The sequence below is a fragment of the Ascaphus truei genome, chromosome 4 (genome assembly GCF_040206685.1).
Source record: "Ascaphus truei isolate aAscTru1 chromosome 4, aAscTru1.hap1, whole genome shotgun sequence".
NCBI lineage: Eukaryota > Metazoa > Chordata > Amphibia > Anura > Ascaphidae > Ascaphus > Ascaphus truei.
In genome coordinates, this window is record NC_134486.1 from 276,177,385 (window position 1) to 276,448,366 (window position 270,982).

Consider the following 270,982-nt stretch of genomic DNA (forward strand, 5'->3'; position numbering starts at 1 on the left):
TTTTATTGATATTATGAAAGGCCCCGTGGTTTCATTACTGCCCAATCATCAGAAAATATTGCATGCACAAATGTTTCTATTTCAATTTGCAGCTTATAATTAGTTTTCTAATTATGATTGCACTTAAACTAAAATACTGTGCAAACTAAAATACTGTGCAATCTTTCCCCTGAACCACCAACCCCATTGAATATAAGTATGTGGCCATTAGTAGTGAATGCACTGCAACGAGTACTGTACATTTCAAGTCCAGAAGAGACTTTTTGTATGGTATTAAAATACAATGATTAACACACGATCAATATACTGTAAGTAGAAATATAGGATAAAGTATCTGTCATCTAAATTTAGCATAGGTTGAACTTGATGGACATATGTCTTTTTTCAACCTCATCTACTACACTATGTAACACCCTGATAACGTTAAAATATAACTCTGGTGCTAAACTATAGGAATCTGCTCATACCCTTAATAGTACGTTCTTGTAAAGAAATAACAGCTCACCAGTAAAATATTTGAGAAATTCATGTATTACAAAAGTTTATATATTGTATATGAAATGAACAACGTTTCAATCCGATGGTGAGATCATAACCAGATATATAACAGTCTCAGAGTCAAAACATGAACCTATAAATATGAGTATTGTACCCCTGAGGGTACGTATACTTGCACTTTTTAGCTCAGCTGCAATCTCCTTTTAAAGACAGATTTGTATGTACTGTACAGTATACTTTAAATGTGTACATCCTGCTAAGTTGTTCTTGCAGCAAACTCCACAGGCAGATTTAGGGCCTTATTTTAAAACCACTGAAGTAGCTGTTGCTTCAGGATACTCATTGGTAGTAGTCTGATTATTCTAGGCCCCTACGGAAATCCATGTGGGTGTTTTCCTACGTAACCCAGTTCCTTTGGCCTGTTGGGGAACTGGCATTTCCATACAGACTGATGAAGAATATTAGTGTAAATCCGCGGTTAGAGCTGATCCGCCGATACTCAGGAGCCCTCTTTAACTTGAGGTCTTGTGGCATGCCGTATTTCGATTCCCTAAATATTCTGACTCCATTCATTCTTTTGGGGATCCTAACATAACAGGGTACTGTCCCTATCTACAACATAATAAACAGGGGGACTGGTCAGTAATATTACGTTATAAACATTACTTATCTACTCTTCCCAGGGCTCCACCCAGCCTCCAGGAACCTAACCTTCTTGAATCTTCTCCAATATACTCTCCATGATGCCATGATCACATGGCAACAAAGGGTGGGGCCCGATACACTCCACTAGTATTAACTAATACTACACAACTGATGTATTAAAAACACATAGGATTTTGAATGTTAGCTTAATACAATAAAACTCATTTAATAAAAAGGCATAATGGTTGGGGGTCGTGTAAAAAAAAAAAAAGTTAAAAAGAAAACACATAAAGGATTTTGAATTTATTACTGCTTTAACCTGTTCAGGAGGAAGACTCAGCGACCCCACAAGTTCATAAGTTGTTCCTCAGTCTTCAATTTTCCAGGTTTTCCTGGGCCTAATGTTGGGAACGAAGTTGCACTTTAACATCCAGAGCCCCTCCCTGGGTTCTCTAGGGCATCTGTTCGCTCTCCCAATGTGGAGACTTGTTTTATCTGTCAGAGCTTTTCAAAGTTCTTCTTGAAATGTTTGTTTTTTGACGTTTAAGATGTCTTGCTTAGTGGATGGCTGCCAAGATCCTCGGGCTGGGATAAGACTCAATTTGAGGTTGAGCTTTCATGCATTTGTATAAGAGAAGCGCTGCCACCTTGTTCCAGGAAGACCCTGACTTTTCTTCTTAAAGAAGAGCGACATTTCTGGATGTGCATTTTTAATTTTGTGTGGCACGATGAGAAGGTATTCTTTGACAGGAGAAATGGTACATGTTATTAATTGAACCAGTAGGACCCGGTTTTGGAAATAGGAGCCAACTAACCTAAGGGGCAATGCATTTACCCTATTATATTGTAATACATTATGTAGATCTGAGTTTCTTTAAGTCAAAAGTGCCCCTGGGACTTTGTGCTGTAAATGGTGGTAGCAGGATGTGGAACTTAAATTACTTCAACAACTTATGCTTCAGAGACGCTTGGGAGTGAGGGGGAAGTAACTTGATAGTAGTTGAAGGTTATTCTGCTGACCCAATATATGGAGATGATGGCAGCAGACAGACCACACGGTAAGGGCATTAGAAAAGCCCAGGCTTTGTCCACAAAGCGTTCTTGTTCAGTGACAGCTTCCTTCAGAAGCCTGCGCAAGCCTCCAGCAGAGTGATTGTTTCATTAATAGATTAACTTCGGGCCGTGCTGCTATAGGCATGGCACCACGTGCTCACCTACTGGGCAACAGCTGAGGAGCCTCTCCTTTCACCCACTGTCATGACCTGCAGCCAATCAAACGCACAAGCCGGGTGCTTTGGGACAAGTCGGTACACCAGCTCACTGTAGCGTTCACTCTACTGGCGCACTTCCCGCCCCTCTGGCCATGTCGTCTAGGGAACGTGCCAAGTGTTCAAGCTTCCAGGAATGGGCAATTGGTCGCTGCCATCTGTGTCGCCACCACTAACCTTCAGTCTAGTAACTAATATCCACCATGTGTGTGTGGGGGGGGCGGTTTTCTCAGGACCCAGGTACACGTACGCTCCAGTTGGTCCCCACCGTGCAGCCCAGTGCACCTTCTCCTTCAAGTCTCCTACAGATGAGTCGGGATTCAACAGAGAACCCACTAAAGAGCACTGATCTGGAGGCCATAACGCCCGAGTGGGTACAAGGCAAATATTAAGGGGGGAACTGCCTTTAATAAGGTGGATGGGGGTAGATTAGGGGGTTCTCTCCGAGCTGCAAGCTTAAGCTCTTGGCAAAATTCCAACACCCTTAAATTAAAATATTTCTTTACTTGATTCCCTAAAAGTTAACAATACTGTATATTTTTTTACAAGGTCCTATGCATTTCTAATCCTATCCTTTAATAATGGATTCATAGTTACGAATAAAAGAAAAATACCATTTTAGAACAAAGCCGATTCGATAAAGATCCTCAAAAGCGTTTCGTTACCTTGGTAACACAGTGTTTAAAAATGTATTAAAATAAATACCAATTTTTTTCTCTTACAATTAGTCACGTACATTAAACTTGCCCTATTAGACATGTTGGTGCCATTTTTCCAAGGAGCGCCCCTTTACACAGTCAGCTTTCTGACCACAACACTGAGCAGGGACGCAAGGCAAGTGGTTTTCATTTTAAGAATTACTTTCAGTGCAGACTCCGTTTCCTTCATACATTTCACTATGCGTTGCCCTAACTTTAAGCAACAGGCTCAGTCTACAGTGCTTTAAAAGGCCTTGCTGCAGCACAAAATGGCATGTTGAGCATGAATCCATAGTAATCTATATTCAGCCGAAACAATAGAAGGATTTAGCCTTAAAAGGCTATGACATATAGGAATACTCCAGGTCTTCATTGACATCTGTAGACTACATTTCGCAGACAGCAATAGCACTATATTAAATAATGTTATTAATATTATTTAATAAACAAAATTAAAACACCGAAAGATTAAACTATTCTGGACACCAACATGCCTTTGTCAGGTCATACAATGGAGAATATAGATGGCATATAATTTTTACACGGAATTATTCTTAAGCATTGAACTTTGTCCACTATGGCAATTTCAAGAAAACAGTAATGACTTTGCTGAATGTATTGTCTTGAGCAAAGCTGCCAAATAAGAGGTTTTGAGCTAGATATGAGTTTAACTCATATACAAGGTGAGGACCTTACTTTCTTTGTGTTAAAAATCCCTGGTAACCTTAAGACTGCACTGGGCTCTGCAGAGAGCTCGACTTTAACCTCCCAGACTCTTAATATTTAAACTCATATCTCTTAAACGTCGTATCAGATAAAAAAAAAAAGAAGAAGTTTTAGAAAGGGTAAGAAGAGATCTCATAAAGTGAGAAAAAGAACAATGTGCCAAAAATGGTTATTAGCGCAGTGTGCTGCTTTAAAGATTCATTTTTTTACGACACCAACTGGAAGTGCACATTGATCACTGAAAAACCTAAATCATAATTACGCAGAAATAAAATCATGCACATCGAGGAAGACGTAGGGGATTGTAGAATACCATCATTTACTCTTCAACAGGGGTTGCATAGAGCGGGGAGAACCTGACCCAGGACAATTTCAATAGGGACCTGGTCTGACCATGAGATGGGACCAATTTTTGAAACTTTGAATGAGGGGATTAGTCAGGAATCAATAAAGAAAGAATCCTCAAGTATGAGGAATGAGGTGTGGATAAAAGGGTGTAATTTCTGGACCAAGGGAATAGGTATCTCCAGATGTCAATCAGTGAGAGGTCTATTAGAACTACTTCATGACTTACTAGCTGGGGGACAAAATCATGTGTTTCGAGAGGAGCATGATCTATCCAGTGAAGGGTTTATTGTCAGATTTAAGTCCGCTTCTAAAACCCAGTACCCTATACCAAACTCAGTTATTCTCTCAAATTTGAGAAAGACCACGTCTGGTGGTTGAAACGATGTGCCTGTTCAATAAAAAAATGTCAAATCCGCAGTGCCCTGGAACCTTCTATTTTTGCTTACTTTGGCGTTTTCACATTGTCAGGAAGTCCCCTCTACCAGGAGCACCGGTAACAGCAAGTATCTATTATTAAGCTTATGGTGTGCAGCATTACCACTGTATTTGTGATTAATATGAAGAACATAAATGATTATCACTGTATAATAGACTCCGAAGAATTGTCCCTTCCCAAATACATTTAATCAGGGGAGAAAGGAATGTTTCTATTAATCAGAATAGAGACCCCTCTTTTTTTTATAAGGGGTGGATAAACCCTGTGGAAACTCCCTATTTCTTAGGCTGAGTCCATGCTCCCTGCTTGCTCGCTGAGGCGCGCTGAGGCTCAGGGAAAGCGGGTGCTTTCCCTGGCCTTGCGGTTGCTTACCGCACGCGCCATCAGCGGGCCTTCAGGGGGCGGGCCGGGGGCGGGCGCGTCACTGGCCGTGGGCGGGCCAGTGACGTCACGGAGCTGGTTCGCCCTCATTGGGCGAACCGCTCACGTGACAGGCCTGTCTCGCCGGCAAGCGGGGGAATTTGAAATTCCCCTAAGACCTGCGCTTCCGCAAGCGCGCGGAAGCGCAGGTGAGCCCCTACTAAAGCCGCTCTAATTGCGGCTGTAGGGGCTCAGTGCTGAGCGGGAGCGCGCCTCAGCGCGCTTCCGCCAGCAAGCAAGTAACATGGCCGAGGCCTTAGGTTTGTGATGTGTTCTGTATTCTGTGCTAAAAAGTATCTCCTGTAAGACCATTATGTTGCCTCTACAGTTTTTTGCATATGGTTAGGGCGAATGTACTCCTTTTACATTGACTGAGACTAATTTAAGATCCATGTAAGATTGCAAGGATGCATGATAAATACTTTACAAATGAAATGGACACCTCCCAAGTCATAAAGAGATCATAGGGGCAGGGTGGTGGGAAATCAAATCTGAAAATATAAGGGGAAAGAGACTTGGACCATGATGAGAGAACAAAAGGCCAATACCAACCTGCATTAGACAAAGAACTGCATAGGTGTGAGTAACTTTATAACGAAAAGCATGTTAAACAAACTACCTGGAAGGACGATTGACATGCGTCTCCAGGTCCACCGCACTGCCAGAGAATTACACATAAGATTTAACATTCACATGAGGCCAGTTAGCCCAAACACTTAAGAGTCTTAAAGGATATAGATAACACAGATCTTCAGGATGTTCACCGGCATCCACCTCTTTGCACGAGCCCAGCCGGGCTCTAAAGCTTTTTTGGGACGGTGAACCTGGACCAGGATGGTTCAAGAGTCCTCTTCTCTGCTGGAGTTGTTGTCTTGGTAGCGAGCCTTGGTGGCCTAGCGTCTTCAGGAAGGCTCCTCCACCATCTGAATCCCTCAACAGCCTTAAATCCATTATTGGATGCCGAGACAAAATGGAAATCTCCAACTTTATCGGATTTTATGCTCTCGCAATATCAAAGTTATCCAAAGAGTCTCTGTTTTTTTGCTAGGGTGATGTGGGATATATCAGGACAGATTTGTACCTCAAAATCATCCATACTAATCTGTGCTTGTGGCAAAATGTGGTAGAAGAGTTTTTCTAAGAAAGTATTGAAGTGGCAATACAGTCTGCATTTTTTTTTAATTTCATTTTTATTTGAATCCATGCAGCAGTTGCTTAGCTTTAAGGCAATGTAATTATCTAAGCTGCCGATCGATCCGTTCTCTCATGATCGATCAGCAAAGATCCTGCTTTCCAGGTTTCCTCCTATTTAAAAAGAGGAAGTGATGCGTCTTTGTAAATGGTTGCTGTAGAAACCCAAAGAAGCTTACTATATTAAAATGGCATAATGAGTGTGGGGGGTGGGGGGTTGGAGGGGGGGTCGGGGGGAATGCATAGTAAGTGTAACCCTCCCTGCCCGACTCCTTGGGAGTTTACATCGTTGTGCAAAGGTTGACTACTCAACATGGATTACATTGACGCTGCTGGATTCAGGCATCTGGACGTTGAAGTAGCAAGAATGTCTAAAAATGAGCACCAGGAACTTTTGTAGTACAACTGTAATTTCTTTGTGTCCCCAAGCACAGGGACCGCTCATACATATTTTGAAAACATTGCACTGTATTTTATATCAGACATACATGAACATGGTTCTTCCATTAGTGCCCACTCTTAAGACTCAAATGGAGGTACATGTACTTAGTTGCTCTGTGTAGATGTGGGACCAGCCCCCCCTTGTTGCTTCAGGATACTCATTGGTAGTAGTCTGATTATTCTAGGCCCCTACGGAAATCCATGTGGGTGTTTTCCTACGTAACCCAGTTCCTTTGGCCTGTTGGGGAACTGGCATTTCCATACAGACTGATGAAGAATATTAGTGTAAATCCGCGGTTAGAGCTGATCCGCCGATACTCAGGAGCCCTCTTTAACTTGAGGTCTTGTGGCATGCCGTATTTCGATTCCCTAAATATTCTGACTCCATTCATTCTTTTGGGGATCCTAACATAACAGGGTACTGTCCCTATCTACAACATAATAAACAGGGGGACTGGTCAGTAATATTAGGTTATAAACATTACTTATCTACTCTTCCCAGGGCTCCACTCAGCCTCCAGGAACCTAACCTTCTTGAATCTTCTCCAATATACTCTCCATGATGCCATGATCACATGGCAACAAAGGGTGGGGCCCGATACACTCCACTAGTATTAACTAATACTACACAACTGATGTATTAAAAACACATAGGATTTTGAATGTTAGCTTAATACAATAAAACTCATTTAATAAAAAGGCATAATGGTTGGGGGTCGTGTAAAAAAAAAAAAAAGTTAAAAAAAAAATACATATAGGATTTTGAATTTATTACTGCTTTAACCTGTTCAGGAGGAAGACTCAGCGACCCCACAAGTTCATAAGTTGTTCCTCAGTCTTCAATTTTCCAGCTTTTCCTGGGCCTAATGTTGGGAACGAAGTTGCACTTTAACATCCAGAGCCCCTCCCTGGGTTCTCTAGGGCATCTGTTCGCTCTCCCAATGTGGAGACTTGTTTTATCTGTCAGAGCTTTTCAAAGTTCTTCTTGAAATGTTTGTTTATTGACGTTTAAGATGTCTTGCTTAGTGGATGGCTGCCAAGATCCTCGGGCTGGGATAAGACTCAATTTGAGGTTGAGCTTTCATGCATTTGTATAAGAGAAGCGCTGCCACCTTGTTCCAGGAAGACCCTGACTTTTCTTCTTAAAGAAGAGCAACATTTCTGGATGTGCATTTTTAATTTTGTGTGGCACGATGAGAAGGTATTCTTTGACAGGAGAAATGGTACATGTTATTAATTGAACCAGTAGGACCCGGTTTTGGAAATAGGAGCCAACTAACCTGAGGGGCAATGCATTTACCCTATTATATTGTAATACATTATGTAGATCTGAGTTTCTTTAAGTCAAAAGTGCCCCTGGGACTTTGTGCTGTAAATGATGGTAGCAGGATGTGGAACTTAAATTACTTCAACAACTTATGCTTCAGAGACGCTTGGGAGTGAGGGGGAAGTAACTTGATAGTAGTTGAAGGTTATTCTGCTGACCCAATATATGGAGATGATGGCAGCAGACAGACCACACGGTAAGGGCATTAGAAAAGCCCAGGCTTTGTCCACAAAGCGTTCTTGTTCAGTGACAGCTTCCTTCAGAAGCCTGCGCAAGCCTCCAGCAGAGTGATTGTTTCATTAATAGATTAACTTCGGGCCGTGCTGCTATAGGCATGGCACCACGTGCTCACCTACTGGGCAACAGCTGAGGAGCCTCTCCTTTCACCCACTGTCATGACCTGCAGCCAATCAAACGCACAAGCCGGGTGCTTTGGGACAAGTCGGTACACCAGCTCACTGTAGCGTTCACTCTACTGGCGCACTTCCCGCCCCTCTGGCCATGTCGTCTAGGGAACGTGCCAAGTGTTCAAGCTTCCAGGAATGGGCAATTGGTCGCTGCCATCTGTGTCGCCACCACTAACCTTCAGTCTAGTAACTAATATCCACCATGTGTGTGTGGGGGGGCGGTTTTCTCAGGGCCCAGGTATACGTACGCTCCAGTTGGTCCCCACCGTGCAGCCCAGTGCACCTTCTCCTTCAAGTCTCCTACAGATGAGTCGGGATTCAACAGAGAACCCACTAAAGAGCACTGATCTGGAGGCCATAACGCCCGAGTGGGTACAAGGCAAATATTAAGGGGGGAACTGCCTTTAATAAGGTGGATGGGGGTAGATTAGGGGGTTCTCTCCGGAGCTGCAAGCTTAAGCTCTTGGCAAAATTCCAACACCCTTAAATTAAAATATTTCTTTACTTGATTCCCTAAAAGTTAACAATACTGTATATTTTTTTACAAGGTCCTATGCATTTCTAATCCTATCCTTTAATAATGGATTCATAGTTATAATAAAAGAAAAATACCATTTTAGAACAAAGCCGATTCGATAATGATCCTCAAAAGCGTTTCGTTACCTTGGTAACACAGTGTTTAAAAATGTATTAACATAAATACCTATTTTTTTTCTCTTACAATTAGTCACGTACATTAAACTTGCCCTATTAGAAATGTTGGTGCCATTTTTCCAAAGAGCGCCCCTTTACACAGTCAGCTTTCTGACCACAACACTGAGCAGGGACGCAAGGCAAGTGGTTTTCATTTTAAGAATTACTTTCAGTGCAGACTCCGTTTCCTTCATACATTTCACTATGCTTTGCCCTAACTTTAAGCAACAGGTTCAGATTACAGTGCTTTAAAAGGCCTTGCTGCAGCACAAAATGGCATGTTGAGCATGAATCCCTAGTAATCTATATTCAGCCGAAACAATAGAAGGATTTAGCCTTAAAAGGCTATGACATATAGGAATACACCAGGTCTTCATTGACATCTGTAGACTACATTTCGCAGACAGCAATAGCACTATATTAAATAATGTTATTAATATTATTTAATAAACAAAATTAAAACACAGAAAGATTAAACTATTCTGGACACCAACATGCCTTTGTCAGGTCATACAATGGAGAATTTAGATGGCATATCATTTTTACACGGAATTATTCTTATGCATTGAACTTTGTCCACTATGGCAATTTCAAGAAAACAGTAATGACTTTGCTGAATGTATTGTCTTGAGCAAAGCTGCCAAATAAGAGGTTTTGAGCTAGATATGAGTTTAACTCATATACAAGGTGAGGACCTTGCTTTCTTTGTGTTAAAAATCCCTGGTAACCTTAAGACTGCACTGGGCTCTGCAGAGAGCTCGACTTTAACCTCTCAGACTCTTAATATTTAAACTCATATCTCTTAAACGTCGTATCAGATTTAAAAAAAAAGAAGAAGTTTTAGAAAGGGTAAGAAGAGATCTCATAAAGTGAGAAAAAGAACAATGTGCAAAAAATGGTTATTAGCGCAGTGTGCTGCTTTAAAGATTCATTTTTTACGACACCAACTGGAAGTGCACATTGATCACTGAAAAACCTAAATCATAATTACGCAGAAATAAAATCATGCACATCAAAGATGGGTCGGTTTACATTTACAATGAAAGCATAAGTTAACAGGCACATTTCTTTTTTTCAATTACAAAGAAATGTCTCTAGCCTCAGATGTACATATTTCCTCATGTATGTCAAAGTAAGTTACAAAGCAGCAACATGCTCCAGTATGATGGTTATGGCTTAAACGGCATGCAGATAGATTATTCCTTTAATCTTACATCTGACTTTTTTGCAGTTTGTAAAATTAAAGAGAATATTCACAATAAAAAAAAATGTCAATAAAATAATAATAAAATAAAAAAAACAAAGAGAAAAGGTACTTAACTGGTCTGAAACAAACAGCTTTTTAGATACTTTATACTCAAGAAGAGGCACTTCTACACAGTTGTAATTTTGGCACAGATTAAATAAATTATATACTGTTTTTTTTGTTCACAATCAATAACCCCATCACTGTATTGCAGGTTCTCCTGACACTAAGGGTGTATCATTTGAAATAGCATCTTGAAGGACAAACAACTGAAATGTAACTAAAAGCCAACTCTACTGGATTGAGACAAAGCAATCAAAAGCCATATCTCCCCATAGGAGGTGCTAATTGTTCCCCGGCATCCGGAGAAATAGTTGCCCGCTGCTTTCAAACAATGAGTTAGTGTAGTCTTTGCTAGTAGATGCAGTAAGACAACAGGAAGGCCACATCATTCTCTTCATGTTGATTCACTGGATCTGGCTCTTCACACAGATGCCCGTAGATCCGCTTCTGCAGATTGCTCGCTATCCAATCCCGGCTCTGTGGACTGCTCCTGAGCCACTATTTTGACAGCATGAATTGCATAGTTTACGCTGGTGTTATTAATCCAGCTCCAGGAGCCTGAGAGTGGGTTGTACAGCATTCCATGCAGTCTCTCTACGACATAACCGTCTATGTGCATCGAAAAAAATATATAATCATTACACGGGTACATAAGTATAACACAACATACTGTATTAGGGCTGTTCCCAGAGGCCATGGTTCTTTCTACGTGTGGTTTAAAGCCTCCATAATCCACGATCACGTAAGAGTCCACACAAATAAATTTGTCTTCATCCATTTGAGGATAAGGGAGCCACGTTGTTGCTTTTATGAAGACACAGATGATATAATTAAGGGTCACTAGTACTGCAAGGAGGAATTTTATTTAATATCACCAAAAAGCAATGACTCCACAGGAGGTAGAATTCGACCCAATAATACTGTAAATGTGTTTCGTATACATAAATAAAATACACACTGTGTGGTACAGTTATTGTGAAGGAGACTTCTTCCATGTACTTTAGACCCCCACAAGACTTAGAGCCGCTGTTTTTAAATAGTGGGTTTTTATTATAATACTTTTTTTTAAATTCAAGTTATGAGAGATTTGTAATGGAAAGGCAGAAGAAATAAACAAGGCCTTTCTCAGTCAGACATCTGCATGAGACAGTCTAATAAGCACAACACAGATATAAAGTTAGCAGCATCTAATTAAAATTCAGGAAGTGATGGGGTATTTAATGCCTTCGTAATAGGAGGGGAGAATCAGGTAAAGCAGCGTGGGATCAAGTAGGAGAAAACTGCAAGAGCTGGTGCTAAAGGCAAGAAATCCTAGTCAAGGACAAGCAATACAGTACGTAGAAGGTTGCCAAGCACACCCAACAGTAGAAAAAATCAAAGTATAGCAAAAAAAAAAAAAAAGGTAATTTAATGACTAAAGAGTCGACTCTTTAGTCATTAAATGACCTTTTTTTTTTGCTAAACTTTGATTTTTTTTCCCCCTACTGTTTTGTGTGCTTGGCTCCCTTCTACGTATTTAATGCTTTGCCAGCACATTACCCTCATTCTTCCTGATATTCATAACCTCTATGGACTGAAGTAGTCGCTTGTTATGGTTGTGACAAAACATACGGTACTAAAAACTCCAGCGATATTGGATGCAACAATTGCAAGGATGAAGGCCCATGTTTACTAGGCAGGGCCATAAAACATCTTACGCCATCTTGAGACACTTTCCGCTCATTCAAATGAAATAATTCACATTGGGCCGTAAGGTGTCATCCAAACCAGGAAGGTTACAGATGGCATTGCTTAGCTTAGCAAGTATGGCCTAAAGTCTCAAGGGCTTATCAAGCATCCACAAAATGGAGACGTGTACCATTCTGTTTATATAGGCCCACTGCATGTTTGATTTTTTTTCCTGTCCAAAACTGCAATTTCATTTTATAAAAGGAACCATTTGCTACTCCTTCCTGCCTTATTTACACCCTTCTCACTCACTGAAAGTCATTGCAACCACCCACCTGAAAATTATTATTTTATTTTTAAAAAACAGTTTTTAAAAAATTACTTAAATATAACTAATGAAAAAGAACCCACTGTCGAAAAACTAATAGAGATTCATTTTAATTGGCAACGCAAGGACATCAAATACTTAGGGGCCCACATCACTAAGGACTTTAAGAGTATTTATGATGCAAATTATCCCTCAAAAAGAACCCACATTTTTTGTGTTTTCGAAAAGTTTGGCATCTTGATTGGAGTAGTATATAGACAAGACTAAAACACAGCACAGATATCACTGCATTGTGTTTCAGCCTTGGTACTATATGAAGTGGGAACTGAGTATATCCATGCACTTAGTGACATATTGCTGATATATCGATGTGTGGAATTGTAGAGACAGGACATCACCGTGCAATCAGATTGCATGGGATTCTTCGCATTCCCCAGCCCCTGTGGGTTACACGGCTATGTAACATCAAAATAATACTTGCTTGATTCAAGGAGCCGCTCTAGCTCTTCGGGAGGGACAAACTTCTCCCAGTCGTGAGTGCTGTCTGGAACAATGCCCATGAGTTTCTCTGCTACAACAATTGCTAAAGCATAGGATATCTTGGTTTTGTTGATAGTGGTAATAAAGAGAGAACCACCTGGCTATTGGGGAGGAAAAAAAAGAAAAGGAAAATGTTGTTCACGTGTTATTATTTCCAAGGTATATGAGAATTGATCTCCTATTCATACGTGACTTATTAAATACAATATTTTAAATGAAACTCCCTCTTTTTCCTTAATTAATCTCCCATTAAATATTTGCAGCATGTATTTTCTTGGCATCTGGTCTACAGAATAGTTTCCCAAATGGGGAGAAGGAAATGGCAGGTTGTTGGGGGTTTGTTCTTGCAATTGGATCAGCACATTTAAAGACTGAAACTTTTTTTTCAATGCAATTAATTGGTGGACTTTTTTGTGGAAAAGGTATTGTTTACATTAAACACAAAAACATACCAATGCTAAAGGTTCACTTTGCTAGGAGGGCCAGCACATTTTAAAAGGTTGGTTTATTAACAAAATCATTGGTTTGACTGATATCTACTGTAACTTGATACTGTGCAGTAGTACTCAACACTGATTTAACAATATAAGTTAGACCAGGGCCACCAACAGGTCAGGTTTTCAGGATATGCCTGCTTCACCACAGTGGCTCAATCAGTGGCTCAGTCTTACTGAGCCACCCGTGCTGAAGCAGGGATATCCTGAAAACCTGACCTGTTGGTAGCCCTTGAATAGCTGGCCACTCCTAAGTTAGACTATCTTCTCATCAACACTCCCAATCACACATGCCAGCACTCCTGAAAGCTTCAAGGCTCATGACTTACCTTTAACACTTGGTAGCAGCTTTGGATAAAAGACTCGAGGTCAATCACATGCTCTACAACTTCTGAAGCCACAACTGCATCAAAAGCTTCCACTGTCTCTTCCACAAGTTCCTCCAGTGAGCAACATTTGAACTGGACCGTCCTGTCTAGGACTGGATCAAAGGATTTGTGCAGCTCTGCTGTTTTAATGTTATCCTCCAGAGGATCAATTCCAGTTACTGCAGCTCCCAGCCTACCCAGTGGCTAAAGCAACAACAGTTGTAGTTAAATATCAAAAGTGAGGACGTTAATATTTGCACAGACTACCTGTACACATCGGTCACTGAGACCGCTATGACGCTGACGTGAAGGGATTAAAATAGTATTGAAGATCTGAATGAATGTTCAGCAATGTTTAAAGATGAAGAGGATTTGATTGGCATCTAAATTTAGCAGATTTTCATGCTGGAAATCTTGACCTTGTGAATTTAACGACCTTCCATCCATAGGACAGACCTGCTCTGCCCTTTCCAGAGGCACAAGCTACAATGCTGGCCACAGTGTAGGTTAAAAGGTCTTATTTTATTTAATAAAAACAAATGTGACATTGAATACAATGTCATAAATAATAAAGCAAGTGTATGTAAAGTTCTGTCCTCCATGTATACTTTTTGCAACATTTTGATTGCATTTTCCCATTACTTGCAAACAGTTTTGGCCACAGATTAGCTCAGCAAAAAGGATTTCTGCAAAGGTTCTCAGTGTAGCAAAACTACTTCAGCATCTTAGCCTGTGCAGCAAGAAACTTGTTGCTGAGAACAAAGGCATTCTTTATTTCTCCACTGAAAACGCAGGAGTTCTGCGAGCAGAAACTGCGGAAGGGAAAGAATGGAATCTCGGAAGAACCAAAAGTACATTTTACATTACTTTGCAATGAAAACTATAACAAATTAAATCTCCCTAAATATGAATACACAATAAATATGCAAAGTAATATTTCAATATACTACCAGTGAGCAAAAGCAGAATATCTCACTGTCAGCTAACGGGTTAAAGCAGCAGTTCAAGCAATATCCTACATGTGTGTTTTTTAATAAATCAGTTCTGTACTATGAGAAAATAATTGTAGCATTTAAAATAAAATGTTTTTAAGACATTTTTAATGTTTCTAATTTTGGAAGCATTTCTAAGGTGACAGCCCCTTCCCCTTCTGATAGGCTCTGGCTCTTGAGACCCACCCTCTCTCTAGCAGTGAACCAATTGTATCTAGTAACTACCCAGTCAATCATATTTCAGAACTACATTGCCCAAAATGCTGTGCAAGAACAGAATTAAATAACCCCAAGCAAGCAATTGATTACAGGAGAACAGATCGATCTGCAGTTTAGCTAATCACGTGGCCGTGTGCAGATTGTATTGATGCACATATTGAATGGGGAAAATTCTTTTTATTTTTAAACGGCAGCCAAACTGCTGTTTTTTTAACTGTATTTATTATTTTTCCTTTAATATGTGCATCAATACAATCCACACAATGATAAGTAATTAGCCAAGATGCCGATCGATTCATTCTCCTGTAAATCGATCAGCGAAGAATCGTTTCGGGGGTCCACTAGATGGCCGTCAGTGCAGCAGAAGAGGATCAAAGATGCAAAACTCTGTGGGGAAGTTCATGTGACCATGCAGGCGCTAGATACAAATGGTGCACTGTTAGAGAGAGGGTAGGGCTCAAAAAGGGGTGTAACTTTGTAAATGGTTGCTATAGAAAAAAAAATGCTTGTTACATTATAATACATTAAAAAAATGTAATTCAGGGTTGTTTTAAAAAAAGATATATTCTCATAGTACATAACTGATTTATTAAAAAACAAAAACAAATGTAGGATATTGCTTGGTCTGCAACTTTAAAGCAGATTAAAAACATTATTTTGATTTTATTTGTATTGTTATTGAAAAAGCTTGCTGTAGAGGGCTCACTCCTGCTGTTTCTTCACACTTTTTGCACTACACCAGGCAGCACAGAACTGTCTTCCATGCAGACTACAAAGTATCATATCAGGAAAAAATATCTAATCTATCTTCTCAGATAAGGTTCTTTGAGATCTACTAATGTAACTAAGTGACAGGGGCTTAAGAGCCATATTCATTTAGGTTTTTGGGTCCTTTTTTAACTACTAAAATACACAGTTTAAAAAAAATATCAACGAGCAGAGAGAAAAAACATAGAGGTAAAAAAATGATATCCTATTGTACAGTACTATGAAAATATATTTAGAAAATAAAAAATAAACGTGCGGGTGGGAACTGCCCCTTTAAGTAATGTTCAGGCTTCAAGGCAATAATAACTCTGTACTGCTGTCATGAATTGCGAAATGTGTAAGCAAAACAGATAAGGATTCTTACCTCGGATAGCAACCCTCCTCCGCAGCCAACATCCAGAATCGTCACACCTGACAGAGGACATCCTACCTCATGATTAGAATTCTTGCTCATAAGAATGTCCCTATGAGTACACAGGAGAAGAAGAGAAATTCCAGATCATCTTTGGTTTTTTTTCTCCCCTTAGCTTGAGTTCAAACTGTTTGGTAAACTCTGTAGGTGTATTTGGTTCTCTCTGAAATCATGTAAGGTGCATCAGCGAGTGTACAAGATCATTCAACCCACGCTAAGTTAAAGTGACATAAATAGATCAACGTTTACACCACATTTGTATAAATAGTTAATGAGGACAAAAAAGCATGAAAAAGCCTGGGGTAGTGGAGATTTCAGTGTTATCTTTCGAGGTAGTTCATTTTCTTGAGCGTTTTTAAAAGTGTGTAAGTGTGCCAAAAAAAACTGCATAACGATGTCAGGATTTATATCATATCTAAACAGCCTTACGTGGTACCTTATAAAGGGAACCCGAATGTCATTCATGGCATGGAGAGGAGAGTAGACTCCTTCCTCATCCCACCACTTCATTGCCCAAGCCTGGAATTTCTTCATCTCCATTGGATCCACGGAGTGTGACGTTGTATACATCCTGCTCAAAGGACACCTAAGGGAAACAGGTCTCGCTTTACAGCTGGACACTTGGAAATATTGAGGGAACAAGTGTTGTTTTGGAATCTGAAAAGAGCAATAATCAAGGATACCGCCGTGTTGGAAAAAGAAAGGGAGATTGGAGGAAATCTGCCATACAAATGTATTTGAGCTCCCACATTTAAAACGAATAATATATAAAAGTTCCAACTCCTCTGAAATCTCTAATACTTTATACTCCTTCCTTTTTCAGTCATGTTTGATCCTTGCAACCTGCAGCACTGTTAGGGTGATGTATCACATTCATATCCAGTCAGATTTTCAAGTAAACAATTCCCAATCTACATATCATCTAGTCCCAGGGGGCTCAACTCCAGTCCTCACGCCCAACAGGTCAGGTTTTCAGGATATCACAGATTCAAGGAGGCTGAATCAGTCCTTACTTCAGCACAGTCTTTGACCTAGCCTCAGATTGACCCACCTGTGCTGAAGCTGGGATATCCTGAAACCCTGACCTGTTGGGGGGGAGGGGGGTGGTCCTTGAGGACTGGAGTTGAGCAGCCCTGCTCTAGTCTACGGTTACCAATCTTACTATGAGCTGTACCATGCTAACGTCTCATACCACAACCTTTTTTTCAGGTTTGTCAAAATATCTACACCCATAAATATACTGTATCAACGTCTTACATTTTAGTTATTTGATGCAATTAACCTATTAAGATACCTTTTTTTGGATAATTACTAAGATATTTTATTGTTGCTTCCCTCCACCTTGCTCCTAAAAACAAGCCAAAGTTTAGAAGCTGCAGGAGTGTGGAGTAACACTTGGTAACACCTTGTGACTACCAGTGGGTAATTAAGCAGTGACACTCATTAAGGAACATTGAAGAGTGCAGCTATTCAGGTCCAACATGGACCTTTTATCAGGTGAACCTATCGTGTTCGCTAGACTTGCAGGTTGGTCTTCAATCAATTTCTGGTTCCCATGTTTTCTGTGTGAATTACCATTGGCGCTGGTAACCCAGGTACGGAAACAGATCTACATACTTACTGTACATCTAAATGGCTCATAACTGGTGTGGTTTTATGTGCAAGGACATCTTGTATGTTTATGCCAACACAATGAAAACATAATATATTCCCTGTAAGCCAGTCTACGGCTTATGAATACTGCATGGCATTTTCTTCCAGGATATCCCGGTGTCACTTAAAACATGATATGCTTAGTTTTCCTTCTATGTTCTGGTCTTTTTTGCATCAACATTGCGAGGCTAAGCCATTCCCTCCAACTCCACCGGCAAAACCCGAGAGCAAATACTCACTTTCCCCCTTTTCAATGTATGGTTTTTCACTAGCGTTAAAAACAATGCTTAAGTTTAACATGTGACGCTCACGTTCAGTTCCACAACTTGACTTGAATTTCTGGAACTGAAACAAATAATTTGCATATACAAATCTTTCATATCCCCCTATTCCATTTATTGGAGCAGTGCCCTCTTCATACAAACTATGTGCACATGGAGAAATAAATGGACTATGTTAAGAAGCTTTTAAAAAACTATTTTCCCGTGTATTGAACTGTGCCTCAAAACAATATGGTGTTGGAATTGTTTAAAAATAAACAAAGTAAAATAAGTAAAAAGCCAAATCGTAAAATACATTTTTTTATATTATCTAGACAAATCTTACATTCTTCTTCTCATGCCTAATTCACTGACAGGGCTGCTCCCTTCAATGATACATGGATTCCTCTGAACAGCAGGTGATAGCTGAAAAGCTATAAAAACAGACAAAAACGTATTACGATTGCAAGAACTGATATGTATTCCAAGTTGTGTCATACATTTAAATTTCAAAGAAAGAAATGTGCTAAAGCGCTAATGCTCGATGGGAACGGTCTATAATATTAATGTGATGTGCAGGTGCTATTATAAACACTTAAGTGACAAATCACAATTATAGACAACCAATGCTAATATTCTTGTACGTATATGCAAGGCTGCCGGAAAGAATGACAGATACAGATCAAACAAAACAGAGATGAGACAAATAGATTCCGGCGGGGAGATTAATCCACAGGACGTACTGGAACACCACAGAATATCCGTTCTGGAGGGAAGAAACCGCGGGGCACCTGCAGCTTACCCTGTTGGATAGAGGTATCATATGTGCCTGTTTAAATCCTACTTTTTGTAAGTAGGGTCCCAATTTTTCCCCACTAGATGAGCTTCAGTGCCATACATCTTGTGTTGATCTAGATCAATTGTTGTCACTTATATTATAGAACTTTTATTAAATTAGTTTTTTTTTAATATATCTAGCTTTGTATTAGTTGTTGTATTGAGTCTATGTTTGTTAGTCCTTTGTAGCTTGGTCAATCATTGTTGGTTTGTTTGTAGTTATGTTGGTATATCTTGTCATTATCTGTTAGCACTATACACTATGAATAGTCTATGTTTATCTCCACATGTCTTGAGAACATTTCCCGTGGTCACCTGAGGCGTAAACGGATTGACCAGACTGGACTTATATGTATGGTTAGACCTTTTAAATTTTATTGATATTTGGACTTTTTGAGGCGCCGGAATCTATTTCTTTCATCATACATTTAAATGGCAGGTTTATGGAATAGCAACCAAATCACAGCAATGTCTTGCAGTCCACCCCACACGGATGGTGTTATTTACAAATACATAGTAAAGCAAATATGTTGCCTGTCCATTTAATATCCTATTCCTATCGTGTCATTTTTTTATTTTTTTCCCCAAAAAAGTACCGTAAATAAAAATCCTTAAAGATAAACATGCTTGTTGCGGTGGCAGTTACAGCAAACAATGCACAAATTGTAGGTTTGCGTGCCCTCACGTCTCATGAACAATGACCCAATCCATATTGTGCAGTGCATAACAGTACTAGAAATTAAACATTTCATTGAAAGTCAGCCTCGCTCAAAATATTGGTACCCCTACAGACATAAACAGAGTGTCACTCATACAAATTACACATTCTGTTTTAAAATCACATTTTGGTCCAAATTCAAAACACCGAAAACTTCCATTATTTGACTGTGATGCAGAACAGTCCAGGAGTAGAGATCAATCAGTAAATTATTCTACCCACTCTATGATACATATTAACTTCCCCATATACTGCAATAGCATCAATCTCTTAACTGCAATACTTTATCTGTCAGCACATGGGTTAAGTGAGCATCACCCTGTAACCCATATCAACAGTGCCTGCAGATTTCAGTGAGTTCTCTATATAACTTCTTCACTGCCAGGGGCAACGCTCTGCATTATTAATCTCTTCTGTATGTATATGTCTGTATGTCTTTATTTAACCGGACATTAAAGAGGTTAAACCCATGATCAGCTTCTCTTAGCATGGGTCCTTATGGATATTTCATTGATGTATATATTAAAATAAAATAACTCTACTCATAAACAGACATAATAGAAGGCAAAAAGATCCTACCAGGGAGGTGTGTACATATTATGGGGCTTTACCTCTATACACAGAAAGACGAGCATCTAGAAGAATGCTACAATATTCTGGTTAGCTGTCAGACAGTCTCCCTGATACAGAGGGTGAATGGGGTGAGACTACCAGACACCCCAACAAGTCTCACACTTTAATTGCTATGTTGTGTGGCAACCAAGCAAGTGACACATTATAAGGAGACTCTGTTACATGTGCAACTACATTAAAAGCAAAATTTATATTAGCAATCAAATATGTATTGTTTATAAATTTATACTGTGTGTGTTTGTGTGTGTATACACAAACACACGTAATAGAAATTGTGTTAAATCCGCCCCCCCCTGAAAATGACCAGATAAGGCGTCAATCTCCCAGCTTTCATTGGAAGAAGTGTCCTAGCATTAAGCAGAAACAGTACAGCTGAATGTAACAGGTGCAGGAAATGAACACTGGGTACAGTTGGAGGTTATGGACTATGCAAAAAGCCCTGTTGCCCCCTGGACAGTGGAGCAGAGGTTCAGTGGGCATGTGCAGTTCTAGAAGTGTCACGAGGGAGTATACGTGTAAACCACGTAAGGTCAGATGGATATGCAGTGTTAATACACCGCCCGGGGCTGGTTACCTGAGCGGCAGTGCGCTCTCTGCCCCCGCCCCACAGCTCCCCGTGCGGTGGGTGCAGCACACAGGCGGATCAGCCAGGCGGACATGCTGCAAACACCGAGCTATCAGTTACTTATCCGCTGTCCCTGCCGGAAACCTGCCATGCAATAAACCCGCCCCCTAGTGCAGAGGAAGCGGTGACAGCGCCTGGAAACACCCCCGGAAACTAGTCAGGGTGTTATTACTGTATTATTCCTGATGGGAATAGCCCACGTACAGTCAGTATAGGACGCAGTATGCAGCTGGACGCTGCACACATGCAGAACGTGGCATGCTGCATGCACTTTGTATGAGCCTGTTATGTATTAACCCCTTCCCTGCACTTTGTATGAGCCTGCGATGTACTAACCCCATCTTGCACTTTGTATGACCTTATTATGCACTAACTAACTTCCTTGCCAGAGATGTTAAGTCCATTTATTGCATCAACTTTACTAGTGAAATATATCATTACCTTTTCTCTGTATTGCCCATTTTATATATATATATATATATATATATATATACACACACACACACACACACACACACACACACACACACACACACACACACACACACACCCCACACACACACACTCATATTGCTCGACCTCTCTCCTCTCTACAGCATTTGACACCGTGGACCACCCTCGTCTCCTTCACATCCTCCATACTCTTGGTATTCAGAACACAGCTCTATCCTGGATCTCATGCTACCTCCCCCATCGTACTTTCAGTGTCTCTTCTGCTAACACCTCCTCCTCTATTGATCTCTCTGTGGGGGTACCCCAGGGCTCTGTCCTGGGACCTCTTCTCTTTTCTCTGTACACACTCTCTCTAGGTGACCTAATAACATCTCTTGGGTTTAAATATCACCTCTATGCTGATGGCACACACATTTACCTTTCAACCCCTGACCTTATACCTGCTGTACAAACCAAAGTTTCTGAATGCTATATCATCCTGGATGGCCCTCCGCCGCCTTAAACTCAATATGGCAAAAACAGAGCTCCTTATATTTCCTCCCAAACCTGGCCCTACTACCTCCTTCCACATTACTGTTGGAAGTACGATCATTCACCCGGTAGCCCAAGCACGCTGCTTAGTGGTCACACTTGACTCCTCTCTCACATTCTCTCACATTCAAAACGTTTCTAAAACCTGTCGCTTTTTCATCCATAATATCGCAAAGATACGTCCGTTCCTCTGTTGCACGACTGCTAAAACTCTGACTCAGGTCCTCATTCTCTCCCGTCTTGATTACTGTAACCCCCTGCTGTCCGGCCTTCCTGCCTCTCACCTGTCTCCCTTACAATCTATCCTAAACGCTGCTGCCAGAATCGCTCTGCTCTTTCCTAAATCTGTCTCCGCGTCTCCCCTCCTGAAATCCCTCTCCTGGCTTCTGATCAAATCCCGCATCTCACACTCAATTCTTCTCCTCACTTTTAAAGCTTTACACTCCTCTGCCCCTCCTTACATCTCAGCCCTAATTTCTCGCTATGCACCATCTCGACTCTTGCGTTCTGCTCAAAGATGTCTTCTTTCTACCCCCTTTGTATCTAAAGCCCTCTCCCGCCTTAAACCTTTTTCGCTGACTGCCCCGCACCTCTGGAATGCCCTTCCCCTCAATTCCCGACTAGCACCCTCTCTATCCACCTTTAAGACCCACCTTAAGACACACTTGCTTAAAGAAGCATATGAATAGCAGTGTGGATAATACTAGACACGTGATACATAAAGCTTGGCCCTCTGCAGATGCACGTACCAGAATGCCCTCCTGCTGTCTCTGTACGTTCTCCCTACCTACCAATTAAATTGTAAGCTCCTCGGAGCAGGGACTCCTTCCTTAATGTTACTTTTATGTCTGAAGCACTTATTCCCATGACCTGTTATTTATATTATCTGTTATTTATTTGTCTACCCCGTGTATTCCTACTGTGAAGCGCTATGTACATTAATGGTGCTATATAAATAAAGACATACAATACAATATATATATATATTAAAAAGATCACTTGTGAGCACATTCACGTCTTAGACAGGTCTGCAATCCTGCCTTTCAACCATTATCACCTAGCACAGGGGAGTGCAAACTTGTGATACAGCGCTTCCCCCGGTCTTGCACCCCCTCTCCTACCTGGCAGCAGCGTCAAATGATGCAACGGTGACATCACGCGTTTCGTCTTTTCCTTGTTCCGGCTTCCTCAGGGGTTGTAAATCAATGTCCCCCCATAGGGTTATTTATAGGCGCAAAAGTCCAATGATATAAAAAGTCTAATAACTATTTTTAGTGAATATTCATTCTATCTTAGTGGAAATCAGTATATTATATTGTTCTTTTGTGCAATATTAGGTAGTTATGTGCTTTAAGTTTTATTTTGTGAATATATTAAAACATTGTAGTGCAACTCTGAGTAGAGTTTGCTGTTTATATTGTGATTAGTTAATAGACACCACCTTATGAGGTTATACAGTATGATCCCATTGGAGCAGAGCGCAGGGACATTTTGGCGCTCTTTCTGTAATTGGACTATTTATATCATTGGACTTTTGCGCCTTTAAATAACACTATGGAGGGCCAGTGATTTACAACCCCTGAGGAAGCCGGAACAAGGAAAAGGCGAAACGCATAAGGTTTTCTGACCCTCTGAGGATCCTCTAGTCAGCAACTAAGCCTTTTGACTCCAGCAAGCCGCCGTACTGCAGCATGCGCAAACGCGGAAGTTCCGACGCCGACAGCCACGAGGATCAAGGCTGCCGGAGTGGAGTATACATCCAAGGACAAGTTGGGTGGACGATTCGGGTGAACCAGAGCGGTGTGTGTGCCCATAAAGCACACAATGCTTCAAAAGACTGGGAGTGTATCTTTTCTCTCCCAGCTTTTGTTTTGATGTTCAATAAAACGGTATTATGCTATGCGCTCTTAATACATTTGTTCAAGAGAGGTTGAGTTTGCAGTGACATTTATCTTCAATACTTATGTGAGTGCTTCTTTCACTTACCACTACTGCACTTGATTTTGGTTTATTTATTTTATGGTTTTCACTCAATTGCTCTTGATTATTCCACTTTTGTGTTCATTAGTATGCTGGTAATATCTCGTCCTATAAACCCTAACATCCTACTCACCATTCTTGATGCTTCGTTATATTGCTTAACTGTTGTTTGTCATTATTGTTATCCCTAAGTCCATTTCCACTCTTGTGCTTGGCAACAAAAAATAAATTATGTTTCCGTATTCTGCCCTTTGCTTTTGGTGTCCATAATTCTGCATGGTGTGATTCACTTTTTGGCCAATTAACAAAAAAGTTAATGAATTTTATAGGAGCCACAGAACTAAAGCTAGTTATGTGTTACATTTGTAACCAGGCTGCACAACTGCAACTGTTTTCAATGTTAACATCCGAAGGCCTAGAACAACAAACCTGTGCATGTGAATTTGTGCAGCACTTAATCATGAATTCAGTACAAAAACAATTGTAAATAATCAGCCATCACTTAACATCAATCCTCGACACATTTAAATATGTAATGGAAAGTAATAAAATGCATTACACTTATAAGATCAAGATGTTTTTGAACAGTAAGAGCAATGTACTCATTTTCTCGGTGTTCTTGTCTAATGACCTATATAGGTATGACGAGGGAAGCACATATAAATATTTAAAACTCAAGATATAAATAAAGAGAATGTAGTAAGAAGTCAGGTGAAAATAATTTTTATGTACATAACCAAGACAGTAGCAAACTTGTGTATTTTGACCATGTTCGGAGACATAAGGAGTATGACAGTGGAAGAGGAATATTGCACTACATAACTTTGCACTGAGTAATGAGGTATAAATTGCTTATTGCAGTAATACCTATGTTTCTTTCGATATCTATGTTGTATGTGGTTCTTTTTTCAACTTTATATTTTTATTTCTTTTATAAAAGAACAGCAGATAACATTACAGAATGTTGAAATATGCACATAACATTGCGGAGGGGGGGGGTTGAGGGATACAAAAGCGAAAAAGGGAGGGAGGTGAGGGGTGGTAGGGGGAGGGTTGATAAGGACATGGCACAACAGTTACATGGTTACAATTTATTCGGTTTAGTACTTGTTTATTTTCCAATACTATTATTCAATACAACATTATTTTAATCAGTTCCTCCAAAACAGCATCACAAAACCTCATCAGAGCTGTTACACTCATTACAACACACAGGAACCTGATAACCATCCCGGGGCTGCCAGCCACAAACCAACATAGTCTAGAGTTCCAGATCTTTTCCTACAGACTCTGTCAAGCCAAGGTCCCCAGATATTTCTGAATGTGTGCATGGAGTCTGTTAAATATGAAGTCATTTTTTTGTAGCAAAGTGTTAGCCAGACTCTGTTGATTATTTTGGCTAAATTTGGCGTAGGATCCTTAAGGCAGCTATATTGCATCTAGATGCTGACAGAATATGCATAATGAGTTTACGTTCATAATATGGTATGTTTAATGGGGGCTCATTTAGCAGGACTGTCCATGGACTCAGTTCTATTGTTATATTTAAAACTCTATTTATAAGGTCGGCGATCTCCGACCAGAGGCAGCTATCAATGGGCAGTTCCACCAGATATTCGCCATCGTTCCTCTCTGACTACAGCCCCAAAAACAATCTGGGAACATGTTCCCATCAATTCTGTGTAATCTGCCCGGGGTCAAATACCAGCGGTATAACACTTTATACTCATTTTCTATTATATTAGTATTTATAGATATAGAGGAAGTAGCTTCCCATATATCCTCCCATGTGGAGGGGTCCTGGGGTTCCCCCAAATCCTCAACTCACTGTCTGATATAAAGTTTATCCTGGTCTAGTAGAGTTGGGATAATTGCTTGATAGAATATGGTTATCTGGCCTTTTGGAAATGGGTTTGAGAGACAGATATCCCCAAATATAGTTCTGTGGATGGACACATTTTTATTTGCTTGTTACATGACAAAATGTCTCAACTGCATATACCTGAATAGTGGCGGGTTGGGCATCAGATATCTCTCCTGCATCTGGGTGAGGGTCATAACCTTTCCTTTCTCCATAAAATCTCCAACTCTACTCAGACCCTGTTCCATCCACCAATAATGATTCCGAGAATCACGGCCCGGCCCAAACATTAGGTTATTAAATAGAGGTAACATAATGGAGTTAGAGGTTGTCAAATTACATTTTAAACTTATTGTGTTCCACACCTGTAAAGAGTGTATGGTTGTAGGAAGGACAGTATCACCCACTACTCTATGAGCCTAAGGTATCCACAGGAGAGATCCCAACGGCACAAACCCGGAACAGGAGTCCTCTTTATCTACCCATAACACCAAGCCTGGAGGAGTATGCCGCAGCGTCAGCTGAGCCACCTGGGCCGCCTGACTGTAGGATTTTAGTTGTATGTGGTTCTTAAGTGGACCATTTTTGTTTGTTTTTCACTTTTGTTTCTTTTTTCTGTGTTTTAATAATGCTTTTCAAATTATTTTATTTTATGTATTTATTTTCACAAAGGATTTAAGTCCTGCTCATGAGTGAAACATTCAGGTTTTATTGGTGCTGCCAGGTACTACGAGATCAGTGGTTCTCAAAAACAATTTATAGCTGAGGCACCCCTGCTCTTCAGACCTCATTCATCCCCTCCTCATTTACACGCACACACCCACCCTCTTCTTATACACCACGTTCACCCTCTTCTTACACACATTAATCTTCTTCTTACACACCACATTCACCCTCTTCTTACACACATTAATCTTCTTCTTACACACCACATTCACCCTCTTCTTACACACATTCATCCTCTTCTTACACACCACATTCACCCTCTTCTTACACACCACATTCACCCTCTTCTTACACACCACATTCACCCTCTTCTTACACACCACATTCACCCTCTTCTTACACACATTAATCTTCTTCTTACACACCACTTTCACCCTCTTCTTACACACATTCATCCTCTTCTTACACACCACATTCACCCTCTTCTTACACACATTCATCCTCTTCTTACACACCACATTCACCCTCTTCTTACACACCACATTCACCCCTTTCTTACACACCACATTCACCCTCTTCTTACACACCACATTCACCCTTTTCTTACACACCACATTCACCCTCTTCTTACACACCACATTCACCCTCTTCTTACACACCACATTCACCCTCTTCTTACACACCACATTCACCCTCTTCTTACACACCACATTCACCCTCTTCTTACACACCACATTCACCTTCTTCTTCCACACCACATTCACCCTCACACATCATATTGACACTTTTACTAAACACCCTCCACATTTATCCCTTCTCACACAGCACCCTTGCCTTCTTTCTTACTCATACACAACACATTCACCCTCTTCTCTTATACCACACACATACTCTTCTGCTATACACCTCTACCAAAGGCAGCAGGTATTTTCAGAGATTTTCTCCCACAAAGCAAGGTTCAAAGTAGTTTAGGCGATGTGGACATTCCAGCACTGAAAAGGTTAATCATGTAATAACATGCTTAGTGGTTACTGTTGACTATTTGGTATGGTCATTTTAAACTCCAAAGCGCTCGTTTTGTTTGATGGGGAAAGTGATGTATACTTCTTAAAGCAGCAATACTACAGCCCCCTTATTTTCATATGTGACGATGTATAATTCTAAATTCTTTTGTATCAATGCGTGGGGCAAAAATAGCAGGCACAAGTGCTCTGACCAGCAGTGCTTAAAAGCCAACTCTTAGGCCTCGGCCAGGGTGGCGCTGAGCAGGCGGGCGCACTCACGCTGGCCGCGATGAAACACACTGCGGCAATGGGTGTGGCCAGCGTGAGCAAGCGCCTGAGCATGCGTGGTGCTTAGCTGCTTGCCAAGCAAGCAAATTTGAATTTGCCCCCTGCTTGCGCCGCTGCGCATGAGCGCCTGCTCAGGGCCACCCTGGCCGAAGCCTTATGTCACATGGCTTCCCTTATGGCCTGGAATCACTTAGGTCAGGGGTGCTCTACTCCAGTCCTCAAGTGCCCCCTCCCTTTCCCCCCAGATCTTACACAATCAATAAAAATAACACTTTAAAGGTTGAAAACGTATGATAATTCCTTCCTCAGTTTGAGGATATTGCAGATACATTTGTTGAAGTTCCCCCACATTTAGAGAGGAGTTATTAGTGGTAGCTAAATAAATGGTATGAAGACAACACGAAAAAGTACACAGTCTTCTTGATAATAAGGTGGGGTAAACAAACAGTTTTAGGCAGTAATTACCATACCAAACGTCTGTAATCTGTGTTTGAAATATAATACGTAAATATAACCACTTAAAAAAGAACAGTACCAATGTATATAAAAAGATGCAAATATGAGAATAGTAAAGTTGTACTCCAAAATAATAATAAGGAAACGTTACAGGTAGCGACAACAACACACCAGTTCAACTAAGCCAAATTATACAAAATACTGCAAATTAATGGTAAATTCTGATTAAATAGACAGTTTTTGTGTTAAAGCAAGAACATTCCATCCACTTTCATGTGTGAAGGGCATTATATAGAATGTTGATTTATGTGAAGCTTCTTTGTTCTTAAACTTTACAATAGCTGAAAAGGGTGCCTTGAACAGCACAACCTTCATAGTGTGTCCTCTAAGAGCACAATGATTCTCAAGACTATTTTCTGGACTTCAGAATTTCAAAAAATTATAATTATAAATATTTTTGCTGTTAGCCCAATACCCACCACACCATGTGTTTCAAGCAATACACGGTATGCATTATATTTATATGCCAGCAATGTTAAACCTCTTGAAAAGTCAGAACCGTAGAAGCAACAATCACTTTGAGACAGGTGGCTTGTGGAAATAGAAAATTGCAGAACCAAATGGTGAAGAAGTACTTCACATAGATGTAAATAAAGTTAAGGGTGCTTATTAGTCATCATGTTTGAAAGATATATCCAAAAGTTTAATTGATGAGCGACAACACCTATAATTCGCATATGCTGCTTCAGAAAATGACAAGAGGAAGTTGATCCAATCTTACATATTTATTCAGAAGAGCATCAGGACGTGCAATGTTTCCAGCTACACCGAGCCATTTATCATGCATTGCGATACAATTAAGTGCAAAGTTAACTACATAACACATGCAGGTGCATCCGTGTGTCCAGTGATGCCACTCAATGGCGCAAAAACACATCTCAAATCCCCTACAGAAAGTCTAGGACCAAAACACCACCAATAGAACAGTGGATCCCTCTAAATTCAAATAAATAAAATATGAATATAGCAAATACATTTTATATTCATTATAGTGTGTATCCAAAGTGACTTATCAAACTATGGGCTCTATGCAGTAAGCGCCAAAAAAATGCAATCGTCAAGTGTACCTTATCGGCATGATTCTGCCGATTTTCCCTCTCCGTATGCAATAAGTGCCGAATCCCTTCCGAATCAAGCCGAAAACATTTGCTCCCACTCTGCCGATGATTTGCCGATCACACACAGGTGTATCGGCGTGCATGGCGGGGTGGTGTTATGTTAGCCAATGAAACTTCTTGCTGAATCTGCCGAAGCAAGCATGTTTTTGATTGAGCGGCCCATTTAAAGGCAGCGTGTATTTTTATTCATTCTCTGTGTTGTTGGGAGTGAGAGAGAGAGAGATAGACACACAGAGCTGGGCGATTTACATATTTCATATTGACTGAGAGTTGGTGTGTATTGTGAGAGGTTTGTCCTGTGTTGTATTGTTAACATCTTTGTCTTGTTTTCACTTTGTAAGTGTTCAGTGCGATTGTCTTTAAATTTATTTTCTGTTCTTTGTGAGTGCTAGAGGTATGGCCACAAGGCGTGGGAAGAGTGATGCTGGTGTGAGTGGTACTGGTAGTCGTGTGAGTTCGCGTCTGAGTGGACGTAGGATTCAGGGGAGTGCTGTTGCTGCGAGTGCGACTTGTGTTGCTGGGAGTGCGAGTGCTGCTGGTGGCTCTGTTTCTGGTGCTGCTGTGGTGTCTGTTGCTGGTGCTGATGGGGTGTCTGCTGCTGGTGCTGCTGGTGTTTCTGGTGGTGGGGTGGTTGGTGATGGCCCGCTTTTGGAGTCTCTTCCATTGGAAGAAGGAGAGTCCAGTCAGCAGCAGCCAAGCTCTGGGCCTACACGTGTTCGGAGGAAACGTCTGGAGCGGCCACGTAATCCTCGGTTTAATGAAGAGGAAAACAGAGTTCTTGTCACAGGGATTTTGGAGCACTATGACTCTCTGTATGGCCATTTACTAGGTAAGTCTATGTTTGCATTGATTGTTCAAAGACATGTTATCCTAGGTCATGTGAGATGTCTTAATATCAAACTATTATTCTCTAATATCTATCAATTAAAGTTAATTGTTACACACATATTCCTTCATGCTTTATAACGACCATAACAATCAGTCTAAAAAGTTTGCCAAAGTTCATACAATATTCATGCAAGCTTCCTTACATTTGTATGTTTCCACGTAAATGCTCATGTGATATACATATTCAACGTAAACCAGCATGTTTGGTATCTCTTGGAACAGGTAGCAGTTTAGGAAACTGATCGTTTTTCTAATAATAATTAACGTCATATATTTTGTATGTATTTCAAGGGCGGACAAGTTCAGCATCCAAAAAAGAAATGTGGGAGCAAATAACATTGGCTATGTCTGCGTGTGGGAATCATGTCAGGGACCGGGCGAATTGTCGGAAGAGATTCGATGATATCAGGGCAAACTTAAAGAAAAAAATACAAGCACAACGGATGCATGCTTCTGGCACTGGAGGTGGGCCGCCAGCACAAGCTTTTATCTTAACTCCATTGGAGGAGCAGATGCGGGAAAAATTTCTTCTTGTCGTCGTGGAGGGTTTGCCAGGGGACAGAGATCTCGGAATTTATTCGGCTCCATTTCCACCAGGTGACAAATGTTACTGTACTAGGCGTGTCGTAGGTTACAGTTCTTATCTATATTTCCGCTGCTACTTATACTTTCTTCCCAATATAAGCATACCTACATATATATCTGTATATATGTCTCTCTCTCTATATATCTATCTAGCTATCTATATATATTTATATCTAGTTGTCCTAAAAAAAGAAAAAAATTATATATATATATATATATATATATCCATGTGTGTGTTTGGAAACATGATTGGGTCAGCTATCATGGATGACATCATTATGAGTAAACATACACAACTTGACCTGCATGAAGGGATTATGTGTACTGATCTTCCAAATAACACACACTGCAACCTTCTACCTTACAAAGCATTCAACATGTTTGCCCTATAGTTGAAAGCTGAATGTATGTGTGAATCTTTGTACAAACAATGGGTTAACATGCATAACCACAAAGCACATCCGCACTCATTCTTTGTCACAGTAATGTATAACTTCGTTATACTGTCTGTGCACACAAATGCCTAATTCACTTTTTCATGTATGTGTCGATACATATATACATATATACATATATACATATACATATATATATATATATATATATTAGTGATAATCTATGTTTCACCTATAAACAGCCCATTACTGCCTAATCAAGTCTTGCATGGAAGATTGTGCATTGAAAGGCGAACATTAATAATTTGCACAAACACATTTGGTTATGTTTTATTAAAGCTCTTTTTTCGATTCATGTAGTATAATGAGAGCATAAATAGGAACATGTACATATGGTATTTAATTGTGTTCATATGTAGCTCACTTCATATTTGTATTTCACTCATGTACCAGTGTGTGAAACCAGCTGCAATTAATATGTCATCACAGCATAGAGGTGAACAGAGGGGGTGGGGTCGGGCACAGAGTCAGATCACAGGGTCATGGTAGGGTCAAGTCTTGTGGGACGGCTTACAAGTGGTAGAACCAAATAAAAGGTCAGGGTGGTGTCACGTCTTGGGGGAGGGACTACAGTTGTTACATGCTGACAAGGTGAACAGAAGTTAATCACATTCATTAGAAATGGTAATTATCTGAATACTTTCAACCACCAGGCAACCATATATGAAAACGTACGTTAGTCATTCGTTCACTCGTGTCTTCTTTTTACCTTATAGATACGCCACCTTATCACAACAGTACCATCTGTGAGCAACACACTGCATGTGTTGATGAGTGTCAGCCACATTGAGCGCTACACCTGCTTCTCTTAAATGTTGAGACAGATCACTAAAAACATTCATTCACATTTCCACAATTAGGTACTGAATTATAAGCAGAGTCAACTTTGCTGTCAGGGTAGTGATGTACATTATTATTGTTAGATTACTACACAACATATGCAGTGTATGTACAACAGAACACTTAATTTTACAAAGCATTCCTGCATGAACATTGTATGTTGTATGGTGTTTAAAATAAATGTGTCAATTAGGTTCACATGTACATTTATGTTAAGATGGATAATGTACAGCTTGCCTGAAACATATCATTGTCATTTCGTTATGTGATGCTGATATTTAGCCATAAATACTCCCACTACACAAACTTCGTGCTAATTATGTACACATGTCAATAAAATTCTGATGTTATTCTTCTATATAGTTGCTCCTGCAGCTCCTGGGACACCTGACACTGAACATGTCTCATCACCTGTCTCATCAAGGTCAGCATCAAGCATGGAAGGTGAGTGTTTGAGGTGCAGCCCATGTAATGTGTACATTTATCGAATTTCATGTACCATGCAAAATAAATGCCTTTGACATGTAATTAACTTCACATCAGTTATTGTCACAGAAGATGTAGTGTTTCCTGACAACATGTATTGTGTGTGTTGTAACCTATCAGCTAGGAGTTGTGAGGTTACAACAACCTTTCATTCATTCATTCTTCTTTCAGACTGAGTCGAAACATCATTGTTACTTCAAGCATCATCTTTTAATTTGACACAAATTAAAAATTATGTACACATGTTATGTGTTCCACTATGAGAACAACTATCATTATATTGAAAAACAAGTGAAAGTTCCATGGCAGTTCATAATGTGTTTCTTTATTTGTAGAACCATATGTTGCCGCTCAAGGACAAAATCACTCAAGTGACCATGAAGCTGTTCACACTCCTGGATTAACACAGCATTCAAGTTCTCCTGCTCGTGACACCTACTTAGCTATTGCAGCTTCTGAAGAACGAATCTTGGGTGAAGAAAATCGTCGCCATTCAGAAATGATGTCAGTGCTTGAAAGGATGATATCACTGCATGAAAGGATGCATGAAAGGACAATATCACACATGTCACAAATTCAAAAAGTCATCATCCAAGTTCCTAAAGAAATACAAAATGTAAACAGGACATTACAAGCACTAGTTCTGAATGTCAGCCAAGCAAATCAGTTGCGAATGACAGCAAGAGAACAACAATTCCACTTTATCCCATCTGAGGATGGATCTTTACATGCTGCAACTTTTTCTCCTGAGTCATCAGTTCTTCATTCCCCAGTTCTGGATGAAACCGGTACAGTAGGTGCAAGTTCTGTGCAGGTCCCTCTCAACATCCAACCGCTTACATCTGTTCAAAATCTGGAACTGACACCTACAAATGAGACACGAAAAAGAAAGTTAGGGCAACAATTACTACTAACCAGCTTTTGGAAAAAGATTAAAACACTAACACAAGAAACTGCTCCACCATCACTCTTGCAATGTTTATCAACTGCTTCACAACTGCCACAGACCCCACCCAGTGCCCCTGAAGTGCCACAGCCCACACCCAGTGCCCCTGAAGTGCAACAGCCCACACTCAGTGCCCCTGAAGTGCAACAGCCCACACCCAGTGCCCCTGAAGTGCAACAGCCCACACCCAGTGCCCCTGAAGTGCCACAACCCACACCCAGTGCCCCTGAAGTGCAACAGCCCACACCCAGTGCCCCTGAAGTGCAACAGCCCACACCCAGTGCCCCTGAAGTGCAACAGCCCACACCCAGTGCCCCTGAAGTGCAACAGCCCACACCCAGTGCCCCTGAAGTGCAACAGCCCACACCCAGTGCCCCTGAAGTGCAACAGCCCACACCCAGTGCCCCTGAAGTGCCACAGACCAGTACACGTCGTACAGCTAAGGCCAGAGTACTTGGCAAAGGGAAAAGGCAAACACAACAGCCAACAAGCAGGCCTGTGACTCGCTCTCAAAAGGATAAACAAAAATAAATAATCACATTCCCTAAATTTGTTGGTGTCCTGGTGGTGTTTAATGCAGACTATTTCATGCATAGTGTATGTATGATCATGTACAGATGCTTGATAACATTCAAGTATGTCCTTGTACACATGAATGTTTAGAAATGCTCACTGACTGAATGAAGGCATATTTGATAACATATGAATATGTATTAATCATCAGTTGATTAATGGTACAACATTATTACACACTTGACGACAGAGAAGCCCAATGCTACATCCAACATGACAGAAATACACAATATATAAGTATTTTACTGTGTATTTCTGTCATGTTGGATGTAATATATAAGTATTTTACTGTGTATTTCTGTCATGTTGGATGTAGCATTGGGCTTCTCTGTCGTCTGTTGTATACATATGCCACGCTCAATAGCACTCCATTTTGACACATATACATATATATATTTTGTGGGGGCTCAGGGGTTCCCAAAAAGAGCTTACTGGGGTTCTGTGTTTTATTATTACACACTTGCCATGTTAATGGAAGCTGACATTCACTTAGCTCTTGTTCAAGATGAGATGTATTTGGGTTATTTTTGTAATGTAGATAGTAATTTCATGCTAATATTATTGACATACAACTTTAAGTAACTACCCATATAACAGCATACATTTTAATGTTATGTTTTCTGGTGTCTTAACTCTGTAAGACATTACTTACCTTAATCTTCTTTCATAGTTCATAATGTTGGCATGTGATCATGTATGATTTTTGGTTACAATAACAGATCTGTCAGTGTGTATGAATATATCTGTAGTCTCTCTGTATCTCTATGGATATATGTATACACACTGTGTGTGTGTGTGTGTGTATATATATATATATATATATATTAAATGATATATATATATATATATATATATATATATATATATATGACACTGTTGTCAGCAAACAGGCCTTGTGTTCATGAGATATAAATGTTAGCACACTTGCTAAAATTATGGTATCAGTATCATTGAGCCCCTAATTCACTGAGCTGTATTTAACTGTGCATGAATAGATGTTCTCCTCCCATAATCACTAGCTGAGCAGGGTTTATCCCCTTCTCTCCCCCCACCCCTATATTCCATGAATGGATGTTGTGAGGTTGCCAAAATTACATGTTATGTAATGTACGTAATGATAAGAAAACACACAGCACAATAACCACCAAGTGTAGATAAACGCACGGACACAATACAGAAACGACATGTTTCAATAGTCACATATTTTTCATTACGTTCTGTTTATACATCCTGTAACTATACCTGTATCGAGGTTTGCACATCTTAGGACAGATGTGAATTCAAATACATACCATGATCTCTATGACGGATCGGGTAGATATATGGGCAACATTGTACCTCTCCTCTGCTTCACATTGAGGGTTTGCCACAGGAGTCAACAGCCACGGCCTAATTCCGTATCCTGAGCCACCTATAATCCATCGTGCCAAAAAATGAAACAATTTGTGTTAACATTATTACATTGAACAGTTTGTTAACACATCATAATATCACCCACCAGCCAACCAGGTCCAAAATAGCCTTCTTCGAAAGCATGGAAGACCGATGAGTTTCTCAGGATAGAGGAATCGTGACTGGAACCAGGGAATTTGGCTACCACATGCATAATCTTCATCGTGGCATCGCATACCACCTGTACATTCAGGGAATGGTAGTGCTTACGGTTGCGGTAAGCATGCTCACTCTGACTAGGCGGGATCAAAGCAACATGGGTGCAATCTATTGCACCCATCACACATGGTATCCCGGCTATGGTATAAAATCCATTCCTGACTTCCAGCCACTCTGTGTGCTCTGTAGGAAAATGAATATAATTCCTAGCGCGTCTATTCAGTGCACATAGAAACTTGGTAAAAGCCCGCGAGAATGTAGATTGCGAGACCCCGCCCACTATGCCCACAGTTGTCTGGAATGACGCGGAAGCAAGATAATGTAATGAGCACAGCATTTTAACAAGCCCAGGGATTGCACGACCTCTGGCTGTCACAAAATCTAAATCTCCCCGTATCTCTTCATAAAGAGCTAACATTGCTGCTGAACTCAAACGATAGCGACTTACAATCTCCTCCTCACTCATCCCATCTAACATGGTTCTCTCCCTGTACAAATGAGGACGAGGCACAACTTCTCTCCTCTCTCTTCTCCTCTCATCTCCTTGCCCTCTCCCTCTCCTGTCCGCGTGCCTGTCTCTGTCCCTGTCCCTTCCTTGGCCTGTGACATCCTCTCCATCAGCAAGCCTCTCGTCCAATAGAATCTTCCTCCGTCTCATAAACATTCGCATCATTTTCAGGTCTGTAGCTGTCAATGCGCAGGTAATTGCCCTCCTTTAAATACCTATGTGATGATGTCAGGTGACTTGATGAAGTGCAAGGTGTTACATTAACATTTCCAAGTTGTTCACTCCCAACGTGTATCCAGTACCAATTAAAAGGATTATTTATGTGTGTTCACCAGGCAATCATGATATTTGACAATGATGTAACGTTAAGCTTTGTACAACCATTTATTGGCAAGTATTTCTGGAATGTGTAATGCATGTACCACTTCAGAACGCAACACTCAGTCATCTAATTAGGATACAACCATGACATTGACGTTGAGAAACTACGTTGCAACATGTGTAATTTTGCATGTTATTGTCACCTGTTCACATGAACTAATTGTAAAGTGCATGTGCATAATTTAATGCCATCAGGATACTTGATATTGATTCAGTTTCAATCGTGTAAAAATGAGTAACTATTATAGATGTGTGTATAAGTTAGCATGAAGTGATTGTAATGCATCGTGTACAATGTAAACATGCAATGTTATTGAGTGTCCAATTGCGTACGTCATCAAAAGAGGGAGGTCACAAAGTACATGTAAACATGAAACAAAACAGCTACATTTACATTTGATGATGCATTACACATTCAAAGCATTCTGTAATGTATACCAACATTACTATACGCTGGATATGTTAGATGTGTGAAATGTGTTACATCATATAATAAATTGAAGCACACTTAAGTAACATGTTTCATATTATGTGACCTGTTCCTTTAAGAGTTGAGTATAGGATTTTCCATTGACACATCATAACATTAAGACTAATGTGACACGCAAATCATCATAACATATAAAAGTACAATGTTAAGCCAATAATAAACGTAAGCGCTGACACGATGAAGTGAATGACCTCGGCACTGTAATGCCAAGCACATTTTTATTATGAGCAATAGAACGTAAACAGTCCTATAATGTTATAAGTCCCCGCTCCATTGACTCCATTGATGTAGAGATGAGGTTTTTTTCTAAGTGCCGTCCTGGCAACCTTGCCGATCCTTCTCCCCTCCAACTTGCCAACTTTAGTTGGCGGGACCAATTTCCGATGAAATCTCCATTTCTGAGTGCCGATCAGCACCGATAAGGTGATCGGGGCTATTTGAATACAGCCGATTTCTAAAAGTGCCGATAAGTGCCAAAAAGTGGGTATCTGCAAGAAAAACTGCCGATTTTGAGCACTTATCGGCGCTTACTGAATCTCAAATCCAATTTTGGCGGGAAAATGCCGATAAAAGCCTTATCGACGCTTACTGCATGAGGCCCTCTGTCACAAACATGGTTATAGGTGCATGAATTAAAAAAACTAAGACAATTTAGTAACAAAAACATATTTGTATATATATATATATATATATATATATACACACACACACACACACACACACACACACACACACACACACACACACACACACATTACAGTTTAGCACATTCAGCCGCAAGGTACAGCTAGCCACTGGCCGTTTCACCTCGAAGGTAAGTCCCTAACCCTAACCCCTAATCAGACCCCTTACCCCAGGCCTGCACAACTCGTAAAGCGAGAAGGGCCGAACTGCTCCAAGGAAAAAAAATTTGGGCCGCACGGGTAAAATCATCATCATCTCTCCTCCAGCACCTCTCATCGTTATCATCCTCATATATCTCCCTCAGCACCCCTCATCATCATCCTCATATCTCCCCCAGAACCCATCACTATCAACCTTTGCGATACTCCCCATCTATCTCTCATACCCCCATCTCTCCCCCTCACCCACACATAATACTCCCCCTCCACATCAAACACACAATACCCCCCTGCACACCACACACATCCCACCCCCCTGCACCTCACATCCTTCTCCCCCCGTGCACCTCACATCCTTCTCCCCCCGTGCACCTCACATCCTTCTCCCCCCGTGCACCTCACATCCTTCTCCCCCCCTGCACCTCACATCATTTTCCCCCATGCACCTCACATCACTCTCCCCCCTGCACCTCACATCATTCTCCCCCCTTGCACCTCACATCACCCCCCTGCACCTCCAATGACCCCCCTACACCTCCAATGACCCTCCCCTGCACCTCCAATCACCCCCCCCTGCACCTCCAATCACCCCCCCCCTGCACCTCACATCACCTCCCCTGCGCATCACACCCCCCCTTCACATCACCTCCCCTGCACATCATCCCCCTGCACCTCACATCACCCCCTGCACCTCCTTACCTCACCCTCTGCACCTCCTTACCTCACATCACCCCCCTGCACCTCACCTCACATCAGCCCCTGCACCTCCCCTCACCCCCCTGCACCTCAGATCATGGCGGCAGAGCAGGCAGGACTGCGCGCGATCGCAAGCAGCGGGCACCGGAAGTGCGCACTGCAAGAGCGTGCAGTCTTGAGAGCGGGCTTGGCTCGTGGCGGAGGGGGAGAGCAGACTCGGGGGAGGGAGGAGAGCGGACTCGGGGGAGGGAGGAGGAAAGCGGACTCGGGGGAGGGAGGAGAGCGGACTCAGGGAGGGAGGAGAGCAGACTCGGGGGAGGGAGGAGAGCCGCCGCCGCCCCCACAGTGAGTGCCGGCGGGCCGCGTGTTGTGCAGGCCTGCCTTACCCTAAAACCGTAAACCTAAAACCCCTTACCGTAACCTATTGACCCTTTGCCCTAAAACCCATAACCAGACCCCTTACCTTAACTCTTTACCCTAAAGTTAACCCCAAATACTAACACTAAACCCTCTAACCACTTACCTTAGCAGTGAAACGCCGGTGGCTAGCTGTGTCCTGCAGCTAATCGGCTGCGGCTACATGCCTGTGGCTGATCGGCTGCGGCATGATGATGACACCGAAACGTCCCATTCTGTATATATTACACACAACAATAAAATCCATGAAGAATGGGGAAGGCTCCAAAGGAAGATGGAATTACAACTGAAATCTTGAAAGAAGCTGGGGAAGTGTGAAAAAAAAAATCCTTGCAAAACATGCTACTTGAAGAACAGGAAAATGCCAACGTAATGAAATAATGCCATAGTTATCTTCATCCACATCGTAAAGAAGACCTCAAGAACTACAGACCAATCTGTCTACTTCCAATCACAAGATTTTTACGAAGATACTCACTAATTAGCTACAACTTACTCTGGGCTTTGCCCAACCTAGCGAAGAAGCTGGATATTTCAGTGAACACAATGGATCACATCCAAGTTGTACAATAAGTGATTTCCTGAAGTAATAAATACGATCTACCACATATCTTAAGATTCATAGATTACGAAAAAGCATTTGATTTTGTCTACACCTCAGCGGTTCTAGATGCATTAAGAAGACAAAATGTTGAAGAAGCATACATTGATAATATAAACAACATTTATGAGACTGCAACATCAACCATTAGATTACATGAAGATATAAGCAAAATAAAGTTAAGCAAGGGAGTGCAGCAGGGAGACATCATGTCACCAAAGCTTTTCCCTGCAACACTTGAAAAGATGTTCAAGACATAAGATTGGGAAGAAAAAAGGAGTCAAAATTAACTGTGAATATTTGAGTCCCCTACGATTTGCAGATGACCTTGTTATTTTTGAACAAATTCAGAAGACGTCCACCAACAAAATGGAGAACTCAATGAAGCAAGTAAGAATGTGGGACTCCGTATGAACTCAGCAAGATGAAAGTGATGTTCAACAAATCTGTCAAGTCTGTAAAGATTGAAATAAATTGAATAGAGCTAAAAGTCAAAGACTACAGTGGCAAGAAACAGTTTATGAATCCCTTAGGATTTTAACATATTTCACATCTAAAATGTTATTAGATCTTAATCTAAACCCTAATCTATATATAAAATTAAAAGTTTGGTTGTGTGTGGGTTTGTGCACATGCTGTGATTGGCCTGCAGGGTGGGGTTACGTCAGCAACACGGCTATATACGCCCTCACCTTCACAGCCTCCTCACATCGCGTGAGACCCACACGCCGTGCACCCATACCGTCCTGACCTGCCTCAGCCAAAGCCGCCTCACCTGCAGCCGCACCGCCGTCTCACCTCCACCCGCCACCCCTTCACCCAAACTACCCCCGGCGCGCCTCAGCCAAAGCCGGCGCTTCTCTCCTCTCTCCGCTCCGCAACATCCCAGCCGCCGCATCAGCAAAACTACCCCCCCCGCCTAACCCAAACCCAGCTCTTCTCACCTCCACACACGCCGCCAGCGACTCCGCTCCGCAACCTCCCCATCAACAAAACTACCCCCCCCTACCCCGCCTCACCCAAACCCGGCTCTTCTCACCTCCACACGCGCCGCCAGCGACTCTGCAACCTCCCCATCAGCAAACCAACTCCACCGCCTCACCCAAACCCGGCTCTTCTCACCTCCACACGCGCCGCCATCACCCACGCCGCAGGCGACTCTGCTCCACAACCTCCCCAGCCGCCCGATCAGCAAAACTACCCCCCCGCCTCACTCACCCAGTCACTGCCTCCCACCCACTGACTCCCTCACAATGACTTCAACTAAGCATTTCCTGTAACTGCTGGTCAGTCTCTCATATCGCTTTTGAGGAATTTAGGCCCATTCCTCCTTACAGAAATGCTTCAACTCAGTGACATTTGACGGCTTCCTTGCATAGACAGCTTGGTTCAGGTCCTGCCACAACATTTCAATGGGGTTTAGGTCAGGACTTTCACCAGGCCATTCTAAAATGCGGAATTTCTTTTTCTGCAGTCATTCTTTTGTATGTTTAGGATCATTGTCTTGCTGCATGACCCACATTCGCTTCAGCTCACTGAAGGATGGCCTAACATTTTCCTCTAGAATATTCTGATACAATGCAAGCGTCATGGTTGAGTCAATGACAGCAAGCCGTCCCAGGTTCTGAGGCAGCAAAGCAGCCCCAAACCATCACATTCCCAACACCATGCTTTAGGGTGAAGCCGAGGGTCTTTTGTTGGAACACAGTGTTTGGTTTTCCGCCAAACATGACGTTTCTCATTCAGGTGAAAAAGTTGTACCTTTGACTAGTCTGTCCAGAGAATATTGTTCCAGAAGTATTCAGGATCATCTATGTGCTCTTTGGCAGACTTCAGATTGGCAGCAATATTCTTTGAAGAGAACAGTGGTTTCCTCCTGGTTATCCTTCAATGAACACCATTCTTGTTCAGTCTTTTTCTGATAGTTGAGTCATGAACACTCACATTAGCCAAGGTGAGTGTGTCCTGCAAGTCTTTGGATGTTACTGTAGGGTTCTTTGTGACTTCTTGGATGATTTGCCTGTTTGTATCTTGGAGAGATTTTGGTAGGACGACCACTCCTGGGTAGTGACTGTGATCTTGAACTTTGTCCCTTTTGTAGTGGATTGGCAGAGCGCCAAATCCTTAGAAATGGTTTAGTAATCCTTTCAAGACTGATGAGTATAAATAACTGATTTTCTGAGGTCCTCAGAGATTTCTTTTGATAATGACATGAAGTTTTTCCATACACCTGTATGTTGAAGACCAAACTCACAAAGTTTCTGATCTTTACATAGGGTGGGGCATGCCAAACGCAACCCTGAAGATCTACCTAATTATTTAATGACCTGATTCTAATTATCCCCTTTAATTTAGCTGATCAAACCAGGGTTTCATTTACTGTTGCACAAACTGACTCTTAATTACGTGTTTGCTTAATTCATACATCATTTTGTTTCAAAAGACATGGATTTGGTTAATATAAACCTTATTGGATATTTCAGAAAAGACTGGTTTTGCTTCAAGAAGGTCATCATGGAAAAACTATGGAATTTCCATAATTACCATTGGGGTTCACTATATGTCTACCTTGGTCAGCAAATAACAATGGATGGGAATCGTTTGAGTGAAATCAATAAGAGAATAAAGATGGGATGGAGCGCATTTGGAAGAAAAAAGCCAATATTTCAAGGGAACTTTCCACTGTGCCTCAAACGGAAAGTTTTCAACCAGTGTATTCTGCTCGTGCTCAAGTATGGATATGAAAGTTGGACCCTAAATGCAAAGATAATTCACAAGCTTCAGACAACGCAAAAAATTATTGAGAGATTTAGTCTGGATATTACCCAAAGCGACAGGAAAAAGAATGAATGGGTTTGAAACCAAACAAGTCTGTGACAACACAAAGGTGAAGAAATTAAAATGGCAAGGACCCAGACATATCGCAAAAATAAATGACCATCTTTGGACAAAGATTGTACTCAACTGGATTCCAAGAGAGATTAAAAAACCAAGATGACGACCAAAAGTAAGATGGGAGGATGAAATCATAAAATTTGTTGGGGCAACGTGGAGAGAGGCTTGCAACCACATTACCTGGAAGATCATTTGGGAGGCCTTCATTCAGCAGTGGATCGACAAGGGCTGAAGATGGGTGAAAATAAAATAAACATATAAGCACAAAAATATACAAGCAGAAATAACCTGGATAAACAACGGGGGAGTCATCTAACTAGGGAGCATGAAAGGTCCTTCTCATTCATGCCATATGGAATTTGTCCCCAATCTGTGTATCCAAGAGACTAAAACTTTCCGTAGTGGATGCTTTTTTGTGCCTTTGGGTGACGTCACTGGACACACGGGTGCCTGTATCTAGATACACGGGATTGTATCACAATGCTTGACAAAGAGCTCGGTGTAGCCCAAACATTTAATGTCCTGTTTCACTTCAAAATAAAGATGCACAATTTCATCTACATTCTCTGGTAATTTAGTGAAGCAGCATATGCAAAGTATGTATGTATATCTATATAGCGTTGACAGCTGTACTTTACAAGACAATACAAGACAATAAATAGGGAATTATAATACAACTAGCTGTACCCAGCAGCGTAACATATGCCCATCTAGTAGATCTTAAAAGTTATTAAACATTCATGCATTTATTTTTTTTTTAAGTTATATTTTTTAGTCAAAGATTCATAAAGACTCAACTGTCAATGTCTGGGTTCTTTTTCAACACTACTTAATGAATAAAATGATCTGATTTTTAAAGAGCAACATATAATTGTCCATCACTAAAAAACAGGCTTAGATGGGCAAATGTATATTTTATTGGCCTTGTGCTTTATTGTCATTGAAAAATACAATCGTATGGAAATGGTTTTAGTTTGAAACTGAATGGTAAATTTGTGATGGAATAAGCGGGATTCTTCGAATAAGTACCGTGTCTGTTTTTGCTGCACCAATCACTTTTTCTTTAATGATGTGTTTGCATTCATGTAACACCAGTAAGTCTTGTACCATTACATAGTCCTCTCAATGGCATTAGGTTTCTAAGGAGCATGATGACAACGCCTACTTTAAGTTTCAGTTCATTAGGCGGTTGGAGTAAGACTGTTAAAACAATTCTTCCTTGAAGGCAAGTTGATCAGCAGTATCATCTCACAATTGCATTCACACTTTGCAGTAGTGATCAGTATAATAATAATATAAGTATTATAAGTATCTACCCAATTTGTACGTTTTTTTTATACAACTGTATCGCGATCTTATAATCATTACCTAACACTTTGCTTTAGACTACAAAATATGAATACTTTTGTTGGCAAGCCCATACCATGTTGTTAAGCAACATCGGGCAGTTAGTACTTCGATGGGTGACCGCTTGTGAACAGTATTTTTGGTTTCCTATATAGATTGTTGCAGACACAGACAATAAGAAAAGAAATCTCTGCCCCAGAGTTTATAATCTAAGTGGTATGTTGGGAGACTTAGAGACTGCAGGTATGATATGATAAGTACAGTAGACGGCAGTGTTTGACCACAATGGTTTGTAGGAGCGACTGTGGGTGTGGGACAATAGCCATGAGTCTAGAGGCTATTGAAACGCTTTATTTAAAGTGTTGTTTTAAGGTTCGGCTTAAAAGGTGAGAGAGATGTTTGGCGTATACCAAGTGCAAGGGCGTTCCACAGGTAAGAAAAAGTCAGTGAGGGAAGAGGGTTTAAGGCGAGAGAGCAGTAGAGGTGAAAGGAGTGGCAAATAGACTATTAAGAGAGCACAGGAGACAAGCAGGGGCACGAGAGATCAATTCTGATACGTAGGGAGGAGCAGATGAGTGGACAGCCTTGAAGGTAAGAAGAACTTTGTAGGTGATCTGAAACTTGCTGAGAAGCCAGGAGAGGGATTTAAGGAGGAGACGAGCAGACTGTTCGGAGGAGAAAGTAAAATGATTCTAGCAGCAGAGTTTTGCAAAGTACAAAGTTGTAAGATAGGAAGGCCTGTTAGCAGTATGTTACAATAATCCAGACAGGTGAGAGTAAGTGCATGTATTAAGAGTAGGTTGACAGAGGAAAGGGCGGGTCTTGTCAATATTGCAGAGGAAGGGACACATTTTAATATTGCCATGAATGTAAAGGAAAGGCAAATGTCACTCTTGTAAACATGCTTTGGCGACAGGATAGATCAGTGGTTTTCAACCCTTTTTTGGGTTGGGGAACCCCAGCATTCGATTGTGAAATACTGGGGAACCCAAACCCCGCCCCGTCTTTCATGTCTCACACAATCCCCCTTACGTACCCTCTCCCCCCACCTCGCACACTCCCCCTCCCCTACAGACACCCTCCCCCCCCCTCAGACAGTGTCTTTAAGGTAGCCGGCTCTCGCGCTGATTTTCCTCTCTCTCCTGTCAGACGGAAGTTGACAGCAGAAGCAGGGAGAGGAAAGAGCCGGAGCTGCCGGCGATTGCTGCTGGGTCTCTCCTGCATGGGGGTGCTGCCGCGCCTGGGACAGCTGGGAGTTATCCCAGCTCTCCCCCTCTGGCACCACAGGACCCAGTTGAAAATCACTGGGATAGATGGAAGCACCATTTACTGATAGAAAAGGGGGATAATTAGGGGGGGGAATATGAGCTCAGTTTTAGACATTAAGTTTAAGGTGGCAGACCACCATCCATGAGGCTGTAGCCAGGAGACAATCAGACTTGGGACTGAATTGCAGGTGTGACGGTAGGGATGGCTAGATATATCTGTGTATCATCTGCATAGAGATGATGCCCAAAGCCAAAGAGTTGATGAGGTCGCCAAGTGATAGTGAATTGAGAGGAGATCCCAGAAAAGAGCCCTGAGGTATACCAGACAGACAGAAATCGGAAAGCGAAGTTTTTAGTAAAAAACAGGACTATAGTCACCATCTTTGTGGGTGCTGGAATTCGTCCATTGGTGAAGGCCAGAGGAGGTTAAAAGAGGAGATGTCCAGGAGACTGAGGGATCAACAAATTTGACAATTAAAGAACCCCAATAAAAGGATAAGAGAAAGAAGGAAAGCCAGGATTCAAAGTCTCAGAGAGCAAGGGGCGATAGAGGTAAATGTGTTGCAGCTCATCAATTCAACTATGACTTGTGGAAGTCAGTGTAGCCTTACTGCAGCAACGCAAACTGCGGTGTCAAGTGTTCTGCACACTGCGGGTGACAAACGAATCCTGTATATTCTCAGTTGTTACTTCCTGGTAACTTTCATTTAACCCAGACTGTGATGAATATTTATACAGATTTAGGAAGGCAGGCTGCTTGATGAACAAACAATCTGCATGCCAAACCGGCAAAACGATGTCAACTACGCAACATCAATTGTCTCAATTATGTATCCTATGAAACAAAGCTCCTTAACATTCAATGGTTTTGATTTTATGGGTGTAGTCTAACAAAAGACCACAGTGAACTACTGGCAGTGGCAGGATAAAGGCACTCCCACCGGTGGTCAAACCGCTATGACTTATGAAGCAAGCTGGCATGAATATGCAAGCCAGAGGCTTGCCACAATTCACAATACCCCTGCTATCTTGTACCACAACAGCACATACGACTAGTCATTCTTATTCACTTTACGGCCAGATGGGCATGCAACACAGTGCATTGTTGGCTCTCATGGCAGCATATGGGTTAATTAAATCTCCCCCAGCCAAAGTTCAAATGAAAGGACAGTTAACGTGCACCTACACTTCTCACAAACATGCGGCTCAGTGGAATGTATTGTAATAAAGCAATAAACCTTCAAGAAAACATACAGGAGCAACGAAAAGTGGAACAAACAGGCTGTTTTGTTGGAGTTATTTCCCAACACAAAGATTTATAGCACAACAGCCCAAAACAATCAATAAACATGGTGCTTTATTAACATCACAGTACATGTAATGGTAATTTTAAGAACATTACAGCTAAAAATAAAATGTACTTATTACTACTATCTTGGAAATATGCAATACAAAGATATTTTAATATGGGATTTACTTTCAGCAGCAGAAAAACAGAAAAAATATTTACATATTTAAAAAGAAGAGGGTGAAAAGGAAAATAGAAAGGAATACATGTTCCACACCTACGTAGCCGTAATGTGCCTCTAGAATGAGACAAGCCCTTAAAACTCATGGAATTTTTTAAAACATTATAATGCCTGTGTGCCACACATTATTCCTCAGCGTTTACGACGGATGGGAGTTGATGATCTGGAAAACAAAAGAAAAACGAGTTTTAGTGCCGAGTCTTCTCTATTTTTTTAGTAGTACATATTTCCTTGTTTGGATACCCATTAAAAAAAAATTACAATAGCTAAAATTATTTTGGCATTTCTAGTCAATATAAACTTTTGTCATTTACATTTTACAGAAATACTAAACAGAAAAATTGCATTTAAAATCTACACAAAATACATTTACATATAGCAGACAAAACATTTAAAAAAAGTGTACTACCTTGATCGGGTCTTAGACTTGTGTTTGCGGCTTGCCTTCTTACCAGACCTTTGAGATTTCTCCACGGAACGCGACCGGCTACGTTTTGATTTCTTAGCCTTTTTATCCTTGCAGATGACTGGCGATTCTGAACTGCTCCTTCCACTAGATATGGAATGTTTCTTATGTTCTTTGGAGGAGCCTTTTTTACTATCTTGCCTAGAATCTTGCCGAGACATCTTTGATGACGACTCACTGCGTGAAAGTGTCCGGTCACTATCTCTCCTACTCTTGGGCCTATCCTCATCCTGACTGGTATACTTACTAGCTTTCTCCTCTTTCTTTACTTTCTCCTTTTTCTTATCCTTTTCCTGCTCCCTTTTCTTCCTATCTATTTCAACACTCCTACTCCTAGCCTTTTCTCTCTCTCTGCTACTACCCTTATGCTTGTGCCTGCTCCAGCTACGGCTTCGGCGCTGGTCATCACTTCTGCGTCTATCTCTACTCCTGCTGCGACCAGCACGCCTCTCCCTGGATCGATTTGCCCTTTTCTCTCTGCTCCTCCTGTCTCTGGACCGGCTACGTTCTCTATGCCTTTCCCTGTCCACACTATTCTTGCTAGACCTCCGTCTCTCACTAATTTTTTCCCTGCTTTTGCTTCGCGCTCTCCTGTTCGTACGTGTGGTACTCCTACTTCTGCTACGCCTGACTTTCCGTGACGGAGAACGGCTGTGACTACGTCTTTTCTTCCTCCTTGGTGAAAAGGGGGACGAACTATGGCTACTTGTGAAGCTGGAGCTGTAAGAGCTGGAGATGCTGCTACTGCAGTCTACACTACTACTGCTGCTGCTACTGCTGCTGCTACTTGAGCTCCTAGACTTACTGACGACTGGCCTTTCCTTGACTTCTTTTTTCACTTCTATTAAAGGCAACGTTTCACTATGCAATCTTTTATCGTTATCCACATCACCCTCAACTTTTTTCTTTTCAGGTATTTCTAAACTGGTAGGGAGCTCGGGAACAGGCTCATTTGCCTCCTTTTCCTTTGTTTCCTTTTGTTGTCTTTCCTCTATAATACAAAAGAAAGAAACAACAGTGATTGACATATTATTTATCTGGCAAGGACTACAGTCTCAAATTTGCAGCAACATTCTTGACGCATGCCAATATTCTATCAAACCCTTGTGTCAAATGCTATAAGCCATGGGCGAACAAAATAAAAACCTTAATATGGCCAAAAACAAAGGGTCTAATGACACACAATACCATTTAACTGAAAGAAGCAAAACAACTCTTAATGCCATTTTTAATGAGTTTTATATACTGAGCATCCTTTGATTTCTATAGCAAGTTTTAGTCCACCCCCCCCAGCAGTGCAAGATCTTTGTTACACTTTCCTGTTTGTGATCATTTGTTACCAATGTTCCCAGCAGTTTGAGTTGCAAACTAACAATAGTCAATGTTACCTTAGTAATATCAGGATACATTGTAGCTGTTGAGTTACACTGACTGAAGTATTGATTGAAACTGAAAGGCAGCCATTACGTTGGGCACAGAAGCAGGATTTTGACAGGTTTATAACAGGAGCACCAAACGATTGCCAGCTTAAGTAAGAATGTAGAATTATACATTGCCACAGCTTTACATATATAGAAAAAACATAAAACGGGGGGAAACCTGTATTGCTGCTTGAACTTAAAAACACAATTATGGTAATTATTTGCATTAAAAAATGGAAGATATGTTAATATGCACGTATTACTTACAGGTGCGTGCTGATAAGACATATGTGATTTATCTGTAGTCTAAGGCATGGGTGCGCAAACTTTCCCGCTGCACCTCCCCCTCCCCTCGGGGTTACGTTGCTGAAGATAAGGTAAGGGACATTGCAGAGACATCACGCGATCCTCCAGTATTTAATTTCAGTGCCTGGGGGAAGAGCGTGGGGCCTCTGCAATCGCCGCGCCTAAGGTCCCGCCCCCCCAAAAAAATTGTGCGCACCCCTGGTCTAGGGCACTGCGAATACACCAAGTTTTTGTACTCTTAATCACTACTATTAAACCGTCACAATTATAAACATTTTATTCCAACAAAGACCGCGTGGAAATGCTGAATGTTAATCAAAGTAATCAGGTTATTTTTAAAGTGAGAAGTGACCGTATTAATGAAGTGACAAATTAATTGGATGGCAACAAAGTCATAACCAGTTTTTAGTGCATCTTTCTTAGGCTGCGCTTATACAGCCGGCGACCGATTACGTCACCCGTCGACATTGTGATGAGTTGTATTTGACGTTTAGGCGACGCCGCTGGCTGACGTCATAAAGAGGGGGGGGGGGGGCAGAGGCACGGAGAAGCTCCCAATTGGCCGCAAGGGGAGACCATCGCTGAAAAAAATCAAATATCAGTGACTACCAGATTTCTGATAGCACTGACGCTCCGTCGCGTGCACTATAAGCGTCGGCGACAAAGCATTTGTTTTGTCGCAACGTCACGTCACCGGCACTATAAGCGCAGCCTAACTCTACAATGATATACTTTCATGCGATGCTGGCCAACACAAGATGTGCATCTCCACGGTAGTTGTTCTAGAAACTGTAACAGTTACTGGATCCGATTATCAAACACCAAGAAATCACCTTATCTACATATTTGTTTATAACACTAGCTTCAAAATTGTCAAGATACTTGATAATAGATTGGTATATTTTTACCTTCCAGTTGTCTTTCAAGTATCTGTTGTTCTCTTTCCTTTCGCCGAAAGGCTTCCTGTTTTTGTCGTATTCTGTGCCGCAGTTCTTCATCATCGGTGTCAGAAGACTCCGAGCCTCTCTCACTCCTCTCATCTTCACTTTCTGCTGATCCATAACCACCCAGTCCACCTGCATGCATAAAGCCCAGTCTATCACGCAGCAACAGGAGGCTGTTCATAACTTTCTGCTTCCTTACATTACTGACTCCTTAGTCCCTAAACACTGCCACGTGCTTAAGAGTTCCAAGCATAATGGTTGTATTCAATGGTTTTCTTCTTGACTATATAGTGTTCCTCAAAAACGACCCACCAGGTAATATCTGTGAGGGCACTAATGCTCCTGATTGAACAGACTAGATTTGCTTCCTTTAGTTCCATATCTGACCAAGTTTGCCAGTAAGCTGTATATGAACAAAATTTGAAAGTGCAGTGCCACAAGAGGACCAAACTGTCAGTAACAGGTTTCATATACTACTAGGTGATTAATGGTTTTAGAGAGAGAGAAAAAATTAGTATTATTATATTATATATATATATATTACTCACTTTATTTTTTAATCAGCCCCCCCCATTTTTAATCTAGTTAAAATATGACCAAAATTAGTTCAGATCGACTCTACATTGTACTTCACTTAAGTAGTTTCTCTTAGCAGCTTCTATTGAAGTTGAAAGTGAAAGCACTCAGCATCTATGTAATGTATTCCGTGCCATGTTGAGTTTCTACAGTTAACATTTGATCACTTATCAAATTTTCACAATCAGCAGCACAGTTATTAAAACGACAGAATATATAATATATCTATTTTGGGGGTCTGATTAAGGAAAAATGCTGCAAATACTCCATGGGTGTATGGGTCATGGGTGTGCTCAGAGTTTCCCACTTTGAGGGATGATGTAGGCAAACGGAGAGGCAGAGAACGTGAGCGTACACTTAAATGCCCATGGACACGTGAAAGGGTCAAAACCAGTGATTCTCAAAGCCTTCTCAGGGACTGGGTGACTAGATTTGTCAAAGTCCTATGCAAATTCACCTATGTGGAAATGCATTGGTTATATCTAAAACCTGATTTGGCCGGTGAGGTATGAGGTATCAGAGCAACTGATAAACCATGCAATAGTATTGCAATTTTCCATTATACGCCCATGAAATTAGTTCAGACATTGCTGGATAGGGCTAAACATCACTGCTTTGCATTGTGTTGCATTGTGTTGCATACAAGTCCAACAACAATGGGCCGTGATGTCAAAAAAAGCACCATCACTTCACACTTGGAATAGAAATGAGAGGACTAAAAAGATCAATCTTTAATAATCTATTACTTAAATGAAAGTGTGATCCTCTTTGCTTTAAAGGAGCAATCCAAGCGGGCGATTCTTCTCTTTTTAAACTAAGATTGAAGCAGGGGTCTCCGGAGCTGAAATCCTTTCATTTCAGCTGTGGGACCTCCGGCTTCCAGAGATGCATCCAAAGGAGGTGCCGCTATCTCCTTCAAGTTTAAGGCTCCCGCGTCACATGGGCCAATAGGAAGCTGCACTGGATGACATCACGGCTTTTTATTGGCCTGCAGGACGTGGGAGCTTTGAAAAGCGGCCATTACGTGATCCCTGCTAGCCGAGCAGCTACCGGCACCCCCTTAAAAGGTATTTCAGGAAGCAGGGGGTCCTGGGAACTGAAATTAATCGGGTTCAGCACCGGAGACCCCCTGCTCCAATCCTATGTTAAAAACTAAACAACAACAAAAGTGCGTGCTTGATTGCATCTTTAATGTTAACTATTTTAACAACTAGTGGGTGAATGGGTACCAGATTAAAAAAAAAAAAAAAAAAAAAAAAAAAACACAATATGTAGCACACAAGGTTTCATAATTTATTATCTATGTGCATAAAATTGAATATATACATGGTTTATAATCCCAAAGGATTATTACTTTTGCTTAGTATCCAATGAAGTTTTTTCAGGCAACAAACTACACTTTCAAAAGTCAAAAATATGGCATTTATTGTCCAATCAAGTATTAGAGAATCAAGAATACCAGGAAGAGCGGAGGATAGAAAGGTAAGAACATAGCAAAGACTGATAGCCTGTGCGTACTTAGAAATTGATTGTACTTGTGTATAGAAGCTTACATAAAAATAGTGCAAGTGCACTATATGAGTGAAAACCGTATAAATGTAGAACTTCTTTGCTATACCTAAAAGCAGAATTTGTCTCGTAAAATGTTCACTCCATCGTTTTGGCAAAAGTAGGATAATCAAATAAGTTACTTTCCTGTACCATTAAAAAAACTATTAAAGTTTCTCTGCGCACAATAGCAGTGAATTCCAACACTGGTATGAGCTTAACTTGCAACTCTTTTGCAATGTGTTTACATGTCTTTACTGTATGACTAGAGCACGAATGTCAAGTGTGTGTGGTGCAACACTGGCACAGATTACAACTGATCAATGTTGTCAGACAGCACAAAATATTCAAAAGCTGTGGTTCACTTCTGAAAATTTCCTGTGTATATTGTTTTGGAAGACTGATTTTCCAAGACAGATTGACCATGCCTCTTCAGAAACATGCACAAAAGTCACTTTACAGAAACTGTTAATCGTCCCACAGAAACCCCACCCATCCGGTAATCGTAGAACCTACTTACCGAGTCCAGTAAGGGAAGCCAATGCACTGGACTGTGCCAGCTGCCTTGCAGGAGCTTTGTATCACATCAACAACAGGAACAACATGTTAACACACATAGCCACGACCTCAAAGTCATGAGCTTCTATGTAAAATCTATCACTAGCGCTGCTATTTGGGGGAGAGAAGAAAGGTTAATATACAACATCCAATGTAAAACGGGCAGATTTTGAAACCAAATTTGGCAAAAATATATATATAAAAAAATGAGATCAAAGACGTTGTCGAAAATAGAAAGGCCTTTTGGCAGCAAAGAGTTTAAATGGAACAGAGGACCATTTTTTGTACCACAGTGACAATCAAGTGTGCACTTGCTCTAGCTCTTATTTGTAGCAATCTAAAGACAGAACTTGTTCTGCTCCCATTCTTGCTTTGCAGCATTTTGTGTCTTTAACTGCACATCCAATATGTTGGGTTGTACAGAGGATCCATTGCAATAGAAAAACAAAATCGAAATGAAATATTTTCGTTTAATGTAATCAGTAACTACAAAGAACTATGCGGGTTCTTGTAATTTTTTGTGCAAATTCTAGGAGAATCCTTCTCCAAGACAAATGTTAAAAATAATGAAGCCATGCGTTCCAAATAAAAAGGAAGCCTACCTTTTGTTGCTTTACGGTGAGTATCTTTAGCCATAGTATAAATTTCTTCATTTGTGACATCTAAAAGAATCTCAGTTAGCACCATTTTTGTCAGGAACATCTAAGGAAAAAAGTAAAAGGGAAATTGGGGTAAGTGGTTAAATTAGACATAAAACTGCACTTTGCATACAATAAGGCATTTGTAAAAGCTTGTAAATAGAAATAAAAAGTGTAGTATTTTGCATGTACAATTTAGGTAGCAGGTGTAGAAAACACACAAGTGGTATTGGCAACAAAACCAATGAAAGAAATTCTATGATAGGTGTTGCTGAATGGCACAGATCTGAACCCAGCATGCATACCAGTTGATAAGCTCGCTCTTCTTCTGTTACTTCTGGTTCACTCTGCTCCTCCTGTGGGGCTGGAGAAGGGCTGCGGCTGACTTTTGCACTAACTGGATCCTCTGGATTCTCATTGTCGTCGTCCTGCTCCACCTCCTCCTCTTCCTCATCCTCCTCCTCCTCATCATCACTGTCCTGTTAATTCATAAATTTAATTAGGTGGAATACTGCCTGGAGTGACCAAGACAGATCTGTGAATATGCTTTGATTAAACCAGCAATACTAATTTTCCCCTTTTCTTATTTGTACATGTAAAGCATGTGACTATGTACAATTCTAAATTCTTACCTGCTCTAACACTCGTTTGGTGCTCCTGTTATAAATCTGTCAAAATCCTGATTGTGTTTCTAATATAATGGCCGCTGCAGTCAGTGTAACTTATCAGCTGCAATATATACGTACTATTGCCTAATACTACAGAACTGATTAAAAAAAAAAAACCCATATAAGATTTCACGTTTTGCTGCTTTAAATATTGGTAAATGCATTCATATGAAATTAAACAAAACAAAAACAATGCGCTATAATACCTGGGCATTGGGGAATAAAATTACAACGGTGTGAAAGCAGGAATTTCCAACTGTAATTAGGTCTTTAAAGGAGCAATACTTGCACTTTAAAATAATTTTTTATTTTATTTTTTTAATCTTTGGTTCAAGCAGGGGGTCTCCGGATCAGAACCCCATTTCAGCTCCGTGGATCCCCCCGTTTCCCAAGATACACACCTCCAAAGGGGAGCCGGTATCTCTGCAAAGCTTAAAGCTCCCGCGTCACGCGGGCCAATAGGAAGCCAAACCTGATCATGTCACTGCTTCCTATTAGACCGCAGGGCGCAGGAGCTTGGAAACTCCATTATATGAACCCTGCTAGCCGAGCGACTCCAGGCACCCCCTAAAGAGGTATCTCTGGAAGCAGTTACGCCCCCTGCTTCGAATCCTGTGTTAAAAAAATTATCTTTAATCTTCCTTCCCAAATAAAAATGAATAGCTCATTATAGACACTTTGGGTCACAGACTTTTTGGATCTATATCTCCAACAACATTCCACTGGAAAACAACCAGGAATAATCTCCATTCATCATTCTGTTTATTTTCTCTGTATTTGACTCACAAATTTGCTTTTTTGAGGCAAACGAGGTCCATCCTCATCGTCAGCGTCATCATGATCACTTTTCTCCTTTTTCATCTGTGAGCGTTGCTGCTCCATTCTCTCTCGCTCCAACTTCTTCTGCTTCTCCCTTTCCATCTTTTCCAAACCCTCACGAATCCATGCGGGCAGCGTTCGCCGCTTTACAGCATCTGAAACAAAAGGGAGAACTTAACATCTCAAATACTGCACCCATGTTCATTTTAATAGCCCCAGCAAAACACTTGTTAAAATTATATTTTCCCATTTCTCGCTCTCTTTTCTTTTCTTTATACTATCTTCACAATCCCCTACTTTGTGATCTGATGACAGTGCTGAAGTGATTTCATTTTCATACCAATCTGCAGAGGCTCTTGCTTGGGAGGTATTGGTATGGGAGAGCGCTGTCGTTCTCTGAAGGATGGCCTCTCTCTACGATTTGGAGGCGGGGTTGGGGGACCTGGAGGTACAGGTGGGCCTTGCTGCCAGTACGGTGGAGGATGAAATGCCCCTTGAGGCGGCCCATACCCAGAGCCATGCTGAAACGAAAGAACAGTGACTTCCAACAACAAAATTAAAATGAGATTGCATAAGATCTCTTAAAAGTGAAAATGCAACAGAAAGCCGCTTTATCCATATTTGAGCTGCAAGCTTTTTCCATCAGTTAAAGGCATGATAATTACCACAAATACATATTTTACATGACAATATCTTACCTGGTAATCATACTGGTTCACTGGCCCCACTGGAAAGTTGTCAGGTGGTCCTCCAAAGTTGTGATTGTTCTGGTTAAACATATGCCTGTTAGCTGTAAACTCTCCACTGTCTTGGCTATTGCTGTCTTCAGACACAGGTACAATATCCATTGGCCCCGGGGCTGGAGGCATCCATGGCTGTTCTGGAGGGGGGTGGTGTGGGGGTGGCTGGTGATGCATTGTCCATTCTGTATAGTTAACAGAGAAAATCTTTTGATACTGGATAAACTGAAGGCTGAATCAAGTAAATCAGACGAAAGCTATTTCTATAAAGATACATTTTCTTTTTTTTGCATGCATATATTGCATAATGTCTGCACAAGGAACTTAAAGCATGCAACACAGACATCTGAACCTACTGTCCGGTCTATAGGCATTTTGTTAAGTAATTATCCTTGGTCCAAAATGGATTGTAAAGCTCTTCTGAATAGGGACCTTTTTATTTACAGAATGCTTGAGATGGAATATATGCATGCCAATGTGTATTAAATGTAATATGCTACTATACTGATGTGTGCTATGGATATTATGCAGATACACAATTAAAATAAGTAGACATAACTTCAATTCAAAACAGAATTAGTTCAATTTGTGGGAAAATTCCCATCCAGAACTATTTTCAACTTCGGGGACCACTGATTCCAGAGATACTTACAATTGCAGGTACAGGTAAATTTCTTGATTAATTAAAAATGGAAGCTGTGGTTTGTGCAGTAGAAAGCCGCAATGTCATGCATTGGCGCTTCGTATTGGCTGCAATTTTCAATTCCAGAAAGGGGAGAATACCGGCACCTAAAACCAAGATATCTCAAGAACCATGGGGTTCCCCGAAGCCTGAAAATAGGATGGATCAAACCCCAAGACCCCACCCGCACTGTTTGGACCTTTTTTTACCCAAAAGGTAGCATGATGAATGCCTCATTTACCTGGCTGCCACATTCGATTAAAGTTGGGGTCCCCCTGAAAATTTGCGTGATTGTTGGGGCCAGGTTCTGCTGGTGGAACATCTTGACCGTTGGGCATCATGCCTTGCTGCTGCTGCTCCACCACTCCTTCCCCTGTAGTCTCCCGCTGGGCAATCCATGCTTGAGCTAAAGCAGCCCAGTCTATCTGGTCTACAACAATACAACACATTTAATTTATTAAGCACCCATATGCATAAGGATCTGCATATAAAACCGTGCCAGAACTATTAGGTATCACAAACTTGGCAGAATTTAGACTTTAGAGTGGAGCCCAATTGCTGAGCTTTTCGGAGCTGACCAGAAAAGGCGTAGGGAGGCAATATCTGCAGTGTTTATTTATAACATTTATATAGCGTCCTTCTTCAGGGCTCTGTACATTAGTTAGTATAACTTGCTTGGTTAGTGGGCAGGGGTCAGGTCTCTGGATTTAGTCTTGTTGGTGGCATGGTGATGGGTCTGACAGTGGGGACAGAGGAGGCAATTGGAATGGTGAGATGGGTAAATAATAATTAAGGATAAATTAATTTTCTTCACTAGTCCTCTAAAAAAAATCACAATAAACGCTGAAATTATGCTATTTTAGGATATGTGGGGAGCCATACATTTCTACTGGGTATGTCTAGGAAGTGTGTGTATGCGGCAAGTTTTAGAACATACTCTGCTGCAGCTGCAGCTGCTGGCAAAGATTTCACTTTATTCACTAGCCCATTTCACACTACTTCAATATACGTAAATGGCTAAGTATTTGAACACAATATACACCTTATATGTGTTACTGCATAGCAAGGCTGGCAGTTATATTAGCCATACATAGGCTTCATTAAGGAGACATACACCGTCTACCTAGAAACCCACCACACAGAGGGGGAAGCACTTTTGTCAGTAGTTATAATAGCTGTTAAATCACACAATTAAGTGTTTAATATCTACTGACAGGACATCACTTTCATTGCACGATTGGAGTTTTTAATCCTTTTATTTTTACGTGAGTCTTGCGTTGTCCACATTATAATTTAATAAAGATTTATTATTTTCTAGCCAAATACAGATTTTTTTAGCATCTGTCCTTCCAGTGATGAGAGCAGTTGCTAATTGTGATTGATGCCATATGGTCACCTACAATTTGTGTATTTGGGTATTTAAACCGCACCAATAAGTTGGATATATACTGAGTGCAGTAAGTAGGGTACTTGGGGAGTTGTCAGCTTTTGACTCCACCTTTTTCACATATTTGATACATGTTATTCCTACATGCATCAGCTTCACACAATTTATTTGTAATGTAATTGAGCAGTTTTTCTACCTGATGTGCATATATTAGGATATTGTAAGAGCTTCTGTTGTAAACAGAGCCCAAATCCGTGTCATAAATAAATTGATGCTTGGGAAGAAAACAATTACAATTAAGTAAATAATCAATATGCCTCAGTACACCAGTAATGAATGAGACCATAAAAGCACCACATTAATGTCAGCAACAAGAATATGATATTTTAATTATAAAATATTTTATTAGGTAAAATACATTAAAGATAGTTACCTCATGCTCATGTATGTCTGGTTAAAGCACAGACGTCTCTTAACTGGTGACTGGATTGGACTAGGTACAATGAGGTGGCTCTGTACTTGGAGTACATTTACAACCAAAACATTTGTATTCTTTTTACAATACAAAGGGAAGTAGTTTCTGTTTACAATTAACCTGGTGCACACCACCATGTTTTGTCTATGAACACACAGCTTTTTCTTGGTGTTATTCTAATGCTGGAATTCAAAAAGCTCCTACAAGGGGTATCCAAGTTCAAAGCTGCATTAATGGACATTGATTTGGACAGAAGTTAACTTGGAATCGAACTCCCTTATCAAAACTTAGTGGATCTGCCCCTTAATGCTTTGTCAGACCCTTACTTGGATCTTGTTGGTGCTGAAAAGACTCCATCCATTGTTGCTGATTCAATGGCCACTGTTGCCAAGGCTGGCCACCTTGATCCCACATCTCTGCCACCGTCTGCACCAACAGCAGAACCTGCACAAAAACAGCGTTAACACTGGTGCTCACCAGGAACGCAATTCTTATTGGAATATACACATGATCTGGAACACCTGCAATGTAAATCCTGTAACGTTACTGTACGGTTCCCACGGTGCTGTGTTTATGGTGTATTTGTGTTACCTCTCCCCCTTTCATAAATGAACAGGATAAAGGTATATTGTGAGTGTTGCGTATCCCCATACAAATGCAAATGCTCAAAGCTGCTCCACGTATACACTCCTACAGAACCGGGCAGGCGTGTCTTTCCCTAGTAAAAGGTCCCTCTACTTATTTCGCATGGGTGTTAGAAATGGCCCATGGGAACAGCATTGCTATTTCTTGGAAGGAACCATTAATTCTTCGAGGACTAGATCCTTTAAAAAACAAACTAAATAAATAAGTAAAACTCCAACTGGAAATGTGCAGGCATACTTTACAGCACATTCCAGTGAAGCATGCTTACTGACATCAGCATGTAAGGCTGGGATTATACATTCCACTTGGGTCACGCGGCGGGTTCGCCCTCATTGGCTGAACCGCCGCGGTAACGTGGCCATCACTCAGCCGCCGCGCCAAGACAAAAATCTTTGTCTTTTGAAAACGTGGACCCGCCATCGCACTCTGTCGTGTGCGCGAGCAATAGGGGCGGCCTCATAGGGAGTCTGCAATTTGTTTTTGGTGCTCACGCACGAGCACAAAAGCACGGAGTATAAGCTCAGCCTAAGAGGTTTGTGAAATGAGTTATAAGCATCTTACCCATGCCGAATTATAAAAGAAAAAACTTTCTACTTAAATATTTATGACTAGCTTTTTGCTTTTCTCGGAAAGCAATAAAAAATATCCAACGTTATAGGTCTCAGTATTAGCAGAAATATAAAAGAAATACAAGAAGCAGAGTACTGCAACATAAAAAAAATAAAAAACAAAATCGTTGACCGTGTTCAGTAACAAGAACATGTGTAAACATCTAGATTGTTTGTGTCATTGGTTAAGCATATTAATATACAATAAAACTGTTGTAAAAAAAAGGTTTATTAAAGTCCAACATATATTAAAGTTTTGGAAATGTACCGACTGAAATCCAGCCGTGTATATTTCTGTCACATTTTTACACCATTTTCTAAGGTTACATTATTAGGCTTGCTTTTATTTAGAAGTGCTTGTGTCTATTTATAGAAACGTATACACACGTACAGGTCTTATACTACAGGACATTTCCTCAGCCCCACAAGGAGAGTCCATATTATGGCGTTGTGAATCACGTTACGTGTGTCATTTTCACCCTTTTGTAATTACTTCAATGATGTGCTACAGATGTTTGCACCAACATTTCACAGGCTGCTCTCCTGCAGTTGACATTTGATATTGCCAATAAAAGCCAGTTTTAGATACAGGACCAGTATTTTTGCAAATGTTAGACACAAATAAATTGATGAACACAGAAAGTGAAAGTATGGGTGCGCTCCAAACAGTTCTGAGCACCAACATGGTCCACTGTATGGAAAAGTCAGGGAACTCCTGATTTTGCCAATAAACCCATGAGTTGCAGGATACGTGCCGGAGATTTAAAAAGCTGCATTCGCCATACTCCGACACAACAAACTGGGCTGAACGGTCACACCGTTAATGCTGCAGGAAGGCACCATGCATATAAACTTACCACACAGAGCAGACATATGTATATATAAAAAAAACAGCCACTCGCAGATCTAAGTGAAAAAACTGTGATTACACAATCAACGTTTCAGTTCACAATGAAGGTTTAAGTTTGAGACGAAACGTTGGTTAAGTAATATAGCACTGTTTTTTCACTTAAAGATCTGCGAGTGTCTGATTTTTGCCATTATAATGCAATATCTTGTTATCAACAGCACCCAGGAAGTCCATTTTGAGTTAGTTGTGCCAGATATCGCCTGGAGAGAGAGAAATAGTAAGCAAGTGGGGAGAGAAATGGCGAGTGGGGAGAGGGGAGCGAAATGGCGAGTGGGCAGTGGGGAGAGAAATGGCGAGCGGGGAGAGAAATGGCGAGCGGGGAGAGAAATGGGGAGCGGGGAGAGAAATGGGGAGCGGGGAGAGAAATGGCGAGCGGGGAGAGAAATGGCGAGCGGGGAGAGAAATGGCGAGAGGGGAGAGAAATGGCGAGAGGGGAGAGAAATGGCGAGTGGGGAGAGAAATGGCGAGTGGGGAGAGAAATGGCGAGTGGGGAGAGAAATGGCGAGTGGGGAGAGAAATGGCGAGTGGGGAGAGAAATGGCGAGTGGGGAGAGAAATGGCGAGTGGGGAGAGAAATGGCGAGTGGGGAGAGAAATGGCGAGAGGGGAGAGAAATGGCGAGAGGGGAGAGAAATGGCGAGAGGGGAGAGAAATGGCGAGAGGGGAGAGAAATGGCGAGAGGGGAGAGAAATGGGCAGAGGGGAGAGAAATGGCGAGAGGGGAGAGAAATTGCGAGTGGGGAGAGAAATGGGGAGAGGGGAGAGAAATGGCGAGCGGGGAGAGAAATGGCGAGCGGGGAGAGAAATGGCGAGCGGGGAGAGAAATGGGGAGCGGGGAGAGAAATGGCGAGTGGGGAGAGAAATGGCGAGTTGGGAGATATTCACACTGTGACATGTATTCCTCATGCTTTGGCTCTGGATAACGACTCTGCTGGCAGCCGAAACACTGTGGAATACATTTCACCTTTGGATCTGATAGTGCCTGTCCTGTTTTTCCATTATCAGATATGCTGCCTTGCTGACACTTGGACCCTTTTACCACCCCTATCTAGGCATATGTGAGTGCTTAATATCTGTGCGTGTATAATATATATATATATATTATATATGTGTGTGTGGGCTGCTGCAGGCAACACGCCGCCACCCTCTTCCCCCCACGGGGAGCAGCTCGCGCCGCGGCCGTTAGGATCCCGCACTGGGCTTCTATTCTCCTCTGCTCCCCGCGCCCGGTTGCCAACGAGCTCCGGGTGACCGGTCGAGTGGCGCGCGCTGTGCCGCGCGGATCACATCCTCCTTCCCTCCCACCCCCGTGTCAGGCCTCGGGACCCGCTCCGGCCAGACTACCGCTGATTGCGCGGTGAGACTTACATGCACGTCGTGTGTGATCTCTGTGTGTTACTATCCCCCTTATTTTGGTTTCTGGCCCGAATACGGGCTTTTTTTGCTTAAATTTGTTTTCTGCTTCAGATCAGCAGAACCTCGTCTCACACTAATCCCGTTTCTTCTCTCAGCCAGGCAATATGGCGTCCGCGAGTCTTCACCCGGAAGTGATCACGACAAAGCTGGGGAGAAAGCACAGAGACTAGACTGGCTAGAGCGTCTCCCGGCGGAGTTTCCTGCCAAACGGCCACGCTGTGATGTCACAAGGTCTGATGACGCGCGGTGGGGCGGTGGTTGTACAGTTGTCTCACTTGGTACAGAGGGACTGTTTGTGAAGAGTTGAAATTAACACAATTTCAGCGCTAATACAACATTAGTCAAAAAATCTAATGTAGACATGAATATTACAAGACCAATTGTTAAAAATGTTCACAAAACTGCAGCCTAGATGATTTAAAGGATTGTCAAAATAATATTTCGTCATGACTGTAGAGAAGAAAGTCCGCTTTGGTGCTGGTACTCCGGTTAAGTGTACGAATAAAGTCCCGTGAATATGTGAAAAAAGAATAATATTGAAATATTGCCAGGTTCCCCTCTGGGCCCCTCCCCAGGGTTGCCACCTACGTCTAAAGGCCAACCCGGAGAGCACTTACCTCTGGCGTCCTCCCGGCATCTCCCTCTGCAAGTCACTTCAATATGGCTGTGCGCGTCACAACGTCAAACGGCGTCAAGTTGCCATGACAACGTGGTGCCGCATGACTGTGACGTAAAGTAGCGTCTTGCGTCATGTGATTCTGTTCCGTCACGTGCTGTTCCTGTTGCCATGGCAACGCGGCATCATTTGACGCAGTGGTTGCAGGGGAAGATGCCGGAAGACGTTGCCAACACACGGAGGGTATAAACAAAAAAGACCACCCGCTCACTCTTAGTCTTAGATATTAGTCTGGGTGCACTAGGGTAGTGGCAATAGCATAAAAAGAGGTCTCTTTCCCCAAAGACAGGGAAAGTATAGAAACCCCAATTACATGCACTCTCAGATCTCATTTGTTCAGAATTGGTATCAGTCTTGAGACTCAGAAATTCACTTGAAATACTGTGAACAGTGTAATAAAAAAACCTCGAGGTAACGTATGATAGTGTATTATTGATATGGTTCAAATAATTTTTATTTCTAACAAGATAAAAATAATGGGGCACAAAAATTGTTAACGCATGGGGCATATAACAATGGAGGTATAGTATACTGTAGTATAGATCACTCAAAGTGGAACAATATTAGTGCTGTTATTAGCAGCAATCAATACAATATTGTTCACATTGCCCTGTAAATTAAATTGGGCAGTCAAGGTATTGTTCAGACTGCCCTGTAATTTAACTACAACAATGCAAATGTGAATATTAGGTCTCTTAAGTGTCCCTGCATCTATAGAAAGAGGGGGCATTTTGGAGCCATATATAAATTCCAGATAGTCTTTATAGATTCAAGTGAGCAAGGGCTGAATGTAAAAACCCTTTTAGATCCAGTTATGAGTATTGTCAGGCTGATGCAGTTGCAGAGTATGGGATAAACAGTGGACAGCCAGGATAGGGAGGGTAGGTATTCCCTGATAGAATGGAGGTTAGTAACTCTGCAGCAGCACAGTCCTGGCAGTATACTTGCCTCAGACTTTGCTTAGATACCTAGAGGTCAGACAGGTAGCGTGGGAAGTATCTCTCAGTGCTCCCTGCACTAGTAGCTGGCCGTGCAGGGAAGGAGACTTGCAAGGAGGGGATTTCCCTGTTAACAGCTGAGTGCTAGGAGGGAGAAGCCCCGGGTAGGGGATTTCCCCTCCTAACAGCTGAGTGCTGCACTCGTAGCTAGCCATCAGAGGCTCGGTTCCCCTAATAACAGCTGAGTGCTTGTGTGGCGGATCGCCAGACTGTCTGCATAGGCAGTACACAGCATGTCATGAGTAGTGACATCAGCGGACTGCCCTCACCACCCGGAGGTTTACAGGGTAAACCCGTAGCCCGGAGACATCTGGTCAAAACCCGAAGTCTCCGTGTGAAACCCGGAGTGGTGGCAACCCCGCCCCTACCCCTTACCCCCATTGCAGTTGGAGAGAGTGCAGCTAATCAGGGAGGTGCAGGGAAGTTGCTGCCGGGTGAGTGGATCGTCGGAGATCCGCGGCGCACCCGAAAAGCGGGGGCCACCATGTTTGATAACTTGCGCATGCACAGAGAGTGGCGAGATCGTGGCAGCCATTAGAGAAGATTGCACATGTGCAGTGCACCAGTATAGCGTGGCCATTACATTCTGAGCCCCGCAGGGAAATTACAATCCCCAGCAGGCTGTGGGGCTGCAGGCACATGGGCGCGAACAGCCAATAGGGCTGCCACAATCTCGGCAACCTTAAGAGATACATTTGATGTGCTTGGAGCGCCGCGCAAATCAGAAGGGGAGCAGAGAAAGGACAGGTAGTGTCCAGGGTGGTGTGCTTCCCTAGACTCGGCCTAGTTTGCCCCCTTAGGTCCTGAGACCCAAACAGCTTTTGGGTGTTTAAGGGACAGGCCCCTCAGATAGGGACATTGCCCCATTAGTTTATTGTGTTAGGGACACAGCAGCGACGCCGCGCAGTACTTGCGGCCTGTGGTTTGGTACCAGACTACCACCGCAAGACTATCTTCATGGTGGGACACTCAAGCCCGGAGTCCACCCCACGTAGAGGCAGACGACAACCACGTGGAACAGACTGATCTTATCAATGGCCGGCGGTACCCGCGGGCTGGAGCTCCCAGAAGGTATCCAATTCATCAAGTGCACCAACAAATCACACATGTTCTGTGGGTAGCGCTACTGCACACTTTGGGGTGGGTTGTGGCTCCTGTGGACACCGGGTGTTTAGGTGTCCAGGGCACCTTAGTACTTTGGGGGAAACCTCACCAGTGTGGACAAGGTGATTGGACAGTGGGGCACGGCGGGAGGGACGACTGTGCGAGGTCCGCATAATGTGTTATCTATGTTCAGTAAACTTGTTATTATATACCAGTGTCAGACCTGTGAAGGGTTTATCCAGCGCGGCTAGGATCCCTCACAGGTCGAGGCGCTGTCACCAGAACGAATCGGGTACAACCCAGGCTCCCTGCAGTGGTGGATCAGGCCTCCTGTGAGCCTATCAGGTAATGCACCACAGGTAGTTACCCAAGACACAGAGAAAGGGGTCTACATTTGGACGGTGTTCGCTTCTGCTTGGGGTGGACTCAGGCTGGAATGTCCCACCATGAAGATAGTCTATGCTTGCGGTGGTGGTCTGGTCCCAAACCACAATCCGTAAGTACTGCACTGCGTCGCTGCTGTGTCCTTAACACTATAAACTAATAGGGCAATGTTCCTATCTGAGTGGCCTGTCCCTAAAGCACCCACAAGCTGTTTGGGTCTCAGGGCCTACCTGGGGCCTAAGGGGGCAAACTAGGCCTAATCCAGAGAAGTATCGCTCTCTGGACACTACCTGTTCTCTCTCTGCTCCCCTTCCGACAGGCGTGGCTCTCCAAGCACGCCAAATGTATCTCTTAAGGTTGCCGAGATCCTGGCAGGCCTATTGGCTGTTCGTGCCCATGTGCCTACAGCCCCAGTGGCTGCTGGGAATTATGGCTCAGCATGTAATGGCCGTGCTATACTGGTGCATTGCACATGCGTAATCTCCGCAACCTCACCACTCTGCCCATACGCAAGTTGCTTCTGCACATGCACACGCAATCAAACATGGCGGCCCCCGCTTGTCGGGTGAGCCGCGAAAGTCCGGCAACCCACTCGCCCAGCAGCAACTTCCCTGCACCTCCCTGACTAGCAGCACTCTCCCCAGCCACAGCGGAGGTAAGGGGAGGGAGGCAGTGGGGACGCAGAGGGGAACCTGGCTATATATACACACTTGCTCAATATGTTGCTACAACAATAATGGAACCTCTATCTCCTCAATGTGAGGAGTATAAAAGCTCATTGGAAAGACGAGCCAGAATCATCACTCATAAAGAGCTTCAAATTATCCAAGTCTTCGCCCCAACATCTAGTCATACAAAGAATGCAGTGCAAGACTTCAACCATTCAATCATTCAACTTAAGGAAATTGTCACATCAAGAACATAATGAGAGATTTTAATGTGAAGATTGGTGCCCAGCAGAAAAACGAAGCATCAGTTAAGTATGGTTACAGGAATGAAAATGGAAGAAAACTCACTGCAGCTTGCTTTATCATGGTGATACATTAACAAGCAATTATGAAAAACATATGAAGATTGTAGTTGAGAAACTGGAGGAATCACCAACAAAAAAACAGGATAAGAAAATATCACAAGACAAAAGCAGTTACTGGGCAATCAACAAGAAATGAAGCATTTCCCAAGATGCAAGAACAAGAATTGAATATGCAGAGCTGTGCAAAACGATCCCCAGGCTTATAATTGAATATGTAAGAAAATATAACTATGATATGGTGAAGAATATTATGAAAGATGACAGCTTAAAGAAGACAAAGCAGTGACTTATGCTTGGAAAGAAGTAAATCATTGCACTCAAATAGGATGATGGATCAACAATAAAAAAAGACTGTGCACTTATCATAAAGAGAGTTGATGATTTCTTCATGAAATTCTACACAGATAATACAGGGCACAATCCAGCACAGTAAGAGTGAGAATAACCCTCCAATGATGTACCATGTCTCCTTCCAGAAGAAATAGCAAAAGCAATAAAATCCATGAATAATGGGAATGCCCCTTGGCGAGATGAAATTACAACTGAAATCTTTAAAGAAGCTGGGGAAGTAAATCCTTGCCAAACTCTTTACATGTTACTTAAAGAACAGGATAATTCGAGAACAATGGAGAAATGCCATAGTTATCTTCATCCGCAAGAAAGGAGGCAAAGAAAAGACCTCGACCTACAGACCTATCGGCCTACTTCCAATCACTTACAAGATTTTTACGAAGACACTCACTAATCTGCTGCAACAGTACCCAGATTTTGCCTAACCTAGAGAACAAGCGGGTTGCACTGTGGATACAACACAATGGACCACATCAAAGTTGTACAAGAAGTGATTTCCAGAAGTAATGAATAACATCTACCACTCCTTTTAGGACTTGTAGATTACAAAAAAGCACCCGTTTATGTCTACACCATAGCTGTTTTAAATGGATTTGTAGGAAATCATGTTGAAGAAGTGGAAATTGATAATATAAGTAACATTTATGAGAATGCTACGTAAATCGTTAGATTACATGAAGACACAAGCAACATAAGGATAAGCAAGGGTGTGCGACAGAGACACCATGTCATCAAACATGGTCACAGCAACACTTGAAGAATTGTTCAAGAGATTGAATTGGGAACCAAAAAAAGTCAAATCAAATCTGTGAATATCTGAGTCACGTACAATTTGAAGATTACATTGTTATTTTTGCCACAAGTCCAGAATACCTCCAGCAATAAAGCAGAGAACTTGCCAAAGCAAGTATAAAGATGGGCCTCCATAGTAATCTCAGCAAGACCAACGTGATGTTCAACAAATGTCAACTATACAGAGATCTAAATAAAACGGAAATAGCCAGGTTAGTCCAGACATATCTAAAGCAGAAATTACCATTGTTGGATAAAGATGGTACTCAATTGGATTCCAAGAGATATCAAAAGATTAAGAAAGGAGGCGCATTCACTGTGTTGAAGGGAATGGAAGCTTGAACTGAGATCCCAGCAACTTCCCACGCTTTGTAGCTATATTAAGCAAATTTATCCGAAGCCCAACTTCAGTGAAAGCAAAAATTAACTGGCTAAACCTTCAGGTATGGCCCCTAAATGTCTAAATAAAGAAATCCCATGAGATGTGCGATTTTTTTTTTACGCGGAAAGAAATTCTGAAGCCTACAAAAACACACTTGTAAGTGAGCTCCAAATCGGAATCAGAAGAGGAGGTAACAGGCCAGTGTGTTATAAAAGAGGATATCTGCGGGTTCTATAGCGATTTTAAAAGACTGCTTCAATCGGAGATGCAGAAGGCTTTATTGTAAATAAGGCAAAACATAAAATCACTGGGAAAATGAACAGATGTGGAAAAAAGGACAAGACCATAAACACTCAGGTCAAGACCGATCAAAAACTAGGCCAGCTACGCTCTCAAGTAATAGAGATGGCTGATAGGCAGCAGGATGCTGAGAATCGTGACAGGGGGAACAACTTAAGGAGCTGAGGAATCCCAGAATCGGTGCTGGAACCGGAGGAATTTATCTCAAAGTGGCTAATACAATCGTTACCGCATAAAACAGAAGAGTCCCTGCATTTAGATCGATGCCACAGAGAGCTGCGCCCAAAGCCCCCCGCATCAGAGTTTCCGTGGGATGTCATCATCAGATTTCATTATTACAGAACAAAGGAAACTTTACGTACAGTTACCCGAGGTCAGGATTCGGTCGCGTTTGAAAACTTCAGGCTTCAGGTATTCCAGGATCTGTCCCCTACAACATTGAATAGGAGAAGCCTACAGCCGGTTTCTGGTAAACTCAGTGAAGCGGGAGTCAGATGCAGCTGCGCATTCCCCCCTTCGTCTTATGGTCAAAGATAGAGCTACCTTATCCCAGAAAGACCCAGAGGATGGCCCAGCATTCCTGAGGACACTGAACTTGTTGCTGTTGCTTGTTGCTGTCAACCCCCAGGGGATAAAAGTCCTCAGACCTTTGCAGTCAACTTGGACAGAGGTGAGAGCAAAAAGGAAGCACAGAATCAAGAATCCTCTGTGCCCTAGAATGGACAAAGATGGCAGGACAATGTACTCGCAGTCATTTCTGGCTGGTAGAGTACTGTTAACGTGTTGATCTCCACAGGTTATCTCTATGGCAGCATATCTCCCTGCCCTCCCTTCCCCAAAAGGAAAAAACAAAACTGTGTCGAACATTGCAGAAGTTTATCAGGAGTAGCCTCTCCAGATCTTGCCCAGGTTTAGGGTCATGGCAACTGTTTAAGGGTCATCTCCCATTTAGACTGTTCACCCACTGGACTATATTCCTTTTGGACCTGGAGAGGAGGGCCAGGTGATGCGGGGTTCCCAGTGACCTGGGATCACGTTTCCGTTAAGCAATTAGGATAACAATTTTTCTGGATGAGAGAAATGGATATGTTTATGACATTATAAATTATAAGTGCATCAGTTAAGCACTTACACATATTGCTTTGTGTTAAATGTATTTCATATTAATAAAAATAATTTAAAGCTGTCCCGGGAGGTTGGGTCTTGCCGTTCCCATCGCTGATCGAGTGATGCGGGCCCTCTGACGTCATCGGCATTCACCGACGGAGTTCCATCTCGTGCAGTCGGCGTCTCTTTGGCGTGTACAGAGGAGCCACGGAGTGATTCTCCAGTGTGAGGAGGCGGACAGACCCGAATTTGGAGTTGACCCCTGGGAGACGTTGTCCTTTATTAAAGAAGTGGATGTTATTGGATGTCCCAGCTACCATCAGACGTACCACCAGATGATCTGTGACGAACAGTAGCGTGTGGTAACATGTCCCTAACATGTGTTGCTCTTATATAACCACTTTGATGTACGTGCGATACTTACTTGCTGAATGCGATTAATATAATTTTTAATATACTATACTATGAGACTGTGCGCTGTTTTCTTTTCTGTGTTTTATATATTTTTCATTGTAATACTTGATACACCATTAGTAATCCACTAAGTCACTTTCTTGTGTTTTTATCATCTTTCATGTGATTATATACACATGGTTGAAGGGTTAAGATTTATCACTTTGTACACAATTTAGAGCGCAGATTTTTTTTTCACTTTATTTCCATAAAGCAATGTTTAGAGGTATATTAATAGGCTTAGCTTCACGGCGCAAAAAAAGAGAGGCTGAAAAAAATTGCAAACCTTAAAGCAAAAATTTATACTTTGCTATCTCAGGACAAAAGGACAGGCTCTGAGGAGTCTCTAGAAAGCTTAAATTAATCAAAAGCGCAAAGGAAAGATAACCCCAAAAGGGGTCAATATGTACCCCGCACAACACCAACAAGGAGGATAAATGAATATCCTGTGTTATGACAGGAAACTACACTGCAATAAGGAATCTGACGACTTAAAATTGTATAGGAATAGCCACTACCACGGCTAGTTTAATAATATAACCGTGGGAAAAGATAGTGATTAATAGCTATTCCCTCATTTACCCTGTCATTTTGATAAATAAGCACACAGACATGTCCCTCGTTTTTAATTTGTTTTAATTATTTGGTTCACTGTATATCTCGCTGCAATAAATATATTTTAATTCATCAATAAATAGTATTTTAATTTAGTTAAGGGTGTTTTCTCTAGTGCGACGCAATAGGGAGCTTTCTTTCTTCTTTTTGTTCACTACAGTATACATTCCCAGCCAGCACCACCCTTACTGTACATTCCTTATTGCAGTGTAGTTTCCTGTCATAAAACAGGATATTCATTTATCCTCCTTGTTGGTGTTGTGCGGGGTACATATTGACCCCTTTTGGGGTTATCTTTCCTTTGTGTAGAAAAATATAATAAGCCCAATTCGATGTTAGCAGCCAAATTAAGGATAAAGTGTCCCACATATTATATATACTTGATGAGCCAAAATCGATAGCTCTCACCTCATAGCCTAAGAATTTATGGACTTTTATTCCAACCGCTATGATGGAAGAAATGCAGTACAGGACACCCACACTGACAAATCCCTCTCAGACTTTCTGAAAATCAGCTGAACTGCCAAAGATCAATAGTGAGAATAGAGCCTTTTTGGGACAGAGCTTCACCCTGGAGGAGTTACTCCTCATAATGACAAGCTTGAAATCCTCAAAAGCCCCAAGCCCATATGGGTTCTCAAACTTATACAACACTAAATTTTCAGGCATCTTATCCCTCACCGGCTAGGAGCGGGGGCGAGAGAATTTTTTTTGTGGGGCGCGGCTCACTTACCCGGATTTCATGTCCACTTATCTCTATGACATGGCCGCAGGGCCATGTGGCGTGACGTCACATGACGCACAGTGTCATTTGACGCCCGTTGCCATGGAGACGCGGCGTCAAATGACGTTGTTGGTCACGTGACATGACGGCCCGAGGCGTCATTTGATGCCGCAGGGGGAGGCGCGCCACAGGGGGAGAGCAGGCAGGGGGGGGGGGGGGGCGCAGTGCAGGAAGTTTGCGCACCCCTGCAGTCCAGTAGTGATATGCTGCTCAACCCAAAAGAGAATCCTCTTAGATCCTCGTGGAAGTGGTAGAATAGAAAACGGCAAGCGCAGAATCGATACAAGAAAGGATAAATAAAACAAGAGCATATGAAATGCAATAGTGTGCAAATGTGCTTATATAGTTACATATTAGTCACATAGCAGATGAGGTTGAAAAAAGACATGTGTCCATCAAGTTCAACCTATGCTAAATTTAGACAACTGATACTTTATCCCAGGGGTGCAAAAATTTTCGGGGGGGGGGGGGGGGCGCACGCGATTGCAGAAGCCCAACACTTTTCCCCAAGGCATTAAAATTAAATGCCGGGGGATCGCGCGAGGCCTCTGGAACCTCAACTTCCCTTGCTTCAGCCGGTGTCTGGAAGCGTCTCCATGGCAACGCGGCGTCCAGTGACCCCGCACGTTATTTGACGCTGCACTGAGTGAAGGGGGGGGGCGAGCCCCGGGGGACAAGAGGCAGGGGGCGCAGGAGCAAAAGTTTGTGCACCCCTGCTTTATCCTATATCTATACTTATTGATCTAGAGCAGGGCTGCACAACATACGGCCCTGGCCTCTCTGTGCGGCCCGCTATGACTCCGGCCGGGCGCCACTGAATTAAATAAATAAATAATAATAAAAATTAAAAAAATTTTTTTTTTAAATGGCGACGATTCACCTCCCCCCTCCCCGGGTTTTGCGGTACGCGGGGACAGCAGCAGCATGAGGAGGATGCCGTGAGTATTTTTTTTTTCAATAGCAGGATGCCGGGGGGCGGGGCTTAGTACCAGGGCGAGGGGGAGAGGATGTGCTGATGCTGATCTGAGAGGTGGGGCTGGTGGGGGGGTGGGTGTAAAAAACGGGCTGATGGGGGGGTGGGTGTGAAAAACGGGCTGGTGGGGGGGGTGGGTGTGAAAAACGGGCTGGTGGGGGGGGGTGGGTGTAAAAAACGGGCTGGTGGGGGGGTGGGTGTGAAAAACGGGCTGGTGGGGGGGTGGGTGTAAAAAGCGGGCTGGTGGGGGGGTGGGTGTAAAAAACGGGCTGGTGGGGTGGTGGGTGTGAAAAACAGGCTGGTGGGGGGTTGGGTGTGAAAAACGGGCTGGTGGGGGGGTGGGTGTGAAAAACGGGCTGGTGGGGGGGTGGGTGTGAAAAACGGGCTGGTGGGGGGGTGGGTGTGAAAAACGGGCTGGTGGGGGGTGGGCTGCTGACATGTGAGGGGGGGTGGGCTGTTGACATGTGAGGGGGGGTGGGCTGCTGACATGTGAGGGGGGGGGTGGGCTGCTGACATGTGAGGGGGGGTGGGCTGCTGACATGTGAGGGAGGGGGGTGGGCTGCTGACATGTGAGGGAGGGGGGTGGGCTGCTGAAATGTGAGGGAGGGGGGTGGGCTGCTGACATGTGAGGGAGGGGGGTGGGCTGCTGACATGTGAGGGAGGGGGGTGGGCTGCTGACATGTGAGGGAGGGGGGTGGGCTGCTGACATGTGAGGAAGGGGGTGGGCTGCTGACATGTGGGGGGTGGGCTGCTGACATGTGAGGGAGGGGTGGGCTGCTGACATGTGAGGGAGGGGGGTGGGCTGCTGACATGTATGGGGGGCTGCTGACATGTGAGGTGCAGGGGGGGAGAGAGTGATGTGAGTTGCAGGGGGGGAGAGAGTGTCATATTGAGGGGAGGGGGAAAGAGTGTCATATTGAGGGGAGGGGGAGTGTGTCATATTGAGGGGAGGGGGAGAGTGTGTCATATTGAGGGGAGGGGGAGAGTGTGTCATATTGAGGGGAGGGGGAGAGTGTGTCATATTGAGGGGAGGGGAGAGAGTGTCATATTGAGGGGAGGGGGAGAGTGTCATATTGAGGGAATTGGGAGAGAGTGTCATATTGAGGGGAGGGAGAGAGAGTGTCATATTGAGGGGAGGGGGAGAGTGTCATATTGAGGGGAGGGGGAGAGAGTCATATTGAGGGGAAGGGGAGAGAGTCATATTGAGGGGATGGGGAGAGAGTCATATTGAGAGGAGGGGGAGAGTGTCATTTAGGGGAGGGGGGGTGTCATATTGAGGGGAAGGGGAGAGTGTGTCATATTGAGGGGAGGGAGAGAGTGTCATTTAGGGGAGGGGGAGAGTGTCATATTGAGGGGAGGGGGAGAGTGTCATATTGAGGGGAGGGGGAGAGTCATATTGAGGGGAAGGGGAGAGAGTCATATTGAGGGGAGGGGGAGAGAGAGTCATATTGAGAGGAGGGGGAGAGAGTGTCATTTAGGGGAGGGGGAGAGAGTGTCATATTGTGGGAAGAGAGACATGGGGGGGATGCTGACTTGGGGGGGGACTGCTGACAAGGAATGGGCTGGGGATGTAGAGGGGGTATTGTGTGTTTGATGTGGAGGGGGATATTGTGTGGGTGAGGGGGAGAGATGGGGGTATGAGAGATAGATGGGAAGTATCGTAAAGGTTGATAGTGAGGGGATCTGGGGGAGATATGAGGATGATGATTATAATGAGAGGTGCTGGAGGAGACATGATGATGATGATGATGATGATGATGATGATGATGATGAAACGCGTGCGGCCCAAATTTTTTTTCCTTGGAGCAGTTCGGCCCTTCTCACTTTACGAGTTGGGCAGGCCTGATCTAGAGGAAGGCAAACAAAAAAAACCAGCGACATATCATCCAATAATATCTCATAAGGAGAAAAAGAAATTCCTTCCTGACTCCAAGAATTGTCAACAATGTGCAGATGAGGGTGATGTAGGGCGGGGATGATGGATGGATTAGATATATTTGCCACTCACACAGCCATGTGAGAGCAGGGTGCCCTGAATGGTGTCTTGTATCGATTCTGCGCTCCCCGTATTTTATTCTGCTCTAGCTATAGACATATTTCTTTAATAAATGTTGATGTTAAAATGTCCTCGAAATTGCTGGCAAACAGAGTTAACACGATTCTTCCTGCGTTATTTCACCCGGACCAGGTGTGCTTTATACTGGGCAGGAAAGCAGCGGACAATACCCGTTGTATAATAGATTTAATAGAAATTGCTTCCAAACAAAAGATTCCCACAATGTTGTTGAGCCTAGATGCTGAAAAGGCCTTCAACAGGGTTGACTGGGCATACATAAAGGCAACTCTCCAGATGTTTGGCTTCTTAGGGAACTTCCTGAATATAGTCTTTTCCCTCTACAACCAACCACAAGCTAAAGTGGTGTGCCAAGGTACATCTTCAGAAAAATTTCAAATAAAAAGTGGAACTAGGCAAGGCTGTCCATTATCCCCACTACGATTTGCTCTTTGCATAAAACCTCTGGCAGCCTCTATAAGACAAAACCCAGACATCTCGGGAATTAAAGTAGCAGATCAATCTTATAAATTAGCGCTATTGTCAGGCGATATCCTTTCCTTATCAAGACCTCTGACCTCACTACCAAATCTGTTTAACAACCTTTCAATCTTTCGTAAAGTCTATGGGTTTAAAATAAACAATAATAAATCAAAAGCCTTAAATATAAACTTAGAAAAATCAGCAATTAAATTATTAGAGCTGAACTTTAATTTTAAATACCTTGAAGTATTTATAACAAAATATATCAAGCAAACATTCCCACAATTATTAAGAAGTTGCAGGAAAATCTACAAGTTTGGAACAGGTTTAATATCTCTTGGATTGGAAGAATTTACTCTATCAAAATGAATCTTGGTTCTCGCTTATAGTGCCTGTTCCAGACACTTCCAAACCTCATTCAGCCGAAAGAAATAAACAATTTACAAAATTAATCTGGAATAACAAAAGTCCAATTATAAGTATGTGGGTCCTATCCATCCCATTGGGAGCATTAGGGCTGGCACTTCCATGTTTAATGTCCTACTATAGGGCGACACAAGCAGCACAACTGGCCCCATGGCACTCAGATCCAGAACTGAGAAGATGGGTGGCACTGGAATCGGCTCTGATAGCCCCCAGTGATTCTGAAAAACCTAATGTGGCTGCCGGCCCAGACCCCCCCGAAAAAAGGCTGGCATGGCATTGCCCACCTTGGTCAACTGATTGAAAATTTGGGGAAATACTTTTTTGAAATTCACAGTAACAGCCAAAAGGTCCTTGATGAACCCCCTTTGGGGCAATATGGATTTCATACCAGATATGCCAGACCGGTCCTTCCTTTCCTGGCAAGAAGTAGGGATTATGAGACTGAAATACCTGAATGGAGAGTCAGGCCCAAAGCAGATTGACTATTTCCGAATAGAATAACACATTCCAAACTGCGATATTTTCCATTTCTTACAGATATAGCCAGGTCCCCTTCCGGTCCCCAGTTGTTGCGCCTCTCCCCTCCTACCTCCGCTGCTGCAGGGGGTCAGTGTTGGTGGCGACAGGTTCGCCAGAAGCTCCGGCGGCCCTTGCTGCAGGATACCGCCATCTTGTGCATGCGCGAGGAGTGCCAGGAGTCACGGTGGCCAGTATGAGGGTTGCGCATGCGCAATGTACAGCGCGCACGCGGCGGCCCATAGAGAAAGGTTTTGCGGGGACTACAAGCCCCATAGTGCTATGGGGTAAGTGTACCACATGACACCAGAGAGCCAATCGCGCGGTTAGGTTTTCTGGAGCAGGAGACAGTATTCGTGCGCTAGAAGAGGAGTCAGTCGGAGCTAGAGTAAGATAGGTGTAAGAGGTGTGCGCGCAGGGGTCTGTTACCCTCTGCACTAGGCCAGATTTCCCCTAGGCCCCGACTCCCAATATTAGTTTGTGGCAGCTACAGGGACAGGCCCTTAGACAGGAACCTTGCCCTTAGTTATTATAAGTCAGGGATACAGTGCTACTCTGCGTGATCCTGACGCTGTGGTCTGGGACCAGATCACTGAGCAGAAGCAGAGACTGTCTTCAAGTGGGACCATCTGGCTGGATACCATCCCACGCGGAGAACGCACAGTGGAGGACATCGCTGGATCGCGGATCCCTTCTGATCCTTGACAGCGCGCCCGGGTGCTGGAGTACCCGGCAGGTACCATTACAGAAAGTGCACCAACTCTAACACATTCAATTAGTGGGCTGCGTGGTCACACACTGTGGGTTGGGTGTGGGTATTGTGGGACATTGAGGGGCTGGGATTCTCAGGACATGGTGTGGGTTACACGGTGGTGGGATACAGCCCTGCGAGGTGCATATACCTTTAGTTTGATAGTTATAAGATAGAGTATAAGATATATGTGTGCCAATAAAGGCCTTTCTATTTTACTGCGTGTGTGTTTATTGTTTGAGTCCTGTGAGGGGCTCCTCCCACTATGTAGGGATCCCTCTCAGGTGGAGGCGCTGCACCAATGTTATAAGTATATCGCCCCAGGCTCCCCGACCAGATTGGTCTCAAATGATACTACAGACATCCCATTCGACCTGTGGCTGTTTCTCCTGAGTAGGCCCCTGAAAGATTTAAACACAGATAATGATAACGCTCAATTCCAAATAGATAACAATTATAAAATAAGCACCAGGTGCATAGGGAAAATAAGACAGAATGCAGATAAGACAGTGACCGAGGTCACACAAGTCCCTTGTTAGCATGCACTCATGGTGCAACAATAATAATAATTAGGGGGATATAGTAATCCTCAGAAAAGCCTAGCTTGCGTCAATCACCAACAAATAATGGGCTATATGGCGATCGGACGTCTAACCTGTTAAAAGTAAAAATAATAAATGTTTATTGGAATACTAATACGCCGAAACAAGTGATAGTATGTATAAGTGATTTAAAAATAGGATTAAAATAAATCCCCAAATTGGGAGGTGCTAGGGCGAAAAATGGTAGTGGGGATGGTAGTGGCAATATAAGGTATAACTGCGTAATAACGCTAATGCCACACACAAGTATTACCCTCTAGTGTAACTACCAGGTGGTACGTGGTATAAAGTGTATACATAGTGTGAGCACTATATATATCACTAACTGATACCTCACTTGTGGTTAGATATAATGGTATACATAAACACAGTACACTATGTAACTAATACCTATATATGTGAGAGATACCACCATCCACCTCTTAAGCAGCTAAGTATGGATAGTATATACAGCAGGCTTAGTGTGTAAAATAGACACTGACACTCCAGGGTTGCAAACCACACCATGAGATGGTATGTGTTATAAATACCAGTATCTGGCTGGGAATAGCAATGGGTAATACAACCGTAACTGCTTCTGCTGTAACTGCTGCCGAGGTGAAGACGATACACCTGCTACCTAGCACCCGGTGCTTTTTAAATCACTTATACATACTATCACTTGTTTCGGCGTATTAGTATTCCAATAAACATTTTTCCCTGAAAGATTTATCAAGGGCAGAAAACAAGATATTGTCAAACATAGCGATAGCAACAAGAATAGGAATAGCTTGCTCTATGGAAACAGCAAGATTTCGACTAGGGTTAGAATCTGCAATAAAAATTTGGTATATTTGACAGATAGAAAAAATGACAAGCGTGATTAATGACGTATACTCCTGTGATAAGTTTCAGAAGGTCTGAGAACCTTGGTTGGCATACTCTGCTGTCCTGAGTCTTGACCATCACTCGTTGCTCATCTAAACTCAAAGAAAGCTCACACTCTTCGTTCACATTTTTCTTAATGTTAAGTTGTGTAATAAGATCTGTTTTTGCCCATATATTGTATAGCTATATATAGGATTTTGCAAACACAGGTAGAAAATGAATGTTTGTAATGTGACCCATACATATGTTATTGGATTTCATTGTTCCCTCCTCACACACCCCCTCTCTCCACCCACCCCCCCCCCACAAATTTTATTAAACGTCTCCCTCCCCCCTGACTACCCTCCTTAATCTGTCATTTTTACTTATAGTGTTAAACTTGTAAAACATTCAATAAAAATTAAATTAAAAAAAGATTAAGAAAAGAACCAAAATTAAGATACTGTAGGTGAATGAAATCAGAACATTTGTTGGGGCAACATCGAGAAGAGAGGCTTCCAACCACAATACCTAGAAGATCATTGGGGAGACCTTCATCCAGCAGTTGATCGACAAAGGATGAAGACCAGACATATTTTTATCATCATCTTTAGGAATGAAGCCGCAAAAAATGATATTGAAGCTTCACATCATCCCACGTGACATGGGAGATTTGAACATACATTTTGTTTCACCTGGAGGGCCAAAATCACCAGTAACATCACTAGTAAGTATAGGGTGGAGGGAGGTGGGCCAGCTGCTTGAAACATTTAATAAAATGAAAATGTAAACCTGGAAATATGTTTCTAATATGTGTATATTTCTGTGTGTTTTTTTGTCATATCTACGGACTACAAAGGTGTCAAATTTAGTTCCAAACCACCCAGACTATTTCTTCTGTTCTCAGTCACTTTTATAAAATGTTAATATTTTTACATGTTTAACGTTTGCATCATTTGCATAATTAAGATTGTCATTAGATTACATTTGTGATGTCATCAATGATGTCATGCAGAACAAAGGGTGGAGGAGCTATGGGTCCTGGGTCTAGTTTTTTTTTTTAATAGTTAGACTGCTCAAGCAAAGTTTTTGTAGTGAAATTATACATCTTTTTTCCAGAAACAAAATAAAAATAGAAAACTAATTATGAATATTATATTTTATCAATACTCCCACTAACTAAAAAAAATTTGTGCATCTTCCCAAATCCTCGTGATAACATATAAAGAAAATAAATGACTACAGAAACAAAATCCCGCATGAAATATGGTTTAATCCCTGGTTTCACAAACGCTAAAAGTATCCACGTGCGTTATTTATTTTTACTCACTTTCTAAATTCACTGAGTCCAGACAAAACGAAATATTGGAGAAACAGGCAGTGTTTCATTTGTTTATATATTATAAATATTAATTTTTATTTACTAAACATGTTGGCTTCAAAATAAATTTGATTTATGATGCACATATTCAGTCAAATTATAAACGTTGTAATACAAAAGTAACCTACAATATATGCACTATTTGTAAAGTTTAAAAACATACTCTACCTTATATACTGTAGCATACAAATGTACATTTCCCTTATTAAGATGATAAATATAATGACCTATAATTACGTTAACTCTGAGTACCTTAAAGCAGCACTACAGGTTGCATTTCTTGCTTTGTTTATTTATTTATTGTAGTTATAGCATTGAAGCAGGGGGTCTCCGGGGCAAAAGCAAGTTAATTTAAACTCCGGGACCCTCTGCTTCCAGGGATTCTTACATCCGAAAGGGGTGCCAGTATCGCCTTAATGTTTAAATATCCCTGGTCACGCAGCAAGGGATGATGTCATGGTTTCCTATTGGCCCGCAAGATGCTGAACATTTAAAGTCACCATTATGTATATTTTTATTTATATTTCGCCCTTCATGTTCTTAGCGCTTCACAGCAGTAATACAAGTGGTATAATAAAATAACACATAATGGAAATAAACATAAAACTAATATTAGGGAAAGGAGTCCCTGCTGTGAAGAGCTTACAATCTAAGTAGTAAATAGGAAGAATTTAGAGACAGTAGGAGGGTGTTATGGTAAGTGCGTCTGCAAGGGGCCAAGGTCAGTGCACATGAGGTGTATAGTATCGGCCACGGAGCTACATATATGCTTCATTAAAGAGGTGTGTTTTAAGATGGGTCTTGAAAGTGGAGAGAGAGAGAATGCCAGTCGAATATTGAAAGGATGGGCATTCTAGAAGTGTGGGACAGTGAGTGTGAAAGGGTTTTAGGCGGCAGAGGGTTCTAGATACAAAAGGATTAGACAGAAGAAATCCTTGAGCAGAACACAGGAGTCGGGCAGGTGCATAGCGAGAAATTAGGGCTGAGATGTAAGGAGGAGCAGAAGAGTATAAAGCCTTAAAAGTGAGGAGGAAACTCTTGTAAGTGTAGCCCCGTGCTCTGGCTACCATCTTTTCTTTGGCCCCGGCAGTGTAGGTCCTGATAGGAATAGGCAGTGTTGGGGTTAAACTCCCTCATTGAGGCCTAGCATGTTGGTTGCAGACTGGATACACTATTGCTGTATCCAGGGCAGGCCTAACAACAACCAGAGAGTGTCATCCCTGGGGAGGATACTGGCTGGGTCACATACCCGTGGTGTGATGCCTTTCAGTACCGGACCTACTGTGTTATGGGGCAGGGTTACAAGCCCCTCCCCCGAGGTACAAAAGCTGAGACTCCCCAAATTCTGGGTCCTGTCCTTCCCTTCCCCTGTGGAGTGAACGTGCTTACCCCGTATCCCATCGGGGGTAAGGGAGCTGAGGAGGGGCCTGCGGGGCCTCAAGGTCTGTGTGTCTGCTCCAGGGAATACACATGCTGTAGAGCAGAGTAACCAAAATAAAGACCGTTGTACTGCCATTGGTGTGCTGTTAGATTTTAGGACCAGAGAAGGTGCCTGTGGGGAGCTCTCCTGTTTTTAGCAGGAGCCTCACCGGCTGGAGGCATTACACCCTGTGAAGGATGAAAAAGCCTGTCCTGTTGAACTCCCTATACCAACTGCAGAGGCTCACGGCTCCTGAAGACCTACAGGTGCACCATACACCGGCAGCAGACTTATCTCCCTAAGTGGGGGTGGGTGGGAGGAAACAGGCTACATAAGTAATACAGGATTTTATTGGAAGCCAAGAGAGGGATTTCAGTAGGAGAAACGCTGAGACAGGATTAGGAGAGAGTAAAGTGATTATAGCAGTAGCGCTAAGGATAGATAGTAGGGGAGACAGGTGAGAGACAGGAAGGCCGGATAGTATAAAGTCATAATAGTCAGGGGGGGAGGGGGTGAATGAAGAGCTGTTAGAGTTTTAGCAGTAGAGGGACAGAGGAAAGGGCATATCTTTGCAATGTTACGGCTGAAAAAAATGACAGGTTTTAGCTACATTGTGAATGCGAGAAGAGAATGTGAGAAGAGAATGTGAGAAAGGAGTCAAATGTGACCCCTAGGCTGCGTGCTTGGGATACTGGGTGTATGTCCTGACAACAGTAATGTAGAAGGGGGTAGTGGGGCCAGGCTTGGGAGGAAGTATAAGGAGCTCCATCTTTGACATGTTAAGTTTGAGTCGGCGGAGGGCCATCCAGGATGATATAGCGGAGAAACACTCAGAGACTTTGGTCTGTACAGCAAATGTTTGTTTCATCAGCATAGAAGGGATATTTGAACGCAAGATATGTGGTTAGGTCACCTAGAGAGAGTGTGTAAAGAGAAAAGAGAAGAGGTCTCAGGACAGAGCCCCGGGGTACCCCCACAGAGAGATCGATAGAGGAGGAGGAGGTGTTGGCAAACGAGACACTGAAAGTACGATGGGAGAGGTAAGAGGAGATCCAGGATAGAGCTTTGTTACAGATACTAAGAGTATGGAGAATGTGAAGGAGAAGAGGGTGGTCCACGGTATCAAAGGCTTCAGAGAGGTCGAGCAATATGAGCAGAGTGTAATGACCTTGGTCTTTGGCAGCATGGAAGTCATTATGTTAGCCCCAACAAGCCCCATTGGAGCCGTTACCTATAGAGATACCGGCACCCCCTATGAAGTTAAGTATCTCTGGAAGCAGGGGGTCCCCGGAACTAAAATGAAAGTAGTTCAGTTTAGGAGACCCCCTGCTTCAATCCTATAACTCAAATAAACAAAGCAAAAAATTTAATCTGGAGTGATGCTTTAACATTACTTATACTGTACAATGTATTCCTAGTTATATATACATTATTCTTTGGATCTAATAAACAGCTAATCTCATTTGTATATTGCACACCCATATACATGTACATTGACAAAATTTAGCATGTATGCATACCATTATACATCATTTAATGTGGAATCCTCTATTAGAGAGAATGTGTATATGTTCTAATTTTAACTTTATGGGCTTGAGATACTGCATGGTGCAATACATCCAATAGTTAATATGATTTGTGATTGGATGTTCAATCAAAAAGCAACAACTCTGCATTTCTAAACTTTTAAGACAACTATATTTGTGTGTGAATCTCCACTTCCTATTTTTAGATTGAATTTGGAAACTAGGTCAGGCAGACCAAGATGAAGCCATAGGCTTTCCATTGTGTTATAAAGGGAAACGATTTATTTGCTAAATCTACAATTTAAACTAATATTTGTCGAACATATTGAAACCAAGTCGCTCGTTAAAACGAACTACCCCACTTCTGAGCAAGGTATATTATCGAACCGTAAACTGAAAAACCCCAATGTAGGTCCAATATGAAAAATTATTTCATTCATTTCTTTGTTTTTTCTTCTCATAAGTATGGGTCATTTAGTTAATCTTTTGGCCAAAACATATTAAGCCTGCAACACCGTCAAGGTAATTCCTTTTCAGCAGGTACCTACACCAAAAATGTTATACTGTCCTTTGGATTTCTTCCACTGCACAGAGAAAAGCGGATAGTATCAATCTATAGATTCAGATCAACAGAATTAAAAGAATTACTGTAAACATAGATTGCATTGTAATATTAGGCTAGCAAATGCCGACTCATGGAATAAGTGAGGTAACATTTATTATTATACAGAATTAAAGTTTGTAACTTCGGAGAAATGGATTGATTGCCCTATTGCTTTGCGCCCAAGCATGAAAGAGAAGGAAACCATGAGGTAACATTGATGAAATAATAAATATTAACTTAAGGAAGCATAGTAGTGCTTTATGGTGGCACGGTTTTATATCAAAATATACTGTAACATTTCACTGTTCTATGCTTTGAATGAAAACGATCATATTTACATGTATGTGTGTGTGGGTGAGATAGTCACACACAAAATATTTTTTTTTTAAATGAAGGGTGCTCATTGGTTGTTGAGATATATGTACAGGACAGTATATGTATGGCCCGGTCACACCAAATGTACAATAAAGCGACTTAAAAAACTTGGCCGTAGGACATATTTCTTTACCATTGCTTACCATCGGGTCAATACAGAACTCACTTGAGGAAGCTCTGGAATCAGACTGAAACATTGATCATGGCAATACTGATGATATTTTACTTAATTCTTCTAGCACGATTATTGTATATTCGATGCGCCTGTATAGAGAGATCCATCTGCCCCCAAGTACAGGGAAGTGTACCTACTGTAATCTTTCATAAAACAGAAGGTATGCTTGAGAACTAAGCACTCGAGACTCAGAAACCATCTGCACGTGTGTGTCACTAACATACACCCACTGTCCCGATGCGGCGCCGACGCCATCCTTTAAACCTGTAATACAAACATAAATAAGCCACTATTACTAGATACAAACGCTAACAACTTTACATATTTATTTCCATCACATGTAACACAGCCAAGAAGTAGTCACAAATTGTATCAACATTATAAAGATGCCACATTAATTGTCAAAGCATCATTAGTTGTCAGTGCAAACCTTAAATTAAATGTTACTGCTCCATTTAGCAAATATCAGCTTTCCACAATCTCAGTTACTTGTGTTTCCCTGTATGCATGTACAGTAATATGTGCAGTGGTCGAACGCGGGTCAGATCTTATTTCTTGGACATTAATAACTCTGGTTGCTTCCCAAGACCATGATCACAGTTACTATTTTGGAAACATAGTTGAGCTTTACAGCTTTAGGTCTGATGAGATGTGCAGGCTTCTGACGGTTACCCTGCACGTCTTCCTTGTCCCAGAAGCTTACGCAGTCAAGGGCTGTACAATGGACATTCCAAGCTACAGTAAAACTAAGAGTTGGAACTTTAATCAGAGGCAAGGCTTGTTATTATGGATCCATGGGTGTCAACATTGCACTCTCGGAATTGGATCCACATTTTCTCCTCACCCCGTTTATAAAGTATACAATATTTTAAGATGTGGATGTGTAATGAAGCACAGCAATATTTTTTTTTTTTTTACTTTTAGCTTCCATTACATTTAAAATAAACATTCCCCAAACTGGTGTGACTTTTCTTCAATAATTCTATGTACCGTTGATGTAAGCTATACTTGCCACATTTACAGTATTTTGTGAGAGAGGGGAGAGGACACACCTAACACCTAACCTAGGCTCTACGTGGTGAGAGGAATAATACCTGGGAACAAATCTGACAGATACCTGGGGAATATGCACGTAAATAATATGAATACATTCTAAAAAATTTTTTTTAAAAAATGTAATTTGCATATTTCCCAAGTATTTCGCTCTCAAATGGGTTACTTCCCCGTCTGGCTGTAACGCCAGAGTTGTAATAATGTAGGGTTGTTTCCAGGGGTTAACACTCTGAAGGGGACCAAGCCTTCTGTTGAAATTATATATAAATATAGATGAGACATACATTGCAATAGAAATAAGCAGTGTTCGACAAACCTATACATTTGCTCGCCCCGGGCGAGTGGATTTAACCCCCGGGCGAGTAAATATTGGCCCAAGCAGCACACGTTTGGTACTACTGTAGGTGGCGAGTAGATTTTTTTTGTGTGGCGAGTAGATTTTTTGGTGATTTGTCAACCACTGGAAATAAGACATTTTTATAATAGAAATCAAATATTATTTAAACTGACCTGTGGAATTCTTATTACCAGCGACATTCCCGTTGATTTTTTTGGAAGGCATCCTGATTTTCACATAAGCTGCATAATGTCCTCCTCTCATGGAGCCGCTGTGCTCCACTATCCCATAAAGGCCGTACAGAACACACTTCTCCTCCAACACATTCTTATAATTGGCACGAAGAAAAGAAAACAATTAATAGGAAAATCCAGCTGAGAAGGGATCTGGATTTTGCCACGTCTTTTCCATGCAGCAGTTTGTGGCAATTATAAGATTGCTGTGTTAAGTAGCTGGACTGACAAGAAATGGAACAGTGCCGTACATAATATATCCCCCATAATACTTAGCACTGTGACATAGTAAGCACTGTTTAGCAAAGACAACAGCAACAAAAAACTACAATTCCCTGCAACTTTCCTATTCCTTAAATCGTCATAAAGGCTTTTTGTTTATTTACATGTTTATGCCTTCTCTAATCAGAGTGAGGCTGAAAAGGGCTCCCCAATCTTTGACTCGTGTTGCTCACCCAAGGTGTTCAATACTTTTGTGAAGCAGGAAAAGGACAGTAGTTGTATTAAGTTGTTGTCAGGAAGTGAGAAGTGATGTTGCTTTTTTTGCTTGCACTGGTCACATGTAACACTACTGTATCAAAATGACATTACACCGAGTATGTTGGTTGAGATTCTATTAGGTAAGGACCTTTACAAATATTTACCTTGTACATATTTATTCCTAGCAATGCGGCCATCTCCTGCAAATGTAACAAAGTGATACGTCCTGTCCATCCCTGAATATCATTACAATCATACTCAAAGGGATAATCCCAACGTAAAGAACCCGTCACAGTTATACTGTACCTTGCAGGAAGCAGAACAGAAAGGTCCCAGGTCTAGAATGAAAGAGAAGTCCACGTGTCTATTGATTTTCCGTAGCGTTAAACCGTTCTGCAACAAAAAGAATATGGATATCAATATAAGCCTCTTATCCTAACATCTTATCCTCTTATCCTAACATGTCCTGAAAAAGTAAAACAAAGCTTGATTACTTTTTTTAATTAAAGTTATCGTTCAAATACAAACTGGATCCCATAATATTTAATAATAGACTTTATACGTCCTAAAGACGGTAGCTTGAAAGAAGCCGTATGCTGAAATGGGCAAAACAGGGAGAAATAACACCTTCAAGATCAGGCATTAAGCAGACTCCCAAATAAGAACTGGGGTGGATTTGATCAGTGTGTTGTGGTACAAGCTCCATGCCATCAAATCAACATAAATATACATTTTGTGAAGCAATAATTCCGAGTGTTACTCCAGTGGCATCTGGAGATACCGATCCAACTGATTTAATAATGAAGCAAAAATAGTCACAAAACTGGTGAGACAATGTGTAAAGTCAGCAAGTGTTTCATTAATCAGTTAAAATGCTTCCAATTTTGCTACAAATTGGTATGCTTCGTGGACTTTTCTTAGAATTGAGACACTCCACTTGTTTCTGAGACTAATTTATAGTAAGTACATTGTATCAATGGAATGTAGATACCTCTTTTGGCAATGGAAATGGTTTCAACAACCATTGCATTGAGGGTAATACTGTGGAGATGGATAAGTCGCCTTTGCCGAAATGCAATATCAGTCCCGATAAAAGTGTGTTTGTGTTAGGTGAGATGTTGTTACTTACCTGATAGAATCTTTTCAGGTGCAGGATGAGATTGGCTGGGGCGGCAGAAATCAAGAGCTGCTTCCTAGCGTTTGTATACACACTTTCTTGCATCTCTTCTGTGAAAGGATAGGGAGTGAGGTTACAATAATATACATTGACATCTCCATGACTTAAAGGTAGAAAGATGTAGGTGGGAGACAAAGAGAGAGAGAGAGTGAGAGAGAGAGAGAGAGAGAGAGAGAGAGAGAGAGAGAGAGAGAGAGAGAGAGAGAGAGAGAGAGAGAGAGAGAGAGAGAGAGAGAGAGAGAGAGAGACAGAACGAGAGAGAGAGAGAGAGAGAGACAGAACAAGAGAGAGAGAGAGACAGAAAGAGAGAGAGAGAGAGACAGAGACAGAACGAGAGAGAGAGAACGATAGAGAGAGAGCACAAGATAAAGAGGAAAGGAGAGAGAGAGAGAGACAGAGAATGAGAGAGACATGTAGCAGGAAGAAGAAATAGGAGGAGAGGGAGAGAACAGAGATGAAGGGGGAGGGGGACAGGGGACAAGAGAAATAAAGCATAAGAGCATAAGATATAGACCACTTGACAATAACATAGGGTGTGGTTGGATAAATAATTAACATAGGAATCTCATCTCTAATAGAAAATATTTGCTCCGCGAACCCCTAATTAATAAATCTTATTGCCTTCTCATCATTACTAACAAAACTGTTTGACTGATCCCAGGCAGAATCGTGTCCTGAGCTCATGGGGAAGGGGGGCACGTCCCCAATAAGGCCCCTAACTCCACCTCACGGTGTGCAGACAGCATGGGTGGTATAGCGTCAACCGCTGTGGGAGCTTCCAAAGACACACCCTATAATGCCTGGCCGCTGTGGATGCAAAGCATTGTGGGGAGTGAGCAACACTAAGGCGCAGTTTGGGGCTTTACTAAGTGCGCAGTCCCCACGTGGGCTCATGAACCCACCTGTTGTGGGGGGCTTGAGGACTGGAGGTGATCACCCCTGCCCTAGAAGTTACCAAACTCCCCGTTGATAATCACGGTTATAGGGGTGATATCGCACAAAACTATACCTGCGTAACGTTTTCTGCAGCATTTACAGACAAGTGCTACACTGAGCTGCCACAAGCCTACAAATAATTGTAATAAAATAATTGAGCTAAACTGGGATTGCCAGATTATACATACACTGGTAATGCTAGAAATGAGCCAACAAAATAATTCAAGCATTGCTGGCAAATACTACAGCAAAGAGCATTTGGGAAAATTTGATATAAGAGGTAATTTTTTTCCCCTGCTCAAAATGAAACTGTGTTCTCCCATGGCACGAGGACTTTATCCGTTGCTAGATTCTGCATGGGCGAGAAAAATGAAATGGGCAGTATTTTTTTCAGTGCCTATTTGCAGGTCACAGCTTTATACAGGCATACCCCGCATTAACGTACGCAATGGGACCAGAGCATGTATGTAAAGCGAAAATGTACTTAAAGTGAAGCACTACCTTTTTCCCACTTATCGATGCATGTACTGTACTGCAATCGTTATATACATGCATAACTGATGTAAATAACACATGTGTAACAGGCTCTATAGTCTCCCTGCTTGTGCACAGCTTCGGTACAGGTAGGGAGCCGGTATTGCTGTTCAGGACGTGCTGACAGGCGCATGCGTGAACTGCCGTTTGCCTATTGGGCGATATGTACTTACTCGCGAGTGTACTTAAAGTGAATGTCCTTAAACCGGGGTATGCCTGTATCCTGTCACTGGCGCTACGTGCGCTTACTAAGATAGGATGCAATGCCAACAATATTACACTTGCAATAAAGTGAAGACAGACAGTCATGTAACACCTCCTGCACCATTTTGATGTGTTTCGGAAAAATAAAAAAATGCAAGTTTTTTAACCTTTACCAAACAGCACTTAATCAAAGCCCTGATATACTGTATACAATAGACACTACTACAGTCGAGGGATAACTAGGAGTTTATGAATAACTAAACAAATCATTATTTCATAATTGCTGGGGTGAACTTTTATGGTAACATAATATTAGGTCTATATTTTTAAAAATGCTAAAATGCATTAAGATTTCATAATGACGGATGATGATGATAAAGAAATATTGAAGTTTTATTCTTGTATGAGATTCAAGAGGCAATCCAAGCATCTTACAATTAAAATCTGTTGTTGTTTGTTGTGGTTTTAATATATGCAGCATTTGATTACTTTTATTGAAAACTAAACTAAAGCTGCCGATCGATTGGTTCCCCCGTGATCGATCAGGAAAATGCTGTTTCTCAGGGTTCACCAAATGGCCGCCTTTCTGTTTGTATCAATCCTTCAGTCCGTGTAACTCAGCAGCTACAATGTATTCTTATATTACTAAAGTAACATTATCTATTGTTACAGTTTACAGCACAAACTGCTGGGACATTGGCAACAAATGATCACAAACAGGAAAGGGTAACAAAGATCTTGCACTGCTGGGGAGGTGGGTTAAAACCTGCTATAGAAGGGAGTTGGCCTGCTATGGAAATCAAAGGATGCTCAGTATTTTAAAACTCATTAAAAATATTGCATTAAGAGTTGAATTTTAAAATAAAAAAATGCAGTAAGTATTATCTAATACTACAGAACCGATATATTTAAAATAAAAAACCCTACACATGTAGGATATTGCTTGGATTGCTCCTTTAAACACAAGTCATGTTTTATTCTGTCAAAAACAGATCAAGCGCAAGTTGCTATATCCAGAGTGCTGCAAGGTAAACAAGGTAAGAATCACTAAAGACAAGGGCCATATTTACCAAGCAATCTTCTGTCACAATATATCCTCCAGCATTAAAGTCAATGGGCTGTAAGGTGTCTTCCAGCTCCAGAAGGGGTCTTATGGCAGAAGGTGGCTTAGTAAATATGGGCCAAAATAGCTTGTTGCACATACTAAAGAATACCAGTTACACGCACGTTACATGACATTGTAATTTGTAATGTCATTTGTGATGCTCTCAAGAGGTAAAGTGCATGAGAGGGAAAATGTGAGACAGGCCTCCTGCCCCTCGTTCCAACTGTATGTTAAGTACAGTAGTCCCAAAATAACATGTAGGTGCTATAGTATACACTTCTTAGTACTTTCTGTGTGTAAAATGATTCATATTTTGGCATATGTGGCCTAGGTCTAAAACATGTAGCTCAAATGGGGATTGAAAAATCTATGCACATACATAGAATATAAAGAGTGAAGACTGGGAAGTTGAAAGGATGTAAGTTGATCAATAATAGCTCGCAAACCCCAACCCAAAACCTATTTCTTGATACACAAATCACTTTTTTTTAACGCAACAATAATCTTCAGAATACATTTACGGGAACAGAGAGAAGTAAATATTGTGAGAGACGTGTTTCCCTTGGTACAAATTCCTACACATGAATGGGTTATACATACATTCCCATTTTAATCTGTCAAGGAATTCTGTTATTTGGGGCTCAGTATGAACGGGATATTAAATGCCTAAAGCATGGGGTAAAGAGGCTTTCAAGGCATTAAAAAAAGGAGAAAGATTGTTGTGCTGAGCAACAACTAAGGCTTGTAATATAGTACGCACTGTTACGCGTGGCGCGCACGTTTAGTGTCTATAGGACAAGCGGTGACGCTCATGGCTAGGAGGCTTGGCTATGATGTCACAGCGTTAGGCCGCACTGTGATTGGCTCAGAGCGTCACGTGGCGCTGCAATAACACGAATACACACATTTCTTGTATTTCCTATGACCTGCCGCGCCAATGCTCACGGCAATGCAACGTCAGGCTCACACAGGCAATTATCATTGATGCGCGCACTATATTACAGGCCTAAAGTTGCTGCTTATTGCCATTGGGGCCTGTTCTCGTAGCTCAGAAGTGTGACAAACCGCTTCTAAAGTGCCCTTTAGAAGCGGATCAGCATGCTTTGCTATTCTGTAAGCCCTTCTCGCATGTCCAATCTGTGTCTTAAAGGATTTTTTAGAAGTGGATTCACTCTGGCTCTGCCAATCCGATCGGTTTGTCAAAAAAGTCTCCAACTTGCATTTTTTTTTTTTTACAAAAACTGCAATTCTCGGAGCTCCGTTATACAAACCGCTTCGAAAAACTCGCACCTCCAGGGTGGCGAGATTGGTATTGCGAGTTACATCCGGAGCCTGAAATATGGGTCCGGCTGAGAGAGCAAAACCCATAAATCAGACGGGATAGAGTCAGTGCCACCTCAGGTCATTCCACTTCTAAAGCCAGTACAATCCGGGGGCGGTTTGGCTGGTAAACGGAGCGGTCTGTCACTTTTTATAGAAGCCGTTTAGAAGATGCGATTTGCAATAGAGAATAGAGTGTTTAAACTCATTTAATTCCGCTACTTTTGAACATGCCAAACCGTGCAGTTTGGCACTGACAACTTCTGAGCGACTAGAATAGGCTCCAAAGAGTGAATGTTAATGCTGCAGTTCAAGCTGCCGTTATTATTTTTTTTTTAAATATATATATTTTCCCATTCAATATGTGCATCAATACAATCTGCACAATGACAAGTGATTAGCTAAGCTGTAGATCGATCTGTTCTCCTATAATCAATCACTTGCTCAGGGTTATTTAATTCAGTTCTTGCACAGCATTTTGGGCAATGTAGTTCCTGGAATATGATTGACTGGGTAGTTACTAGATACAATTGGTGCACTGCTAGAGAGAGGGCGAAGGGGAAGGGGCTGTCACTTTGGAAATGCTTCCTACATTAGAAACATTACAAAATGTCTTTAAAATATATATTTTTTTTAATGCTCCAAGTATTTTATCATAGTACAGAACGGAATTATTTAAAAAAAACACACATGTAGGATGTTGCTTGAATTGCAGCTTTAAAGGAAATAATGGACCGATAGATTGTTGCAATAATATACAATGTATTTATGAAATAAAAGTGAACCCTTTACCGGCAGAGTTTGTTTTCCTTTGGTACCTCAGCCTGTTTTCTGTACATTTGTCACACAGTAGTTTGTTGTTCCCCATTAACAGTTCCACAGAAGTAAACTGGTAGAGGCAGGACTGGACAGAGCACTCTTTAGAGCTAGTCACGTAGCCCTGGGAAAGTGTTTGGAAAGCAGTCTGGGGGTTCTCAGATAACGTGCACTTTGAAAGTGAACAAGGCAAACTGTTTGTGAAACTTGGCTGCTCTCTAGTGGAAGGGTCTGAACGGTCTTCCCCTGGATTAAAGCTGAGCTTGGAAAAAGCACCAGTTATGGAGTCATGATCGCAGACTTCAGGGTTGTTAAGGATCAAGTTACTGTCCATAGCCATTTGCTTGTTGTGACTGGTATTTACTCCAGAACCAAGACTTGTTCTTCTGATGCCAGTCTGGATCAATGAATTCTCATACTCGGAGGCCTCACTGTCTGCATCGCCACTGCTTTCCGACTGGCTCCCGTCTCCTCTCTCACTGCCGTCAGACTGGCTGCCAATGGACAAATTCCCTGGAATGGAGTTGGACTCCGTCGAAAAGAGATCTTCGCTTCTGCTATTTATTTCTGTCTGAACACTGCTTTCTTGCATTATGACAAGGCTTCTATTGTCATCATCGGAAGTGGATTTTCGAGCTAGTTTCTGTTCTTCATTTAGCTGATTCTGACAGAAACAGAGCAAACAAACAAAACATATTTTATTAAGGTGTAAATTACGCAATAAAGCACAAGTTTCTACAATGAATCAATCCAAAAAAGTAATAAAGGCCGACACATCTGAGTATGAGGATAACTACTTTGTGGTGTTTCTGTAATGTGTGGTCAGGGGGTTCAAGGAACATTATACAGTAGATAGACATTGCGTTCTCAAACTTTTGAGATATAAATATCTTTGTTCACCTTGGTCATTAAGTCACAAATTGCATACTGCATTGATCTGAAACCATATGATTGAGAATGTCTGTACTATGAGTTTTTTGTAACAAACGGTGTGTATTTTTTTTGTTTAATAATTTGTTCTGTTTGATATTAGTTGATCTAGTTTTGGCATACTTCATTTTAGTCCATATGCAGACCACACAAATAAACCTTTCTGCGACCCCCATTACACAGACTGCACATCCTGTGTTATGGCATACACTGTTCTTGTAATTTTCTTTTTATAGTAATCTCTCAAGATAACGTTTATAAAAGGTGTGAATAAAACCAATGGCTATGTTAAGGAATTTTACGTGTGGAGTTTGATTAGCTACATTGGTCTTGAAAGGACTCCAAATAAGGTCTGATACTTTTTGAAACTTAAAAAAATGGGGGAATTTTCCTGCATGGACAACATATAGGTATATTCAATTGAATAGCAGAAAAGGTAGCGGGCACTGGTAAATTGAAGAAAAAGTGTCTTTATTAAGGTTACATATTCTTCCTACGCGTTTCAGTTCCTGCTGGGACCGAAACGTGTAGGCGGAATATGTAACTACAATAGAGACACTTTTTCTTCAATTTACCAGTGCCCGCTACCTTTTCTGCTATTGAATTTGTTCCAAAACGGGATGTACTACAGGATTAGACACCGACAGTATATGTTCACCCCTATTATCTGTCCCGGTACAGTGAGTACTAGGAGTGCAAGCTCTTACAAATCCTTTGTCAACACATGGACGTCACATTACAAAACATCTTCCAGACAGGAAGTAATAAAGGATCCTCACCTTATCTTTTGTTAGAGAATGTTTTCTGTGCATTTTCACAGGCTGATTGTTATTGCAGTTACACTGACTGGTGTCTTCCTCATGTGCACTTTTACCTTTGCTCCCTCTTCCAAAAGGCACAGGTTTAGATACCTGGTTATTAAAGAGAATTACATTTCACTAAATCTGAATCATACTTTTCCAGGTCGCATCACGTAAATCGTTATCCCATGCAGGACCAAGGCTAACAATTTGCATACAGGTTTCATACTGGTGTTGTTACTTTCATCAAACTGTAACAGGATCTCAGAATTAGGGGTTACGGACGCCGCACTCATGTCATAGCAATAAAACACTTATGCATCACATGATAATAACAAAGATCTTACTCTGTTGTGCCAAAGCTAACAAAGACCAGTTTAAGAAAGGGGTTGGATCCTGATGCTTTTCCCTACACCTCTGCATTATATTTACCCACATGGTTATGATCCACCAACAGATTTGTTCCCAATATATATATATATATATATATATATATATATATATATATATATGTACCGTGTTAGCCGAGCTTTATTAATCAGAAATGAATAGACGATACCGTTCTGTGGCTAACTAAATGCTTTTATTTGTGTGAGCTTTCGAGATACACCTGGTGTGCTGGTATCTTTTTTTGCATGGTTAAGCGGCAGGCCGCGCTGATCTCCATTTTTTCCCATTTGCACTTTATTTTTTCATTTACTTTACGAAATCTCTTCCTGCCGTTTCCAATGCTTGTTTTATTATTTTTTAAATCTGATTCTCTGTTCAAGGTATATAAACGTTTCAAATATATTGTGTCCGGAAAGGTTCAAATGGAGCACTCTCAAAGCCCAGTAAAATCTTAAGATTTATTTACATTAGAAAAGAGGCGTCTCATAGGGGATATGATAACTATATACAAATATATTCAGGAACACTACAGGGAGCTTTCAAAATAACTATTTATCCCAAGGGCAGTACAAAGGACTCGGGGCCATCCCTTTAGTTTGGAGGAAAGGAGATTTCACCAGCAACAAAGGAAAGGGTTCTTTACAGTAAGGGCATTTAAAATTAAATGAATTCATTACCCATGGAAACTGATGGCAGATACAATAGATTTGTTAAAAAAAATAGAAAGGAAAGGTATACAGGGATATACCAAATAAGTATACATGAGAAGGATGTTGACCATGGGAGTAATCCGATGGCCAATTCTGGGAGTCAGGAAGGAATTTATTTTTCCCCTTATGAGATATCATTGGATGATGTGACTCTGGCGTTTTTGTTTGCCTTCCTCTGGATCAATAGGTAAGTATAGATATATGATAAAGTATCTGTTATCTAAATTTAGCATAGGTTGAACTTGATGGATGCATGTCTTTTTTCAACCTCATCTACTATGTAACTATGTTCATTTTTTTTTCAGAGCAGGACATGCTCAGGGGGTAAGATACCAACATGGAAACGCAGACAGGTTTCTGGGGGACTGCGGCTTTAGTATTTTGTTAGCACCAAATCATCACCAATCCATCAAACTCTTTGGCCCCTATGAGGGAGGTTGTTTTGGTGCTAGCCTGACTCCAGCAGTACTGAATACCTAAACAAGAAAAACATTTAAGAATTATGCTATTGTATTCTGTCATCTCAAGGACACTGGTAGAGAATTGCTCACCGAGTAATTGCTTGCATTTTCAAAGTTACCACTCAATTTAACCACCACAAAGTGCTGAATGAGTTTATTTATACACTGCCATCCCAAGACTTCTAAAAGGAAGCCCGTTTCACTCACCCTCTCCTCTATGATCGGCAGCGAGAGATCAAGAAATGCTTCCTTTACGGTAGAAATCTTGAGAGAGAAAGAAAAGCAGAATGACATGCATTAAGCATAGTTTAATGAATACTCTTGTGCACAAACTCCATATAGTTTACACAGCAGGTATTGTTGACCCCAAACATAACCAATCAGTGACAGCCTTTGGGTTACAATGTTGTAATGTACGGCTTGGTTTACAATGCACTCCGGCTCCCTAGAGCAGTGATGTGTATAATGCTGCAAGTCTCACCTGCACTGTGATTAAATGTACTTACATGCTCGCACTCTTCACACATGACTGTGCTTGTCAGTTCACCGACAAATATTCTATCAATAAAGTTCAACTTCACACTTTCTCTTCCGTAGGCTGTGGGAAAAGAATAAAACCATGTTTATGGAACATAATTACTCGGAGCTACAGGTAATGTTTCGGGATCCTCTTCCTGCAAACTAAAAGACCGCAAAGCTAAAGCTATACTGAAAACATCTATTGTCATATTTTGCTTAGAGTACATACACACAACAAATGTAAAATTAAAAAAAAAAATCTATATATTGACCCTTATTCCATACGCATTTCACACCGACTCCAATGAAGCTTCCTATTGGATTGCCGCTATCATAGTTAATAGAATAAGGGCCATTGACCCCTACCAATAATTTCATCTGCTGACATCCAAGCCCACTGTACCTCTAATGTCTAAATCTCCCCCCAGTCCGTGCCCGAGAATAGGTCATCTTCACACAGAGGAATAGGACTAGAATATATCTCCCGGGACAGGAATTTGAGAATCCCTTACTGGGGGCACTGCATGAAGAGCATGGGGGGGAGCTGCCCTGGTTGTCGGTTTTGGGTATCAGAAGTCAAAGCCACAGGATGACCATTTCCAACAGAATTTTCTGCAGTAGAAACGTGTTCAACAGAAATGGAAATTATTCAGTCATCGTAAATGTAGTGTCATAAACTTGCGGAAGAATTCTAAAGCACCAATACTGCTTTCCAGCTTTTATATTTCTTTCTTTTATAATAGCTACCTTTCAGTTTCAATGAATCGCCGGTGGCAGCACACCGCGGCTGGAAAGCAAATTGCTGAATTCCGATGAAGGTTTACATACCAGCGCGCCGCCTGGAGCTGCAGTCTCCTGAAGTGATTTGCAAAATTATTTTTGGCGGGTGACGGCCGCATCACGTGAGCAGTTCAGCCAATGAGGGCGAACCGCTCACTGCCACGCCACCGCCACGCCTCACCTCTCGTCTCTCCTGTCTCCCCTGTATGATCAAGATGCCGCTTGGTGGCAGCACAGGGTGACGTCACCGGATCGCACTGCCACTCAGCGGCATCTGGTATAATCAAGCCCTAACTCAGCAGCTACAATGTATCCTTATATTACTACGGTAACATTATCTATTGTTTTATTTTTTTTAAATATAAGATTTCACGGTTTGATGTTTTAAGAGATGAATTTTTCCCCTGAATATGAACTGCTGGTTTAAGTACAAGTAAGGCATCACATCTTCACTTACATTACTAACCATGCAGCATCAAGCATCTAGCTAACATTGCCCACTAGATGGCACTATAAATCCATGCACTGTATTAAAAAATGGCTCTGTTGGTGCTTTCTTTAGGGCCAGAACAATAACAGAGATTCTACCTCTGGCTTTCAGGAGGGCAACAAAGTCTCTACCAATTTATGCATTAATCCTCTTCAAGTTTCCGTGTATGTATGGAATTCACTGAATCATGTTCATAGACATCAACTCAAAAATAAATAAATACAATCTAGGTTTAAAAACAAACTCACCTTTGACTTTTCGCTTTGTTTCCTCGTCTGCAGTTCTAGTAGTTGGGTTGTTAAATGCTTTCAAAATACCAGACTGTATACGCTGCAATATACAAACACGAGTTAAACAACCAGCATTCAGTGCAACCAGGGAAATAGAACAAAGGATAACACTGTGCATCCTGTTTTATTCCAATGTCATAAATAAATGAAACCAGTTGAATGAATTGGTTGTTTTCTAAGCATCACTGCAATGTCTGCATTGGTTGTTATAATTTACTTGGCTGGCTATGTCGCAGCAGAGCCCCAATATCAATGGTGCCGTTTCCTACAATATGACCCATTATGAAAATGAGCTCTGTGTGATGTCTTTCACAGCAGATAGAAGTAGTCTAAATAAAGGTGCACTCACGATACCAGGTAACAAATCGCATGGGGTGTACAGCAACAATGGTCCCGCTGGCTGCGGAGCCGCCGTGTAATAGACGTAGGAAGAGAGGCACTCCGCTGGCCTTCCAAAGAATATAACGTTTATTCCATAAGCATCAACGTTTATTATAATCCGCGGACCGAAACGTTGATGTTTGTGCAATAAATGTGGAGTCTCTTTTTCAAGTACTATTTAATAGCAGATAGCCAGGTTGTTCTAAGCAGTTTCTCATTTTATTTTAGTTCTAGTTTAAAAGGCCTAAAGCCTGCAGTATATTGTTTACATGGCAACCCCTGCTGTCTAGCCAAACTTTCTCCACTTTACTAGGAGCCGTAGCATAAGAAATGTCTTCTCTTGATCTTCTCAGACAAGGTTCTACTAATCTCCCTAACAGAGATCTTGGCAGCCATATTCATTTACGTTCTGGGCTCATTTTATAGGAAAAAAATACCCAATTTAGAAAAATGTCTGTAAACAGAGGGAAAAAAACCCAGAGAGGTTAAAATAAACATAGTAATGTGGAGTTAGCTTAAATGTGTGAAGCAATATATGAATGTATTATTAATATTATTGTCAAAACAATCAAAAAATGTCTGCGCTATTTTGAAGTTGCTCCAAAAAGTAGAAATAGAAAAGTGCAGGAAACAAACAAAAAAAAGAACCGTTGGTGTTGTCGTCTCAACTAACCCCGGGGAAGTGAGAAAAAAAAGTCAGAAAGAAATACCAGACCTGTTTTAGATCAACCCCTGAATCATACATAAAGAATAGGAAATTATATGCAAACACCTCAGTAAAGGTGTGACTCAGGAGTTCCTGCACCGAGTTGGCTATCCGGTTTAATTTGGGTAACCATGAGGCTAGAAGCCGACAAACAAACTCCAATGTTACAGTCAGATCATCTTCCTTCAAATCACTGAAGACATTCGAGAATTTGTGTAACACCGGAAGGTGTGAGTCAAAGGGTGTTGCAACCCCAATTTAACTGTGTCTCCATCATTACCAGCTTTATATTATTTAAACATTTTGCACACATTTAACAAGTCTGTAGGAGTGAGTTAGACTTCGAGATGCTGGTTACATATGCTTTATAGCATTTAGTGGCGATCCAGTTGAGTGAAACCTATTTATCGCTGGAAAGGCCAAGCTACCTATGATGAGAATGATACGTTCATCCTTGAAACAAAGGTTGTTGCTAGCAGAGCCAGGAGAACAACTTCAGCACACCACGGGGTCAGCTAGACCAGGGGTGCGCAAACTTTTACCCCTGCCCACCCCCCCACCCCTGCTGGCTTTCAACCTCCCCTCCTTAGCTTGGCTCTGGCGTTCTAACATCACGTCATGTGATGTCACGTTGCCATGGCAATGCAGCATCACATGACCCCACAGCATCATTTGATGCCACGTCGCCAGAAGCCGTCTGAGCTAAAGTAAGGGAACTTACTTAAATGTCTTCAGGAAGAGCGCGGGCCGCTGTAAGCACCATGCCCTCCTCCCCCCCCCCCCCCAGTTTGCACACCCTTGAGCTAGACGTTGTATGGACTTCTGTATTCACATTTTTATATATAAAATATATCAAAACAAAACCTAGCCTATTTAATGAACAGCCGAAAAATGCTTTACATGGTGTATGAAAATGAGAGCAAAAGAACAGTAAGGAATATCTATCTGCACCATAAACCAGTGACATATTTTGAGTACTGAACATTAAATACAAAAATACATGGATACATTTGCAGATGTTATTTGAAGAAAAACATCTTATAAAACCAGGCTGCATTTATTCATCTAAAAAACAAAATAAAACAAGATGCCTAAATGGCACGCTTTGCTACAAATCAAAACCTCCTTGATAAAAGCAGTTGCACTTGTTGAACAAGTGGACTCTACACAGCTTACAATAGCTTTACAAACAAGAAATATAAAGAATTTCTCAAGAGCACAGGGCTACCGGGAAAGTAATTATTTAATGTTATGTTTGCTACAATACAGGCAAGGGGGTCAATTGTCGCTTACGCTTTAAACCTCTGGTTTCAGGGTCTGACAACTGGTTCAATTTGCTCATTTCTAAAAGGGAAGATCTTAAGACCTACACTCCGCAAAGAAAGGATTCCCAAATGAAATTAACATCGGTGCGCCCGCTTCCAAAGCAGTGTGCGCCACGGCACACAATCCTGTAAATTGGAGTTTTGGTAGAGAAAGCTGCCTTTAATAACACAAAATTGCCTGAATGTACATGGTCATTCAGCAATAATTTATAACTTAGTTCAGCGGTGCGCAAACAGGGGGCGTGCATGATTTGCTAGGGGGGTGCGGCAGTTACAGAGGCCCCGCGTCCTTCCCCAAGGCATTCAAATGAAATGCCGGGGGAGGCGCAGGCCTCTGTAACGTCCCTTACCTGCTGCCAGCCGGGCCATGGCAACGCAGCGTCAAATGACCCACGACATCATTTGACGCCAGCTTCTAAGATGGGGGGGGGGGGGAAGGGCGCGAACGCTGAGGCTCCCATGCAGGGGGGGCGCACTCCTGCTTTAGATTAATGTATTGTGTTATATGTGCACGGAGTATATGCACATGATAAATGTAACAGCGGGTTGTGTACACATAAGAGCAGTTCACTAGTAACAGGTTAACTCCTTGACATCACAATATCCATATAGGGTTGCATCTATAGTGGACGCACGCGACCGAGTGCATGGTGTCGCGCGCCTGTCGCTCGAGCGATTTCTGCTTTTTGGGTTTGCACAACGGGGAGGAGGCGTGGCTGTGATGTCACATGAGCGGTTTGCCCTCATTGGCTGAACCGTGCAAGTGACCTGGCCGTCGCGTGGCAAAGACAACAATATTCGTCTGCTCCAGAATCGCTCGCGCTGTCACGCGCTCTATGGGTGGCATCAAAGACAATAGGTTTGTTCGCGCCGCTCGTGTGTACCGTCTCTGCCACTATAAATGCAGCCTAACCCAGCACTAAATGTGTTGCTCTCTATAGGAGGGATGACAAATATAAGGCCCGTGTGGCCCACCAAGAACTTTTGTCCGGGCTGCAGAGTAGGACGGGGGTGCATCATGGGGCGGCATCATAACCTAATTTCCCCAGGAGATAGGGGAGAGCTGCTTCCTGCACTGCCTACCACGCTGCTACCCCACTTAACTGTAGCAGGAACTTTCGCAAGGCTTGCCCAACCAATGAAAAGAAAGAAAAGCTGCACGAGCTACAAAAAATAAAGAAACTATTGGAAGATGAAAAATTGGAAGCATTAGAGCAACACACACAAGCAGAGCACCTTTTGCAGAACCAACTACAAGGACAGGAACGTCTGATTACCCAGTGTGTCCCCGCAGAGCAGCATGAGGAACTGAAGGCTACCCTGAACAACACCAGAGCTTCGCTGGAGGCCAAGCTTAGAGGCCAGGTGACACGGTACAAGAGGGAGCACAAGAAGGTCCAGAAACTGAGACAAGCAGCTGTGGCCCTAGCGAGGAAATCCATAGTGCTCCACAATATAATGAAGGATACGTGAAAGCACAGTGAGGAGATAAAGACCCTGAGAGGAGAATTGCAGGATGCACTCAAGAAACAGGGATCTCCCGCAGATGAATTAAACTTGCAGAAAAGCCTAGAAGTGGAAGAGCTTGAAAGACTGAGAAATGAGATTACAGGAAAAGGTATAGACCCTGCCCAAGAGTTGGTATCCCACAGCAACTAATATCCATGAAGACAAAGGTACAGTTAGAGCTGGGGACACCGCTCATCTGCAAAACGAGATTGCAAAGTTTGAACCGTCTGAGCAAGCACTAGCTAAACCTTCAGCTGCTCAACTGGCAACAAATAAAGGTATGAGTGCAGAATCAAAACCAGAAGAATCCTTCTCTGATAAAGCAGAAAAGATAGGACGTTCTCTGGAAATGGATGTGGAATCGCAACTGAATCCCAAAGAAGCTGAACTGGCAACTGCATTGAGTGGAAAAAGAAGTGCCGAAGGACAGCTTCAAGAGCTGAAAACTCAAAAAGCTATTCTTGAATGCTCTTAAAGACGTATCATGAAATGGCACGAGTCTAGGATAGTAGAAATAGATTCCGAACATCAGACAGAATTCAGGAGTGAGCTGACAGAGGCTTTTCAAGACCTGAGCAAGGGTTATAAGGAATGGACATTTAGTACTAAAATGGAGTCCATGGAAAAGATGGCGAGAGAAAGCTATTTGCGTAAACACTCTGCGACTGTCGCCATACAGTCTGCCTACAAAGAGAGGATCGCCCGATGCAGGGGAAAACTCATGACCACGCGGTCCATAGAAAAACTGTATTTGGAAAAAGTCCTCCTCGAGTGACTGAAGAGTGCTGATTTTACGCACCTTCTGGAGGAGACACTAATAACCTGGAGAAAGATTCCAATCCCAGCAGGACTGAGGGTTTTCGTACTCCATCCACTCTCATCTGAGCCGCAGAGATAGCTTAAGTGAGAGTGGAAGGATGGGCTTTGGTTGTGGTAAGCCCGAGCTTCCCACAAACAGGGGAGATATGTAACAGGGACTTATCACTGTTGAGAAAAACCTGTCTCTAAATCCAGCAGTGTGCTGGTTAATTGCACAGGCAATCAACCAGACTCCACCTAGCTGATTAAGACTGTGTTAGAAAAAGCCTGTTCTGAGAAACAGGAAGATTTCCTTAGCCCACAACTAGGGCTGACCAGAGGAACAGATGTCTTGAGCTTCAGAAGGACAGTATGCTGATAGCAAGGGGACCAGACCTCTATACCTGGACACAGACATTGCTATAGCACACAAGGGTGCTGACCAAGGAGAGCTTCCCCTACAGCTGCAACAAACAGATAAGAGACTTTCTTCTTGGACTGTTGAATATCTATATGTATATATGTTTGGGGGTGGTAACTAGCTTAGCTACCCACCCAATTAGAAAGGGACGGAGTAAAGGTGTAGATATTCTCCAAAGCGGAGTAGGCCTTTATTTTGTTTATTTTTTAATGTTTTTGCCGTGTTAAGGATCAGGTGCAATAAAGCCTAATTTTAGTTTCACCTTAAAACGGTCTCCATTGCGTACCTCTGCACATATCTCTTACACCTCTCTTAATGTTTTAAATCTCTTACAGGGATGTAATTAAGAAGGGAGGGGGGAGGGAGTAAGAGAAAGAGGGAGTTGGAGGTTAAGTAAGAGGAGGAAGTAAGAGAAAGAGGGGGAAGCAAGAGAAAGGGGAGGGTAAGTAAGAGGGTGGGAGGGAAGGGTAAGAGAGGGAGGGGAGTAAAAGAGGGAGGAGTAAAAGAGAGGAAGGGGAGAAAGAGAGGGAGAAAAGAAGGAGGGGAGTAAGCTAGAGGGAAGAGGGGATGGAAAGTAAAAGGGCAGGGGTGTAAGTAAAAGGGGAGGGGGGAAGGAAAGAGGGATGGGGCAAATGGTGGGTGTATGATAGAGAGGGGGAGTGAGAGAGATGAGAGGGGGAGATAGAGGGGTGGAAGGGGGGAGTAAGAGAGAGGGGATGGGGGAGTAAGAGTGAGAGGGTAGGGAAGAGTAAGCGAGGGAAAGAAGGATGGGGCAAGTACAGTAAGAGGTAAGGGGGGGGTAAGAAAGAAAGGGGAGGATTAAGAGAGAGCAGAGAGTAAGAGAGAGCGAAGGGGGAAGAGTGAGAGAAGAGGGGCAACATGTAGAGGAGAAGCTGATGAGAAGAGCATGTAAGGGAGAAGCTGTTGAGAAGGGGAGGATGTGGGGGGATAAGATTGCTTAATGCTGACATCTAGGATCCAACAGAGTGTATGTATTATTTGTGTACAGTATTTTTAAAATGTATGGCACTTATGAAGAACAATGAAATCTAAGTGAACTTAAAGTGATTTGTTACCGGCGCTAACCACACCCAATCTGTGATAAAATAGTGCACAAAATTAAAATTCAAAATAAAATGTGTCAAGGTGATCACTGATCAAATTCTCAACCTTCCAGGAATGTGTACAGATTCCTTTCAATAGTAGCTTGTCCGGGATGGGAAGGGAGCGAAGATAGCAGGGATACACCATGAAAAATAAAAAATAAATGCATACAATAGTGTAATAAGTTCTTTTCAATCTGGATAAAACATGTATGTCTTGGCTCTATAGCAATGCCTACTTACAGCAGGTCAAAAGGTAAAAAGCATTGATCTACACAGCAGGTAGAAAGGTGTTAGGATCTTCAGGAAAAACAGCCCAGGTTTACAGCATAAGAAATCAGCACCTCAGCTCAGACGTCAGTAGATGTGAGTGGATCAGAGACATGCAAAAGAAAGGCAGACCATAGTGTCGATCGTGCATAAAATTTATATAAACAAACAACAAATTTTAGGAATTGTACTCACATTGTGTACATAATCATGGTTCACATAAGGCTTTACTTGAGGCAAATGGAGTGCTGGTTCAGTGTGGAGCAGCTCACCGGGGATCTTCTCCTTAGACTCACAACAGACCGGGTGGGAGATGGCGTCTGACGTCACATCCGCTGTTGGGGTGACGGCATCCGGTCTTGGAGGCAAACAGTGGGGGAACTCAGCAACTCTGAAGCCTTCAGTAGAAAGAGCAGCTGCAGCAATGAAAGTGGCTCTACGCGTTTCGTCGTACTAGACTACTTCCTCAGGAGCAATGAATAATTCTCAAATGAGTTGTGGGTTTATATATACTAAACAATTGAACAAATAAGCAATTAACCAATTTAATATAACAATTATATAATTGAAAATTTAAAAGATACACTGGTTCTCCAATAAATAGGTACATAACTCAGTGTTCAAAAAACGGCGCAGTGTTAATACAAATAGGCATTTAAAACAACATCTAAGTAAATAAAATATCTAAGTAAATAAAATTCAGGATCTAATCATGATAATATTCTAGGTGTTTATAGGGAGCCATAACTAATTGGTTCTTATGTACTCACAGAGCAAAAACGAGGGAGAGAGAGGGGAGAAGAATATAAGAGTGAATTAGTAACATATTAGTAACATATTAAGATTGATTAAAATATACACTTATATGTATCAAAAGTAATAAAAATATAAATATACATAAAATATATATAAAAATATAAAAAAACCTTTGTTCATTTAGTAAGTGACCCAATATTGATAATAAAAGGCACCTGACATATAGCTAATGTCAGTGGGAGAGGTCGCAGAAAGGATATACAGAGATAAGGGGCCCGAGCAGACCGTGCATTAGATAAGAAATGGGATAATCTCAAATTCTGCATTAAGCCCATTTGGCATTAATGTTTTTAATTTGTGTATCCAATACATCTCACGTCTGCTCAGATCTACATCTCTGTTGCGACCCCTCCAGTGTTGTCGCACATGCTCAATGGCAGTGAATTTTAGTCCTTTAGTATTGGAATTGTGGTACTTAGCAAAATGTTTGGACACACTATGCGTTAGTATGCTTCTCCTAATATTGCTGAGGTGTTCTACAATACGTGTTCTGATGGCTCTTTTAGTTTTTCCCACGTATTGTAGTCCACAGGGGCATTCTAATAGGTATATGACATAGTCACTATAACAATTCATATATTGCTTTATTTTAAAGTGTTCTTTGGTTACATTACACATAAAGTTCTTTTTGTCCGTCTGTTTATGTTCACATGCCTTGCACATTGTGCAACCAAAGAAGCCCTCCAGATTCTGAAGCCATCCTTTATTTGTTGTTTCTATCTTTTTTAGGGCACTTGGAGCGACAATACTCTTCAGATTTTGTGCTTTTTTAAAAATTATTTTTGGGTTCTCTGGGAGTGTGCTATTTAAAATTGGGTCACTCTTTAAAACATGCCAATGTTTTCGAATAATTTTACCAATATTGCTGGCATCTTTATTGTAAGTTGTCAGAAAAGCTGTGTCAAATACATTGTTTTTTACTAATGGTGTTATTTCTTTTTTAGGTTCCAATAAATCTTTTCTATCCAGGTTTTTCGCTTTATTGAACGCAGTGTCTAAAATTTCTTTCTTATAGTTCTTTTGTTTAAAGCGTGACTCCAAAGTTTTGCACTGTTCTTCAAATACAGTTTCTTCCGTGCAATTCCTACGCATTCTTCTAAATTGGCTATAGGGGACATTATCCATCCACTGGTGATGATGGCAACTTGAACGCAAAATATAATTGTTGCTGTCAACATTTTTAAAAAACGATTTCGTTTTAAGAAGACCCTCTTCAATATATATCACCAGATCTAAATAATTGATCGAAGACTTACTTGAAGTCGAGGTGAATTGTAAATTCATGGTATTGTTATTCAGACCTGCTATATAGTCGTCTAGGTCTGTTTGGTCACCCTGCCAAATTAATATAATGTCGTCAATGTAGCGCCGCCATAGGACAACACCCTCCCCCAGCATGCCATTGGGCCAGATGTTTTGGTCCTCCCAAAAACCCATGAATAGGTTTGCATAGCTGGGGGCGAATTTCGTTCCCATGGCGGTGCCACATTTCTGTAAATAAAAGGTGTCTTCAAACAGAAAAAAGTTTTTTTCCAAAATAAAAGCTATAGTTTGTTTATATAAATTTTATGCACGATCGACACTATGGTCTGCCTTTCTTTTGCATGTCTCTGATCCACTCACATCTACTGACGTCTGAGCTGAGGTGCTGATTTCTTATGCTGTAAACCTGGGCTGTTGTTCCTGAAGATCCTAACACCTTTCTACCTGCTGTGTAGATCAATGCTTTTTACCTTTTGACCTGCTGTAAGTAGGCATTGCTATAGAGCCAAGACATACATGTTTTATCCAGATTGAAAAGAACTTATTACACTATTGTATGCATTTATTTTTTATTTTTCATGGTGTATCCCTGCTATCTTCGCTCCCTTCCCATCCCGGACAAGAACAATGAAATCTAGTCAGGGCCATCACATGCAGAGTGTGATACCCTGTTCTACAGTATAAAGAGCAAGACTCTCCTTCATGTGCTGTTCAACACTGCAGCAATAAGGAAGAGGGTTAGCTTTGCTGAAAATGGTTTAATAATAATAATAATAAATAATAATAATTTTATTTCATATAGGGACTCAAAGCACTACCCTGCCCAAATGAGCGTACAATCTATGATTTTGAAGCCTGAGGCACAGGGAGATAAAGTGACTTGCCCAAGGTCATTGCTAACAGTGTCTTTACTCACTCAGCCGCTCCTTCCGTGTAAAAGGTAACCTACTAGGAGGAACGTAACAGGGGCCCTCGCACTTAACAATGTGACAGGACATCGTTTAAGAAGCCAAACAATGAATCTAACAACACACTCCATTAAAAAAAAAAATTTATGTTTAAAACTAGGCTTATTGTACTGCTGATCCTTTTGTCAACAAACCTCAAAATGACACGAATGATTTTACACAAACTTTACATGTGGAAACGCTGAGAAAAGGTTTCTCCGCTTATTGAACAGCAAAGAGAATCTGAATGCAATCTTTTAATGTCTGACTTCAAAGATTGGTGCACAGGAGTATTAACCTCTGTGATTAAAACACTGTTTTTTGGTCAATGTTAGATTACACGTAAAATCACTCTGAAAAGAAAGCTACAGGTTTGATTTTTTTTTTATTTAGACTTTCAAAGGACACCCCATTATTCAATTATCTGTTGAGTAGGGAAATACAAACTATTAAATGTTCCCATTTTCTATTCACTCAAAAGTCGCAAATTCACCAAGCTGAACAACCTAATAGAGGATTAGAACCATAATCAACCCCCTCTGGTGGAATTAGCGCATTAAACCATTTATTCAGGTCAAACAAAAACAGAGCCTTTCAATGGTAACGGGGGAGGGTCGGGGAAAGATGTGTCACTATGACAGACAGCACTATCGCCTCCAGTGCTGAAGCCCTGTGTTCCAAGCTCCTCCAGGATTGAAGAGGGTTAATTGGTTTTATGAGTGTCTTCATAATCCTAGTTAAAGAAGCAATAAAGAAAATAATGATTATTTTTTTTTTTTTAAAGATTATGAGGGCTGAAGGTCCCAAGGACCTGAACATCCAAAGACTTACTACTGAGGGCCCCAGGCGCAGGACATATTTTACCAATTTTTTCCAGTATTTTTAGTTACAGGCAATTGGAAGAAATATTTTCTGGACAATGAATACGCAGTGATAAGTTTGGGACAATAACCTCTGTCTAGACCAGGTCTCTTCAACTGGTGGCCCATTGGCCGTAAAATGGCCCGCTGACCCTCTGGTCCCTAAGCAACTAATGTGAAATTAGCAGGAGCAAAGGGCAACGTTTTACACTAAAACTCACTTGTAAGTTAATGTATATGGTTAGATGTTCTAAATGCTTGCAAAATGCGGAAATATTATATTTTCAAGTCTTTAAATGGATCCAAACTTACCTTACAGTAAACTTGTGCTCCTGCTACTCCTAAATGTTTTATGCTCTGGTCCCTTTGGTGAACAGGTTGAAGGACCCTTATCTAGACCTTCAAATAAAGTGTTTAAGGGCGTTGTTGCATTAACCAATGTTTCATTCAAACTACGCATGTCATGCCTTTACTGTACCATTTTAAATACCGATTTCATAATTTACAAAAGTGAGTCTAACAAATAATACTTTATATCAGTGTTTCACTGTTATACGTTTAGACTTATTACCCCAGGGTATATATACACATTGATAAGTGTGCTTTTCTAACAATGTTTTAAAGACTGCCCATTTAGCTTTCACATTTTCCCTGCAAAAACATCATCCCAATTTATTCCTTGTACAGTAGATTAGTCCTCAGTTTTTTAAAACATTCTAAAGTCTAAAGTCTTTGTTGAACCCAAGTAATATGGTTTTTGAGAATGTATTTAAAATGAGACCATGTTTTGTTCACCGTTACCCAAATGTTTCCGGACTTGAATATTTGTTATTACTTCTACATTGTTTGATGTTACCATATCCAGTATTGCCCCTCTCTCCCTCTCCTGGTTGGATCCTAATAAATTTGGGTCATGTAATTGTCATGTAATTGTCTTTAAGCATCCCCAAAAACCTGTTTCCTTTCAGTGTAATGCTAATCTCATTGCCCCAGTCTATGTCTGGATTTAAAATTACCCATAATGTAACATGACCGAGTTTTGATGCCTTCTCCATTGGCAAACGTATTTTGCCTTCCTCAATCTCACAGATATTTGGTGGTTTATAGCATATTCCTACAAACATTTTCTTTGTACTTTTACCTCCACTGCTAATTTCTATCCACAAAGTCTTAACATTTTCATCATGCCCTTCATAAACATCTTCCCTTTATAATAGGTTTTAGATCCAGTTTAAAATATAAATATACTCCACCTCCTCTTCGATTGGCTCGATTCTCTGAAAAAGGGAATAACCCTCTAAATGAACTGTCCAGCCATGAGTTTCATCCCACCATGTTTCAGTAATGCCTATGATATCATACTGCTCCCTTGAAACTATTAATTCAAGCTCACCCATTTATCTGCATGCTTCTTGCCTTAGTCCGTTCTTATAGTCCCGGCGACAATGCGTGAAAACAAGGGCGTGATTTAATCCGTCGCGTGTGCCTATAGTTGGCGCGACAAAAATCGCTGAAGTCAATGGAAATTGATTTTTCCGGTGACCGCCATGTGACGGCAGAGGGCACTAATTGGCTGAACCGCTCACGGCCACGCCGGACGGTTGCCGTCTCGTCTCCTACACTATAGGCAAAAATCGCTATTACAACAGCGACGGATTATGTCACGCCGTCGTAGCTGGGACTATAAGCGCAGTCTTAGCAAGCATGCATTTAAGACTTTTTCCCCGTCTGTACTATTATCTGACCTGCTCCTGCCTTTCAACTCCAATTGGATGTAGTCTTTAGAAGTTTGCTAGTATTATCTGTATTTAATATGGGCGTCTCCCTGCTTGTCAAACACCAACTTGCCCCCAGTCTACCTCCATGATCCCTTGCTATTTCCCCATCCCTATCTATTCTATTAATTTTGTTATCTGTTTCTTGTCCCCCCTCCATCCTAGTTTAAAATCTCCTCCAACCCTTTTAACATGCTCCCCCCTAGCACAGAAGATCCCTCTTCATTGAGGTGCAATCCATCCCTACCATAAAGATAGCACCTCTCAGAAAAGGAGTCCCAGTGCTCTAAAATACCAAACCCTCCTTCCTACAACACTTTCTTAGCCATGCATTAACCTCCCTAATGTCCAATTGTCTCCCTGAGGTAGTGGATGCCACTGGTAGTGTTTCAGAAAATACTACCTTGAATGTCCTTGCCTTAAGCTTGCGGCCTAGATCCCCGAAATCATTTTTTAGGACCCTCGATCTCTCTCTAACTTTGTCATTAGTACCAACGTGTACCAAAACCGCCGAGCAAGTCCCAGCCCCTCCCAAAAATCTGTCTACCCGATCCGCAATGTGCCGAACCCAAGCCCCCGGGAGACAACAAACTGTTCGAATCATGCGGTCATGGCAACAGATTGCCCTATCTACTTTCATGTCCCAGATGGTCTTTCACAGACGAAACCGGTAGGGTGAGGGTCTCTGAACAGATCTCCCGGTCTGTCTGAAGTAAGGACATTTTATTCTCCTGCCTGTGCTGCAAAACCTTATTCAAGGCTATTGGGCCTGTGTAGTTCACTTTCAACCAAGGTAACTTCAGTGATTGTGAACACAGGGTGTAACCTGAGAGGAGTTCCTGACCTCACCAGCCTCTCTGCTGCAGTCACAGAAAGCATTTTATCCTTACATGCCTGTTTATTTCAGCTACATTTAAGGTACTCCCATAGGCTGAGGAAATGTCGGTCTTGCTATAAAAAGCAACCATGGGAGAAAGTAGGACATATCTCCTGAAGAAGCGTCATATGACGCGAAACGCAGCGGGGAGCGAACATGACCACCGAAGCCCAGCCTGTTGCGGATACCCAGCGGTCTAGCACTAGGGGCGTTCTCCTTCATATGTAAGAAGTAATTTAATCTTCTGCACCCCGTACTTTCCTAGTTGTAGTTCTGTGGGTTTTGAATTGAGAATTCACCATTGTGCATAGACTAGGTGGGTTTACAGATCCTATGTGATCTTTTTTATTCATGTATTTTATCTGATATTGTTATTTTGAGTCAATTTATAAAGCTTTGGAATATTGACTGATGGTTCTTTTCTCTTTTGCGCTTCCTTTTTAAGTATACCTCCCAAAAATCTGTCTACCCGATCCACAATGTGCCGAACCCAAGACCCCGGGAGACAACAAACTGTTCGAATCATGCGGTCATGGCAACAGATTGCCCTATCTACTTTCCTAATAATGGGGTCCCCTACCACCACAATCTTTCTTGGTCTCAGAGTCCCCTCTGTGCTGGAAGAACTATTCTCCTGGCTGCTAGAGGAGTCTCCCCCAGACTTGCCATTCCTGGCCTGACACTCCCAATATCTTCACTCAATATGGCAAATATATTGGGATGGGTCAGCTCAGAACTGGCCTGCTTCTTCCTTTTTCCCTTCTAACTCTGTCAATGTCCCTCAATATTGCAAGTTGCCTCTTCAGATCAGCAATCTGAGATTCTAAAGAGACCACCCGCTCACCCTTCTCACAGCGGTATACTCCTTGGAACAGCTGCTCCAAGTGCACATACATGTGGCAAGATGCGCATTGAGTGGCATTCTCAATCCTGATCTTTGTTGCAACTATGGAGTTAGAAGTGCTATCCATTATCTGTACTTCAATATACTATACCATGTTTCACACATTACTTGTTTGAACTCATTCTGGTTCTTACGCCACACTTAATACAATTAGCACTTTAAATCAAACAGTAATCCAGTCACACCGATCAGGACATGCAAGTTCAGGATTCATTACAAGCCTCTGTTTTAAAGAGGGAGACGCACACCAACCAGGTGTGTTGGCTAAGCAATCAACTAACCACACCCACTGCAGGCTCAACCAGGCATGAGGGGAAAAAAAGCTAGTTACAGAATTTCAATTCCCCCACAATTTTACAATAAATTAACCCACTGTACACTCCCCAAGTTCAGCCACCCCTGCTAGAATATACTGGTATACACAGCACTTCCCTTCTGGTTCTAACTCCACACTTAATACAAACAGCACTTACAATCAAACAGTAATTCAGTCACACAAATGAGGCCAAGATTTTTAGAGTAAGGAGTTAAGGTTATTAGGGTTAGGGGACACTATACCTGCAGCATCCAAATGTCCTGGCGGCACAATTTCCCTTTTAACTATGCACCTGTCTTATCTGCTCTAATACAACGCAATCACACACTGGAGTAAATAGAATACATGTCTAAGGCGTCCACTGTACCCTTTGACACTAAGGGATTATTCATTAAGATGAGCTAGTGCAGGTAAGGGCCTTACCACACAGAAACGTCCACTGATTTCAATTGAACTATCCGTGCAATAGTGCCAACATGAGCACTATCAAAGTTGAATTTAACCGAATAATATCTGGTATAACATGACTGCTATAGAATTACATTATTTGTATGACTATTTAAGTGTGCTCTAGCAAAATGTGTTTTGGTTTGCGACTTTTGCCTTTAGCGTACGCAACATTGTCAAGTCTTGCCTTAACTTCATAAAACCTTTCACTGCACGTAATGGCTCATGAAAAAAATGTATTATGTTTTCCTATTATTTCCGATTCATTCTAAGTCAAAATGTAAAAATAAACAAGAAATCAGAATACATAGAGAAAAAAAATAACCTCTTGGCTGCCCTGATTTTTTTTTAAAGCCTAAATATGACACCTTAAAAATAAAAAAAAACATATTAAAAAAAAAATTTAAAAAAGGAGAAAAATACAATAGGACAGTTAATGCTTGTTATGCCTTTAAAAGTATTCTGGTGGCAGACATATTGCTGTAGGCTTTCTTCAATCAAGAAACACATGGTAGTGACACTCCACTACAATTGCATGGTTCACAGCTGTGGAGTTCCCAGGGAAGACAATGTAGTTACTGCTAAGGTACTGCTGGGTGAGACCGGCAGTGCTCACGGGCCTGAATAGATCCACAGACCTGACATCCTCATTTTTGTCACCCAGTCTACTGCCGTGAAAAAGGGGCTTGAGGGGAGGCGGGGATAGAAAGCTAAGCTTTTACGAGTGCTGCTCCCCCTGCTGTGCTGCCCTGGGGTGATAAAGTGGATGTTCATACTAATGCACCATTATTGCAAAACAGGAGTTGTAATTGTGGCAGAGGGTGGAGACCAACCTTTATCTGACCGTTATTGGAAATGTCTCGAACGCAGATACAAAGCCTTTTGCAAATGACTCATGCACGGGTGAGCGCAGAAGTTTGGCATGCACTTTTTCGACAAGACATCAAGATAAATAAATGAGTGACCAGCCATTCGCTCCCTCCAGTTCAGGAACCACAGAGGTGACCTCTGCAAACCAAAAGCAGTAAATCTGTGATATCGCTGCTCATCTGCAGCACCGATCACTGGTGTTTCGACTGTTGAATAAAATCCAGTAGCGTTGGACATCTCAACCAAGGAATGGATTCATTTGACCGACTCTTGTAAATATTTTTTTTTTCCCACCAGGTCCTGTGAAAGTCATTGGTATCAGATTCATTGGTGCCACCTTCTCATTTCTCCCTGGCTTATGATGGTATCATCCTTCATTTTTACAACAGAAATCTTCAATTTGTCTGGAGAATCCACATTACTCAGTCTTATCGCTATATTAGGTAAAGAGCATATACCTCCCATCTCAAGCATTTGGGTTAACATGCAAAAATTAGAAGTTAAAAAAAGCTGATCTGAAAAGACACACTTGATTTTTATTTGAGCATAAATCATCTATAACTAACCTTTTAAACATATTCCCACCAGTAGTTCATGTTGGGAAGTTTCCCTGGAGGAACTGCTCACTTATTAAGTCTACTCACTTTACTGTCACTTACAATATGGTATTAATAATAATACATAGATTTCAAATAACTGTATTTCATATAGCACTTTTCTCCCAATGGGACTCAAAGCGCTTCACAATTACAGTATAATGCCCAGACGAGTTTACAATCTATGTTTTTGGTGCCTGAGGCACAGGGAGATAAAGTAACTTGCCCAAGGTCACAGGAGCTGACACCGGGATTTGAATTTTTTTTTTTTTTTTAAGTGAAACTTCTTTGCTGGCACTTAAGAGTTTTGATAGGAAAAACCACTTGTGTTGTTACAAAAATCCGTGACGGAGGTGACGTCACTATACTAATGGGCGCACACCTGCGCACACCTCAAAGCGCATACCTCACACTTCCAGGCCGCATGGAGATTGTAGCCAGCGCATGCGCAGAAGAGGAGCTTGCAGGCAGTATCGCGGGCCTCTGCGCATGCACACCACGCATCACGCATAAGACAGACAGGAAACCCTGCAAGAAGGTTCTGGTAGGAAGAAGGGAGGGCCCGAGCCCCAGGGCTGCGAGAGAGCCGCGTCCCCCGAGATCCCGGTGATGAAACAGACACACACACACGAGGAATTCATTATTAATTCACAGTTAGTATAAATATAGAAGTGCAAATAGCTAAAAGAGGGGGGGGGGGGGGTGCCGAACACACGCATGTTCCAAGTCAAACTCCTTGGCTTTTTGTCACTTAAATAGTGTTTTGATTTTTAATTAAAAACATCACCATCACAAACACAATTTCGGTGACAAAAGACAAATAAGTTTTATGCGCATGCTCGGCACATACACTTTTTTTTTTTTTTTAACTCCCATTGCAAAAAATTAGTTACAAGACAGCAGTGGATTGGGGGAAGCTATAGAGTAATGTTCCTGAAACCTATACATTAATTCCAACCTAACCAATGGCATCAACTAGAAAAGCAATGTTTAGTTTAGTTATGGTTATGTGTTGCTGTTCAGTATCGATTTGGTGAACTTCAATTTTATTTCCCCAATTTCCCTGGTTGTACCTCTGCACTCACCTCCTACAGGGTGCAAGAACAGGGGGCACTATTTACCAAGCGGTGCTACGTCACAAGACACCGCCACAGTGCCGGAAGACACCTTATGGCTCATTCCCAAAAATGTCCTGTGGAATAGCACTGCTTAGTAAATATGACCAGATTCTAGTGGAGGGTAAGAGAGGCATTACCTTGGTTTCTTCTATTCGCATAGTGTCCAGCAAGTAGTGAAGAAGCTCCTGGCTGTCCTGCTGCTGGAAAGTTTTAAACCGAGGGGCCCTGGGAAATCACAGAAACAAAGCCACGCCATGAGATCAGATAAGTCACAATGCAGCCACAGCAAAGGGTGACAGTCACACATTTAAAGCAGCAATTTGTCTGCCCTACTAAAAATAAAATGCATTTGAACATATTTGAACCAGGAGATCTGCAGAAGTATTAAAGCCCTGGTCATATAGCACTTTCTCCCAAAGGGACTCAAAGCGCTTCACAATTGCAGTACAGTGCGCTGTAAGCAGCACATAGAATTGTTACAGACAGTCCCTGCCCTGTAGAGACACACCGAGATAAAGTGACGTGCCCAAGGTCACAAGGAGCCGACACCGGGATTTGAACCTGGCTCCCCCGGCTTCACACTCGGTGCTGTTGTTTACATAGTCAGTGACTTTACCCACTGAGCCGCTCCTCGATATTCCATGCCTGGCCTTTTTCTGACGCAAACATGTCTGTAAGCAATGCCGGCTAATGACAAGGAGAAAGCATTGCTTGCAAGCTCCTCTGAGCAGTGATTGTGTCTGTAAACAAAATTGTACGTGCTGCATACTGCGCACTATACTATAATTGTGAAGTGCTTTGAGTCCCAGTTAGGAGAAAAGTGCTATATGAAATAATAACTTTATTACTGGTATTAAAACCTGGTGTGGTCAGAGGAGTAAGAGAATGACTAACTTCCAGTGATAATAATCACACTTGTGTATCACCTCCTCTATATCATACACTAAATGAATAGAGGAAGGTTAGGGAGCAGACAGTAAGTAAAAGGCAGACAATATAAAAGGAGAATTCCTTCACCAAGTCTCAATTACCCCGCTAACTAACGAAATCAGAAAAACTTCCTGCACTGGTGTCATTTCGTTTTTCAAAGCATCAATAATTTGGGCAGATTCATCAAGCACAGGTACGGGTTTACACAACCAGTCTGCAGTCACCAGCCATTAACTGGGAGCTATTTCTGGCCGGGTACGCGAACCTGTACTGGTGATTTATAAAGCTGCCCACTGAGAGTTTATCCAGTAAACCCATCAGTGATATATGTCATTATGTTGCCATATGGGACTACACTTTCAAAATAGTGCACTCCTTGCCCAAAGAGTTGAAAAATATTTGTAGCTGTTAAAAAATAAATTAATATATATTACAGTTAGGTCCGGAAATAATTGGACAATGACAATTTTCATAATTTTGGCTCTGCACGCCACCACAATGGATTTGAAATGAAACAACCGAGATGCAATAGAAGTGCAGACTTTCAGCTTTAATTCAAGGGGTTGAACAAAAATATTGTATGAAACGTTTAGGAATTGCAACCATTTTCATACACAGTCCCCTTATTTTAGGGGCTCAAATGTAATTGGACAAATTAACACAATCATAAATAAAATGTTCATTTTTAATACTTTGTCGAGAATCCTTTGCAGGCAATGACTGCTTGAAGTCTGGAACGCATGGACATCACCAAACTCTGGGTTTCCTCCTTTGTGATGCTTTGCCAGGCTTTTACTGCAGCTGTCTTCAGTTGTTGTCTGTTCATGTGTCTTTCTGCCTTAAGTTTTGTCTTCAGCAAGTGAAATGCATGCTCGATCGGGTTGAGATCAGGTGATTGACTCAGCCATTGCAGAAAATTCCACTTCTTTGCCTTAAAAAACTCCTCGGTTGCTTTTGCAGTATGTTTTGTGTCATTGAAAATCTATAAAGTGAAGCGCCGTCCAATCAACTTCGCTGAATTTGGCTGAATCTGAGCAGACAATATATCCCTATACACTTCAGAATTCACCTGGCTGCTTCTGTCTTCTGTCACATCATCAATAAACACTAGGTGTTGGCTCCTTGTGACCCTGGGCAAGTCACTTTATCTCCCTGTGCCTCAGGCACCAAAAACATAGATTGTAAGCGCCATGGAGCAGGGACTGTGTCTGCAAAATGTCTCTGTAAAGCGCTACGTAAAACTAGCAGCGCTATACAAGAACATGCTATTATTATTATTACTAGTGACCCAGTGCCATTGTAAGCCATGTATGCCCCCGTGCCATCACACTGCCTCCGCCGTGTTTTACAGATAATGTGGTATGCTTCGGATCATGAGCCGTTCCAAGCCTTCTCCATACTTTTTTCTTCCCATCATTCTGGTACAGGTTGATCTTAGTTTCATCTGTCCAAAGAATGCTGTTCCAGAACTGGGCTGGCTTTTTTAGATATTGTTTGGCAAAGTCTAATCTGGCCTTTCTATTCTTGAGGCTTATGAATGGTTTGCTCCTTGTGGTGAACCCTCTGTATTTGCTCTCGTGAAGTCTTCTTTTTATGGTAGACTTGGATAATGATATGCCTACCTCCTGAAGAGTGTTCTTCACTTTGCTGGATGCTGTGAAGGGGTTTTTCTTTACCATGGAAAGGATCCTACGATCATCCACCATTGTTCGTCTTCCGTGGACGTCCAGACCTTTTTGTGTTGCAGAGCTCACCAGTGCGTTCTTTTTTTCTCAGAATGTATCAAACTGTTGATTTGGCCACTCCTAATGTTCCTACTATATCTCTGATGGATTTTCTTTTTTTTGCAGCCTAAGGATGCCCTGTTTCACTTGCATTGAGAGCTCCTTTGACCGCATGTTGTGGGTTCACAGCAACAGCTTCCAAATGCAAATGCCACACCTGGAATCAACTCCAGATCTTTTACCTGCTTAATTGATGATGAAATAACGAAGGAATAGCCCACACCTGTCCATTTAACAGCTTTTGAGTCAATTGTCCAATTTCTTTTTGTCCCTTGAAAAAGAGTGGGCTACATATTAAAAAGATGTAATTCCTAAAACCTTCCTCCAATTTGGATGTGAATACCCTCAAATTAAAGCTGATAGACTGCACTTTAAGCCCATATTCATTATTTAACTGTAACTTGAATTTATTTTGGTACACAGCCAAAATAACAAAACGTGTATCAGTGTCCAATTATTTCCGGACCTAACTGTATATATAACAGTGAAAAATGTTCCCATGGAAAAAGTGACATCAATTTTTTGTATCTCCAAAATATGCAATACACAAGCAAGTATTTCTATACAGTGCTACAGAATCCAAGAAATGCATACATAGATTTGTTGCGATGAAAATAAACAAAAAATATATTTTCTAAAAATCGAGCATCATGGCTTACACCTTCAAATGGGCAGATATGACTGCATTCTTATCTGCAAAACAGAGGTACATTTCAAACTGATTTTGCAATGCTGTGCACTGCTGCATCATTCAATTGAAACTAAAGCCTTTCAGAGGATACCAATTGGATGTATTGCCAACTCACTGGTGACAATACAAACATGCAATGCATGGTTTGTCCTCAGGCAGCAAGGGGTTAAAGTCAAATTCAAATACATATACAATAATTCTCTCACACAATGCAAACGGAAATTCTTCAGTTTGGGGTTTTATAGGAATATGTCTGTCACAAATGAAACCAGTCTGCACTAGCATTGATTAACTGAAAGCTGACAGCTAAAAGATGTGCACTCTCGTCTCCTTGAAAATATGCCCCAAGCAAGATCCTTGGCAAAACTGGACGACTGGGACGGTTGGTTGAGTTGACCGCTCACAGATGTGAAGACATATGGGAGCCAGCGCCAATGCGCTACAACCTGTTGTACAGTGTCAGCAGTATAATGACAGAACAGGTTGGGACCCGGCTAATGGTCACACGAAGCGAAGGGAACTGTCACTGCTAGATACATGTTAATAAAGCCCGCGTTCCCCTTGAGATATATATATATACACACTATATTATTTTTTAGGATAGGATCAGCGGCATACTGCAAAAGATCCAGGACGAGAAGGGGAAAAAATGGTTCTCAGGGAAAGACAACAGCTGTTATACAAGAAAAATCCCAAAGAGGACAAGAAATCCCAACATTAGAAACATCTGATGAATTGATAAATATCAATTTATCCAATATCAAATATCTAGTTTTGAAGTTTGTCTTATCTTTTTCACCTTTGCATGGAGCTGATTCATTTACTTGGATCAAAGATCTAAACCTATTTTGCAGCAAACTACTTTTGCAGAAGTTGTTTTCTAAAACTACCCAGGAAATGGATTGCAATTCACAGGACAACACTGACCCCTTGTGGAACACACAGGAACTCAGGGTTATAGCTGACATATAGATACTTCTCGATGATGAGGTAGATGGTATTGGTATTGCCTATGCTGTAGTTTATCCTGTATTTCCCAAAGTGAAATCTAAATCCATGTTTTGTCCTCCTTTACAGACGTGTTCACAGGTTTAAAATTTCATGAGTGTGGTTACTAAGGAATTCTCCTCTTTGCCTAAATTATGTGGAATTAAAAATCTAACCGCAGGTGAATGTCATGCTATTGACCAATTACAACAGATGTGAACAATAGAAATTAAGGCAACCAACAAGGGTGGCAACGTGGTCCTATGGCCAAAAGTCATGTATGAAAAGGAGGCTCTTCGACAGCCCTGTGACTGACTCTGGCTGTTATGAGGAGCTTCCAAGTGATCCAACCATTCAATACAAACTCTTGCTGGATGGCTTGATTAAAGATGCGGTAGCATTGGGAATCATTACATTAAAATCTAGTGAGGGACTGATTTCAAAACATCCAGTGGTCCCCACTTTTTATATGCTGCTCAAGGTTCACAAGAATCTCTCCTATTCCCCGGGTCGACCAATTGTGTCTGGCATAGGGGAGCTGTGCGAACCTGTCTGTTGGTTTTTAGATTTTTTTCCCGACCGTTTGTAGAAACACTCCCGTCACATCTCAGACACAACGGACGTTCTTCAGCGACTCGACCAGCTAACTCTGGACAGGGGGACCGTGCTTGCCACTTGTGTTGTAGAGTTTTTATATATCAGCATACATCACAAGGATGGTCCATGGGCAGCATGGTATTTCCTGTCAATGGGTAATTTGGAAGATGACTTGATTCAGTTTTTGTTGGATTTATTACAATTTGTTTGAACACCCAATTATTTTGTATTTAAAACCAAATTTTATTTACCGACTAGAGGTACGGCGATGGGTGCCACATGTGCGCCCTGCTATGTCAATCTTTTCCTGGGACAATGGGAGAGAGAGATCGTGTTGCAGGAAGACAGCAATTCTGATGTGAAACATGCTGTTATGGTTGAGGTTCATTGACGATATTTTGATCATCTGGGATGGTTCTATACCAGATCTCCGGATGTTCTTCAATGACCTCAACCATAACTGTCTTAATATCAAACTGACAAGCAGAGAGTGTACATTTTCTGGATCTCAGCATACATTTAGATTCAAATGCTGGAATTTTTACAGATATTCATATAAAGGACATGGCGACAAACTCTGTCCTTCATGCCTCCAGTGCACATCCTTCCCACCGGATTAGGGGTGTCCCGGTGGGGGAGTTCCTCAGACTCAAGAGAAACTGCTCCTCCAGTGTTATTTTTAACAAAAGATTGGCTGAAATGGTTTCTCGTTTCCAGGCCTGTGGATACAGTAATGCGGTCATCAAGAGGGGCAGGAAGATCTGCAAAACCAGAACACGCAATTCACTTTTGATATCTAAAAAGGATGACAAGACAACAGGAGATAAAACCATAAGATTTATTGGTACTTACAATCGAAATTGGTTGAAATACAGACAAGCGTTTCAGAAACACTGGCATCTACTTACGACGGACCAAGATTTAAAAAATATTAGGAGGTTCTATTAATATGGCGAGTTGGCGGGCACCAAACCTAGCCGACAAACTTGTACATAGACATTACAGCGTCAGCAAGCCCACAAATTTCATTTCTAAGATTGTCCCAAATGGCTTTTCTTTATGCCGGACATGTTCAGCATGCCAGCATATGTAAACTGCAAAGGCATTTTTTTATTCCAGCAAAATAGCAAGATATGATATACGATCTGCCCTAAACTGTAAATCTAGGGGGGTGGTAAATAATTTAACTTGTTCTTGCTCCAAAACCTATATAGGCATGAGTACACGAGAATGACAGTTCTGTAGAGCATGTAATATTAAAAACAACTGACGTGATCCAACAGCAGGCAGAAAAATCACGTCAGTGGCCAAACATTGCAAATTAAAACATGGCTCTGATCCAAACCATCTGAGAGCATTTGCCATTGACCAAGTCCATTTGGGCATCCGTGGAGACTTGGAAAAAATACTGTTGCAGCGAGAGTGCCGTTGTATTACAAAATTGGGTACTTTGCTACCACAGGGTTTGAACGACTACATGGGTTACACCATGTTTTTGTGATCCATCCATTTGTCATTTTGGTTTATTTTATTTTATAGTGTAAAAATGTAATCACCCTCGATGTGGATATATGGTACTTTATGCCTTATAATATATCTTTGGATTTATAGCAGGAATTCCAATATACTGTGATAAATGAATAATAATATTTTTTTAAAAATCTGAAATTTGATTAATTTTGATAACAATATTATAATTCATACACTATATGACTATAAGCGTATTCTCTGTTTCTGTTACTATAACTGAGTTATGCAAGAGGTTAAAATTTGGGGATTTCTAAATACAATGCTGCATATTTCCATTGTTTGGAGACATTACAGTATGTCTTTAAATAGTCATGTATTATGCTCTATTTGAGTCATTTAACATACCACTAAACAGTACTATGTATGAATGGATATAAGAGAGTTCATTTGCAATTACATATTTACATTTGTCTAGTATATAATGTCTAGATATAGGCAGTTCTTCACCATGAATGTAAGGTGTTAAAGATACAAATATCTGACTGAGCATATGGATGATTGACAATATTTGAGCTCTAGTAACTCTGTATTTTATGTTTGCAATATTGTGGCTAGGGATTTATAACCAACTAGCTGATATACCCGGCGTTGCCCGTGATGTAATGTTCTGCCTCCCCCATCCTCCCTCAACTCCCTTCCCCCCCTCTTCACATCTGTTCAGGCTTCCCCCCCTTCTCTCCTGACTCCCTTCACCCCTCTCCCTCTCTCCCCCCCTCTCACTCCCCTCTCTCCTGACTCCCTCTCCCCCCCCTCTCTCCTGACTCCCTCTCTCCCGCCCTCTCTCCTGACTCCCTCTCTCCTGACTGAATACCACCCCCCGCCTGTCCGCTGTGCGCCGCCATCTTACCGGGGGCATCTGCAGGAGGAAGGGGGTCCTTCTGGAGGCTGCCTGCCCACTGCCTGTCCCCCCGCCGGGGAGGGAGGTAAGTGAGCGTTGGCGGCTGGAGCAGGAGGGCTGCGCCGCGCTTCCCCTCCGTCCGGGAGCCAGTGGGGGGGAGGGAGAGGGAGAGAGTTGGGTGACGTCATAGAGCCACGAATCTGATTGGCCAGAGGCTGAGGACCAATCAGATTCACCGCAGCTATTACCAACCTTTCGATTTTATATATTAAGATACAACATTTTCAGTGTGATGGGTCTAGTTTTTGCAACATCCAACCCTTTAACTTTGATTCTTTGTTATCTTAAAAGTATCTTTACCATATGTGCTAAGGTTTAGTGGTTGTGTCTTACAGGTGCGCCAACGAGTATTCTAAAACTTGCCTTGGAAAATCTGGGGCAATCACCAGCAAGACCCAGGTACATGCTGGGTACATGCTGCAACATTTCAGTGACATTTCTGCAGACAGACTAATGGCCCATCGGATTAACACAGCGGGGTCCCTGGCAGTCCCATTCAAACTGAATGGCAGTTCAAACTGAATGGGACTGCCAGGGACTCCTGCTGTGTTAAACCGATGGGCCATTAGTCTGTGTGCAGAAATGTCACTGAAATGTTGCAGCATGTACCCAGCATGTACCTGGGTTTTGTTGGTGATAGCCCCAGATTTTCCAAGGCAAGTTTTAGAACACTTGTCGGCGCACCTGCGTGTGTTGTTTGCATTTCTTGTACTCAAAATGTGTAGATCAGCTGTTGTCAGAGTACACCCCTACCAATCCGGATCGGTTAATCACATCAGCTGTGATGGCCCCGCGCTGCTCGTTTTTAAATGTGTCCTGACATCATGTGGAGGTGGGGTATATATGGATCCACTTGTCACTTCCTTGTTAAGCCCCCCGAAGAATCGGGATGGGAAAACGTACGTCTGGGCTGTCTGTGTGTCCTTGTCCTCTCCAGAGTGCACCTCACAACAGTGTCTGATGACCGTGAACTTCACCCGGTGGATATATAAGGTTGCGCACTCGTGTCTGGCTCCAGCTACATCAGCAGCAGTTTTTTCAAGCTCCCGGATGCCGTTTTTTTGCCTAAGTATCCCTTTACTTCTATCTGATCCATGCTTCACTGTGGTCTCTGGGACTTGTCTCACGTTATATATACCAACATGGTTCAGTCAGTCTATCTGAACTGATGTATACAGCCATTTCTTCACCTGTAATATTGGCCGTTTATGGGCTGCTGTAGCTTAATGCCTTTATCAACTCATGAGTGCTGCTATATATATTTTTCCTTGAGGTTGTGCCATTCATAATGCTTTATGTTTGCTGAGGATTTTTCCTATTTCACCATTTTCGTAATTGGACCTGCCGGTCTAAGGGGTATGAGGTTACTTGTTTGCCTCATTACTCTTTACTTATGAATGACAGGGTTCAATAATAAGATAATTTCCCTTATAGTATTAGGTTTCTCACGTGTTAAAAATAAGATTTTTTTCCCCCCCCTTTGATACATCTAGTGCAACTTTTTCCTCCTAATACTTACTGTAGTCAGTGAAAGAAAGAGATTGGAAATGTTAACCATTTGTAATTATCCAGCAAAGCCTTTTAGGTAGAAAGGTCACTGTAGAAAGCAGTACAATTAGAAAAGTCTCCTGATCCAAAGAGGTTCTCTAAATCTTTAATTAGATGTATGATGGTGCTATGGAAATGTATTGCAGGTTTCACCATATCGGTCCTCAAGAGTACTGAACCAGAAAATTGGATAATTGCTTGAGCCAACTTCAAACATACATCGGAGATCAACCCATTTACCTCTTAAGCATCAAAGTAAAAAAAAAAAGTAAAGATGATCATAAGAGATGACAATTACAATAATAATCACAAGAAGACCGTTGTATTCGAACAGCCTTCCTTTTCCCATAAAGTTTTCCAAGCCATCTAAACAGTGAATGATAACAATGTGAAGAACAAAGATTGAAATTAATGAAGTCATTTGATCATTCAGTTGTAGCAATAACATTCTGCAGATTCACAAATATTTTTATGAAGATAGCTACAAGGACAAGCGAATCGATTTTTTTTGGCAAACCAACGAAAACCGTGGATCAGAAAAATAAAACAGAAATATTTAAGGGAATAATAATAAAATAAATTAAAAAAGAAGACAGTTACGTGATGTCACATGACATCGTGGCGTCATTTGACAACGCGTGTGAAAAGCCACCGGAGCCAAGGTAAGTTAGGTTTACAGAGGCCCTGCAGCTCCCCCGGCACTTAATTTAAGTACCTTCAGGAAGCACGCGGGGCCTCTGTAAACCCTGCGCCCCCCCGCACTCGGTCTCTCGCCCCTCCTGGGCGTCGCGCTACCCAGTTTGCGCACCGCTAGTCTACAACATCAATAGCACAAACTTCTACGTCCTCCCTCTACTGTATGTATTCCTGGGTCACCTTCTATACACCTCTGTTTGCATTTAAGCCTCGAGCACCTAACACAATACTAGACAAAATAACCTTTGTATTTCATTTTAAGCATGCACTACCTTCAAAGAATAAAACAAGCAATCTAACAGGTAAACACCCATGTATTATGCACAGATCCAAGTAAAGAAACAATACATTTCTCAGTTATGTACTTTCTAGGAAATTGGGTGCACATCAAAGATTTAAAAAAAAAAATTGTATAACGGAGAGTATTTATTACATAAAACCAAGGGTGGAAAATAGCTTAGCATTGATTAACTGAAAGCTGACAGCTAAAAGATGTGCACTCTCGTCTCCTTGAAAATATGCCCCAAGCAAGATCCTTGGCAAAACTGGACGACTGGGACGGTTGGTTGAGTTGACCGCTCACAGATGTGGAGACATATGGGAGCCAGCGCCAATGCGCTACAACCTGTTGTACAGTGTCAGCAGTATAATGACAGAACAGGTTGGGACCCGGCTAATGGTCACACGAAGCGAAGGGAACTGTCACTGCTAGATACATGTTAATAAAGCCTGTATTTTCCCTGCACCTCCCCTTCTTACTCTAAAATAAGATACGTGTAAAAAATATATTTATATATATATTACACATACACATATATACACATATGTACGCATACATAACCCACCCACCTTCCGTGGGTTACAACTAACCTTATACCACTCTACCATTTCAGGGATGCCTAGTGAAAAAGCTACAATGTAACTGGCACTACCAAAAATGTTAATAACTACAGATTCCTGCGGAATATGTGCACAAGGCAAACAAGACACGCAAAAGCACAATATTACTCTGACAATCTCCTCCAGAATATATCAAACCCAGCTAACTTCTGGAAAGTTATCCACAATATATTCCAGCCTTGTAGCCATCAACAACCAAGTAATATCACTAAGGAGGATATTACGCTGACAAATCCCACTGACATTGCAAATTCATTCAATGATTACTTTGTGGGGTGTGCTACTAACTTATTAGCAAAACGTAACCCAAACCACAAACATGAACCTCACTCTGAGAATACCCCCATAGGCCCCCTCTCCCATCACTGCTCACAATTTTCAATTTGTCCCAGTATCTGAAGAGGAGATTACACAAGCGCTCCTCAAATTAAAACTAAGCAGCCAATGTGGACCTGACTTACTGCAATCTAAATTCCTAAGACTTGATGCCCCAGCCCTTGCCAAACCAATTGCTTCCATAGTCAACACTATTCTGTCTGCAGGCCATATCCCTAAGACCTGGAAAACTACCAGAGTTGTCCCAATCTTCAAAAGTGGGGACAAAAACACAGTCTCAAACTACCGGCCAATCTTTCTTCTCCCAATACTACCCAAAGTCTTGGAAAAATGTGTTCACTCCCAATTAAGCGACTACTATACTAAGAAAAATTTCCCTAGCCAATTCTAATATGGCTTTCGCCCCAAACACTCCACCGTAACTACCCTGCTAAAAGTTTGCAATGAAATCCAGTGTGGAATGGAACTGGGACAACTCACTGGTTGTGATTGTTATTGAACTGAGTGCAGTATACAGGGACCTTTGGTCGACTTCTCTGTCAGCCCTTTCTTTGGTTATTGGAACCATATGTTTTCCCTGTAGGCACCGTTCCATTTTCATACAATAATAACTATGTGAGCAGTCTGATCTAATTGTTGTAATTACAACTCACTGGTGCAATATTCCTAGATTTTGCAAAGGCTTTTGATACTGTTGATTATGTTATCTTGCTTAACAAACTCCAGTGCTCTGGAATAGGGAAGCAGGCTTTAAACTGGTTTCATGCCTACCTACCAAGTAGATCCCAACATGTGCCTATCTCAGACTCTAACTCCAGCCCCTTGGATATCACCTGTGGTGTCCCGCAAGGTTCTGTTCTGGGGCCCCTACCCTTCTCATTGTTCATCAATGATCTTCCTACAGCTTGTAAAGAAGCTTCATTACATATGTATGCAGATTTCAATCTGACTTTTTGAGACTTGAAAATTGGATTTCGCAAAACAAACAGTTTTTAAACACTGACAAAGACTGTAGCAATGGTATTTGGGACCAAGGCTAAATTTTTATAGCTTCCAATGATTGAGAACCAACGCTAATACCACCCTAACTCCTGTTACAAGTTTTAAATACTTGGGCATATGGTTTGACTCCCATTTAACATTTGGGATGCACATTAATACCCTGACATCCAAAACCTAGGCCAAACTAGGTGTACTTTACAGGAACAAATCCTCCCCAAATCTGCTGGTCAGAAAGCGTACCCCACAGCATATGCTAATAGCAATTATCGACTATGGGGACATAGTATACGGCTTGGCACCCCAAAACCACCTTAGCAAACTTGATACCCTCTACAATTCAATATGCCGTTTTGTTTTTCTCCAATGCAACTACAACACACATCACTGCGAAATGCTCAAAGAACTAGATCTATGTATGTCTTTATTTATAAAGCGCCACTAATATACATAGCGCTTCACAGAAGTAATAAACGTGACAATCGTATAAATAACAAATAACAGATCATGGGAATAAATCCTTCAGACATAAAAGTAACATTGTGGAAGAGGAGTCCCTGCTCCAAAGAGCTTACAATCAAATTGGTAAGGAGAACTTACAGAGACAGAAGGAGGGTGTAAAAGCTGGAAAAATGTTACAACAAAGATTCAGTTATCAAATGAGTTTATTCAGAGTGCACACAGTGGAGACAGCATCAAAACAAAAAGCTCTATCCCAGATAACACAGTATGCCATATATTTATACCCTAAAACCCAAAGCTACACCCCTTAATGGGGGGGCTTGCATGTCACTAAATATTACCTCATTTTGTAATACATAATAATACTGAATAAATGTATGTAAGCTAAAAATCATTATGGGGTTAAATGTGATGTCAGTTCTGCCACTTGGCACATTGTATGAGAAACTGAGCTTATCTTAGACTACTAACGAGGCTTTCTCATAACTTCTGGCCTGTTTACACTTTCATTTGGAGCTGATTGGATGAGGAAAGATTAATAAAGTCAGCTAGGAGCGAAAACATTCCATTCTCTGTTCACACGTTTGTTCACACAGAAATAAAACACACAAAGACAAGATGGCGGACTAAAATAGTCAAACAAAATGGCTTCTGCTTCTTAGATCCTAATGCTGTTATGTCAGACCCCCTAACGTCTCAACTTCGTCAAGGGCATTCTGGTAAGTGCGTCTACAGGGGGCCAAGCTTTATGTATCGTGTACAGTATTATCCACGGTGCTACTCATATGTTTCTTTAAGCAAGTGTGTCTTGAGGTGGATAGAGAGGGTGCTAGTCGGGTATTGAGGGGAAGGGCATTTCAGAGGTTTGGGGCAGTCAGTGAGAAAGGTTTAAGGCGGGTGAGAGCTTTAGATACAAAGGGGTAGGGGGAAAACATCCTTGAGGAGAACGCAAGAGTCGGGATTGTGCATAGCGAGAAATTAGGATTGAGATGTAAGGAGCAGAAGAGTGCGAATTGAGATTTGAGTGCGAGATGCGGGATTTGATAGGACGCCAGGGAGGGATTTCAGCAGGGGAGACGCAGAGACAGATTTAGGAAAGAGTAGAGTGATTCTGGCAGCAGCGTTAAGGATAGATTGTAGGGGAGACAGACGAGAGGCAGAAAGGCCGGACAGCAGGAGGTTGCAGTAATTGAGATGGGAGAGAATGAGGGGCGAGTCAAAGTTTTAGCAGTCGAGTAACAGAGGAAAGGGCGTATCTTTGTAATATTGTGGGGGGAAAAGCGACAGGTTTTAGATATGTTTTGAATGTGAGGGGCGAATGTGAGAGGGGAGTCAAGTGTGACCCCTAGGCAGCGTGCTTGGGCTACTGGGTGAATGATGGTACTTCCAACAGTAATGTGGAAGGAGGTAATAGGGCCAAGTTTGGGAGGAAGTATAAGGAGCTCTGTTTTTGCCATGTTAAGTTTAAGTCGGGGGAGATATTAAAGAGAAATATTCTGAGACTTTGGTCTGTACAGCAGGTGTAAGGTCAGGGGTTGAAAAGTAAATTTGTGTGTCGTCAGCATAGAGGGGATATTTAAACCCAAGAGATGTGATTAGGTCACCCAGAGAAAGTGTGTACAGAGAAAAGAGAAGAGATCCCAGGACAAAGCCCTGGGGTATCGACACAGAGAGATCGATAGACGAGAAGATAGCAAGAGAGACACTTAAAGTACGATGGGAGAGGTAATAGGAGATCCAGGATAGAGCTTTGTTACGAATACCAAGAGTATGGAGAATGTGAAGGAAAGAGGGTGGTCCACGGTGTCAAATGCTGCAGAGGTCAAGTAGTATGAGCAGAGTGTAATGACCTCTGTCTTTGGCAGCATGGAGGTCATTAGTTATTTTAGTGAGGGCTGTTTCAGTCGAGTGAGTAGTGCAGAAGCCAGAATGTAGAGTGTCTAGGAGAGAATAGGTGTTGAGAAAATGGAGCAAACAAGAGAATACAAGACGTTCAAGAAGTTTGGAGGCAAAAGGCAGGAGGGAGACAGGTCGATAGTTAGAAAGACAGGTAGGGTCAAGCTTGCTGTTTTTGAGTAATGGAATAACAGTTGCATGTTTGAAGGAGGGAAAGATACCAGAGTAGAGGGAAGAGTTAAAAATCCATGTGAACATAGGGATTATAGTAGGCGCAAGAGGTTTTAGGAGATTTGAGGGAATGGGGTCAAGAAGGTAGGTGGTAGAAGGAGAAGAGGAAATCAGCAATGACACATCCTCCTCCGAGACAGCAAAAGAGTCAAGGAAGGCAGGAGGAGATTTAGGAAGCTGTGTGGGATGGGAGGAGGAAACAGAGGGGATGTTCTGACGTATTGATTCCACCTTTTCCTTAAAATAGTCAGCAAAGTCCTGAGGTGAGATGGCGGAAGAAGAGGAGGCAGCCGAGTGTGGTCTGAGTAGAGAGTCAAAGACAGAGAAGAGTCGGCGTGGGTTAGACTTGTGCGTGTTGATTAGTGAAGAAAAGTAGGTTTGTTTAGCCTGAGAGAGGGCAGAGTTGAAACAGGACAGCATAAATTTGTAGTAAAGGAAGTCTGCAAGAGTATGAGATTTCCTCCAGAGGCGTTCAGAGGAAGAAGTGGAGGAACGCAGCATGCACTTGTATGAATAATCCAGGGTCTGGGGTTAGCAGGGCGAGGACGACAGAGAGAAAGTGGGGCATGTAGACCAAGAGAGGAGAATAAGGCAGAGTTATAGTTCATGACCAAGTTGTCAGGGTGTGTAACAGAACAGAGAGGAGAGGGAGGCGCGTAAAGTGGAATTAAAGGCTGGTAGGTTAATAGAGCACCGGTTTCTGCAGAAACGAGGGGTAGATGGAGAAGAAAAGCGAGAGAGAAAATGAGATAAGGTGATGGTCTGAGAGAGAAAAGGGGAATGGAGAAATCAGAGAGAAAAGTTTTTAGTGAAAACCAGGTCTAGATTGGTCACCACTTGAGTCTAGACACCAAATTCATCTCTCCTGTCTTGCCTTCAAATACTTTCTGGGCAACCTACACATCTATCTGAACAAGCTCCTCAGCCCTACCACATGCAGCACTTATCATCTGAGATCTGACTCCAAAAGACTGTTCATGATCCCAGGGTTCAGCAAAGTATCCAGCCGCTCCTCCTCTTACCGTGCACCCCAAAACTGGAATAATCTACCGGAGACTCTAACAGCCACCACCAGTCTAAATTCTTTCAAAACTAAAGCGGTCTCACGTTTTAATCTGGTCTGTAACTATTACATACGCCTATAATATATATTATCTCCAACTGTGCATGCAATGTCTTGTACAGTATATAATGTATACTCTGTTCACTTATGTAACTACGTATTTGTACCCATGTATTATTTGTCATCTTAACTATTCCCAAGACATACTTGAAAACGAGAGGTAACTCTCTATGTATTACTTCCTGGTAAAACATTTTATAAATTCATTAAAAAAAAATATTTCTATATTTCCATACAGAGATTTTTGTTTTCAGGTACTGCATATAGATATTGATATTTTTGATAGCCTTACCTTGTATAAGGCTCAATCACTAGCTTACATGTTGACATGGACTGAGAAATGGCAAGAACTTACCCAAGTAAGTCTTAAAAATATGAATAAGTCGTTTCTGAAGCTTTGGTGCAATTTTACAAATGCAACCAAGCCTTGTTCATATACTGCTTGTACAGTCTGGAAATGGGAGCATTATATTGAAGTAGCTGTTCTTTAGGTTTTGTACACAAATAAGTTATGGTAAGTAAAAAAGGGACAAAAACCAGTACTGCACTGATCAAGAATACTCTGCACTTTCACATCCCAGGCTGGACATCGAAACCTGCCTGACACTTACTTAGAAAGCAGTTTGCATTTCTTAACTGTGTTCGTGCCAGAGGCCTCTCTAAAGCCCTTCTGTATCTACCTAGCCCTGTGTGCTTTAGGTTTCTTTAATCTTCTACTAATGAAAACTATTTTATAACCATACTAATGTCAAAGGGAATTTTTAACGAAGCAGAACTAGAAATGCTTGCGGTACAGTGCTTCCCAATGTTCAAGACTGCTCTATTACAGACTTGATAAAACATGTCTTTTGCCCTGTGTGCAATTGTTTGGGAGTCTATATTAGCATCCAAGTCAATGAAACCTGGATTACAAGTTGATATAAACAGATCCACGTTATTATAATAATGCAGTTTAAAACACGGCCTCCTTTAACAAAATTGGAAAGTACTGAATTTTAATCCTTTTCGGGATGTCTTTCAGATAAATTAGATAATATTTAGGCAATACCCAAGGGGAAAAAAAAAACAAATATTTCACTTATGATAATATTTCATTGATAAAGAAAAAAAATTGCAATCACATAGGGCATTTGCCTCAGAAATCAATGAATTAACGCAAAGCTGTTATTCTATTCTTCATTTTATTTATGTATTTATTAGTAATCTTCACCCCGTTTCTATGTTTACCACAAAGTCTTGTACCCCAAAATACATCATTCACACACGTCGGCATTTCAGGTTTCCTTTTTCTAACTTTGTACAGACTCCCTTCACAGAGGCACAAAAAGACCCCACAAAAAAAAAAAATCAAATGAAAAAAAATCTTCTAAATTAAGTATTGCTGTACACTTCTTAGTAAGAACAGTCACTAAACTTTTTGTTTGCCTTCCTCAGGATCAAAATACTGTAAATAACAATATAGGATAAATATCTCATTTAAATTTATCATAGGTTGAACATTATGGACATGTCTTTTTCCAACCTCATCTACTATGTAACTATGTAACTTGAGGCTTCAGAATGAAGGACATATAGAATCACTATTGCAATCTTTTATGCCGCATTGTTTATTTATTTTAATTATTTTTGCCTCTCGTTATTTTAACCTACTAACTAACGTGTGTATTTTGCACATAGATGAGACAGGACATTTCCTTTTGTTGTCTGTTCTGACATCAGCTCTTTGCTGCCTGTTGGAGAAAGTGAGAATAAATAGCCGGAGTTGCCATGTGAAGACGCTACTGCAGCTTTGGAGCCTTTTCATTTAAAAAATAAAATAAAAAACAGCTAGAAAAAAAAGAAAAAGAAAAATTGGTTTGGCAATCTGCTTTAAACTTGAAAGCGCCAGTGTTCCGGCGACACCAGCGTGCCACTGACCACTAGTTCTCCCACATCGTGTGATCAGATCTGGTGGCCGGATGCTAGAAATGGAAGTTGCGATCGGGCTGTCTGCCCCGCCGGAAAAGTGAAACAGAAAACCCACCGCCAACATAGTGCAGTCATTTTATAGAAAAGATACAAAAAAGTAAATCAGGCATATATCAGTTTGCACTCAAACATGGGAAAGAAGAAAGCAGTTGGCTATACAACGGATGCCTCCGAACTTCAGTCGGACGATAGATGGTACCCGGCCGAAGTTAAGCCTCTGCAGTGTGGACCTCTCACACTCTGCGTCACAGACTCTCATTCCCGCTTTGCGTTCCACGCGTCTGCAACAGGAGTCGGTCCCGGGCTCAGTCCAGACCTACGTTTCAGGTTAAGCTATAGACAACTTCAGTCAGAAGATTCAACAGACCTCCACAACCCCGCCCCTAAATAAATAGGTCATTAGGGCCCTTGGCGTGCCAGGGTTCATACCATACAGGGACTCTGGAGGTTAAAGGGCATCACACGGATCTCTCTTTCAAAATACAGTAGGTACATTGGGGGGAACGGCATCTTCAAGTGTACAGGGTATTGTGGGGGGGTTCCCATTAGAAGAAAGCTATGTATCAATTTCCATGCCAGTTCACCCTTACCTGACTTTTTTAATTATCACAATGGCTACGTAGAAAATACTAAATTGATACTATATCAGGATTTAGGAAAACAATTATACCTGCCCGGAAAAAAACAAGAAACACTTCTGCACCGCGCAATTACTTAGTATTCTGATATGTTATTAGAACCCCAATTCTTGTTATTGCAAAAGAAAAGACATCTTAAAAAGAATATCTTTTTTTCTTAAATGCCTTCAGGTATAATCTCATGACACAGCTTTGTGCGCCAAGAACAACTTTTTGTTTCTCTTTGTAAAATGAGTCAGTAACCGTTTCCTTTTTGTTTGGCTTTTGTGGGTTTTACGACAATCACAGCCATTTTATATTATCCCTTGACTTTCAAATGTTCGTCCTTAGATAGTTTCAGCCTTGTTAACAGTTACTGGGGAAAAAAAAAACGAATGACAATTCTGAATTGAGCAGCATGAATTGCTGCTTGAAACGAGTAAAACACACACACAAAGTTGGTTCATTAGAAAAATTAAATCATCCTTAATGTAAAATTATCGCTTGCTTAGTTCCTGTGAAAAATGAATAAATTTCTATTTTCTTTGTGCTGTGCCAATCCTATCCAAAATGTATTGTTATTTCGGTTTCTCTCTCTAACAAACGTTCGCAGCATAAAATCGTTTAAAAAAAAAAAAAAGTGTGGACGACAGCAGCACTTTTCTAGCATGATTTGGTTCGGCTGAAACACAGCATCTTGCGTACTCGATCGTTGTATTTGTCTGAAGACGTCCGAGTTGGTCGTGTACACATGGAGACGTGAGGATGCAAAACTTTGTACACACTAATACAGGGGTGGCCAACTCCAGTCCCTAAGGACCACCAACAGGTCACGTTTTCAGGATATCCCTGCTTCAGCACAGGTGGCTCAGTGGAAGACTCCACCACCTGTTCTGAAGCAGGGATATCGAAAAATCTTGATCTCTATGTGGCCTTGAGGACTGGAGTTGGCCACCCTGCACTAATAAAACACACACGCATCTATGAAAAATCCTCTCAATGGCCCTTTAAAAAGAACCAATAACCAAGACCTTCACTTTGACTACTTTTGAAGTATGACCTTTAACTTGGCAAAACCATTCCACTATTACACAGAAAATATTGTTTTCCTCCTAACCCCTTTGCTTACAAAGGGTCCCCCGCCGTGCATTTGCTCTGCCGGACCCTAATATCAAAGAGATTAATATATGTCAAGCACCATCTCTCCAGATAAGTACAAAATGTAAATCTGCGCTCCTGATATGCAGAGCAGTGGAAAACAAACAGACGGGCCCTGTAGCTATGCATCCAATCTGTCCCAGCAAAACGTCTGACAGCTGCAACACTAACAAAATTAACAGTGGATGAATTAGTACCAGACGCTAAGCAGTCGCCATGGAAGGAATCAGCCTTTTAGTTTTAGGTTCCAGCATGTTGGGGGAGAGGAGAGGATTGGAGCAGAGGAAACTCCATAAAGAAAAATAAAACGGCACAGACAAGACTTTTCCAAGTTTCACTTATTGGGTGTGTAATTAGATAAATCCACTATTTAAAAATATTTAGCAGCAATTTTCTCTCCATCAGCATGTTAACACTCTGCACTCAATCTTAGACTATTACACTATTATTTTTATTTACGAGAAAACAGCAGCAATTTTAAATGCCCCCCCCCAGAAAACCTACAAAGTGCAAGGATATATGGCTGGATATTTACAATATATAAAAAATCTAATTATAACAGCAAAAGCATAGTTCTGTTAAAACATGTGTTGTTAAATCTGCTATTGGCACCAATTTTCTTTCAGGCTCCTCTATTAAATATATTATGCCAACACAAACAGTTTCCAAGAGTTAATAAACCTCAGAGACGTTTGAACTCCATGGGACTGAGCATCAGAACCACTTAGAAATGTTGAGAGAAGTGAATAGTGTCACTTTGAGATAAGTAGGTTGTAATTATTGGGAAAAGGCATGTATGAAAGACTGGTTTAGGCCATCACAACCATGCAACACACACGTAGGCAGTACCCTGGTATAAAGCTGAAAACTACCTGTGTTCGAGAAGACACCCGTACAACGAACCTGCGAGACCTATTCTGAATTACTATGTCCGGTTCTAGACAAAAAGCATTTAGGAAGACAGGAGTGTGGTCCAAAAATGGCAAAGAAAAAGGATTATGTTAGCCCCCTATAAGCAGAATTCAATATGTACGTCACAGAAGGGTGAAGAGAAGAGTGTCAGATCTCTCCACTACATAAAGAAGCTAAAGAATTAAAGCATTTTCTAGAAGAAAAATATCAGGACACGGGGGCAAGCTTTAAAACGGAAGGGTGGTTGACTGTAGAGAAATACTTTTTACTTCAAGAGTAATGGATGCAAAGTGGTAGGACAAACAATGTGAATTTAAGGTGGTATGTGAAGAAAATACCAAATAAAAGTCTTACAGGTGGGGTTGTGCATGATTTTGTAGCAAATTAAAAATAATGGATGCATGGGATGGACCACATGGTTTTGGATCTGCTTTTAGTTTCTGTGCTATTATACAGGCATATAATAGTAAATATGGGTTATCATTGAACTTGACCGGTTTAAGGACACTCACATTAAGTACACTCGTGAGTAAGGACATATCGCCCAGTAGGCAAACGGCAGCTCACGCATGCGCCTGTCAGCAGCTCTTGCAGAGCAATACCAGCTCCCTACCTGGACCGAAGCTGTGAGAAAGCAGGGAGACTATAGAGCCTGTTACAAATGCGTTATTTACATCAGTTAAGCACGTATATGACGATTACAGTACATGCATCGATAAGTGGAAAAAAAGGGAGTGCTTCACTTTAAATACATTTTCGCTTTACATACGTGCTCTGGACCCATTGCGTACGTTAATGCGGGGTATGCTTGTACAAGTGTTTCTTGTTGGTAATCGGATGGAGGCGATGGGTGAGATCAGTGCTGCAGGAGAGCCCTGGTAAAAGTCAGTGCTGAAGTGAACGTTTTTTTTATGCCACCAAAAGCAGTGCAAGTCATTACCCAACTTATATGCAAGTGGCACTGTACTGTAGCTTTAACTTTTTCTGGGCCAGGGGGTCTTGGAGCACATAGCTTTCAGATACATTGCAAGCCCCACCGGTATTGAAGGAATGAAATGCTACAGCAGTTATTTATTTTGTTTCCCTGAAAACATGGACAGCTTTGAAAAACGGAAAAACAACAGACTGGCAGTTTCTGGCCAGCATGCACCCAACGCGAGCAAGCGGAAGCAACGAAACCTCCTGCTAACCCTGGTGGGGACTGCAGCCTACAGTGGCGAGGGCACTGTCACTGTGCCATTTCATGAAGGTCTGTTCAGCACTGGCATCGGAGGGACCTGGTGTGCAGTTTGGGACTCGAGTGAATCAAAGACACAGACTTCAGGAGACCAGTCACAATACACCACTCAGAGGGGTGACCGGGGCACGAGAAGCAGATTTTTTGACAACAACAAACATTTCTTGACATTGTCTGACTTGCAGCCCAACTTAGCACAGCATGCATGTGCAATAACCGAGTGAAGACACTCAAATTATAGCACGTGTGCTACATTCTTACCATTTATTTCATAAGTGAATGTACTGCCTGTTTAAAAACTTTGAAAAGTCAGGATCCAAATACAAGGACATGTACGATACTTACTACTCAAACCCTCCTCTTGAAGAGTGTGGTGGCTCGGTATTAACCCTTTCAGTGCCCAATCGTCCGATGCAGATATTCGGACTACAGAACTTCTGCAGTAACAAGCAGGAAAGGACTCCCTCCGGCAGCAAATTAAAGAAAGCCGTAGCGTCATCAGGACCCCACCGCCATATCTGGCGTTTTTCCGTGTCAGAAACAAGGACAAACAAAAAAACGACAAATATATTGGGTGCAGTGGTTTGAATAAAAAATATATTTTTTTTTTAAGTGTGAAAAAGTGTATGAGGGTTGCTATTTTAAACATTAGATGTGACAAATAATAAATCAATAAAAAGTGAATGTTTTAATAAATGTGACACACAATGTCGGATAAGAAAGAAAAAAATTATACAAAGCTGTACAAAATTGTATATTTCCTATAATAAAATGTACAATGTAACTCCCCAAATAACAACAAGCTGACTCAAACAGTGGAAAAGATTCCTTGTTTTGAGGCAGAAGAGCACAATTTCTTAGCAATAGCCATGTTTAAACAGTCTTCCCGGTCTCACTTGACCTGAAAGAAATGAGTACCAATAAAGCACTATTGCTTGGAAGCAGAACCTCTTAAGAGAACAAAACGTCCCACTTTCCCAGTAAAAACCACATCTGTGATCCAGCAGAGCACATACAGTAATTAGGTTGGTGATTAAGTTATTAGCCATCTTCTGCCCAGTTTTGCTGAAATAATAAAATAGGTCTTGCAAGCTAAAATAAACTGTGTAAAATATTTTTCGATAAGTGGCTGCTTTGGTATTTCAGCAGAAATATCCACTCTTACTCATTTCCTCAAAGATAACAATTTATTTTATCATGCATTTTTCTGATGTTAGCATGAGATATTGCTACAGGTGTTTCCAAAAGCTAAATAAATAACCCAAAGCAGTAACTTTCCACCCTGGGAAATGATTCTTGATTGGAACATCTTTGTAATACCTTGCACTGAATCCAAAGGGGCTTAATCTATATACCCCAAAGTAGTGAGTCGCAGGAAAACATCTAATGACTTGAATGGGGGATGTTGACCGATTAAGGGTATGTAGAATAAGTCCCAAAGTCACCGTCTACGTTCATCAGGCTCATTAAAGTCTATGGATGACCTTTTGTTGCGTACGGTGCCAAAAACAAAGAAATGTTAACTTTCAAAAAAGAGCAAAGACTAGTGTCTAGCATTAGCACAAAACGTCACAAACAAATGAACATTGCGGCAGGTCACAATTCTTTCACAGCCAGGCTAATTTATAGTTCTAATAGCCACATTGATCCTAGGGAAGAGTAGATTTGTTGTAGGTTCAGATATCTTTTATTGGACCATCATGGGAGCTCTTCATAGAGGAACAAAATACCCTTTGTACTTTAGACAACAACGAAATTATGATTACAGTTAATAACATTACAAAAATATTCAAAGTTCTTTTTTTTAATAGCAGCAATATTATGTGTATTATTATTGCCCTACTACAAAAATATGAAGCCACACAATTTACGGACTACGGGGGATTCAATATTAAGACACAATTTTCTGAGTACAGTACTTCAATTCTTGGGGAACATTAAAACCTTAAAAGTTTTATTTTCTCCGCTTTGAATGTTCCCAATATTTGCCTTGAAACTTTCTTGAGCCAACCAAAACCGTATAGTGCAGGCATTCAGGTGTTTGAAGGGGTTATCCATGAAAATGCAACAGCGCCACCTGATCAGGAAGTTCTCATTGACCAATCAACACTATAGCACCTTAACGAATAATGCCCTAACACTCTTCCATAATCAAATAAAGAGGGTCTGAGCAACATTATGAATATTTCCCAATACTATCTAAAAATCAGGTATGACTAGAACAAATAATGAAAGAATTATTATGTTGAGTTAAAAGTTATTCATGGCCAGGTGCAGTAGAGGGGAGGGATGCAATACAGGCACTGTAGAGTCTAAATCTGGGCTGCAGAATTCAAGGAGAATTATTTTAATACTAGCTGCAATGCCCCGAAGAAAAGGTACCACATATTGTACATCAGTCCACAATATATTTTGATTGAATGTTCGAAACAACTTCTTGTTTGTTCTTAAGTGCGTGTGCCATATCTAGTATTGATACTAGCTTCAACTTTTACTTAAATGGCAGTGTTGCGAGCCCTATTTCACACCTTGCGAGCCCCCTCTATTCCTCCATTTTCCCATGTATTTCTCTCCCTCTGTCTCACCTCTCTCCACCCCCCCTCTATCACTTACCTCACTCTCCCTCAATCCCTGCCACCCGCTTCACATGTATTTCTCTCCCCTACGCCCTCTTTTCCTCACTCCCTCTCCCCCCTCTCTCCCATCAATTACACCACACTCACTCAATTCCCTCCCCCCTCACATAATTCCGCCCCACAAAATATATACCAAAAAAACAATACATATAAAAAAAACAATGCATATAAAACCTCTCCAAAGCATATAAAACAGCCCCAAGACATATAAAGCCCCCAATCCCAATAAACATAAAAAGACCCCCACTTCCCCAATACATATAAAAAGACCCCCACTCACCCCCAACACATATAAAAAGACTCCACTCCCCCCGCCCCCCACCTCTCAATACATATAAAAAAAGTAGACATACCTTGGGGATGGTCGGGACCGGTGGCTGTGGGGTCCAGCAGAGAGTCGGGGCCCTGCCGCGACCGGCCATCAGATGCAGGCCTCCTCACTCTGTGCCCCACGCCGAGCTTCCAGTCAGCGTGCACCGGAAGCTGAGGCGCGCTGATGTCAGAGGGGCCCGGCGCGCTGACATCAGAGGCTGGGACAGGAAGGCCTGCATCTGATGCAGAGCCGGGGCCCGGTCGCCATTATCTTTTGTCGTTCCCCCATGTTGGCGGCCCTGTCAGAAGGTCACGAGGTGGTATTCAGTACCTGAGACCAGTGGAGAGAACAGCTGCTGCTCCGCTGAGAACAACTTTCCGACTACCAGGTAAGTGCTGCAGCTGCTCCGTTAAACCACCGGCACAATCCCTCCCCCCTGCGCACTGTTCCAGCTGACAGAAAAGGAAAAACTTTCAAATTTGTACTTGCACTGCTTGCAGGTTGCACTTTTGGACATTGTATTGCACGGGTCCCCCTGGTCTCTCTCCCCCCGCTGGTCTCTCTGCTCCCTCCCCCGGTCTCTCTTCCCCCCCCTGGTATCGCTCTCTCCCCCCCCCCACACGCAGTCCTGTTCAACTGAATAAAACATTTTTTTGTTACAAGTATCCATGAAATCTGTGTGTGCAAAAATGTATTGAATTGTATTGGTTCCCTCTGGTCTCTCTCTCGCTCTTCAACCCCCCCCTCTCTCTCGCTCTTCAACCCCCCCCCCCTCTCTCTCGCTCTTCAACCCCCCCTCTCTCTCGCTCTTCAACCCCCCTCTCTCTCGCTTTTCAACCCCCCCCTCTCTCGCTCCATCCCCCCACTCTCGCTCTTCAACCCCCCCTCTCTCGCTCTTCAACCCCCCATCTCTCTCGCTCTTCAACCCCCTCTTACTCTCGCTCTCCCCCTCCTCTCTCTCGCTCCATCCCCCCCTCTCGCTCTTTCCTCCCCCCCTCTCGCTCTTCCCCCCCCTCTCGCTCTTTCCCCCCCCCCCTCTCGCTCTTTCCCCCCCCCCTCTCGCTCTTTCCCCCCCCCCTCTCGCTCTTTCCCCCCCCCCTCTCGCTCTTTCCCCCCCCCTCTCGCTCTTTCCCCCCCTCTCTCGCTCTTTCCCCCCCCCTCTCGCTCTTCCCCTCCCCCTCTCGCTCTTCGCCCCCAACTCTCGCTCTTACCCCCCTCTCTCGCTCTCCCCTCTCTCGCTCTCCCCATCGCACAAGGTCCAGAAGGGGCCCCAGGGGATGGAGAACTACAGACACTATACAGAAAATTGATCAGCTAAGTAACCCAGGACGAGTAAAGCCTCAGCACCTCCCAAGCAGGCCAAGATCTGGGGCAGCTAGTGAAGAGAAAAGAAAAAATGCAAACAGCAAAGAGATCAGAGACTGTACATAATGTAAAGTATATGTTGTGACTGAGCCTTTATCCACAGCGGATAATAAAGCTCCTGTTTGCGAGAATGACGTTTCTGGCGCCCATCAATGCATTTCCAACGCCTAGCCTGCACCCCGACAAGGTAACAAAGACTGAGCAAGCCATGTAAAGAGACATTCGATGTAAGTTCTTTAGGAGCCGGGGAAGGAGGGTTACACAACTAATAATACTATATGGGAACATAGTGACTAGATCAGGAGTACACACGCTGCATGGTTTGGTTTGCTTGAAGAAAAGGGAGAGAAGAGCCACATGAGAACTTCCAAACAGAAACCGACATTACTATAATCAAAGAGTTTGCATTAAATGCCGCTTGCAGCCATTGTTTTTGAAGTCCAAAAGTTGACTATACGTCAATTCCCATGGGCTTCATTCACTGTAGTGTATTTTGTTTATATTTCCTTTGAAACATACAGAACACCTACAAGCTCATAAAACACAGACAAAGCTCAGTGCACATCCAGAAAAACTTATATATGGTACAGTGCCTAAATATACATGTATAAATAACTAATAAATAAAATGGTCTTTTAGTTTAACATGTTGGCCAAATTGTTGTAAGCCCTTGAGCCAACTGCACGGCAGACCACGTTTCAAGGGTCCCCAACACTAATATAGATTCTTAATAACCTGTGCATTGCCAGGAAGAATGATTTATAATAAATCTGTCAAAATTAGTTGCAAAAGTTCTAAGTCTGATTGAAGCTTTGAGAATGATTACTGTAAAGTCTGGCAATGAGAATCCTGTTTGGGGAAAAGTTGAGATATGGATATCTGCAGTGGTATCCTGGTGATGGTATTATAACAGACCCTCTCCCCCCCATCCCAAACATGGGCTGCTGTGATAAAAAAGTGTCACACAAGTGGATTTGTTAACATATGAATGTAGGAATTGACATGGAGAGACTGATTCCACAATCTGCCACTGAACCTTACACATCCCAGGAAGACACAATAGAGCCTGGCAACGAGTGGCTGCCAATGAGTTGCAATCAGTGAGGGCAAACGATAAATGGTGTGGCACCATTTTGAAAAGTGGAAATATATGGGTCCTCTGGGCAGAGATTGTCGCTTTAGTCTTTTCATTTCCCGAGGGGCCAACATCGCATTGCGCTGCAATCCAGTGCATACCACTGGGGCAATTCAAGGCTTGAATTACATATATTTGTCAACCACTATGGCAGGGATGGTCATCTCCAGTCCTCAAGGGCCACCAACAGGTCATGTTTTCAGGATAACCCTGCTTCAGCACAAGTGGCAAATCAGGGGCTCAGTCAAAGGCCGAGTCACTGATTGAGCCACTTATGCTGAAGAAGGGATATCCTGAAAACATGACCTGTTGGTGGCCCTTGAGGACTGCAGTTGGCCATCCCTGCACTAAGACTTCACTTATGCACAGACACTTCTCCTATTCACAGAGGTATTTTTATGTTCGCAAGGCAGACGGGGTATTCAAGGAGCATGCAACATGTTCTTACTTCTGGCAGAGCTGGCTGAATAGCCCTTTGGGTGAGAGCGGCTCTTTCCCCGCCTCTTTCACACTGTGCAGGAATAATAGTACTGCAGATGTCAAAGGTCCAGGACAGGAGAGGTTGATGACCAGCGGATCCTTCACAGGAAAAACAGAACACACAATTATCAGTGATTGGCCATGTCGGCTATTTTAACATATTCACCTCCGAACCCCCTGGAGTCCTGCAACGCAGTGAGGTGGATGGTTAAAGAGGAAATATCATGTGTTCAAATCTGAGGTATACAACAATATGGGTCACTATATTTCAGTACTACATTGCTCTCCTAGACATAAAACAACTCCCCCCCCCCCCCGCAGATTGCATCTGAACAGAACTGTGACCTGTGAAAAAAAAGGGACACGTAAACCTACTGAAATGCCACTGCATGTCATTCAACATTTTAATGGGCAAATCAAATGTATGTTGTGTCAATGGTGAAACCTTTCTTTGGATGAGGAAAATTTTGTTAACATTAGCATTTGTGTGTTCACAAAGACTCCTGAAAGCTCGATGCAAAAGCTTGTCACTATTAAAATGTAATTCATTGAAAAGAGTACTACGGGCCAAATTTACTTAAGTATATAAACACCAAAACTTTCCTTGTTCACTGATGTAACATAGCAAATATTTTCCTTTTAATTAATACAATACAGGCATACCCCGGTTTAAGGACACTCACTTTAAGTACACTCGCGAGTAAGGACATATCGCCCAATAGGCAAACGGCAGCTCACGCATGCGCCTGTCAGCACGTCCTGAACAGCAATACCGGCTCCCTACCTGCACCGAAGCTGTGCGCAAGCGGAGAGACTATAGAGCCTGTTACACATGCATTATTTACATCAGTTATGCACGTATAGGACGATTGCAGTACAGTAGATGCATCAATAAGTGGGGAAAGGTAGTGCTTCACTTTAAGTACATTTTCGCTTTACATACATGCTCCGGTCCCATTGCGTACGTTAATGCGGGTGTAGAGGGAGAAAGGGGGTGGCCCGATATTAAAGGGGTTGCACCCCATTTGGCCACCCCTGACCCCACCAGGGAGACACGGGGTTAACTGGACTGGGGTCCAGAAATGTGATTTCACCCGTTATAACCTGTAAATGTGTATTTTCCTGTTTCCCCTCTGTTATTGTACATCAGTGTCTGCATCACACACACTAGAATCCATCCGGGAGCACAAGGGTTAATAGTCCGTTAATACTGTGTCTCAAGGTATGGACAAAGCTTCAGCGAAATTCCTTTGCTATCAGGATGACAGATGGCCCTAGAGTTCCAATGGCTAGAACTTAAGTTTTGTTCAAAAGGTTTTATCACCCTGAGGGTGGAGGAGGCGCATACCATAGCAGTTTTAAAGTGTCCCACTTATCACTGTCCAACACAGGTTATCTTGTCCAAGATCCGGAGGGGTAGCTGGGCTGGCATTCCATTTGCACATGTGGGGCCTCAGAAAGGAGACCCCAGAGTTCTACTGCACATGTGCCAGCTAGCAGGGGGGCCTGTCCTAAAATGTGTCCCCCCATCAAAGATTGGCTGGAGATAATTGCAAACCAATCACAGGTTCTTAATGTTACAGATAGAGGGACAAAAGGTTTATAACCTGCTGTTCCCCATCTATCCTTTGTCTTCATTTTTGGTCTTCATGCAACGTCTTCATTCGTTTTCGTTTGCTGATATGGTAACGTGATCTCACCTGAATGATTTCCTGACTGCTGAGAGAAATGCTACATCATACTTCTCATTCCCCAACCCCAATGTAAGTGTACTTCTTGTTTGTTACTTCATTATCTGTTGTGTTCACCTTTATTCTAAGGAATAAATACAATTTATTATATCTTAAGCCTCGTTCAGTTCAAACCCAATTATTTTTGTGTAATATTAATAAGCCTGTGGAAGCTATCGTCACAGCGGGGTATGCCTGTATAGTCATGATTTTAAAGAACAGAGAGTTAACTATTGTATTCTGGTCATATGCATCATACAATGCTATTGTCAACCTGTTAGCTTTTGTAAATATAGCTGAGAAAGGCCAGAAAAGATCAAAGGGAGCTGGGGACACACGGCGCTGCAGAACTTTTTCATGCACTAAAGATCTCTGCAGCCGAATACACGATAGTTATACAAAGACAGGTATTAAAGACAGAGTGCAATTTAGTTGGTGTACGAAACCATGTGGGGGTTTTGTAGCAATTCCAAGCGTAGTATTTTCAACCTTCTCTCAAACTGTTTTAGTAGCTGTCTCCACGTGTCCCTGCATTTTCACCAGCATACTACTGGCTGAGTCAATAAATAACGGGAAATCTGTAACACTCGTCATGCGTTGGCTTGTTGGCCCTGATGATGATGCCCTCTGCCATTCTCCAGTGGAATGAAGAAAAACTGGAGGTCGTAGAGTGGCAAGATCAAGGGGTTGTAGATGGGGAAGCTCCTAAACGGGCCCAGATAATGTAATAATAAACAAGAAAGAAGCCCAGAGCTACCTCCAATATGACAAAAATACACAGTGAAAGTTGTTTTTTGGGGGGTTCATCAGAGCTTGCTGGGTATCTGTGTGTTTATTGGCTGTGTCCAGCTGGTCTCGGCTGTTTTGGAGGTCGGTGGCCCCTCCCCCCCCAGGGTTTAAGCTCACCCCTCCCCACTCTCCAAATGAACAAGTCTTTTCATGCAGCTGGTTGGGACAGATACAATGTGATCATTCTTCCTCTAATTATAGAGGTACTGATGCAGCCGCCGTTATTCGAACACTTCACGCGTCGTGTACATCGGAATCCCGATTTGAAACCGCGGGATGAATTCCAGCCTAAGATGTGAGCGCAGCGAGAGCAGAAAAACAAATTTTTGTGTTCTGGCTTTTAAAAACATGAAATTGACACAGTAGCACAGTAGCACAGTACTGTACATATTACAATTCATCCATTTTATTGCAAACGAAGAAACAGAATCCATGAAATTCAAATAAAACATCCGCGATAAGCGCGGGTGCCTGGGGTGATTGGCCGCGTGAGGGACAGCAGAGAACTCAAAATCGGCGCAGAGATGTGTTCGAATAACGGCCGCTGCATCAGTAACTAAGAATTTTAATCAGTAAGTGTTAGGACCTGCGATATTTGGTTACAGTATGCCTTTATGTGGCTCGCAGGCTTATAATGCTTTGGCCAAAGGGTTTAACTAAAATGACCCTTTTTCAAGAGATATATAGGTATTTCACTGTGTATTTTTGTCATATTGGATGTAGCTCTGGGCTTCTTTGTTTTTGTTTTATACATTTAGTCATGCCCAGTAGCACTCTGTTTGACACATATACATATATACACACATTTTATATATATTTATATTATGTGGTAATTTTTGGGGTTCATCAAAGCTTGCTGGGTATCTGTGTGTTTAATAATAAACAAGCAAACAAATGTGAGCAACGCAGTTCTGGCCTCTGATGCAAAAGACCCCAAGGCTGTGTAGGTTTGTGAAAGGCACTTCACGTCCCTGTACCAGACTGCTCTCCACTAACAAAAAACTGACTGTGACTCCAGTGCTCCGTAACGCTTTCTATCTAATACAATGTAGTAACAAATGAGGGAGAGGGGGTAGGTGGTATACCTTTTATTGGACCAACATGTCGTTAAGTTACAAGCTTGCGAACCTCTCCCGGGTCCTTTATCAGGTATGGCAGAAATACCCAATGAAGGACCCCAAGAGATTTGAAAGCTTGTCAACTACTTGATGGTCCAATAAAATGTATCATACCACCTACTTACTCCCTCCTTCGTCACTACATGGAAGAAAGGACTAACACGGCTACCCACCCTTCTTTTCAATCTAATACAATGTGCGGATCCATACACATCAAACCTGTTCCCACAGATGGAACACCTGGAACTACTGTACCATCCTTACCAAATGAATGTCTGCAGCACGACAGATCTTAAGCTTCGTGCCCTTTTCCTTCATTTCATTCATAGCTTCATTTAGCATGTGTGTTTGTGCCAAATTCTGGAGGGGGAAACAAAAAAAAAAAAGGAAAGAAATGAATCTGGTGAGGAAAAGAAATAAGTCATTTGTAACAGGGGACTTACAATGTTCAGAAAACTTGCCTCTAATCCAGCAGTGTGCTGGTTAATTGACCAGCACCTGGCTGATTAGAGGTGTTAGAAAAAGCCTGCCTCTGAGACAGGAAGAGAGACTCCTTAGCACACCTGTGAGCTGAACAAGGAGACAGGCGTCTTGAGCCTGCCAGAAGAGACTGCACGCTGCCAGCAAGACACAGGGGAAAGTACTTCTAAACCTGGAGAACAAAGAACTCTTCCCCTACAAGAGATAGATAAGACTTTCCTTTCTAAGACTTTTTGTATATCTGCACATATCAAGATATATGTTTGGGGCTGGGAGACATGCTAATCTAAAGGGAGTTGTGGACTGTATAGGTTTAACTAGAAATACTCCCAAGTGGAACAGAAGCTTTGTTTGACCTCTTATTTGCATACGTTTGGATGTTTTCTTGTGTTAAAGAAACAGGCACTATAAAAGCCGTATTTAATTTCACCTTAAAACAGTCTCCATTGCATACCTCTGCACATGTCCTCTTACATCATTCTTAAAATATAACTTTGTTACAAAAAGGGGCTTGTACAGCACTCGTAGTACAACTCACATGCCTAAGGCCGAGCTTATAGTGCCGGCGACGGCTAGCGAAAGTTGTAATTTGCTTTCCAGCGACGTCGCGGGCGACCAGGTCTTTGAACAAACAAACAGGGAAGCACTATATGAGTTAGGATCAGGCCCAGCAGCCACTTTATGTTGAAAACCACATATGAAATAAGCATATAATTACATGAATAAATACACAAAAATATATAAATAGCACAAGTCTCTGCCAGAGAGAAATTGTCCAGGTGGTGTGAATACAAGTTAATGCCCCTGTCTGATATGACAGACTCGGGCAAGAGTGGCCTTTGAGAGGTTAAAATCCAGAGTGGTAGCATAGATGGAAAGCGCTACCAACTGTGCAGGTATTGTAGTGTGTAGAAATGGGAAGGTGCCGTAGGCATCAAATGTGGAAACCGCTCACCCAGACTTCATACACTTCGCGCAGGTGGCTCCTTTTGTTTCCTCCTTCACAGCACTCGCTGCAGAAACACCGCTCCACAGCTCTCCTGGGCTCGCACACCAGTGATGGAACTGCTCACAGGGCGCCGGGTTTCCGGGTATGACGTCACGGCCGGACGTGACGCACCAACCCTTCCCGGCCGCTGCCTGGAACTACCGGAGCGCACAGGGGCTGAGAGCCGAATCTCACGCACCCCACACAGCTTCAAAATTTCACAGCCTCCGCAGTACACTCTCCAAGGGACTCCACATTAAACCACCAGGACTGGGGCAATGAGACAGGAATGCACAAGAGCTGCAACCCCTGTGAGCAGTTCCATCACTGGTGTGCGAGCCCAGGAGAGCTGTGGAGCGGTGTTTCTGCAGCGAGTGCTGTGAAGGAGGAAACAAAAGGAGCCACCAGCGCGAAGTGTATGAAGTCTGGGTGAGCGTTTTCCACATTTGATGCCTACGGCACCTTCCCATTTCTACACACTACAATACCTGCACAGTTGGTAGCGCTTTCCATCTAAGCTACCACTCTGGATTTTAACCTCTCAAAGGCCACTCTTGCCCGAGTCTGTCATATCAGACAGGGGCATTAACTTGTATTCACACCACCTGGACAATTTCTCTCTGGCAGAGACTTGTGCTATTTATTTTATATTTTTTTGTGTATTTATTCATGTAATTATATGCTTATTTCATATGTGGTTTTCAACATAAAGTGGCTGCTGGGCCTGATCCTAACTCATATAGCGCTTCCCTGTTTGTTTGTTTGTTTATTGTCCTTATTCAGCAAGGTTTGGGTACCTTGCATTGGAAGCTGCTTATCTGTTTGGGTCAATTTGGTTCCGTTTGCCATTTTTTGTTTTATAGCCACAATCAACCCCTCTCACTCCTAATGGTTCATGTCACACAACCTATCAATGGTTTAAAGTGTATATATTATAGGATTCAATTTTATTCACATCATTAAGGTGTATTTCGTTCCAATTTATTTTATTTTTCAATCACACCTGGATTTATTTGTCAATCCCTTGTACGGTGAGTGGTTTCACGAATTGATCACCAGGCGCACAAATTTTTCTTTTGTTTGCTTGACCAGGTCTTTGATTGGTTCAGAGGCTGTCACATGTGGCGACAGCCTCTGAAAAATCAAATTTGACCGGCTTAAAAAAAAATTGTGCCGCCAGCATCGCTTCCGTCTTGTCGCGCTTACTATAAGCGCTTGCAACAGCGACAATACATTTGTTTTCGAGCAACGTCGCATCGCCGGCACTATAAGCGTAGCCTAAGAATGTGAAAATAAATCGACACATGTAACCTTCAATGCTGATTCTCTAACAGAGAATGTTCCTGATAATTTTCCTACTTGTTTAATAATCATTAAAAAAAAAAATATATATATATATATATATATATATTTTATTTTTTTACAATTTTCTAATATTTTGAGCAAAAAGATCTTGCATACATGAGATGGCACGCTAATAATATCTGAGCTTTTTACCTCAGATAATGACAACATAAGACAGAAGATATATTTGATGACAATATGAAACCGTAATTGATATCGAATACTATTAATGGATGTATCACATTTAGCAGGCAATAACATACAGCAGGGCCATTCACAGTCCATTCTTATGGGGGGAAATAAGCTTGTAAAATAAAACATCTGCATGTTACGATAATAATGTGTAAAAAAGGTAGAAGATTCAATAAACATTAGCCCACATGGAAGGGAGATAAATGCCTCTTGGGCTTGAACTAATTAGGCATTATAGCAGATCATGCACTTACCACTTCCACCAATGCTCTGCCAACAGCAATCAACCATGCAACGCAAACATAAATCTGGCTCCATTAGTACATCACAGAACAGCTTGATACATTGCACAGGATTCCAGCACTGATGCTACCTATGCCCACGCAAAGATGTCAAGTGTGCCCTACTTGATATAATGTATTATGAGGTTGTGTTCACCGGAAAGGAATTGTGGCTATTCCAACCATGTGCTCATTGAACTTTACCTCAATGCGCGTGTTGCCTAATATCGCTTTCCAAAATGCCCAGAAATGAAGCCAAATCTTCTCTCACCCATACATATGGCTATGAATGTTTTTTTGCAAAGCTTTATAGAAGCACGTTGACATACATGTGTGAACACACACACAATGCACATTGTAAAGACATAGCATAAAAACTTTATATACACACACATGAATATTTCCTTTACCTGCATGACAGCATTAAAGAAGCAAGTGTTGCCTAAATTATTAATTCCTTTCACTGGCACAGAGGTGCTGTTGACAGAGCCTTTTCCTTTCAGTGTGTCAAAATCGTCACCGTTTTCCTCTCGCAGTCGTATAACCTTAGAAGAACCTGGAAGATACAATATAAATATATAAATATATATATAAATCACAAATTATCTATATCTATACTTAGTTACGTTATTGTGGGTAAAAAAAGTGACAAAAACCCTCCACAGTACATGGAAATATTACTGTATGCTCATTTGCATGTATTAGACAGGTCTGCAACCCCACCTTTCACCATTATCACCCAGCACACAGTGCTTCCACTGCAGCAATGGATTCTGGGAAATGACATGCCACCTTAAGCTTCGAAACCATATAACATGGTCCCCTGTAAGCTTTTGCTTGCTGCATTTCACAGCTTTGAGCACAGCCTGGGTTAAGATGCATAGCCAGTAAACCCACCCACAGACAGCCGTTTCGACCTTAATGGATCTCATCAGTGTGAGGTTGGTTATACTGGCTTTGCAAAATGAACCTCACAAGGATGACATCCATTAAGGTTGAAACAGCTGTCTGTGGGTGGGTTTAATGGCTATGCATCTTAACCCAGGCTGTGCTCAAAAGCTGTGAAATGTAGCAAGTATAAGCTTTAGAGGACCATGTTATATGGTTTTGAAGCAAAAGGTGGCACTGTGTGCTCATTTGCATGTCGTTCCCAGAATCCCTTGCTGAGGTGGAAGCACTGAATGCTGGGTGATAATGGTGAAATGCAGGGTTGCAGACCTGTCTAAGACATGCAAATGAGCATACAGTAATATTTCCATTTGCTATCTATATCTACACAGACAGAACACACGCATACATATTCACACACAATGGTGCTGAGAAAGCTTCCAAGACCATGATAAAAATTCCTTACCTGGAGGTTAGTATAATTTATATAATTACAGGCTAACAGGCATTCATAATTATTTATGGTCTGTAGAATTCTTAGTGAGCTCATGTAGAAATCTGACCTGTGAATGTTACTCAGTCGTCATAGTGTAGAAAGTGTAGAAATAAATAAAACACCACAAGTAATACAAAATATGTCTAGCCCTCAAGAATACATGTTCCTTACATGTAAAAAATGTACACACTGTAGATTATCTAGAGTATGGTAATGATGGTACCAGGAATCTGTTAACTACTGGGAGAGAGTTATTGAGTGGTTTATACTCCTTGCGTATACGTAAAATTAAACAATTCACTTTCCCAGACCCTAGGTTATAAGGGGAAAGAGAAAGACGAATTATGGTGCACTGCTACTTGTCCGTCATAGTATATAGGTTCTCTCGCAAGATTAAAAAGAAATGTATTATATTTCAGGTCTGAAACACACATTTTACACTAATCGTAGGGGTACACTTGTTTGTGTGTGGGTTTTATAATTACTCCCAGTCAACCAATGGGGGAAACCTATTACCAGACATGTGAAGTGCCTGTTCAAAGCTGCTTCAACTATAGGCTTCGGTTGTATTCTGTCTTATTTATAAACTGCCCCTTCTTTTTCTGTGTGTTATCTTGTAGCCTCTGTAAGCACTGTAACTCGTTTTGTTATATTTAAACTAGAATGTAATATGGCCTGTCTTTGAGCTCTAATAAAACCCGTTTATACTGTGAAGCAGTCATTTTCGTTCACATTTTATCACCCCATTTTGTTCAATTACATAGGTATAATAACCCTTTGCCAGTACCTGGTACTGGGAGTATCATTGGGGTGCTGTGTGATGATTTTGGGGGGGTGTGCTCATTTTAGTGCCCTGACGTTCAGTTTGGTTATTAAACCCTTTTACACATGTCCAAGTGGGAACGCATGTCCGCAGGACCGGACTTTGACTTATATCAAGTTTAAAGGAGCAATCCAAGCCCTTTCTTATTTATTTTCATTTTTTAATACAGGGTTGAAGTAGGTCATCTCCGGAGCTGAACCTCATTAATTTCAGCTCCAGGGTCACAAGGCTTCCGGAGATACCTCCAAAGGGGGTGCCGGTATTCTACAGTTCTAAGCTCCAGCGTCACATGGGCCAATAGGCAGCTGCACCGGAAGACATCACAGCTTCCTATTGGCCTGCATTACCAGGGAACTTTGAAAATGTGAAAAACAGCCACAATGTGAACCCTAGAGTGGCTACCGGCACCCACTATGGAAGCTGCAATTAGTGAGATTCTGCTCCGAAGACCCCCTGCTTGAATCCTGTATTTAATTTATTTATTTTTAAATTAAAAAAAAAAAAAATCGCCTTGAATTGCCTCTTTAATAGGCCCCAAAAATTAGAAAAAGATTTATTGAAGTGAAACTTCTTTGCTGGCACCTACAGAGTTTTGATGTGGAAAATGTCATTAGTTGTCACAAAAACGCATGACGGAAGTGACGTCATGACGCAGAAACGGCCGCGGGACCCAGAGCATGCGCAGAAGGGTCCACGGGCCTCTGTCGTATAACGCCTGCGCAGAGGCCACCGGCACATCGCGCATGCGCAGAGGCCTCCGGCGCAGCACCAACACTTGGGAGACAGACCACACACACACACACACACACACACACACACACACACAAACTAGGATTTCACAGCTAGTATACATATAGAAGTGCAAATAGCTAAAACGGGGGGGGGGGGGGTGCCGAGCATGCTCGTTCTAAGTCAAACGTCTTTACGTTTTGTCACTGAAATTGTGTTTTGATTTTTAATTAAAAACATCACCATCACAAATAAAAATCTGTGACAAAAGGCAAAGAAGTTTCACTTGAAATACGCATGCTCGTGGCACACACCCTTTTACTATTCTGACTGAAGGGACCATTGAAAATATAAACATGAAACGGAAATGAAGAAAGCATTATACTAGCATTACTACATACAAAGGCGACGGTGTAAAGCGAAAATGAACCGTGTTTGTACATCACATTCATTTTAATATTAAAACATTTTCCTTTGTGATTTTTGGAGAGCCATGTTATTGAGGTCCTCAAAGAAGCTACAAAGTTTGTCACGTTCGATGCACATGATGCTTAGGGTCATACGAGAACAAAAATTTCTATATTTTTTCGAGAATCTTTTTCCCCCCCATATCTTCTTCATTTATCAACCAATTTTAAAACTGCATTATTTTTTTTCTATTTTTGAAGTCTCTCATATTGTGAGGCCCTGAGCTGTAGCTTAGGCCTCGTCCAGGGTCGGTAGAGGCGCGTTGGCGCTCCAGTGCTGCGCCCTGCTCGGCCAGGCTTTTCCTGGTCGGCTAGGTGCGCACGCATCTGGGGGCGCGGCCTCTACGTCACGGAGCTGGTTCGCCCTCATTGGGCGAACCGCTCACGGGATGCGCTTGCGAGCTGCAAATTCAAATTTGCTTGCTTGGCAAGAAGCTGAGTGGCAAGCAGGCGCGCCCCGCCCACTCACGCAGAACACGTGCATTGTCGCAATGTGTCTACCGTGAGCGTGCGCGCCCGCTCAGCGCCACCCTGGACGAGCCCTTAGTTAGCTTAGGCTGCGGCCATAGTGTAGCCGCGCGCGACGGAGCACAAGGCGGCGCGCGCCTGTCACCTCAGCGAACTGTGGACTCTGTTCACTCAGACGATGGGGAGGCGTGGCCGTGACGTCACCAGGCTTGTTCCCCCTCATTAGCTCAAACGCTCACGTGACGCGGCCGTCGTGCGAAAAAACAAATTCATTTGTCTCATCCAAATCCTGCCGTGCCGTTGTGCTTCCGCGTGCGCCGGATTGTGCATAGTATGGCCAGTCTGATTAAGGTATGTCCGCAGCCTTATGCTTAAGTCTGGCACTGCATGTACAGGACACCCCAGAAAATGAATTGTTGAAACATAGAGCAATCCTAACTGTCAGCACCGTTTTAATTCTCTCACACATCTTCCATTTAGATTGATCCAGATAACAATTGTACCTACAGCCTTCCAATGACTGTACTGAAAACTTTTTTACCCACGTTTCAGTACAGGTAACAACACTGTTGTGGGAAAGAACCTTCTTTGAGTTTTAACAGTGAGATGCAGCAGCGGCCAGACACTCAATGGAAGAGCAGAACCTGGTCATGCAAAAGATAAAAGGAGAGTGGGAACTCCGACCCTAAACTTGTAATGCCAAGCTAAAGATTTAATACACAAACATAGTAAAATAGAAATTGTCAACAGACAAGGACTACTTAGCTCACCTGATCTGTCCAGGTTTCCCTTTTTCTAAAAAACCCGGCTGTTCCAAAAGCTACTCGTGTATCGCAAACATTTTTTTAATTCAGACAGTATTTTCTTCCATCACTTAGGTTGTAGTATCTTTTAATGGACCAACATATCAATAGTACAAGGAGGTCTAGTACATAAGCTTACAAAACTGCAGGGGTCTTCTTCATCAAATGTGATCTCTAAACTAATGATATTAGACTTAAATACTGTGCATAGTGTGTGAGGTTTCTCAGAGCAGATATGCATGAGGTGTGCAAAAGATTATCATACTGTAGCTGTGATATTGTCCTCTGGTGCATTCATCCATGAGGTATTGAAAGGATAAGTATACTGATGCAGGGCTATAATCTTCCAGTATCGGTGTGGCGTGTGAACCAATAGCTGTGAATGCATGGTATGATGGGGTTGCATTTGTGACACCTTTGCTTCTGTCCAGATAAGGACTATGCCAACCTTCCAAGGCTGCCAGAGAGGTTGCCATATTGTGGGTCCATATGTACCCCATTGCTGTAGCCATTGTCTGTATAAACTGAAGAGGTGGTTGTGTTCGAGAAAACGCTAAATGTGGTATTGTCAGAAATCTCCTGTGTCTATTCTTTTAATAAGACATTTCTTGTAGTTGATGATTCATCTTCATAGTGAATGTTGGTGTTTAGAGTATGAACATCCATAGTTACCAGGATCAAGTCAGGTGGTAAATCATTAAAACTGCAGAGCTTTCTAAGACGGTCTGCGGTATGCTACATAAATCTATTTGTAGTACATACAACTGCTTTCAGTGTGTTTCCAATACATCCCAATATAATGTAATTTTCAGTAAATGTGTTGATTATGGAGATGATAGGACGGTCAGTCTCTAATGGTTTATGAATATTGGGGAGCATGTAAAAGTTGCCTGGAGATGGACAGTCAGGGATGAGTTTAAAGAGATGTTCTTCAATGTGTTCTGGAGAAAACTGTATCAGGAGAATTTTTTTTTGTGTGTGGAACCCATGAGGAGGTCTACAGAGTTTTTGTTATAGTAAGTGTGGTCCAGAAAGTGTGGTATTGCTTCTCCAATTTCATCATTGGTTTTAACAAGCTACCTGTACCACAGAACCTTTGTCAGCTATTTTTTTTTAATAACTCAAATTTTATTGAAGATTGTCATAACTTCGCATTCACATTAAAGACCAATGTTACACAAAAATACACGAGTAAGAAAAATTGAAACCTAAATTAGAAAGGGGTAGGGAGAGGGAGGGGGAGTCCGTCCGTCCGTCTTCCTCTCTTCCTTCTCCCTTTCCATCTTCTGATCCGAATCGCTCTCCTTCCGGGACTCTAGGCTATGTCTCCCGCACCTCTGTTTTCTACCTTGAGTCTTGCTCTAGGTCTCTCCAGTCTATTTCCTGTCCCCTTTGAGTCAGCGGAGAACATGTTTCTGAAACTATCACAGCAGGATTGTTGTACAATCCACTCCTGGGATGTCTGTTTGTGCTAGCCACATAATCCAGACTTTTAGAAATTTAGCGGCAGTATCATTAACCAAACTCGTTAATTTTTCCATCTGGCATACGAACCAAATTCTGTTTCTGATTGAAGAAATAGTTGGGATTTCTGTCTGTTTCCATAATGCTGCGATCTCGCACCTCGTCGCTGTTGCAAAATGCGCCACTAATTTACTTTGTATTCTGAAAAGCACCACGGCCGGCCTGTTCAGGAGAAACAGCCAGGGGTCCAATGGGATTGTGAGGCCTAAAATCCTCTGTAACCAATCTCTAATTTGCTCTTGTAAGGGCAGCACCCGAGGGCAAGACCACAGCATATGTAAGAGATTTGCCTCCCCTCCACATTGCTTTGGACAGAATGGGGAGTAACCTGGTATAAATTTGTTTCAGCGGGGTGAGGTACCACCTCATTAATACTTTATACGCATTCTCCCTTAGCGTCGTACAGATTGAGCTTTGGCAGCAGCCGTGAATATCTCCATCCATTATTCTTCCTCTAGAATTTCCCCCAGGTCCTGTTCCTATTGTGACACATAATTCAATTTCCTTGAGTATGCTAGCCCCGAACAGACCACCTCTCCGTATAGTCGAGATATGAGTCCCCTAGTTTCTGTTTTCAAAATATAGAGGCTTTCCAAATTTGTCAGTTGGGGACGGGCGAAAATGCATTATAAAATGCTCTGATCTGAAGTATCTAAAGAATTCTGTATGTGGGTGTCAGCTAGTTTTATTGTGATCTGTGGACTATTCTGAAGTGTATTTATTACTCTCTTTTCCAGTTGTTTGAGATTATATAGGACATTTTGTTTTGCCCTGTGCTTCCAAAAAAAGAACCAAATCAGAAATCCTCAACTGTCTACGTAGGCATACAGTTTCGGGTTGCATCCAGGTGACGGAGGAGGGCAGGGGGGTTTCAATGTACAACAACACTTTACATTGTAAAGAGTTTTCAGAATAGTTCTGCTCACGGTTGGAAAAGTACTCCTTAAAGTGGAGTCTTCTCAAATAACCTTCACGTTCTCACTGAATTTTGTATACCATTATATGTAAGTGTGGGGTAGAACGATAATACTTTATATAACACAGTGTGTTCTGCTGGGGAAGGGTAGTGTGTAGCTAGACTGATTACACATGGTTGTGGTGTGGAAGCATTGGTACAGTATGTGCTGTATTAGTAGTGTTTCTTTTTCTCCAGTGTAGCTCTATGGCTGTTCTTTTTGTTGTCCCTTGACAACCTGTGCTTGGTTTTCTGAAGTGACCTCAGCTTCCTATTCACGATTGTCTTTTTTAATGCTTTCTTACAGCTATGTTCCAGATGGTATAAAACATTAGCTCGGGCATCTTCCTTGGTACGTTATAATTTGTTACAAATGTAATTCATAGTGCTTGTTAAACCCTTTTAGGGGGACATAAAATCAGGTGTATGCAGATATTCCTTTTCTTTGGGAGAATGGTCTGCATATGTGCCATTGTGCATACTCCTAAATGGGTCATATCTGTAGTCCTTTGGCTATGATGTTTAATATCTTGTACGATTGAGATGTGGTCCATCAAAAAGGTACTACAGTATAACCTATTTTACTAATTTGGGTTAAAAACAAGTAAGGCACAGACAGGTATTTAACATTTTTGGGGAGATAAGTTATTTAAAGTGAAGAATATTTTTACAACCAAACTTTTTCATTTCTAAATCTAACTGGGGTATTTTTTTAATTACATCCCTCTCTATAATATCAGTAATGTGCTCTTAGTAATAATCACATACTTTCCCCAAAGTGACATACTTATAAGTCCAATGTGAGCCTGCCAGCAGGATGGTTCTGAATTGGCTTTTGTTGGTGGATGTGAAAAGAAAGCAGAAAATGCCCCACCTGAGCTCATAAACCAAGAGGAGGGGGGGAGGGACCATTCCTCGTTGTTTGGCTTGTACAACACATCCAACAGCTGGATGCAAAATGTCATCTGCTGTCCCAGATGACAATGTTTTTTTTTTCCCTTGCCAGTGGCACAGGATCAGCATAGCCAGGCGCAGATTGAAAAAAAATAAAAATAAAAATAGAACATATATACAGTGATTTTATCAAAATCATAGATTAAAAGGCCCAGATTCGGACAGGATTTCCCAGGAGAGAAATGTACAACCAGCGCAACAGCCTTGAATTTCCATGTTCTCATATTTCGTACATAGGGACAGCTAAACTCAGGGAGTCATTAACTTGTAGCCTAGAGATAACACGAAAAATAACTTAAGATTTACGGTTTCGTCTAAAATTCCAGTGGCATCTTCCACATTGTCACAATTCCTGTATTGAAGATGAGCATTACTGACATCTGCAGAGATTACAAATATTGATTAACGCAGCATGTCAATGCAAACGAGTTATGGACTTAATAAATGCCAAGAATGGTGATGCTACAATCTACATCTGACATATGAACGCGCATATTTGTACTAATGAGTTAAAGACTGGAGTCTCATTAAAAAGTGTTCTAGCGACAGAACAGAGCCCAATTTACGTTAATGGAATGTTCATGCCAAAAGGTTCTTCTGCACCGCAGCATTGAAGAGACCCCTCCATGGGGAGTTCTATTGCTTTCCCTCCATGAACCAGAAAGAAACATAATTACAGTTCCAAAAACTACATTTAATTAAAAGGAGGAATAAAACGAGACTGACAAGTCGCGCGTAATAGTTTCCAGTACACTGCTCTTGTACCGCTGTCCAGGCACAAATATTTTCCAGGTTATAACTGCATCTGCAGGATATGTGGAAAGGTGCACATGCCATTAAAAATGTTTGATACAAATCTTTATTTCCTACCCTGTATAGTCTCTGCTGGTGTGGTATATGGAGATGCAGTACATAGACAATTACTAAAACAAATTAAAGGGGCAGAACATGGGATTTCCACTTTTTAAACAAGTTGGGGTTAATACACTGGAGAATCCCTCATGCAGAATAGCTTAATATAAATACACAGACGGTGTGAAGGTGCATAAGAACCCCTTAATTACCATCAAAAGAAAATGTAAAAAAAAATTGTTTATGAGACAGATGCAAAATTTAACAAACATCAAAGTTGAAATTTTGCTAAACTTCCTACAAATCGCTCTCACTTGTAAATAATGTACTGTCTCACTTGTGCTAATTATTCGGCTTTATAGAATGGTTTGACTCTCTGCGTTAGATCCCAGGACATACTTATAAAATGAGAGGTATGTTTTAATGCAGCTTTCCATGTAACATATTTCTCCTGAATCAGAAATGCAAAATGTAAATACGTGTGTGTTTGTATGCATGTGTGTATACACACACACACACACACACACACACACACACAATCGGAAATAGCCGTGTTAGTCCAGTTGCAATGGTGCAGAATAAATTAGTTCTTCATTATTAGGTGATAAATTGTTAATTCAAATATAAAAGGTGTGTCATAAATTGGTAATCCCCCCCTCAAAAAAAAAAAAGTATCACCTAATACTGTATAACTCATTTATATTTTTTATATATATACACACACACACACACACACACACACACACACACACACACACACACACACACACACACACACACACACACACACACACACACACACACACACACACGAGTAAAAATGTGTGTAAATAATTTGTATATTTGTGTACCGCAGTTGTTGCCTTTATCCATCGGCATTCATAAACATCTGGGACAGCATCTTAAAGTAAACAATGTTCAGAAGCCATCTGGACAAAACTGCAGGCAGAAAATGAAATCCAAAGCATATGGAAAAGCAGATTTTTCTCTTCCCTGCAGCAGCACAGGATGACAAATGTCAGACTTCGATGGGAGCACGCTTCACTGTGCTATGCTTTGCAGCACCACCTGGCTCTCCTTGCACGGCCACCAAATATGGACAGCCCTGCCACAGTGGACCATATCTGCAGGGCAATAAATGAATTTCACTTCATGGCTAAATAGCAGCTTCACACAAGTAGCAAGGTCCCGTTTGTCTAGCCTGATGTGCAAATACATTTAAAAAAAGGAGCATTCATATTAAAAAAAAATAAAAACATGCTACATGAGTTCTATACTAAATGCAGAAACAAAAGTAATGTTCTAGTCAAACAGCAATATATTTTAATGTAAATTATGTTTGACAAAAAAAAAAAAAAACAACCGTATGTTACTACAATTGTTTTTATGACTTCAAAAAGCAAAGGCCTGTTGCAAATAAAGCAATATTAAAACATCCCAAAAGCTCAACAATAACTTTCAAATAATGCTAAGTATATCCAGGCAACGTACATATACAAGGTCATATTTACGAATGTAACGAGTGGGCTGTAAGGTATCTTCCAATGCCAGAAGGCGTTGTAATAGCCGCCTCCTGCTAAGTAAATATGGGACAACATTTCTTAACACTAAAAAATGTAACATGTAAATTAGGAGAGAGACAGGAAATAAAACTACATGTAAAAAAGGAGTGTTGCAGATATTACATATGATGCACGAGTCAGATAGTTTTAAGGATAAGGATTTCTATCCAGAGAGTGATGGGAGATTCTCTGCCTTGGGCTGATGTAGACTGGGCATGTCTGGTGTGCAGAAAGCAAGCTGGTCAGCGAGACTCAAGCCAACTCACAAGTGTGAGCTTATACTGGATGAGAAACAGCCTTGGGCAAGTCATTTCCAAGACTACAGAAGCACAAGGCTTCCCCCTCCCCCCAAAGGGATTAATCACAAGAAGATCCCACACCTCTGGGAACACTCAAGGAAGACTAGCATAACCTGTGCAGCTTAATATATTTAATGGTGGAAAACAAATGTGCTGAATGTGTAAAAAAAATGTTTTTTGGACCCTTTATTTTGGTGCACACCCTAGTTATACAGACGGGTCCCGCTCGTACGGCGGGTTACGTTCCCTGGCGCCACCGCAAGGCAAAAATCGCCAAAAAGCAGGACCGGCAATTTTCGGCTTCTGCGCAAACACATTCTGCGCATGCGCAGACATGGCAGCCCCTTTCTCGGTACAGCCGTATTGGCGAATCACAGAGAAGCAGGGCCCTACTGTACATAGTCAAGTGAAAAGTGGCAACAATATATATCTCAAAGATTTTTGTTTGTATACTCTTAGCACTAATATTATGTACTTAACTCTAATCCAGGGGCAGCCAACTTCAGTCAGTTGACTGAGCCACAGATTGAGCAACCTGTGCTGAAGCAGAGATATCCTGAAAACCTAACCTGTTGGTAGCTCTTGAGGACTAAAGCTGGCTGCCCCTGCTCTAGTCCCACGTAGACCAAGTTGTCTTGAATGTGTCTGTTTATCCCGATGAAAGAATTCCTTGTGGTATCATCCTGCAGTAGTTTTCCGTTTTTGAGGTTTCTTAAAACGATTATGAACAATACCAGCCGTTACAAATAACACCATGTAAATGGAAGGAAGGAACCGCTTAAAAACCCAGTAACAAGATTCACATATCCCTCTAAACCAAACGTAGAGGGAAAGTGCCACCATGTGGGTAAAATTACTAAATAGTTGTCGGGGGGGGGGGGGGGGAAATCCACCCAGCTGATCAAAGTGCCCACCTTTTAACGTGGTGCACGCTGGCGGGCAATGCTTTTAACTGGTGATGGTCATAGTCAGTGTTCGACAAACCTATACATTTGCTCGCCCCGGGCAAGTGGATTTAACCCCCGGGCGAGTGGATTTAACCCCCGGGCGAGTAAATATTGGCCCAAGCAGCACACGTTTGGTACTAGGTGGCGAGTAGATTTTTTGGTGATTTGTCAACAACTGGTCATAGTGAATACTGTGTTATGATCAACATAACGTTAATGGAGGTAACATCTTGGCCATGGCGCCTTACAAAAAAGCACTATAACCCATGAGTTACTCCTTTCAAAAGTAAACCTATTCAAATATGCTATTATTCTTTTATAAGCTGACACTTGTACATTAAAAACATTTGTGATTTTTTTTTTTCTCCAACAATTCTCTAAACAAAGACAGCTCAAACTATTGAAGATTAGCGTGTGGAACTCAGAACTGCCACCTTCCCAGGATTTAATCATTGGATGTCTTTGTTAAAGCATGACTCCGTTTTAAAACCAGCAAAATCGCCAGCAAAGAGTCCTATAGCATCACCACCACCTCTCGGAGTGAAACGTACGTCAGGTGCGCCCGATGACTAGAGATGGGCGAAACTGTTAAAATCCATTTCCCTAAATTTCCCGAGCTTTCCTTTCAAAATCCGTTGACCGATTGTTCCAGTTTTAATTCGTGCAGACAAATTCAAAACCGCCATAGGATACAATCCGTAAACCGTTGGCGGATTTTGGAATCTGCGGATTGGATTCTTTAAAATCCACCAACGGATCGCGTTATCCGCCATGTGGATTGTCAGAGATATGTTTAAAAAAAAAAAATCCGTAAAAGATTTAATCGCCCTTTTTGAGACGGATTGCGGAAATCCATAGACCACATAAACCGGACGATCCGGGGCAGATCCACGTCTGCAAAAAAATTCCCACCCTTCTCTACGGATGACGTTACAATTGCGACAAGCAGGATCTGTCAGTTGAGGAAGATGTAGGGAGGCTTTCACTACTGCAGCCATTTGCTATTTTAAGAGATTGATACAATTACTAGTGGAGACTATTTGAGGTTGTTTACTTACTGCAGCAACCAAGTTTCAGATCAGAATAGCATCTGCTGTATCATGATACAGCAGTGAACTCCTTTTTAAAGAGGCAATTCAAGTCATCCCCACCCACTCATTTTGTTCATACAAACTTGATGCAGGGGATCACCGAAGCAGAACTCCACTAATCAACCCCCCCCCCCGCGGACCCCCTGCTTCTGGATAGACTTGCCTCCTAAGGGGGTGCTGGTAACCACTCCAGGATTCACTATATGTCTGCTTACAAAGCTCCCGGGAACTGCGGGCCAATAGGAAGCTGCGACGTCATCAGGTTCAGCTTCCTATTGGCCCATGTGAGGAGGAAGCTGAAAACTGCAAGTTACTGGCATCCCCTTTGGAGTTAAGTATCTCTGGAAGAAGTGGGTCCCGGAGCTGAAATGAATGGGGTTCAGCTCTGGAAACCCCCTGCTTCAAATCTGTATTAAAAAAAATTGAAAGGAACAACGGATTGGGTTGCTCCTTTAAATTAGATCTGCCATTATAAATGGATCTGCACATCTAGCTATCCACACTGCCTTTTCAGCTGCGCCCCCTTGCCTGCTCCCCCTCGCATTCGCGCCCCTTCACATTGTTTGGTGGCATCAAATGATGCCGCGGGTTCACGTGGCGTGCGGTCACCCCGTTGCCATGGAGACGGACGCGGGACGTCACTCTGCATGACGCCGCGTTGCCATAGCACTGGACAATGTTAAAACAGCAGTCCAAGCTGCTGTTTTTATTATAATTGTTAATTTTTTCCCGTTAATATGTGCATCAATACAATCCACACAATGATAAGTAATTAGCCAAGTTGCCGAGCAATCCGCTCTCCTGTGATCGATCGGAGAAGATTCGGCTTGGGGGTTCACTAAATGGCTGCAGGAGTATTGACTCAGTATTTGTGACTTTGTAAATGGTTGCTATAGAAACAAAAAAAGCTGGCTGCATTATAAAAAAAAAGAAAAAAAAAAGGGTGAGGGGGGGAGAGGTACTTTTTCTATTTTTTATCTACCTGCAGCTCTGCAGCCAGCGGGACCATTGTTGCTGTGCACCCTTGGTGATTTGTTACCTGGTATCGTGAGTGCACCTTTAGACTATTATTACATTATAATACATTAAAAATGTAATTCAGAGTTGCTTAAAAAAAAAAAAAGTAATGCAACAAATATTTTCTCATAGTACAGAAGGGATTTAAAATAAAAACACATGTAAGATATTGCTTACTCTGCACCTTTAAAGACTTGGGACCATTATCCTTTGCTGGCATACGTTGTTATTCCAGTGTAACACAGTTATTCGAGTTCCAACATGGAAGGATTGATTCCACTTAGCCACCGAGTTTCTAAGAAGCCATCAGACAGCTTAACATATACTTATCATTACAGTGGAACATCCCTATCACATTTCTTTGAGGCTCCTCACTAGCTGATACTAATTAGGTGATTAGTACAAGAGCAGAGTGATTATGTATCTCTGCCCACACAAGGCATTAGATCAGTTACCATCACTCCACACCATACTGCAGTTTTAGTTACCCTCATTGCCCTCCCTTATAGACCTCAAACATACAGGGTCGACCCACTTTTCAGGGCGTATATGTTGGAAATACAATGCTTTCCATTTTGGTCAAAATAGAGAGCACCAAATTAAGCTACAGATAGAATACTTATACACTGGGAGGACACATCCAGTCTCAGTGCAACATAGTTATCCTACCCTGGTTATTAAAGCATCCATTGTCACTATGTATCAAAGTATTCACTAGTAAGGGAGACATTGTCACACCCAATTAAGTGGGACAAATATACATTAAATCCCATTATAGTCTTGTCGTTGTTTGATTTATGCAGTCACACCTCCATATCATCTTCCTCCTCACATTTGTAATTAATTGCTTCACAGTCTCACCAGTAATTATTTTAAATTAGTTTGGCTTATTTTATTAGACCAATAAAAGGTTAAATCTTATCAGCTATAATAGCTAGGTGTGCTCAAGTGGACCTCTCTCATCTGGAGCTAGTCCCTTCACTACTGTAGCTACCAACAATCCTGTATTTGTCTCCAGGACACCAATATCAAATCTACATAAAATCTTAGACTAAATCGCAGGGAAGTGTCCGAGGGGAAATGGGTCCCGAGTAAAAGTCCCTTTCATTCACCAAAAGGAGCCTGAAGGCTAATCCTCTGTGTAATGAGATTACGTCTGTAAAACAGTCTTCCCCTGGAGACACCTCTATGAACATATGGGAGCAGGACTTGGCAACTATAATAATTTATTTGTATACGCAGCTTTTATTTGATGTTATTGCCTTTTAATTAATCAATAATAGTTTTCGTGTAGGGAGAAATAAATAAGTAAATTCGTTTTTTTATTGTATCTAAAAAGAAAAGATTTTGTTTATCCATCTTCTTTGTGCACAAATCTTTTCAGAGCAATATATTAACTTTTTTTTATTTTTTATTATTAATCATAGTCTTTGTTCCAAGTACTATATGTGCAACCTCTGCTTCAAGGTCAAACCTCTTGCTATTGAACACACCTCTCTGGTTCTTCAGCTGAAGGTCTAGATGATAAGAGCATAGTTAATAGATTTCTATTATTAAGCAACCACTTCTTGCGCAGCATTATACAGCAGTGCTAAGTCTTCAGACATTCCAATTAAAAAAAAAAATGTACTTCGTTTTTCTCCACATAATAGGATACAATAAACCTACCTGAAAACCTACAAAACTGTGGGAGGAAAAAAAAAACAACAACTGCTCACCACCATGAACATTATTCACCTCAAAGAACCTTCGGTTAGTCTGTGTTAATGAAACTGCGTATACAGAACGCAAATAGTTATATTTATTTCAAAATGTTAGCTAACACAATGGAAGAATTCCTTTAAAAAAAGTAATTTGCTTTAACTGCAAAAGCAGCAGTCCTGCCTACACCAATTATTATGTACTATATGCAAGATGCGAGTAGCGTTAATGAGAAATAATAACCTAAGCTGCCGATCGATCAGTTTTCCTGTGATCGATCGACCAATATCCTCCTCCCAGAGCTATCAAAATGGCTGGCTGACTGTGCTGCAGGCTGTGAAATGCTACAGCTGCCATGTAACATATTACTAAGTGTAACATTATTGTTTCAGCTCAGCAATATGCAGTTCTCTGATGGGAAGACTAGCAACAAAGTACCACAAACAGATCTGTTGCAAAGGGCAGAGCTCAAAAAGGTGTGCGTCAAAGCCGGATCCAAAGAGGAAGTTGCAGCCCAGGGACGCTCAACACATTAAAACTCATTAAAAAAAAAAAAAGTATTAAGAGATGGAAAATATATATTGAAAAAAAAACTAAGTAAGTATTATGTAATACTACACAACTGATCTCTTAAACTATATATACACCCGCATACAGTGGTCGACAAAGCCGGTCGCCCCTCGAAATTGCCCACTTGCGATTGGCCCAAGCAGCACACGTGGTGCTGTTTCATTTCTCCTGCTCAAGCTTCAAAAAAAAAAAAAAAAAACCTCCCCGATTGGTGTGATGCGTCTTGGCAAGCTACCAATATTTTTTTTTGCCCGTCAGCCCTTTGCTCCCCCCCTTCCTGTCTTACTCCCCCCCTTCCTGTCTTACTCCCCCCCTTCCTGTCTTACTCCCTCCCTGTCTTAATACATGGCCCCCTTGTCAACCCATGCGGCCCCTTGTTCCCCCCCCCACTGCAGTCACATGCCACCCATTGTTCCCCCCATACACCCCCTGCGGCCCCCTTGTTCCACCCCCTGCGGGGGCATCCAAAGCCCCCCCCCCAGTCAGGCCATCTGCAGCAGGGTCCTGCGGGTGCATTGGCAGCCCCCTCCCCCTCTACCTTCTCAGAAATGAGTCCACCGTGGGCCATCTGCAGCAGCCAGCAGTGGTGCTGCTGCTACAGCCCCCACGTGTCTTGGGTAAGTCCGTTTTTTGTTTAATATGTAGGGGGGGGTTTAATATGTATTGGGGGTTGGGTGTGTTTTTTATATGTATTGGGGAGGTGGGGGTCTTTTAAAAATGTATTGGGGTGTTTTTTTTTTTAATGTATTGGGGGTGTTTTTTTTTTTAATGTATTGGGGGTGTTTTTTTTAAAATGTATTGGGGTGGTTTTTTGTTTTTGTTTTGTTTTTAATGTATTGGGGGTGTTTTTTAAAAAAAATGTATTGGGGTGCCGGGGGTCTTTTTAAAATGTATTGGGCCGGCGGGGTCTTTTTAAAATGTATTGTACCCACCCAGTCACCCAGCCCCTCACCCCGTCTCCCTCGTTGCAATACAATAAATAAACTTATGTCAAAAACAAAAGTTGTTCTTAATAGGAATTTATTCGATTTTTTTTAAGGCGGGCTGGGGGCGGGGCTAAGTAGCGAGTAGAGTTTTTTGGTTCGGCGAGTAGATTTTTGGGTGATTTGTCAGCCACTGCATATAGATTATTTGAAGCCTGTATCTTTGTCAACTGAATGACAATTCCTGCTGCGCTTTCTGATGAGCTTTCATACTCCATTCTGTTGCTTTTCCAACTCTTGTTAACAATGAATCCTATAACACTGATTCTTCCATTTTATTTAATTCTGTAATATAATATAATATAAAAAAGGTGTCTGCTTTTGAGCTCAATGAGGTCTTCCTCTTTTCTTCTTGCTCCACTACGGCAAACAATATCCAATTTAATCTGTTCAAGTTTGCCTTCCAGTTCTCGTAGTGCTGCTTCACTGGAGAGAGTATGGCCATTGTAGGTAGCAGATTTAGGTTTGAATGACAGCTTTTGTTTACATTGCAAGGGGGCGATCCATCCTCCGGAGAATGAGGTCCATTGCTTTTAGATGTCTTCCATATTTGGGGGCTGGGGCCCTACTTGCTGTGTGCGCCTCATTTCCATGTTGGCAAGAACTTTTTCTACTAGCCAAACCGGATTGAAGCAGGGGGTCTACGCATTAAATTAATGGAGTTCAGCTCTGGGAACTCCCTGCTTCAATCCTGTGTAAAACAATAAAAATATATGTTCAAAAATAAGCGCTTGGATTACTTCTTTAAAGTGGTAGTTTCATGTAGTAGCCAGAATATCTGAGCCACCTGTGCTGAAGCAGCGGTATCCCCAATACGTGGCCCTGTTGGTGGCTCTTGAGACTGGAGTTGGCCACCCCTGACTTACGCTATCAACACTGCAACATAGAATACGGAAAAGAACACAGGGCTCTTATTGAGCATTACTTAACACTGGGCATCATTATACGGTCAGTCTACTGCTGGAGGAGTTTAACGTACAGTATAATGCATTACAAAGCAAAGGGGTTGAAAAGAAAACACTTCTCAAGCATGAAGACACGCGCTTTGACCCTTTCACTGCCATGTGTTTAATACAGGCAATTTTCGTTCTCGTGGGTCATTTCTATTATAAGCCAATATGTCTTGTATTTTCTATGAAATTAAATATGCAATTAACAAATTGATTTTGGTGTAATTAAATGAACTACTAAGACTAGTATCTATTGCAATACTCGGGGGAGGGAGCAACTCCATTTCAACAAACTCTTAGAAAAAAAAAGCGTTATTATTGTGTGTTAGGCCATCACATGACAATTAAAAAAACAGACTGGTTAATACACAGGGGGGAAAGATAATACAATACAGGGAAAATAGCAGAAGATAGACAAATGAATTGTGATGGAAAATAATCCCGGTCTCCGAAGTTTACAATTCTTAGTAGTGTTAGATGTAAGGATTTTACTATGTTACAGTGCATGGCAAAGAGAATACTTTGATAAGAGAGTTAAGAATAACAATAAGGTACTTATCAGCATGGTACCCAAGTAATACACTTGGATAACAATTGAACATTTGAATGTTAAGTCACAAAGGCTGCCTAGGATATTATAACGACATCTGCCACTCCCAGAAAAGTCTTGCAGGCTCTTAACCTTCTTCCACAACAGCTTCCTAGGTGGTTCTCCCTAGAACGCAATCGCCCTTTATTCTTCCAGTGTGTCAAACATGCTGCTTCTCTCTGATACAGTATGTATGGATTGGTGGGCCCGTCGGCCCCTGTGATCAGATGCGAGGGCTTCACAGCTGCAAGCATTCTTTTGGGAACCCAGCGTTCACTTTATCCCTGCCGCTTAATGCAATTACTGAAGTCGTTCGTGTGTCAGTAACGTCATTTGCACATTTTTACAGCTGAGTGGAAGGCAAATCCTTTCTGAAAAACTGGGTAACATGCAGGCCTCCTGCACTATTTTACCACTTTAGTGGCAAATGACTGCTTTGTTGCCACCGTACGCTAGGGAACCCATTACAAAGCACTAATAATCAGTAAGAAGAAATGTTAGGGGAAAACACTCAATCCTTTTGCTGACGGGGAGTGGGTTAAAATCTATTGTTGGACAAGCATTTCATCACACAAATCAAGAACAGACTGCAGAAGACGGCTGATAAAAGCCTTATAATTATAACCATACATATAGGCATACCCCGGTTTAAGGACACTCACTTTAAGTACACTCGCGAGTAAGTACATCTCGCCCAATAGGCAAACGGTAGCTCACGTATGCGCCTGTCAGCACATCCTGAACAGCAATACCAGCTCCCTACCTGTACAGAAGCTGTGCGCAAGCGGGGAGACTATAGAGCCTGTTACAAATGCGTTATTTACATCAGTTATGCACGTATATGACAATTGCAGTACAGTACATGCATCGATAAGTGGAAAAAGGTAGTGCTTCACTTTAAGTACATTTTCGCTTTACATACATGCTCCGGTCCCATTGCGTACTTTAATGTGGGGTATGCCTGTACTCTGCATCAGTGGCTGTATAAATAACCATGAACTGGAACATACAGAAATGTTAAATATTTTAAGAACCAGTATTAACTTTTCTTTTTTTTTTTAACATATAAACCTTGCCAATACGGTGCATAAACTAAATTGATGTTTTTGAAATTAAGTTACAGGCAAGAAACACACACACACACACACACACACACACACCCATACAAAAATAAAAGGCACTCCTCTCGAAGGCCCTACCTGTGGAGCGGGTCCTTATGCGGCAGCTGCGGCTATGAGGGAGCCCACCCAGGCAGTGACTGTGGAAGTTGGGCCCCACTTCCTTGTAAGCACCGCCGAGGTGGGCTCCCTGCGCCTCCTCCTGGTAAGGCCTCGCACCACAGGTAGGGCATCGGGAGAGGGTGTAGAGAGAAAGGGGCCTTTTGAAATGCCAGGACGTTGTTCCGGTTGCTAAAATAAGTGCTGGAACAGCGTTCTAATGCGTGGAGGATGGGCCCCTAAAGGTGGTAGGACCAGGCTGCACATATGGTAGTTCCACCACTCCCACGAACTGTTTTAAAAAGAGGAGGTCCGAGCCTGAAAAAGAACATTCTGCAAAAAAGCAATGCTAGTTAGAACTTTGCACTGTATAAAATAATAGTAATAATAATAATAAGTGTAGTCAGGACTGGTTTCCTTGGCTACCGGTCTGCCCCCTTCTGGCAGTAAGCCCTGGTAAGAACAGGCTTCCAGGAGTTATCATTTGTTTTCCCCACCCAAAGCAGCTTCAGTTAGTCACAGGAGAGGTGATGGGACTAGGCCTGTGTGTGTCCAATCAGGGACTCTGACCTGGTCCTACTTCCCTTGTACTTATGGAGCTGCACTGCTAAATTTAGTCAGTGCCTCCACCTCCTTGAGAGGGGCTGGTCTACCCAACCAACTTTGCAGGGCTCTGCCAGTTCTGTACGCCCTCCCTTAGTGGAGTGGAGTGAGGAACTATACCCTCTACTCGACCAGGGAGTAAGGGAAGAGCAAGGACTGCTTCAGGTGCCCTTGGCCTGGAGTGGATGTCCAGGGTACATCCTGAGGCTGAAGCCCCAAGAAGTGAACTGGGTATGCTGTGTGAGCTATAACCTCTGCCAGTGTACAGAATAAAGAGAGCCTGTTTGAAATATATCCTCTTGCCTGAGACTACAATCTATCAGGGGGAGCGGAAGCGAGTTTCTCCTGCAGGGATTGTCTCCATATACCTGGAGCCTGCAAGAGATGGAGGCGCTGACACCAGGAGAGACAAATCAGTTACTACCCCAAAAGCCTGTCCTGTTCTCCCCTATAACACCACAGGAAGCTCAGATCTACTATGAGCCAGCAGGTATGCAGCACACCACACAGTGTAATGGAAGAATTTCCCAGGGGGTGGGGGAAAACAGCGTTACATAATATCGTTTTTCTTATATTGTGCCAACAATTTTACACAGCACTCTGCACTGAATTCTGCAGGCACAGTGTGGCCCTGCCCCATGCTAACAATCTAACTTTGGTGTGTTGGGTGAAGGGAGATAAAGTAACTTGCCCAATGTCACAAGAGTAGCCGACACTAGGATTCGAACAGTGTTCACTCCCCACAAAAGTTGGTATTATTCTCACGACACTGCCCCATCAGCGCCAAAAGTCCACTGTTAATTCCCTGGAGCACTATAGTGTTCCATTTCATGCAGTAAGAAGCCAATAGAAAAACAAACAGGATAATGTGCGCAAATTACTACCTCTATTGTTTTACCGCTTCACCACCTTAGTGTTAAATAATAATGCACAACCTCTATTTCGATAAACAGGAGTCTGCAGCTATATTGATAGGGATGTGGATACCCCTATAGCAACTGAAACACAAAAAAGACAACAGCGCAAACGCACATAGTGAAGTTTGTAAAAATATAAATGTGTATATTATTAGGGTAATATATCTGCGTACATCAGATCATAAGGTATACAGCATTTCATGTACAAGACATGGGTTACCAGTCGTCGCACTGCCACCACCAGACCTCGGGAGTTCCCCTTCACAGCCTCCAAGACAAGCTGTCACGATGTTGGTGTGAAGCCTCCACTCCGGTGCTGTGTGCGGATCGATGTCCTTTGCCGGTCACTGCCGTCGATAGCCGCTTGCTCCTCAGACCTGCCGCCGATTGCAACCGCTTCAAGCACTTCAAACACTGGGGCTGCCTAGTTAGCCACTAGGTTGGTTTGTCACATGTCCCGTGTGGTTTTTGCGACCGGCTGTAAAGGGAGTCTCGGCGTAAAGCGTGATATTTCCGTCACTCCAGCATACCGAGTGCAACAGATAGAAGAAATGAGTCCAATGTAGATGAACCACGCAGATTGTGGAAATAACAGTTCTAAGAGTAATAAAAATCTTTATCCAACGCGTTTCGAAGCGTGAGCTTCTTCTTCAGGGATAAATTTGTATATATTAAAAGCATATATATATACCCTTCAACCACTGCTGATAGGTCAGACTCAGGGGCATATGAACCAATCGGTTCAACATTACACAACGTCCCACATATGTGTGTATAATGAAGTAATTACTTCTTTTCGGGCTCGTGTGAATTAACCTCATCAGCACTGGTCTGGGCATCAATTTAAATCACATTTTTAAGCAAAACACATTTTTATTAAACACATAGCACAAGTATAACTTTAAAATCATATTAGTAAAATTGCCAGTGATTAGTGACTTTCAATGGCTCTGAAATGAAACAAACAAATGGTTAATATATCATATTATATAAAAGGTATATATAAAAAAACATAATTGTTAATATGAATGGGTATCACGGATGATTTCCAAGTCTTTATACATGACTTAACACATGACTTATGTTAGACAAAACCTTTAGGATATTCTCTATGACACGTTTATTAATATAGACACCATAGGTCTATGTTCTCATTTAGACCTTTTGGACCTAAAGTTCCAAGTTTGTGGATCCAGCAAGTTTCTTGGACCGAAATGTCTTTTATTCTATCTCCTCCACGTCTACTCTGAGGGATAAATTTAATCCCTTTAAAGGTTAGGGATGAGGGGTCTTTGTTATGATGGGTAGAGTAGTGACGACTTGCGCTGTGAGTCTGTAAGGCATGTTTTATATTTCTCACATGTTCTTGAATACGAGTTTTTAGACTGCGCTTTGTGCGGCCTACATATTGCAGGCCGCACGGGCATTCCAATAGATACACTATGAATCTTGTATTACAATTAATGAAATCTGTAATATTGTACACTTTATGATCTATATTTGATCTAAATGTTTTACGCTCAGAATGAAGGAGTTTGCATGTGCAACATCTCCCACACGGGAAATTCCCTATTACTTTGTTGCTCATCCAGGATTGAACAGATTTTACATCCACAGATTTCCCAATATCACTCGGGACTAATATATCCTTTAGGCTACGGGCCTTTCTGTATATAAATTTAGGAGATGTGCTGATATGACCACTTAAGATGGGATCTGTTGATATAATACCCCAGTGCTTTTTTATAACTCCTTCTATTTGTCTATGCATGGAATTATAATTAGTGATGAATGGAACTACTATTCGGTCTTCATTGACATTTGGTGGATTTTTCTTTTTTGGTATTAACATTTTATTCCGATCCATTTTCCTGACTTTTTCTAGTTCCAACATAAGTTGTTTATAGTTGTATCCCCTTTCCAAAAATCTTAAAAACAGAAATTGGGCTTGATGTTCGAAGTCGGCTTCATTGCTGCGTGTGGGAGGGCGATGAAGAATCTGTAGATCGATTTATGAAATATATCAACCACAATGAGCATAATTTGGTCTTCACCCATGTAACACACACAGAGAATGTCAGCTATTTGGATCTAGATCTAAAAGCTTCTGAAGCAGAAGGGGTAACAACTACAACCTTCTTTAAGAAGGTAGATACGAATAATCTCTTACTGGCCTCCAGCAATCATAAAAAATCTTGGATTAGTAACATACCTGGAGGCCAGTTTATGAGAATTAAGAGAAATTGCAGCAATGAAGCCGACTTCGAACATCAAGCCCAATTTCTGTTTTTAAGATTTTTGGAAAGGGGATACAACTATAAACAACTTATGTTGGAACTAGAAAAAGTCAGGAAATTGGATCGGAATAAAATGTTAATACCAAAAAAGAAAAACCCACCAAATGTCAATGAAGACCGAATAGTAGTTCCATTCATCACTAATTATAATTCCATGCATAGACAAATAGAAGGAGTTATAAAAAAGCACTGGGGTATTATATCAACAGATCCCATCTTAAGTGGTCATATCAGCACATCTCCTAAATTTATATACAGAAAGGCCCGTAGCCTAAAGGATATATTAGTCCCGAGTGATATTGGGAAATCTGTGGATGTAAAATCTGTTCAATCCTGGATGAGCAACAAAGTAATAGGGAATTTCCCGTGTGGGAGATGTTGCACATGCAAACTCCTTCATTCTGAGCGTAAAACATTTAGATCAAATATAGATCATAAAGTGTACAATATTACAGATTTCATTAATTGTAATACAAGATTCATAGTGTATCTATTGGAATGCCCGTGCGGCCTGCAATATGTAGGCCGCACAAAGCGCAGTCTAAAAACTCGTATTCAAGAACATGTGAGAAATATAAAACATGCCTTACAGACTCACAGCGCAAGTCGTCACTACTCTACCCATCATAACAAAGACCCCTCATCCCTAACCTTTAAAGGGATTAAATTTATCCCTCAGAGTAGACGTGGAGGAGATAGAATAAAAGACATTTCGGTCCAAGAAACTTGCTGGATCCACAAACTTGGAACTTTAGGTCCAAAAGGTCTAAATGAGAACATAGACCTGTGATGTCTATATTAATAAACGTGTCATAGAGAATATCCTAAAGGTTTTGTCTAACATAAGTCATGTGTTAAGTCATGTATAAAGACTTGGAAATCATCCGTGATACCCATTCATATTAACAATTATGTTTTTTTATATATACCTTTTATATAATATGATATATTAACCATTTGTTTGTTTCATTTCAGAGTCATTGAAAGTCACTAATCACTGGCAATTTTACTAATATGATTTTAAAGTTATACTTGTGCTATGTGTTTAATAAAAATGTGTTTTGCTTAAAAATGTGATTTAAATTGATGCCCAGACCAGTGCTGATGAGGTTAATTCACACGAGCCCGAAAAGAAGTAATTACTTCATTATACACACATATGTGGGACGTTGTGTAATGTTGAACCGATTGGTTCATATGCCCCTGAGTCTGACCTATCAGCAGTGGTTGAAGGGTATATATATATGCTTTTAATATATACAAATTTATCCCTGAAGAAGAAGCTCACGCTTCGAAACGCGTTGGATAAAGATTTTTATTACTCTTAGAACTGTTATTTCCACAATCTGCGTGGTTCATCTACATTGGACTCATTTCTTCTATCTGTTGCACTCGGTATGCTGGAGTGACGGAAATATCACGCTTTACGCCGAGATTCCCTTTACGGCCGGTCGCAAAAACCACACGGGACATGTGACAAACCAACATAGTGGCTAACTAGGCAGCCCCAGTGTTTGAAGTGCTTGAAGCGGTTGCAATCGGCGGCAGGTCTGAGGAGCAAGCGGCTATCGACGGCAGTGACCGGCAAAGGACATCGATCCGCACACAGCACCGGAGTGGAGGCTTCACACCAACATCGTGACAGTTTGTCTTGGAGGCTGTGAAGGGGAACTCCCGAGGTCTGGTGGTGGCAGTGCGACGACTGGTAACCCATGTCTTGTACATGAAATGCTGTATACCTTATGATCTGATGTACGCAGATATATTACCCTAATAATATACACATTTATATTTTTACAAACTTCACTATGTGCGTTTGCGCTGTTGTCTTTTTTGTGTTTCAGTAAGAAGCCAATGCAGGATATTACAAGGTTTTGTGACGTTTTTAATGACAGCGTTATCGTAGTGTATGTTCATGTTCAGGGGAGGAAGGCTTCCTAAGAAATCTGGAGGATTTCTATTACCGTATTTCCTCGATTCTAAGACGCACTTTTTTTCCCTTTTTCACGTGTCTGAAATAGGGACTGCGTCCTAGAATCGATGTACTCAAAAAAACACACAAAAAAAACAGCCAGGGGGCGCTGCAGAAGCCACAGCAGCTTTCAGCGTTTGCCCTGCGTTTCTGCCACCCCCCGCCCCCCCACACAGAGGAGCAGTGTGTCCCGTTGCATGCCCCGCGACTCTGCCACCAAACCCCCCCCTCCCTCCAAGTGCCGGTCCCCAAAGGAGCAGTGTATGTTCTGCTGCATGCCCCGCGCTCCCCCCCTTGCTGGAATTACCGCCCCCACACAGGAGAGATTGATTCAGCAGTGTGTGGCTGCATGCCCCAAAAGCCCTCTGTCTGCCCTCTGCTACTCACAAGCCCCCCTCTCCCCTTGCTCCAAGTGCTGGTCCCCAAAGGAGCAATGTATGTTCGGCTGCATGCACCACAAGCCCCCCTCCTCCCCGTCTCTGCTCGTTGGAAGTGCCGCCCCACACAGGAGAGATTCATTCGGCAGTGTGTGGCTGCTGCATGCCCCACGTTCCCTCTGTCTGCCTCTGCTATTCACAGCTGTGCTGCCGGCACCACAAGGCACCCCCATCCCGTTCTGTCTGTCTTGTCTCTCTGTGTTTATCTCTTTCAGTGTATGTGTGTGTGTCTCTCTGTGTGTGTGTGTATGTGTCTCTCTGTGTGTGTATGTATCTGTCTCTCTCTGTGTTTGTGTGTGTGTGTGTGACCTTTCATTCTCTCCCCTTCCCTCCAATCTCTCTCCCACTTCTCTCCTTTCTCTCCCCTCCCCCTTCTCTCCCCCATTCCCCTCTCTCCCTCCCTCCCCCCTTCTCTCTCTTCTCTCTCCTCTCTCTCCCCTTTCCCCTCTTTCCCCTCTTTCCCCTCTTTCCCCCTCTCTCCTCTCTCTCCTTTCTGCCCCCCCCCTCCTCTCCTTTCTCCCCCCCCCTCTCTCTCCTTTCTCCCCCCTTCTCTCTCCTCTCCCCCCTCTCTCTTCTCCCCCCTCTCTCTTCTCCCCCCCTCTCTCCTCTTCCCCTCTCTCTCCCCCCCTCTCTCTCCTCTCCCCCTCTCTCTCTCCTCTCCCCTCTCTCTTCCCCCTCCCTCTCCCTCTCTCTCTTCCCCCTCCCTCTCCCTCCCTCTCCCCCCCTCTCTCTCTCTTCCCCCCCCTCTCTCTCTTCCCCCCCCCCCTCTCTCTCTCTCTCTCTCCTCTTCCCCCTTCTGTCTCTCTCTCTCTCTTTCCCCCCTGTCCCTCTCTCTTCCCCCCTGTCCCTCTCTCTCTTCACCCCCCCCTCTCTCTTCACCCCCCCCTCTCTCTTCACCCCCCCCCTCTCTCTCGCTTCCCCCCCCTCTCTCTTCCCCGTCCTCTCTCTTCCCCGTCCTCTCTCTTCCCCCGTCCTCTCTCTTCCCCCGTCCTCTCTCTTCCCCCGTCCTCTCTCTCTTCCCCCCTCTCTCTCTCTTCCCCCCTCTCTCTCTCTTCCCACTCTCTCTCTCTCTTCCCCCCAACTCTCCCTCCCACCCCCTCTCTCTCTCTCTCTTCCCCCCTCGCTCGCTCTCTTCCCCCCTCTGTCTCTCTTTCTCTCTTCCCACTCTGTCCCTCTCTCTCCCCCCCCCTCTCTCTTCACCCCCCTCTCTCTTCACCCCCCCTCTCTTCCCCCTCTCTCTCTTCCCCCTCTCTCTCTTCCCCCCTCTCTCTCTCCCCCTCTCTCTCTCCACTCTCTCACCCCCCTCTCTCTCTCTCTTCCCCCCTCTCTCTTTCCTCTCTCTTCCTCCAACTCTCCCTCTCTCTCTCTTCCCGCTCTCTCTCTCTTCCCCCTCTCTCTCTCTCCCCCCTCCCCTCTCTCTCTTCCCCCCTCTCTCTTCTCTCTCTCTTCCCCCCAATTCTCCCTCTCTCTCTCTCTCTCTTCCCCCCCTATCTCTCTCTTCCCCCCCACTCTCTCTCTCTTCCCTCTCTCTCCCCCCCTCTCTCTATCTCTTCTCCCCCCCCCTCTCTCTCCTCCCCCCTCTCTCTCTCTCTCTCTCTCTCTTCCCCCCTCTCTCTCTCTTCCCCCCTCTCTCTCTCTCTTCCCCCCTCTCTTTCTCTCTTCCCTCTCTGTTCCCTCTCTCTCTCTTCCCCCAACTCTCCCTCTCTCTCTCTCCCCCCCCCCGCTCTCCCTCTCCCTCTCTCTCTCTCTCTCTCAAAAAAAAAAAAAAAATTCTGCACATTTAATATAGTGGGTTTTTTTCCTCAATTTTTTTTATTAAATCAAGGGTGCGTCTTAGAATCGATGGCGTCTTAGAATGGAGGAAATAGGGTATTTGCCTACATATATACATCGGATTTACAATTATTAGCATAAATGATCGACAAATACACAACGAAAACTTGCTGCCATGAAAGCGAGTACGAAAAGTATCTAATGCCCTAAAAACTAAAATAGGAGACAGAAATGAATCTGGGCCAAAATGCATTTTCAGGATTGTTATTACAGTCTTTCCAAATGCAAGCCTATATTGCACTTTGGTTTCCAGCTACTTTATAATATTTTGAACCCATGTTTGCTAAATCAGCCTTATTTATATTGATGAAGGAAAGCAACTGTTATCTTGGCTAAAGTAGCCAAGATCCTAAATAACTCACATTAAAGTAGATCTCTTTTTGTAACTTTCTGCTAACTCCTCTGGAATCAGTAACATTGAAAGTTCAGTATATTTAGTTTTGCTTGTTCTATTAATAAAACCCCTATACTGTAGACAATTATTATATTAATAAGACCCATATAGGTATTTTTCCTAGTCATCATCAGTTCCATCTCAATCATCACATTTGGCAGAATGATACAGACGGTCACTTTAAGAACATACTGCTTATTAGAAGTAAAAGAAGCAGAGTTTTCGCTTTGACTTCAGGCTGGTTCTTCAGCCTCCATCATAAGGATGACATTGTGACACAAACAGACAAACAAATGGGGTCGCAAAAAAGAGAGAGAAAAGGAATCAATAAAATTTATTAAAGCATACTTATTTTATACGGGCATAAAAAAGTACAAAGACTTACAATAAAATAAGGATCTTGTGATCCACGTACACCAGGCAGGTAACAACCACAGCAGCAACTCCGTAGTCCATAAACCCCCCCTCCTCCGGATCGCAGATGGTAAGTGCCGAGGGGAAGTTTCAGACCGGCGTCCACCAGAAGTCTTCCCTGCACTCGTGTAAGCAACGCTGGGTTTACAGCGTCATAACCCATAATATGGATACATTTTGTTATGCCAATGTGTACTATTACAATTTAACAACATGCAGGAATTATTAAGTTCTTGTGGGATAGTGTTTCTTGACTATTTGAGTTTAGTTTATTTTATTAATTTTTATATATTTTTTGCCAATGCCAAGCCAATATGGAACTGTACTTATAACCTATAATATGCCATAAGTGCAAAAATATTTATATATTATATATTGTATAATTCTGGCATTACATCTATTTAAAGATAGTTTGGAGATTTACTTATATATTTGGTATATCATCTGCTAATAGATAGGTTTTTAGTTTGTCCTATGTATCATTTCTAAACCTTATTTTCTGTAAGATTCAAGGTCCCCATATGTAATAGGTATGCAAATTGCCTTATGCAAAGTGCAACACTTGCAAACTTATTTCAATGTTCTTTGATTGGAGGTTCACACTTTATTATGCAATAGGGAACCTTTTTTTGGCTTAATTATGTATTTATTATTATCACAATTAAAGTACACCTATATTCTTTTATTAATATGGCAATTAGTATTGGTACATTCATTATGTGTCTTATGTTTTTTTTTTTTTTTGTATTATATGCTTGTTATGTGTTGCTACTGTGACTCAATGATTGGAAGGCTGGTGACATCATCGCTCCAGACGAGTAACAAAGTTACGCATTGGTTAGCTTGCTGCATTTAGTCTGCTCCAATGAGCATTGTGGCTGTGCCCTGACGAAATGTCCCACGTGACAGGAAACGTGTAGGTGAGCCATTTGCATGCTGGGTACGAAGGTTATGACGCTGTAAACCCAGCGTTGCTTACACGAGTGCAGGGAAGACTGCTGGTGGACGCCGGTCTGAAACTTCCCCTCGGCACTTACCATCGGCGATCCGGAGATGGGGGGTTTATGGACTACGGAGTTGCTACGGTGGTTGTTACCTGCTTGGTGTACTTGTAAGTCTTTGTACTTTTTTATGCCCTTATAAAATACTTATGCTTTAAGAATTTTTATTGATTCCTTTTCTCTCTCTTTTTTGCGACCCCATTTGTTTGTCTGTTTATGTGTGAGTCTTCTCTAGCCCCGCTGATCATGGGAGACGGGGAGCAGCATCAAGAGGGACTTGGGAGAAAAAACTTTGGACGGCCAGCGCGCATTTATTATTGTACGTGACATTGTGACTCAGGCTAAAATTCCTTTTGGAATTTTTACCTTGCAAACTATGGGAAAGATGATTCTAATACCATTCAACAAGTACACTTTAAACCCTTTGCTTCCCCAAGGAGCCATCAATGTGTTGTGTTGGAATGAGCGCGTCTCCCCCACACAAACACTACCTTTTGAAGAGCGAGCTGCATGTTTCTGGAGAAAGTCAACCATCTGAGCAAGTGACTTCTTGTTGCAGTGCGTTGAAAGCTCTTCATCACATTCATAACACCTGAAAAATGTCATAACAGGCATAAACAGGGGACTATGCAGACTTACAGCTTCATCTACCTGAGCTGAAATACATATCACAAGTTGGGACATCTGATTAAATAGTCACTGGATTTGATTAATAAGACATAAAAATACAGAAACACATTACACAAAGAGAAAATGATTTTTGTTGATACAATTAAAAACCAATTCACTGCTGCGAGGGCTTATAACACACATGAGTTGGAGCCCCCCTCTGCAGTAAAAGGAGCTGGTGTAATTATGGCACTTGTGAACTTATGCTTCCAGAAGTTTAGAAGAATATTGTCACTACAGGCAATTAATGTCCGTTTTCTATACAACCATGTAGTTGAGATACAGTTGCTTACTGTATGGGGTCTGTGACGAGCCACAGCAAGCTGCTGGAAATAGCAACAGCTCTCGGGGCCCTCAGTCCAGTAGGACTGTGGAATCACAGGTGTGGACCTAAAAATAGCAGGCCTAAGACATCAGATCAGTGTCCATTTCAGTGACAGATACTGTGTGGGAATAAATCACAGGAGCAATACAAAAACACTTTGTCACTTATTCTCCTGGTCATCCGCTGAGAAAAAAAAAGCAAACAAAAAAACCCAGTGTTTCCAACACCAAAATATGGTTCCGTTTTCTCGCTCTGCGGTGGAATCGGAGATTAAAATGACATGGATATTTACAATGTACAAGTGAACCACATTTTCATGTAATGTATAATATAGAAACATAGTTTGTGATGGCAGATAAGATCCACTTGGACCACCAAGTCTGCCCATTTCCTAAATGTGCTCTATGACTTTTACCAATATTAAAACTGGAAGAAAATATATGTCTATTTAAGATTATATTTCATACTATTTATGTTACTTATCTGTAGATCATGAGCTACACTTATTATGAATTCCTCAAACTTTAAGAGTCAAATAAATAGACATAGGAGATAACAGCACCTATGAATTTTCACAATGTTTTTGATCAATTTTTAGAGCCCTAGGAGAAAGCATCTGTTCGGCAGATGACAAAACTCACATGTAACATGGTTTACACGCCACAAGAGGTGGACAAAGGAGAAAGGGCCTTGGTGAGCAGCCAGGAATGTGGCACTTACTCAAAATACTACGTGCAAAATCCTCCAATAGTACAAATAAACTCAGAACAAAGACAGAATAGTCAAAGTACACACTACCAGTTACACGTGGCAATAACACCATGTAGAACATTCTGTGCTAGAGCTCACCACATTACAAGTGTTACTGGTGGGTATTGCATGACTTGATATATGCGTTTATAATATTAAAAACATCCTTGGTAAAACCTCCTCCATAATTGAATCTTCTCCCTGGGCCACCATTTCTCCTACAGGGGCTATTGGTAGGTGTAAGAGGAGAAGACGTACCAATTTGTTGCAGCCCAGTGCTGCTTTCTGCTGTAAATTCCAATATTACAGGACTCTCGGAGTCTCCAGTAATGGGAATATTTCCCTTCCCAGAGCCCCTTTGATGCACTTTGGAATAGTCCAGAGACCTGCCCCTGCTTTCAATATGGAGATCAGCGGGGTAACTCGCAGTCAATGATGGATTAATTTACATTCATTCAAATGGAGGTTACTGCAATGTATACCACACATTACCCTGCTTCACACTAAGTACTGAACAGCAGCCTTGGTAATTTGTAACTGCTGAATAATGTAATGGGACAAAACAATCTATTGGGGAGGAGTGGAGCAGAGGAGGAGTTCAGAGTGGCAGTAATCAGAGTGGCAGTAATCAGAGTGGCAGTAATCAGAGTGGCAGTAATCAGAGTGGCAGTACATGTGCTTGGTGTTCTTTGTGGTTTTCAAGGACAACGAATTCTAGGAGTATCAAAATCGGCTATTGGTACAGAATTCATGTGAAACATATGTTTTGATAGTCCACATTAAAAACAACTGACAAATAAAAAAAAAATAGTGCAAATTTAAGTTCCTAGCATGTTGTATGGTTTAAATCTCCAACACGGAAATGTGAAAATTATTATTAGTATAAGGAAAATTCAGGACTTACCAAATGATCCATGTGCTGAGATTGATTACAATACAGTGGGGCTCTGGGTGTGAAGTCTGAAAGTGCGCCAAGGAGTGCTGACATTCTGAGTTGACACCACAGCACTAAACATCAAAATTAACAAGGTGGCTGTTAGTATAACCCTTCTAAATACACAGTATAAGTACTTAGATAGAATTGTTTTTTTTTTTTTTACGTCTGGAATAAAAAAACGGTCTTTTGTTTTTAGTTGGAAGGGGAATCTGAACGATAGGGTAGTTTGTCAATCTTGTTTCCTCCTCTCAGATTATAAGGTAATCAGATTTCTGGATGAACACCATTTTTTTATTTAGAATTTTTTATAAAGCCCTACTCACCAAGAAACGCAGTACTAGAGTGTGCCATATCTAAGAAGAACCAATTAGAGCAGGGCAAATGATAAGGGAGAGAAAAACAGGGATAAGGGCAATAAACCCCAATATAAGCTCGGTTTACAAATATTGGCCAGATAAACCATAAAGCAAAATTTGAAAATACCTATACTTGTCTTAATTTCTTAAATATATCAAATCATTAAATGAGCAGACAGTAATATTTCCATTTGCTATTTGCTTTACTGTGGAGGGTTTTTGTCACTTTTTTTTACCTACCACAACTTAACTAAGTGTGGTGAAACCTATCCCCGCTTCATTTTGCATAGCCAGTATAACCAACCCCACACTGATGAGACCCATTAAGGTCAAAACGGCTGTGGGTTTACTGGCTATGCATCTTAACCCAGGCTGTGCTCAAAGCTGTGAAATACAGCAAGCAAAAGCTTACAGGGGACCATATTATATGGTTTTGAAGCAAAAGGTGGCATTGTGTGCTCATTTGCATGTCATTTCCCAGAATCCCTTGCTGCAGTGGAAGCACTATGTGCTGGGTGATAATGGTGAAAGGCGGGGTTGCAGACCTGTCTAAGATATGCAAATGAGCACACAGTAATATTTTCATTTGAGATGAGATGTAGAGATGTAGATAGATACACACACACACACACACACACACACACACACACACACAGCTTTGCATTTTGTCACAAATTATATTTTGATTATTTTGCGTGAATGCAAAACTTTTGAGAGTGACAAAATACCAGGAAGTTTCACTTCCTATGTCTGTGCTGTGCACACAACACCCCCCCCCCTTTTTTTTTTTTCTTTGGAAGTCAGAGGAGTCGGACTGCAATAGAAAAAGCAAATGAGATTCCGTGGCAGGAAGACGGTCTGGCTCATCTGAACTCAGGCCCCTCGCAGTGACCCCAGGGAGACATGGGCAGCAAATCAATGCTGTCCATATTCAAGAAATATCATTGTAACAACACTTTAGTTTGAGACTCCCGAAATGTCAACAACAGAATTATTTTCTAGAAGATCTCTGCATTCTTTCCTTAGCTACATACTAACATACCTAGCAAAATATCCAAGTATTAAAGTTGGTGGACATCATTTATCACTGGTCCATTCTATGCTGCTAAGTGCAAACGTAAATTGAAGGCGCTAATATATATTAGACAAAGAAAGAAAGGACTTACATTGTTAACTACACCAATTACTACAGGCTGTGCTTTGCAGCACTTTCCCTTACGGCACAAATAACCTCACAATTGAAGAAAAACGAAAGCATACAATCCCAATGTGTGTGTCTAACGTCACAGCAACAGCTGCTGAACATGAGGACATATTTATTCTGATGTCTGTCTACCTTACTATGATTAACAATCATTGTATTTCCATTTTTTCATATTTCACATGGTTTACATCTCTCAATCGAACGATCCAAATACCATTCACCCATTTCCGTGTGTCTCGTCACCTGGCTTGCAAATGGTGATGTAGACAGTGAAAATGCCATGTCTGTCGATCATGCAAGTAATCTTAACGGGTTATTTTACCTGATGACCACATTTAAGGCACAGCCAAACATCAGTCGGGACGAAAAGCTCTCCGTCCTTGGTCCTTCTCTCCTTCATACAATCTGTGCACACGGACCACACCGTCTGAGACACCGCTCTTTTAACATGGTTCACATCTACTGCTTGGCTCACATGATGGCAAGTAAGCCCTGGGAACAGGTAGGTTAACATTAGACTATCATTCCTCCAACAGAGGATGATGTGTAGAACAAGGACCAGCTCACATTTGCAGCTGTTTTAAGATTATATGTGGTGCTCCCTTTCCTATCCTTCCAAAATTACCTCCAGCCAGCTCATTCATCTAGCGCTGCTCTTCTGATAAAACTCCTGTGTGAACTTTAATAAAGTGGAACCACAGAATAAGCGCTGCAACAGTAATCTCGCCACAACACTGCACTGTGGTTTTATAAGGGAGGCAGACCAATCTGTTATAAAGAGTTAACAATATAACATACAGTAACCTAATCCAGCAGTGGTGTACAATCTTACAATCTTAACCCCCTGCGTTCCACTGCCTTATCTGCTCACTTGCCTGCGTCCCCCCACACCGTCAAATTACGCTGTGGGGGCCATGTGACGTAATTTGACGCCAGATTACCATGATAACACGTCGCTGGAAGCCAAGGTAAGTTAGTTACAGAGGCCTTGCGCGGTCCCCTGGCATTTAATTTAAATGCCTTAGGGGACAGCGCAGGACCTTTGTGACTACATGCCCCCCCCCAGTAAATCTTGCACCCCCATCCCCCCCAAGTTTGCGCAATTGCTTTTTTATGTGCCAATAAATAGTGTTTTGTGCCTTTAGTCTGCAGTGCGGTTAATTCTCTCCCGCAAAGCAGATGCACCGCCTCACAACTTCACCTTCACAAAACATATACAATAAGTGTTGGTGTGGAGAATCATCTTGACATTATGGTTTGAATTTGTAATGTCACTGTCTCAGAATAATTATTTTGCCAACAATAATAATAATAATAATAACAATAACAACAATAATAATACCTGCAATGTCATCTGAGGAATCTCCATCAGGTGGGCGGTTGGGCCTTTTACTCCTCTTTGTCTTTTCAGGGGCTCCCCACGCTGAAGGCTCCTTGACCCTCATCTGCTACTTCCTAACCGAAATCCCCCTCCTTCTCCCTCTCGCTAATGTTACGCGGTTCTACCAGAAAAGGGGAAAACATGCAGTCACCAGAGTGCATTTTAATCTCGCTGGATATCCCTTCTGCTTCAAAGTGGTAAAGATTCACACAAATTGTTTTTATTTATGGTCGGATGAGACAACCTCAGGTTGTAACATATGTGCCTGATACTCTTGAATGACACAGCACAAGCTTTCGATTGACAGAACAATTGTCCGGAATGGGATAAACCCTTTGGTTGACTCCTTAACCAAAATTAAGAAGGAATGGGACATTTGAACATTTTAAAGCTGCTGTAAAAAAGAAAGTATGTTTATTTATTTTTTGTTACTTGTAATTGAGATGGTCTATATTTTCTGATCCTGAAATACCAGCTTTTCGCCCATAATTGAAGATACAAATGGTGTTTACGCTTTGGTTGCAACTACCATAAAGCATGGCATAATCGTTGCACTCGGCACATATTGGATTACCAAGCAAAATTTTATTCAGGTACATTTTACATGCATTCACTTATGTAAATTAATTTGTTAATCCTAAACATGGTGTGGACGGTGGTTCCTAATAAGTGGTTTGAGAACCAGTGTCTTAGTAAGATTTTTGTTTTTGAAATGAAAACCTTCAAAAATAATTTTAAAAAAACTCAACTTGCTAAACATACTACAGAAATTTATTTTACATATTTAATGTTGCTTTTGTTATGTAATGTGCAGCAACTTTTTTTTATAGTATCTAGTAAAAAATATTGTAGGTTAAAAATAGTTAGCGTTCCACTGAGTTTACGGCCTAAATTTCAAAGGTAGAAATGGAATTTCACAAGAATGTGACATTGAAATTATGTGATCTCCTGATCTGCTAACCCCTATGCCAGAGTTTTTGTCTTACTTTTTTGCTTTGTTTTAGGAACCCTATAATTATATTGTGAAATTCTGTGGAACCCCGACCCTCTCTAATAGCGCATCAGAGATCAGATGCATTGTAAGGAACCCCAACCCTCTCTAATAGCGCGTCCCAGATCAGATGCATTGTAAGGAACCCCAACCCTCTCTAATAGCGCGTCCCAGATCAGATGCATTGTAAGGAACCCCAACCCTCTCTAATAGCGCGTCCCAGATCAGATGCATTGTAAGGCTGAGTCCATGCTGCCGCAGACCGTGCAGCGCGATCACATTGCCCTAAGGCAATGATCTCACGAATAGACCGTACGCGACAGGCGCGCATTGCGCGAGGAATCAGGTGAAACTGATTTAACGGCGCAACGGGAAAGTCACGTGAGCAGTTCGCCCAATGAGGGCGGACGAGCTCCGTGACGTCACTGACACGCCCCCCGACGGCACATCTAGCATGTCCGAAAAACGCACTCGCTTCACTCGGGTGAAGTCATGGACGCTCACGCCTCCGCGCGGGCGAAGGCTGTATGGACTCAGCCTCAGGACCCCAACCCTCTCTAATAGCGTGTCTGAGATTAAATGCATTGTAAATTCTTCTGCATTTGGTACAATTTTCAAATGACCTGAAAATTGCAGGGGACCCTTTAAGGATGCCTGGGGAACTCAAGGGCTCCTAGTAACACCTGTTGAAAAACACTGCCCTATGGCATTATGTTACCATAATACAAAAATTAAAGCAAAGCATTTTCTCTCCTGTTTCCACATTGAAAACACGAATCCACGGACACGGCTGTCACCGTTTGTTAAACGGCCCGCGTTGTGACATTTCTAGAGTCAGCAGGGTTTATAGGACCTAGACAAGTGGCAAAAAAAAAAGAGATGCTTAGGTCTTTATATTAGCAGCACTTTATCAGAACTGTTTACATATTCACACTGTTCATCAGTATTGTTTTTACGGACACCGAGGGTGCCACAACATTTCAGCATTCAAATCTACGTTTCTCTGCTACACCTTGGTTTTTATATAAGATGGCACAGTTATATTAATTTGATATTGTTTTATTCTTATCCTCTTATATTAAAGCACAGTTTTTTTTTTTTTTACCAGGGTGGGAAGAAGGGGGCCCCTTTGTTCCCAAGATACTTACCGGTTAAAGTAGCCCGTTGCTGTCCCCCCTCCAGGGAAAAACAAAAAGGCAGTTAATCTCCCGCATCTGTTCCGGCTACATATTGTCCCACGTTACGGGGGCAATTAAAAGACCAAAAAGTACTAGTGCTACTTTTACCAGCAAGTATCCAGAATGAGGGGGCCCGGGAGTTGAATTCAACATGGGGGATCAGCTCCAGGGACCTCATGAGAAGAAAAAGAAGGGGGAGGAGACCTAGGTGGAACTGCTGCTTTAACCTTCACAGTGTCTTAAGGACGTACCTGGTACATCATGGGCAATCACTTGTTTTCTAGGAAGTGATCGGGCTGACTTCCTACAGACTGGCCACGATTACAGTCCGCGCGTGCGCATCACGGGCGCCTCTGGCCCGAGCGATGTGTGAACTTGGCTGCAGGAGATTGGGGAGGCGTGGCAGACGTGTCACAAAGCTGGTTCTCCCTCATTGGCCGAATCGCTCACGAGACGCGGTCACGCGACCGCACTTCAAAAGAAATTTCGCTTTTCAAAGCGCGGTCCCGTCATCGCGCTCGCGCACTGGGGGCGGCTGCATAGGGAACATGCCATTTGTGTTTGTCGCGTGTGCACAGCACCATCGCACCGAGTATAATCTCAGCCTAAAATGGAAGAGGCGCTCCCTTTCTGGCATCATGTGATCACTCCTTGGGTAATCACATGGCCCGGACATAGTTGGATTAAAAAAATTGCCGCTCTTTAAGTATTATAAAACCTTGTTTATGACAACACAGGTGCTTCTGTTACGTCAAATATACTGTGAAAACTATTTTGATATTTTAGTAAAGTATTATAGAATATTTATGTTTAGAAAGCAGAAGGGGAAAGAAACTTCCTAAAACCAATTAATTTATTTCAATGAGATGTGAAATAGTAAGTAAGTGTGTTACAAACAGGTAGCAGTATTGTGGACCTATAATTAAAAGTAGTAATATTCTCCGGGCTCCACCCCCCTTTAAATACAATCACATGACCAGTTTTAAAAACAAGTATAGTTGCAAAATCGGAACAGACCCCCCACTGACAAGTAATGCAATGAAGCCCAGCGGTACAAACAAGAGCTGCCATTGCACAGTCTGAGCTCCAACCTGCCCTTAGCGGGAAAATAAAAAATTCACTGCAATAACGTTGTAGTGACACCAATATTCCCGGATCGCTTACCAGCCCCCAGTGACGTGAACGAAAGGGGAAGGGGCTCTGCTTTCGTTATGATTACTATCATAACCTCTCCCAACTAGACAAGTAAAAATAGCATGACATACAGCAGGGCTCTTCAACTACTTCTCCAAAGGGGCCAGGTCAGCAAGCATTTAGGAGTAGGAGGGCCACAAGATTATTGTAATTTACTTTAAGTTCCATTAAACAGACGTAAAAGTGCAATTTCAACATTTTACAAGCATTTATACCGTCTGTACCTTATATATTAGAATTTATAAGTGAGTCAGGGTGAAAACCTGCACCTCGCTGCCTAAACAACTAGTATGAAATGAGCAGAGAAACATCAAGACCCTTAGCCGCAGGCCACCAGCTGAAGAGCCCTGATGTACAGTACATCATATGTCACAAGGCCTGAATATACACTTAGGACACCTTTAAAATATGTTGCTGACTTTTTTTTTTTTCCCTTTAGAGATTTGTTTATACAGAAGTGTCTGCTTGTACTGCTTAGTTTATTCAGGAGTGTAAACATTGGCTGCACCCACAGGCAGTATTGTGAATGCAAGAAGTATTATTAGAACACTAAACCCAAGAGTCGTTTCCTTTTCTGAATTCTGATTCTGAATTACCTGCTTTCTCTACCCGACAAAGGTTAATTCCGAAACGTTGTGCATTTGTTTTTGTATCCATCACCCTGCATCATAAAGATATTTATTGGTGAGCATTACCTTTTCATTTTTTTTCCTGAGTGCTACAGGTTATTGATTGAATGAACCCCACAAATCCAATTCTACATGCAGAGTATATTAATGTGATTACATGCATCATGCTGCACTGAAAAGGACCAGAGTACACCTGGGTGGGCGATCCTGTCCAGCCAGGAGCTGGATAACCTGACAACATCACAGGTCCATTTACCCTCCGGAGTTAGGGACATTTTGCAGACCTGTGAGCTCTCACTGATTTGGAGTCAGACTCGTTGATGTTTAGCACGAGCAATCCCATTCACTTCCATCAAATCATTATTTTGTTTTTCTCCAGTAACATGTGTGTGGCCCAGAACTCTTCAATCTCACGGATTTCAGCCCTTGGAGGTTGACATCTTTGATTTTCCTATCGATGACACCGGGGTTTGCAATCCAGTTGCAGAATAAAGAAGCTACCCTAGCCCACTTTAAGATCGGGCCCCACGACTACGTGCATAGAGGGCAATGCATTGCCAGCTCCTCTCACTGACAGGGTAAATAACCGAGGTAAATTGGGTGCGGGGGGGGAGCAGCCACCGCTCGGAGCTTCTCATACCTGCTGCGCTATACCGGAGACAAAGCGGCTGGATCTCCAGGTCACACTAATGTAGCGGTCCTGCTCCCTCCGGACCCTGCAGCAGCTGTAGGACGCTGTACGGGGTGTATGTCACTCACTGTGCACCTCTGACCCACGTGTTCCGGGGAAGTGCCTCCTGCTGCAGCAACAAGAGACAGCTACGGAAGCCGTCGGGTGTCAAACCCCTTAACGCTGGCTCTATTTAGTCACTTTGCTTTTGGCTCCTTGGCCCAGTGAGTGTTGTGTAATATAGAGATCATCCAAACCGCCTGCCTCGTTCACACTAATATTTATTTCTTTTTGGTGTGCACATAAATCTCACTGTTTTGTGTGGTCTTAATGGCACTTAAAGAATAACCGTGAAGGTCCAAAAAAACAAAACTAATATATATATAACTTCACGACAACCCTGCGGTTTCTCCTGTATAGAGATGTTGATTTGGGGCTTGTATGTATGCCAATAACTTGTGCTTTTTTGTATTAACTTTTACATGTATAATCTATTAAAGCAGGTACATAGCCAGTACTATGGCTGCTGTTCTACCAATCGTGTGTGTGATAACACAACTGTAACACGCCCTGGCAAGCACAGGTGGGAGGTCTCTCATTAGAAGCAGTGATATCTCCAGTGTTGTGTCATTGACGTGTTCCTCGGACGCCAGACATTTAACATGATGCGTTTTTTTGTTTGTTTTATTAATTCACATCCTGTAAATGTCACTTCTCTGGTGAGGGTTGGACTTCTCCCGGTATTGTGATTTCCGGGGTGTGGTGTCACTGCACTGCATGTTTCCGCCTGTGTGAGTGGTAAGGGGACATTGCAGAGGTGTCAGCGGGCCGCAGTATGTCCGCCTGGCTGAGCCGCCTGTGTGTGTCTGTGGGATCAGTGTGCGCTCCGCGAGTCACATACACAGGACACTGCCCGGGACTCCTCATCAGGAGCAGGGGTGAGAAGGAAACCTGCCCACACCACCCCCTCCCCATAACCTCCACACCACTCCCCATAACCTCCACACCACCACCCCCTCCCCATAACCTCCACACCACCACCCCCTCCCCATAACCTCCACACCACCACCCCTCCACACCACTCCCCATAACCTCCACACCACCACCCCCTCCCCATAACCTGCACACCACCACCCCCTCCCCATAACCTGCACACCACCACCCCCTCCCCATAACCTGCACACCACCACCCCCTCCCCATAACCTCCACACCACCACCCCCTCCCCATAACCTGCACACCACCACCCCCTCCCCATAACCTGCACACCACCACCCCCTCCCCATAACCTGCACACCACCACCCCCTCCCCATAACCTCCACACCACCACCCCTCCCCATAACCTCCACACCACCACCCCCTCCCCATAACCTGCACACCACCACCCCCTCCCCATAACCTCCACACCACCACCCCTCCCCATAACCTCCACACCACCACCCCCTCCCCATAACCTGCACACCACCTCCCCCTCCCCATAACCTGCACACCACCACCCCCTCCCCATAACCTCCACACCACTCCCCATAACCTCCACACCACCACCCCCTCCCCATAACCTGCACACCACCACCCCTTCCCCATAACCTCCACACCACTCCCCATAACCTCCACACCACCACCCCTCCCCATAACCTCCACACCACCACCCCCTCCCCATAACCTGCACACCACCACCCCCTCCCCATAACCTCCACACCACCACCCCCTCCCCATAACCTGCACACCACCACCCCCTCCCCATAACCTCCACACCACCACCCCTCCCCATAACCTCCACACCACTCCCCCTCCCCATAACCTCCACACCACTCCCCCTCCCCATAACCTCCACACCACTCCCCATAACCTCCACACCACCACCCCCTCCCCATAACCTCCACACCACCACCCCCTCCCCATAACCTCCACACCACCACCCCCTCCCCATAACCTGCACACCACTACCCCCTCCCCATAACCTGCACACCACCTCCCCCTCCCCATAACCTCCACACCACCACCCCCTCCCCATAACCTCCACACCACCACCCCCTCCCCATAACCTGCACACCACCCAAAAATGATTGACATAAATGTAGCAATCTTGTGTATGCCACAAGTGTATTTTTTTTGTTGATTTTATTTATATCTAGGCAATAAAGAATATCACTTGTGAGCACATTCGCGTCTTATTAGACTGGTCTGCAACCCTGCCTTTCAACCATTATCACCTAGCATACACTGCAGCAACGGATTCTGGGAAATGACATGCAAATGAGCACACAATGTGTCACCTTTTGCTTGAAATCCATTTTTACTGTACATTGAACCCGTGCTTAAAAGCTGTGTGAACAACAGAGCATTTGCTTATTTGGGTTCCATGTAAAAATGGATTCCGGCACTATAAGCGTAGCCTTATACAGACACATTTTAAGGGCATCTCTCTTGTGCAGGACACAAGGATCTAAAACTTCCTCTCGAAAAGGGGCCAGTTAGTCCTTGCAAAGATTTTGCTGCATTGACTAGCAAAGTGGTATCACGCTAAACATAATCACTAATACATGCCCTCTTTAATGATCTGATGTATTTTTCATGGAATTGTTTGTACTATTATGCTAATGTGTATAAACGTTCTAGCTCTGCTTGTGGGGTCACATAAAACTATTGAAAAAAAATAATAAGATATACTCGTGCAGCTCATTTTCATAGGTTTTACAATAAAGGTAACAATTGTTTTCAAATATTTCTTTGCTAAAAAATAAGATCATAGATGAATAAATAAGGAAGACTGATAATTACCATACACAATCGTGCTAATCCTAATGAAGGTATCCCCATGATGCTGTCCCTGCTGTATGTCCATCTATTTCTATTCTTTCCTCAATTTGTGGGTAACACAACCAGAAGGCACTGCAGTGTTTTCCAACCAGGCCTAGTTTTAATAATAATTGATTTCAATGCCACAGTTGAATTTGAACAACATTGCGTCAGTTGTACTATGATTCAGTCTTAATTGCTAAAAGGGGAGATTTTGAAATATGCAATTAAGCTCATGCATTTACACACACACCTCACATTCTGATCCCAAAAATGTAGCAACACAATTATTAATTTGTGGTGGTAAAGTGGCAGCAAAAATAAAATCTGGTAATCCTTGCGCTTTTTTCCTCCCCCCGTTTTATTTGCCTATTAACATTTTGCTCTGTAGTATGTAGTATCATTAAACTATACTGTGTATACATGCACTTTAGTTTGAGGCTGTGATTTGTGAGTGTTCCCCCTTTTTTTGAACGCTGCAGTAATGAGTGCACTATTTACAGGTTGCATTAATTAGTACTGTTTTTGTTTTGATTTCTGTATCACAACTGTAATCTAACATTTACCTTGTTTTTTTGTAGTTCTGAGCCCCAGATCGCATGTGTTCCATCATTTTTCAACCAATCCTATCCAAATTATCAAATACGAAGAGCTGAAAGGCCTGCTGAAGGAAAGGAGCGTTGTTCTTATTGATGTGCGGGAGCTATGGGAAGTCAAACAATATGGTGCTATTCCTGGGGCAATAAACATCCCGCGTAAGTGGTGCGAGGAAAGAAGGCTTTTTCCAAGGTCGAGATGAAGGTTACTTTTTATTAATTCCCTTTGCCAGATACTGCGAATGCTTCTTATAATCAATATAAGGAATACCAGATCCCAAACTAACCTGAGGAACGCATTCATAAGTCGATGCTTCCTAAAACACACACGCGCAAGATGCTATTGTCCCCTCTGGGTTATTTTAGTATGAACTTGCTGTCCTTCAAAGGTGCAATTCCCGGAGAGCGATTTTAAAGCCTTATTTTAGTAGTTGCCTTTCATTAGTCTGTTCTTTCATTGTATTCTCCTTGTATTTTATCACGGTCACTCTCCCTCTCCCTGATTCCCCTTTTTAATCTCAACTAATTTTTCCTGTTTTCCACCTTTAAGGTTTTGTAGTCTGGCATGTATTCCTGCCATCTTTCTCCCTTCTTTATTGTGACTCCTTCATACTTCAGTTCCCCCTATTTCTGCCCTTGCAGGACACTACTGTACAATCTGGTAAATATATATTTTGAAATGAACATGACACCTTTTTTTAATTATTTGCATAGTGCTTAGGTGATTGCTGTATGCTGGATACCATCACACGTAAACCTAGTTCTTGTTCATGTAGAGGGTGATATTGTACCAGCCCTGCAGATGAGCCCTAAAGATTTTGAAGAGAAATATCAAACGCAAATGCCAGTAAAATCCGACAATCTGGTCTTCTCCTGCCTGGCTGGGGTTCGGAGCCGGAGAGCTATGGGCACAGCAATTTCTTTAGGTTACAGTAGGTAAGTAATTGATTTAGCCGACTAATTAATTCCCTATCCGTTTGTAGAAATAATGAAACATTATGAATATGATGATTATGTATTGATGTTGCTTTTTTTGTGGTCTGCACTAAAATCCCTGTGATGATCTAAATCACTTTTCATAATTCCAGTTTTTTTTATATATATCTACATATATATAGATATATATGTGGATACTGACCCCAGCTTACCCTCGACTCTGCTGATTTCTCCAACCCTGACCACGGATACACGGACTACCACTATTCTGACCTCTCCAACCCCAGACCACAGCTATACGGACTTTGACCATTCTAATCTCTCCAACCCAAGACCTCGGAAAGTATCTGGACTAACCCACTCTCTCCAACCCGGACCCGGCTACGCTGACAATCCGCCTGCCAGACACGCTGCCGCTGCTGTGGGTGCGTGGTTCAATACTTCCCCACCTCAGTACCGGGGTCCTGTCTTGCGCGTGGGCAGCGCAAGCGTTACAGTTATTACCTTTTTGATGGGAGCATTTGGATTAGTTTCTTAATTGGAGTGTATCCAGCAGTTAAAACTGCACGTCCATTTGGTCCATAGGAGGAACCAGAGGGAAGTTTCACATTATTTTAGTATGAAGATTATTGCTTAATTTGTAACCAGGTAATTCCCAGCAGCAAAACAGTAGCATGTTTTCATTTTTTTCTGTATGTTTGGGTTAGTGCATTACAATGGTTTGTGAGTACAAAGTCAAACAATATTTATTGTCTGACACCTGCATGACACAAATAATTTACAGCAGAGCTGTCTTACTTCCAAGGCGTAAATGACCACTAGTTGTTTTGTTTGCACGTAAGATCCTAGTATGGACAGACTACAAAATGTAAAAGCGTTAATCTTTACCAAGTTCCCCTACTCCAGGGTCCTCTCATGGGGTTTTGCACTTGTTCTCAGTTTGTCACGGGAGACTCCTGTGGCGGGTAGGATCTCGGTGGCCGGAACAGCACGAGCGTAGTAGGGGTCACAAGCAGGGGTCCGAGGCAGGCGGCAGATAGCGAAGTCAGGTAACAAGCAGGGGTCCGAGGCAGGCGGCAGGTAGCGAAGTCAGGTAACAAGCAGAGGTCGGTAACGAGGAGACTGGAACAGGACAGGCGGGGCAGGACAGGTCCGGGAGCAGGGACTGAGAACGGGGAGCAGGGACTGAGACCGGGGAGCAAGAAACAAACAGGGACAAGCCAGATTACTAGCAAGGGCCTTTACTGTGAACAGACTACAAATACAGGTACAGGTACAGGAACAGATCAGGAATCAAAGACAGGCATGTGCATAGGAGTCTGACTTGAAGCAAAGGCAAAAGCAACAGACAGGAAGCAGAGCTATAAAGGACAGAGACAGGAGCAACAAGAAGACAGGCAGACAGAGGAACCCAGAGGAAATAGAAGGCAGCAGCACACCCAGTGGACAAAGAAGCTATGGCTAGGCAGGAGGTCTAGGCGACCCTGACACAGTTCTCCGTTTCTTCATAGTATATTGTTCCCACAGATTGCCGTATTCCCGTAAGCTGATTCATTAATAGTACTGTTTGATTGCCCTTGGGGCTCCACCACGGCTTAATAGGATATGCCAGATCAACAGAAACATGTTCATAGTTTTACCATAAGAACTAAGAAGAAATCATTTACAAACACCAAATCTTAAGTGTATCTAAATAATGGCAGTGAAGTTGGTTTTAGTCATTTAAGTCCATTTCTTGTGCTTTTATTGTTCATGCCACTGGCCTCCCAGTTTTTACTCTGTGTGCCGTTTTTGTTACCTGTCCCATGGCTAAATGTAAAGCTTCGCCAGGAACTGCACTCTACCTGCTGTGCCTGGGACACATCTTTGCTATCAACAATATGATATCATGTATACTTACGTCAAAACCTGGCTGTCTTTGGACAACATTGTTACATTGAAATAACATGTTAAAAGACCTTTTCTTCAGATCTAATCTTGCAAACATCATCCTGACTTCTTTTTTTTTTTGTTTGTTTCTTATGTCATTTTCTTATTTAGAGTTCAAGATTACTCTGGTGGTTTTCAGGACTGGACAGCGCATGAATTTCCAGATAAAAAGCGGTGACCTTTTGCTCTGACTTTTCAGTCCCGCCGTTACCAAGAAGCACTTCATTACTATAAGATTTACTAAGAGTGATATTTTGTACCTTGTTGTATTATTTTATTTGTACAGTGCACACTATAACGAGACAGCGGTCACTGTCGATAGAATATTGTGATACTTATTTAATAAATTGAGTAAAATGACTGCATGTGCCTCTCATTGCTCTATCAAGGAGTGAGACTATTGGGATTGATCTGTCGTGTTAGCCGAATCAATTCTCTACAATGCTGGAAATGGTAAATCGGCAATATGGCTGTGTATTAAATTGTTGCCAAAACCTTCCCTGCATGTAGGCTTAATGTTACAGCTTCATTCATAGGAGAAAGATGTTCTGGGCCAGCACGGCCATGTATGGGGGTGGTACCTCTTTCCTCTTCAGAAAGATCTCCACTTTTGTTTCTGGCAGTGCCTTTCAAGTAGGGCTTGCCAATTTTTAAACTTGGGATGCTTTGTGTTGTAAAACATTAATATTATTGTGCGGATTATTTTTTCTTAGTGAAATATAGGTTATGTCTCATTGTTGCATTGCACATTGTGTGTTCTGTATCTTCACTAACACCAGCATCTTTCCTAGGCGCACACATAACTCGCTCTTTTCCTGTATTGCTTTTATATGAAAATAGAAGAGGTTACTTATAGTGGCTCTGGAGTCTATTGTAACCAGTGTGTAATTCATGACATGCAAATAATGAGCAAAAAATGGTATGGAGTGAACTCGAAATGTAAAAGTATTTACAAAAAGTGGCTGGTAAACAAAGAATATCAAATTTGTCCCAATGCTCTCATTTTAAAAAAAACCTCCTACAGGTTAATTCAAACATTACAAATAATCATTGCCTGTTAGCGACCATATGTTGCTGTGGTTTTATAACATTGCAACCACAAATAAATGGAATTTTCACTCTACTTAGCATGGCTTTAGTTTTAAAATATTACTTCTTGTCAACCTATAATGTATTCCCATAGAGCAGGGGTGTTCAACGCCAGTCCTCAAGCGCCCCACCCCCAAAATAGGTCAGGTGCAGAGGCGCAGTCAAAGTCTGAGCCACTTCTGCTCAACCTGGGACTGATTTGAGCGACCTGTGCTAAAGCAGGGATATCCAGAAAACGTGACCTATGGGGGGAAGGGAACCTTTAGGACTGGGGTTGAGCACCCCTGTCTTAGAAGATGTCTCTCTGTCTGCCAGAGAGAAGGGGAAATCCATGCAAGTGCTGCTCATCAGCAACCCAGACTTCTTTCTAAAACAATCATTTAAACTTGTAGTGTTTGTAATCCCTGCATTTGTACAACCTCTGACTCCATGTGCTTTTCCGTTCTTCTTGCAACATGGGTTGTGCGTTTTCTTTCCATAAGAAATCCGAATGAGTTTCATCCTCCCATACCCCCCACACAGAAATGTAAGAAGACCTTCAGCCACTGAAAAGAAAAAAATATTACAAAATAAAAAATAATTCAATTATCTGAGGTAGGTGAATAATGTATTTATGCCAGATTCTACAGTGCAGCAGGATATATTCTCTCCAAGTCTATGAAACGGCGCCAGAGTACCAGGCTCCCGCCATATGGGTTGTTTGACCAAATCTGGAGGTCCTCCCACATCCCCATAAAGATGTTTCCATAACTTGGTGTGAACCTGGTGTCCATCGCCATTCCACAGACTTAAAGAAAATAATCCCTTTAAAGCAAAAATAATTATGTTTTAGGACAGGGGTGCGCAAAGTTTTGATTCTGCGCCCCCTCAACCCTGCCTGCTCACCTCCCTGGCTTGCGACTTGATTTGTAATACTTTTATGTATTTTAGGTATAAAATACCGGTATCCTTGGATCCCTTGAATCTAGAAATTCATATTCCTTTTTTGTCAATATTCGACTATCCATCCCGCTTTTTAACAGATTCATTAGTAGGATTACTTTTTAATTTCTGATATGTATTTCCATCCTGTAGCAACCTATTTGCTTCTGTGGTGTAATATGAGTGGTCCATGCAACTATTCCACCCTCCCTTGTCTGCCATTTTGATGACTATTTCTTTATTTGATTACAGACTTTTAATACTCTCTCTCTCGTTTGGTAAGATTGTTCTTTTTACATTTTGAAAATTTCTGTTTCCTTTTCCAGGTCCTCAATGACCATTTTAGAGAAGGTTTCTATGAAATTCCCTTTACGAAACCTAGGATAGAAAGCTGATCGTACTTTGAACTGAGAGTAAGGTGCATTGTCTGCTGGACCACCATTGTTAATTGGTGTAGGGCTGACATTATTTATAGTATTCCTTATATTCATTACTGATCAGCTTACCGCATCTTTGAGAATTTTTTAAAATTCATTTTCTAACGAATTTGTATATTGATATATAAATCAAACATTTGGTCCCTTTGCACCTGAAATTAGACGGATCGTAAAAAAACATTGGACTATACTGTTAAAAGATGAACAATTGAAAACTTTTCTTCCAAGTAACCCCCAGGTAATCTTTAGGAGGGCGCCCAATTTAAAACCAGCTCTAGCACCTAGCTGTCTGAGTAAAGACAAATCGAAAACAAGCTGGTTGAAAGGATTACAAGGTTACCATGTTTGTTCTAAATGTAATGGTTGTAAATTTAGCATGAACAGTAACAAATGAAAATCAAATATAACGAGCATGGAATATACAATAGAATCTTTTATAAATTGCAATAGCAGTTTCATAGTGTACCTATTGCAGTGCCCATGTGGACTCCAATGCGTAGGCAGAACTAGTAGACAGATCAGGTGGAGACTGGGAGAACACATTTATAACATTAAGAAAGGCTTACAGATACATAGTGCGTCCAACCACTTTAGACTTTTACACAACCTGGATCCTAAAGGCTTAAAATGTATTGGCATCGAATGCCCTAAGCAAAACTGGCAGGGGGGAAACAGGATAGTACAGGTCTCCAGGAGGGAGGCATACTGAATATACCAGTTGAAAACTCTGTCTCCCCTGGGTCTTAACCTAGATTTAGATCTAGGTTAATGTGGCGGTGAGAGGGTTAACCAGGCCAATAATAAAGGTATTATGCCCGGCTGGTTAACCCTAAACCGTGTTGGGACAGAGGGGGTTAAAATGTATTGACACCATAATACCATGTTTTCCCCTACACCACCTTTATTGTCCCTGTTTTGCAGCTCAGAAGCTAGCTGCAGTTAAATGAATGAATGACAAATGTGCTAACTGTATTTGCGACACAAGAGGGAGCTTCTAGCGGTGTGCCAAGCACTACATTGAAGAAGTGTGCCTGCGAGTAAGTAGCTGCATATCAGTTTCCAGACCACAGACATTGAAAACGCAAAGTCAATTGAATAGGTGGTCTGCGGTTTAGCTGAAGTGCCTGCTTGATACATGGTATCCTGCCGTCTCGTTATCCACTTAAGGTGAATTGGTGGCGTGCGTCTGCGGTTACCGATCAAAGCCAGCACAGATACATTGTATGCCGGCTTTTAACCCAGACCGATTATAGGTCAAACCGCAACCCACATCACAGAGCCCCTTCAATTAAGTGGATAACTTGCGCAAGGAAAGAGCTAGCACTCTAATTTTTGGAGTGCAGCTAGGTAAAAAGAAACCATGACCATACATATAAATGTTATATTTGTTGCACCTACAGAACATATATATATATATATATATATATATATATATATATATATATATATATATATATATATATATATATATATATATACTGTATGCCAATGTTGTTTTAAATGCAAAGGCAAGAAACCCTTTCCTGCCGGTCTGGCAATGAATCCATTAAAATGCCCATATGTTATGGATGAATGAGCTGAGGGATTTTTCATCTCCGTACTTCAAAGGGCAACCTGCTAAGTCAGTGCCCCAGTGTCTAGAGAAGTCCGGAGTTGAAAAGCCTCAGAGACCGTAGGTGTTAGGGTGGCCTGGATATTGTTAAGTACCAGATACCGGTGTGAAGTATAGGCACTTCACACTTGGTAGCCAAACCCCAGACTTACTGTTGCCAGGTAAGAGGTTGGGCCCGTTATGCTAAGTAGCTCAGGTGTGAGGTTAACGCATGCCCTTAGTAGACCGGGAAGCAACTTCTGCCCATTCTATGAACTCCTGGCAAGTCGGGGATAGGTGGAAAAAGTTGTTCCCACGAGAGGATTGGGTGTGCATGTTAGGAATAGGACCCTTAACCCTATAAGAATGCTTGCAGCACCCTCCTAGTCAGATTCACCTAAGATCAACCAAGAAACGTCCAAGTTCTAGCGTCAGCGGTTCCGGAGTGTGAGGAGTTAACTACACCGTAACGAAGAATTGCACCCCTCTTCCAGAATTCGTTTGAGATGGGGATTCCCGAACGAATCCTTTAAGGACATTACGAATTCTTTCCTTTCGGCGGAGATATAGGGCTGGCAAGTTGTGCCCCTAGCCAAGGACTGTCGCACAGCTCACATCGCGCACCCACTTGCATGCTTGCCCAGAGACTTTGTTTCGTTCTGTGGGCATTTTATTGTTTCCCCATCCCAGTAAGTATTTATTGAGTGTAATTGTGAAGTATTGTGTGTTTGTCTTAAAAGGAAATAAATTACAATTTATTTTACCCGCCTTGTACTGCTCAGTCCAGAATCCCGGTATTAATTTGTTGGTAAGACCTGGTCTACCATGACAGTTAAGTCCTCAAAGAATATGTCAATGCATGTAATTACACATCTATCAATATTTATAATATGGTCAGTTTTTAGCTAATCCTAAAAGGATCCGTCCTATTTTCTAAGTAAAATATATCCCTGATAAGCCTAAAAAATGTTCCATAAATTGGTGTTATTGCACACATTTTTTAACCAATCATCCCCCATATCATTATGTCTGACAATTTTACATATTACTGAAATTGATGGTTGTCCAATTAGCCCCTTTGTGTATTTGGATGAATTATAACTTGATATTGGTTATGATCAACATTATATCCACTGAGTGACTCACTGCAAATAAAAGATAAGCAATTAAAATATTAGGTAATCACCAATTTAATTGGAGGGATGGAGCATCATGATTAATATTAAGAAATTATGGATCAATTACCAATGAAAGTTTCCAATTAGCATAATATAATGGTCTCTTTATAAGGGAGTACACCCCTTCTGAGACATTATACCAAAGAGGAAGCAAAGTTTATTCATGAAACGCGTAGGGTGATTAGTTCCAGATTTGTCTTTGCGGGTGGTCAGTTGTCGAAGACTTGGGAGAGTGCTGGGAGGCCTGGACAGCACAGAGATGACCCGGACAGTCAGCTGTGAATCGGTGTGTGATGTCATCACGCAAGGCAGAGTCGAAAATCCAGAAAGTAGCTGGCTTACCGACATCTCTGCAACAGTCCTTTGGACACGCGCGGAGCAGAAACAACAAAAAATCCTGGCCACAGAACACGGAGAGATAGTGACTTACCTTGTAAAAAGTGCAAAAGAATGGCAAATTCATAAATAGCACTCCTAGTGTCTGTGTTTTATAACATTTTATATACATGTAGCCAGGTTCCCTTACCGCCTGGTTCGTGGGGTGGGGAGATGGCTGTAGAGCTACCTGGGTGTTGCCGAGGCTGTGGGCGGACCCGGCAGGCAGTGGGGAGTGCTGCGTTAGAGGTAGTGTGGCGACCGGAGCTCCGCGGCGCACCCGGCTAGCGGGGGCTGCCATTTTGATTATCGTACAGGCGCAGTGGGTGCCGTGCGCATGTGCAATAGAGGCAGTGTGGCAGCCATTAGAGGCAGGCTCCGCAAGGGTACTACATGTCCCAGCAGCCCCAGGGGCTGCTAACCACGTTGCAGGACAGCCAATAGTGCTCTGAGAATCTCGGCAGGCTAGCAGATAGATTTAGCGCGCTTGAGGGAGACCACACCAGTCGGAGCAGGGACGCAGAGGGAGTAGGTAGTGTCCGGGTGTAAGTGGCTCCCGGACTAGGCCAGATACCCCCACTAGGTCCTGACCCTGCCAGATTGTAGTGTTATAAGGAAGAACCCAGATAGGGATGCTTCCCCTTAGCCCTGATGGCGCCAGACCCAGACATTGACTGATTGATTGATTGATATATATATCAATCAATCAATCAGAGACTCTAAAAGTGAGACCTTTCAACGGGAGTTCACTCCACGCGGTGGATTGGACGCACGCGGAGGGTATATATGTTTAGTTTTCATCAATTTAAGTCTATGCATTGAAGGATAGCTATTGAAATTAAGCTTAGTTGCACTGCTGTTGAACAAAAAAATGAAGGCCACTTCAAATAACGTTTCTGGTCTCCAGCTGATCATTATTACTGGCAACAGTAATACTATGAGAATAGGATACAAGGTTCACATTATGCAGCTTCCCATCCCAGGAAACTACAGTGATTGTCGACTGAAACCAAACATAGTTATCATGGGCTCTCTATTAGTGCTTTAATTGTGATATGCTACCTGTTGTAGAATGGCCCTGGGATTATACAGAGCAGATGTATAATAAGGACACCTCTCCCTGCTCTGGAGAAGCAAATTACCTTATTCATATGCTGTGGTGCCCCTTACCCATTTCTTGATATCTTAATCCTATTCATTTGAATGAAACAGATCTTTTCTTGAAGCACAAGGAAGACTGCATATTGCTCTTAAACATGTTTAATACAGGCCAAAGTGAGCAACTTCAAAGGATTCATGACGGCGATTTCTCTAGTGAACAAAACAATAAGGCTACAAGAGAAACGCAAGCCTTTTATCATTGAAACAATCCTGAAAACTTCCAACGGGACTCGCATTCTGCAGAACCCACACCTCCTGCATGGGAGAGCAGTTTGTGTGCCTCCAGCCCTTTAACAAGTGACACTACATCATGTGCCAACTAATATCACAGAAACTAAACTTTAATCGGCACTGCAGATTAGTTGAGGGAACCAGAGATCTTATTTGGTTTGTATTAATAATCAGGTATGTTTTATTTAGCATTTAGTTATATCATTCAAATAATACCAGAACTGGAGACACGCCACATCGGTTTACATCCCATACTGATTGAGCAGGTGTAGACAGATTGCTATACATCAGTTCATAACAAAAGTTCACACCTTCTGAAAAATGTTACATGATACTGGGTATCCAAATGGTTTAGTTGCTAAAAGCAAACGAAAAAATATATGGTGTGAAGTCTAAGGCTGCGCTTATAGTGCCGGCGATGACGCGTCAAAACAAATGCAATGCCGCCGGCGCGTGCGCTTATAGTAAGCGCGACGCGACGGAGCGACGGCTTGGTCCCAATTGCTGGAAGTCATCTCAATTTCATTTTTCCAGCGACCGCTGCCCGACCTCACCGGCACTATACGCGTAGCCTAAGGAGCACACATACTACAGTATTAGTTTCATAACGGATGTTCAAAATGTTATATAAAAAGTGAAGATTGCAGTTCAATGTAAAGGCTTGTCGGCACAGTAAAGAAAAACAAAATATGCAGATTTTGTAAGGTCTTAATTTTGTTCATGGGAGTAGAGGGGGTGGGGGAGAGAAAAAAAACATTTTTATTTTGAAAAACATGTTTATTAGAACAAAAATATTTCTGTTTTTAAATGTGGTTCCTGTGGTTCCTGTTTTCTAACAACCAACCCCGGTTTTGGGTACAGTGGTTTTAAAGATACATTTTTAAAGGTGCGTTGCATTCTCCTCCTACTGCTGGTACTCCGGGCCCTGCACTAGGACAATATTCTGTTATAACCCACTTGCATGACCAGAGAGAAGAGCCTCAAACACAACTCTATGCATAACAGGATAGTCACAAATCCCCCTTGTGCTTACTTCAGGGAAGCCGAATGCTAGGGAGATAGTGTATGTAGTTGTGCTAACCAGCGGGAATATATTGCCTGGTGTTAAAGGTTCCCCAGAATATAGCTTACAACTCCCAGACTACAGATTTCAAACACTAGTACAGATCATACACACAAAAACACTCAGAGCCACCACTGGTCATTAACATCCCTGTGCACAGATTAACTGACACAAAGGGGTAGAATTCATGCAATAAGCATTCAGAGATTTTACAGTACTGTGAACATTTTTGTATAAAAGCTACAGCTTTATCCCTGTAAAACAGAACATACACAGACTTCAGTTTCAGAATTACAAAGAAAAAAAAAACAAGCTATGACAGAAGTAAACATACAAATGTCCTTATTTCATTTTTAATGCATTTTCAAACATAAAAATAAAATTATTTTTTTTAAGTTCATTTTGATGTGGAAATACATTTTTAGAATCCCATTCAAGCAGACAAACAATGCGCCATCCTTCAGCTCAATGGAGTCTCATGAACAGCGTTTAATCCACACATTAAAATACATAGACCTTTGACAAGAAAGGCTCGAAATAATGTCCTCTTTTAAGCTTGGAGAAGTAAACCAGTCTCTTGTTCTCAGCATGTTAAGAATACTAGTCCAGCAAAGGTTCGGGTAAATTGCCTTGATCCAGTTTGGTCCATTACTGGATCCGTGGAATGTTTCAGGATTGGCTATAACTATTGTTTTGGCTTCCGTTAGGTCCCTGTTCTCCGTCACTGTGGAGAGGAAAAGAAAGGAATGCAACGTGTCACACATGCCAATTTCTAACAGTATAAAACAATTTAGAAATGTCTTCAATGATGAAGAGGCTATCGTGTTTAAAATCATGATTTCGAACCTTAAAAATAAGCTTCTGGTATAGGTGTGAAGGCAGAACCAGTGTGCGGGGTGCAGAGGAATAGAAATTAGGAAGTGGGTATTGAGGAGAGACAGAGAATACAGAGGTGGGGGCAGAGAGGTGCTAAAGCAAAAAAGGAGCGTGTTTGTGTATATATGAATATCTCACACGGATAGACGTTTCGGCCGTTTGTTGGCACAAGATCCAAGCCTATGAGTATTTCCAACCGAAAACTACCAGACCTGTTGCATGACATTTGTAGAATAAGGCACTATGAGGGATATTCATTAAACTGTGATAGTGTTGATTGGGGCACTATTGCGCAGAAACTCCCATTTCAATCAATGGGAGTTTCTGCGCAATAGTGCCCCAATCGTTACTACTGCAGTTGAATGAATAAGCCCCTAAGAGTGTGGAGGTGGTGGGGAAGGGAGAAGAGAAAGAAAAGAAAATGGATAGTGAGAACAGAAGAACAGCCGTGAAGGTTATTCACAGAAGAGTACACTATAAAATGTACAAATGATCAACATTAATAACCATTTCATCCATTCACATACTTGAAAACAAGAGGTAACTCTTAATGTATTACTTCCTGGTAAAACATTTGATAAATAAATCCATTGCCCCTATTTTGCCACTTCATACTGGTTACCCAAAGATATACTTTTGTTTAACTAAAAAAAAAAAAAAAAAAAAAAAAAAGAAGGCATGATTAAATGAATAATGCATACATTATATTCAGATTGTAATCCAAACTTGCTTTGTATGTGCAGGCACTATATAGAAGTTGTGAGGTTACACAGCAAGCAGCAAGTGTGTGCTTTACCTGTTAGGTGGCGGCTTGGGTTTGGGCATTTTACTAAGGATAGCAGCCATTTCCTTCCGCTCATCAAAATTCTTCCACTGCTCATAGAGTTTGAGGATAACTCTGATAATTTCCAAGATCTGATCACAAGGAGAGGGGGAAAAAAATAAAAAATACATGAAATGGCTGAACATAACATACAATAAATAAAGATGCAGGTGTGACAATGCCGCTTCCACGGCTATGTGTCTTGTGAGAGAATGTTCTACACTCTTTCCAGTGCGACACATTTTATTACCATGAAGTTAAAAATAAAAAAAAAAGTGTTAAGTAACACCTACAAAAGAACAAATCAGAAAAATACCTTTTCCATATCTACTGAAAGTTCAGCAAACCACTGACGTGCGTCCTTCTGCTGAACAACACAAGCCACGTGCAGGCAAGCTACAAAAAAACAATAATATATATAAATGTTGAGAGCAGGGTGTTATTAAGTCATTTCCCTCCGTAAAGAATAAGTGCACACCTACTGCTGCATGCTGGTCACGGTGTTGACTCCGTCCTCTCTCCCTTTCTCCTGTGCACTTTGGAATGCTCGCTCCCTCTCTAACAAGTTCCTCTCTGTGCATGACTTCTTTCTCTCTCACTCCCTGCTTCTCTTTGCTATAACTGAGACCTGGCTCACTCAGTCTGACTCTGCTCTGGAAGCTGCCCTCTCCTACGGTGGCCTTTCCTTCTCCCACACTCCACGCCCTGATGGCAGGGGTGGAGGCGTGGGGCTCCTGCTCTCCTCTCTCTGCCGTTACAGAACAGTTTCTATTCCCCCCTCTCTTGCTTTTCCCTCCTTCGAGGCTCACACAGTCCAGATCTTCTCTCCTCTCCCGGTCCATGTGGCGGTCATCTATCGCCCACCTTCCTCTACTCATCCCCCTTCTGCCTTTCTCTCTCACTTTGAATCCTGGCTCTCTTTCTTTCTCTCCTCAGACTCCCCTGTTCTTCTCCTTGGGGACTTCAATTGCCACATTGATGACCCCTCTCTCCCTTGGGCTTCCCGCTTTCTTTCTCTAACCTCTTCTTTTGGCCTTCAACAGTGGACTGCAGCCAGCACCCACAAGGATGGCCACTACTTAGACCTGGTTTTCACTAAAAACTTCTCTCTCTCCGACTTCTCCATTTCCCCTTTTCCTCTCTCTGACCATCACCTCATCTCATTTTCTCTCTCTCGCTTCTCTCCATCTCCATCTCCATCTCGCCCTCGTTTTTGCAGAAACCTGCACTCTATTAACCTACCAGCTCTTGATTCCACTTTACGCTCCTCCCTCTCCTCTCTCAGTTCCACTTCAGACCCTGACAACCTGGTCAGGAACTACAACTCTGCCTTATCTTCCTCTCTTGATCTTCATGCCCCACTTTCTCTCTGCCGTCCTCGCCCTTCTAACCCCAGACCCTGGCTAAACTCCCACACACGCATGCTGCGTTCCTCCACTCGTTCCTCTGAACGCCTCTGGAGGAAATCTCATACGCTCGCAGACTTCATTCACTACAAATTTATGCTATCCTGTTTCAACTCTGCCCTCTTTCAGGCTAAACAAACCTACTTTTCATCACTAATCAACACACACAAGTCTAACCCACGCCGTCTCTTTTCTGTCTTTGACTCTCTACTCAGACCACCCTCAGCTGCCTCCTCTTCTTCATCCATATCACCTCAGGACTTTGCTGACTTTTTTAAGAAAAAGGTGGAGTCCATACGGCAGAACATCCCATCTGTTGCCTCCTCCCATCCCACAATGCTTCCCAACTCTCCTCCTGTCTTTCTTGACTCTTTTTCTGCTATCTCGGAGGAGGATGTATCACTGCTGATCTCCTCTTCGCCCTCTACCACTTGCCCACTTGACCCCATTCCCTCCCATCTCCTAAAACCTCTTGCTCCTTCTATAATCCCTATGCTCACACAGATCTTTAACTCTTCCCTCTACTCTGGTACCTTTCCTTCATCCTTCAAGCATGCAACCGTTATACCATTACTCAAAAACAGCAAGCTTGACCCTACCTGTCCTTCTAACTATCGACCTGTCTCCCTCCTGCCTTTTGCCTCCAAACTCCTTGAACGTCTTGTATTCTCTCGATTGCTACACTTTCTCAACACCTATTCTGTACTAGACCCTCTACAATCTGGCTTCCGCACTGCTCACTCTACTGAAACAGCCCTCACTAAAATAACTGACGACCTCCACGCTGCCAAAGACAGAGGTCATTACACTCTGCTCATATTACTCGACCTCTCTGCAGCATTCGACACCGTGGACCACCCTCTTCTCCTTCACATTCTCCATACTCTTGGTATTCGGAACAAAGCTTTATCCTGGATCTCCTCTTACCTCTCCCATCGTACCTTCAGTGTCTCTTTTGCTAACACCTCCTCCTCCTCTATTGATCTCTCTGTGGGGGTACCCCAGGGCTCTGTCCTGGGACCCCTTCTCTTTTCTCTCTACACACTCTCTCTAGGTGACCTAATCACATCTTTTGGGTTTAAATATCACCTCTATGCTGACGACACACAAATTTACCTTTCAACCCCTGACCTTACACCTGCTATACAGACCAAAGTTTCTGAATGCCTCTCTGGAATATCATCCTGGATGGCCATCCGCCGACTGAAACTTAACATGGCAAAAACAGAGCTCCTTATACTACCTCCCAAACCTGGCCCTACTACATCCTTCCACATTGCTATTGGAAATACGATCATTCACCCAGTAGCCCAAGCACGCTGCCTAGGGGTCACACTTGATTCCTCTCTCTCATTCTCCTCTCATATTCAAAACGTTTCTAAAACTTGTCGCTTTTTCCTCCGCAATATCACAAAGATACGCCCTTTCCTCTGTTACTCAACTGCTAAAACTCTGACTCAGGCCCTCATTCTCTCACGTCTCGATTACTGCAACCTCCTGCTGTCCGGCCTTCCTACCTCTCACCTGTCTCCCCTACAATCTATCCTAAACACTGCTGCCAGAATCACTCTACTCTTTCCTAAATCTGTCTCAGCGTCTCCCCTGCTGAAATCACTCTCCTGGCTTCCGATTAAATCGCGTATCTCACACTCAATTCTACTGCTCACTTTTAAAGCTTTACATTCTTCTGCCCCTCATTACATCTCAGCCCTAATTTCTCGCTATGCACCATCACGACTCTTGCGTTCTTCTCAAGGATGTCTTCTTTCTACCCCCTTTGTATCTAAAGCTCTCTCCCGCCTTAAACCTTTCTCACTTTCTGCCCCACACCTCTGGAATGCTCTTCCCCTCAATACCCGACTAGCCCCCTCGCTATCCACCTTTAAGACCCACCTTAAGACACATCTGCTTAAAGAAGCATATGAGTAGCACTGGATAATCATGGACACATGACACAAAGCTTGGCCTCCTGCAGACGCACTTACTAGTATTCCCTCCTACTGTCTCTGTACGTTCTCCCTACCTACCAATTAGATTGTAAGCTCCTCGGAGCAGGGACTCCTTCCTTAATGTTACTTTTACAGTATGTCTGAAGCACTTATTCCCATGATGTGTTATTTATATTTGCTATTTATATGACATGTATTACTACTGTGAAGCGCTATGTACATTTTATGGCGCTATACAAATAAAGACATACATACATACATATATGCCGTGCATGTGTAGCGGATCTACATAAAAATCAACAGATCCCTAATGCGAGTGTAAGGGCAGGCCTACACTGCTGCAGACCGCGCGGAGGCGTCCGCACGGGGCGCGATCACATTGCCTAAAGGCACGATCGCACCCATAGACCGCGCAGATGCAAGCAGGAGGGGGCGCGCGTTGCGCAAGTAATCAGTTGAAACTGATTTCTTGGCGCGACACGCAGGTCACATGAGCGGTTCACCAAATGAGGGTGAACCAACTCTGTGACGCCCCCCACGGCACGTCCAACATGGACGCTAAACGCACCCGCTTCATGCGAGTGAGGTCACAGCCGTAGCCCAAGGCATCTCTCTACCTTGAAAAACCTTCTGTTAGCAAAATGAGATATGAACGGAAACGGTGACTAAATTAAAGTGTTTTAGGGATTTCATTAAAGGGCAATACCTGTATAGTTATTATGGTCTTAAACAACAATAAAAACTTAGATGTATACAAATAAAAAAAAATATAACACACGGAACACTTTTAATAAACTTTTGAATAATTGTGTGAAAATATTAGGTAAGAGCTGTAACAATACTCAGAATTGTAAATACACAATAAGTGGTATATATTTAATTGACCACTTTTCAGAGGTAGCTTTGTCCAGTCAGCTAAAGGGTTCAAAGCAACGAGGTATTGTAACATAGAAATGCAAATACAATAACAAGGATCAGTGATAATAATATTTTACATTAGGCTTATAACGTTTGAAAATCTCAATGAACTTGGACGAGACTGTTCAGTTAGCTGCAGAAATAGGGGAATAGAGGAAGACATACCCACCTAAAGCAATCATGAAAGGGGGGTACAGCAGACAAAGATCTGTACGATATGTGTCATTTACTATCCTCCTGAAAAAAAAAAAAGAAGACACAAATAAGAACAGTATTAGCCACTCTGATCTTCTGTTGTGGCAGAACAGGTAAAATATCATCAGAACCTTGCAATGTCATTTCTTTTCTTTCAGTGCTGCAGGGTCTGTGTGGTACTGTATATAGGGGGGATAGTGCTCTGCAGATTAACTACATGCAGCAGAGACCGAGGGATAAAAACAGTGGTTTGCAGAAGTATTCACGCACTACCAATGTCACAGGTTGTTGAATTACAAATAATGTATGCGCTTTTTTTTTTTTTTAAATCTCCAAACGAACTATGTTTATTCAAGGCTACAAAGCTGTAGTGCTTAAATTGAACAGTTGTATGAGGAAGATGAGGTTAAATATCAGCAAAGGTGGAGGGGGGGGGGGGGGGGGAGAACATTATCGATGGACCGCAATCTTAAAGTCTCGCCATACTGTATATGTTCGGCTGAATTCAAGTCATCCAGATTTTCAATGTCATTAATCCTGTCATTTAACCTCCTCCTCAATATCCAGTTTATCTACTTTTCCAGTTCTGAAAAATTGTGCATACATTATTTGTAATTCAATAACTTGTTACATTATTGGAGGGAATGGGGAAAAAAAAAAAAAAGTACACACTCCCACTGGGCCATATGGATATGATCTAAAGGCAAAAGTTCAGCGTTGATAAAAAAAACTACAAATTAAATAAGCAAATAATTCACATAGCAATATTGCAATCCATTTAACTACTGTTGGTGTTAGACACTTTATAGCACAATGGTGATTTCAAAGGAGCATTCACAGTATAAACACTGCAAACTGCCTCGGGTGCTGAGACAGCCACAGATCACAGCATGCAGATAAAATAGAAACAGCCCGCACTTAAGAGGTCTTGAAATACATGTGAAAGTTAAATGTAGGATCAACGTTTCAGTCCTTCCTTGGACCTTTGTCAAGGAATGACCAACACTTTGAGCCTACATTAAAACGTTCACATGTTTTTCAAGACCTCTGGAGTGCGGACTGTTTCTATTTTATTCTCCACCAGACAAGGCATTAAACCTACAATTGTAAACACAAACAGCAAAGGCAATTTGAGGCGATTTTTTATTATAAAATCCAAATACTGTACCACCACTACCAGCTAACTTGCATGCTGACTATGTTTAGTATGTATGTATGTATGAATGTATGTATGTATGTATGTATGTATGTATGTATGTATGTATGTATGTATGTATGTATGTATGTATGTATGTATGTATGTATGTATGTATGTATGTATGTATGCATGTTAAACATGGAGAGAAGTCATTCATTAGGTTTACTAATACATTGACTTCTCTAGTGAGACTGCAAAGCCGGCATGACAAATGTCACCGCTGTTGGCAATAATGCATATCAGTGAATGAAGAGCAAGACTGAAATGACAGCCTTTGAACGGCTTAGTGTTCAAGAAGCCACTGATTGACACATCGCTTTGTAACATACAGCATTGCAGGCTCAACATCAGTTGTATGGAACGTGATATACTCAAAGGGACACACACAGACACACACACACACACACACACACACACACACACACACACACACAAGGGTTGTTCCAGCTTCTTTGCGCTCCCTATGGTCAGCTGCTTACTGCCAGCGTGTTAGCCAACACTGTCCAGCTCATCTCCTTAAATAGGGAACTAGTGATGAACACAGGAGGGCAGTGAGCAGTACAGTACTTATAAGTGTACAGTCATTAAGCAGCTGAGGGAGTGGGGAGAAGCTACTATCCACACCAGCAACATCTCTACAGTGGGGAGAGAGCAGGCTGCCGAGCAGCCAACAGTTGGGGGTCACAGGAAGAGCCCCTGGGCCGGCTTTTGCCCACCAATGCACAAAATACTAGCATTCATGTAAGTGCAGAGCAGAAGGTGCTTCATGTAGAATAGAATGGGATGTTTATAGGTTTCCCCCCCAAAATAAATATATCTCTATATCTCTCAACGGTAAATATTACTGTATGTTCAGTTGCTTTATGCTTTACTGTGGAGGGTTTTTGTCACTTTTTTTACCCACCATAACCTTAATAATTGTGGTGATATATATATCTATATCCAGTGGTTGACAAATCACCAAAAAATCTACTCGCCACACAAAAAAAATCTACTCACCACCTAGTACCAAACGTGTGCTGCTTGGGCCAATATTTACTAGCCCGGGGGTTAAATCCACTCGCCCGGGGCGAGCAAATGTATAGGTTTGTCGAAATATATATATATATATATATATATATATATATATATAATATATATAGTATTCCATTGTAACAAGAATCTCTAGACTTGATAGCTCCTTTCAACAAGTTCCTTTCACATTTTATAGATGTGAAGTGGATAATAGCCCCTCACAACGGCTGTTAGCCTTTGCTTATCTGAGAAAAGGAGCTTGAAATACCCTTATTGTGCTATACAACAGTCCCTGGGAATGCAGTTACCATGCTAGTGGAAGCAGCATATCTTCCTGTCCCATGTCTTGTACGTATTGGAGAAGTGGTCTATAGGGGTGATATACGATCAAACAACAATCCTGTAAATACATACAGAGAAATAAAAAATTACAAAATAGTTTCATGAAATAAATTATTCTTCTCTATGTCTCTATGTTGTGGAGACCATATCCCAGTGTAGAACAAATGTGATACCTGCAGAACAACTCTTGTTTTTGATAGTGTATAGAAATATAAACTCAAATAACTCACATTAGATTACATTTTTGGGGTACAGACCACTGAACAGACCTGTAAATGTTAATGATAACTATATCCCAGCACTTTATGGTCTATTGTTGATTGTAAAAAAATACATACAAATAATGTACATCGCTTTGAATAATCTAGTCAGAAATACCATGGCCCATATTAACTAAAGGGTGCTACGCTTCAGCACACCCCAACTCCCATGCAAATGAACAGGAGTAAAGACATGCTAAAGCTTAACACACTTTAATGAGTATGGGCCTATCTGTTTGGGTGTAGAAGGCACAAGCATAGAGGTGCTATTATTGCCTTGGTGTATTCCCTGCATGTGGGAAGAGGAAATTTGACAGGAATGGGGTTTTCAGGGTATTTGCCAATTCTAGGTCCTTTTACTTAATGTACATTTAAGTGATGACATTGTCCTTTAATATCTCCCTTGTACTCTAGTAAAAATGAATGGCATGTTGTAAGCGCACGTTAAAGTGTAATGGAAGTTCTCCAACAAGGACTTCTGAACTACAACGGCAGAACACAGCTTTGCGAGCCCTTCCAGTACTGGAAGAGAGTTACACACCCACGCAAATCTATACACAAATGCCATTGTTTCTAAAGTAGAACCAACATTACCTACCATTAATTCTAATAGGTAGAATTCACATTCCAGTATCTGTAATTACAAAAAATGAAAATAAGCAGGTTAGTAGATATCAAAAGAACATACATATAGCGTTTCCAGCCCATCTGAGAGCAGAGGGTCGCCGCTAGTGAAAGTTGGTATTTCTAACTTTTTGTTGAGGACGTTAGCCGGCAATGGCAGTCACCACTAGATCGGGGGGGGGGGAGATATACCCCACGACGCAGTTGCCTAATCCCCTGGCTGCAGAAATGTAATGTAATAAAAAAAATCATCATGTAGATAGTTGGAATTGCAGAACACACACACACACACACAGACACAAACACACACACACACACACGTAAACTGTGGACTAATCCAAATCATTAAACCATATTAGAACAAGTCACAACTAGAGAGTTACAGAATTAGGAAATTTACCCATTTATTATTAAGGAGGGTTAATCAGTAGGCCTACTCAGTTTGTGGAAGAATGCACTGACCCAAGACATTTCACAGTTGCAACATACATATTTTCACAGTACAGTATTAATTACCAGGCAGAGTCTAATATTCCTTTACATTTAAGCAATTTCACAGGTAGCCATGAACAAAGGCTGCCAAGGTTCCCGATCACACAACCGCAATTCAACCACTCCATATGAATGAGAACAGAGATATTTAAGGAACAGTCGTTTTCAGTATTCAAATTACACCAGTTTGCAACGTGGCATGTTATCAATTTGTTAGCGATTTGTTTCCTAAACCAAAAAATGACAAATCAGTGGCAGATTCATGTTCAACAACAGTACTAAGCGGTGATTAGTTTTGTAATGCAGTTTATTAAGTGCAGCCCACTTTCACTGCAGGTCTGGTGTGGACTGTGAGGGATGTAACCCTTTAATAACCCCAAGGTCAAACACACACACACCAAATAAGGTTATACAATTCCTTCAAAAACAAAAAAACAAAGTGCATCAGTCTTTAAAATACAAACGTGCCAAGTGATAATGTAATAAATAGTTGACTGTTAAGGGGTTGTATATGACATTTTTATTGCTTCCCACTTATCAGGCTGTGATGTGCTTCTCCATAGCAAAGACCCTCCACAAGGTCTTACAGTAGTATAGATGCAAGAATTGGTGCACAATTCACAGAAACCGCATGCATCTATTACCCTTCTGCCTAACAGAACACATTGTATCACACAGAATTGCATTATTTCTGTTTTTTCTTTACCCCGCATGCGGTTCTCGGGAGTTGTGCACCAATTCTTGCATCTATACAATACCTTCCACCGCAAAGTACTGAAACTTACATACACAAAAAAAAAGCAACAGGTCGTTTGTAAACGACTAGCTCACTAAATGAAAACATTTTTTTTAGTAAAGAAAACAATTCTCTAGTTTTTCCATTCCATGTTATGGCTGAATGAATCAGTCTGTATATTGTAATTAGAACAGAGCAATAATTGCTTTATTAAAATATATATATAGCCAGTGGTTGACAAATCACCAAAAAATCTACTCGCCACACAAAAAAATCTACTCGCCACCTAGTACCAAACGTGTGCTGCTTGGGCCAATATTTACTCGCCCGGGGGTTAAATCCACTCGCCCGGGGCGAGCAAATGTATAGGTTTGTCGAACACTGTATATAGCTATGGTATTAAAGTGATTTTCTCCTCATTATGTTCAATGGTTTCTCTTGTAGACAGGAGTATGTTACAGGTGTTTAAAAAAAAAAAAAAAATACATTTCTATTTACTTACATGGTTCATCCTATAAGGGAACTCCTTTGGAAATGCATAAGAAAACCTAGTTTTTACTGGGGGGTGGCGGGGAGTGGGGAGAAAAAAAAAAAAAGGAATAATTATAACAAATATTAAATCGTTGTAGTACAGTACAACTACACCCAAGTCTGCAGGTGACATCATAATAAACAAAAATACCACTAGAGTTACTAATAAGACAGGATTCCATTGTAGACTAGCCATAGAGATGAGGCTAGAGATGAGAGGATAGAGATGAGGATAGACATACACATGTAAATAAAATAATAAATGGAGCAATATCTTCCAGTTGCAATGTTACTTTTGACCCTTGAACATTTCATACTTACATACAGATGTAGCAGCAGAGATTAACCTTGTGTTTGAAACAACACCAAACTCCTGAAAAGCAGAGACAGAGACAAGTACATAAATCAAGTGATATATACCTGGACCTGTCCCGTCTATCTGCTGTGCAGATTGCAGAACAGCAATGAAGCATATTGAAGATCATTCAGTATGTTCAGAACAAACCAGCTCTGGATTATGTTGTTAAACTGGGTTAAATGTGTGAATGGCCGAACTCTGGAAGAGGTTTACCAATGCCCCAATATTCTATGCATCACTTAAACCCCTGTATATAGAGTCAGAAGCCATTTAGTACTTGAGAAACCTGGAAAGGGAGGCTCTTCCAGCATTAAAATCAACCCAGTCTTAATGAATATCAAAGGGATGCAAATTATTACTACTAGATCTATAAATAATTTCCCGAATCAAAATCACAATCACCAACTGATTTACAAAACAATTTTACGGCTTGCCAGGTTTGATAAAGTAAAGTGGCTGTGCAACATTTTAAAGTGTAACATTGAAAGTGTCTGGAGTTAATTTTGGAGTTGATATTGGAGGTGAAGATCTGGACTCTGCACAACAACAACTCTGCAGCTGTGAGAACTTGATTTTCTAAATGCTCTGATTCTTTGTACTCTTCCTATCCTCCAATAACCTGGACTGTCTCCTCCTGCATCTCCACCATGCCATCCCTATTGCTTTTTTTGCTTACTGTTTCCTCACTACTTTGTGAACGTCTCTGTTCTCTCCAATTTCCCCACTGCGCCATTATTTATACACCTCTCTCCCAACAACTTCTTTACCCCTCAATAAAAAGCACCCACACAAATCCTCTATTCACACCCTCTATCTACTCCTTCCTGCTGCTGGGTATCTACCATAAGCCTGAACCAAGACTCACACCTGATACCACCCATGCAGCCTGCCATCTCTTCCCCTGTAAATGGTGTTAACCTTCTGATTTAATACTGACTAACCTTAAAACTCACCCCACAAGTTAAGCATCCCAACAGCCTGCACTCATGGTTACTGTCCCACACTCAGCCACTCCTACCACCCATTGTGGCCAAGCACTGCCATACACAGCACTTATTCCCTCACCTGCTGTCTCTGTAAGTCTCCCACCATACCTCTTAGATTGTAAGCTCTTTGGGGCAGGGATTTCCTATTGTCTGATTTTGCTGCACTTATTGTATCATTTTAATTCCCTGTACTGTATTCTTTGTGAAGCGCTGAGTACACTTTTGGCGCTATATAAATAAAGACATACAATACAAAAGAAGTTAGATTCAACCTAAAACCCTGACTTGCCTATGCAAAATTCAACCCCAAGACTGGGATTAGTATGCATGAAAACTCCCAGGTAGGAAAGAACCGGTGCACAGCGTCAGTCGTGGGATAAGTGAATCAAAAGGATTTATATTAAAAACATGGACAGAAAAAGTACTGATACAGTCACTCTAACGCGTTTCACAAGCAGGGTGCTTTATCAAAGAGTAACAGGTAATTACTGACTGACATTCTTATAGCATATCCCTAAGACCTCCCTCAGATTTCTACCAATCACATTAGTGATTGTGATCTCTGACAGATGTTGGTGTGTGAGTGAAAGGGAGTATGCCACAAGAAAGCAAATCAGATAAAAGGTTTCCAATTTCATATGCACTGTGATATTAGGTTATATAGACTTATGTTTGGTACTGACTAGGTTTTCAAGAATTCTGGTCTTAATACATATGTATTCCACATAATATTAAATAGACTTAAATAGATTTATTATATATACACACAATGCATGGCCGTCTATGAAGATAGACTGAGTTTGATTTGTTTTTAATTTTCTATTACTTTGTGTATAAATGCATGTTTATAGGGATGTACTCATCTCTTCATATTGTATGGTTTGCCCAGTTTGTTCACTGATTGCTTTCTTGTGGCATACTCTTTGAGAGCAACAACATTTGAGTACACAGCAGAACTATTCCTCTGTTTAAAGACTGGTGAGAAACTTTAGAGCACCGGATTCTGGAGTTTTTTGCTCTGATACTATCTATTGGGATTAGTATGCAGTTGCACTAAATGTCTTTAATCTCTTACTGTATCAGCGTATTACCACTACGTTAAATATACATTAACATGTTAAAAATAAATAGTAATACCCAATCTTACCTCTACTTTGGATGCCAAAAATACGCACGTTGGTGCCATTAGAACAGGATCTATACTTTTTAAAGAATACCTAAAACAAAAAGAAGAGATGAACAAAAGGCCAAAATGAAGTGTATTTTTATTGGCTGACACTGCAACATTCATCTGAAGGCTAAAAAATAAATGTCCAGGTAACACTGTGCTTGTCAACCCCCCCTTTTCCCCTTATTTTTATATGTAAAAGCATGTGACAATGTATAATTCTTCATTCTTACCTAAAATGGCAATCATTTAGTGCTCTTGTTATAAATCTGTAACAAGCCTGATTGTGTGCCCAACAAAATGAATGACTTCTAACTCTGTGCTGCAGTCTGAAATGCTGCAGCCGATATGTAACACTATATTACTAAAAGTAACACATTATTGCGGCTTTAAGAACTATAGACAGTCTGCTATTTGAAACACAGCAACTGATCAATTTGTTATACTTTGTTGCCAAAGGGCAGAGCTCAATAAGGTGCGTGTCAGAGCCTGTTTCAAAAGAGGAATTGGATGTGACTTTCTAAATAGTTGCTGTAAAGTGAAAATGGCATTAGGCGGTAAAAAAAACAGAATATATTTGCATGTTTTCCACAGGTTCCAATTCCTGCTTTACTCCATTGTCACAGATCATACAATGATTGTACTAAAAGTGTTACCAATAATAAATAAATCATCAGCCAACTTACCTGGCATAAAACCTTTTAAAGTAAACAGTGGCAGTGGCAATGACTTGCTGTCTTAGTTTAAGGTGCTCTCCTAAAGCTTGGATGACTGCAAAAGGAAAATTGGAAACATGAGTGTCGACCCCCAGAGGGGTTTGTTGGCTTGGGATATGCCCGAGAACAGAACAGGGAGCAAGAACCATTTCAATATGGCCCATATATTCTGTAACGTGCAACAGTCCTAGATCCAGCTGTAATGTATTGCACTTCAGGCAGAAAGTGTACGTATGGATAAGCCCTCAGAGTTATGAAGGTTCATGCTTATGGAAGTGGTGGCATTGGGTCACAGCAGCTGCTGCCAGCAAGGGAAACCTTCAGACTATACTCTGCATACAATGTGGCGATCACCTCACTGTTCTGCCTTAGCAACAGCAATATTTAACCCAGCCAATGCCGGTCACAAGCCCGGGTGAAAAATGGGGAGTGTTGGTTCCCGTGGCGACAGAACTGGAAAATTAGCCAAGAACCCAATGGTAGGACAACAATTACAAATCGTGGAAACACTAGAGGACGTATTGAACATCCTGCCACTGGCCTCTACAGCGCATCGCTCCCTACCTTGTAGCAGATGAAGCGATGTCGTTTATGGAGAATACCTTCCAACAGCAATATTCAAGTGTTGCAATTACTAAAGGCCCAGCGCGTCTGCGCTACATTGCCTTCAGCCGAGGCACCAGCTTGCACACTTCAAGCACAATTTAGAGTTGAGACGTAACCCCCAAAACAGCGGTGGCCATTTCTGGAACCCCGACACAATTGAGCTAGGCACCAACTAGGTTAGATCTGCAGTAGCTGATCTTAAAGCAGGATGAGGTCTTAGGTTAGCGCCATTGGCTATGTGCAATTTGTACATGTTCCGCAATAATAGAAGGTAATGTGATAAATCCTACTTCTAGACAGCAATGCGCTCAATACCGGCTTCAAAGGAGCCATCCAAGGCAGACATTTTTTCTAAAACTTTTTTTAATATAGAATTGAAGCAGGGGGTCTCCAGAGCTGAACCCCGTTCATTTCAGCTCCGGGGGTTCCCTACTTCCGGAGATACTTTCCTGCAAAGGAGGTGCTGCTCTCTCAGCAAACAGGGTTTTAAGGTTTGAAGCACCCGCATCACATGGGCCAATAGGAAGTCGCACCGACGACATCACGGCTTCAGTTATTTCCCAGCCTGCGGGCCAATAGGAACAGCAGACATATTGTGAACCCTGCTTGCCGGGGAGAGCGGCTACTGGCACCTATTTCGCAAGCATCTCCAGAAGTAGGCGTCCCCGGAGCGAGAGAGAGGAGAGAGAGGGGAGAGAGAGAGGGGAGAGAGAGAGGGGAGAGAGAGAGGGGAGAGAGAGAGAGGGGAGAGAGAGAGAGGGGAGAGAGAGAGAGGGAGAGATTTTTTTTTTTTTTTAAACATTCGACAAAACATCCGCCCCCTTGAATTGCTTGGTGAGAGGAAAGCAGGTTTGGAACATGCGTGGAGAGGAGAGCTGCTGTCGCCTGAAATTACCCTGCAGTAAAACATGCTGTGGTGCCAGGAGTTTGATCATTGGAGGGATAGCTGTTCGAAAGTGCATCTTGGGCTCTAGATCAGGCTAAATAAGTGCCAACCTTTCCACAATGTGAAGTGGCAGCCGTACATTGTCACACATGCCAAATACATTAACTCTCCCACAAGAAACAGTTTCCCATCCACTGCAGAACCTTGTTCTAGTCTTCAGAATTGCAAGCAATGCCAGGTAGCGTCTGTGCATCAATAATGCAGCAATTGCAGCCACGGCCCCAGAAAATATATATATGTTGCAAATGCAAGGGTTCTTGCTTATAGTAGTTCGATTAACATCTGGTCCCTAAAGGCGCATAATTAAGAAGGGATCTTAAAATTAAAAACAGCGGTTAATTGGACACTAAATTGGAGGCAAATCTTAAGAATTACTTCGCGTTGGTCCTAGGAGGGATTGTCCATTTAAGGGGCTGCATCTAGGTGATGTCTCAACCTTTACATAGCGACAACCCTGGCGTATGTTTAAATTCTAGCGACACCCATATTACTTGAATGCTATAGCTTTCCCATGTATGAGCTAGGCTAATTCTTCTTTATTTTACTAAAAACTTAAAATATAATGTTCCTATCATCTGGGGATGGGGTTTGTTAATATTACTGCCTCCAGGACTCCACTGGTGGCCAGTAGATTGAACGTTGCACTTTCTGAGCAAGAATACTTGCCCAGAAGAACAATATGGCAACTGGCAGCCAATACAAAGTTGCAGCATCATAAGTTTAAGGCTGAGCTTATAGTGCCGGCGACGTCAAGCTGCAGTTGCTGGAAAAATCAAATTGAAGTGACTTCCAGCGATCCCGACCAAGCCATTGCGCCTCTCCTACTATAAGCGCACGTGGCGGCGTCAATACATTTGTTTTGACACGGCGTCGCTGTCACTATAAGCGCAGCCTTAGCCAGGCTCACGCTTTATGCTCTGATTATTATCTACAGGTTTAAGGATTAACCCACAAACTCCTTCTGTTCTACATCAATACAAGGTGGAAATGTAACAAAAGTCTTCCATTCTTCCCAGGTAGGCAATCCATATATTACCATTTGTAAAAAATATCTGTAGTTTCCAATACTCTTCTTCAGTCAAGAATTTCAAGTCCTTTTGTCGTTCTTTTAATAAATCTTGTTTATCCAAAATCCATTGTAAACTGGAAAACAAAGAATACAGTTTTTAACAGGCGTGGTGTGAATGTGAGACAGGTCCCTGCAAACAGCTGACATCATTTATTTATGTATTTTAGCAGTTTTGCCATTTGTTATTGTATGTAATTATTGGTATGTGGTTAATAGTTGATGTAATTCTGTAACACAGAACTATGTAGGTTCGGTATTGTCCAAAGATTTAATATCTGGTACTCATTTTCAGAGTCTCCAGGTAAAGATTATGTGCATTTTTAGTGCAAAAACAGTACCAGATCATTCAAAGACGGACCACAGGGATTTCCTTCTTCTTTGAAGACACTGGTGTTCGTTTTGCAGGTGTATGGTACTAGGTTTGCACAATAGAACACTCACCAAATCAGCTAGGGATGATTTTATTGTAATGTCATATACAGGCATACCCCGCATTAACGTACGCAATGGGACCGGAGCATGTATGTAAAGCGAAAATGTACTTAAAGTGAAGCACTACCTTTCCCCACTTATTGATGCATGTACTGTACTGCAATCGTCCTATACGTGCATAACTGGTGTAAATAACGCATGTGTAACAGGCTCTATAGTCTCTCCGCTTGCGCACAGCTTCGGTGCAGGTAGGGAGCCGGTATTGCTGTTCAGGACGTGCTGACAGGCGCATGCGTGAGCTGCCGTTTGCCTATTGGGCGATATGTCCTTACTCGCGAGTGTACTTAAAGTGAGTGTCCTTAAACCGGGGTATGCCTGTAGCGCTTTTAGGGAGTTTAACATATGGCCACACAATGTATAACTGTCAGACACTAGCTCTACCTCCAGTCTCTGCTCCATTAGCAAAGTATGGCAGGCCTGCGGTGGACCTGTCCGGCTTCACAGCTTCAGAAATAACGCTTTAAAAGCAAATCTGAAGGGATCAGTTTAGTGATAAAATCAGAAGCCGATGCCTTTATTCACTTTCTCTGATGACTGAAAACCCTCTCCAAAACACATACTATGCAGGTGAGCTTACTGTAAGGTGTGAGAGATCGATCTCTCTCCTAGGAAAAAAAAAAAAGGACTGCTAGAAACCATGACAAACAGAGTACGTCACAAGGGCCTCCCGCGTAGCGTGCTGACTCATATATAAATAGGGCACTAAAAGGCTAAAAATGCGCAGTAGGTGAAAGCTTAAGGGTAGAACAGTGGCTCTCAACTCCAGTCCGCAAAGCCCCCAACAGGTCACGTTTTAGAGTTATCCCTGCTTCAGCACCGCTGGCTCAATCAAAATGACTGAGCCACCTGTGCTGAAGAAGGGATAACCTTAAAACCTGACAGGTTGGGGGTTCTTGAGGGCTGGAGTTGGGAACTCCTAGGCTAAAGGTTCCCAAACCTCCCCTCAGGGAGCCACAGCAGGTTATAGGAATAACTAATGCCCTTACACACCTGAGATAGCATCTAATGCAGCTCAATCAGTCCCTGTTGCAACCCAGATGCCTCAGAGTCACCTGTGCTGAAGCACAGATATCCTGAGAACCTGACCTGTTGGAGGGGTCTTGAGGACTGAAGTGGAGAACCCCTTGGTTAGGGGACGTGTGAAAGATATTAAAATACATGTGATTGCATCTTTGATCCACAGAATTATAACACCACGAGCAAAGCACTTTACTGTTTTATAAGTTGAAAAGAGTCTTTTGTAAAATAAGTATTGTCCGTGTTGGTAGCACCTTATTACTGTATCATCAGTATTTACTGTGTGAATTTCATAGCAGTAACGTACTTCCATTTCAAGTTAGATTGGAGAAATACAGTATGCTGATGCCTAGTATGCAACCGATAACAGCTGTGCATGCAATGTATTGTATATAATGTATACCCTGTTCATTTATGTAACTGTATTTGTAACCATGTATTATTTGTCATATTAACTATGTCCAGGACATACTTGAAAACGAGAGATAACTCAATGTATTACTTCCTGGTAAAACATTTTATATAAAAATAAATAATAACAGTAATATGTTCTTCAGTGCATACTGTATATTGCTCCTATTTGCTACTGGAATATTGTACGTTTTAAAAGTAACCATGGCTCACTGATAATGTAGTAGAACTCAATGAATGCTCAGATCGAGTGCATTTTGAACTTAAAAAAATATTCAACAATAATAATGCTTATCAATAAAAGGAGGTCATAGTGATAGTCCAAATCAGTAAGCAGCTGTCAACATATTTCTCTTATTGATTTTTATAATAAAGAGTTTCACTTTTTAATGATTCTTATCGTCGTAAAATCATTACCCACAAACAGAAACAAATGTGCATGTTTGTACCCGCAATGCATGGTAAAAAAAAACAACATTTTCTACTATAAAATCAACAGTTTTCTGACATTTTCCTTGCATGTTGACCTTATTATATACATTACAACTAACCTAAGGTCACACTATGATAATGATCCCAGCCAAGCTTTCTTCAGATCTTACTCCACTACACTAAAGCAAAGGTCTGGGTCATTATTACACTGGTGAGGTGGCGTCCGTTGGCAGGTACAGCATACACACAATCTCCATACTTGACAACATATGAAAGCTCCTTTCAGGGAAATCTGCCATGGAAATGCAGGAGATATTACACATATAATAAAACACTTCCATTGACTTCACTGGAATAAAAAAGGAAAGTATTTAAAAAAGGGAGAGAATAGAACAAATATTTAACATTAAGAGCTGGGCAGCAGATTAAACTCATCTCCTGAGTCTATTATTTGTTTCCAGTCCATGTAAGAAACATTGTGGTCTAACTGCACTGCTTGTGCATTTTGCAGGTATCCCAGCTCCCCACTACCTTCAGGAATTACTGAGAGGGGAGGCCACTACCCAGCCTTCCGCTAAGGAAATAACTGGGAGCATTAAAGATGGCGGGGGAGCAGCTCCCCTCCTCTCTGCAGCAGGGGGAAGATTGAAGAAGTGTACTTACTAGTGAGAGCTCTGCCAGAAGTTACCCGCCATCAAAGAGCCCGACGCGCTGATCGTGACACCGGCTGCACGTAACAATCAGCAGGGCGCTGGGACCGTGACGTCGCAGACACGTCACAATGAGCCACGGTTCGGTGTTCTATGACAACCGAGAGAGCAGCAGCTTGGAGAGAGCCGGGGTGCAGCGTGGAAATAGCTCCGACCGAGAAACAAAGTGATCCGGAACCAATGCTACACCCCCTTCTGCTTTTAACCAATCACGTAACAAAATGAGGAAGTGGAGACAAGGAGAATGTCGTTTTTGAATTGTGGTTGTGAATGAATGTCCCCAACTGTCCTCTATGCATGGGATCTCTGTATGTGTTTATAAACAGAAGGCACATTTAATCTATTAAGCACCTGGAGTCTAGAGTAGTCACTTTTTCATGGGCAAAACAGCATATTTAGTCTAGAGTCACCTTCATCTTTCTGGGGGGTCCTTGAACTTTAGAAGTTAATGATGCAAGTGAGATTTATGATTTTTAAATTGACGTGGTGGATAATGTGTAAGAGGTGCACCCATCCACTCATTTATATACCTCTCACACTGGCCAATATTTGAGATCTTCTCTCAGGGAGTATGGGGATGAAATGTGGGAGATTTCTAAAACTTCCATTGTCTTGCATTGAGATAAGGGACTTATTTTTAGAGAGAAAGCAGAAGAATAAGGCCGCGTCCATGTTTAGTGCTTGCGGGCGGAGGCGCGCTTCCACTCGGCACTGAGCCCCTACAGCCGCAATGAGAGCGGCTTTAGTAGGGGCTCACCTACACTTCCGCAAGCGTGCAGAAGCGTAGGTCTTAGGAAAATTTTAAATCTTCGCGCTTGCCGAAGCACAGGGCCGGTCACGTGAGCGGTTCGCCCAATGAGGGCGAACCAGCTCCGTGACGTCACTGGCCCGCCCGCAGACACGCCCCCGATACGCCCACGGACGGCACGCTGTCTAAGCCAGGGAAAGCACCCGCTTTCCCTCAGCCTCAGCGCGCCTCCGCACGCCAGCAAGAAGCATGGACGAAGCCTAATACATCTTTCAGCTAAAAATCAGGGAATCTTCATGATAAATATAGAGACTTAGCATGATGTATGTATATATATATATATATATATATTATATATATATATATATATATATATATATATAATCAAAAGAAAAACGTGTTCACCGGGGGGTGAGTAAAAGTACTTTATTTGTTTATGTCAAATCAAAAAGTCATACTAGTCACTTACATATAAGTTAAAATCTGTGGGTACTAGCAGCTATATATAGCAAAAGTCTGCTTCAATGTCAGCAACCATGCTAGGGGTAAAAGCGCGCTGAAGTTCCTCCGTGTATCCAGACCAGATGTAACATGGCACATGGCTGCGGCACGTTGGGTATATATTGAACCTCTGGAAATGACACTGACTCCCAGAGGAAATACGTTCAGTATGAAACACGTCGAGGTCACGTGTTTTTCGCGTCCATTGTGTGGAGATACCGGTGGTCCTTGGAGGGTGTTACATCTGGTCCGAATACACAGCGGGACTTTAACGCATTTTTACCCCTAACATGTTTGCTGACATTGAACAGGACTTTCACTATACATGGCTGCTGGTTCCACTGATTTTAAGGTTTTAACTTATATGTAAGTGACTACAATGTATTTTTGATTTGAGAGTAGCTAAAGTGTCCGGCTTCGTACGGGTTGCAGTAATCAAAATTATTAATACTCCTCAAAATTACGCGTTTGAGTTTTTTTTTTATTAAAGACTTTCACTTCAACATGCATTAATACCTCCATTACATTTTTCTTTCCCCACGTTCTCTGTTTCCCACCTTCTCCCACTCTCTCTACCTCTCTCTCTTCCCCATCTTGTCTCTCTCTTCTCTCCACCTTTTTGCTGTCCTTTTCTCCCTCCATCTGTCTCTTCCCATCACTCTCCCTCCTTCCCTCCCCCCTTAGGTTGGGGGCGGTGCTCATGGGTAGGTAACTGATGGTGAATCAATAAAGAAAAGTAACCCAATATGGGTTCTCTTTATTAAGTCCTTGAGATTGTACAAGAAATTAATGAGGGATTAGAATTTAATTTTTCTATAAACGATAACAAAGATACAACCTCAAGTATTTTATGGAGAGCACATAAGGCATTTATTAGGGATTTGATAGTAAAAAGAGCGTCATACAGGAAAAGAGCAAGGCAAGCAAATAATGTAAAATTAACAAAAGAGCTGTCAGAACTAGAAACTGTGGGTCGGACGCCACACGAGTGACGTCACAGAGGAGCGACGGCATATGCGGCTGATGCGGACTCAGAGCAACCACTTGTTGCTGGAATCACGACTTGTATACTTTTTCCCGTTGGTGTTTGGGTTCGCCGCAACCGCTGTTCGTATAGGCAAAGGCTTGCAACCTATACTGGTGATCCGTTAGGCTGTGTGTTATCAGGGTATACACACAATTCCATTTCAGGCAACGTATGGCTCATATGTTTGATGCGGATTTACAACAGCCACACCGGCTGTAGCAGGACGTTTACACTCTCCCTGTTTCTGTTTGGGTTTGCCGTAACCCTTATCTGATACATATGCGGGTGACCCAATAGGCTGTGTATGTTTAATATTCAACTGCAGGACGTCCTGCTGTGCTTCAATGGCTCCTTAATTTGTGCACGAACAGCAGTCAGAGAAGAGACCTGATACACCCTTATAGTTCACATATATTATCTGAGCTACTGTATTAATCAATACTGAGTCTATTACTATTTTGGGGGGGTGACTCTTTGGCATTTACCAGTAATTGAAAGGCATATGTGTGGCCTCTGTATATGTGTTGCAAGTTTAGGTGTTGCTTTAAACAGATACTATTAATGCAGTCAATTTATCTGTGTCAGTTGATGTGAAACTAACATCATTGTATGTGTTTATAAGACTAGCAACATTTTGCCTTCAAGAAACTTATACCGCTAGCCTATGTGAATGCAGGAGGGGAACTATAGTCTCTGACTACAATACTACAGTAGTGAATTAATCAGAGATTTCCTTGTGTTCCCACTCCCTCGCTCCCATATTGGGGATTTTTAACATTTTAGCATTTATTTAAATTATTAAGTGTGATATTTTGATGTATTAAATAATTTTTTGTTTTTCGTCGGTTCCTTACTCTGAGAGGGATTTTCTGTGCAGCCTTTGGCAATTAGGAATTACACACCTATATTTAGGTTAAGAGTGCAGTTAAGTGGGGTTCTTTACTCAATATCTTTTGAGATCTCGTGGTTATATATGATGTACCTCCATGCACTTACCTTATTACGTATAGGACTGTAATAATATATATAGGTGAGTGGTGGAATTTCTCTTCTATGTTTAAGAACTAGAAACCCTCAACAAACAAAAATTTGATACAATAGTTAACGACAGAATCCAAAGTATCAGACGAGAGCTAGGTATACTTTTGACGGTTCAAGCCGAAAAGGCTTTACGCTGGACAGGACAACTTTTCTACCAAAAAGGTAATAAACCTGACACTATGCTGGCACGTAAATTGAGAAATACACAAAGTCAACAATATATTTCAGCTATCAAACTTAAAAACAAGACCCTTAGACATAACCCTGAAACCATCATATCAGAGTCTCATACATTTTATACGGAACTATATGATGTACAAAAAAAACAGATAAACAAAAGATAGAATAGATTTTCTAAAAGAATGTAATTTATCAAGGGTGACTCTAGTGGAACTAGAGGGTCTGAATGGTCTTGTTACATAGGAAGAGGTCTCCACTACAATAAAATCACTAAAATCAAACAATGCTCCGGGACCTGATTGTTTCCCCGGTCTATATTATAAACAATTCTCTGAAAAATAACCCCACATCAATTAAAGTTATTCAATAGCTTAATTGAAAGTAAGACTATCCCAAATGAAACGTTACAGGCTATGATTACACTTATACATAAGCAGGGAAAGACCCTGCAGACTGCCTCAGCTACCGACCGATATCTCTCATTAACACTGATGTTAAGATTCTGGTCAAAATGTTAGCAACCAGATTGAATAAATTGCTTCCCAGACTTGTTCATCCCGACCAAGTGGGATTTATTCCACAAAGACAAGCCCCAGATAATATCCGTAGAGTGACCAATCTAATACATATTGCACAAACAAATAAGATACCCACAATGCTACTTTACCTAGATTTAGAAAAAGCTTTTGACAGGGTAGATTGGTTGTATCTATTTACAACACTATGGGGGCTATGCACTAAGCTCAATGGCTTTGCGTTCTGATTTGGCAAAAAAGCAGGTTCGTTAAAAAGTGAAGCTGGGGACGCGATTCACTAAGGCCTTGAGACCATTTTTTAACGTACCTGCTCAAAATAGCTCAGAACACCCACAGCGTACGAGTTGCTTTTTTTTCCCCTGCTAGCGTTCTTAACCTTTACGTACGCTAGCTGATAGAAAAAAAAAGCGGCATGTAACATTTGCATGGAGAATCTGTATCTCCATGCAAGACTGTTACAGGCGATCGTACACTAAATAAATACATTTTAATAATAGTGTACATGAGCAGGGCGTCTCCCGAGCTGAACCGCATTGGTTTCAGGTCCGATGACCCCCTACTTCAGGAGATATAGGCCCGTTATGGGGTGCCGGTATCCCCTGCACTTTAAAGCTCCTGCGTCACGTGACCGGGACATTTAAATTCTGCAGGGGATACCGGCACCCCATACCGGGGCCTGTAACTCGGGAAGCAGGGGGTCTCTGAGGCAGAAATCAATGCGGTTCAGCTCAGGAGACCCCCTGCACATCTACACTAGTATGAAAATACACATAATAATAATTAATTACCGTAGCGGCTATCCGCTAAGGTAATGAAGCTGCATTAATGTAAATTTTAATAATAGTGTGCGGGAGCAGGGGGTCCCCTGACCTGAACCGCATTGATTTCTGCCTCAGAGACCCCCTGCTTCCCGAGTTATAGGCCCCGGTATGGGGCATCGGGTGCCAGTGCCGCCGCCATCTTTATAGCGTCCAAGACGCGACGGCAATGAAGGGGTTAAGGAACATTAGCATGTTTATTGGGGACAATTGCCCCCAATAAACAACACCCCCCCGCCCCCTAACACGTACAGTACTGTAATGGGCAAAATTACTATTATCCACATATGGATAATAATGCATTTGCCCATTTTAAATACATATAAATTACAATAAATACAAGCAATATATATGACACTTACCTTTTACAGGCACCCACGATGAAGGCCATCGTCATCCTCATCTTCATCCTGCCCATTCCCCTCCGGTGCGGCAAAACATGCACAACAATCACAATAGCCAATGTAATGTCCCCTAACCCCTTAATCACCATAGCGGTTATTAACCGCTACAGTCATTAAGGGGTTAACCCACCCTCACCCACCACTTGGGAGGCCTACATACCCTCCCCCACTAACCCCCCCACCCTGTGAGGCCTAACCACCCTCACCCACAACCTACAAGGGAGCCCTACCCACATACCCTTGGGGCCAATACCCCCCACCCCCAGTACCCACAATATAAACAATACATAGCCCCACAACAAACATCATTCTATTTATTAAATACATTATCCACCCCCTGTGCCCCCCCATAATTACATGATTTATTCTTTTACATACAGGGTTCATACCCCAGACCCACGCGAGTCCCCGGTGGGCCTGACGGGTTACCAGCAACTTGTTTCATACAGGTTCTGGAGGCCTGTTGATGGGTCCCGCCAGGTGCCATGGCCCACCAGGTGGTCTCCGCGGGCCACCATGGGCCACAATTGGGTCCCCACGGTAGGCCCGCGGATGTCTGGGAGCCCCAGGTCAGACCCACAGGTGTCTGAGGGGCCTCAGGTGGTTCCCACGGGGGTCTGGGGACCCACGGGTGCTCACTACAGGTCCGCGGTGCCCCCACGGATGTGGGGCCACCGGTTCTTCCCCGCACACTACGGGTCCGCGGTGCCCCCACAGATGTGGGGCCACCGGTTCTTCCCCGCAAGTGTCACCCATGGACCACGCAGCCTGGTACCTGTGAGATACCCGAGTATACCTCAGGTGGTCTCCAGAGGTCTCACGGAGAACCAAGGAACCAACCCCGAATGTAAAATAAATAAACCTGACCTATACATTCAATACATACATCCGCCCCCCCCCCCCCTCCAACACACACAGTACAATAATGTGCCAAATAACTATTATCCAGATATGGATAATAGATTATTTGCCCATTATTAAACACATAAAACATGCATAAATAAAAACATGAATTTTTAATCTTAAAATCACCACATTGCATGTTAAAATAAATCCAGCAGCCATTGTAAATATAAACCAACAAACCAGCAGCTACACAAATGTATATGAAATGTCACACAATTGCATTGTGTGTACATGATGCAATTAATCTGTGCATCATGTAACACTATGCAAAATATATGTAACAATAAAATACAATATGAACAATGTCCCCTAACCACCAATGCCATCATGAAAATCAAATATAAACTAAGCAACATCAATACAATTAGCATCAATCAATTAATCCATTTCCTAAAACAATTACAATACAATACAAATCAATTATACAATTCCCTATTCAATTCCTAAAGCCAAACCATTGCCAAAACAATTCAAATTTAAACTACTCTGATTGGCTCTAGTAGACCATGTGACAGAGGCTTGGGGGAGAACGGATGTGACGTCATTGAAAGCCTGTCACATGGTACTAGAGCCAATCAGAGTTGGGATGTATTTCCCACGCTCTGATTGGCTACAGTACCATGTGAGGCCGGCCATGTTTCTTTTCATGACGTCATCTTAAAGGCAATTGACGCACAGCCATTCTGATTTTAACGGTAGCTTATGACAAGATATAATGAACATCAAATATCTGGGTTTAACTGAACGAGGCTTAGATATAATAAAATATATTTATTCCTTAAATAAGGTGAACACAGCAATATAGTACAATTAACAGACAAGAAGGTAACACTTACTTAGGGTTGGGGGATGGAGAAGTATCAGCTAGCAATTCTCCAGCAATCCGGTGACATTCAAGATGGTATCAGAAGAAGAACTAAAAACTGTAGGGTTGACACAGTTTTTATACCTGTGTAACAGCAACAAACAACAGCAAATAGCGCACAGTCAGGGAGCCAGGTGGAATAAAAATTGAATGTCCTTTATTTCAGTGCATGACTGATGACAAAAATACCCCCATGGGGACAAAAACGCACCTCCTGACTGGCACGCCACTACTACCTTCCTTGGAGTATATAGGAGTGGGTAAGAGACATTATTTTTGACTGCAATAGTTGAGTACTTGGATGCTATTATTTGTCATAGTGACTCACAGGTCAATCCTTATATATACCCACTCCTTAGATCCAACATTGGAGTTATTATCTACTTAGAATTGTCCTATTGGATGGAGTGTCACTGGGTGGAACACCCTATTTGTTTTTTTCTTATATACCTGTGTAACCCTATTCTTAACATTGAATACAGACTATTGGTGAACAATTATCTGTATCCAATCCCTAACGTGGAGACACAGATTAACCCATGCCCCCCAGCTATTTAGCCCATGTGTACTGGGACTCTATGGGTAGCCCCATAATTAAATCAGGGGCGACGACCAGTTTACCAAATGAAGTATCTGCATTGTTTGTAGGTGTAGACATAACACTTACAAACCACTCCAGTTTGATGATTCTCCACCCTCAGGTAACAATTAGAGTGGCAGAGTCTGTTGATTAGTACTTGGTCTGTTGATTAGTACTTAGTGTAAACAATCCGGGCAGTTAACTTTTGATCACAGTGCTTAGGCTCAATCAGCCGGCTGCCCTTCATGACCTATTAGCATAGCAGATGGTCTGCATTTTCAGAGCAGATCCAAAATACCATACATATATACTTTAATATCTACACATATTAATAAGTTGCCAGTTGCCAGTTCTTAATGCCTACAGTGACTCCACACATTGGCCAAATATCAACTCTCTGTGACCTCCAGAACTGGAGATACAGAACTGCACTTTAAAACATTAAAATAAAGGATTATAATGAAACATGGGAACAGGGGAACATACATTTTTCATGACATGACAAGGTGTAAACCACATTCCTGGACCGCAGTCCAGTTAACCCCTTGCCTCCCTGGTGAGGTCAGAGGGTGGCCATATGGGGTGCAACCCCTTTAATACCGGGCCAACCCCCTTCTACCTCTACACCTCCCCTTCTTATTGGGTGACCTGTGGCCCACTGGCCCTAACGGGGAGTGGGGCACTGCTGGCACCATTAATGAACTCAGTCTCAGAGGGATAGTCCTGACGTGAAAGTCCATTGCTGTTTTCACTACCCTTCTTGTGCTGAATGGTGAATTCAAACTCTTGCAAGGCCAAGCTCCACCCAGTCCAGGTGATAAGCACAGGCAGTTGCTTCCTAGTCAAATCAGTCAGGGGTTTGGCCACGGCGCTGTACTGTGGGACAAACTTCCTATAGTACCCTGCGGTGCCCAAAAATGCCACGACCTGTTTCTTGGTTTTTGGAACAGGCCACTGAACTATGGCTTCTACCTTGGCTGGCTCTGGTTTGAGGTGCCCTCCACCCACCCTGTGCCCTAAGTACAGGACCTCTGCTATCCCTACCATACACTTAGTGGCTTTCAAGGTATGCCCGGCCTCCCTGATCCTATCCAGCACCGCAGCTACATGTCCTATGTGGGAGTCCCAGGAATTACTAAAGACAGCAGTGTCATCTAAGTAAGCCCTGGCATAGCTCTGCATCCCTTCCAGTAACCTATTGACCAGGCGTTGGAAGGTAGCCGGGGCATTCTTCATCCCAAATGGCATCACCAAAAACTCATAGAGGCCACTTGGAGTGATGAATGCTGACTTCTCCCTAGCCTCCAGGGTCAGTGGGATTTGCCAATAGCCTTTGCTCAAATCCATAGTGGTCAGATACCTTGCCCCCACGAGTTCATCTAGTAACTCATCCATGCGGGGCATGGGGTAGGCATCTGACACGTCCCAACGTTGAGCAAGCGGTAGTCCACACAAAACCGGGTGGTCTTGTCCCTCTTAGGGAACTACCGGGCTTGCCCAAGGACTTTGGGATGGAGTAATTACCCCTAGGGTCAGCATCTCCTCTATCTCCCTTTCCATACTGGTCTTGACCTCTGCTGACACTCTATAAGCGTGCTTATGCAGAGGCTGCAGATCCGCTGTGTGCACTGGGTGTTTTGTGAAATGTGGTCCCTGGCATGTCAGTGAAGAGGGCGCTAAACTTAGCTAGCATGTCCCTGGCTTCTCCCTTCTGCCTAGCACTCAACTGTGCCCCTATCTCCACCTGCTCCACAGTGTTTCCCTGCCTAGCCTCCCCTATGAGATCAGGCAGAGCATTGCTCGCCGGATCCTCCAGCAGTGGGCTACAAATGGCCATTACTGCTCCCATACTCGGTGCTCTGTATTCTTTCAGCATATTGACGTGATATGTCTTATGCCTCTCAGGCTCTACCTGTACAACGTAGTTGTACTAATTCACCTTTCGGATAACTGGGTACGGTCCCGACCAGCCAGCCATCAACTTGTTCTCCCAAGTGGGTTTGAGAACAAGCACCTGCTGTCCTGGGATGAATTCTCTGCTATGGGCATTCCGGTCATACCATTGCTTCTGCCTGGTCTGAGCGGCCCTGAGGTGGTCCTGGGCCACCCCCATGAGCATCTCTAACCGGTCTCGGAGATCTGCTACATACTGGATCACGGAAGCATCAGTAGCAGTAGCCTCCCCTTCCCATCCCTCACGGAATAGGTCCAGAGGTCCACGTACCCTGCGGCCATATAGTAGCTCGAAAGGGGAGAAGCCTGTATATTCCTGCGGTACCTCTCGGTAGGCAAACAGCAAGTGCTGTAAATGAATCTCCCAGTCTTTCCCCTCCGCCTCTATAAAGGTCCAAAGCATCTGCTTCAGGGTACCGTTAAACCTCTCACATAATCTGTTTGTCTGGGGATGGTAAGGGGTAGCGCGCCGGTGCTGTACACCGCATGCATCCCAGAGACAATGTAACAGTTCACTCATGAACTGCGACCCCTGATCGGTTAGGATCTCACTAGGGAAACCTACCCTAGAAAAAATGTTCAGCAATGCTGCTGCCACTGTCTTGGCATCTATGGTGCCAAGCGCTACCGCCTCAGGGTACCGGGTGGCAAAATCCACCACCGTGAGGATGTAGTGCTTCCCTGACCTGCTAGGAATCATAAGGGGTCCTACAAGATCCATCGCTACTTTCTGGAAGGGTTCCCCTTTTATCGGTAGGGGTTTCAGGGGTGCCTTCACACGGTCGCCCGCCTTCCCCACTCGCTGGCAGGCATCACAAGAGCGGCAGAAAGCGCCCACATCTCGAGATGCCCCCGGCCAGTAGTAACGCTGTAATAACTGGGCTCGCGTTCTGTTGACCCCCTGATGTTCCGCTAACGGAATAGAGTGAGCAACCTGTAACAGTTGCTGTCGGTATCCCTGGGGCACTACTAGCTGTCGCTTACCGGTCAATCCCTCCTCTATCCCTGGGTTCCCTTCTTCTCTATACAGGAGTCCCTTATCCCATAGGCAGTGCTCAGTGCCTTCCCCTGCCTGAGATTCGGATGCTCGAAGTCTCACGCCGGCCAGGGTAGGGTCTGTCTTCACTGCCTCCCTAAACTGGGCTCCTAATTCTGGCCACCCCCCAGTCATGTCATTGTCCGGAGAAGGGGGAAGGGTGAGGGGGAATAGTAAGTCAGTCTGTGGTTGCAACTGATCCTGGCTTACCTCCCCGGGCTCCTCTGCGCCCTCCGCTAACATTGGTCCCAAAGGCTGGGGGACTGGCGCCACCGCCATTGCCACTGTCTGGCTCCGGGTAACCACCGCCACTGCAGCGGGCTTGGGCACTCGGTCATAGGTGCAGGTCATCGGTCCCAGATCATTGCCAAGAAGAACATCGGTATCCAAACCGGGTAAAACCCCCACCTCCCGCACACCCTGGCCCTCCCCCCAATCCAAAAAGATTCTGGCCACTTGCAGGAAACGTGGCTCTCCGTTGGCCACAGTGATCTGTATCCCAGGGCCTGGGAGTAATTCCTCTGGCCGGACCATATCATGTCGGACCAGGGTCACTGCGGCTCCTGAATCCAGCAAGCCGACTGCTTGCCGGTCACCGACTGTGACCGGGGTGAGATGTCTGCTCCGGCCATCCGTCTGCTGCAGGTCCACGCTGAGATGTCCTCCGCTCCTGGCTGTTGGCACCGATGAAACCGGGACAGGCGTTGCATGGGACGTCTCGCTGGGAGTTGTTTCCATGACCGGTACGGAGTCTGTGCTGGAAGCAACCCACACGCAGGCTACCGGCTTCGCAGCTGGGGTGCGTTGCCCCTGATGGGGTCCGCCGGAACGCAGGGGTTCCGGGCAATCTGGTCTGATGTGACCAGGGCGGTTGCAGTTGTATCACCGGCGCTCGTGCCGGAGCTCCCCCGCCTTCGGTGGACTGCTGCCCGCCGGCGGCCTCTGAGTCCATTGGGGGGTATTGGCAGACTTTCTGACCGGTGCCGCCGCCACCGCCGCCTTGGCTACTGCTTTGGTGGTCATCAGGGCTCGGCTGGCCACGTAGTCGTCTGCAAGCCTCGCCGCCTTCTGGTAAGTCTTGGGCTTCTTGTCGTACACCCAAGCCCTCACCGCCGGCGGGCAATGCTGCATGAGCTGCTCCTGAAAGATGAGGTCCAGCAGGCATTAGTAAGTCCGTGCCTCATAGCCCTCCATCCAGCGTATCCCGTACAAAGCCATGCGGGTCACGTAGGTAACATAGGACTTCTAGGGCTGCCTCTCTTCCTGCCGGAATTTACCCCGGTAGGCTTCAGGGGTAAAACCGTACTGAAACAGTAACAGTTCTTTCAGGTGGTCATAGTCATCAGCATACTCATCTGGAAGCACTATCATCGTCTGCTTAGCCAAGCCAGACAGTAAGGGGTCCAAACATGCAACCCTATGCTGGGGAAGCACTTTGTACCGCCGGCACTGTGTCTCAAAGTTCTTTAGAAAACTGTCTTTCTGATCAGTACCTTCCACGAACTTGGTGAGACTGTGCTGATCCAGTTTGAGTTCATCTGTGTTGGGTTGGACAGGAGGGCAATAAGTGGGTCTGTTCACTGCCATAGTGATAAACTGCAGCCGCTCCTCCGGTGTCCCTCTGTCACCCCACGCAGTAATCAGTGCCAACATTTCAGGGGTGAACGGACTGGTAGCCACAGCAACCAGTAGCCCTCCTGTTGCACTGCTCCCGGGAGGTGCACTCGTTCCCTCCCCGAGATTCCGCCGCCCCGGCACTGGGTTCCTTCCCTGATCTCCGGGTGGCTGTATAAGGGCAAGCTGAGCCGTATCCTGAGGCTCTGTTTGCTGGGCTTCATAGTCACCGATTGCGTCAACCATGTCAGCGTCCTCCTGGTTCTCATAGCATATTCACGGCACTTGTCCTTCAGCTGAGCTCGGGTTCTCATGTTGGATGAGCCTTCAGCCTCGCTCATGGTTCATGGTCGCAGCAGTGAGGTGGTGTTACAACTTGTGTTAACTGTTGCACTACTGTGTGTTCAATATATTTAGTCCCAGGAACTCGCAATTCCCTTTGAGTTCCCACTATATTACAGGGTCCCACAGAACACTGTAATATAGGTTCAGTTCAATCCCACCTCTGCCACCAGTTAATTATAGAGCTTGTCACGGTAGCTTATGACAAGATATAATGAACACCAAATATTTGGGTTGAACTGAACGAGGCTTAGATATAATAAAATATAATTTATTCCTTTAAAAGGTGAACACAGCAATATAGTACAATTAACAGACAAGAAGGTAACACTTACTTAGGGTTGGGGGATGGAGAAGTATCGGCTAGTAATTCTCCAGCAATCCGGTGACATTCAAGATGGTATCAGAAGAAGAACTAAAAACTGTAGGGTTGACATAGTTTATATACCTGTGTAACCCTATTCTTAACATTGAATACAGACTATTGGTGAACAATTATCTGTATCCAATCCCTAACGTGGAGACACAGATTAACCCATGCCCCCCAGCTAATTAGCCCATGTGTACTGGGACTCTATGGGTAGCCCCATAATTAAATCAGGGGTGACGACCAGTTTAAAAAATGAAGTTTCTGCATTGTTTGTAGGTGTAGACATAACACTTACAAACCACTCCAGTTTGATGATTCTCCACCCTCAGGTAACAATTAGAGTGGCAAAGTCTGTTGATTAGTACTTGGTCTGTTGATTAGTACTTAGTATAAACAATCCGGGCAGTTAACTTTTGATCACAGTGCTTAGGCTCAATCTGCCGGCTGCCCTTCATGACCTATTAGCATAGCAGATTGTCTGCATTTTCAGAGCAGATCCAAAATACCATACATATATACTTTAATATCTACACATATTAATAAGTTCCATTCTGGTGGGCTCAGTGGGTCGAAATGTGCCAGTTCTTAATGCCTACAGTGACTCCACACATTGGCCAAATATCAACTCTCTGCGACCTCCAGAACTGGAGATACAGAACTGCACTTTAAAACATTAAAATAAAGGATTATAATGAAACATGGGAACAGGGGAACATACATTTTTCATGACATGACAATGTGTAAACCACATTCCTGGACCGCAGTCCAGTTAACCCCTTGCCTCCCTGGTGAGGTCAGGGGGTGGCCATATGGGGTGCAACCCCTTTAATACCGGGCCAACCCCCCTCTCCCTCAACACTGATTGGCTGTGCTTTCATTGCCTTTAAATGACGTCATCATTTTTTTTTGTTCGGCCAAATCACATGTTTTTCACGGCCCAATCAGCACCGTGGGAAACATTTGACCAAAATGTGACGTCATAGGCCTATAAAAGCCTATGTCGTCTCATTTTGAAGCCAGTCGCCGAGGAGGGAACACCTCCCCTCCTAAGAAGAGAAGAAGGGTGTGGCGTAAGAAGACAGAAGAGGACGGAAGAAGCCGGAGAAGACCCCAAAGAAGAAAAGAAGACCCCAAGACAGATGGGAAGGATTACAAATAGAAGAACAAAACACCGTTATGGATTGTAATGGTTTTTTATTTTATTGTTTACCTGTGGATTGGTTCCTGTGCTTCCGGGTCGCTTGGATTTTGGTGAGTGGACATCTAATAGTGAGTAAACAAAAGAAAAGTTTATTATTTTTACTTTTACAGGTTTTTTAATTTTTCATTCATGTCTTTTATTTTTTCAGTCCCATTTAATGCCCGTGAATGTAGCTATGTACCTATGTATATACATACATTCACGGACACTGAATGGGTGTATTCTATGTGATTTTTGGATGTAAATGCATTGTTTTTTATGCTGTATTATTGCCCCTGTATTTTATGTATATCTATCTATATGGATAGACATACAAGGATAATAATTAATTGTTTTGCTAATGTTTATGTTCTTTTCATGTATGGCTAATGTATTTATCAGCTTTATTTTGTCATTGTTGTGAATAATGTAATTTGTATATAGTTACAGGTTAATTGTAATGGCTTATTTATGGTACTTAGATTAGAATGATGGTGGTTACTTTAAATTAGAATTGTTTTGGCAATGGTTTGGCTTTAGAAATTGAATAGGGAATTGTATAATTGATTTGTATTGTATTGTAATTGTTTTAGGAAATGGATTAATTGATTGATGGTAATTGTATTGATGTTGCTTAGTTTATTTTTGATTTTCATGATGGCATTGGTGGTTAGGGGATATTGTTCATATTGTATTTTATTGTTACATATATTTTGCATAGTGTTACATGATGCACAGATTAATTGCATCATGTACACACTCAATGCAATTGTGTGACATTTCATATACATTTGTGTAGCCGCTGGTTTGTCGGTTTATATTTACAATGGCTGCTGGATTTATTTTAACATGCAATGTGGTGATTTTAAGATTAAAAATTCATGTTTTGATTTATGCATGTTTTATGTGTTTAATAATGGGCAAATAATCTATTATCCATATCTGGATAATAGTTATCTGGCACATTATTGTACTGTATGTGTTGGGGGGGGGGGGGGATGTATGTATTGAATGTATAGGTCAGGTTTATTTATTTTACATTCAGGGTTGGTTCCTTGGTTCTGCGTGAGACCTCTGGAGACCACCTGAGGTATCCTCGGGTATCTCACGGGTACCAGGCTGCGTGGTCCACGGGTGACACCTGCGGGGAAGAACCGGTGGCCCCACATCTGTGGGGGCACTGCGGACCCGTAGTGTGCGGGGAAGAACCGGTGGCCCCACATCCGTGGGGGCACCGCGGACCTGTAGTGAGCACCCGTGGGTCCCCAGACCCCCGTGGGAACCACCTGAGGCCCCTCAGACACCTGTGGGTCTGACCCGGGGCTCCCAGACATCCGCGGGCCTACCAATTGTGGCCCACGGTGACCCGCGGAGACCACCTGGTGGGCCATGGCGCTTGGTGGGACCCACCAACAGGCCTCCAGAACCTGAAAAGAATAAATCATGTATTTATGGGGGGGCACAGGGGGTGGGTTATGTATTTAATAAATAGAATGATGTTTATTGTGGGGCTGTGTATTGTTTTTATTGTGGGTACTGGGGGTGGGGGGAGGGGGTATTGGCCCCAAGGGTATTTGGGTAGGCCCCCTGGCTGGGTAGTGGGTGAGGGTGGTTAGGCCTCACGGGGTGGGGGGTTAGTGGGGGAGGGTATGTAGGCATTCCGAGTGGTGGGTGGGGGTGGGTTAACCCCTTAATGCCTGTAGCGGTTAATAACCGCTATGGTGATTAAGGGGTTAGGGGACATTACATTGGATGTTTTTATTCTTATGTATGTTTTTCAGCATCGGAGGGGGCATGGGCAGGATGAAGATGAGGATGACGATGGCCTTCATCGTGGGTGCCTGTAAAAGGTAAGTGGAATATGTTTTTACTGTATTTATTGAAAGTTATATGTATTTTAAATGGGCAAATGCATTATTATCCATATGTGGATAATAGTAATTTTGCCCATTACTGTATAGTATGTGTTAGGGGGGTGTATTTAGTTATAGATATTGTTTATTATTTTTGGATGTGCAACATTGGTACCGCAGGCCCGCGGGTACCCCGGGACGGCCGCGGGGACCCCCGGACTCCCGCTGGGACACCCGCACTCCCGCGGTGACCCCCGCACTCCCGCGGGGACCCCCCCTTGGTGAGCCGGGGACATCCGCGTGACCCCCGGGCTCCCTCGGGGACACCTGCAGGGTCAGCCGGGGATACCCGCCGGCCTGTTGTATGGGTGTTGCGCATGCAAAGATGAAAAGCAATAATTTTTTCTAAGTCCAGATTTCTTTGCGTCTACTCTGACCTGACATGTTCTGATCAACGCAACTTTTGTGTACGCTAAGGTTGCGTTGCTTAGTGCATCCCGCTTAAGGGCAGAATTTAACGCAAACAGGGTTACGAACGAGCAAAGTTGGACTTAGAAAAAATTCCGGAAAAAAGTCCTTTTTAGAGCGCAAAGTGCCTGTTTGCGTTGCTTAGTGCATCAGGTTGAGCGCAAAAGCACGTTCTAAGAGGACTTTGCGCTCTAAAAGTGACTTAACGGAGCTTAGTACATAGCCCCCTATGTGGTTTGGTTTCAAGGGAAATTTCCTCAGCTGGATACAACTTCTCTATGCATCACCAGAAGCAGTGATGCATAGTGCAGGATGCACCTCGGGATTGATACCAATTAAAAATGGCACGAGACAGAGTTGCCCCCTTTCGCCCCTCTTATTTGCCCTGGCGATCAAGCCCCTGTCCACTGGGGTCAGGCTTAACCCAAATATAGCTGGAATGATGGTTGGCACACTGGAATATAAAATTAGTCTTTTCGCCGATTATATTTTACTCACTATAAATAAAGTTATGACTTCACTACCAAATTTAGGCAATTAGGCTCTCAATATAAATCTGCCAGTGGAAGTAACCAAACTCCTTTCACTCAATTTCGATTTTGAATGGAATAAAAATAGTTTAACTTACTTAGGAGTTAAAATTATGAACTCATACCACATATTGTATCAGGCCAATTTAACCTCAATGTATAAGAAATTAAAAAAAGATCTTGAGTCCTGGTCGAAATAATCAATATCCTGGTTTGGTAGGATATATGGGAAGCAACTTCCTCTATGTCTATAAATACTAAAATAAACGAAAACGAGTATAAAGTGTTATACCGCTGCTATTTGACCCCGGGCAGATTACACAGAATTGATGGGAACATGTTCCCAGATTGTTTTTGGGGCTGTGGTCAGAGAGGAACGATGGTGAATATCTGGTGGAACTGCCCATTGATAGCTGCCTGTGGTCGGAGATCGCAGGCCTTATAAATAGAGTTTTAAATATAATAATAGAACTGAGCCCTGCTAAAAGAGCCCCCATTAAATATACCATATTATGAGTGTAAACTCATTAAGCATATTCTCTCAGAATCTAGGTGCACTATAGCTGCCTCCAAGAAGGGTCCTACGCCAAAATAATCAACAGAGTCTGGCTAACACTTTGCTACGAAAAAAATTACAGCATATTTAACAGGCTCCATGGACAAATTCAGAAATATCTGGGGACCTTGGCTAGACAGAATGGCAGAACCAGGGTTTGTGGGACAAGATCTGGAACTCTAGACCAGCGGTGCACAAACTCCCTGCACCCCCTTACCTGCTGCCTCCTCGGTCGCGTCCCCCACCGGAGTGCCCGGAAGGTAACAATCAACAAGTGCACCAACGAGTCATATCACATTCACAAAGGACATAGTGGCTGTGCAGTCACACATAACTATCTCACTTGAGGGTGGGGTGATACTGTGTGGGGGTACTGGACACTGGGTGGGATCATCCGGTAGAGGTGCAGGTGGAGGTAGCGTCCTGCGAGACGCATTAGTTAGTATCTCCTCTAGGGAGGGACACCTGTTGAATTGTTGAATTGTGATGCAGGAGTACGGTCATCTAGTAAAGGCATTAGTTGTTATCCATACTGTGTGTTGAGTGATATATATTGTCCTGCGAGGAACCACTCCCCCTCTGGTGGGAGCCATCGCAGGTGGAGGCGCTGCACCGAGTACAGGGTTACTCATATTATACTTGCCCCAGGTTCCCCACGGCAGAAGCTCAGCCCTCCTGTGAGCCTAACAGGTAAAGCACCACACCTGGTAACATATAGGTTCCCCCTCACATACAGTCTATATGCGATTGGGTGGGGGAATACCCGTTCAATTTGGAAGCGCTGCTGAGATCAGACCTGGGGTGCCCTATAGTTTTTTCACTCCCAAAATGTTTGTAAAGTCCGGACACAAGGTCTTCGCCTGGGCCTTGAGGCTAGATCTTAGCCCCCGCCGTGTGGTGGCCGTAGAAGGCCTTCCCGCAAATATATCAGATGAGGAGGTCTGTGATCATATGCGTAAAATCCCCGGGTGGCCGTACGCCTGTATTATAGATGAAGATCAAGACCCCACGTCCACGTGGAGATCGATGCTTTTTGTGGTGACACCCACTTGGGATATATGCCTTTCAGAGGCACCATCCACATTGTTTATGCCAGGGGGCCCCCCTGAGGGTTACCCTTTAGTCTACTCTGACCTAGAGCCATGGCAACTTTCCCCAAGTTGGCAGCGTGCACGTGCTGTTGCGCTCAAGGAGTCTGACCTCTCTACTAAAGTGAGTTACACTGCTAATCAGTCTGTCTTAATCCCAGAGGCTTCACAGGGCCTGTGTGTCCAAAGTGATGTTCCGGACACTGTTGCAGAAACAGATTATTTTTCCCCTGGGAATGAAATAGACTGCAAGGGGTTACACTCTGACGTGTATGTGGGCCGGCAATTGCCAGGAATAGATGCACTCGTGCTAATGTGTCTCTGCCTTCAGGAAGCCTGTGACCAGGGAAACGACCTATTCCAGTTCTCGTTAAACTTCAAGACAACCGAGGTGGACGGAGAAACGTGTATACAATGTTTTAGTGCCAACTGTGACTGTTCTAGAGGCGAACTGGCGTGGGAGCCCGAATGTGCCTACTGTGGGGCATGTTTCTTGAAACCTATTATACCCCAGCCTACAGAATCCGCAGAGGAAGAAGCGGTCGACTTTAATACAGAGCCGGTCAGTGTAGCTAACCACTCTACCCCCCTCACAGAAGTTTCTGAGAGCTCGAACACTCTAACCGCGGTTCCAGATCCGGTTCTAGAGTCGGTTCCAGAGCCAGAACCAGCAGAGAAAGATACGACCGATCTCTCTCCTGGGGTGATCGATGCCGTTAACCCCTCTGCCCCAACCACGGAGGTTTCGGAGGGCCCGTGCGCTCTAGCTATGGTTCTAGACTCTGCTCTAGAACCACTAGATTTTCAAGCTACCATGATCAAAATGGATAGCTGTGATGCTGTGGTCGTACCGAGTCAGTGTGCTATAACAGATGTTCCAGGGGGTCCATGTGATCCGGTTCTGGACTCGGTTCCACACTCAGAACCGCAGATTCCGGAATCACAGGGTATGGTGTCTCAACCCCCATCCTCTCTTAGTGATTCCAGCGCCCAACAACCAGCTGTGGTGATGCGCCCGCCGGCGGACCACGCAAGTGAAACTGGAGATAAAGAGACCTTTATCCCATCTGCCGCGGATCCTGGTATGGGCCTGTGTGCCCTACAACGGCCAGTCCGGCCTACTACAATGGTACCATCAGTCCTAGGCTGGGGATCAGTACCTAACGATGACAAGGGTGAGTTGACTGCCCCAGGGGTGTCTGGTGTGAGCTTCCAGGTGGCCGCGGAGCACGGTAGCTTCTTAAGTCTGGCCACCAGGGCGATTGGCTCCACGCGGCATCGCGTCCTGGCAGAGGTGTCCCCCTTATAAGATAGCTGTCCAGTGGTGCGAGTGGAACAGTACCTACCGCCTATCGTCCAGGCGGAGAGAAAAGTCAGCCCCATCGTGATGTCCCGTGAAGCACAGATGGTACCTGACAGTGTTCGAGATGAATCGGAACCCATCGCAAGACACCGGATTGGTGAGGAACCTCCTTACTCCCCACAGGCTCCGATGGAGGCGGCCGTGGAAAAGGCTCCTGACCTGAGTGTGAGCCCGTGCGCTCCAACCCAAATGGTCCCAGGACTGGGGTACAACGCTCCCGAGTTTCCAGAAAGTGAGTGGACTGCCCCAGAAGTGCCGGGGACAGGTTCCAAGACAGCCGAGGGGGTAACCGTCAGCGTTCCTGATAACCTGCTGGCCACTGTGAATCACTGCAGTGGTAAGGTTTCAACCCTTTACCCCCTGCAGGATGTAACAGAGACTTTGAGCAAAGAGACATTGCTACTTGCTCGCTTCCCAGTGGGAGCCTCCCAAGTTCTTAGGGACAAGGACTGTGTGGCTTGTGATTTAGTGAAAATTGTTTCCTTTAAGCCCAAAAAGGAGCACTCCATTCACCATGTGGTGGACCGCGGAAAGAGTCAAGGCCTCCTGGCGTACCGCATCCATGCTGCGGATGGCCGGGTAAGGGTCTGGCCAAGAGACATTGTACTATTCCTTCCACCAGGGGGAGGAAGTAGTAAGGACCCTGTGATTGTTACCCCAGAGCGTGCTCTCCAAGAGATTCTCCCGGGGGAGGCTCACAAACGTAAAAGTGTGGTACCCCCACATGATCACTTAGGGGCACCCCATGCTTGGTCTCGGCAAACAGCTATCACTCAGCTGGCCTCGGGTATTACTGTGGTCGTTATGTGGGGTACCAAGTCATACAAAGCTAATGTGATATGTTGTATATTCTATTTACTGCATTTTTAGTATATAATGTTTGTACGTGGTTATGTCTGCTCTCCAAGCAAGGGCGTTGGGATTTCACCAGGGGGAGATTGTAGCCCTGGTGCACCTCCGGCTCCCAGAGACCCCCCTACTTTTGGTCAGCGCGGTCGCGGGTGCCGCCGGAGGCAGCGACGGACCCGCCTGCTGTTCCCAAAGGTGGGGGCCGGAGCAGGGAGCGATCCGAGCCGTAGGAGGCTCGGCGGTGCACCCGGCTAGAGGGGCCGCCATTATGGTTGTGCGCACATGCGCTGGGATTGCGCATGCGCGGTTGCAGCTAGGGAGTTGCGGTGGCCTATAGGGAGTCGCGCATGCGCAGAAGAATCGCGCACGCGGCCCCAATGTAGAAATAGCCTCCAAGGGACTACAATTCCCAGGAGGCTAAGGGTGAAAGGCACCAGGTGCCCCTGAGTAGCCAATAGGGCTGAAGGATTGCCCTGCAGGAGAAATAGATACATTTTGCGTGCTGAGCCCACGCTAGTCAGTCAGTGCCAGGAGCAGCCAGGGGAAGGAGGTAGGATGCAGGAGTCAGTGACTCCCTGCACTAGGCCAGCAGCCCCCGAGGCCTGAGATAGCCCTGAGCCACCCAATAGTGTAAGTTGTGTCAGGGACAGGCCCCAGGTTAGGGACCCTGCCCCTTACTATTCAGAGTCAGTTAGGGACTCAGCAGACGCTGCGCGTCCGTCCAGAGGTCTGGGCGCAGACCTTCGTTGTTGCTGCAGCAGCCATCCGGGTGGGATCGCCCCGGACGGCAGTTCCTGTGTTCAGCAGACATCAGGATCCTTTGTGAAGTTCCTTGGCAGGCCCGGGCACCGGAGTGCCCGGCAGGTAACAATCAACAAGTGCACCAACGAGTCATATCACATTCACATGGGACATAGTGGCCGCGCAGTCACACATAACTATCTCACTTGAGGGTGGGGTGATACTGTGTGGGGGTACTGGACACTGGGTGGGATCATCCGGTGGATGTGCAGGTGCAGGTAGCATCCTGCGAGACGTGTTAGTTAGTGTCTCCTCTAGGGAGGGACACCTGTTGAATTGTTGAATTGTAATGCATGAGTACGGTCATCTAGTAAAGGCATTAGTTGTTATCCATACTGTGTGTTGAGTGATATATATTGTCCTGCGAGGAACCACTCCCCCTCTGGTGGGAGCCATCGCAGGTGGAGGCGCTGCACCGAGTACAGGGTTACTCATATTATACTTGCCCCAGGTTTCCCACGGCGGAAGCTCAGCCCTCCTATGAGCCTAACAGGTAAAGCACCACACCTGGTAACATATAGGTTCCCCCTCACATGCACTCTATATGCGATTGGGTGGGGGAATACCCGTTACATGTGTTTCTATTGTTGCCAAATCTTTTCTAAAGCGCTAGGCATGTTTTTCCCTGTTCTTTTACTCTCTTCCTTCTTTTGATCAATTTTCACAGGAAGGACTCAAGAAAATCTACAAAGATATATATATATATATATATATATATATATATATATATATTGTATTGATTTTAGTTTCAATATTGGTTTACTTATTATTGCACTGATATCACTTGTATATTATTTACAAGCTTTTTAGCACCGTAATCAATTTGTATGAGATCACAGAATTTCTAGTTGACATGTCTGCATGGAACAGATATCAGGTGCACCAGGGCATACAAACCCATCATTTATGTCGCTGCACATTCTAATAAAAATGTTATATATAACTTCATATGTTTCAAACCATTGAGGCATAAATAATATCACCCACAGGAAATAAGTCTTCCTCTCGTGGAGGGCGGAGGGGGGCAAAAGAAGGAAATAAACCCAGTGACTTAAGTTCCCCGTTAGCTCCTTAAGTGCTAAAGAGGAGCTTCAAAGCTCAGTAATGATGCGTTAATCCTTTTATTTTGCCGTAATGAGCTGCGTTATTATAATGGACGTTAGTGCTAATGATTTGCAAAGGAGGCGGTCCCTCTAACGTCATCGTTACCGCAGGGATTTCACGTTACATTAGTTAGGTCATGGCTAAACTTGACGTTACTCACACCCAGACCCTGAAATCGGTCTTTTACAGAGTTTGGATAAGTGTACGACCAAAGAAAGGTATGATTTAACCATCATATTGGTATTTACAGGGCTCTTTTCCTCTCCTGTCTTCTCTTTTATAACTTGAAAAAAACACCTATTCAGGGTCTGCATGGAAGTAACGCCAGCGTTGGGTAAGACGGACTTAACGCCATGTTATTTGAAGCTAATGCAGGGCAGTGCTTACGTCACATGGCGTTAAGCGTATGCTAAAGAGATCACTAACGGCTGTTGTTTTTACACATTTTTAGCTTTGCAGATACCCGTTAAACTGAGGAAAACTCACATTAGTAGCCCAGATTTAACGGAGCTCTGTGGATCTACCCCAGAGTGAGAGATGACGGATGTTATGTGCAGTTACTCAGTTCTTCACATGCAGAGTTATGTCCACCTGTCTCTCAGCCCCTCTGGCAGCCAAGATGTTAAACTGCTAGTCTGAACCATTATCACTTCCTTTAAACACGGGAAAAAGCCCAATCAGAAAGATATCCATTTTATATACAGGGTAACATATAAATCAAATTGCCTTTTAATAGAAAAGAATAAGAAAAACTAACCATCATTTAAAAGAAAAGGTATTTAAATCCAAAATCATGGACAGATTCCCATAACAAATATAGTACGAAACAATAGATAGAAGCAACAAAAGGCAAAAATAGACACTTCAAACATACTCTACCTGTTGTAGCGATTCCTTGCGAGCTTCATGAAACCATTTAACAATCTGATTAAATCTGGTGCCGTACAAGTCTATTGAGGGAAATCATTTGATGGAGGGGACAGCCCTTCCTAAAAATGGAGGAAGTCTGAAGGGGGGACATTTTATATTAACAGTGACACAAAAATGGAAAAACATGAGACTTAAGTAAGCATTTGGCTCAGAAACGGATGAATATTTGCACAGACTCCCTGACGTCGCTGAAACCTGGTTTTCTGATAATACATTTTAAGAAACGATAATACGGGCCTATTTTTAATGACACTGGTTTCTGACATATTGTTACAGTATGCCACAGTTATTTTGTTAATCAGATGTCGGGTACACGGCAAGCAGTCCCTAGAGACACATCAAATTCTCCCGTTCACATTAAAACATATGCTTATGGAGGTAGTCGAAAATGAATTCTGCTTGAGGAACTTGTATGCATGAATAATGATGTTAGTGCAAATACACACTAAATAATTACCATCAAGACTTCCAAATGACCAAAAGCAATCAATAAATGATCTGTTTTGTCCATTAAAAAGAATGAAGGTAAGTGTGTGTGTATATATATGTATATATATATATATATATATAGAGAGAGAGAGAGAGCAAATGGAAATATTACTGTATGCTCATTTGCATGTCATATATATATATATATATATATATATATATATATATATCTATATATATATATATATATAGATATATATATATATATATATATATATATATATATATATATATATATATATATATATATATATATATATATATATATATATATAGTTTGCTTTACACAAATGCAGCAAATAAGTATTGGTTTTTGAAGTATATTCTGGGATTGTTTGCGAATAGAGTAACCTGAATTTTAAGGTTGTTTAAGCTGTGCTTATTTTTGCTTTATCTCACACTTGTCCTGCCTGCTTTGCCATTTTGAACTTAAGTAATTGGTCATTTGACAGAGAGCAAGTGTGAATAAATCTGATTATTTTATTTTACTGGGTGGATCAGACCAGATTGACAAATACTGCCCATACAGTAAATCAAAATAATGAAACCTTTTCAAACTTTCAAAAACAATGTAAAAATACATATACATGTCAGATATTTTTCCAAAAGGCATCAACTAATTTGTACCCTTTGAACATATCATTCCTTAAATTTATTTTGGACCTGCCTCTTATGGCTAAAGGGGTTAAACCAACATGACTGTGACCATGCAATAATAATGGCTTTCTTACTTTGTGCATATCCTCTAACTAGCTAGTGTTATGTCCAATATCTAGGTAGTTACGAGTTGTCCCACCATCATTCTTATCATTCAGGGAGTTTGATGGTTGCGCCAGAGTCCCTAATTACATTAAACCTCGATAGTCCCAGAAAACAGGAGGCCTACATTAATGGAGTTTTAGATCTTCGTGTCTCTTAGAAAGCTAACTCTTGTCATGTTAGTAACTGAGCATGTGATCAGTTATCCTGTAACAAAAGATTATATATGAAATGGAGAGTAAACTCCAGAACCGGTGCTCTGAAATCACACACAAAAGCACTGTAATAATGAACGATGAATGTATCAGTCCTGCAACAGTTCAAATCCACTTAAGTATAGGCATGTAAAGAGGGCTCCACATGTGCAATAAATTCTCAATCCTCAGGAATCTAAAGCGAAGAGGGTGAAAAAAAAACCGATTTAATAAGAGCAAAAAGTGGGAGAAAATTACACTGGATAAAGCTCCACGGAGCGAAACATGCCAGTGTAATTTTCTCCCGTTTTTTTGCTCTTATTAAAATCGTTTTATTGTTCACCCTCTTCGCTTTGTTATTTATAGTGGTGCAGCGTTTTGTGTTTTTTTGCCAGCTTTGTCTTTGATACCTTCTTCCCTCAGCGCAATGCACACCAAAGGAGCACCCGGCAAGTGAAGACTCCTACTTACAAAGTGGATTAAGGAGAGAATATTGATTCATCAACCTGTGAGCACCTCTTAAATCATTTGAACTGCCTTGACAATAGGAGGTTGCCTTTGGATATTGGGGCATCTACAATTTGTGTCTCATTTGCACTCCCCTGAGTGGGATTATATCCTCCACAAGACTTCATGATGGACTCACTGTAAGACTTGCGGAGGGTGCTCCTTTGTATTGTATTTATTCTTTATTGGAAGGAACACAGTGGAAATTAATCCAGTCCTATCTGTTTCCCCATACAGTGCATCCCATACCTTTTGAGCCCCCTTTCCTCCCATTAGGGAGATCCCATGGCTCAATAGGAAGATGCAACGTCATCCGTTGTAGCTTCTTTTTAACCACTTGGATTTTTCCGGGATGAGAGGAGAATACTGGCTCCTGAAACTGTAAATACCTTGGTAACCATGTGGTACACTGAGCTGAAAATGTCACGATTCAGCTCCAGAGGATTGCCAGGTTCGCGCCCTGTTCATTAATAAAAGGAACAAGCAGCTGGGATTACTGCTCCAGCGCTCCATTCTTAGGTATCTCTGTTAAATGTAAGAAACACTTTCCCAAGACACATTAGTTATATACATAAGCCTTCAGTACTACACAATGTTCCTTCTTAGTTCTCATGTTACATCTGTCTAAACCAGTGGGTCTCAAACTTTTTTTGGTTAAGGAACCCTATAATTATATTGTAAAATTCTGCTGAACCCCAATCCTCTCCAATAGCGCGTCTGAGATCAGATGCATTGTAAGGAACCCCAACCCTCTCTAATAGAGCATTGTAAATTCTTCTGTATTTGGTACAGTTTTCAAATGACCTACAACCTTTTGGGATGCCCGAGGAAACCAAGGGTTCTTTGGAATCCCGGTTGAAAAACATTGGTGTAGGCTCCTTGCAGACTCAGAATCTCAGACATAAAACACCTATGTATCATTTTCTTTTTGGTAACATTTTAGAGATCTTCAGCTGCAAATAATGTAACATTTTCTGTTATCAGCATGGCGAGAAGTACTATTACAACGGGAGATGTAAGCTCCCGTAAGATGCTGGTCCTTCATACCAGCCGACTGTCTTTTAAACATATACTTGTAAACATGTCAGATGAGCCCTGAAATGGTACAGAAATTGCTCCTGGAGTAACCTTTTACTTTAAAGGTGCAGTCCCTCATACGAAGAAAGTGACAATGACATGTTTAATAGGTAAATATAATATCTCAGATAAATATAAGTATTTTAATAACAAATGTATAAACATTTATCTTTTCCATGGTAAACACAGCTTTAATGTTTTTTTTACTAATCTTTATCTTTTGGTGATAAGACTGTTTGGTGAACAGCTGTCTTTGGTTTGTCCATTGTTTGTATAGTATTTATGAAGCCATCATTAGTCAACCAAATAAAAAGAAGTAGCTGATATGCTGGAATTCAGCGGCCCTGGAGAAAAATAAATCATATTCATTTTTAACAGGATGCAAATAAGTAAAACAGTTACTTTAAGGGTTTACATCTTTCTAAGGAAGCCGATTACACTGATAAGCTGGTTCAACAAAAGCAAAAACACCCAGCTCTGGGGTACTTCAGTCTAAACCTGCTTACAGTTTGTAATGTTAAACAACAAGTGAACATTAAAATGCTTGGTTAGCTTTTCATAGACATTCAGGGGCTGGGACCAGTATATCACAGGGACCTCCTCTCCATCTGCCTCTTTTCTATATCCCCTCTGGCCATGACATCAGCTGGAACATACTTTTTGAACATACCTATGGCACATTTGTGATCCTGCAGGGACCATGCATGCTCAGATGCAGCCTCAAGACCTACAAATACTATACTCTAAGGAATTTGACTCTTCTCATTTTGTATTTATATCAAAACGGTCATAATTATGTTTTTAGCTATAACTGTATTTATAAAGGCTTTTTTAAAACTTTAAATACTTTAATGATCTAAAACAGAGCTACCGTTATTTTGTGCGAGGAAACGAAAAATAATTTAAATGCAGCCCCCTGTTTTAAGTTCCAGACCTATTGTACCTATATGCTATTGATCAGCATATATAGTAAATATTAATAATTATTATTATTATTATTATGAAGGTGAAGTGCAACACTACCTTAGAGTGGATAAATGCCTTTTCTACCACATTTCCTTATTGAAAGCTGAATTAGTTATTGTAGTTTAGATATTCATACATTTTTCTGTGCATAGGTTTTGGTGCCCTTTTTACCACCATCAACCACACGATTAGATATGCAGTAAAATCATGAAGAAGAGCAGCACAGGCCTTTTAAAATATGCTTTTATTGTCCAAAATTTCAGTTCATAACTGGGCCTTCATCAAGGACCGAAGTGTTAGAAAGTCATCATTGCCCTGAGGTGTGTTGATCTTTTTCCTAATTGTACTAGTAAAAAGCAGAGGTTAGAATATGTGTGTATAACTTAGTAATAAACACCTAATATTGGTATTCATTTCTAAATAAATAAATATTTTGTTAACTGTCTAAAGTGCTCTGATATCCTATTGTTTTAAGAGATCCAAGTACTTCCACCAACAACTTCATTTTTTGAATTCAAAATATTTAAAGCAACACTTCCCTTTGATCGCTGAGATTTAAATTTTATTATATACTGATGCAAATAATTAGAAATTCTGTGCTTACATTTTGGAGGTAGGATTGTGTAGTGCACCATAGTTACTGAGGCTTACCCTACTGTACCTCCTCCGGGAATAACTCCGTTCCAAGGACTCCTGGGATGGGGCAGAGCGAGCATATGGTGGTGGAAGTAAACTGAGCATGGACCACACGATTGTGCGAATGAATAGTAGTATGAACTCGATAAACACGATTGGAACCATGCAACACGCCTTCAATGATCTCAATGCCCTGTTAACACAGACGTCCGCGGGGGGCGCATGCTCAAAGCAGAAGTTTTGACTACACCTTTGTTTTGCTTTACTATATGTAGCATGTGAGTAGCTTTTAATGAGAAATAATTACATAAGCTGAAGCTGCCGATCGATCCGTTCTCCTGTGGTCAATCGGCAAATATCCTCCTCCCAGGGCTATCGAAATGGCTGACACCTGACTCTGTGCTGCAGGCTGTGAAATGCTACGGCTGTAATATAACATTATATTACTAAGTGTAACACATTATTGTTTCAGCTCAGCAATAGACAGTCTGTTGTTGGGAACACTGCAACAGATCTGTTTGTGATACTGTGTTGGCAAAAGTGACAGAGCAAGCAAGACGTACATGTAAATAACACAGACTGCCGACACTCGCTCATCATCAGATGTATCTCTGTCCTGATCTTGCTGCAGGCAGCTTCATTAGACTGTGCAGGACTGCCCGGAGTGAGTTAAGTGGGGGTAGAGCATATTATTTATTTATTTATTTATAAAATATTTTACCAGGAAGTAATACATTGAGAGTTACCTCTCGTTTTCAAATATGTCCTGGGCACAGAGTAAAACAAATAATACATGGTTACAAGTACAGTTACATAAATGAACAGGGTATACATTATATACAAGACATTGCGTGTACAGTTAAAGAAAATATATATTATGAGCGTATGAAACAGTTACAGACCAGGTTAAAATGTGAGACAGCCTTAGATTTAAAAGAACTTAAACTGGTGGTGGATGTGAGAGTCTCTGGTAGGTTGTTCCAGTTTTGGGGTGCACGGAAGGAGAAGGAGGAACGTCCGGATACTTTGTTGAGCCTTGGGACCATGAATAGTCTTTTGGAGTCTGATCTCAGGTGATAAGTGCTGCAAGTGGTAGGGGTGAGGAGCTTGTTCAGGTAGCTGGGTAGCTTGCCCATGAAGAATTTAAAGGCAAGACAGGAAAGGTGAACTTTGCACCTAGACTCTAGTGTTGACCAATCTAGTTCTTTGAGCATTTCGCAGTGATGTGTGTTGTACACTGGCGACACACTTTATTCGAGCTCGGCTAGTCCCACGAATTCGGATATACCCAGGTGTATTGAGGTTTGTGACTGTTTTCTGCCCGAGTGCATTGAGGTATTTTCCAGGCAGGGATTGAAGCATTTTATTCCCGCTGGCTGCAATACTGCACGGTATATATATATATACTGCATTACAATTCATGAATTTATGCCATCTGGTAGACACGCGAAGCATTGCAGCCTATTAAATCCTAATCATTATCATTTAACAGATCAGCCGCCCGTCAGCCAGGCATGAACCCAGGCTGGGAAGGCAAACGCAACGGGGCTTGTCAGAGGTGAGGAGCGGCGCATTCCAGGTATCTGCCAGGTACATACTGGGTATTTGCTCGAATAAAGTGTGTCGGTGCAGTAGTTGCATTGGAGAACAAAATGACAAATTGAATTGTAGAGGGTGTCAAGTTTGCTATGGTGTGTTTGAGGAGCCGAGCCATATACTATGTCTCCATAGTCAATAATTGGCATTAGCATCTGCTGTGCGATACGCTTTCTGACCAGGAGACTTAGGGAGGATTTGTTCCTGTAAAGTACCCCTAGTTTGGCATAGGTCTTGGTTGTCAGGGTATCAATGTGCATCCCGAATGTTTAGTGGGAGTCAAACCATAAGCCCAGGTATTTAAAACTAGTGACAGGTGTTAGGGTGGTGTTAGCGTTGGTTCTAATCAGGAGCTCAGTCACTAGAAGCTTTACAAATTTAGTCTGGGTCCCAAATACCATTGTTACAGTCTTGTCAGTGTTTAAAAACAGTTTGTTTTGGGAAATCCAGTTTTCATTCAGTCACCATAGGTATCACGGGAGACCAGGCATTTACACCTTTTTTTAACCGGGATCATAACATTGAGCAAAACAAGGAGGTAAAACAAATTGTCATTTATTCCATTGAAACAGATGTACACACAGTGAATAACATTATACAAGAGAAAGACACCTTTACTGGGGGTCTGGGTGAAAAACTAGCCTTTCCTAGCTTCTACAGTCCATATAACAAAGTTTGTAGTTGACTGGGACTCAGCCCGAAATGTCCTGGAACTCCAATCGACAGGTAGTTCCAACCTCCACCGGTGTATCTGCTCCGGAGATGCAAAAATCCCTTGACCGGAGAAAGTACCAAACATCCTGGTACTCTTTTCAGCGTGTAGTTCCAGCCGCGACTGCTATGCTCTCTTTTCAGAACTTGGCCCTGAAATGTGGGACTTAGAACATTACTTGCCTTGAAATTTCTGAAGCCGGCTCGTGTCTATTTCTCCCAGAGCATCTGTTGGTGGTTTCAAATTTGCTGCTGCTGTCTTGGCGCTTAGAATCTGAGGACCGGATTGGCTGCTGGCTTTCTTATAGTATTTCAGTCCCATTCATGAAATACTCCCGCTAATCCGAGCGTCGGAGAATTCCTACCAGCCAATCAGCAACTTGCCAGTCTCCTGAAGCCGGGCTAGGATGGTTATGAAATCTAACAGGGGCATGCGCCAACTTGGTCCCTCTGACACCTGTGAGCCAGAAGTCACCCGTGGAGTTTGGCGTCTCAAGTTCTGGGCTGGGCAAATGGTTGTCCGATGACTTCCATTCAGCCCAGGACGAGGGTACTTGATGCTAACTCCTCTGCCCAAATGACTCTCACACCTTGGCAATCGCTGTGGCATTCAACTCCGGGACCTGAGCAGACTTAGTGGCACCAACTTGGTAGCCAGTCAGTTTCTCGGAAACACAGACTTGGAAATCCACAGCGCATATACAGTGCATAAAATATTTACCATTACACACAATGTTAAAATAAATATATTTCACAATTTCTTCTAAGTTCCTTGTTCACTAGGTTTGACTGAAAAGACGCGCACATTCAGTTTCAGCGCTCCTAGACCTTCCTATAAGAAAATGTTTTAAAAGTTGAATGAAATAATGCTTCGGTTCAATTTCAGAGTTACTTTTCTAAACACATAGGTATTTGGACTTAGACATGAAATCTGCCTTGCAACCTTATCGATGGTTGAAGCACCCCAGAACCTCTATACTTGGTTCTGGGGATCTGGGCATATACTGGGGGACCCCCATTAACCTAAGGACCCCTGACTGTACCCGGGATACACATATCCCTATGCCCCATTTACTTTTCTGGTCTGTGCTGACGCAGGGAAGCCTGGCTGTGAGTCGAGCATCTGCTTTCCAGGGAAGACTTTGACCAGAGTGATGTGTCTATATGTCCCCGGGAATCTGACCTGATTCCTGGATACATATTTGGGGTGGCCAACAACTCTGGACCCCTTCTACCTAGACACATTCTGACAACAATTTTAACGCAAAGTCCCCCCCTGAAACTCATAGCCTGAGAATCTCCACTGGGTAGCACTTCTGGAAAGGTAAAACACACACAAATCTTGTATTGCAATACAATTATATACATTGCAGGTACCATACATGGATTCAAGAGCTGACACTCGAAACTACCCAATATGCCTCAGAGGTAACCAGCCTGGCATAATACCTTTATTGATGGCCTGGTTACCCCCTCACCATCCCAATAGGACATTGAGTTATACAGAGAAGAGATTACTGGCTCTAAAGTCTGCAGACAAAGTGACAACGTGGGAACAGGGCCGCCGACGGGGAGAGAACTGTCCCGGGCCCAGCGGCTGCAGGGGGCCCAAATGGCTGACACTGGAAGTTTGGCCCAGCAGGAGGTGGCTGCTGGGCACCAGCTGCACAGCTGCAAGCCCCCCCCAGCTGGTGCGCACCAGAAGTTTTGCCCACCCGGAAGTCGGGACCAACTTTTGCATCCAGACACCAGGGGGAAATGTGTGGGTATTCTGGGGGTTAGAGGAGAGTCGGAGGTGAAAAAGAAGGAAGAGACAGGGGGTCTGGGTGGTAATTCAGTACTAGGCCCAGGGAAAGCTGTTATCGGCCCTGTGTGGGAATATACACCCGCTTAACTACAGCTGTACATATAAAGTCCTGACTAGATGAAAACCAAGCAGATCAGCCCATCATAGAAGCAGACCCAAATCCAAAAGTACTTTACTGAGGAGGGACCTTAGTTTAACCCCCAAAAAAAGAAAACACGTAGGTTATTCCTCTAACTAAAACTATCTCTTAGACACGGGACATTTACCCACGATTATTGTTTGGTATATTTATTGGGATTTTTTATCATTCTGTTTGCTACATAATGGGATTTCCCTCAGGAATCTTCATCCAGTGTAATAAAAATGTATATTTTTTTCAGAACTGTTGTGGTTATTGCTTTTTTTCATTCATTATCAGAATTGGTTAACTGTCTAGACTCTCCCCAGGGGTGTCATTCAAATAAAATCAAGAACTGAAAGTACCTGTTGTGGCCAGGTCTGGGTAGCGCGTTATGGCACACTCTTCAAGGTCACCTTAGAGAAGGAGGTAACTTGTCTGGTTCCACCTACGACACCTTCCCACCTACCCTCACGTCTTACAAATTGTACAAATACATTTATACGCGGGAAATTTTAAATGGTTGTTGTCATCGAACAGAGGTTGCTATAGTAACCCCTTATGTAAGTGAACCAAAAATGACCATGTAAAACAAAATAAAAATTACATTTTCAGGGGGAAAAAAGAGAAAGCTGTTGATCAAAACATAAAACAGCAGTGTATGTTACTGCTTCAATTTCATTTTGTGGAGAGACAGTCACAGGAGATACAGGGTCAGAGACAGTCACAGGAGACAGAGTGAGAGAGACAGCCAAAGGAGACAGGGGAATAGACAGTCACAGGAGACAGAGTGAGAGAGACAGTCACAGGAGACAGGGGAATAGACAGTCACCGGAGACCGAGGGGAAGAGACAGTCACAGGAGACAGCGTGAGAGAGACAGTCACTGGGGACGGGAATAGACAGTCACCGGAGACAGATGTGAAGAGACATTCACTGGAGACAGAAGGGCAGAGACAGTCACAGGAGACAGAAAGGCAGAGGCAGTCACGGGAGACAGGGGCAGGGACAGTCAAAGGAGACAGAGGGGCAGAGACACACAGGAGAAAGAGGGACAGAGACCGTCACAGGAGAAAGAGGGACAGAGACAGTCATGGGAAACGGGAGACAGAGGGTCAGAGACAGTTACAGGAGGCAGGGGAATAGACAGTCACCAGAGTCCGAGATGAAGAGACATTCACAGGAGACAGCGTGAGAGAGACAGTCACAGGGGACGGGAATAGACAGTCACCGGAGACAGGTGAAGAGACATTCACTGGAGACACAAAGGCAGAGGCAGTCAAGGTAGACAGAGGAGCAGGGACAGTCAAAAGGAGACAGAGGGGCAGAGACAGTCACGGGAAACAGGGGAGACAGAGAGGCAGTCACAGGAGACAGAAGGCAGAGGCAGTCACAGGAGACAGAGGGGTAGAGGCAGTCACAGGAGACAGAGGGGCAGGGACAGTCACAGGAGACAGAGGGACAGGAACAGTCACAGGAGACAGGGTCAGAGACAGTCACAGTAGACAGAGGGGCAGGGACAGTCACAGGAGACAGAGGGGTAGAGGCAGTCACAGGAGACAGAGGGGCAGAGGTAGTCACAGGAGACAGAGGGGCAGAGGCAGTCACAGGAGACAGAGGGGTAGAGGCAGTCACAGGAGACAGGGTCAGGGACAGTCAAAGGAGACAGAGGGGCAGGGACAGTCAAATGAGACAGAGGGGCAGAGGCAGTCACAGGAGACAGAGGGGTAGAGGCAGTCACAGGAGACAGAGGGGTAGAGGCAGTCACAGGAGACAGAGGGGTAGAGGCAGTCACAGGAGACAGAGGGGCAGAGGCAGTCACAGGAGACACACACACAGGACAGAACAAATACACACAGGAAAGACAGACACACAGCCTCACCTCTCCTCTCTCCTTGGCCCCGCCCTGCAGGCTCCTGACACCTCCTCCTGATTGGCTATATTACCAGCAGCAGCCAATCAGGATAGAGGAAACTGTCCAGCCCCCTAGTAACTGCCCTGCTTTCCCCTGCTCTGGGAGAGGGGGTTGCAGTACCCTTTTGATCCTCTCACAGAACCCTGGGGTGTTGGGAAATCCTGAACCTAATGCAAGGATGGAGTCTGACAACATAATATAATGAAACCTTGGTGTACAAGAATTGGTTGTTCATGTACAGAAAATATATTCCTGTAGATAATGTTTTAAACAATGCTATAGCTTTTCATTGATAACTTTGTTTGACTAAACTGCAAAACACAAGTAAATCGTTGTAGTCCAAATTTAGCTAAGAGAATTTGTTCTGCCAACATACTTGTGTGTGTATATTCATTTATAGTGCCAACAATGCACGCAGCGCTGTATAAAATAGAAAGACAATAGTATACAGCCAATAAGTGCAACAAACATAAAAGCAGACAATAGGAAAATAAATGCTGACCCCGGAGAACTTACAATCTAAGTAAAGAATCCCAGTGCCACGTATATTATATATATATTGTTACGTAGAGTGTGTATCACTTTTTAAATCAGCATTATACAGCAGGGATCGCAGCTGGTTATAATAAAATGATAGTACCTAGAGAGTTTAAATGCTGTGCCCCTGGATTTTTGGTTCAATCTATCCTAGGATTGCAAGTGTTCAGCTGTGAAATGCCTTATAAGCATGTGTACTGAAATTCTGCTGCAGGAATAAGTCCATATTATTTATACAGTAGAATTTACTGCCAGGCTTTCCTAACTAAATTATATATAGGTCAAAGGATGACAAGAAATAAATAGGATCCCTTGTTATGGCCACACTGTACAATTGAATGGGGGGAGGGTTGCATACTCATACCTCAGCAATGTGATAAATGCCCACCAACTCTACTAACTTCATGAATCAATGTCCACTTAATGATGCTGCCATTAACTGTCACTGCCAGAGAGGACTGCAATACATTATAGGCACCTCTGGCATCAGAGAGGGTAAGCAAACTGATGTATGTTCTTCACAGGGAATATTTCCCTTCTGTTTGCTGCTTTACAGCTGAACAGCTATCTGCTTGTATACAGTTGTTTTTCAGTATTCAGTAAAAAGCAATGCATACGAATACCCTGAGGAAGTGACGTTCCGAATCACAAAACGCGTAGGTTGGAGCTTGTTTAACGTTCGTCCATCAGTAGTGAGGTGGAGCAATCAGCGCGGTACTGATGTCATCAGGGGAGGAACCAACCTGAATTGCGCCAAGGACTTTTGTTCTCTTGTTTTCAGTGAAAAGCAATGAACTCAATGGCTGCCTGTTATTTCTCATAGCAATTGCGTAAGCTCTTCGGGGGAAGGGGCTCGTTTTCCTAACGTTACTTTTATGTCTGAATTGCTTATTCCCATTATGTGTTAAATTATTATGAAAATAATCAGAAGAGTATCCCTGCAAACACTTGAAAAGCGGTATCCACTTTATTTAAATCTCCAATGTTTCAGTTAAACACAGTGAACCTTTCTCAAAGGGAGCAAACGATACAACAGGGCAGTATTTAAATGATCTCTGGGTTCCTCTCCATAAAACAACAGGTGAGTAGGATCCATGATTATTATAATCCAACATAAAGTGAAAAACAATATTAAACATCATATGTCCTTGAATACATCACCAGGACGAAGGGGTGTTTTGATATGTATGGATATACATTATTATACACCCATACGCTATACAGTTATTATTACACTATAGATACATCATATAAGTAAGTGAAAAAGTTAATGTGTGTAAAAATTATACATTTCTCGTTAGTATAACAAGATTTTCATTAGCTTTTGGTAACGGACATAACAATCTCTATTAATAGCTCTCCTTAAATAAAGCACCATAAAGTTTGAACAATGCGCATGTGCAGTGTATTGGAGCACGTGTCTCTGAGACATGAAAATCACAGTTAATAGCGCTACTACTTTGAAGAACTGTAGATTAGCTTTCAGGATCTCTGTCAATAATAAGAAAAATAACGTGCGTTCCTATTTCAGGAACGTAAAACGTCAGTGCGTGCGGCACTGCTGCTTTTACTTCTTTTAATCCTTATGTTGATGTCCCCGCTCGTGCTGCACGCATGTGCTCATGTGCGGGCACGCACGCTCTCCCAAGCTTGGCACTTGGGGAGACAAAAAAAAAGAAAGTTTGAAGTGCACTCAACATGACCCCACGCACGGGCTTGCAAAATAGACAGGAACCCCGGCGCTCATGCTTGGAGAGTTGGTGACATCACCGCTCTCAAGCATGAGCGCGGTCAGCGCCAGCGGGGACACAGCCTAAAAGGCATTGTTTATAGTACAGGTACGCACGCGCGTGATGGATCCCTGCACTCTAGTAGGGAGGCAATGGGGAGGTGATGGAAAGGCATGGGTCCAAGATAATGGAATAAAAGTTCACTGACCTTCTAGTGCGCTTCTTGTTCTTTGTACTGGATTACATGCAATTAAAAACTGCCCTTTAAATACTAATAAAAAAATACACTCTAAACTGGTTTTCAATATTTTATCATTAAATGTTCCCATTATTGAACATATACGCTAGGGGTTCATATGTCAAAACTTCCCTGCTGCAAAACTGGTAAAATGCTGAATAATAAAAGGCTGGTTTTGTTCTTGTTTTCCTTTGTTGCACAATATTTGTGCACAAAAGAAACTGTGATTGATTTAAAAAAAAGTCTGATCTTGTCTAAGGTTAGTGCAAAATGCTTTTGATCTTACAGTATTTGCAAAATATGTGTCTAATGTTCATGCCATAGGACAGGCAAGAACAACGCATTTCTAAAACACAATCCCTCTTCTTTAAATAAATATTAAAAAATATTTTAAAAAAAAATCAGTAGTGATACCACCACTGCCCTCAAAGTGTTTTTCTGGTCTTTTAGTAAAAAAGCTAAAGTCAGAGAGTCCAAGAGCTGTTTTGCTGGAGCCTACTAGTCACTGGAGTAATAGTCACTTTACCAATGAGTGACACACATTCTCCAGATGATGCCTACATATTGTATTGTCATTGTTCTCAAATACTTGAAAACAGATTAATAAAATTGTTCCATCATTTCCCATGAAAGCATGCAACATAAACTGATGGCATTTGTATTGTAAATAAGGCGAAATGCTGCTTACTTATATGGTTTGCAGCAGGATGTTCTTATTATCTCTTTTTAGTAGCTGCATTAATCAGCTATGTTAATGATAAATACATGATAATAATATTCATTATTATTACTATTATTATAATAATGAGAGAGAGAGAGAGAGAGAGAGAGAGAGAGAGAGAGAGAGAGAGAGAGAGAGAGAGAGAGAGAGTGTGAGAGTGTGAGAGTGTGTGTGAGAGAGAGAGAGAGAGAGAGAGAGAGAGAGAGAGAGAGAGAGAGAGAGAGAGAGAGAGAGAGAGAGAGAGAGAGGGAGAGAGGGAGAGAGGGGAGAGAGGGAGGGAGGGAGGGAGGGAGGGAGGGAGTTATTTCGGAGTATAATTTGTGCCAACTAATTCTACTTCTTATATATTTAAATGAATGTATTTATGACTCAGTTTAGTCTGATTACAGTATGTCAGGATTTAAACCCCTTATTATCCACACACGAGACACTTTTCTCAGCTTTGATGTATGATCATGTTACAGTACTGCAAGAAAGTAGCTGATGATCATTTTAATACAAATAAATAGCTTCCCAAAAATAACAATGATATTTTGGTAAGGGTCTGTCTCGGTGCATAAAAACCCGTATTAATGTTTTCAACTCCTAATTTAACATCGCTTTGCTGCATACTCTGTATACAATAAAGTTCTGTCAAACCTTTAAAAATATTATAAATTATTAGGTCGATAATCTTTATGTTTTCTTTCGGATTTTATGCAGGCACAAATGGGAGAATGCTTTTTGTGGACGGGTACGTTACCTGGACATTTTTTGGGGTAGTTAAAATATATTTCCTATTCAATTATAATATATATCTAGTAACACACCACTGTGTTATATACCACGTGTGAATTGTTTTAAATACCTATATCTTACAATTCGATTTAAAATTAGGGATTTCTTTTTTTATTTTGAATTTGTGAGCACTTTCTATAAGCTTACTGAACAGGCGAAGTACACTTTAACATAAAAAGACAAGAGTGATGGAATGTTGACTAAATTATATACCGTGTCCTGGCCCGAATATATGGGGCCGATGCAGTAACTTGCGATATGTGTGTGTCGGCAGCGCGCTTAAATCTCCTGTGTTTGGCGGGAATTTGCCGCTAAATGCAGTAAATAGCGATTGTGAGATACAATGGTGAGTTGCACATGTTGCGAGTTCCTGCAGTCAGTGGCGGGTGACTGCATGTATCCGTATTTCACTTGAATGTGGCGTCAACCTCTGCACATAAATAAAAAAAAACCTCCTTCTTGCTTAAAGCTTTCAGTTACTCACGGTAGTGACTGTCTTGCTGTTACTGACATTAGCAAACCTTTTACTGCTGTCCCTCATTAGATACTTTTGGAAACATACCTGGTGCAGTGCTACAGTTGTGTCTTCTGTTCTTTGACACGTGAAGAGGTGATACATGTGTGCATGTGTCTTGTGACATTTCATGTACATTTGTGTCTGTGTGTTGGACTCTGTTGCAAAGCTTACAGTACATGTCAGTGAGTTGCAGTGTGTACTGTAACCCGTGCATGCAGCAAGAGGGGGATGACGTCATGTATCTGTATTAAGAAGAATTTTGCGGCAACTTTTGAACAGGAAAAAATCACCTCAGGATAGTTTGACCTTACATTCTGTTATTCACAGCAGTGTGTTTCTTGCTGCTAGTGACATTAGCAAGGCTTTCACAGCGCTGTCCCTCAATAGATACTTTTAGGAACATACCTGCTTCTTGTCATTCACAAGACAGACACCTTTGGCTAACATTAATAATGTATTTTATTATAAACAACACATGTAACAGGTTCTGAATGACATGTAATACAATTGACGCTGCGCTGCCAGCAGCAACAGTACAATGACACAACAATGTCACTAGCAGCTGAAATTTTCGGCTCTCGCCTGCTTGCCGCAGCTTTTTGGCGCTTTTCTCGCAAGGAGTTTCTCCCGCGCACCCCCCGAGATCTTACTCGGCATCTACTGCATTCTGCGTGCTGCTTAATATGGCGAAATAGCCATTCTCGCCACCCCGCCAGCGCTTGATTTCCGGCAACAATTGCATATGCCGTTTTTCAGGTAACTCGCACACATACCGCCATCAACTGCATACTAAATGCCAATCTCGCAATAAAACAGCCAAATTCAGCCTTCTCGCAAGTTACTGCATCGGCCCCATAGTGTGCGTGTGCGTGTGCGTGTGCGTGTGTGTATGTGTATATATATATATATATATAGTTAAAAAAATCTCGATTCGTGGTAAAAAATTTAATTTACCACAAAAGCAACTTTTAGATGAAAAAATTTTGAACTACATTTTAGCAGCTCTTGGAGACAGATAATTATTTGATCGCTTTAGCCTGTCTATACTGGAGACACTTTATTTCCTATTATTCTATATTTCGTGGGTTGTATAATAAACAACGCTAAATACAGAAAGAACAAAAAATAGCGAATAGCGAATTTGACAGCAGTCACGAAATTAACGTTTTGTACTACTCAAGGTGTACCTGATTTTGAGATTGATTTTAACTTCTGACTTGATATGGTTCGAAATCATTGTTATTCAGTAAGTTAGTTGCTGATAAATAGTGGTGCCGCCTTTATCTTAAATAGCTTATTTCCACCTTATCCAAGCTTCATTTTTTTTACTGTTTACCAGTCTTCTATGTATTCGCAATTTACAGCAGCTTTCTACCTAATTTTCAATTTTTAACTTAATTCATCTTCATCTTTTACTATTCCCCCTTCGTTACTCCATGTTCTCGTTTCACCCATTGTGTTTTATCAGATAAGTGGCTCGTCCAAATAATGCTTTCCATACAAAGCAATGCGTTGCAGGCAATCACAGGCCAGGGAAGGGGTTACATGTCCAGGAATAATTGTCATTTTTCCTCCCGCGGATGCTCACAGGCTTCGGATTACATCTCATTATATGAGTAGATGCATATGTTCCCCTGGTTCATTTTTTCCATTATTTTCAAGCTTTGCACGCCTGGGCTATTAGATCAGCTTGAATGCTTTGCAAGATGCATGGGATCCCAATCAAGTGTTGGGAATGTGGCCTCTTAACGTGACTTTGACACTCAGGAGTGAAGGGTGTGAGCTGCTGCTCCTGAGCTGGGACATTCCTGAGGAGCGCTCCCTGCATTGCACTGGGCTGAGCTCTATAAGAAGGGGCCAGAGTGGGTACCTGGGACTATCACGCTGACCTTCAGCAGCATCACTCTGACCTTCAGCAGCATCACTCTGACCTTCAGCAGCATCACTCTGACATTCAGCACCAAGGTCAGCTCTCCAAGTCTGCACTGAGCCAAGATGAGTGTCAGCCCGGAGAGGATATCTTCTTACCGCCGGCACTTTGAGGAGTCGGTGGTGAGGCTGAGGGTGAGCAGCCCGTCCCCACCCAGGCAGGGGCGCTCGGCCAGCTACAGCCGGGGGTCATGTGAGGAGGAGCACACTGGGGGCAGGAGGGCCACCCGCAGGCCCCGCAGGTGAGAGAAGGTTAGGGGTGAGGTTGATAGTTAGATGGGTGTGAGATATACAGGGGTGTTTTTACACAGTGCTAAGTGAATGGGTGGAATATGTGTTATATACAGAGGGGGGTGAGAGGGTGTGTGTGATATACAAAGGCACGCGTTGTAAAGAGGGTGAGAGGGTGTGTGTGATATACAAAGGCACGCGTTGTAAAGAGGGTGAGAGGGTGTGTGTGATATACAAAGGCACGCGTTGTAAAGGGGGTGAGAGGGTGTGTGACATACAAGGCACGCGCTGTTAAGAGGATGAGGGATGGCATGTGTGATATTCTGTAATATAAAGGCACGTGTTGTAAAGAGGGTCAGAGAGGGTGTGTGATTTACAAGCGTGTGTTTTACACAGGAGTGACATGACGTGTTGTATGCAGTATAAAGAGGTAAAAGGGTGCGTGTAAATCCAAGTTTGTGAGGAGAGGAGAGGGTGTGTCTTACACAGAGAAGTTAGAGGCTAGAGAAGTTACAGGCTGTATGTACACATTGGTGTGTTGTACAGACGTATTACCATGTTTGGGTTATAAGAGAGAGGTAGGAGGGTTTGTTTTATACACAGGTTAGGGTTTTTACTAAGGTTGAAGAGTTTGTATGGTGTAGTTTGTGTTATGAACAGGGTGAGGGGATTGTGCTATTAGGAAACGTGCAAGTGCAGGAGGAATGAGCTATTACATTACAATAATAAAAAGAAGACGGGAGGATTTGTTACACACAAATGTGTGAGGAAGTTTGTGTTTTGGAAAGGATGTAAGCATGTGTTTTTACATAGTTGTGTACCACAGGCATAGAATGTGTGTGTGCTATATAGGGTTTGTGTGTTTTATGCGAGAGATGAGGAGATATATTTAATTTACAGAGAAATGACGCTTGTGGTATACAGAGGTGACAATTAAATGGTAGGGAGTAGATGACAAGAGTTACACATATGGGTTTGATCGTATGTGTTAGTGACAGGCGCAAGAAAGCGTGTTTTAGACATAAAAATGAGGATGAAATGTGACCAACAACTATTAAGAGGGTTTGTGCCATACCGATGTGACGTGTGTATTATTCAGAATAGTGAGGAACTCTGTTGTACAAAAGGGGAGATAGTTATACGTCAGAAAGTCAGTATATATAAAAATGAAAATGAAACAGTAGGCACTCAACTGGCAAAATAGGGTAGGTGCATGTTCTATAGAAATCAATAGAGAACCAGTGTAAACCAAAGGGAAACAGAAAAACAGCACTCATGAGATGTTACACTGGTTCTCTCTCTCTCTCTCTCTCTCTCTCTCTCTCTCTCTCTCTCTCTCTCTCTCTCTCATCTGAGTTTTGTGTCATACAGAGGCATGTCAGTTGTAGGTTAGACAAAAACGTGAGATTGAGTGGATTACAATGATTACCAGACATGACGGTGCGCAGCAGTGTGTTGTGCAGATACATTACAGAGAGGAAAAAGAGAGAGAGAGAGAGAGAGAGAGAGAGAGAGAGAGAGAGAGAGAGAGAGAGAGAGAGAGAGAGAGAGAGAGAGAGAGAGAGAGAGAGAGAGAGAGAGAATGAGAATATATAATATATCATGCAAATATGGTAAATTGAATGAGTGATGGCTGAGAAAGACGATACACCAATAAGTGAGTGGTATCATCACCATTAGGTACAGCATATATTTTAACAAAAACTAAATAATTCGACTTGTTTCCAATACTGCAGTAAACACAAGTGTTGTACCAAGTACTTTCTAAACCACAAAGTTAGTGGTAAATGATTTTAAACAATTCCTCAATTTCACGACCCACTGATTAATTCACAAAATACAATATGCTTCAATGTGGAACTGTTATAAATGAATTTGTAAAGAATAAAACAAAAAATATTAAAACAAATACACAATTTGTTGTAGCATGATTAAACCTTTTCCAACGTTAATGTATAGAGATGATATCTGGATGTGTTCATATAGCTATTTTTTTACATTAAAAAAACTTCTTATAAGCCTTGTCATACAAAAAGCATTGGAATGAAATATGTAACCTTCAAAATCAGAAGTAGTTATATTCATATTTGACAAATACATCAATATATCCCACTACGTTATAGAATGCATTGTAGGTCTGCCCAGCAGTGAAGGGGTGACTGATATTATATTTCTACATATAAACAAACCTCAATCTGCTCAATAACACCAACTGGCCACAATATGTACGTTGATACATTGCTTCTTAAAGGCAACAATTTTAAAATGACTGTATATCAAGTTAAACACATGGTAAACAGATGTTTTTTTAAGTGTTACTATGAGGTCAATGCAATTAAATGACTCATTTGATGCAGAACAATGTATTGTTTAATATTTTGCTTGCAGAGGTACCCAGTGGTAAACAAATTGTTAATCAAGTTTCTCAATTTAATGTAGATCATTAGCGATAACTTTTTATGCCATCTGAGTTAACAAAGTTGTTTGAACAAAAAAATGATTAACACAGAATATCCCACTTTAGTATGTAAGTCATTTAGTTTATCTATACCTCCTCTTTTTGACTGTCCCAAAATTGCAAGCTGATACACAGCGGTCAAACTATACGCTAAATACCTTGATACATTCACATGATCAAAATACAAGATGGCAACATTTCTCTAAGGGCCCATAATCAGTATGCTGCGAATCTGCTTCTCAGGGCTGGGGAAGGGAGCCTCTCCATTCAAATGAATGGGACTAACATTTTACCGGGATTAGTGTTATTCCTGTCTGTTATACAAGAAAGCAGTTCCATAGCAGGTTGAATAGGGGCCTTGGCATGAATTAACTTTACATGGATTCCCTATGAAAAGTTATTTGGACATTTGTATCTAACCATCAGTGTAGCTATTTCTAGCTTGGGCTATGATTCTGTGGGGCAATAGTGTCAGTAATGGGGAAGTTGAGAGGTTCACATATAATAATTCGATCTAATGCATCTTATGGGGGGGGGGGAAGCTGGGGAGGGGGCGGGAGGGGGGGGTAATAAACCTTACTACAGTAGAATTGATACTTAGAAGAATACTTTAACAAAAATGCTTATCTAATGCTCAGTTTATTGCCGCACTTCTTTTGCCCCATGTGCCTCGGCTACCAATAATGTGGTGGGGTTTATAGAGGAGTTCGGAGGTAAATGTTATATTAATTCTGCATCAGTGCCTCGCACTTTATCCATCAAGCCTGACTTGGCATAAACTCCCAGTACTAAGAAACGGCTTTATATGTGTGGCAGAGGCAAGCACATATCATCCAAGTTGTGTACTGTATCTAGATGTATTTGTACCTCTATTTATGGCAGCCCCAATGCCGAGCATATATACGTAATAAGACATTCAATTATGTAGGTAATCAATAAAGCACAAGACTATAAAACTATTTCTCAAAAGTATTGGAAATATCACTAAACTACACTGTACATTTATGGGATTTAGATGTAATTCTATATATATATTATCACCTAGCATACAATGCTTCCACTGCAGCAAGGGATTCTGGGAAATGACATGCAAGTGAGCACACAATGTCACCTTTTGCCTGAAAAAAAAATATATATTATATATATTTTTTTTTCCAGGCAAAAGGTGACATTGTGTGCTCACTTGCATGTCATTTCCCAGAATCCCTTGCTGCAGTGGAAGCATTGTATGCTAGGTGATAATGGTTGAAAGGTAGGGTTGCAGACATGTGAATGTGCTCACAAGTGATATATATATACCATATTTTATTATTATTAGTATTAGCATTATTATTAGTACTGAAGCATTATTTCTTGTAATTATTACCATGCATGTTTGTCATTTTGATGTAGTACTGGGCACCCCCTGTCGTTTGTTATATATATATATATGAAGCTCGGCTAACACGGTACTGATACCTCTATATATATATATATATATATATATATATATATATATATATATATTTTTTTTTTTTTTTTGATGTGATTTATTTTGAGCAACATTTTTTCTTTCGAGATGTAGCTTTGAATATAAGTCAGAAGTGGAAAATAGGACACATTTTATTCTGTGCCTTTGGGAAAGCTTCAATGTGAATGTGACATACTGTAACTAAAAGTTTTTCTAATTCATTTGTGTTTTCTTTTGCAATTCACTAAACTGCGATGTCTTCTATTAATGTGTAATAGGTGATGTTCGTGTGGTCAAAGAAAATGAGATTTATCTTTGATGTATATATTTCTGAGTTTTATATTACTATTCCAAATTATTCAACTGTTAATCTTCTGCCAAGAATATTTACCAAATATCTAACAGCTTTAAATAAGGAAATATTTGAATGAATTAGTCTGTTACCATAACTCAGTGTACATAACGGATTACTTTAAACCAGATGCAAACTATGTCCAACAGTTCATGTATCTATGATTTTAAACATTGATCTGGCTTCGATAATCAGGAATGTTACATTACTGACTAATAAGAATTATTTTAATAAATGGCAAAAACATAACAGTACAGCGGGGGAATCTGTCATTTTTGTGCTGTAGACAAAGAGAAACAGTGAGAATACCAAGTAAAAACACACAAAGAGCACGGTAATGCTTTTATCATATCCGTTTTATGTAAGTAGCTGAGATTTCTATTTCCATAGATAAACATTTTACTGTATGAGTAGTAATAATAATAGTTATTATTATTATTATTATTATTATTATGTAATGTTCCTTAAAGACATAAGCCCCTTTGCGATACTTTTAGCTATTCATGATCTTATATATGTACAGGTCGAAATGATATGTTTTAACACCGCGAATTAGCATGAAGGTTGCACTGCAGTTTTCTAAAATTAAATTCCTAAAGAAATCTGGTCTAGATACAAGCACAGTAAGAGAAACTCCTGATATGGATAACAACTGCCTGCAATCCCATGTAATAGGACAGTCTCATCATTTAATGTAAAGAAAGTATATTCCGGTAGAGCTTAAAAAAACAATTATAGCTGTCAATTCTAGTCTTCTTGCATTTTGAAATATTGTCATGTTCATATGGGCTTTTGTGTTGATGCCAATTCACTACAGCTAATAAGATACACGCACAGCCCCACAAATAACAACAACACAAATATTGTGTCCAGCTAAAAATGATTGATTCTTTCATGTGACTTTCATAGAACAACCTCAAGCTGTCCATTTTCAACGAATACCTCTCTTGTTTACAAAGTGTTACTTGACTTAGTTTTAAGTCAGAGAAATGAATTAACACCAAACGTTATATGTTACTATCCGACCGGTTATAAGAAAAGATGACAAAATATTGATTATGCACAATGGAAACAACGCGAGACAACGAAAAATATATATTATTAAATGTTTGCTATATTAAAATAGACAGCTCCATGTGATAAATAGCAACATATATCAAGAATCGGACTTTATTAGTGGTATTGTGCAGTTTATACATTTACTTTGGGTTAATCCCATGTACTACAATTAAAAGTTTACAGGGCCGCGGGAACTCTGGATTCAAGAAATATAGTCATTTGACTCAAATAAGATTGTCAATTTATTGAGTGTCAAGAGAGTGTTTATTTTACTAAGAGCCCTTGTGCGCTGGGGGTGGGGGGAGGGGGAGGGGGCTTCTGTTATTCTGCTATATCTAAGATTTCATGGTTCCATTAGAATATCTGTAGACTGGTAGAGATGAGTGTGATAGAGGTTCTGGAGGTTGCAGAAGGTCAGGCTGGTGTATCTCTATAGACCTTTGTACTCAATCCGACCATGCTATCTTGAAACACCCGCTGGTATCATCTGCCCAAGGCCTCTCTCCTATGCATATGGACAGGGATAGATACTCTCAAGCAGAGCCACAAACAAAAAGCACTACCAAAGAAAAAAGACAGACTTATGGTAGGTTTAAATGGGTGCTAACCCTCAATAGTGTGTCCCAACACTATGTTAAACGTCAACATTAAAAAAAAAAATATTTTTCTGGAGAAAAGGTTTTTATTTAAGTTGTTCCTGTCCTCCATGCTGCCCTCACAACGCACTGAATAAGCAAGCAGTTAAAGCGTAAGGAATGTTATTCTTAATATAAAATAACAATAATAATATAATAGGACTTCCTTCAATGGTGTTGCTGTGCTATTTTAATTTTCCCCACCAAAATATTTGAGGGAGAATACAACAAATGAACCCCTCCTAAATTGAGATGTGAGCTGCCCAGAAATGCTGAGCAGACACCCCGGGCACTGAATGAGTTAGTATAAGATGCACACAAGGTATTTACTACAAAACACGGAGCATTGGTGTGCTACTGTGTGTTACCTCTACCTTTGTTACCTTGTAAAGTACCAAGCCATGTCACCGTACTGTCCTCATGGGCACCTAAAAGAGAAGTGGCACATTTTACACGAGCTGTTTCCATATCCATAGTTATATCGAGTTCTATCAATATTTGTCCATTCAAATATATTGATACCATTAATGTTTCATCTGTTTCAAGCAAATGATCATTTGTGCCGGAAGATCATTATTCCCTGTTCATAATATTTCATCATGCGAGACACCACTTCGCGTGTGATACTTGAAATCAAGGGTGGCCAACTCCAGTCCTCAATGGCCACCAACAGGTCAGGTTTTCAGGATATCCCTGCTTCAGCAGAGGTGGCTCAATCAGTGGCTCAGTGACGACTCAGTCAAAGACCGAGCCACTGATTAAGCCACCTTTGCTGATGCAGAAATGTCCTTAAAACCAGCCCTGTTGGTTTGCCTTGAGGACTGACGTTGACCACCCCTGCTTTAGATGATTATGCCCATACTTAATGCACAGAGTGCATACAACACAAGCTCATAATAGGTCACTTTTGTTAAGATTAGGTACCTAGCAAACCTTATTATATGGTCACGTGTCCACTTTGCAATGTACCCAACCAGCTTTAATCAGAAGAATACAACACGAGTATTAATAGCACCTTTGCTGTCACCTGAGCTGCTCCTTTGTTCATTATCTACGAATGCATCCAAAATACGTGAACAGTATAGCGATCCGCAGACATAGATCTCCGTGTAACAATGACAGTCCCAGTGTGTCCCCCTGTGTGCAGCATGATGGGAGCCTCGTACCTCGGGCCTGGGGTAGATCTGGACTCGGCCAGTGCAACAAACCAAGAATTCCTAAGCACCAGGAGCAGCGAGAAGCGGGAAATGGGTGTGCTGAATGACAGGCTGACTAAATACATCGAGAAGGTAGGTACACACCACACCCCTCTCATCACTGCTACCAACACTGCTCCTATAGCACCAGCGTGGGACATCTACCACAGTCCTTTTATATTATTGCATCCTCCAGACCAGACATAACGGTACTACAGTAGGTAGGTGACCACTGTCTGTTTGCCAGCCTCTGGGTCAGGTTGTAGCTGCAATGAGACTGACTCAATG

At 42.3% G+C, this 270,982-nt stretch overlaps 5 protein-coding genes across 10 annotated transcripts; 1 reads left to right on the forward strand and 4 right to left on the reverse strand.

The window, feature by feature from the left end:
- Positions 1–10,434: 10,434 nt before the first annotated feature.
- COQ3 (coenzyme Q3, methyltransferase) lies at positions 10,435–21,035 on the reverse strand. Of its 2 annotated transcripts, none has more exons than XM_075597511.1 (7): positions 20,872–21,035; positions 18,456–18,543; positions 16,633–16,782; positions 16,149–16,248; positions 13,767–14,009; positions 12,885–13,044; positions 10,435–11,016 (listed from the first exon to the last, which is right to left on the reverse strand). In XM_075597511.1, the coding sequence occupies exons 1-7, from the start codon at positions 20,954–20,956 to the stop codon at positions 10,829–10,831; spliced, it is 1,014 nt and encodes a 337-aa protein (XP_075453626.1). In that variant the 5' UTR covers positions 20,957–21,035; the 3' UTR covers positions 10,435–10,828. The 2 variants fall into 2 exon arrangements, with proteins under 2 accessions (XP_075453626.1, XP_075453627.1); XM_075597512.1 differs by having other exon boundaries at positions 20,983–21,016.
- A 25,468-nt stretch (positions 21,036–46,503) lies between these two features.
- Positions 46,504–61,632, reverse strand: PNISR (PNN interacting serine and arginine rich protein). Its single transcript, XM_075597513.1, has 12 exons — positions 61,454–61,632; positions 58,252–58,369; positions 56,305–56,493; positions 55,340–55,566; positions 54,982–55,162; positions 54,609–54,796; positions 53,460–53,633; positions 53,119–53,218; positions 52,479–52,532; positions 49,799–49,966; positions 47,107–48,154; positions 46,504–46,860 (listed from the first exon to the last, which is right to left on the reverse strand). The coding sequence occupies exons 2-12, from the start codon at positions 58,337–58,339 to the stop codon at positions 46,830–46,832; spliced, it is 2,448 nt and encodes an 815-aa protein (XP_075453628.1). The 5' UTR covers positions 58,340–58,369; positions 61,454–61,632; the 3' UTR covers positions 46,504–46,829.
- Positions 61,633–78,389: 16,757 nt separating this feature from the next.
- On the reverse strand, positions 78,390–188,049 carry USP45 (ubiquitin specific peptidase 45). Of its 5 annotated transcripts, none has more exons than XM_075597514.1 (18): positions 187,837–188,049; positions 183,166–183,325; positions 182,146–182,315; positions 180,231–180,334; positions 178,074–178,174; positions 148,240–148,385; positions 144,809–144,904; positions 140,876–141,006; positions 113,616–113,703; positions 96,135–96,216; positions 94,604–94,695; positions 94,305–94,361; positions 92,516–92,647; positions 90,783–91,470; positions 85,844–85,941; positions 85,021–85,107; positions 84,175–84,328; positions 78,390–82,875 (listed from the first exon to the last, which is right to left on the reverse strand). In XM_075597514.1, exons 2-18 carry the CDS (start codon positions 183,266–183,268, stop codon positions 82,745–82,747), a joined length of 2,460 nt encoding a protein of 819 aa, XP_075453629.1. In that variant the 5' UTR covers positions 183,269–183,325; positions 187,837–188,049; the 3' UTR covers positions 78,390–82,744. The 5 variants fall into 5 exon arrangements, with proteins under 5 accessions (XP_075453629.1, XP_075453630.1, XP_075453631.1 ...); XM_075597515.1 differs by lacking the exon at positions 187,837–188,049 and adding an exon at positions 187,263–187,805; XM_075597516.1 differs by lacking the exons at positions 180,231–180,334; positions 183,166–183,325; positions 187,837–188,049 and having other exon boundaries at positions 182,146–182,308.
- A 620-nt stretch (positions 188,050–188,669) lies between these two features.
- LOC142493449 (thiosulfate sulfurtransferase/rhodanese-like domain-containing protein 3) lies at positions 188,670–194,487 on the forward strand. The gene is made up of 4 exons (XM_075597520.1): positions 188,670–188,804; positions 191,247–191,420; positions 192,038–192,197; positions 194,238–194,487. Exons 1-4 carry the CDS (start codon positions 188,702–188,704, stop codon positions 194,302–194,304), a joined length of 504 nt encoding a protein of 167 aa, XP_075453635.1. The 5' UTR covers positions 188,670–188,701; the 3' UTR covers positions 194,305–194,487.
- Positions 194,488–201,801: 7,314 nt separating this feature from the next.
- CCNC (cyclin C) lies at positions 201,802–222,604 on the reverse strand. The gene is made up of 12 exons (XM_075597521.1): positions 222,401–222,604; positions 219,353–219,459; positions 216,735–216,819; positions 216,028–216,097; positions 213,858–213,909; positions 213,508–213,563; positions 211,752–211,787; positions 210,860–210,951; positions 208,314–208,381; positions 204,188–204,267; positions 203,845–203,963; positions 201,802–202,896 (listed from the first exon to the last, which is right to left on the reverse strand). The coding sequence occupies exons 1-12, from the start codon at positions 222,430–222,432 to the stop codon at positions 202,842–202,844; spliced, it is 852 nt and encodes a 283-aa protein (XP_075453636.1). The 5' UTR covers positions 222,433–222,604; the 3' UTR covers positions 201,802–202,841.
- Positions 222,605–270,982: the final 48,378 nt, after the last annotated feature.

Bases quoted from the DNA above. Each gene is read 5' to 3' on its own strand.
- COQ3 (XM_075597511.1), bottom strand. From the start codon at position 20,956: ATGTCCGCCTGGCTGATCCGCCTGTGTGCTGCACCCACCGCACGGGGA. The intron at 14,010-16,148 runs GTAAGAATCCTT...TTGTTGCTTTAG, and splicing joins GAGGAGGGTTGCTATCCGAG to CCACTGGGTAGGCTGGGAGC. The intron at 13,045-13,766 runs GTAAGTCATGAG...CCTCCCCAATAG, and splicing joins GCTGCTACCAAGTGTTAAAG to CCAGGTGGTTCTCTCTTTAT.
- PNISR (XM_075597513.1), bottom strand. From the start codon at position 58,339: ATGTGGGATCAAGGTGGCCAGCCTTGGCAACAGTGGCCATTGAATCAG. The intron at 55,163-55,339 runs GTAAGATATTGT...CTTTCGTTTCAG, and splicing joins TGAACCAGTATGATTACCAG to CATGGCTCTGGGTATGGGCC. The intron at 53,219-53,459 runs GTATGCATGCTG...TTTTTTCCTTAG, and splicing joins AAGAGCGAGCTTATCAACTG to ATGTTCCTGACAAAAATGGT.
- USP45 (XM_075597514.1), bottom strand. From the start codon at position 183,268: ATGAGGGTCAAGGAGCCTTCAGCGTGGGGAGCCCCTGAAAAGACAAAG. The intron at 94,696-96,134 runs GTGAGTTTGTTT...CTTTTCCCACAG, and splicing joins AACAAAGCGAAAAGTCAAAG to CCTACGGAAGAGAAAGTGTG. The intron at 92,648-94,304 runs GTGAGTGAAACG...TTTAATAACCAG, and splicing joins TGCCGATCATAGAGGAGAGG to GTATCTAAACCTGTGCCTTT.
- LOC142493449 (XM_075597520.1), top strand. From the start codon at position 188,702: ATGTCCGCCTGGCTGAGCCGCCTGTGTGTGTCTGTGGGATCAGTGTGC. The intron at 191,421-192,037 runs GTAAGTGGTGCG...TTGTTCATGTAG, and splicing joins TGGGGCAATAAACATCCCGC to AGGGTGATATTGTACCAGCC. The intron at 192,198-194,237 runs GTAAGTAATTGA...TTTCTTATTTAG, and splicing joins ATTTCTTTAGGTTACAGTAG to AGTTCAAGATTACTCTGGTG.
- CCNC (XM_075597521.1), bottom strand. From the start codon at position 222,432: ATGGCGGGTAACTTCTGGCAGAGCTCTCACTA. The intron at 216,098-216,734 runs GTAAGTTGGCTG...TTTTTGTTTTAG, and splicing joins TTTAAAAGGTTTTATGCCAG to GTATTCTTTAAAAAGTATAG. The intron at 203,964-204,187 runs GTATTTTTCTGA...CCTTGTGATCAG, and splicing joins TTTCAGTAGATATGGAAAAG to ATCTTGGAAATTATCAGAGT.